Source organism: Indicator indicator, chromosome 13, assembly GCF_027791375.1.
Source record: "Indicator indicator isolate 239-I01 chromosome 13, UM_Iind_1.1, whole genome shotgun sequence".
Classification (NCBI taxonomy): domain Eukaryota; kingdom Metazoa; phylum Chordata; class Aves; order Piciformes; family Indicatoridae; genus Indicator; species Indicator indicator.
The window spans coordinates 26991557-27223960 of record NC_072022.1 but is presented as its reverse complement, the minus strand read 5'-3'; the positions used below and the strand labels follow the sequence as shown (position 1 = coordinate 27223960).

General features: G+C 52.5%; 8 protein-coding genes across 10 annotated transcripts; 5 read left to right on the top strand and 3 right to left on the bottom strand.

Annotated features, from left to right (window-relative positions):
* Nucleotides 1-35064: 35064 nt before the first annotated feature.
* Nucleotides 35065-36066, bottom strand: SUCNR1 (succinate receptor 1). Its single transcript, XM_054385768.1, has one exon. It carries the CDS (start codon nt 36064-36066, stop codon nt 35065-35067), a length of 1002 nt encoding a protein of 333 aa, XP_054241743.1.
* Nucleotides 36067-44511: 8445 nt separating this feature from the next.
* Nucleotides 44512-53775, bottom strand: AADAC (arylacetamide deacetylase). The gene is made up of 5 exons (XM_054386121.1): nt 53638-53775; nt 49177-49399; nt 47794-47863; nt 46727-46898; nt 44512-45120 (listed from the first exon to the last, which is right to left on the bottom strand). Exons 1-5 carry the CDS (start codon nt 53773-53775, stop codon nt 44512-44514), a joined length of 1212 nt encoding a protein of 403 aa, XP_054242096.1.
* Nucleotides 53776-86657: 32882 nt separating this feature from the next.
* IGSF10 (immunoglobulin superfamily member 10) lies at nt 86658-101617 on the top strand. The gene is made up of 8 exons (XM_054385767.1): nt 86658-86699; nt 86855-87296; nt 87956-88193; nt 89299-89428; nt 90100-90490; nt 91219-95520; nt 96762-97680; nt 99709-101617. The coding sequence occupies exons 1-8, from the start codon at nt 86658-86660 to the stop codon at nt 101615-101617; spliced, it is 8373 nt and encodes a 2790-aa protein (XP_054241742.1).
* A 1900-nt stretch (nt 101618-103517) lies between these two features.
* Nucleotides 103518-228219, bottom strand: MED12L (mediator complex subunit 12L). Its single transcript, XM_054385766.1, is given in 36 exon segments — nt 103518-103521; nt 105255-105411; nt 105414-105447; nt 106455-106535; nt 107215-107434; nt 110921-111017; nt 111020-111065; nt 112968-113102; nt 113104-113337; nt 114767-114913; nt 115590-115701; nt 115928-115964; nt 116767-116857; nt 116997-117071; nt 118065-118232; nt 119029-119228; nt 125954-126119; nt 127939-128057; nt 129360-129513; nt 194617-194793; nt 195743-195847; nt 196562-196776; nt 198734-198860; nt 200192-200323; nt 205047-205183; nt 205898-205997; nt 207246-207425; nt 210818-210903; nt 210906-211004; nt 211007-211058; nt 211887-211997; nt 212983-212991; nt 213469-213632; nt 219484-219697; nt 221162-221266; nt 228121-228219. Coding segments are annotated over 36 exon segments (4389 nt in total).
* On the top strand, nt 131795-132814 carry P2RY12 (purinergic receptor P2Y12). The gene has a single exon (XM_054386319.1). It carries the CDS (start codon nt 131795-131797, stop codon nt 132812-132814), a length of 1020 nt encoding a protein of 339 aa, XP_054242294.1.
* Nucleotides 157850-162487, top strand: LOC128970926 (G-protein coupled receptor 87-like). 3 transcript variants are annotated; one of them, XM_054386316.1, is made up of 3 exons: nt 157850-157878; nt 158373-158405; nt 161476-162487. In XM_054386316.1, the coding sequence occupies exons 1-3, from the start codon at nt 157850-157852 to the stop codon at nt 162485-162487; spliced, it is 1074 nt and encodes a 357-aa protein (XP_054242291.1). The 3 variants fall into 3 exon arrangements, with proteins under 3 accessions (XP_054242291.1, XP_054242292.1, XP_054242293.1); XM_054386317.1 differs by lacking the exon at nt 158373-158405 and adding an exon at nt 159378-159383 and having other exon boundaries at nt 157850-157883; nt 161457-162487; XM_054386318.1 differs by lacking the exon at nt 158373-158405 and having other exon boundaries at nt 157850-157883; nt 161457-162487.
* Nucleotides 181626-182639, top strand: LOC128970928 (P2Y purinoceptor 14-like). Its single transcript, XM_054386320.1, has one exon. The coding sequence runs from the start codon at nt 181626-181628 to the stop codon at nt 182637-182639; it is 1014 nt and encodes a 337-aa protein (XP_054242295.1).
* On the top strand, nt 191629-192619 carry GPR171 (G protein-coupled receptor 171). The gene is given in 2 exon segments (XM_054386156.1): nt 191629-192560; nt 192562-192619. Coding segments are annotated over 2 exon segments (990 nt in total).
* Nucleotides 228220-232404: the final 4185 nt, after the last annotated feature.

Genomic DNA, 232404 nt, shown 5'->3' with positions numbered 1-232404 from the left:
CACACACCTCCTGCACTCCTGGGCACAAGGTGCTGGCAAACATCTCCCCTGGCTCAAATGACAAAGAGATGTTGGTCACTTGTCACACACCTCCTGCACTCCTGGACACAAGGTGCTGGCAAACATCTCCCCTGGCAGGCTCCTCAGGTCAGTCACTTTGCTGGGACATCACCAGGCTGGCCATGAAGTGCTTAGAGCAGGGCCAGGCCACTCTCCTTCTGGTGTCAGATCTGCAGCTGGGGAAGCCTTCATGCTCTGATCAATTAGTCAAGCTGCTCATTAATTACTCATTAAAGATGAACTCCTTGGCACTTTTTTGTTTTGTTTTGTTCTTTTTTTTCCTCAGGCTGCCACTTGCTTTGCTTTATTTCTTCTGGTGGAGCTGAAGGGTCACCCACAGCAGCCTGGGTGCTTTGTGCTGCAGGTCAGAGGACAACAGTTTTCCTCTGGCTGTTTTTTCCCACCCCCCATTCTCCCCCCTTTCATTATTACTTACTCCTGAAGAGTTGTCCAAAGCCTGAGGTCTTCCTTAGGCCTTATTCTGTAGATATTAAGATACTGAGTCCCTTTGGAAGGGCTTCTTCCCTCCTGAACCTCAATTACCTCCAGTGGGAGCTCGGCAGAAGGAGGAGAGGCAGGGAGCAAGCGCAGAGAGGCTGTCTGCTGCTGCATCCCTGCTGGAACAGCATCTCAGCTGCCTGGCAGCTCCTGGAAGCTTTCTGCATGTTCCTGGGCTGAAGTCATAGCCCCACATGTGACTTGTTGCTGTGGAGATGCTGCACCACAAACACAGGAGAGCTGTGCCAGGGAGCAGAGCAGTGCAGAAGCAGGGGAGTGGAGCAGGAGACTTTCTTCCCCTGCAAATGTCATTAGCAGTCACTAACCCTGTGGTTGGGGCTCCTCAGAGAGGACCAGGAGCAGGTCTGTGAGCAAGAGGAGCTTGAGTGCTGTGTCCACTTCTGGAGACCCTCTGCTCCACTCTGCTGAGACCACACCTGGAGCACTGCACCCAGTTCTGGAGCCTCTGTTACAAGAAGAATCTGGAGGTGCTGGAAGGTGTCCAGAGAAGGGCCACGAGGACGAGCAGAGGGCTGGAGCTGCTCTGCTATGGAGACAGACTGAGAGAGTTGGGGTTGTGCAGTCTGGAGAAGAGAAGGCTCCAAGGAGACCTTCTTGTGGCCTTCCAGTATCTGAAGGGGGCTCCAAGAAAGCTGGAGAGGGATTTTTGAGGGTGTCAGGGAGTGATAGGACTGGGGGGCATGGAACAAAAACTAGAAATGGGGAGATTCAGATTGGATGTTAGGAAGAAATTCTTCCCCATGAGGGTGGTGAGACACTGGCACAGGTTGCCCAGGGAGGTGGTGGAAGCCTCATCCCTGGAGGTTTTTGCAGCCAGGCTGGATGTGGCTGTGAGCAACCTGCTGTAGTGTGAGGTGTCCCTGCCCATGGCAGAGGGTTGGGACTTGCTGAGCCTTCCAACCCTGACAATTCTCTGATTCTGTGTCTACTCCTGGAGCTTTGCTGGAACCATGCAGGCAGTCCCAGCAGCAAGACCACCACCCTGTCACCCACCTGCCTCCTGCTCTCCAGGAGTTTGCCTTGACTTGGGGTTTTGGTTTGAAAACTGAGTGTGTTGAAACATTCAGATCATGGGACAGAGCTCTGGAGAACCCCTTGCATGGTGTGGCAACCACTTGAGGAGCTTCAGAGGAGGGGAGTGTGTGGTGCTGTGGGCTGGGAAGGAGCAGGGGAGTGATGGGCATAATGCTGCCAGGATGGCGTCATTTGGTGTGGATCATGATTGTATTTCTAATGATTCTATTTGAGGTCTCTTCTCTTCATGAAGAGCATCTGGGTGTTGGAAAGGTGGGAAAACAGCACCTGATATTTAGCAAGAGGCTGGGAGCCCAGCAGGTCTGGGGGCAAAGCCTGGAAGAAAAAGCTCCAGAGGCAGAGCAGCTCTGCTGAGGCTCTGGGTTCTGGGGAGCTGTGAGCTCTTTCAGCCCCCACAGCACAAGCAGCCACTGCTGTCTGGTGAGGCAAAGGCTGACACCAATGTCCAGGTGCACAGCTGCTGGGAGCAGGGGGAGCATTGCCCACAGCTCCTTAGCAGCCCTGCACTGCTTTGGTTTCTCAGTCAATAATATGGTTTCATAATTATGCAAATGACTGTGGCTGCAGAAGAGATGAAAAATTCATGAAGCAAAGCATTCTTCCAAACTCAGATATCCTCCATAAAGCTGAAAGGCTCCAAGCTTTTCTCATCACTTTGGGGTTTCACAGAGAATTTCTGCTTTTGAAGGGAGAAAAAAAAACAACTCTTTGTAATACCTGCTCTGGTAAAAATAAACCAAACCAAAGCGAAAACTCACCGGAGCAAGAAGCAGAGGTGTAAGGAATGATCCATGCACTTGACAGCATCCATGTGCTCTGAGGATGGAGCTGGCACCTGCAGATCACTCATGGCTGGGGTTTTGCCATCAGGACACTCACTGTGGAACAGGACCTGGAGGAAGAGTGAAGCCCAGAATCAGAAACATTCAGGCTGAAAGAGAGCCTCAGGATCACCAAGTCCAACCCAGAACCCTTCTCTGCAAGGCTCACCCCTGAACCACAGCCCCAAGCACCACATCCAAATCACCTTCAAACACAGCCAGGCTTGGGGACTCCACAACCTCCCTGGGCAGCACATTCCAATCCCTGACCACTCTTGATGGGAAAAAATTCTTCCTAATGTCCAGTCTGAACCTGCCCAGTGGCAGCTGGAGGCCATTCCCTCTTGTTCTGTCACTAATTAGCTGTGAGCAGAGACCAGCAGCAGCCTCTCTGCAATGTCCTTTCAGGTACTGTAGACAGCAATGAGCTCTGCCCTCAGCCTCCTCTGTTTCACACTAACCATCCCCAGCTCCTTCAGTTGCTCCTCATCAGATTTATTCTCCAAGGAGTAACAAGAGCTAAAACCAACTCAGAATCACAGAATGGGAAGGGACATCTGAAGATCAAGTCTAACCGCACTGCCAGAGCAGGGTCACCCAGGGCAGGACACACAGGAACACTTCCAGAGGGGTCCCCAAAGCCTCCAGAGAAGAAGACTCCACAATCTCTCTGGGCAGCCTGCTCCAGGGCTCCAGCACCCTCCCAGCACAGAAGTTTGTTTCCCCTCTGGATCTGTTTGCCATGATCCAGAGCAGGAAGGCAAAGTTCTTATCTCCAAACAGTGGGAGCAGAAGGAGCAGAGGGGCTGCTTTATCTCCCAGCTAGGAAATAAACTGTTCAGATCTGCTCAGATGGAACCTCCTGGGTTCTAGCTTACATCCATTGCCTCTTGTCCTGGTCCCTTCTTCCTGACAGCTATTGATAGACATTGATCAGATCCCCTCTCAATCTGCTCCTCTCCAGACTAAGCAGCCCCAGGGCTCTCAGCCTCTCCTCATCAAGCCAATGTTCCACTCCCTCCATCATCCTCACAGCCTCTCTTGGGCACTCTCCACTATATCCCTGCCCCTCCTGAACTGGGGAGCCCAGAACTGGAGCCAGCACTCCAGATGTGGCCTCACCAGGGCAGGAGAGAGATAGTTAACAGAAGGAGAACTAATTCCCCAGGGAAGCTGGGCAGGGATGCAGCCAATCCCAAAGACCCAGGTAGCTCCTCAGAGAAGTTCCATTGACACAGGAAAGTCTTTGTACACCCCAGGGACAGCTCTGCTGGGAGGAGCTGGGAAGGCACAGTGAGCTCAGTGCTGATCAGAGGGTGAGATCAGCTCTGCTGTGAGGGGGCCTTAGAGAAGTGGTCAACCCCTGGCCAAGCTCTTTGGTCAAGACACTGGGCATGGGCTGAGCTCCTGCCTCTGGATGGCAGGGGGGACACCTAGTCAGGTCTGAACCCAGGACCAAAAACATAAATCCATTTGGAACTTCCTGAATCCTACCTTTATTTTTTTTTTCCCCCTGCCAGTGAAAAAGGCAAAGGGCAGGTCACTGCCATCTGACCAGGACTGCTCCTCTGCTGCTGTCTTCTCTCTCTCTCTGGAAGGGTTTTGCTGGTCCCAGCACCTCTCTAGCTTTGGTGTTTGCTTATTAAAGCTGCCCTTGGCCTGGCAGGCAGCTGGCTGCTCTTTGCATCAGTTCTGATGGTTTGGGTCAGGCCTTTGGCTTCCCTTTGGGAAACCAATGATTTAAAAAGCTTTTCACCCTGTGGCAAGAGCTTTGTTTTGTTTGAAGAGAAGCAAGGAGGCTTTGGTTAAATTGCAAAGGGTTATCTGAATGGGAGGAAATGGGGGGAAACATCTGGACAACCTCTGCTCTCCTAGCTGGGAGATAAAGCAGCTCCTCTGCTCCTTCTGCTCCCACTGTTTGGAGATAAGAACTTTGCCTTCCTGCTCTGGATCATGGCAAACAGATCCAGAGGGGAAACAAGGAGCTCTTCCCTGAGGTGGGAACTAGTAGCAGGATCCTGATGGATAGGTTTATATTCAAAACTATAGATTGGAATAATTTGACTGGACAGGAGCAGAAACTTCTTTGGTGTGAGGGTGCTGGAGGCCTGGAGCAGGCTGCCCAGAGAGGTTGTGGAGTGTCCTTGTGTGGAGAGCTTCCAACCCTCCTTTGGCCATTGTGCTGCTGGGCAAGCTGCTGTGGGTGTCCTGCTGGAGCAGGGCTTGGATGATGTCCAGAGAGCCCTTCCAGCCTCCACCAGTGTGTGACTCTGTAAAGTGGGACAACAAAAGGCCCTCTTGTATCTTCTGGTGTGGAGGCAACTTTCCTGCTTACCACTGAGCAATGATGATGTCACTGCAGCACAGAGCTGGGCTGGCCTTGAGTCAAACCATGGCCACTTCAGCTCTGCTGTCAGGGGGCAACAGGAGGGGCAATCCAGCTGGGGGGGAATCCTGGAGCCACTGAGGCTGGAAGAGACCTTTAAGATCATGGAGTCCAACCATAAAGAGGAGGAGGTTGGCTGAAGGATTTGCCCTTCACTAAGGGCAAATCCTGCCTGACAAACCTGGTGGCCTTCTATGACTAGGTGACAACATGAATAGCTGAGGGGAGAGCAACTGATGTCATGGACCTGGACCTGAGCAAAGCCTTCCACACTGTCCCACACCACCTCCTGCTCTCCAAACTGGTGACACAGGGGTTTGATGGGTGGAGCACCAGATGGATAAAGAACTGGCTTGATGGCTGCACCCAAAGAGTGGCTGGCAATGGCTCCATGTCCCAGTGGAGGCCAGGGACAAGTGGAGGCCCTCAGGGATCAGTGCTGGGACCAGCCTTGTTCAACATCTTTGTCAGTGCCATGGACAGAGGCATTGAGTGCACCCTCAGCAGGCTTGCTGATGACACCAAGCTGTGTGGTGCAGCAGACAGGCTGGAGGGAAGGGATCCATCCAGAGGGACCTGGACAGGCTGGAGGGAAGGGATCCATCCAAAGGGACCTGGACAGGCTGCAGAGCTGGGCACAAGCCAACCTCAGGAGGTTCAACAAGGCCAAGGGCAAGGTCCTGCAGCTGGGTCGAGGCAATCCCAAGCACCAATACAGGCTGGGCAGGGACTGGCTGGAGAGCAGCCCTGAGGAGAGGGACTTGGGGGTGCTGGGGGATGAGAAGCTCACCAGGAGCCAGCAGTGAGCACTTGCAGCCCAGAGAGCCAAGCAGAGCCTGGGCTGCAGCAGGAGAAGTGTGGCCAGCAGGTCAAGGGAGGTGATTCTCCCTCTCTGCTCTGCTCTGGTGAGACCCCACCTGGAGTACTGCATCCAGTTCTGGAGCCTCTGTTACAAGAGGGATATGGACATGCTGGAAGGTGTCCAGAGAAGGGCCACCAGGATGAGCAGAGGGCTGGAGCTGCTCTGCTATGAGGACAGACTGAGAGAGTTGGGGTTGTGCAGTCTGGAGAAGAGAAGGCTCCAAGGAGACCTTCTTGTGGCTTTCCAGTATCTGCAGGGGGCTCCAAGAAAGCTGGGGAGGGACTTTTTAGGATATCAGGGAGTGACAGGACTGGGGGGAATGGAGCAAAGCTGGAAGAGAGGAGATTCAGACTGGATGTGAGGAAGAAGTTCTTCCCCATGAGAGTGGTGAGAGCCTGGAATGGGTTGTCCAGGGAGGTGGTTGAGGCCCCATCCCTGGAGGTGTTTAAGGCCAGGCTGGATGAGGCTCTGGCCAGCCTGATCTAGTGTGAGGTGTCCCTGCCCATGGCAGGGGGGTTGGAACTGGATGAGCCTTGTGGTCCCTTCCAACCCTGACTGATTCTATGACTCTCAGATGCAATTCCAGGCTGCAGGAGGTGGGCAGTGGGTGAGGGTAGAGCCCAGCAGCTGAGCCAGAGGGTCCTTAGAATCATAGAATCAACAGTCAGGGTTGGGGTTTTCCCTGGGTTCTGGGCTTTTCCTTTCAAAGGTTAAACCCCAAAGGATGCTGATAGCTGTTAAAGGCCTTTCTGCTGGGCTGGGCTGGGGGTCTGGGTTTGATTAAATGGATCCAACAAGAGCTGGGTGGAAAAGGGAGCAGGCTGACAAACCCTTCTGACAGCTGATTCTTAGAAGCTGTTTATACTCCAGAGTCCTTTGCTCCTTGGGCACAGGCCAGCACCAGCACAGCATTCAGACAGGCAAGGAGCTGTGCCCCTGTGCTTTTCACTCTTCACACAGGAGGATGTCTCCATCTCACCTCCTAACTGACTTGATTTGTGGATCTGGAACCATATCAAGAGCAGGGCTCCATGGATGCAGAATTACTGCACCTCTGTCCCTGGAGGGGTTCCAGAAACCTGTGGCCATGGCACTTGGGGCCAAGGTTGGATGGCCTTGGTGGTGTTGGGTTGATGGTTGGGCTGGATGAGCTTGGAAGGCTTTTCAAACCCAAACAATTCTATGATTCTTTGACAGGTTAGCAGTTCACCTCCCACTCCAAGCCCTCTGGGGACCAAAACACCTTTTCTTTTCCTCAGTACTGGTTCAAGACCTATGGCACAGCTGACTGTCACCAACAGCTTGGCTGCTGGACACTGCCAAAATCTCTTTCCATGCCAGAGGAATGAAAACATAGGAAGAAGAAAATCTTCAGTCTGAGCACGCTGCAGCCCTCCAAATGCTATTTCCACCCCCACTGAGATTCACAACTAATTTAATTTCTCCTCAGTCCCAGGGAACCTGAAGCAGCAGATCAGACTCAAGGGTTTATTTCCTGAGAAACAGGAGTTTGTTACAGCAGGAGTTCTGCCAGCAGCAGCTCCCCCCTCAGAGGACAGGCTTCTTGACAAGGCAGCAAGCTCAGCCTTGTCCACACATGAGGTGCATGCAGACGCCCAGGAGAGCAGGGTCAGATTCATCACAGAGTCAGAGAACTGTTCAGGTTGGAAAAGACCTCTCAGATCATTGAGTCCAACCCTCAGCCCAGCACCACCATGGCCACTGAACCCTGGCCCCAAGTGCCATGGCCACAGGTTTCTTGAACACCTGCAGGCATGGGGACTCCACCACCTCCCTGGGCAGCCTCTGCCACTGCCTGACCACTCTGGCAGCAAAGAAATTTTTCCTCATCTCCAACCTAACCCTCCCCTGGTGCAATCTCAGGCCACAATAAATGTTTCTCTCTATTTGATGAAGGGAAACAAGCAGACTGCCACTCTGAAGGTTTCTGGAGCTTTGTGCAGCCTCAGCTCACCTGGAATATTGCATCCAGTTCTGGGCTCCCCAGTTCAAGAGGGACAGGGATCTGCTGGAGAGAGTCCAAGGGAGGGCTATGAGGGTGATGAAGGGACTGGAGCACTGCCTGGGGAGGAGAGGCTGAGAGCCCTGGGGCTGGTTAGTCTGGAGAGGAGAAGGCTGAGAGGGATCTGATCAATGTCTATCAATAGCTGAGGGCTGGGGGTCAAGAGGGAGGGGACAGGCTCTGCTCAGTTGCACCCTGGGATAGGACAAGGGGCAGTGGATAGAAACTGCAGCACAGGAGGTTCCACCTCCACATGAGGAGGAACTTCTTCACTGGGAGGGTCCCAGAGCACTGGAACAGGCTGCCCAGAGAGGTTGTGGAGTCTCCTTCTCTGGAGCCTTTCAAGCCCCATCTGGATGTGTTCCTGTGTGACCTGTGCTGGATTCTCTGCTCCTGCTCTGGCAGGGGGGTTGGACTGGATATCTCTGGGGGTCCCTCCCAATCCCTACCATCCTGTGGTCCTGTGATCAGCAGGTCCCAGCTGATGGCACCACCCTCCTGTGCCCAAGCAACCCTCCTGCAGTGCAGTACCTCCAGAGAGCTGCTCTGCAGATTTTCAGCCTGCTGCTTTATTTCCATTCCTTTCTCAGTTTCCTCCCTCCTGCCATCCCACTGCCTGGCAATCAGCCAGCACAACTCCTTTCCTTCCCTGCCCCTCACATCCCCCACTGCTCCTTCACAGCAGTGTCACATTCCTGCCCATACTGACTCCACCAAATTAAAAATTAACTCCTGGAAAGGTTCCTCATTTCTCTCTCACTTACCCTCTGGGTGAGGCTCCCCTAAGCTCTGGAGTTTTCTGGTATGGTGGTGCCCATGATGCCAAGAGCACACCCCAGATGCTGCACAGCAGCCTTCCCCTGTTCTGGGTGGAAAAGACCTCCAAGATCCAGTCCAACATCTGAGTTTCTTCATCTGGGGGAGAGGAGTGATGATGAAAGGCACCAAGGAGGGGAAAAGGAAGCTAATTACATGAAGCTCCTGGCATGTGGGCTGCAGGAGTGTCCAGCCAGAGACAACCACTGAATCCCAGCATGGTAGAGTGGCAAGGGACCTCTGGAGATCACAGAAACTTTCAGGACCCCAAGGCTCATCCAGTTCCAGCATGGTCCCAGCAAAGCTCCAGGAGCAGACATAGAATCAGAGAATTGTCAGGGCTGGAAGGGAGCTCAAGGCTCATCCAGTCCCAACCCCCCCTGCCATGGGCAGGGACACCTCACACCACAGCAGGTTGCTCACAGCCACCTCCAGCCTGGCTGCAAAAACCTCCAGGGATGAGGCTTCCACCACCTGCCTGGGCAACCTGTGCCAGGCTCTCACCACCCTCCTGGGGAAGAATTTCTTCCTCACATCCAATCTGAATCTCCCCACTTCTAGTTTTGCTCCATCCCCCCCAGTCCTATCACTCCCTGACACCCTCAAAAGTCCCTCTCCAGCTTTCTTGGAACCCCCTTCAGATCCTGGAAGGCCACAAGAAGGTCTCCTTGGAGCCTTCTCCTCTCCAGACTGCACAACCCCAACTCTCTCAGTCTGTCCTCATAGCAGAGCAGCTCCAGCCCTCTGCTCATCCTCATGGCCCTTCTCTGGACACCTTCCAGCACCTCCAGATTCTTCTTGTAACAGAGGCTCCAGAACTGGGTGCAGTGCTCCAGGTGTGGTCTCAGCAGAGTGGAGCAGAGGGTCTCCAGAAGTGGACACAGCACTCAAGCTCCTCTTGCTCACAGACCTGCTCCTGGTCCTCTCTGAGGAGCCCCAACCACAGGGTTAGTGACTGCTAATGACATTTGCAGGGGAAGAAAGTCTCCTGCTCCACTCCCCTGCTTCTGCACTGCTCTGCTCCCTGGCACAGCTCTCCTGTGTTTGTGGTGCAGCATCTCCAGACCTTCCTGTAACAGAGGCTCCAGAACTGGATGCAGTACTCCAGGTGTGGTCTCAGCAGAATGGAGCAGAGGGGGAGAATCACCTCCCTCACCTGCTGGCCACACTTCTCCTGCTGCAGCCCAGGCTGTCACAAATCTCTCTCCTGACCCATGCCCAAGCATCATTTCATGGTGCCAGACTCATCCCCCCAGTGCTGCAGATTGGCCTTCCCAGCCCTCTTCCTTGCCTCTTCCCAGCAGCAGCCTCAGTTGCTTATTTCACAGCTGAGGGCCCACAGGATTTGCTCAAAGTGGCCTTTCACCCAGCAATAAAAACCTGATATTTTTATCCTGGAAATGTTCCCTTTGCCCTTATTCCTCTCCCTCCAAGGAGCCCAAGTGCCCAGCTCATGTCCTAGGAGCCTGCAGCAGCATTTCTTGGACCAGCACAAAGTGTCCTGCAGCCACTTCCATTAAAAAAATAAAAAAAAAGAAAAATAGGAGTTGGGAACTGGCAGTGGGAGCAGATCTCTTCTGCAGCCAAGCTGTGCAACAGCTTTGCCTTGCTCCACACCATCACCAGGAGCCAGGTAAATCCCAGGGGCTGTTTGTGGCTTGCTTTGATGCTCTGCTGATTGCCCTGGGCACAGGCACATTCCTAACACCCCTCGTCCACCAGACCCTTCACCATTTTCCCCATGAGAAAGTATAATTTATGCCAAAAAACCCTTCCATGACCCCCTCCATCAGATCCTTCACCACTTTTTCCCCATGAGAAAGTATAATTTATGCCAATAAAACCTTCCCTGACCCCCTCCTCCAGATCCTTTACCATTTTCCCCATGAGAAAGGATAATTTATGCCAATAAAACCTTCCCTGACCCCCTCCACCAGACTCTACACCATTTTCCCCCATGAGAATGTATAATTTATGCCAATAAAACCTTCCCTGACCCCCTCCACCAGATCCTTCACCAATTTTTCCCCAGAGAGAATATAATTTATGCTAAAAAACCCTTCCCTGACCCCCTCCACCAGACCCTTCACCATTTTTCCCCATGAGAAAGGATGATTTATGCCAATAAAACCTTTCCTGACACCCCTCCACCAGACCCTACACCATTTCTCCCCATGAGAATGTATAATTTATGCCAATAAAACCTTTCCTGACCCCCTCCATCAGATCTTTCACCACTTTTTCCCCATGAGAAAGTATAATTTATGCCAAAAACCCTTCCCTGACTCCCTCCACCAGACCCTTCACCATTTTTCCCCCATGAGAAAGGATAATTTAAGCCAGAAAAACCTTTCCTGACCCCCTCCACCAGATCCTTCACCACTTTTTCCCCATGAAAAAGTATAATTTATGCAAAAAAAATTTATATATATATATATATCAATGCAGCAGCTTCACCTACCTGTTTGTCCAAGGTGTTGCACTTCAGATGACTCCAGCTCATTTGGGATGAAGGAGACTGAGTCAAAGCTTCCCCTCTCCAGACTGAACATCCCAACTCTCTCAGTCTGTCTCCTTAGAATCCCCAAAATCCACTGTGGACAAAAATGCAGAAATTCAGGGAGGGGGAGGAGGAGGAAATCTATAATTTAAGTAATTTTTCCCTTTTCTCTTGCCTGCTTTGTGTCCTGAGCAGAGATCCTGGGTGTCAGGGCTGTGTGGCCAGCTGGAGAGACAACCAGCAGCAAGCTGGCAAACCAGCGGAAGCCTCTCCATGCTTTGGGGCAGGAGGATGCAGCTGCCAGGAGGGATCTGCCCTCCCCTCCCCTCCCACAGCACCCCAGGATGGTTTGCTGCTTCCTCCCTGCACCAGAGCAGCAGTGGGCTGGGGGCAGGTGAAGAATTGCACCTGAGGGACAGGACCTCTGCCCCTGCTTGCTGTTATTTGGTGATGCAGGATGCTGCAGCATGCTTCAGGATGAAATGACACTCAAACTGCAGTTGCAGGACAGGCAGCAAATGGGGGGTCAGGGATTGGCACAGGCTGCCCAGGGAGCTGCTGGAGTCCCCATGCCTGCAGGTGTTCCAGAAACCTGTGGCCATGGCACTTGGGGGCAGAGTTTGGTGGCCATGGTGGTGTTGGGTTGATGGTTGGGTTGATAGTTGGGCTGGGTGAGCTTGGAGGAATTTTCCAGCCTGAACAATTCCCTGGTTGCCTGATTAGGGATTGGCACAGGCTGCCCAGGGAGGTGGTGGAGTCCCCATCCCTGGAGGTGTTCCAGAAACCTGTGGCCATGGCACTTGGGGACAGGGTTTGGTGGCCATGCCACTTGGGGACAGGGCTTGGTGGCCATGGTGGTGTTGGGTTGATGGTTGGGTTGATAGTTGGGCTGGGTGAGCTTGGAGGAATTTTCCAGCCTGAACAATTCCCTGACTCTCTCACTAGTTTACCAGGACCATGTTTAGAAATGGAGAGCTTCTTGGGGGACAGGCCCTGGCCAGCTACTTAGGAGCTGCTCTTCATATTTAACTTGAGGTCTGCATGCTGCTGTGCTAACAGAAGCACCCAGCTCTGGCCTGTGGGAGAGCTCTGGCATCTTGGCATCTTATCCAGGTGTTTCCTTCGCTTCAGGAGAGGGTTTTGGGTCCCTGCAATCCAGAGGGATTTTGTGCTTTCGGAGCGTTGCGTTGCACAACCTGCCAAGGCTGCCCGGTTGGGAGTGCAGAGCAGTCCTTCCTCACACCACACCTGGGGAGTGGAGAGGGGTTAAAGGATCACTGAAGGGCCTCCAGCCTTTTCCTCTGACATTTGTTGCAGCAACATCAGCTGATTTAACATTTGCTTGCCAGAGAGGTATTGGCTGGAGTCAGGACTGAGACACTGCTGAGCTGCTGGCTCATGTCAGCACCCAGCAGCAGCAGCAGAATGGCTCCAAAATTATGCCCAGCCCAGAGTGCACAGAGGAGAAGAACTTTCCATGCACAGGAGAATGCAGGGTGTAGAGTGCAGACCAAAATAATGCTCTCACATGTAGAGGGAAATCATCCACAGCCTTCCTTGTACAGTGCTGGCACAATCCCCAGGGCATGGCCAGTCCATGTAGGGAGCACCATTGCCCTTCGTGCCATCAAGGCAGATTCAAATTGCATTTCAAAGGCAAATTTCTCTTCCTGCCAGGACAAGGAAGCTTCAAATTGCACTTCAGAGGCAGGGTTCGTCTCGGTGTGACCATGGAGAGCGATTGCAGTTGGAGCTCCCCCTCTGCTTCACTCCTGGCATGACCGTGAGGGTGGTAGCAGACAGGACTCTGCCTCACACTCTCAGCCAAACCTAGGGGAGGATTTTTCTTTCGTTTTTAAAGCAAGGAAGCTCAAAGCTCTGCTGACAGCAGTGCCCCAGCCCCAGCCAGACCCCCTCCCTGTCCTGGTGCCTAACACCTTTCTGCACACCACTGTTGGTTTTCACATCCCCCTGCCAGCAGCAGCACAGCCAGGGGCTGTCTCACTCCCCTTTTGGAGTGCCAGCCCTGGTGCCAAGAGGGAAATGCCATTCCTCTCCTTTTAAGGCTGCTGCATGGTGGGAGCTAAGCCCTGCCCAGCTGAGGAGCCAGGCAGGAGCTCCAGGTTGAGAGCAGCACCAGAGCAAAGATGCTGCAGAGGCTCTGGCTGCTGCTGGAGATGGCCTTCATCCATCTGCCTGCAGACAGACCTGCTTGGGCCACCAAGCAGCCTGCCCTCAGCCCATCTGCTGCACATCTGCCACCCAGATCAGAGATGCTGCCAGGAGAGGGAGTGGGGACAGGACCCACAGGGCTTGGGGACCCTCAGGGTGTCCCCCAGCCAGGCACAGCCCTCCTGGTTTGCTGTCAACAACAAAGTGCAACCCCAAAAAAGCACAGAATGGGTTTGGTGGGAAGAGACCTTTAAGATCATGGAGTCCAATCATCATCCTAAGACAACCATGGCCATCAAACCATGTCCCACACCTCCAGGGATGGTGACTCCACCACCTCCCTGGGCAGCCTGATCCAATGCATCAGAGCAAAACAGAAAAAGGAGAAACCATTCTGGAAGTGAAGAGCACAGGAGCAGCCAGAGGTGCTCTGGGGCAGGCTGTGGACAGCTTCATTCTGGGATGGCAGTGCCAGGGCCACCTGCCCTAGAGCTGGCCAATTTCCCAGCTGCACTGTCCAGCTCCAAGAGCATCTCCTGGGACACTGCCCAGCCAGCCTCTCACCCCTGGGAGCACTGCTGTAGCCCCACAGAGAGGTCCTATAGATCACCCCAGAGCATGCTCTGCTCCATCCTCTGCACTTGGAGTCATCTGGAGAAGAAAAAGGCCACTCAGCCCAGAGAACCACAATGACAGACTCAAAGCCAAGGGGAGAAGTCAAAGCACAAGGATGGCAGCAGCACAGGGAAGAGGTCACAGGATCACAGAACATTAGAGGTTGGAAGAATCACAGAATCAGTCAGGGTTGGAAGGGACCACAAGGATCAGCCAGTTCCAACCCCCCTGCCATGGGCAGGGACACCTCACACTACAGCAGGCTGGCCAGAGCCTCATCCAGCCTGGCCTTAAACACCTCCAGGGATGGGGCCTCAACCACCTCCCTGGACAACCCATTCCAGGCTCTCACCACTCTCATGGGGAAGAACTTCTCCCTCACATCCAGCCTGAATCTCCCCACTTCCAGCTTTGTTCCATTCCCCCCAGTCCTATCACTACCTGATAACCTAAAAAGTCCCTCCCCAGCTTTCTTGTAGCCCCCTTCAGGCCACAAGAAGGTCACCTCAGAGCCTTCTCTTCTCCAGACTGAACAGCCCCAACTCTTTCAGTCTGTCTGGAAGGGACCCCCAGAGATCCTCCAGTCCAACCCCCCTGCCAGAGCAGCATCACTCAGGGCAGGCTGCACAGGAATGCATCCAGGTGGAGCTTGAAAGGCTCCAGAGAAGGAGACTGTATTAGTTTGGGGTTAAATTAACAAGGAAGGAATTATAAAAAAATCTAGTTATTTTTATTTGCCCAAAACCCTGCCCCAAAACTATGTACAAAAATTATACAAATTATTCACAACTTCTATTCAGTCATGAATCCTTCCAGGATGCTTGCAGCAATTTTGGACACAATCTAGAAAGTTCAGAGACTGGAAAAGGCTACGACACAAATAGCTTCACCCACTTACAAACCAAAGGCCAACCAATAACCCTTAGGGAGATAAGAGCAGGCCAGGTTTGCTCACGAGAATCGGAGCAGGAATTTGGAGAGGGTCCCTAGCTCGCTCGCTCTGCTGACAGGCTCCAGACACTGTCCATTTGGGATCCAATTCGAGGCTCAGGCTTTACAGGATCGGTCCCAGGGAGAGGTGAAACAGCAGGCAGGGCCCAGGCAGGCAGGGTCACAGCTTTGCTGGCAGGATCCCGAGCAGCATCGGTCCCAGACTGGTGGTGGCAGGCAGGTCCCAACTCTCTCAGTCTGTCCTCATAGCAGAGCAGCTCCAGCCCTCTGCTCATCCTGGTGGCCCTTCTCTGGACTCCTTCCAGCATGTCCATATCCCTCTTGTAACAGAGGCTCCAGAACTGGATGCAGTACTCCAGGTGGGGTCTCAGCAGAGCAGAGCAGAGAAGGAGAATCCCCTCCCTGGCCCTGCTGGCCACACTTCTCTTGCTGCAGCCCAGGCTCTGCTTGGCTCTCTGGGCTGCAAGTGCTCACTGCTGGCTCCTGTTGAGCTTCTCATCCACCAGCACACCCAAGTCCCTCTCCTCAGGGCTGCTCTCCAGCCAGTCCCTGCCCAGCCTGTATTGGTGCTTGGGATTGCCTCGACCCAGCTGCAGGACCTTGCCCTTGGCCTTGTTGAACCTCCTGAGGTTGGCTTGTGCCCAGCTCTGCAGCCTGTCCAGGTCCCTTTGGATGGATCCCTTCCCTCCAGCCTGTCCAGGTCCCTCTGGATGGATCCCTTCCCTCCAGCCTGTCCAGGTCCCTCTGGATGGATCCCTTCCCTCCAGCCTGTCTGCTGCACCACACAGCTTGGTGTCAGCAGCAAACTTGCTGAGGGTGCACTTAATGCTTCTGTGCATGGCACTGACAAAGATGTTGAACAAGCCTGGTCCCAGCACTGATCCCTGAGGGCCTCCACTTGTCCCTGGCCTCCACTGGGACATGGAGCCATTGCCAGCCACTCTTTGGGTGCAACCATCAAGCCAGTTCTTTATCCATCTGGTGCTCCACCCATCAAACCCCTGTGTCACCAGTTTGGAGAGCAGGAGGTGGTGTGGGACAGTGTGGAAGGCTTTGCTCAGGTCCAGGTCCATGACATCAGTTGCTCTCCCCTCAGCTATTCATGTTGTCACCTGGTCATAGAAGGCCACCAGGTTTGTCAGGCAGAGATGAAATATGTGAACCCCAAAACACAGCTGAGCTGTGTGAAATAGAGAGCAGCAGAAAGTGAGAGAGCCCCCACTGCTCTCTGCTCACCCTTTTATATATTCCTAGCCAATCTGCTCAAGACAAGATGTGCAATATCCCCTTTGCACGTGTCCAAATCCCAGGGGGCTTCTCCTCACACCGGTAAAGCCCTGTGGGGCCTTCCACCGCTCCCCCCGCCCCCCCGGGCAGGGACAATAGGTGATCATTGCTGTCATCAGGGCAGGGGAAGAGCCTTTCACACCTTCTCTCCTCTATTCAGACCTCTGCTGATACTCAGGGAAGGTGGGGGGGGATTTGGAGCACCCTGCAACAGAGACTCCACAACCCCCCTGGGCAGCCTGCTCCAGGGCTCTGTCACCCTCACTGGAAAGAAGTTTCTCCTCCTGTTGAGCTGAAATCTTCTCTGTTCAAGCTTTTACCTGTTGTTCCTTGGCTTATTCCTGTGCACCACCAAAAAGAGCCTGGCCCCTTCCACCTGACCCCCACCCCTCAGCTATTGATAGACATTGATCAGATCCCCTCCCAGTCCTCTACTCTCCAGACTCAACAGCCCCAGGGCTCTCAGTCTCCCTTCACAGGGGAGATGCTCAAGTCCCCTAAGCATCCTCCTGGCTCTCCCTTGGACTCTCTCCAGCAGGTCTCTGTCTCTCTTGACCTGGGGAGCCCCAAACTGGACACAGGATTGCAGCTGTGGTCTCAGCAGGACAGAGCAGAGGGGGAGCAGAACCTCCCTAGCCCTGCTGGCCACACTTTTCTTGCTGCACCCCAGGATCCCATTGGCTCTCTTGGCCACAAGGGCACATTGCTGTCCCATGCAGAACTTGCTGCTCCCCAGCACTCCAAGGTCTTTCTCTGTGGAGCTGCTTCTCAGCAGGGCAGCCTCTACCCTGTCCTGGTGCCTGTTGTTATTTCTCCCCAGATGCAGGACCCTGCACTTGTCCTTATTGAGCCTCATGAGGTTTTCCTTCCCTCAGCTCTCAGCCTGTCCAGCTCTGGCTGGATGGCAGCACAGCCTGAGGGGTGTCAGCCACCTCCCCCCCCCCCAATTTTGTATCCTCAGAACTTGCTGAGGGTCCTCTCAATGCCCTCAGCCAGGACATTGATAAAGATATTGAACAAAACTGGACCCAGTACTGATCCCTGGGTGGGGGACACCACTGGCCACAGGCCTCCAAGGTGACTCTGTGCCACTGCTGCCAACCCTCTGAGGTCTGTTGTGGAGCCAGTGTGCAACCCACCTCATGGCCCAACCATCTGTGCCACATCTCCTGAGCCTTTCTGTGGGGATGCCATGGGAAAGAGCATCAAAAGCCTCAGTGTGGTGCCAGTGCCAAAGCCCAGCAGGCAGAGCACACAGCCCATCCACCTCCCTGGGGCACCATCCCAGGATCTCCTGCTGACACAACTCTTCCTAGAAATGCCACCCAGCTCATCCAGCCTGCATGCATACTGCATCCACTTTGGGGCCCAGCCTTGCCCCAGCTCTCCCCCTGAGGTGAAAGCAGAGCAGGGCTCCCCCAGCAAAGTCCAACTGCTGCAATCTGGGCACAGCAGGGCATAGGGCAGTGCCTCTAGAGTCTGGGGTTAATGATTACCTTATTCCATAAACATCAGCTGGGCTTCCCAGCTCAATATTTACTGCTCTGCTCCTTCTATTGAAGCAGTGAGCAGAGGTGTGTGCCATAAAAGCCAGATTTCAGGTAAAGGACTCTTTAAGTCCATTTTTTTTTCTTTCACAGGTCACGTTCCTATTGTTTCAGTGGAAAAGGCACCAAGGCTTTGGAGGACACAAAGGATTGGAGCTGTTCAGCCTGGAGAAGAGAAGGCTCCAGGGAGACCTCAGAGCAGCATTGCAATATCTGAAGCAGCACCCAGGCACAGGCAGCCCTCATCTGTGAACTCAAGAAGGAGCTGGACCTGCTGGAGTGGATCCAGGGGAAGACACAAAGATGATCAGAGGGCTGGAGCACTTCTCCTGTGGGGACAGGCTGGGAGAGTTGGGGCTGTTCAGCCTGGAGAAGAAAAGGCTCCAGGGAGACTCCAGAGCAGCATTGCAATATCTGAAGGGGACCTGCAGGAAGGCTGGGGAGGGACTCTTCAGAAGGGTCTGGGGTGATAGGACAAGGGGCAATGGTCTGAAACTGGAGCAGGGCAGGTTTAGGTTGGACATCAGGAGGAAGTTCTGCACAGTGAGGGTGGGGAGACTCTGGAACAGGCTGCCCAGGGATGTGGTTGAGGCTCCATCCCTGGAGACATTCAAGGTCAGAGCCAATGTGTCCCTGGGCAGCCTGCTCTAGCTGGAGATGTCCCTGCTGAGTGCAAGGGGCTTGGACAAGATGACCTCTGAGGGTCCCTCCCACCCCAGTGCCATCTGTGACTCTGTGGCACACAGCCCCTCAAGGCTCCAGGTGAGGACCAGCAATGGGCCCAGGCTCACAGCAGTGCTTTGACCTTCCCCAGCTGAATTGGTACCCAGCCTGGAGCACAGTGCTGGAGGAGGCAACTGCAGAGCTGCAGTGAAAGCAGAAGCAAACAAAGGAAGGTCAGATCCAACAGCTGCTTTTGAAGAGCACTTCAGCTGGAAAATGCTTGGTCAGTCCACAGCTGGGATCAAGCAAATGACAGCAGCTGTGAGGGACAGGCTATTGATGGAGAACTGGGATGGCCAGGAGCAGAATCAGCTCCAAGATGACCAAGGCTGCTTCACTGCAGTTCTGCTCACAGCTCAGGAGCTGCAGAGGGCACAATCCCCACCCCAGGGTTTCCTGGTGTGGCTTCTGTGCTCTCAGAGGTCTCTCTGCTTTGGGGGCATTGCCTTCAGGAACTCAGCCCAGGCTTTTAGAATCAGAGAATTGTCAGGGTTGGAAGGGACCTCAAGGATCATCCAGTCCCAACCCCCCTGCCATGGGCAGGGACACCTCACACCACAGCAGGTTGCTCACAGCCACCTCCAGCCTGGCTGCAAAAACCTCCAGGGATGAGGCTTCCACCACCTCCCTGGGCAACCTGTGCCAGTGTCTCACCACCCTCCTGGGGAAGAATTTCTTCCTAACATCCAACCTGAATCTACCATCTACTGTCTTCACTGCCACGTCTCATCATGCCTTGCACTTGAGAGAGCCTTTCAACCATCTCCAGCACTGCCCTTTAACTCCCAGGTGTCTCCTCTACAGCCCAGCAACCCCCCTCCAGAATGAGCCAAACACACAGAGACACCAAGGATGATGAAATTCCCAACCTCTGCCAGGATCCCTGCAGAGGACCAGGTAAGACAGCAGCCTGCTGTCACTGGCTAGATCACCACTGTCCCATGGCTACAAACCAGCTTTACTTAGGGCAGTTCACAGAAGCACAGAGTCACAGAAACATTCAGGTTGGAAGAGAGCCTCAGGATCACCAAGTCCAACCCAGGACCCTACTCTACAAGGCTCACCCCTAAACCATAGCCCCAAGTACCACAGCCAAACCACCTTCAAACACAGCCAGGCTTGGGGACTCCACCACCTCCCTGGGCAGCACATTCCAATCCCTGACCACTCCTCCTGGGAAAAAAGGTTTCCTAATGTCCAGTCTGAACCTACCCAGTGGCAGCTGGAGGCCATTCCCTCTTGTTCTGTCACTAATTAGCTGTGAGCAGAGACCAGCAGCAGCCTCTCTGCAATGTCCTTTCAGGTACTGTAGACAGCAATGAGCTCTGCCCTCAGCCTCCTCTTTTCCAAACTAACCATCCCCAGCTCCTTCAGCTCCTCCTCATCAGATTTATTCTCCAGGCCCTTCCCAGCTTCCTTGCCCTCCTCTTCACTCCACCCCTGACCCCTCCCTGCAAAGACATCAGCCTAGAAATGCACAACAGAAACTGCAATTCCTCCTCACACCACAAAGGGAAAAAAAAAAAAAAAAGTAAATGAGGATGATGAAGAGCTTCCTCCCCACTCATGGGATATAAAATGATGGTTATTGAGCCACACCCATCAGGTTTTTTACTTCAGGCCTGTGCAGGAGGGATGCTGCAGCACGAGAAGGTTTGTTTGTGCTGGCTGCTGCTTGCCCTGGAGCACTCAGCAGCCTTTGTGCTCCTCCAGAAGGAGGATTTCCTCCAGCAAACCTGCCAGCAAAAACCTGCCAGGCATCCAGAGGGCTCCAGAGGGTCAGGAGCATGGGGAACTCCTCAAGGGCCAGCAGGTCCTGAGGAGAAAGCTCAGATGTGCACAGCCTGAGCTTCACCATTCCCTCTGAGACTGTCCTGAGCTCATGGGAGGAGGGAAGGTGGTGACTTGGCCTGAATTTGCTCCTCCTACTTTCATTTACAGTGGGGTCTCTCTGAGCATCCTACGGAACCAGCTCCCTCGGACAGGATCTTGGCTCAGGGGAGCCCTCATTGCTCTCTACAAGTACCTGAAGAGAGGTTGTAGCCAAGTGGGGGTTGGTCTCTTCTCCCAGGCACCAGAACAAGAGGACACAGTCTCAGACTGCACCAGGGGAGGTTTAGGCTTCAGATAAGGAGAAAGGTCTTCACAGAGTAATTGGCCATTGGGATGTGCTGCCCAGGGAGCTGGTGGAGTCACCATCCCTGGATGTGTTCAAAACAAGCTTGGATGTGGCACTTGGAGTCCTGGTTCAGTTGTGGCACTTGGAGCCAAGGTTGAGTTGTGGCACTTGGAGCCAAGGTTGAGTTGTGGCACTTGGAGCCAAGGCTGAGTTGTGGCACTTGGAGCCAAGGTTGAGTTGTGGCACTTGGAGCCAAGGTTGAGTTGTGGCACTTGGAGCCAAGGCTGAGTTGTGGCACTTGGAGCCAAGGTTGAGTTGTGGCACTTGGAGCCAAGGCTGAGTTGTGGCACTTGGAGCCAAGGCTGAGTTGTGGCACTTGGAGCCAAGGCTCAGTTGTGGCACTTGGAGCCAAGGCTCAGTTGTGACACTTGGAGCCAAGGCTGAGTTGTGGCACTTGGAGCCAAGGTTGAGTTGTGGCACTTGGAGCCAAGGTTGAGTTGTGGCACTTGGAGCCAAGGCTGAGTTGTGGCACTTGGAGCCAAGGCTGAGTTGTGGCACTTGGAGCCAAGGCTGAGTTGTGGCACTTGGAGCCAAGGTTGAGTTGTGGCACTTGGAGCCAAGGCTGAGTTGTGGCACTTGGAGCCAAGGTTGAGTTGTGGCACTTGGAGCCAAGGCTGAGTTGTGGCACTTGGAGCCAAGGTTGAGTTGTGGCACTTGGAGCCAAGGTTGAGTTGTGGCACTTGGAGCCAAGGCTGAGTTGTGGCACTTGGAGCCAAGGCTCAGTTGTGACACTTGGAGCCAAGGCTGAGTTGTGGCACTTGGAGCCAAGGCTGAGTTGTGGCACTTGGAGCCAAGGCTGAGTTGTGGCACTTGGAGCCAAGGTTGAGTTGTGGCACTTGGAGCCAAGGCTGAGTTGTGGCACTTGGAGCCAAGGCTGAGTTGTGGCACTTGGAGCCAAGGTTGATTTGTGGCACTTGGAGCCAAGGTTGATTTGTGGCACTTGGAGGCAAGGCTGAGTTGTGGCACTTGGAGCCAAGGTTGATTTGTGGCACTTGGAGCCAAGGCTGAGTTGTGGCACTTGGAGCCAAGGTTGATTTGTGGCACTTGGAGCCAAGGCTGAGTTGTGGCACTTGGAGCCAAGGTTGATTTGTGGCACTTGGAGCCAAGGTTGAGTTGTGGCACTTGGAGCCAAGGCTGAGTTGTGGCACTTGGAGCCAAGGCTGAGTTGTGGCACTTGGAGCCAAGGTTGATTTGTGGCACTTGGAGCCAAGGTTGATTTGTGGCACTTGGAGCCAAGGCTGAGTTGTGGCACTTGGAGCCAAGGCTGAGTTGTGGCACTTGGAGCCAAGGCTGAGTTGTGGCACTTGGAGCCAAGGCTGAGTTGTGGCACTTGGAGCCAAGGTTGAGTTGTGGCACTTGGAGCCAAGGTTGAGTTGTGGCACTTGGAGCCAAGGTTGAGTTGTGGCACTTGGAGCCAAGGCTGAGTTGTGGCACTTGGAGCCAAGGTTGATTTGTGGCACTTGGAGCCAAGGCTGAGTTGTGGCACTTGGAGCCAAGGTTGATTTGTGGCACTTGGAGCCAAGGTTGATTTGTGGCACTTGGAGGCAAGGCTGAGTTGTGGCACTTGGAGGCAAGGTTGAGTTGTGGCACTTGGAGCCAAGGCTGAGTTGTGGCACTTGGAGCCAAGGCTGAGTTGTGGCACTTGGAGCCAAGGCTGAGTTGTGGCACTTGGAGCCAAGGTTGAGTTGTGGCACTTGGAGCCAAGGTTGAGTTGTGGCACTTGGAGCCAAGGTTGAGTTGTGGCACTTGGAGCCAAGGTTGAGTTGTGGCACTTGGAGCCAAGGCTGAGTTGTGGCACTTGGAGCCAAGGTTGAGTTGTGGCACTTGGAGCCAAGGCTGAGTTGTGGCACTTGGAGCCAAGGCTGAGTTGTGGCACTTGGAGCCAAGGTTGAGTTGTGGCACTTGGAGCCAAGGTTGAGTTGTGGCACTTGGAGCCAAGGTTGATTTGTGGCACTTGGAGCCAAGGCTGAGTTGTGGCACTTGGAGCCAAGGTTGATTTGTGGCACTTGGAGCCAAGGTTGATTTGTGGCACTTGGAGCCAAGGCTGAGTTGTGGCACTTGGAGCCAAGGCTGAGTTGTGGCACTTGGAGCCAAGGTTGAGTTGTGGCACTTGGAGCCAAGGTTGAGTTGTGGCACTTGGAGCCAAGGTTGATTTGTGGCACTTGGAGCCAAGGCTGAGTTGTGGCACTTGGAGCCAAGGCTGAGTTGTGGCACTTGGAGCCAAGGTTGAGTTGTGGCACTTGGAGCCAAGGCTGAGTTGTGGCACTTGGAGCCAAGGTTGAGCTGTGGCACTTGGAGCCAAGGTTGAGTTGTGGCACTTGGAGCCAAGGCTGAGTTGTGGCACTTGGAGCCAAGGCTGAGTTGTGGCACTTGGAGCCAAGGTTGATTTGTGGCACTTGGAGCCAAGGCTCAGTTGTGACACTTGGAGCCAAGGCTGAGTTGTGGCACTTGGAGCCAAGGCTGAGTTGTGGCACTTGGAGCCAAGGCTGAGTTGTGGCACTTGGAGCCAAGGTTGAGTTGTGGCACTTGGAGCCAAGGTTGAGTTGTGGCACTTGGAGCCAAGGCTGAGTTGTGGCACTTGGAGCCAAGGTTGAGTTGTGGCACTTGGAGCCAAGGCTGAGTTGTGGCACTTGGAGCCAAGGTTGAGTTGTGGCACTTGGAGCCAAGGCTGAGTTGTGGCACTTGGAGCCAAGGTTGAGTTGTGGCACTTGGAGCCAAGGCTGAGTTGTGGCACTTGGAGCCAAGGTTGATTTGTGGCACTTGGAGCCAAGGCTGAGTTGTGGCACTTGGAGCCAAGGCTGAGTTGTGGCACTTGGAGCCAAGGTTGAATTGTGGCACTTGGAGGCAAGGTTGAGTTGTGGCAGTTGGAGGCAAGGTTGAGTCCTTGCACTTGGAGCCAAGGCTGAGTTGTGGCACTTGGAGGCAAGGCTGAGTTGTCAGGAGGTGCTGGGTGATTGGTTGGACTTGATGACCTCTGAGGTCTTTTCCAACTCGTTTCATTCTGTGACTCTGTCATCTGCACTTTCTCCAGCTGCAGAATCCTCTGTGGGGAGATGAGAAGACCTCCCAGGAGTTATTGATTGGAATACACGCTTGAGATGTACACCACGAGTGGTGCTGGGAAAGCAGAAGGAAGGAATCTCCCACATCAAAGTGCTCTGATTGCTGATTTCAGGGTCAATTTAACACCAAGAACTTATTAAAGCTGTGTTTTCCAACTCAAGACACACACACAGAGCAGAATCATGCCCCAGACATTCCAAGCCTCTCTAAACGACCTTCAGCAGCTTCTCCATGTAGAATCCTGCTAAATCCCTCTGGGATATCCCAGCAAAGCAGCATGAATCATACATGAGATGACAAAGCAGCAGCCCAGTAAGCTGGCTCCTGTGCCACTGTGTGCTAATATTGATCATGAAAAGTTCCAGCTGAGGGGAAACCAAGGCAGAGGTGTCCTCAGTCAGTGTGTTGGCTGCTGGGATGGCAACCAGGCAAGGGAAGCTTGGAGCAGCAGCCCAAAGGGAGCCACTGCTCCAAGCATGAATCTTGCTCATTCCAGGCAGACTCAGCCTTGTGATGGTCTCATCACTGATTTTTCTCTCTTGCATCATTACCCAAACTGAGTGTGGATTCAGTTAAGTCTCTTCACAGGCTCACAGGATGTTAGGGGTTGGAAGGGAACTCCAAAGATCATCCAAGTCTAACCCCCCTGCCAGAGCAGGACCAGAGAATCCAGCACAGGTCACACAGGAACACATCCAGATGGGGCTTGAAAGGCTCCAGAGAAGGAGACTCCACAACCTCTCTGGGCAGCCTGTTCCAGTGCTCTGGGACCCTCCCAGTGAAGAAGTTCCTCCTCATGTGGAGGTGGAACCTCCTGTGCTGCAGTTTCTATCCACTGCCCCTTGTCCTATCCCTGGGTGCAACTGAGCAGAGCCTGTCCCCTCCCTCCTGACCCCCAGCCCTCAGATATTTGCAGACATTGATTAAATCCCCTCTCAGCCTTCTCCTCACCAGCACCATGGCTCCTGCCTCTGCTTCCCACCAACACCACATTTCATCCACTCCTGCAGCCAGCACAGCATGAAGCAGCCCCAAGGGCAGTGCAGAGCAACCTGGGCCCAGGACCTTTGGCTCCTCTGGGATGTATATATATATATATATATATATTTTTTTTTTTTTTTTTTTTTTTTGTCAGCCAAGGCATCTATTAGATGTTTCCTTCTTGCCCATGTTCATAGGATCAGAGCATGTTATGGAATGGAAGGGACCCCCAGAGATCACCCAGTCCAACCCCCCCTGCCAAAGCAGGACCATAGAATCCAGCACAGGTCACACAGGAACACATCCAGATGGGGCTGGAATGTCTCCAGAGAAGGAGACTCCATGGGCAGCCTGTTCCACTTCCCACAGCAGTATCACCCACTGGGATGGCTCCACATGGCAGGAGACTCCACTGCACATTTGAGTGCTGATGTCAGAGAGCATCTCAGCACAGATCAGTGCTGTATGGTCACTGAGAGTGCTTCCCTTGCAGATGAACCCCTCTGGGTCACTCCACTTCCCTGCAGCAGCTTTACATTTCCATCTGATGCTTCCCACCACCACATAACATCACATGAGCCACTCACATGAGCTTGCTCTCTCCAGCCGCTCTTCTAACAAGGCTTTTCCCAACAAGCAGCTGAGAGTGCAGAAGTCATTCCCAGAGTCAGCCTGCAAGCTGCTGAAATGCTTTTATTTATCCAATGACTTCACTGCCTGCACTGGAAAGTGACTCCTGAGGCTTTCCATCCTGTAATTCTTGTGTGACTATGGCAGGAAGTGGAGTAAGGGCACAGGAATGGTCTCAAAGTGGAGTCAGAGCAGCAGCTTTAATGTTCTCCTTCACTTAAGTGGAATCAGATAAGACATGGGGAGAAATAAAAGGAATGAGGAGTGGGCTGGTACCCACCTTGCCCACAACCTCAGCCACCTGCAATGCCCTCTTCACAGGGTGTTGATGCAGTTAGGGCAGACCCAGGTGCTGCTCATCACCTGCTTGGAGCTGCCTTGGGCAAAGCTGCAAAGCTCTGAGCACTCACTCTGGGTCTCACTGCACCCTTCTGATGCTGCCCCACAGGGCTGGGGCTCTGCAGGGGGTGCCAGCAGCTGAGCCCCCCAGGGTGGCCTGGCTACAGCCCCTCCTGAAGAGGGAAGCTCCTCCTGGCCTTCAGGGAGATTGGGTGGCCTAAATGGCTTTAGAAAGTGGAAACCAGGCTGAAGAGAAGCAAACTTTGGTATCTGTCACTGTCAGCAGCAGCTGCCCAGTGGCACCAGTGACACTGCCTGGCATACACCGTGTGACTCTTCTTGCACATTGGTGCCAGTGGGCAGTAGTGGCAGCCTGGCACACACCTGCCACGCACCCAGCACAGACAAAGCATATCCAGGGAAGGGTTCACATGGAGTTTTTGGAGCTTTGCAGGGCTTCTTCACAGGGCACAGCACTGACTGCAGTGCCACAGCAGCAGCCCATGGGCAACCCTGTCCTCCTGGAGAGAGCTTTATGACCAGCTGGCAGAGCAATGCTGAGCAGCTGCTGCCTGGGCACAGAGCACTGCTGGGGAGCTGCTGGGGGTGGAACACAGATCCTGTGCCCTTGTCCTGGGGAGAGGCTCTGCCTGGGCACTGCCAGGGCAAGAAGGGGTGGGCACAGAGGGAAATCTTGGAGATTCCCCCTAAATGACAGCAAAAAAATATCCTTGCAGGACACTTTACACCTTCTGAGCTGTGGAGGAGCTGGGGTCTGCCTGGGTTTTGAAGGAGCTGCTGCATTTTCCAGCCTGGCTTTGGAGCCAGTCCTGCTCCCCCCTCAGCAGGCAGGTCCTGCTGCTCACCTCCTTCCCCTGCAGGCGTGTCCTGCCAAGCCACCTCCTCCTCCCTCTCCTCCTCCTCCTCCTCCAGCCTGACACCTAAACCAGGGTTAAAAGCAGCCCCAGCGCCTCGGCGCCTGCGTTTGAGCCCCGGCAGGGCTGAGAGCATGGCTCTGCCCGCGGGCAGCCAAGGGTGCCCGGCCCTGGGACGGGACCGGTTGTGTGCCCAGCGCTGGGACGGGGCCGGTTGTGTGCCCAGCGCTGCTCATCACAAGGAACATCTATTTTTAGCTCAGCCTCCACCACTAAAACATACTTGGGCTGGTTTCAGGCTGACTCACAGCTGAATTCCTGTTCTTCTACAGGCTGAGTTTTTCTGTCCCCACCCAAAATGAGGGAAGACAAAACAAATTGAAACCCCCAAGCCCCCCCCAGCTGGACCCAAACCAAAGCCCAGTGCAGACATTTCCACCCATGCTGCTGCTGGTGCCTGGGTCCAAAAGAGGCAGGAGATGGCTGAGCTGGCACTGGGTGGGGGTTGGGGTGCTTGGCTCTTCTTAGTTTGGGTCATGGAAGCCCAAAATCCCAGCAGGGGGGCGTTGGAAGAGAGCTGGGAGCTCATCCAGTCCAAGCCCTGCTCCAGCAGGGCACCCCCAGCAGCTTGCCCAGCAGCACAATGCCCAGGGGGGGTTGGAAGCTCTCCACACAAGGACACTCCACAACCTCTCTGGCCAGCCTGCTCCAGCCCTCCAGCACCCTCACACCAAACAACTTTCTCCTCCTGTTCAGATGGAACCTCCTGGGTACCAGTTTGTGCCCCTTGCCCCTTGGCCTGTCCCTGGGCACCACTGACAAGGGCCCAGTCCCAGCCTCTTGCCCCCTACCTTTTAACTCTTGCTGAGCATTGATCAGATTCCCTCTGGGGCTGCTCTTCTCCAGGGCTCTCAGACTTTCTTCCTCACAGATCTGCTCCAGCCCCCTCAGCATCTTCACAACCTCCACTGGACTCTCTCCATGACCACATGGAGTCACCTGGGATGTACAAAATGAAACCAAGAGCCTGCAAGGGGTGGCAGAGCTGGAAGCACCAAGGACAGCCAGTGCTGGGGGAGCAGAGCTCTTGCCTGTGGGGTGGATTTTCACAGACTCATGCATTCTGCCTGTGAACTGCATGCAGAGACCCTGAGACCTGCTCCTTGGAAGTCAGCCAGGACCAGCTCCTTCTCTGGAGACTTTCAATACCCATCTGGATGCATTCCTCTGTGATCTGTGCTACATTCTAAGGTCCTGCTCTGGCAGGGGGGTTGGACTCAATCTCCAGAGGTCCCTTCCAATCCCTAACATAGAATCACAGAATTGTCAGGGTTGGAAGGGACCTCAAAGATCATCCAGTCCCAACCCCCCTGCCATGGGCAGGGACACCTCACACTACAGCAGGTTGCTCACAGCCACCTCCAGCCTGGATGCAAAAACCTCCAGGGATGAGGCTTCCACCACCTCCCTGGGCAACCTCTGCCAGTCTCTCACCACCCTCCTGGGGAAGAATTTCTTCCTCACATCCAATCTCAGTCTCCCCATTTCTAGTTTTGCTCCATTCCCCCCAGACCTATCACTCCCTGACACCCTAAAAAGTCCCTCCCCAGCTTTCTTGGAGCCCCCTTCAGATCCTGGAAGGCCACAAGAAGGTCTCCTCAGAGACCTAACACCTCCTGACAACTAAACCATGGCTCCAAGTGCCACATCCAAGCTTGTTTTGAACACCTCCAGAGATGGTGACTCCACCACCTCCCTAGGCAGCACATCCAAGGGACAATTACTCTGTCTGTGAAGAACTTTCTCCTCACCTCCAGCCTAAATTTCCCTTGGTGCATCTTGAGACTGTGTCCTCTTGTTCTGGTGCTGCTTGCCTGGGAGAAGAGACCAGCCCCCACCTGGTTTCAACCTTTCAGGTAGTTGCAGAGAGCAGTAAGGTCTCCCCTGAGCCTCCTCTTCTCCAGGCTACAGCCCCCCAGCTCCCTCAGCCTCTCCTCGTAACCTCCATCCAGGTGATGCTGGAGCTGCTGGTGTCACACGTTTGGATTCTCTAGAGTTAATTGTTGACCTTAATCAGGATGACAGAATGGGGATGAAAGCAAGCTCCGGAAGATGGTCCCTAAGGGACCCCTGAAGGTCCTTTTCTCCCTGCTCGCAGGCTCCTGCAGTGCTGCCTGGCAGCCACAGGAGAGCAGGAGATGCTCAGCTCTTGGCTGCTGGTTTCAACGCGCCAGGGCTGAGCTGGTTCCTCAACCCGGCCGAACGAAACGCTCCGAGCTTTGTGCGGGTGCAAAAGGCTCTCACCCTGCGGCTTTGCCTCCCAGCTGCAGTTTACCTCCATCGTTGCCATCTCTCCACCGCTCCCACGGTCCCCAGCGCTGCTGATGTCTGCAGGACAAAGGTCCTCTGCCAAACGTTTTCCCCCTAGCAGGATGCGGCCTGTCCTTCTTGAGAGGTCTTCATTGCCTTCTTCCTCTCTGGATGCAAGGGTCCCAAAACTTCATTCTGGAAAGAATCTGGGGGGCTTCTGCTGGCTGTTGGTGTCTGTTTGACAGCTAAGCCTTCAGTGGCTGTGGACACCCAGGGCTGACCTCGCAGCTGTCTGCTTCAGGCTGGAGGTTGGCTTAGACAGCCTCCTGCTGTCCCTTCCAACCTGACTGAGCCTCTAATCCCATTATGTTCCATACTTTCATATTATTAAAGAGCAAATATTGCCCAGGATCAACCAACAGCTGCTCTTAGAGTAAGTGGGCAGCCCTTGGCACACCAGCTGGGGATGCAAACTGGGAGGCTGCCCAGCGTGGCGAAGGAAGGTGCCAGCCCCAGGGCTTACCCTCCTCTTTGGGCAGGAAGCAAGTGCTCAGGCTGGGGTTTGCTCACTCAGGGCTTGCAAATATTTCCAGTTCTGCAGCTCCCAACCCTGCTGGTCCGTGGGAGCAGAAAGCAGATTTGGGGTTGGGCTGCAGGACCCTGGGTGTGGAGGGGGAATGCAGGGCACCAAGCCTGTGCCCAGCTGAGCCTGACCCTGCTCCCACACAGCACTCACCCCAGCTGGCTGCTGCCACGTCCTGGGACACTGCTGAGGTCAATTGTCAACATTTTTGCTTCTTGCCTCCTTCTTCTTTTCCTTCTCCTCCTCCTTCTTTTCCTTCCTTCTCCTCCTCCTCCTCCTTCTTTTCCTTCTCCTCCTCCTCCTCCTTCTTTTCCTTCTCCTCCTCCTCCTCCTTCTTTTCCTTCTCCTCCTCCTCCTCCTTCTTTTCCTTCTCCTCCTCCTCCTCCTTCTTTTCCTTCTCCTCCTCCTCCTTCTTTTCCTTCCTTCTCCTCCTCCTCCTTCTTTTCCTTCTCCTCCTCCTCCTCCTTCTTTTCCTTCTCCTCCTCCTCCTCCTTCTTTTCCTTCTCCTCCTCCTCCTCCTTCTTTTCCTTCTCCTCCTCCTCCTCCTTCTTTTCCTTCTCCTCCTCCTCCTCCTTCTTTTCCTTCTCCTCCTCCTCCTCCTTCTTTTCCTCCTCCTCCTCCTCCTCCTTCTTTTCCTTCTCCTCCTCCGCCGCCTTCTTTTCCTTCTCCTCCTCCTCCTCCTCCGTTTCCTTCTCCTCCGCCTCCTCCTTCTGTTCCTCCTCCTCCTCCTCCTCCTTCTTTTCCTTCTCCTCCTCCTCCTCCTTCTTTTCCTTTTCCTCCTCCTTCTTCTTTTCCTTCTCCTCCTTCTCCCTCTCCTCCTTCTTCTTGCAGTTTAATTGCAGAGAGACAAAACAGAGCTTGACAGCTCCTCATCAGCTGGTTAAGTAGGAGCTCTTGCAGTCCTTCAGCCCTTCAGCTGAATGCATTCATGAGTGATTTCTCTAATTAGCCAGCCTCTGCCTTTTAAGATCTCACCTGCCATGGGATGCTCAGCACACCCCCTGGGGAAATGGCAGCACCAGGATGACCTGGACAGGCTGAGAACTGGGTGCAGGCAAACCTCATGAGGTTCAATAAGGACAAGTGCAGGGTCCTGCATCTGGGGAGGAAAAACAGCAGGCACCAGGACAGGGTAGAGGCTGCCCTGCTGGAAAGCAGCTCCACAGAGAAAGACCTTGGAGTGCTGGGGGGCAGCAAGTTCTGCATGGGACAGCAATGTGCCCTTGTGGCCAAGAGAGCCAATGGTGTCCTGGGATGCATCAAGAAAGGTGTCCAGCAGGGCTAGGGAAGTTCTTCTACCTCTTTACTCTGCCCTGAGGAGACCACAGCTGCAATCCTGTGTCCAGTTTGGGGCTCTCCAGTTCAAGAGAGACAGAGACCTGCTGGAGAGAGTCCAAGGGAGAGCCAAAAGGATGCTTAGGGGACTTGAGCATCTCCCCTGTGAAGGGAGACTGAGAGCCCTGGGGATGTTTAGTCTGGAGAAGAGAAGACTGAGAGGGGATCTGATCAATGTCTATCAATAGCTGAGGGGTGGGGGTCAAGTGGAGGGGGCCAGGCTCTTTTGGGTAGTGTGCAGTAATAAGACAAGCAACACCAGGTTCAAACTTGAACAGAGAAGATTTCATCTCAACATGAGGAGAAAATTCTTTCCAGTGAGGGTGACAGAGCCCTGGAGCAGGCTGCCCAGGGGGGTTGTGGAGTCTCCTTCTCTGGAGCCTTTCCAACCCCACCTGGATGCATTCCTGTGTGGACTACCCTAAGTGATGCTGCTCTGGCAGGGGGGTTGGACCTGATGATCTCTGGAGGTCCCTTCCAACCTCTGCTATACTGTGAGACTGTGAAGGGAGGATGATGAAACCACTTGAGCCAGAGCAGCAGGGAGCTCTGCTGAGCAGTGCTGGGCTCTCAGCTGCACAAGCAGCAGTTTCCCACTTTGTGATGCTGGGTCCAGGGTTTGTCCTAACAGGAAGTGCACAGACAGAGATGCTGAGTGCTTGCTGGGCACCAAGCCCAGCAGAAGTAGCTGTGTGGGTAAATGGGACAGTGGTGTGTGCCCAGGGAGGTGTCCTTGGTGACTCAGTGCACTTAGCTAAGAGCAGAGGACACAGCAAGACAAAGACTTGGCCATGCTGATCCATAAGGACCTGTCACTACACAGCCTAGATGGAGAGAAATCAGCTCCTGGCCATCCATCAGCCAGTCCTGGGTGCCCTGTGCTGTACAGATCACAGAATCATACAATGGCAGGGGTTGGAAGGGACCTCTGGAGATCATCCAGTCCAACCCCGCTGCCAAAGCAGGCTCACCCAGGGCAGGTCACCCAGAAATGCCTCCAGAAGGGTTTTGAAAGTCTCCAGAGGAGAAGACTCCACAACCTCTCTCTGGGCAGCCAGCTCCAGGGCTCTGCCACCCTCACAGGAAAGGTTTTTTTCCCCTGTGTTGAGATGGAACCTCCTGTGACTGAGTTTGCATAGAACCATAGAATTGTTTGGCTTGGAAGGGACCTCAAGGATCATCCAGTTCCAACCCCCCTGCCATTGCCTCTTATCCTGTCCCTGGGCATCTGGTCTCATCCTGTCATAGGTGCATCTCTGGTAGGAAGAGGATGGTGGCACCCAGCCCTGCCATGGGGCTTTGATTGGTTTCATCCCAGCCTTGACAGGACAGTGGAAACAGCTCCCAGCCAGCCCTCAGCAGACCCAAGGCTGGATCCAACACCTGGATGTTGCTGGGCCAGCAGTGCCTCCTCTTTCAGCAAACCCTGCCTTGAGGAGGAGGAGGAGATCCCAACCCACACCTCCCAGCACCTGACCTGCACGACTGTTCCCAGTGCTACTAAACCCAAAAGCAAACTTCTGAGTCCCTTCCTGACTTAGGCAGAGCCCAAATTTCCAAGGCAGAAGCTCCCAGGGAAGCTGCCTGCTCTACTCTGCCCTTTTTCAGACAGCTGCTGGGGGGTGCTGAGCCACCAGCACTGCTGAGCTGTGTTGCACAAGGTATTTTCTGGCTTTATCTTCTGCCTTCTCCTTCCTTCCTGTCCTGCCTTCAGCCCAGGGCCTGCAGGAGCAGCCCCCAGCCCCTTCCCTTCCCCATTTGCAGCAGGGATGTGGGAGCTGAACCAGCTCTTGCACAACATGGGGCTTGCTGCCCTCTCAGCACGTAGCACACATGGCTGTTAGGTGGGGGAAAGGGGGGGCTGGTACCACAAAAACCCCCTGGTGACATCAGAAGGTGAAGAAAGAGGTTTCCATACCCTGAGTAGGTGATGTTGCCACCACCAGCAGAGAAACACCAGCACCAAGAAGGAAAGGCATGTGTGGAACCACCTGCAACTGGCACTGCCTCTGATGGGCTTGGGCTGGGAACTGTGGGGAGCCTCTGGCCAAGGAGCTGCTTGGGAGCTCTGCTTGGATCTCAGACTGAGTCTGGTGTTCCAGCATTCTCCAGTGGTCACCACTTTCATCTCATGGGCAGCTCAGTCAATGAGTTTTGGAGCAAAAGGGGTTGCAGGTGGTTTGGCAGATTCCTACGGGAGACAGAGCAGAAATGAGACTGAGCAGGAGGCAGCCTTGTGTTGAGAGTGCAGAAGGTCTCTTTCCACATCCTCTCTGGAGCCCAGGGTGGCTCAGACAGACAGTCAGCTGAGGGCCACACAGCTCTCATGCAGGGGAAAAAAAAACGCATGTCCAGGAGACTTGTGCCTGACCTCTCCACTTCTGCCATGGGATTAGGTACCTGTAAAAAACCCCAAGCCACCAGCTCCCCCTGTGCTCCACCTGAGCCCCTTCCCAAGACAGAGAAGCCTCTGAGCTGATACAGGAAAGGCCCAAAGTTTCAGAAAATAAAACCTTTCTTTGGCAAGTCCTGCTCTGCCCACTGCAAGAAGCAAAGGGGAGGCTGCCAAAGGTCTTCCAGGTTAATACTTACTGCTGGGTGCTGCTTCCAGAGAAGAAAATTCCTCTTCAGCCTGATAGATTCCAGCTTTAAACAGGGAACATTCAACCTTCTTTTGGAAATCCTGCTGCTGGCCTCCTCTGCATGGGGATGGCCATGCACAGCATCACAGCCAGCTGAGCTCCTGCCTCCTGGTGCCAATGGACCAGCAGAGCTCCTGGCGGGGTGCTGCTGGACACACTTGTGTGATGCAACAGCAAAATCCTGCCTGCTGCATCACCAGCAGCAGTAAGATCCTTCCTGCTGCATCACCTTGAGCTGAGGGGAACTGATGGATGCTCCTGGCCCAGAGCACCCAGCAGGTGTTGGGGCCACCCCAGAGGAGCACTGGCATGGGAGTTTGTGTGAGATGCTCACAGAGGGAAGCAGCTCCTTTAGCCCTCCAACTGAGCCAGGTGAGGACTTGTGCTCATGGATTTTTAGAGTCTCACTGTTAACATGAAAAGAGTAGGTGGGCACTGAGGAGAAAGGGAGAGGAGAGGAGAGGAGAGGAGAGGAGAGGAGAGGAGAGGAGAGGAGAGGAGAGGAGAGGAGAGGAGAGGAGAGGAGAGGAGAGGAGAGGAGAGGAGAGGAGAGGAGAGGAGAGGAGAGGAGAGGAGAGGAGAGGAGAGGAGAGGAGAGGAGAGGAGAGGAGAGGAGAGGAGAGGAGAGGAGAGGAGAGGAGAGGAGAGGAGAGGAGAGGAGAGGAGAGGAGAGGAGAGGAGAGGAGAGGAGAGGAGAGGAGAGGAGACCACTCAACACAAAGGAAGGGATCTTCTCAAGAGGATGCAGAGTTTATTGTCAGGCAGGAGGCATCAAGAGCTAACCCAACAGATTTTATGACTTCTTCTGCCAGCTGAATCCAGCTTTGATCCATCTTCAGTCCCAAAGAGTGAGAGGCACCTGTCTGCACACACAGGGCTCCACTGTCTCAGTGCTTCCACCAAAGCTTGTGAGACCAGGAGCCAGACATTGTGGCCTTCTGCCCTCCTCACACCTGTGACAAACAGCAGCCCAGCCACTGCCTCCCTCCTGCCACACCAACAGCATCTACCCAGCCACTGGCCACATCCAGTCCTCACCAAGTCAGCTGGAAATGGAAATTCTCCCACTTAGTTATTCTGAAAGGTGAACTTCCCAAGGGACTTACATGGAGAAGACTCAGCTTGATCCCTGAACTCTGCTGACCTGTGAATCAGTGCCCCTGGCACATTTGGTCCAAGCTTAGGGCCAGCATCAAGTCATGGCTCACAAAGCAGCTGTGTGAGAGCAGCACATGGCCCTCACACAGCTGCCATGAGGAGCTTTAACTTACAATACCAACAGGCCATGGGGTGCCCTGCTCTGAGATGGGGCTGCCTGCTCTGCTGTCATGAGAGACCATCAGCTCCCCTGCTCAGCTGGGAGACCATCAGCTCCCCTGCTCAGCTGGGAGACCATCAGCTCCCCTGCTCAGTTGGGAGACCATCAGCTCTCCTGCTCAGCTGGGAGACCATCAGCTCTCCTGCTCAGCTGGAGACCATCAGCTCCCCTGCTTAGCTGGGAGACCATCTCTCCCACTTTGCTCAGAGACCATCTCTCCCACTTTGCTCAGAGGCCACCTCTCCTGCTTTGCTCAGAGGCCACCTCTCCTGCTTTAGCTAGGAGAACATCTCTCCTGCTTTGCCCAAGTCATCTTAGCAGAAGGAGGTCTACTGTCCAGCAAGACCACAAGTGCATTTAGAGGACCATGATCAGCTCAGCTATTTTCTACAGCATAAATACAGTTATCAAATCATAGGCACTGTCCATTGGTGAGCACTCCATTGGTGAGTCCTTCCTGCCCCACTCTCCCGTTCTGAGATCCTCCTCTGCTCACTTGCTGGCGGTCGCCAGCCTGCTCAGGAGCTGCCTTAGCTTTGCCAGCAGCATCTCCCTGAAGTGATCACCCATCAGGAAGTAAAAGACAGGGTTGATGGCACTGTTCAGGAAGGCAAGGGGCCTGGTGATGATGTAAGCAGTGTTGATGCGGCCCTGGGTGCAGAGGGAGACTCCCAGGGAGGGGATGCGGGAGGCGATGCGGACGTTGCGCATGACGTGGTAGGGAGTGAAGAGCAGCCAGGAGATCACCATCGTCAGCACCACCAAGGTCAGAGGCTTCTCGAGGGTCAGGAAGGAGCTGAGCTGCTCGTTCCTGCTTTTCAGAAACAGCACCATCTTCACACAGAAGCAGCACATGGTCACCAGGGGGATGAGGAAGCCAAAGAGGGTCAGGAGCATGCTGTAGATGAGGTTTTCCGCAGGGTCTCCGGAGCTGGCGTAATCAAGGCACCTGTAGTTGTTGGCAGGGGTCAGAGGCTCCAGGAAATACAGCAAGGGCAGCAGCTCCAGGATCACCCCAAGCCATACAGCAACTGAGATGAGGAGGGCTGCTTTCCTCTTCTGCAGGAAGTGGACCCTGAAGGGGTACTTCACCAGCATGTAGCGGTCGATGCTGATGACGGTGAGGAAGAGGATGCTGCTGTACAGGTTGGCGTGCAGCAGGAAGCGGTTGCTGTGGCACAGGCTGTTCTCCTTGCCCCACTCATCCCTGGAGTAGCTGTTCACAAGGATGGGGAGGGTGCAGAGGAAGAGCAGATCCGACAGGGATAGATTGAAGAGGTAGATGTTGGCACTTTTCCAGCTCTTCAGGCAGAAAGTGTAGCCAAAGACGGCGACGGCGTTGCCAGCAAAGCCTATGATGAACTCCAGGCTGTACATGGGGGCAAGGTAATACTTCTCCAGGACTCTGTTCACCTGCACACAGGCATCTGACTCGTTCACAGCCTGGAAAGGCAACAGGGCAAAAATAAACACCAAGCACTGGGGAAAGCTCATTGCGTGTTGGTGTTGCTGCTGCAAAGGGGATGAGGAACACCAAACACTGCTGAGAGCTCATTGCCTGTTGGTGTTGCTGCTGCAAAGGGGATGAGGAACACCAAACACTGCTGAGAGCTCATTGCCTGTTGGTGTTGCTGCTGCAAAGGGGATGAGGAACACCAAACACTGCTGAGAGCTCATTGCCTGTTGGTGTTGCTGCTGTAAAGGGGATCAGAAGGTGTTGATTCCTTACAGCTTAGATGGCCTGGGGCTGGAAGAACATCCCTTACACTCATCACCAGATTTTTTCTCTCACCTACTGACCAGAGTTACCCAGCAAGACAAAAATTTGGGTGAGCAAAAGCCTGTGTGAGGAGTCTGAAGTGTGAGCATCATCGACTCACAGAATGGTTTGGGTTGGAAGGGACCTTTGAAGGTCATCTTGTCCAACCCCCTGCACTGGGCAGGGCCTCCTTCAGCTAGATCAGGTTGTTCAGAGCCCCAAACAACCTGACCTGGAATGTTTCTACAAGCCCCCCTGAAAGCATCTACCACAACGTGCCAGGTGCCACTTGGCCAAACCCACAGCACTGCCAGAGGCTGGGAGAAGGGAACTTGGCTGTCACCAGATGCTGGAAGTCATCTGCCCCCATTACCCAACCCCTGTCCCATGGTCCCTCACTCATCACTAAAGCAGAAGTCTGCTGTCAGGATTGATCAAGGATGACCTCAGCAGCAGCAACACAGCCACATGTGGATGGTGTCACTGAGAATGCCTGCAGCAGGCAGCACAGAACTTGTCTGAACTCATCAAACCCTGCCCTATGCACTTGGCTTGGACTGGGGGGTACCTGGGTACCCATCACAGAATCACAGACTGTTAGGGGCTGGAAGGGACCTCAAAAGATCATCCAGTCCAACCCCCTGCCAGAACAGATCCACAGGAACACATCCAGGTGGGTTTGGATCTCCAGAGAGGAAGACTCCACAACCCCCCTGGGCAGCCTGTTCCAGTCTTCTGTCACCCTCACAGGGAAAAAAGTTTTCCTCCTGTTTCCATGGAACTTCCTGTGCCCCAACTTCCACCACTGCCCCTTGTGCTGGCATTGGGCATCATCCAGCAGAGCCTGGCTCCAGCCTCTGGGCACTCCCCCTGCACATCCTTATCAACATGAATGAGATCAGCCCTGAGTCTCCTCTCCTCCAAGCTCCAGAGCCCTCAGCTCCCTCAGGCTCTCCTCATGAGGAAGATGTTCCATTCCCTTCAGCATTTTCATGGCTCTGTGCTGGACTCTTTCAAGCAGTTCCCTGAGGTCCTTCTTGAACTGAGGGGCCCAGAACTTGACACAATATCACAGATGTGGCCTCACCAGGGCAGAGTAGAGAGGGAGGAGAACCCCTCTGGACCTACTGACAAGAACCAGGTGGGGAGGGCTGTGGGGATGAAGCAGAGTGAGGGTGAAGAAGGTGAGGATGAGGTCCCTGTTCTGTGCATCACAGCAGGCATGCAGGGGCACTCCTGGGCCATTTCCCTCTAGGGTCTTTACAAAACCTCTTCTGTTTTCTCCCAAAAGCCCTTCCAATAAGGGAAGGCTCAGCTATGGCTGATGAGCCCTTGGCATGGAAGTGACTGTGCTCAGGGGACAGCACAGCTCAAGGTAAAGCACCTCCAAAGGCAAATTCACGATCTTGGAAGTCACTTCTGTTTCTAACTTCCCATGGAGTGAGAACCTGATGTAGGATTTACTCAGTCCCAGCTCACAGCCCCTGCCAAGCTTACCTCCCATGTGCCATGGGTTGCCCTGCTGGGACCATGCTGAGCACCAGGCTGGCACATGTGGGCTGTTTGCAGCCAGGAGAGGTGCCAGCACCACTGCCACCCCTGCTCTGCTCCTGCACTTTCCCCTTGGCTCTAAAGAGCTTCTCCTCTCTCCTCAGCAGCAGGTGGCATGGTTGGCATTCCTTAAGCAGCAAACCTTTTCAGGAGGCTGCACCAAGCAAGGTCTGCCCGAGGGCAAATATATTCCTTTCTTTCTCAAGGTTGGTTTAAAACCTCCTTGGATGCCACAGGGGAAGAAAGGAGTCTGATCCCCAGAGCTCCCTTCTCAGGCACACAGCAACAGGGAGCTGCCAGATGAAGCCAGCTCTTAGCAGCAGCCTTTGGGTAAAATGAGTAGAAAGAAGGGGAAATAAAATGTTAGGGAAAGAGGAGACAGATTCAAACTGAAGTCAGGTTGAATTCAGATTCAAACTGAAGTCAGGTTGAATTCAGATTCAAACTGAAGTCAGGCTAAATTTAGATTCAAACTGAAGTCAGGCTAAATTTAAGCTCTCTAAGAGCAGCACTGTACCTGCCCCCAAACCCTGCTCCAGAGTCTCCACAAACTGAGCAACTGTTGGCTTTTCAAGGCTGGAAGTAGTTACCAGGCTCTCAAAGCTCTGTGTTTTAATTTCAAGGCAGATGAGGAGGCAGAATAAAGCACAGCACCTGCAAAACCCTCACCCAGCTCCCTCCAGACCATCTACCCTAACACCCTGCACTACAGGAGGCAGCCCTGGATGTGCCCAGGAGGGAGCAGACTTCACCAGGAGGGTGGTGAGGTGGTGATAGGACTGGGGGGAATGGAGCAAAACTAGAAATGGGGAGATTCAAGTTGGATGTTAGGAAGAAATTCTTCCCCAGGAGGGTGGTGAGAGACTGGCACAGGTTGCCCAGGGAGGTGATGGAAGCCTCATCCCTGGAGGTTTTTGCAGCCAGGCTGGATGTGGCTGTGAGCAACCTGCTGTAGTGTGAGGTGTCCCTGCCCATGGCAGGGGGGATGGGACTGGCTGAGCCTTGAGGTTCCTTCCAGCCCTGACAATTCCATGATTCTCCCTCTGGTCAGAGCAAGCTGCTGGGTAGAACCTCAGCTGAGCTGAGCCTCCTGGGCTGGCTCTGAGGAGAAACTCAATGTTTTTAGGGGAGATGTTCACTCAGCAAGCACTGCCCTGGCATCAGCACTTGAAACACCAAGACCAACTTAAAAATGACTGCAAGGGCAGACAGGCTGGGCCAGGGGGGTGCTAGCCAAAGGCCAGTTACCAATTCAAGCGGGCAGGGAACAGCCATGGGGGCTCAGAAGCACTCTCATGGATGCATAGAAGCGACCCTCAAAGGTCATCTTGTCCCACCCCCCCTACAGTGAGCTTCAACTAGGTCAGGATGCCCAGGGAGAAGCAGCAGAGCCTGGCACGGGGGCTGAGCCGGCTCGGGGAGGGCACAAGGACACTCACCATCCCCGGAGCTGGGCAGCCTCGGCAGCAGCACTCCTGGAGCACCCTGGCGCGGTGGGGTCCTGCAGCCTGGCAGCGTTTGCATACAGCCCCATGGGGCGAGGCAGGACACGGCAGGGCTCTGTCAGGCTGGGCAGCTGTCGTGGGAGGACACTCCGCAGCGTGTGCCAAGCAACGGGCAGCACACACTCACTTCCCCTTCCCGGAGACACGGGTGGGAACCCCCGGGGGGGACGTCGGGAGTGGGGGTCAGGCTGCAGCCCTGCCCGGTGCTGCGGGAAGCTGCGGCGCGACCGGAGCCTGTCTGGCTCTGATAAGGGACTTCGGATGAACGCTGCGGTTTGGGGGATGTGGGCACCTTCCCGGGAGCAGGGCGACAGCAGAGCTGCACAGCTCTGTCCTGTGCTGTGCTATGCTGCCACGGCCATCGAGGAAGAGAGCCCAGCAGCACCTCCTGAGGGTATGAGGAGCAAGAGGGAGGAGGATGCTCTTCACCCCACGTTTTGAGAGGCACCAGGAGGGCGAAGCCTGGGGGGGTTGTGTCCTGGAAGTCACCTCCCATCTCTTCAACCACAGAGCAGCCTCTCTCAGCACAAGCAGGTGCCACGGCTCAGGGACATTCTGTGGTGAGCACAGCAATTAAACCAACGGATCATAGAATCACAGAATTGTCAGGGCTGGAAGGGACCTCAAGGCTCAGCCAGTTCCAACCCCCCTGCCATGGGCAGGGACACCTCACACCACAGCAGGTTGCTCACAGCCACCTCCAGCCTGGATGCAAAACCCTCCAGGGATGAGGCTTCCACCACCTCCCTGAGCAACCTGTGCCAGTCTCTCACCACCCTCCTGGGGAAGAATTTCTTCCTGACATCCAACTTGAATCTCCCCACTTCCAGTTTTGCTCCATCCCCCCCAGTCCTATCACTCCCTGACATCACAGAACCACAGAATCAACTCTGAGCAACCTGCTGTGGTGTGAGGTGTCCCTGCCCATGGCAGGGGGGTTGGAGCTGGATGATCCTAGAGGTCCTTTCCAGCCCTGACAGTTCTGTGACTCTGTTTATCTGGGAACACAAGTCCCACCACTGCCCAGCCTGTGGTGCCTGGGCACCAGCCCAGCTGGTGTGAACAGGGCCAGGCAGGACAGGGGCTTCTCAAAACCACTTCCTAGCAGGAGCTGTTTGTCCATGGTCAGAAATGAAACTTCCTGGAAACCCAAGTTCAGACAGCAGAGCTGAGGTGCAGTGCCAGCCCCTGGAAGCCAGCATTCCGTGTGTCTCCTTGTGAAAGCCTGAGGGGAAGGAGGGAGAAGCTGCAGGGCAGGTGTGAATGGCTGCAGGAAACTTGTCCTGAGCTGGGGAAAAAACAAAAAGCCAAAGAAACTCAACTGCTAAATGCCAAGATCAGCCTTCAGCCCCAGGATGTTGTGGATAATCAGCACAAGCAGGTACTCAGCATCATCTTCCTCGGTGAATTACTCAAGAATTCAGTTTCTGGGTTTTACCAGCCTGAAGAAAAGATAAATTCAAGAAGATAAAGCAGAAAGCAAACAGCTGCTGGCACTGCTCCTTAGTCCAGCAGTGCTGAGGCTGCCCCTGGAGCTGCTCTCTGATTTACAAGAGCTGGGAGCTTCTCCTGCTCTCTCCCAGCATGGTCCTGGGAGGGTGAAACCCAGAAGAGAAGCTTCTTTCTGCTCAGAGCTGAGGGTTTTGCACTTCCTGACAGCTAAACTCAACAGAGTGAGACCAGCTAAGGGAGTAACCTGGGGGTTCCAGCATGCTCCAAAGGAATCCTCACACTCCTGTCTCTGGCATTCCTCAGGCAAGCTGCTGTTGAACCCTGCAGCTCCCAGGCAATTTGAGCCAAGTCTGCACTAAGTCTTCTCCAGCTGTAGATCAATGTTGTGCTGCCAGATTCACCCCGGGGGTCTCCAGCAGCCCCCTCTCCTTCCCCCCCCCCCCCCCCCCCCCCAGGGCTTTAAAGCAGAAATGCCACTGGAGTCAGGCACAGTTTGTTGACATTAAACACCCATTAGTCAGTTTATATTAGACAGAGGCCTATTAAATGAGTCATGGATAATTAAGGGTTGATTAGGAGGTATTTGCATTTGATTGATAGGAATGAGTCATTAAGGCTGACCTTGAGTGAGACCTGGTGGCTCCCGGCTGCATGGAAACTTCAGCCTGGAGCCTTCCTCCTCCTGCTGCTCCCAGCAGACCAGCAGGAGGGAGATGGAAATGGGAGAGACCCAATCTAGGCTCTGTCCACTCCAAGCCCCCAGGATGGTAGTTCTGGGACTTCTTCCCCACACAGCTCTGGTGTTTCTCTGCAGTACCACAGGCACTGCACCCAGAATACTCAGTTGTGGGATGTGCACAAAGCAAGGTACAGCAAATGTGGGGTTTATAAAATGCAAAGGGCAGCAGAGGTCTGGGGAATAATCAGAGACTCGTGGGATTGGTTGGGTTGGAAAAGCCCTTTAAGATCAAGGAGTCCAGCCTTTATCCCAGCATCAAACCATGGTCCTCAGCACCACAACTCCATGCCTTTGAAACCCCTCTGGGGCTGTGGACTCCACCACTGCCCTGAGCAACCTGTTCCAGGGCTTGGCAAGCTTCTGGGGGAAGGAAAAAAGACTTAACCAAGTCTCCTCCTGCAGTTTGTGTGGAAGAAAGACCAAGGCAGCCTGTGACACTCGGAGAGAGGATTACTCACAGCCACCAGCTCAGTCCATCACACCAGCACTGACAGCAGGACACGATCCTAACGCTGTATAGGAAGTCAAAGCAAAGGTCTTACTGAAGCAGGAATTTCCCAGTGAATGTGATCCTAATGCTGTACAGGAAGCCAAAGCAAAGGTCTTACTGAAGCAGGAATTTCCCAGTGAATGTGATCCTAATGCTGTACAGGAAGCCAAAGCAAAGGTCTTACTGAAGCAAATCTCAGCCCCCTGTTTCCTGAGGACGACTGATCTGCTGTTCCTCCATTCCAAACGAGGGAGACACAGAACTCCAGTTGAGCTGCTGGCCAAAGTCAGGCATCACCAAGAATTCCATCAATACACCAGCAGCAGTAAGCCAGCAAGGCTCCATCCCTGGAGATATTCCAGGTGAGGCTGGACAGGGTTCTGGACAACCTGATCTAGTTGGGGATGTCCCTGCTGACTGCAGGGGGGTTGGACTGCATGACCTTTGGAGGTCCCTTCCAACCAATTCTATGATTCATCTCCCTAGCTTTGGTCCTGCTGGTTGCACTGCAGCCAGCTGGTTGCCAGAGGGGACCCCAGGTGACACAAAGCACATGGCACTGCAGGAAGGACACCTTTAATTTGTACAGCCAGCACAACCAGGATGAGAACCAGTAACCACTCCCTGCACCCCTCTCCCCCCATCTCCACAGCCTGCACACACACAGGGACACAGCCTCAGGGTTGGAGAGGATCTTCCGTGCCCAGTTCCAAAGCTGGGTGCCCCAAGGGCATCTTCCTGCTGGCTGTGACCAGCTGAAAGCCAGCAGCCAGCACATTCAGGCCCCACTTCCAGAGGACTTTTGTTTCTTGGTCAGGGCTATAAAGCTGCTCAGACGGTTCTGGTTTAAAAAAGCTTCATGATTTGAGGATGATTAGAACAGGTAATACACAGCTTATTTGCTAAGCAGGGCAGGGCTGGTGGAAGGCTAGGACCTCCCCAGCCTTTCTTTGTCTGAGGAGCACCCAGTGCTGTCTGTTCCACTGCCTCCTTCTAGGACAGGGGTTAAAGAAAGGACTCACTGAGCAAGAAGGATGCTTTAGAACAACCAACCAACCAAGCAAGCCAAAAACACCCAAACAAACCCAAACCCCCAAATATTTGTGCTGTCACAGCCATCCCACTCCAATTCCAGGTGCTTCTCTCCAGCTGTGCTGGAGGGAGATGACAGCACAAGCCAAGCCCAGCCCAGCCCAGCCACTACTGGGCACCTTCACCAGCTGCCCCACAGCTTGTGCAGCTGGGGCCCTGCACCTCTGCTTGCCTCAGGGCAGCAGTGGGACCTCACCAGCACATCCCATGGGAGAAGGGACTGCAGCAGAGGGGGCAGGGGATGAATGGCCACCAAGCAAGTGCAGACAGTGAGCTTGTCCATTTGCACCAGGCTGAGGCAGGAAAACATTGCAAGAGGGAGAAACAGCAACAGGCACAAGACATCTAGTCTCACACTGTGCCAGCTTGGGACTGGGCACAGAGACCCTTCTGGGTTTGGCCAGAAGTCCCAGGGCAGCCCTGATGGTCCATGGGGTTCTGAGCTCAGGCAACAGCACTGGAGGAACACTTGGGTCAGAATCCTGACAGAGAGGACGCAGAAATGCTGCAGCCCAGACAGTCCCCACGGGCAGCGCGAGGCAGGCGGCACCCAGAGCCCAAACCTCACACAGCTCCTCCTCTCCTCATGGCACCCAAGCACCGACAGAGGCTGGGCAGGGACTGGCTGGAGAGCAGCCCTGAAGAAAAGGACTTGGGGCTGTTGTTGGAGGAGAAGCTCAACAGGAGCCAGCAGTGAGAACTTGCAGCCCAGAGAGCCAAGTAGAGCCTGGGCTGCAGCAAGAGAAGTGTGGCTAACAGGTGAGGGAGGTGATACCCCCCTCTGCTCCACTCTGCTGAGACCACACCTGGAATACTGTGTCCAGTGCTGGAGCCTCTATTGCAGGAAAGATCTGGAGGTGCTGGAAGGTGTCCAGAGAAGGGCCACGAGGATGAGCAGAGGGCTGGAGCTGCTCTGCTATGGAGATAGACTGAGAGAGTTGGGGTTGTGCAGTCTGGAGAAGAGAAGGCTCTGAGGAGACCTTCTTGTGGCTTTCCAGTATCTGAAGGGGGCTCCAAGAAAGCTGGAGAGGGACTTTTGAGGGTGTCAGGGAGTGATAGGACTGGGGGGCATGGAACAAAAACTAGAAATGGGGAGATTCAGATTGGATGTTAGGAAGAAATTCTTCCCCAAGAGGGTGGTGAGAGACTGGCAGAGGTTGCCCAGGGAGGTGGTGGAAGCCTCATCCCTGGAGGTTTTTGCAGCCAGGCTGGATGTGGCTGTGAGCAACCTGCTGTAGTGTGAGGTGCCCCTGCCCACAGCAGGGGGGTTGGAACTGGCTGAGCCTTGAGGTCCCTTCCACCCCTGACAGTTCGACGAGCCAGAGCCTCCCGCAGCAAACCCCTTCCCAGCTCACAAGTTCTCATCCAACCACTCGATGTAGCTGTTCAGCAGCCTCCGCCCCACCGCCAGCTCTCCTGAGCCGGAGATGAATATCATGGCCCCGTGGAAGGCCTCCTGGAAGTGCTGGTGGGCCAGGGGCACCCCTGCTGCCCGCAGGCGGGCGGCGTACATCAGCCCGTCGTCGCGCAGCACGTCGTGCCCGCAGGTCAGCAGGTAGGTGAGGGGCAGGCGGCGCAGCTGGGCGGCGCTAGCCAGCAGCGGGGCCGCCCGCACCTCCAGGAAGCCCGGGTACTGCTCGGCCAGCCTGGGGCTGCCAAAGCTGGGCGTGGGGTAAGGGTGACCCTGCCTCATCTCAGCGGGCAGCAGGCTGCTCCAGTTGACCAGCTGCAGCAGGTGGCTGGCGTGGGCTGGGACGTGCCTGTTGGAGGCCATGGCTTCCCTCAGCGAGGCGTCAGGGGTGAAGTACTCGCTCCAGAACCTGACCATCAGGGCCTTGGAGAGAAGGGGGTCGTCCTTGTTCTCCTCATAGGAAGGGGAGTTGAGGTCCAGGGTTTGCAGAGCAGGGTAAAGCAAGGCTTGGAGTTTCAGCTTGGTTTTGACCTCAGGGTCCTCCGGCAGCTGTAGAAGAAAAAGAGGAATGAGCGCAAGAAGTTGGTTCCAGAGTGTTGGTTCCCTCACTCTGACAGAAGCCCTCAAAAGGGAGGAATGAAGACGTTCATAGAACCATAAAATGGTTAGTGTTGGAAAGGACCTTCAAGGTCATCCAGTTCCAACACCCCTGCCAGGGGCAGGGACACCTCCCACCAGCCCAGCTTGCTCAGGACCTCATCCAGTCTGGTCTTGAACACTGCCAGGGGCTGGGACACCTCCCACCAGCCCAGGTTTCTCAGGACCTCATCCAACCTGGTCTTGAACACTGCCAGGGAGACAGCATCCACAACCTCCCTGGGCAACCTGTTCTAGTGTCTCCTCACCTTCACTGGAAAGAATTTCTTTCTAAGATGCAGTCTCAGATTCCCCTCATGAAGCTTTGTGAGATTCCTCATCCCTGGAGGTTGGACGCCAGGCTGGATGTGGCTGTGAGCAACCTGATCTAATGTGAGGTGTCCCTGCCCATGGCAGGGGGGTTGGGACTGGATGATCCTTGAGGTCCCTTCCAACCCTGACAGTTCTGTGATTCTATAGAAAATTTCTACTCTTACAGCTGAAAAACTGCAGGCTTGAGGCTCCTGGAGACATTTCAGAGAACCCAGAGCTTATCCATCTGCTTGGGTTTTTAACTCTGAGTTGGCAGGACTCAGGCAACTGCAATCCTGTGCCTTTTAGAGGTGAAAACTAAAATATGAGGAGTTGAACACAGGCACTTCTTGCATGCCATCCTTTCCCCCTCTTTACCAACACCTTTTCAGCTTCTCCCTTGTTTTCTGCCTTTAGTGCCCACAGCAAATTCTCCACCTTTCCGAGTCAGACTCCTTGCAATCCAAACCTCTCCTCAGGAGAGCAACAATACCAAACAAAGCCAAGAGAGAAGTGTGAGAGGCACCCAACCAGGCAGGATCCAGCCACACCACAACCTTTTGTGGCTGTTGGGGGTTTTCTGCTGCTTTTTACACCTCCTTAAGGGTAAACGTGAGGCTGGACACGAGGAAGAAGTTCTTCCTCATGAGAGTGGTGAGAGCCTGGAATGGGTTGTCCAGGGAGGTGGTTGAGGCCCCATCCCTAGAGGTGTTTAAGGCCAGGCTGGATGAGGCTCTGGCCAGCCTGATCTAGTGTGAGGTGTCCCTGCCCATGGCAGGGGGGTTGGAACTGGATGATCCTTCTGGTCCCTTCCAACCCTGACTGATTCTATGATTCTGTGAAACTGCTACATTTCCCTTCTCGAACAACACACCCAAAGCAAACCCAAAAGGTGTTTGAGGGCAGAGTGGTCTGTGGGGCAGAAAGCCTGGGTGGTTAGGGTATCAAGGAGGTCTTTTCCAACACAAACAATTCCAGGATTCCAGGGTCTGGAGGACATCAGAACATCAATGCTGCTTTGATGCCACTCAATGACTCCCATTTGCTGCCGTGGACCTCCAGAGAGCTCTTTGTGATATCCCACAAGAGGCTTGCTCCAAGCACTGGGTTTTTTTATTAGTCTCTTGTAAATCTTCATGGCATTACCAAAACTGAATGATTTGAGCTATTTCAGCAGCTTTGTTGGGTTTGGGGGATTTTTTTTTACCTGCTGTGCCACAGCTGCAGCCAAGTTGCCACCTGCGCTGTCTCCTGCCACACAGACTCGATTTGGGTCCACCTTGTACTGGGAGAGGACCTTGCTCTGGAGGAAGAACTTGGTCACCGAATACACATCTTCAAACTGAGCAGGGAAATGATGCTTGGGGGCCAGCCTGTAGCTGCCAGGGGCAAGCAGAAGGGGTGTTAGGTCCTGCTGTGAGTCAAGAGCAAGATTGTCAGCACCTACACCCCCGCCCCCTGCCCCAACTTGGCTGTGTCCAGAGGAAGGGCAACTACCTGTCCACCCTGGAGGGCCAAATATTTTATTACCCACCCAGGTTTGTAAAGCCACATCCAAAATCATCACCAGCCACAGCTCACCACTGCAACCCAGGCAGGTTTTGCTGGCTAGAGTCACAGAATCAACACTAAGGGCTGGGGGTCAGGAGGGAGGGGACAGGCTCTGATCAGTTGCATCCTGGGATAGGACAAAGGGCAATGGATAGAAACTCCAGCACAGGAGGTTCCACCTCAGCATGAGGAGGAACTTCTTCACTGGGAGGGTCACAGAGCACTGGAACAGGCTGCCCAGAGAGGTTGTGGAGTCTCCTTCTCTGGAGACTTTCAAGCCCTGTCTGGATGCATTCCTGTGTGACCTGCATTAGGTTCTGCTCTGGCAGGGAAGTTGGACCTGAAGATCTCCAGAGATCCCTTCCAACCCCTAACATCCTGTGAGCCTGTGATCATCCACTCCAACCATCAACCCAACATCACCATGGCCATTAGACCATGTCCCCAGGTGCCATGTTTTTTGGAGCCCTCCAGGGATGGGGACCCCACCTGGGTCCCCTGGGCAGCCTGTTCCAATGCCTGTCCACTCTTGCAGGAAAGGAATTGTTCCTCACATCCAACCCAAACCTCCCCTGGTGCAGCTCAAGGCCATTTGCTCTCGCTCTATCCCTAGGTTCTTAGGAGAAACACATGATCCAAAAGGATATTGCAAAGTTAGCTGCATTGAAAACAGCTTCTTTTATTCCAAACCTTCAGCCCATCTAGAGGCAGAATCTTTCTTACTTGACTGACACCACCACAGCATTCAGCCTGTTTGAAGTCTGCCTCGTCAGGTAATCGGAGGATTTGAAGCCTGAAATGAAAGGAGGCACTTGGAACACCACAGAGAGCAACTGCAAGCAGACAAACCCCACACATAGAGAGCATGTTTCTCTTTGCACAAGGTTTCCAAACCCTCCATCTGCTTTCAGCTGCTGGCATCTCCCACCAAACAAAGGGCAATGCTTGAAAGCAGTCATTGAGATCTCTGTGCTGGGGTTAAGCACTGGAAGCCTTAACCATAGAGACAGAAAATCTTCCAGGGGCCAAGCAGTCCAGGAGGTGGCCCCAGGAAATTGTAGTTCTGTTGTTATTCAGTCCTATAATTCTGCTCTCTCTGTCAGCAAGGCCAACTGGGTCTCTTCTGGAGGGCAGGGATGCCATCCAGAGAGACTTTGAGAGGCTGGAGAGGTGAGGCCATGACAGCGTCATGAGGTTCAACAAGACAAAGTGCAGGGTCCTGCAGCTGGGTCAGGGCAATCCCAAGCACCAATACAGGCTGGGCAGGGACTGGCTGGAGAGCAGCCCTGAAGAAAAGGACTTGGGGCTGCTGGTGGAGGAGAAGCTCAACAGGAGCCACCAGAGTGCACTTGAGCCCAGAAAGCAAATCACAGCCTGGGCTGTATCAAGAGAAGTGTAGCCAGCAGGTGAGGGAGGTGATTCTCCCCCTCTGCTCCACTCTGCTGAGACCACACCTGGAGTACTGCATCCAGTTCTGGAGCCTCTGTTACAAGAAGGACCTGGAGGTGCTGGAAGGTGTCCAGAGAAGGGCCATGAGGATGAGCAGAGGGCTGGAGCTGCTCTGTTGGGGCTGTTCAGTCTGCAGAAGAGAAGGCTCTGAGGAGACCTTCTTGTGGCCTTCCAGAATCTGAAGGGGGCTACAAGAAAGCTGGGGAGGGACTTTTTAGGGTGTCAGGGAGTGATAGGATGGGGGGGGCTGGAAAAAAACTAGAAATGGGGAGATTCAGATGGGATGTTAGGAAGAAATTCTTCCCCATGAGGGTGGTGAGACACTGGCACAGGTTGCCCAGGGAGGTGGTGGAAGCCTCATCCCTGGAGGTTTTTGCAGCCAGGCTGGAGGTGGCTGTGAGCAACCTGCTGTAGTGTGAGGTGTCCCTGCCCATGGCAGGGGGGGTTGGGACTGGCTGAGCCTTGAGGTCCCTTCCACCCCTGACAATTCTATGATTCTATGATCCTCTCAGCTCTCCAGAGGGAGTCCTTACCTGGCAATGTGGTGTGTTGAAATTCCCCTCCCACGTTAACCACACAGACTGCTCTTGAAACGAAGACAATCCCCCATCCAGCCCCCCGTGACACTGTGATTGGCACCGGTGGGGAACTGCTCACCTGCATCTCCTAAGCACCATCCTCCACCATGGAAATAGATCACTGCCCTCCTCAGCCCCTCAGGCTCCTTCCTGGGCACGAAGAGCCGGACGGGGACACCGCTGAACTCAGTGTCCGTCACGGTGACGTTCTCATCAGAGGTGGCTGCCACGTGCTGCAGGGCCATGATGGCCTTCATTGCTTCCATGTAGTGCATCAGACCCAACTGCTCAGCAATGGCAGCCTGCAAGCCAAGCAAATAGCACTGCAGACACAGCCCTGGTGGCTCCCCGAGGTGACACTGCCCCAAAGCCAGGTGATGCTCCGGACAAGGCTGCAGAAGTCACCAAGCCGGATGCTGCTGACCCTTGTCCGGTCACTTGCTCCTTGGCAGAAGAGACCAACCCCCACCTGGCTCCATCCTTTCAAGGATGACCTTTCAGGTCATGGCCCTCAGCACCACATCTCCACACCTTTGAAACCCCTCCAGGGATGGGAACTCCACCACTGCCTTAAGTCCTTTAGGGGGAAAGATTCTCCCTCATGTCCAACCTAAACCTCCCCTGGTGCAACCTGAGGCCATTTCCTCTCACCCTTTCACTTGGTTCCTTGGGACAAGAGACCAACCCCCACCTGGCTCCATCCTTTCAAGGATGACCTTTCAGGTCACCACCAAACCATGGCCCTCAGCACCACATCTCCACACCTTTGAAACCCCTCCAGGGATGGGTGCTCCATCACTGCCTTAGGTCCTTTAGGGAAAAGAGTGTCCCTCATGTCCAGCCTAAACCTCTCCTGGTGCAACCTAAGGCCGTTTCCTCTCACCCTTTCACTTGGTTCCTTGGGACAACAGACCAACCCCCACATGGCTCCAACCTCCTTTTTCAAGGGCTCGTAGAGAGCCAGAAGGTCTCCCCTCAGCCTCCTCTTCTCCAGGCTGAACAACCCCAGGTCCTTCAGCTGCTCCTCACCAGCCCTGTTCTCTGCACAGCCTTCACCAGTTTTGTTGCCCTTCTCTGGACGTGCTCCAGACCTTCAATGTCCTTCTTGGAGCAAGGGACCTCATCTGAAGGTGACAGACAGCTTAAACTCAAAGCAGGTTTGTGTCTAATAAGAAATGAAATAGCCCAGCCTGGAGCAGAACCTGTCAGAAGTTCAACTCTCCAAGGGATGCTTTGTCCTGCCCTGGAGGAATTTAGAACATGAAAACCTTCACACCTTAATTTGATGATGTTCGCGGGGAACCTGCTTTAGCAGGGGGGTTGGACTAGATGATCTCCAGAGGTCCCCTCCAGCTCCCACCATCCTGTGATATTGCAGGATCAGAGCACATGAGAGCTTGGAAGGGACCTCCAGAGGAGGTTGCACAGGAATGCATCCAGGTGGGTTTGGAAAGGCTCCAGAGAAGGAGACTCCACAACCCCCCTGGGCAGCCTGCTCCAGGGCTCTGTCACCCTCACTGGAAATAAGTTTCTCCTCATGTTGAGATGAAATCTTCTCTGTTCAAGCTTGAACCTGTTGTTGCTTGTCTTATTACTGCACACCACCCAAAAGAGCCTGGCCCCCTCCACTTGACCCCCACCCCTCAGCTATTGATAGACACTAATCAGATCCCTCTCAGCCTTCTCTTCTCCAGACTAAACAGCCCCAGGGCTCTCAGGCTCTCTTCACAGGGGACCTGATCAAATCTCCGAATCATCCTTTTGGCTCTCTATTGGACTCTCTCCAGCAGGTCTCTGTCTCTCTTGAACTGGGGAGCCCCAAACTGGACACAGGATTGCAGGGGTGGTCTCAGCAGGGCAGAGAAGAGGGGGAGCAGAACCTCCCCAGCCCTGCTGGCCACACTTTTGCTGATTTGGATAAGTCCTAATGCTAGGTTATGGCACTCACCTGGCACTCGGGTTGGTGCTGGCAATCACACCACCTAACCCTGCCTGGTTTGCTGTTGGCAATTCTGATCATTAAATGATAATTAAATTAACTGTTTAATGACCTTCTACACAGAATCTCCTTTCTCAGCAGTTAGAAGAAATGGAAACACAGCTCAGACCTTTCTGACAATGCTTGGTGGGGGCTGCCACCACACTTATGAGTAATCCCTCTGAAGACCTGGGCTAAGCCATGCCAGGAGCTCTACCAGACCAGTTTGGGGTGGAGATGAAGCCAAACAAGTAGCAACTGGCAGGCAGAAAGAAGCCACAGCTCCTTGCCACAAGCTCAGTGAGGACAAACACAGCCAGAAGCCCTGGTGTGGTGACAGCCACCACCCAGCTGCCAGAAATTTCTCAGCTATGTTTGCCCTCAGGATTAGCATCAGGAAAACAAACAAACAAACAACAAATCTATGGGTCAAAGGGAGCTGTGCTGCAACTCCACAGGGCTTGTGCAACTCCCCTGTGCTGGGAGGATTCCCTCAGCCTCAGGACTGAGGCTTTCAACACTCCCAGAGCTGCTCTGTCCACAAGTGGTCGTTGCACATTGCAGAAAACCACTGGTGTCCTGCCTGTGGTTGGGAGGCAGTTACCAGATGAACCAAATGGATCTCACACCCTCACTGAAGGATCTGACTGGCCCCATGCTGAGGCTGCTGCACATTAAAGGGCAAGAGGAAAAGCAGCTGGCTCTGGGGTGTGTTCCTCATGCTTTGGGAAGAGTTTTCCACAGTCACTTTCTCCATCTTCCACACAGGAAGCATGGCAGCAAGGACCAACCACAAGATCCAAACAAGCAAAGCAACATCAAAGAGTCCATGAGTAAACACAAGCACACAAAACTTCCCTCCTCCTGTGGGCTGCACAGACCCAACCAGGGGTCTCCTCTGAAAACAAAGGCATGGCTCTGGACACCCCCAGCAGCTTTTAATCTTGTCCAGAAGTGTGATGCTCAGGAGACACACCAAGAAAATATACATCCTTGCCTCCAGCAGAAGCAAGGTAAAAGCAGCAGCTCCCAGGGATTGCTGTCAGTCACACCCCACAGGGCTGTAACCAAAACACCAACACCCCAAATCCATGCCTTTGGAGCACACAGCCCTGCTCTCCATGCCTGCAGCAGCCAAGCCTTCCAGCAGCAGCCCTCAAGCTGAACCAGAAACCTCTCCTCAGGCTCCTCACAACCTTCCTTTGATAGATTTTTTATGGTGCAGGGAAAAAAAAATAAATAAGCAGTTCTCAGTGTTTGCAGCCAATCAGAAAGATGTCAGCAGCACCAGCCCCTCTCCTTCCCCTAAAAACAAGGACAGAGATAAAGCTTTAGATTTGGGTTACAGTGCTGCAGCCCTCTTGGGATAGCAGGGCTGGGCTCCAAACAGCTCCCAGCTCAGTGGAGTTAAGAGGTGGGATCCTGGATGTCAGGAACAAGTTCTTTACCATGAGGGTGGTGGAACATTGGAACAGGTAGCCTGGGGAGGTGGTTGAGGCCCCATCCCTGGAGGTATTCCAGGTGAGGCTTGCCAGGGCTCTGGGCAACCTGATCTAATGGAAGATGTCCCTGCTGAGTGCAGAGGGGGTTGGACTGGATGACCTTTGGAGGTCCCTTCCAACCCAGACCATTCTGTGATTCTATGACCCACAGTACTGTGATGTGTGCAGAGTGTGCAGCCTCTCAGCTCCCTTCTATACATTGGCAATGGCTGCATAGCATGGAATGAGCAGGAGCTGGGGATCTATGCACACAGAAGCTGCCAGGGAAGGCAGAGAGACTGTGCTGTCAGTAAACACTGCCATGCAACCAGGGCTTGGTATTGCTGCCTCTCCAGGCTGCAACATATGGGCCTGTGCTGCTTTGCTAGGTACCATTTCTTGGGAGGGAAGATTGCAGCAGGAGTTTAAAAAAAAAGGAAGGGGAAAAATTTAAAAAAAAAGGAAAGAAAAAAAAAAGGAAAGATGGGAGAAAGGGGGGAAAGGGGGGGAAAGGGGGGAAAGGGAGGGGAAAGGGGGGAAGGGGGGATGGGGGGAAGGGGGGAAGGGGGGGAAAGGGGGAAGGGGGGCTACAGGGGGAAGGGGAGGGGAAGAGAGGGGAACGGGGGGAAAAGGGAGGGAAAGGGGGGCAAAAAGGGGGAGGGAAAGAGGGGGGAAAGGGGGGGAAGAGGAGGGGAAAGCAAAGGGGGAAGGGGAGGGGAAGAGAGGGGAACGGGGGGAAAAGGGAGGGAAAGGGGGGCAAAAAGGGGGAGGGAAAGAGGGGGGAAAGGGGGGGAAGAGGAGGGGAAAGCAAAACAAGGGAAAAGAACAATTACATCTTTGCTAAGGTTCTTTACAGTCACAGTTGCAGCGAGTTGAACGCTTCGATCAGTGTGTGTGACTCCCTCTATGGCAATAGACAGGGCACAAAACTGCCAGGGCTCAGCTAACCACAGAGGCACCGACAGCAGCTTCTGCTCCAGCTCCCCCGCCCCGCTCCCTCTCCCCCCCTCCCCGAGCAGCTCCCCCCCAGAGCAGCCCCGGATCGAGCGCAGCCCCGGGCCGAGCGCAGCCCCGCACTCACCAGCTGCGCAGCAGCCCTGAAGGGAGCCAAGATCAGCATCATTTTCCAGGGCTGCTCGCAGTCCTCGGACATGGGGATGTAGATCCAGTAGGCGAGGAGGGCAGAGGCAAGGCAGAGCAGCCGCAGCTTGGCTCCCATGTCTGCAGGCTCGGCTCCTGCCGGAGTGGCCGGGCTGGCTGTTCTCTCGCTGACTCTTGAACAAGCCACAAAGCAGCTCAGGGCAAAGTTAATTCCCTGTTGTGCTTGGGTCCCGGCCAGGAGGTGATTTCTCAGCTCGGAGCAGAGGTTACTTTGCTGTGCACCACGTCCCTTCGGCTCGCAGCCCCGGCCCCCCCAGCCACAACGAGACAGCTGCGGAGCAGGGAAAAGAGGGAGGATGAAAAACAAGGAACAGAAACCCAGGGCTGCCCAAGGGGACGCTCAAGGCAAAAAGGATAAACCGAACAATCAGTGTCACACAATGGTAGGAGTTGGAAGGGACCTCTGGCTAATCGAGTCCAACCCCCGCCCCGGGCCACGGAAGGGTCACCTAGAGAGAGTCACACAGGAACACGTCCAGGAGGGTTTGGAATGTCTCCAGGGATGGAGATTCCACCCTGTGGTAGTTTTGGGCTACGCCTTTAAAATTTTCCTTGGATCTTGAGTAGAAGAACGTGGTAAAATGTAAACAAATCACTATTGGGTGTAAAAGGGAAACTAATGCTAAGTTCTAAACCATCCCATTGGAGAGGTCTCTACCACAAGAATTAGTTTGGTAGATAACCTCTCTCCTGGCCTCTTTGCTCTAGGAGATGCTAACTTTGTGCTTCTGCTGGCTTCTGCTTCACCTTGGCTGCATTGTTTTGGCTCAGTCTAACCTCTCTCTGCTCCTTTCTCTTGTCCATTTGTGTACAGGAGGGGTAAGGGGGAGGCAGAGAGGGAGAAGCAGTTGTAGCTTCCCCTGGTCTTTGGCCAGGGGGTGTCCTTGTGCTGTTCACTGATTGTAAATCCCTGTCAATATTGTGTATTTGGTGCAGATTCACTGCATTTTGTTGCAGAGTGTGGGTTTGCTTGTAAATGCAGCTCTCATTTGCTGCCAACTGAGCTGGTCTGGCAAAGTTAATGCTGGGGGGTGGGGTGGGGGCACGAATTTTCAACCCACCACACAGCACCTCTCTGGGGAGCCTGCTCCAGAGCTGGGTCACCCTTAAACTAAAGGTTGATCCTCATGGTTAGATGGAAGTCAGGAGCTGCTCCTTCCCAGTGCAGCTGTTCATAGGATCATCACAGGATGCTAGGGGTTGGAAGGGACCTCCAGAGATGATCCAGTCCAACCCCTGCCAGCCCTTCTCAACACCCCTGTGTCTCCATCCTTCACACCCCAGAGCCCTGCCTGGGGGCATCAGGCATTGGCAAGTGGCTGTCCCCAACCCAGAGCATCTGTCCCCTCTGGTGGCATGTCATAGAATCATAGAATCAGTCAGGGTTGGAAGGGACCACAAGGATCATCCAGTTCCAACCTCCCTGCCATGGGCAGGGACACCTCACACTACATCAGGCTGGCCAGAGCCTCATCCAGCCTGGCCTTGAACACCTCCAGGGATGGGGCCCCAGCCACCTCCCTGGACAACCCATTCCAGGCTCTCACCACTCTCATGGGGAAGAACTTCTTCCTGACATCCAGCCTGAATCTCCCCACTTCCAGTTTTATTCCATTCCCCCCAGTCCTGTCACTACCTGATAGCCTAAAAAGTCCTTCCCCAGCTTTCTTTGTCCTGAGCCCCTGCCACCAAAGTAGGTAACTGGAGGGTGATGAAACCTGCTGAGGCATGGAGCCCCTGTGGCTCTCCAGCCCTTGGCTGCTATTCTGCTTCACAGGCTCACAGGATGTTAGGGGCTGGAAGGGACCCCCAGAGATCATCCAGTCCAACCCCCCTGCCAGAGCAGGACCAGAGAATCCAGCACAGGTCACACAGGAACACATCCAGATGGGGCTTGAAAGGCTCCAGAGAAGGAGACTCCACAACCTCTCTGGACAGCCTGTTCCAGTGCTCTGGGACCCTCCCAGTGAAGAAGTTCCTCCTCATGTGGAGGTGGAACCTCCTGTGCTGCAGTTTCTATCCACTGCCCCTTGTCCTATCCCAGGGTGCAACTGAGCAGAGCCTGTCCCCTCCCTCTTGACCCCCAGCCCTCAGCTATTGATAGATATTGATCAGATCCCTCTCAGCCTTCTTCTCTCCAGACTAACCAGTCCCAGGGCTCTCAGCCTCTCCTCCCCAGGCAGTGCTCCAGTCCCTTCAGCATCCTTGGAGCCCTCCCTTGGACTCTCTCCAGCAGATCCCTGTCTCTCTTGAACTGGGGAGCCAAGAACTGGATGCAATATTCCAGGTGAGGTCTCAGCAGGGCAGAGTAGAGAGGGAGGAGAACCTCCCTGGATCTGCTGAACACTCTCCTGTTGCTGCACCCCAGGATGCTGTTGGCCAGCCCAATTTCTGCAGATACCAAACTGGTTCAGACAGCAGCACCTAACCCAGCACCATCCTTCCCCCCAGGCACTGCAGGCTTTGGCAAAGCTCACCCTTCCTCTTGGACCAACACACCAAACCAGTTGTGCCATAAACACAGGAGAGAAAACAAACAGTAAAGCAAAAAAAAAAAAAAAAAAAAAAAAAAAAAAAAAAAAAAAAAACCCTTATCTTCTGCAGGGCTTCTGGTTAATGTTTGTAAGGTCAGATTTCACTGCTCTCAGGATGGAGAAATTTCTGTGCAACCACTCCTGCACAGGGTGGAGTCCAAACAGGCAGTTAACAGTTACACCACAGCACCTTGCAGGGGCAGGAAGGGTGAGACAAAGGTCAGCAGCACCAGGGAGCCCTGCCGGCACCCAGGGGCCCTGCAGCAACAGAAGCCCTGCAAGCCCCAGGGAGCCCTGCTTTACAGCTTCAGTTAAGAGCTGAGCTCTGTGCTGCAGTTGAAGTTTCACCAGCTGCAGTGAAGCCTCAACAAGACCAAATGCAAGGTCCTGCAGCTGGGTCAGGGCAATCCCAAGCACCAATACAGGCTGGGCAGGGACTGGCTGGAGAGCAGCCCTGAAGAAAAGGACTTGGGGCTGCTGGTGGAGGAGAAGCTCAACAGGAGCCACCAGAGTGCACTTGCAGCCCAGAGAGCCAAGCAGAGCCTGGGCTGCAGCAAGAGAAGTGTGGCCAGCAGGTGAGGGAGGTGATACCCCCCTCTGCTCCACTCTGCTGAGACCACACCTGGAGCTCTGTGTCCAGTTCTGGAGCCTCTATTGCAGGAAAGATCTGGAGGTGCTGGAAGGTGTCCAGAGAAGGGCCATGAGGATGAGCAGAGGGCTGGAGCTGCTCTGCTATGGAGGCAGACTTGAGAGAGTTGGGGATGTTCAGTCTGGAGAGGAGAAGGCTCTGAGGAGACCTTCTTGTGGCCTTCCAGGATCTGAAGGGGGCTCCAAGAAAGCTGGAGAGGGACTTTTGAGGGTGTCAGGGAGTGATAGGACTGGGGGGGATGGAGCAATACTAGAAAAGGGGAGATTCAGATTGGATGTTAGGAAGAAATTCTTCCCCATGAGGGTGGTGAGACACTGGCACAGGTTGCCCAGGGAGGTGGTGGAAGCCTCACCCCTGGAGGTTTTTGCAGCCAGGCTGGAGGTGGCTGTGAGCAACCTGCTGTAGTGTGAGGTGTCCCTGCCCATGGCAGGGGGTTGGGACTGGATGATCCTTGAGGTCCCTTCCAACCCTGACAGTTCTGTGATTCATGAAGCCATGCTCCCAGAGCACACCTGCACCAGCATGCACAGTCAGGTCAAACCCCACCTTCTGCTTCCTGCAGCTCAGCTCAGCCATGGCTCAGGGCTTGGCTCTGGAGGCTGTGAGGCAAAACACAGTCAAAGGAGCTGGGGAAGAAAAGGCACAGATGGGGAAGAGGGATGGAGCCCTGTCCTCTGACCCTCCCCAAGCAACAAGGGCTCTGCATGAGCACCACTTGTTCCAGCACTGGCACACAGCATGGAGGAGGGACATGGCCACACCTGGAACTCCCACAGAAGTGGTCTATTTATTTTGTTGTGTTTAAGGACTGTTTCTCCCTCCTCCTCCATGCTGATCTCCAGCTGAAGCATGGTTGAGATCTTAGGGCAGGCACTGTGCCCTGTCCTTGCCCTGAGTTCACCCTTGGCTCAGGCAAGAGCTCACAGTACTTAGCTTTCAGAGACCAACATCTCCTCATCTCCTGCCCTCCAGTGACCCACCACAACAGCCCACCCCAGCTCCCAGTCATACTGCACAAAGAGAACAATGATTCCAACTCCCCCTTTACCCAGCATCAGCTTCAGCAGGGAAGTCCCTTGCTCAGACCCAGGTTTTTCTAGGGCCCTTCCAGTAGATGGGACCCTCTGAGACAACACAAGACCCCTCTCAGACAGGGGCAGGCTGCCAAAGTGAACACATGAGCACCAAATCCAGCTCAATTCCATGCAGGAATTACCCTGTGTTACACCCCAGCATCTGGCCTGCACACTGCAGAGCCCTGCACCAGCACCCACCACAAGCAGTCCACTCTTGCATCACCTACTCCATCACTACTCAACTGTCTTCTAAAGCACACAGACCTTTGGCTGCTCTTCCTGCATGCAATGTGCCAACAGAAGGGGCATGCAGCATGCCCACCCCCTTATCTTCTGCACCTCCGTATGTTCCAGTCCACTGGTGTGCCAGAAAAGAAGGGGAGAAAAGCTTCATGTGAGCTGCCCTGGGAAGAGCAGCAAGAGCATGGCCCTGCAGGGCCAGCAGCCTCTGCAGCCACAGCCCTGTGCTCCCTGGCACAGGTGACAGAGAATCATAGAATGCATTGGGTTGGCCAGGGACCATCAAAGGTCATCTTGCCCAACCCCCCTGTAGTCAACAGGGACACCTCCAACTAGAGCAGGTTGCCCAGGGCTACAGTTGCTGTCCCTGCCCATGGCAGGGGGGTTGGGACTGGATGATCCTTGAGGTCCCTTCCAACCCTGACAATTCTCTGATTCTAAAAGCCTGGGCTGAGTTCCTGAAGGCAATGCCCCCAAAGCAGAGAGACCTCTGAGAGCACAGAAGCCACACCAGGAAACCCTGGGGTGGGGATTGTGCCCTCTGCAGCTCCTGAGCTGTGAGCAGAACTGCAGTGAAGCAGCCTTGGTCATCTTGGAGCTGATTCTGCTCCTGGCCATCCCAGTTCTCCATCAATAGCCTGTCCCTCACAGCTGCTGTCATTTGCTTGATCCCAGCTGTGGACTGACCAAGCATTTTCCAGCTGAAGTGCTCTTCAAAAGCAGCTGTTGGATCTGACCTTCCTTTGTTTGCTTCTGCTTTCACTGCAGCTCTGCAGTTGCCTCCTCCAGCACTGTGCTCCAGGCTGGGTACCAATTCAGCTGGGGAAGGTCAAAGCACTGCTGTGAGCCTGGGCCCATTGCTGGTCCTCACCTGGAGCCTTGAGGGGCTGTGTGCCACAGAGTCACAGATGGCACTGGGGTGGGAGGGACCCTCAGAGGTCATCTTGTCCAAGCCCCTTGCACTCAGCAGGGACATCTCCAGCTAGAGCAGGCTGCCCAGGGACACATTGGCTCTGACCTTGAATGTCTCCAGGGATGGAGCCTCAACCACCTCTGGGCAGCCTGTTCCAGAGTCTCCCCACCCTCACTGTGCAGAACTTCCTCCTGATGTCCAACCTAAACCTGCCCTGCTCCAGTTTCAGACCATTGCCCTGCATCCTACCACCCCAGACCCTTCTGAAGAGTCCCTCCCCAGCCTTCCTGCAGGTCCCCTTCAGATATTGCAATGCTGCTCTGGGGTCTCCCTGGAGCCTTTTCTTCTCCAGGCTGAACAGCCCCAACTCTCCCAGCCTGTCCCCACAGGAGAAGTGCTCCAGCCCTCTGATCATCTTTGTGTCCTCCCCTGGATCCACTCCAGCAGGTCCAGCTCCTTCTTGAGTTCACAGATGAGGGCTGCCTGTGCCTGGGTGCTGCACAGCCTCACCAAGGCTTGCCTGAGCTAGCTGAGGCTCTGCCCTGCTGCCTCCATGCATCAGCCCTGCTAGAAGTAAGCTATGTGACAGCAGCCAGGGTTTGGGAGGAAGAGCTCTGTGGGAGGACACCTGACATCTGTTGGGAGCAGCAAAACCTCTGCCCTCCTGTTTGCCTTGCCACTTGCTGCACTCACAGCTCTGCTGCCAGAGGCTCACCCAGAGCCCTCCAGGAGCTGCTCATTGCAGGAAAACCCATCAGGAAATAAACCTCTTTGAAGCTTGTTTGAGGGAAACACAGCAGGAAGTATACCTCTTTGAAGCAGAGAGCATTTGCAAGGAAAAAAAACCCAAAACCCGACAACAAACCAAAACAACCAAACCTGTGCTGCCTAGCCTGAAGGGAAACCACAGAGGACAAGCTGGCTGGGACTCAGCCCCCACAACACCACAGTCCAAAATACACAACCTGCCTGATCAAAGCCTGGGCCACACTCCCTTCATCAACCCCCAAGCTGCTGTTGTCCACAGGATCTATTTTTAGAGGATGAAAACCAAACAAACCAAAGCAAACCCCAAACAAACCCAAGTGATGTGGATAAAATAACAGTATCTGACTTAGTGCAAAGCAATTCCCTTCACAGAATCACAGAATCAGGTTGGAAGAGAGCCTCAGGATCACCAAGTCCAACCCAGAACCCTTCTCTGCAAGGCTCACCCCTAAACCATAGCCCCAAGCACCACATCCAAATCACCTTCAAACACAGCCAGGCTTGGGGACTGCACCACCTCCCTGGGCAGCACATTCCAATCTCTGACCACTCTTGCCCTGAAAAAATGTTTCCTATTGTCCTATGTTCCTATAGTCTAAACCTACCCAGTGACAGCTTGAGGCCATTCCCTCTTGTTCTGTCACTAATTAGCTGTGAGCAGAGACCAGCAGCAGCCTCTCTGCAATGTCCTTTCAGGTACTGTAGACAGCAATGAGCTCTGCCCTCAGCCTCCTCTTTTCCAAACTAACCATCCCCAGCTCCTTCAGTCTCTCTCCATCAGATTTCTTCTCCAGGCCCTTCCCAGTTTCCTTGCCCTCCTCTGCCCTGGCTCCAGCACCTCCACATCTCTCTTGGACTGAGGTGCCCAAACCTGGACACAGCACTCGAGGTGTGGCCTCCCCAGAGCTGAGTCCCAGGGGACAATCCCCTGCCTGCTCCTGCTGGACACAGCATTGCTGATCCCAGCCAGGATGCCTTTGGCTTTCTTGGCCACCTGGGCACATTGCTGGCTCCTCTTCAGCTGCTTGTCCGTTCCCCCAGGTCCCTTTCTGCCTTTGTCAGAGAAGGTTGAGCAGCTGTAGGGGGTAGGTAGTCCTCAGGGTACAACCCTGAGCAGGAGCACAGGAGTGCCTGGTGTCCCACTCTGGAAAGAGAACTCTTTGGGGAGTTCTTCTGAGTGAATTGCAAGAGGAGTGGAAGCTTCTTACACTCATGCCTCAACCCTTAGGGTCCCTCCCTGTCTCTGCCTTTAATTCTCTGCTTCTTTGGAAGCAACAAACCTCCCTGGCAGCTTTGAAACCTGAGCCACTTTCTTCTGCCAGCTCCAGTGCTGCTCCTGCAGGACACAGCATCACTCACAGAACACTAGGGGCTGGAAGGGACCTCAAAAGCTCACCCAGTCCAACCCCCCTGCCAGAGCAGGAGCACCTAGAACAGCTCACACAGGTGGGTTTGGAATATCTCCAGAGAGGGAGAGCCCAGGTCACCCAGACATACAGTGGGGACATTTCCCCATCCCTGGATGAAGGTTTCCTTCTGCTGCTTGGTGTAACTTGCATATCATTTGCATGAACTACATGCAGCTCTCCAAGGCTGCTGTCTGAGTGGTTACTGCAGCCAGAGCCTCATTTAGGAGATGATGGATGACAACTCTTGGGTTGTCTCCTAGCCTGGTGGCCCTGCCCAGCCTCCTCTGAGACCACCCTACTCCTCTCCACCACCCCAGGACCCTCCATGAGCACAGTCCTTACCCAGGCTGTGTCCTGGACATCCTGCACTGCTCCTGTGCTGGACACATCATCAGGATGGCACTGGTTGGACCAAGAGGTGCTGCTGGCAGTGGAAGTCCCCCCCAGGGTGCCTGAGGTGGCTGTGTTGTTAAAGACAGAGAGGAGTTTGGTCCTGTGATGCCCCCACTGCTCCCACACAGCCATGCTGAGAGGGTTACATCTCACTGGGGTGGGAAGGAAGAATAAACTGCAGCAGTACAGGTTAGGAGGTGGTCTGCTAGAGAGCAGCCCTGTGGAGAAGGCCCTGGGAGTCCTGGTGGCTAACAAGGTCCCCATGGGTCAGCAATGTGCCCTGGTGGCCAAGAAGGGCAATGGGGTCCTGGGGTGCAGCAAGAGCAGAGTGTTCAGCAGATCCAGGGAGGTTCTCCTCCCTCTCTACTCTGCCCTGGTGAGACCTCACCTGGAATATTGCATCCAGCTCTGGGCTCCCCAGTTCAAGAGGGACAGAGCTCTGCTGGAGAGAGTCCAAGGGAAGGTTCCAAGGATGCTGAAGGGACTGGAGCACTGCCTGGGGAGGAGAGGCTGAGAGCCCTGGGGCTGGTTAGTCTGGAGAGGAGAAGGCTGAGAGGGATCTGATCAATGTCTATCAATATCTGAGGGCTGGGGGTCAGGAGGGAGGGGACAGGCTCTGCTCAGCTGCACCCTGGGACAGGACAAGGGGCAGTGGATAGAAACTGCAGCACAGGAGGTTCCACCTCCACATGAGGAGGAACTTCTTCACTGGGAGGGTCCCAGAGCACTGGAACAGGCTGCCCAGAGAGGTTGTGGAGTCTCCTTCTCTGGAGCCTTTCAAGCCCCATCTGGATGTGTTCCTGTGTGACCTGTGCTGGATTCTCTGGTCCTGCTCTGGCAGGGGGGTTGGACTGGATGATCTCTGGGGGTCCCTTCCAGCCCCTAACCTTCTGTGAGCCTGTGAAGCAGAATAGCAGCCAAGGGCTGGAGAGCCACAGGGGCTTCATGCCTCAGCAGGTTTCATCACCCTCCAGTTACCTACTTTGGTGGCAGGGGCTCAGGACATGCCACCAGAGGGGACAGATGCTGTGGGTTGGGGACAGCCACCTGCCAATGCCTGATGCCCCCAGGCAGCGCTCTGGGGTGTGAAGGATGGAGACAGAGGTGTTGAAAGGGGCTGGCAGGGAAAAAAATAGCTCCAGCCCCCAGGACGGGGCGTGGGCAGCCCGGCTGGCAGGGCACAGCCTCAGCGGGAGGGGTCAGACGTCCCAGGCACCTCTGGCAGCTGCTGCTGGAGCCATCTGTAGGGGCACAAGGAGAAGCAGAAGGCAGTGAGGGACTCCAAGTGGTGTTTGTCAGCCCAGTGCTTCAGGAGGGCAGCTGGGAAGCCACCGGGAGGCAGCAGAGCTCTGCAGAAGTTCTCCTGTCCACCGAACAGGGTACCCGAGAGCATCCAGAACCCAGGGAGCAAGCCCAGGGCCTCCCCTGAGGAGGACAAGGACCAGCCACGGCTCTCACCATCCAGATCAGAGCTGGGATTTGCCACAACGAATGTGCAGCAGCAGCAGGAATTTCACTGGCAAAGGAGCTGAGGAATGGGATGAAGCTGTTCAGAGCTCCAGCAGCAAGCTCTCAGCAGAATCAGTTCCTGTTTGTTTCTCCAGCAGCTTTTCCTCAGGCTGGCACCTCCTGGAATTTGGTCAGCCCTGACAAGTCAGACTCTTCAGCAGCAAGAAATCAGCCACAGAATGGTTTGGGTTGGAGATTGAGTCCAACTCTTAAGCCAGCACTGCCAGCTCACCACCAAACCAAGTCCCTCAGCACCACATCCTTGAAGCCCCTCCAGGGATGGGGATTCCACCACTGCCCTGGGCACAGCCTGGGCCAGGGCTGGACAAAGCCTTTTGGGGAAGAAACTGTTCTTCATGTCCAAGCTAAACCTTCCCTGGCACAACCTGAGTCCTTTCCTCTTGTGCTGAAGTTAGCAACCACCAGAACATCACCTGACACATCCCTTCAAGTCTGTGCTCCTTTGACTGCACATGAAATGAGGAGGAGAGACACCTGCACTGCACCCCCTGCACTGCACTCCCTGCATTGCACCCCCTGCACTGCACCCCCTGCTCTGCACACCCAGCACCCCCTGCACTGCACTCCCTGCTCTGCACCCCCTGCACTGCACCCCCTGCTCTGCACACCCAGCACTCCCTGCTCTGCACACCCAGCACCCCCTGCACTGCACCCCCTGCTCTGCACACCCAGCACTCCCTGCACTGCACCCCCTGCACTGCACTCCCTGCACTGCACCCCCTGCACTGCACTCCCTGCTCTGCACACCCAGCACTCCCTGCACTGCACCCCCTGCTCTGCACACCCAGCACTCCCTGCACTGCACTCCCTGCTCTGCACCCCCAGCACACCCTGCACTGCACACCCTGCACTGCACTTCCTGCTCTGCACCCCCTGCTCTGCACACCCAGCACCCCCTGCACTGCACCCCCTTCTCTGCACTGCACCGCCTGCACTGCACCCTCTTCTCTGCACACCCTGCACTGCACACCCAGCACACCCTGCACTGCACCCCCTGCACTGCACCCCAGTACCCCCTGCTCTGCACCCCCAGCACCCCCTGCTCTGCACCCCCTGCTCCCACCCCCAGGGGGTTGCACAGGGTCCAGACCACAGTGCCCACAGGGCTGTGCACTACACAGGAGCTCTGCTTTGCATCTTTTTCAGACAGTGTGGTGGCTACAGCCCAGCTCCTGAGCCAGCCTGAAGTCAGCTGGGCTGGTTGTGACCTGCTCTGGAGGCCTGCTCTGGAGTAGCTGGGACACAAACCTGCTCCCAGCTTCCCCAGAGCTCTGCCTTGGGCAGCAGCAAGGACATGGAGAGGAGGGGAGGAGCAGAGCCCTGGCTGCATGGGCACACCAGAGCTGTTCACCAGGAAAACAGCCTGCAGGGCATCCCTGCCTGAGCAAACCAGCACCCTCCTGACTCCAGGTGCCTCTCCCACCACCACCTCCATGCAGCCTGTGCAAGGATCTGCTGCCAGCACACCACTCACACAGGTCTGCCCAAGGTGAAGCTTCCTTCTGAGACTGAAGATGACTCAAAGGAAGTGAGCACTGCTGGTGAAAGGGAGGAAGGGAGCCAAGAGCCAGACTCAAGCATGTCCAGTAAAGCAGCCTTGCTGTGATGGAGCCAAGAGTGTCTCTACAGATTAACTTGATGCCTTCCTGCAGCCTGGAGTGCACAGCCCTGGTGGTGCCAGCAGAAAAGCCTTCAGCTCCCCCACTGCTTTCCCTGCATCACAGCAAGTGCCTACAGACAGAGCCTTGGAAACACAGCACAGATTGTCCAAGGACTAGCTCAGCATCCCTGTGTCTCACAGTGCTTGGCTGATGAGGTCTGAGCTCAGGCTCAACACCTTCCTCTCAACAGCCTGTGTCTGGGAGGGCTCCAGTTCAGCATCCTTTGGTCCTGACTGCCCCTCCTGTCCCTTGGGCAAGGCAGCAGCCAGCCCAGGAGCTCTGCTTGGCAGCACTGGGAGGAAGGGTTCCCTGCACCTCACAGCATCCCAGCGTGGTGGGAGCTGGAAGGGACCTCTGGAGACCACCCAGGCCAACCCCCCTGCTAGAGCAGGGCACTCAGGCCAAGATTAAAGAGCCCAACACCTCAGTTTTAATAATCCCAGGGCTTAGCCACCAGCTTTTCTCACCTCAGCCCACTCCACGCTGGTGTCCTCCAAAGCTCCTGTGTCATTTCCATCCAAGGCAAGGTGCAGTGATCCCCAAACTCTGCATCCAAGCTCCTGTGTCATTTCCATCCAAGGCAAGGTGCAGTGATCCCCAAACTCTGCATCTAAGCTCCTGTGACATTTCCATCCAAGGCAAGGTGCAGTGATCCCCAAGCTCTGCATCCCTTGTGGGGTGGGGAGCAGGAGCTGTGTGTGTAGCAAGTGCTGCCTTCCAGAGAGGCTGCTAGGGAGGCCACCCAGGCAGTGGGACCCAGGGGAAGGTGGGCAGCAGGCAGGTCCTGGGGGTAGAAGTGGTTTTTCTGGAAGCCTGTGTTAAGCATCTTAGCCTGGGCCTTCATCCAGCCTTCACAGGAGTCTCCCAGGGTGAACCTCACACCTGCACCACAGCTCCCACAGGGCTGCAGGGACTTCACCCCCACTGAGCACCAGACAGCTGCCAGGCTTTAATCCAGTGGGACCCAACCTAAATACAGAGTCACTCTGAGTGACCCAGACAGACTGCACATACACCTAGTCCTGAAGGAAAAGTCTCCTTCTCTGCAGGTTCATTGACTGCTAAAAGGAGGGGGCTTTTAACAACAAAAAAGGGGGAAAAAAGGTATTTCTGAGGTTGCAAAATGCTTTGCAGAAGACTGAGCCTCTACAAACCAAAGCAGACAAATCAGCCTCAGCAAGAGCCTTGCTTCCAGCTGCACAGAGGCAAACACAAAGTGCTCCCAGAGTGGAAACTCTGAGTTCCTGAGAAACTCCATCTCTTCTGCAGTCCTGCCCTCAGCAGATTTTTTTTTCCCTCCTGTCCTCCCTGCTGTAATCCTGCCACAAGCAGCAACTTTGACTGATTTTCCATAGGCTGAATTCCTCCTGGCTAGAAATGTACATTCTGGCTTCAGCTCTCTAACAAGCTGAGCCCAGAGGTGAGCACAAGCCCAGTGCTCAAGTGGAGGGTGCAGCAGAGGGCTTGGCTGGCAGCCACAGCCAGCAGCAAACTGCAACTCCCTTCATTACAGGACACCACACAGCTCCCATCTCCCACCTGCAGCAGCCTCCTCCTACCCAGGAGAGCAAAGCCATTATCATTTCCTTAGTATCAGAGAATTGCTTGGGTTAGAAAAGGCTTCTAAGATTGACTCCAAGCATCAATCCAACCCCACCATGGCCATCAAACCCTATCCCCATGTGCCATGGCCACACATTCCTTGAACCCCTGGAGGGATGGGGACTCCACCACCTCCCTGGGCAGCCTGTGCCTGTGCCTGACTTTGCTGTCATCTCTGTGTCTCACCCCACACCATGCCTGATTGCCACCCTGAGCAGCTGAATGGTGAAGATCTCCCATGTGCAGCAGCTGCAGGACCTCTGCTGTGTCCCAGCCATTGCTGAGAAGCAGCTCCATGGAGAAAGACCTTGGAGTGCTGGTGGGCAGCAAGTTCTGCATGGAACAACAATGTGCCCTTGTGGCCAAGAGAGCCAATGGGATCCTGGGGTGCAGCAAGAAAAGTGTGGCCAGCAGGGCTAGGGAGGTTCTGCTCCCCCTCTGCTCTGCCCTGCTGAGACCACAGCTGCAATCCTGTGTCCCCAGTGCAAGAGAGACAGAGACCTGCTGGAGAGAGTCCAGTGGAGGCTATGAGGATGCTTAGGGGACTTGAACATCTCCCCTGTGAAGAGAGACTGAGAGCCCTGGGGATGTTTAGTGTGGAGAAGAGAAGGCTGAGAGGGGATCTGATCAATGTCTATCAATAGCTGAGGGGTGGGGGTCAAGTGGAGGGGGCCAGGCTCTTGTTGGTGGTTCACAGTGATAAGACAAGGAACAGTGGGTTCAAACTAGAACATAGAAGATTTCACCTCCACTTGAGAATCATAGAATCAGTCAGGGTTGGAAGGGACCACAAGGATCACCTAGTTCCAACCCTCCTGCCATGGGCAGGGACAGAAAGGAGAGGAGGAGAAACTTCTTCCCAGTGAGGGTGACAGAGCCCTGGAGCAGGCTGCCCAGGGGGGTTGTGGAGTCTCCTTCTCTGGAGCCTTTCCAAACCCACCTGGATGCATTCCTGTGTGGACTCCCCTAAGTGATGCTGCTCTGGCAGGGGGGTTGGACCTGATGACCTCTGGAGGTCCCTTCCAACCTCTGCTATACTGTGATCCTGTCATCCAGACCTGAGATCCTCTCAGAGCCCAACAAATGGAGGTGTTTTGAGCTCACCCTACCTCTGGAAAGCAGAGAGTTTGATCCCTGCCTGTTTGCAGTCAGTATCAGTCTGGAAATGGCCCCATGAGCTGATGTGGGTACTTGATCTTGCCTATGGAATGTCCAGGCTGGCTGCTGGGTGCATTCCTGTGACCACAGGAACCACAAGAAACCAGAGAGGAACCAGCCCAGCACAGTGGCAGTGAAGGTGGAGAGGAGGAGGTGTGAGAGGAGCCTGAAACTTCTCAGTGCAGCAGCCTCCCAAGTTGAGCAGCCTGTTAGGTCCAGCATTCCTGAGCTCCTTGCTGGCTGCTGCTTCTGTGCAGCTTCCCTTGTAGCACAGAACTGCAGTTCCTGAATGTTGGTGAGCAGGAAAAAGGATGCTGAGGAACAGTTTGTGTATCCAGAAAGCCAGGGGGAAATTCCCACTCTTGTCAAGCCAGCTGAGAAGGACATGAAGGTAGAGCAGTCCCTCTGCAGGGGCATCACTCTCCTCTGAGATGGATCCAAGTCCTCTTCAGAGCCACCCAACACACAGCATCTGAAGGAGCAGCTCTGTGAAGCTTTCAGTGCAAAAATCCCCTTTGTATCTTCACAGCAGACCTAAGGTGGACAAGGGGCAGTGGTGGAAGTTGAGGCATAGGAAGTTCCATGGGAACAGGAGGAAAAAAAATCTTTTCCACTGTGAGGGTGACAGAAGACTGAACAGGCTGCCCAGGGGGGTTGTGGAGTCTCCCTCTCTGGAGATGTTCAAAACCCCCTGGATGTGTTCCTGTGTGACCTGCTCTGGGTGCTCCTGCTCTGGCAGGGGGTAGGACTGGAGGAGCTTTTGAGGCCCCTGCCAGCCCCTCACATTCTGTGGTTCTGTGACATCCTGTGTGAAGCTTCCCCCATGGCAGCCTGAACACCCAGCTAAGGGTGGAAGCCCTTGCAGAGGGCTGTGAAGGTTGGGGAAAGATGTAGAGTGAAGGCAGCAGGGATGGGGAGCTGGCACCATGAGCCTGCAGCCTCCCACAGCCAGGAGAAGAGAGTGGGATGAGAGATAAGGGTGTGAGGGCCCTACAGGATCACCAGCTGAGTGGGGCTGATGGTGTTTGCTGGATCTATTCCACACAGGCTCACAGGATGTCAGGGCTTTGAAAGGACCTCAGAAGATCATCCAGTCCAACCCCCCTGCCAGAGCAGGAGCAGAGAATCCAGCACAGGTCACACAGGAACACATCCAGATGGGGCTTGAAAGGCTCCAGAGAAGGAGACTCCACAACCTCTCTGGGCAGCCTGTTCCAGTGCTCTGGGACCCTCCCAGTGAAGAAGTTCCTCCTCATGTGGAGGTGGAACCTCCTGTGCTGCAGTTTCTATCCACTGCCCCTTGTCCCATCCCAGGGTGCAGCTGAGCAGAGCCTGTCCCCTCCCTCCTGACCCCCAGCCCTCAGCTATTGATAGACATTGATCAGATCCCTCTCAGCCTTCTCCTCTCCAGACTAACCAGCCCCAGGGCTCTCAGCCTCTCCTCCCCAGGCAGTGCTCCAGTCCCTTCAGCATCCTTGGAGCCCTCCCTTGGACTCTCTCCAGCAGATCCCTGTCCCTCTTGAACTGGGGAGCCCAGAACTGGATGCAACATTCCAGGTGAGGTCTCAGCAGGGCAGAGTAGAGAGGGAGGAGAACCTCCCTGGATGGTGCAGCAGATGTGAGCAGGGTGAGGCAGCCCCACTCCAGCTGCTGGCATCCTGAGGGCTCTGACCCCCAGCCTCCTGACCCCCAGCCCTCAGCTATTGATAAACATTTCTTCCCTCCCCTCTCAGCCTTCTCCTCCCCAGACTAAAAAGCCCCCAGCATACCCAGGCACTTCCAGCCCCTTTAGGCAGAGCAATCAAACGTCTGACCTGGAAAAAAAAAAAAAAGGGAAAAAAAGCCAAGAAAAAAAATCCTGGAGTGCTGGCAGAATGTGAGCCAAATGTGTTTGTCAGAGGCCCTTGGAGTTGCACAACTGTGTCTTCTACAGCCAGCTCTGAATCCTTGGAAACCAGTGGGAGTCGACCTATGTCATCACTGGCTCAGCATTTGGTCCCTCATCCTTCCTAGAAAATCACAGCCAGCTCACACACAGCCAGCCAGGTATTTCCTGTGCATACTCACAAGGGACAAGGTCTTCATGGAGAGCAGCTGAAGTGATGTGGCACAACATCTGCTGGGGGTCAGAAGGCTGGAAGCAAACCTGTGAGGGGAAAGGAACAAGGCAGCAGACGCCCATCCATGAGAGAACATCTGGTGGAGCAGAGCCTGGGTGCATGTTTCAGACAACATGAGCTCCACATTGTCACTCTGCTTCCCAGAGGCTGATCTGCTCAGCCTCTCTGCCAGATGTTTGTAGGAGGGATGGGTGAGAGCCAGCAGCATGCTCAGAGCAGCCTGCACAGCACAACCACTGTGTCCCCCTCCCCTCCCTCGGAGCCAACCTGAGCTGCACAGAGCTTGGCACAAATGCCAGTCATAGAATCTCAGAATTGTCAGGGTTGGAAGGGACCTCAAGGATCATCCAGTTCCAACCCCCTGCCATGGGCAGGGACACCTCACACTACAGCAGGTTGCTCACAGCCACATCCAGCCTGGCTGCAAAAACCTCCAGGGATGAGGCTTCCACCACCTCCCTGGGCAACCTGTGCCAGTGTCTCACCACCCTCATGGGGAAAAAAACTTCTTCCTAGCACCCAACCTGAATCTCCCCATTTCTAGTTTCTTTTCCATCATCAGCTCTCCCAATTCCCCACAACTTCCAATGTGAGCATGAAAGCTTTGGCTTGAGCAAACCATTTCCCTCAATCCCAAGGGCTTTGTTTTAAACCAAGCACGTTTCTAACCATGACTCTGAGAACTCTCTGTCACAAAACCCCCAGTGTTCCACAAAAGCATTGGTAAAAGTTTGGGCCACTCTGGCATCACTCACCCCATATGAGGCAGGAACCTGCTCTGCTGCGACATCAAATCAGCATTCGGGGTCTCAGCAAAATGTAGGTACAGAGAAGTAGCCTTGGTCTGCCTGCCAGCTGCTCACCATCCACAGGGAGGGACATGCAAGGCAGCCTGTCCCTCACTGCCTCTTCTGCTCCCACCACCTGCTCCTGCAAGTGTCCTGAGCAGAGGGATCCAGGCAGAGAAGTGTTGGTGTGAGCTGAAATTCCCCCCCCCCCCCCAACAATAACCAGGCTAGCCCAGTCTGGAAGCAAATGAAAAGCTGTATTTACAAGCAGAGTCTAAAATCTACAATGAAGTGCAATGAATATGTACAAATATACAAAATTCACAACATTCACAAATATATACAATCAACAGAAAAGCACAACCGATCTCCCTTTGCTTCCCCCCAAGGGGACCCTCCCAAAGGGGCCTCCCTCTCCCAGGAGCTTCCCCCCAGACCCCCCTGGACAGAGAAGCAGAGTTTAGTTAAGCAGAAAGTTGTTAACTTAGCTGCCAAGGTCAGTACGTGTTATCTTCAGCCAGAAGAGAAGAAGAAACAGCAGCCAGACAGCCCAGCAACTGCCCCCACTGCCGAACGCAGAATGTGCAGAGTGCCTACTTTGTTTTGGGTCATAGTTCTTAAACATTTCTATCTATCCAATGGAAGTGTTTAGAACAATCCTTATTTTGCTTTCTTATACCCAATAGTGACTTATTTACATTCTTTCACTTTCTCTGTTCTGAACTTTGCAAGGAAAAATTAAAAAGACAGTTTCAAACCATCACGAGCAGCCAGGAGGAAGGTCTCATCAGGGTTTGGTGAGCACACTGCCCTCCCCCTCCCCTTCCTGTGGGGCTGCAGAGCAAGCTGCAGAAGCCTTTGTCCCCTTCAGAAGGGGTTGGTGACCCTGAGGTTGAGTGTCTGGAGGATAAATTCTCAACATGCTGCTTGTGAAGGTGTTGGCAGTGCCAGTCCTTGGTGCACCAATGGGACCCTGACTCACTCAGTGCAGTTCTGTGACCACCCAGTGAGACAATCTTGTGAGCTTCAAGGGGATCAGAGCTGAAGCTGTGGGACAGAAGGTGTCCAGCTGCACAGCCATGCAGTGCTGTCCCCTTCCACAGCCACTTGGCCTCCTCTCCTAGCTAACAGCTCCACATCTTTCACCTGCTTCAAGCTTTCTGAGTGTTCTCTTCACTTTCAGTCTGAGAACTGCTGCTGTCCTTCTGGGCTCAGACCTTCCCATCCTCAGCCAAACCCAACTGTGCCCAAGGCTGGGACAGCAGAGCAAGGTTCCTCTCCCTCAATTGCTCCAGGATTCCCTCCGTTGCTCCAGGATCGCCCCCATTGCTCCAGGATTGCCTCAGTTGCTCCCCCAGAGAAGCCTTTTCCTGTTGCTCAAAAAGGAGGAGCAGAAGCCCAGAGTGCTCTTCCTGGGGAGACACCAGTGGGCTGCCCACAGGAAGCCAGCAGGAGTGAGTACAGCTGTGTGAAAGCAGCTGAAGCTTTCAGCAGAAGGGACCTACTGTCCCCTCAGGGCTGGCACCCCAGGGTCAAAGTCCCCCTGTGACAGCAGCAGCTCTCAGGCAGTCTGAGGCTGCAGGATGAACTTTCCCATGGGCTGGGTCCACAGCAGCATCACCACCTCGTCCCCAGCATCCTCACTCTTTGTAGGCAGCCCATGGGATGCTTCTCCTGCCCCAGGGCCCAAAGTGAAGCCCCAAGAGCACATCTCACAGGTGCCTGGTACCACTCTGGGGCTGACACAAGAACCTAATCAGAATACAATGGCACAGGATCACACAAACCTTCAGGTTGGAACAGAGCCTCAGGATCACCAAGGCCAACCCAGGACCCTACTCTACAAGGCTCACCCCTAAACCAGAGCCCCAAGTACCACAGCCAAACCACCTTCAAACACAGCCAGGCTTGGGGTCTCCACCACCTCCCTGGGCAGCACATTCCAATCCCTGACCACTCTTGATGGGAAAAAATTCTTCCCAATGCCCAGTCCAAGCCTACCCAGTGGCAGCTTGAGGCCATTCCCTCTTGTTCTGTCACTAATCACCTGTGAGAAGAGACCAGCAGCAGCCTCTCTACAATGTCCTTCCAGGTAGCTGCAGAGAGCAATGAGGTCTCCCCTCAGCCTCCAAGCTAACCATCCCCAGCTCCCTCAGTCCATCCTCCTCAGATTTATTCTCCCAAATAAAACATTCTCCATGGAGCTCATTCTCTCAGCTAGCTCCATGCCACCACAGCCTGCTAGGGCACAGCACTCTCCAGTTCTGCCCAGCACATGGTTTCCCTCTCCCACCTGTCCAAGGTCCTTCTAGTGAAGTCCCTTTGGCCTTCACACTGCAAAGCAACCCAGGGCAGGCACAGCCAGAGGTTATCTGCTGAGTGCACAGCAGATAAAACCAGCCAGAAGCCAAGAGCTTGTGAGTTCACAGCTAAGTGCTTCCAGACTGGGACTCTCTGGCCTTGGCTGATCTCAGTGTCACTAAATGTCTTTCCAGGATGGAAGTTGTGTTGGTGTTGCTTTTTTTTTTCTGGGAAAGGATTCAGAAATGAACTGAGGCTTTTAAAGAAAAAAAAAAAAAAAGAAGAAGAAGAAGAAAAAAGAAAAAAAAGAAGAATAAAAAGAAAAGAAGAAAAAGAAGAAGAAAAAGAAGAAGAAAAAGAAGAAGAAAAAAGAAGAAGAAAAAGAAGAACAAAAAGAAGAAACACAAGAAGAAAAAGAAGAAAAAGAAGAAAAAGAAGAAGAAGAAGAAAAAGAAAAAGAAGAAGAAGAAGAAGAAGAAGAAGAAGAAGAAGAAGAAGAAAAAAAAGAATAAAAAAAAGAAGAAAAAAAAGAAGAAAAAAAAGAAGAAAAAAAAAGAAGAAAAAAAGAAGAAAAAAAGAAGAAGAAAAAGAAGAAGAAAAAGAAGAAAAAAAAGAAGAAAAAGAAGAAAAAAAGAAGAAAAAGAAGAAAAAAGAAGAAAAAGAAAAAGGAAAAGAAGAAAAAGAAAAGGAAAAGAAGAAAAAGAAAAAGGAAAAGAAGAAAAAGAAAAAGGAAAAGAAGAAAAAAGAAAAAGGAAAAGAAGAAAAAAGAAAAAGGAAAAGAAGAAAAAAGAAAAGAGAAAAAAAAGAAAAAAGAAAAAAGAAGATAAAAAAGAAGAAAAAAGAAGAAGGAAAAAAGAAAAAAGAAGAAGGAGAAAAGAAAAAAGAAGAAGGAAAAAAAGAAAAAATGAAGAAAAAAGAAGAAAGAAGAAGAAAAAAGAAGAAAAAAGAAAAAATAAGAAAAGAAAAAAGAAGAAAAAAGAAGATGAAAAAAGAAAAAAGAAGATAAAAAGAAAAAAAGAAGATAAAAAAGAAAAAAGAAGATAAAAAAAGAAAAAAGAAGAAGAAAAAATGAAAAAAAAAAGAAGAAGAAAAAAGAAAAAAAAGAAGAAGAAAAGCCACGTTGTCCTCTTTCCCATTCTTCCAGTGAAAAAGAGATCTGGTTGCAAGGAAAACAGAGACTGCTTGAGTTTGGGTGCTGGAGAGCTGAGCTTTTTGGCCAGGTGGTTCTTGGGGTTATTATAGAATCACAAAATCCACCAGCTTGGAAAAGACCTCAGAGATCACCAAGTTCCAACCTACCCTCTGCTTTCAGTGCTGAGCAAGTCCCTCCCTCAGCTGCTCCCCACACCAGCTGTCCACCAGGACTCCAAGGTCTTTCTCTAAGGAGCTGCTGTCCCAGCAGGGAACCAAAAGAGATGTGGAGGTGCTGGAGCCAGGGCAGAGGAGGGCAAGGAAGCTGGGAAGGGCCTGGAGAATAAATCTGATGAGGAGCAACTGAAGGAGCTGGGGATGGTTAGTTTGGAAAAGAGGAGGCTGAGGGCAGAGCTCATTGCTGTCTGCAACTACCTGAAAGGACATTGCAGAGAGGCTGCTGCTGGTCTCTTCTCACAGCATTAAGAGGAAGGAAAAAAAAAAAAAAAAAAAAAGAAAAAGTCATTTTCTCTTCATACCAAGGAAAGCAGGAAAAGGAGAGGCAAATGATGTTGTTGCAGAAAGAAGAAAAACATCCCTCTGGTTTCCAAACAGAGCTGTGGGGCTGTGGCCTCAGAGCTGCTGGAAGAATTAAGGGCACATTCCTTTCAGCTTGGTTCAACAATTTTCTTTGTATATATAAAAAAAAAAAAAAGAAAATCAGAGTGTTAAGCTTACTGCTGTGGAAGGAGCTTTGCATGGAGCTAGAGCCTCTCATGGAGAATTCCCAACCACTGCCCACAACCCACTGCAGCTCTGCACAACAGGGGCATGAAAAAAATCTTGATGGGTTTGGGTGTTTGCAGTTGCCTATTTCAGTCCTCCACAAACACAGCTACTGCCAATGTCCTAAAGCAAGGCAGCATTGGATAAAACTTCTCCTCCTGTTCAGGTGGAACCTCCTGGGTTCCTCTTTGTGCCCATTGCCCCTGGTCCTGTTACTGGACACCCCTGGAAAGAGCCTGGCCACATCCTCTTGCCCCCCATGGTGCCTTTAGCTCTTGCTGAGCATTGCTCAGATCCCCTCTGGGGCTGCTCTTCTGCAGACTCTCAGCCCCAGGGCTCTCAGCCTGTGCACCTCTCAGAGATGCTCCAGGTCCCCCAGCATCTTCAGAGCCTCTCCTGGACTTTCTCCACTACTTTCCTGTCTCTCTTCAACTGGAGAGCCCAGAACTGGACCAAATACTCCAGCTGTGGTCTCACCAAAGCAGAGGAGAGGGACAGGAGAAACTCCCCTGACCTGCTGGCCACACTCTTAATGCACCAAGGAGACCACTGGGTTCCTTGGCCCTGAGGGCACATTGCTGGCTCATGGGCAATTTGAACACCAGCATTCCCAGCTCCTTCACCACAGACCCAGGATGCCAGGATCCTGCTCTCAGCCATGGCTCTCCCCAGGCTGTGGCTGTCCCAGACCATAGAGCTCCAGCTGCACCCCAGCCAGCCCCGGCCGTGCTGCAGCTGAGGAAGTGTGGCTTGGCCACCAGCAGCAGTTTCCTGCTGGAGAAGGCTTTGGAGCATGCCAGACCTCGGGACTGAGCAGCCGTGAGTACAGACAAGAGGGAGCCAAGCCCAGAACATCCTTTGCAATGGCTGAGAAAGCAGAGGCTGAGCAAGGACAATGTTCTGCTGCTGCTGCTGCACTTCACTCATCCATTGCTCCCCTGCCCCCTCCTGCTCTGCAGCCCCTTTTCCCAGCTAGTCCTTCACTCTCCATCACCTTCAGGGCTTTTGCAACACACAACTCAATCTCTCCCACCCCATGTCAAAAAAAAAAAAAAAACCCAAAGCACCTACATGCCACTGAGAGAGGCTCACAGGGTGGAAGCCCCCATTCCAGACCCATGCCCACAATTCCTCCACTCCCTAACCTGACAACCTGCACCCAGGTCCTGCCCTGCCTTCCCACCAGCACTACCAGCAATCCAAAGAGCCCCTTCCCAGTGGTCACCCTTGTGAAACACCTAACAGACACAACATGAACTGGAAAAGCAAAGCACTTCATGTGCACCCAGCAGGCTCAAGACCTTTAGAAATGCCTCCTTGACCATCTGAGACTCAGCTGTGGCAGCTCAGTCAGCATCACTTAGCTGCTGACTCCATGACAGGCTCCCAAATGGGTTTTTCCAATAAAAAAATAGGTAAAATCCCAGATATTTAGAGTGTTCCTACTCACACAGAGTGTTAAATTGAGGCAGCCTCTCTAAAGTCATTATTTTTCCCTACTGCAGCCAAAAGCCAAAGGGAAGTCCTGCTTTTGTTTTTGAGCTGTGTTCAATTAAAGCCTCTGCAAGACAGAACTTTCAGATCCTCAGTGCATCACCACTCAATTTCTGAGTGCAAGCCAAGGAATAAACAGAAAAGAACATTTATTTTAGTGGCTGTTGAGTTGCTTCCAAATGCTCTGTTCCACAGCCCTAATAGAGAACTAATAAATAAAACCAGACTCTGCTGGGCTGAGTGCAAGGATCCCAAACCCCAGAGCCTGGCTCCTCACCAGAGGATCCTGCTTGCCCTGGGTGTCCCAGGGGACCCTGAGCATCCCCAGAGGATCCTGATAGCAGCAAAGGATCCCCCTTCCCCCAGGTGCTGTGGTGGATGCTGAAGATCTTGGTGTCTCCAGAGGATTCTGCTTGCTCCAGCTTTCCCAGTGGACCCTGCAGCACCTTGGGAACTTCTCTGATTTAAGGATGACAGAGCTCTGGAGCAGGCTGCCCAGAGAGATGGTGAAGTCTCCATCTCTGGAGACATCCACATCCCAACTGGACATGTTCCTATGCCACCTTCTTTAGGAGGAACCTACTTTGGCAGGGGGGGTTGGTCTCAGAGGCCTCTTCCAGCCCCTATCTTTCTGTGATGCCATCCCACACCCACCTCTGCCCCACAGAGCTGGTGGCAGCCCCAGGGCTTGTCCCAGGTCATCCTCCTGTCATCCCTGCTGTTCCTGGAAGGCTGGGGATTTGCTTGAAGAGTTAGGGCAGCAGGGAGAAGAAGAAATGGAGTGAGGGGTAGGGCAAATAGATTTATTTGCACTGATAGCATTGTGAACAGTATAAGGGCTTCAGGAGTCTCCTTCCCTGGAGAGGTGAGGCTGGACAGGGCTCTGGGCAGCCTGATCTAGTTGGAGATGTCCCTGCTGACTGCAGGGGATTTGGACTGGATGAGCTTTGGAGGTCCCTTCCAAGCCAGACCATTCTATGATTCTATGAACATTAGGCAGTGCTAGTACCCAGCAAACAATACAGCTCCCCAGAAATCCCACCCTGAGCTGCTGGTGAAGTTGTATTTGGAAGAGACCTCGATTTTCCCTGCCCAGGTGAAACCACAACACAAACTGAACACCTTCAATCTGCTAAAGGCAGCTTCTCACTGCTGAATTACAGCCCTTTGGAAGCGGAGCTCAGAGCCCTTTCCCCTCCTCCTTTCTCACAGCAGACAGCAGTCACAGGAGCCTCAGGAAGGCTGAGGTCACTGCATGCCACCAGAGAAGCCCCAGGACAACCTCATTAAGGCAAAAGGAGAGACAAGCAGAGATTGTCACCTAGCTGTAACGTCTCTACAAGAAGCAACAACTTCTGGAGTCTTTTGAAGCAGGCATTTTACACTTCAAAATGATTGGAGCACTGCTGCACATGCACATGGAGAACACAAGAGAAAAGGAGAAAGGGACCAGTTCAAGCTCTTCACTTCCTTGTCACACCTTCCCACCAGCTTCTCCTCCCAAATGACTTTTCAGGTGCTGTTCAGGACAGAAATTGGTCAGTTGCTTGAGGGTTTGCTAAAGACCCTCCCCTCTGCCACCTTCATCAGCTTGTTGGTACAAGTTCCAACAAGCCAGGCTTGTCCAACATCTTTGTCAGTGCCATGGACAGAGGCATTGAGTGCACCCTCAGCAGGCTTGCTGCTGACACCAAGCTGTGTGGTGTGGCTGACAGCTGGAGGGAAGGGATCCATCCAGAGGGACCTGGACAGGCTGGAGAGCTGGGCACAAGCCAACCTCAGGAGGTTCAACAAGACCAAGTGCAGGGTCCTGCAGCTGGGTCGAGGCAATCCCAAGCACCAATACAGGCTGGGCAGGGACTGGCTGGAGAGCAGCCCTGAGGAGAGGGACTTGGGGGTGCTGGGGGATGAGAAGCTCACCAGGAGCTGTCAGTGTGCACTTGATGCCCAGAGAGACAAGCAGAGCCTGGGCTGCATCAGGAGAAGTGTGGCCAGCAGGTCAAGGGAGGTGATTCTCCCTCTCTGCTCTGCTCTGTTAAGACCCCACCTGGAGTACTGCATCCAGTTCTGGAGCCTCTGTTACAAGAGGGATATGGACATGCTGGAAGGTGTCCAGAGAAGGGCCACAAGGATGAGCAGAGGGCTGGAGCTGCTCTGCTATGAGGACAGACTGAGAGAGTTGGGGCTGTTCAGTCTGGAGAAGAGAAGGCTCCAAGGAGACCTTCTTGTGGCCTTTCAGTATCTGAAGGTGGCTCCAAGAAAGCTGGGGAGGGACTTTTTAGGATATCAGGGAATGATAGGACAAGGGGGAATGGAATAAAGCTGGAAGTGGGGAGATTCAGGCTGGATGTGAGGAAGAAGTTCTTCCCCACGAGAGTGGTGAGAGCCTGGAATGGGTTGTGCAGGGAGGTGGTTGAGGCCCCATCCCTGGAGGTGTTTGCAGCCAGGCTGGATGAGGCTCTGGCCAGCCTGATGTAGTGTGAGGTGTCCCTGCCCATGGCAGGGGGGCTGGAACTGGATGATCCTTGTGGTCCCTTCCAAACCTGACTGATTCTCTATGATTCTATGTTCTCCACCAGCTCACCCCAAGGTCACCTCCTGCAGTCCACTCAACCCCCCAGCCCCTCCATTTGCTAAGTGTTTGCTGTGTAGCTAGAGCACAGAAGCCTCCTAATACAAGTTAAACTGACACAGGAGAGGGATTTTTTTTTTTAAATAGTTGGGAGAGATCTTTAAGGTTTCTGATTTTAAGCAGCCCACCATGGCAAGCTGAGGAAGCAGAAGAATGTGCATGAGCTAAAAGTGGTCCTTCTTCCTCTCCTGGGAGCAGCCATAGCCTAGTGTGGGGTTCAGACTTTCTTACCTGTAGAGCAGGCATCTTCTCTTCCCTCTTCCCCATGTCTCAGCCCAGAAAAATCTCTAAGCTTCTAGTGTTGACCATGCCTTAGCAAGACCCACTTCAGAACATCTACATCTGTAAGACTTCCCAAGCCCTGCTGCTGCTGGTCTTCAATCAGAAACTCCAAAAGCTCTGACCTAAACAAAGCAGAGAACAAGCTGGAGAGAATCCAATGGAGAGCCATGAGGATGCTTAGGGGACTTGAGCATCTCCCCTGTGAAGAGAGACTGAGAGCCCTGGGGATGTTTAGTGTGGAGAAGAGAAGGCTGAGAGGGGATCTGATCAATGCCTATCAATAGCTGAGGGGTGGGGGTCAAGGGGAGGGGGCCAGGCTCTTCTTGATGGTTCACAGTGATAGGACAAGGAACAATGAGTTCAAACTTGAATGTAGAAGATTTCATATCAACATGAGGAGAAACTTCTTTCCGGTGAGGGTGACAGAGCCCTGGAGCAGGCTGCCCAGGGGGGTTGTGGAGTCTCCTTCTCTGGAGCCTTTCCAAACCCACCTGGATGCATTCCTGTGCAGACTTACCCTAAGTGATGCTGCTCTGGCAGGGGAGTAGGACCTGATGATCTCTGGAGGTCCCTTCCAACCTCTGCTATACTGTGAACAACTCAAGGTCTGAAACTCTGCTCAGCTTTAAATGGTCCCTGAAGGTGTGAGCAGAGCATCAGGCAGGTGGGACCCACCCTCTGACACAGCTCAGCTCTCAGCTGGGTCACACCTCTGACTAGAGGGACAGAAAAAAAGCCCTTAGGAGCCAGCACACAGAGCTGGAAATGTTTTGCTGGTGACATTTGGGGTTGATTGTGACTGGGAAATAAGCCAGAATGAATGCAGAGCCATGGAAAGAAGCAGCCTGCTGGCTTTCATCCAGAGTGTGTTTGCCTGGTTGGATGGTTTGGGGCAGGGGTTGTTGGGTTTGGTGCTTTGTGGTTTTGTTTTGTTTTGTTTTTTTCCTGCTTGTTTGTTTTCTTTTTCTCAACTATTTAAACTACTCACAGCTAATGACAGGGCAGTATGCATGGATCTCCTCACCACAATGCAAATCCTTCCTTCGTCACAAGCTGTCTGTTTTCAAGTGGCTGATAGGGAAGGGTCCTTGTGAATGAAGTGCCTGAGCATCTTCCCTTTAACCACTGCACTCTGCCTGTGGGCTGTGTGGGCTCTGTAGGTGACACCACACTGCCCTTTGGCCTCATTTTCACCCAAGGCCCTGGTTAATTACAATCAGCAGCTGGCAAATGGTTCAGGATGGGATCAGCTGCTCAACAGTGCTGCCATTCCCATTCCCACTGACACACTGCATCACTGAAAAGAATCTATTTAGTCAGACAGAGATAGAGTCACAGCTTTTTTGCATCAGAGGAACTGTGAGGACATGATCTGTGAGGTGTCCCTGCCCATGGCAGGGGGGTTGGAACTCAGGGATCCTTGAGGTCCCTTCCTACTCTGACAATTCTGTGATTATTTTGCTAGTTATTCTGACAGTGTGATCACAGACCACAGGATGTCAGGGGTTGGAAGGGATCTCTGGAGATCTTCAGGTCCAACTTCCCTGCCAGAGCAGGACCAGAGAATCCAGCACAGGTCACACAGGAACACATCCAGATGGGGCTTGAAAGGCTCCAGAGAAGGAGACTCCACAACCTCTCTGGGCAGCCTGTTCCAGTGCTCTGGGACCCTCCCAGTGAAGAAGTTCCTCCTCATGTGGAGGTGGAACCTCCTGTGCTGCAGTTTCTATCCACTGCCCCTTGTCCTATCCCAGGGTGCAACTGAGCAGAGCCTGTCCCCTCCCTCTTGAGCCTCAGCCCTCAGATATTGATAGACATTTATTAAATCCCCTCTCAGTCTTCTCTTCTCCAGACTAAAAACATTCCTTTCCAGAGCAAGTAAAGAAGATTTTTACAGCTGCTTCTCCAAATTTAAATGGAATTAAAACCAACTCTATCATCCTCATCCCTTTAACAGCACAAATATCCAGAGAACTTGCTGCCTTATCCTAAGCACATGGATTCATCAAGAAACAAGAGTCTGTAATAGAAATGGGCAGGTTCAGATTGGATGACAGGAAGAAATTCTTCCCCATGAGGGTGGTGAGAGACTGGCACAGGTTGCCCAGGGAGGTGGTGGAAGCCTCATCCCTGGAGGTTTTTGCAGCCAGGCTGGAGGTGGCTGTGAGCAACCTGCTGTAGTGTGAGGTGTCCCTGCCCATGGCAGGGGGGTTGGAACTGGCTGAGCCTTGAGCTCCCTTCCAACCCTGACAATTCTATAATCCTAAACAACACCACCAAATTAATTATCCCCACATCATGCCTACAGAGACCTCCAAAAACCTGATTTCAATGCTGCTTGTGAAACCCAAACTGCTGGAACCCACTCCAGCCAACCTCTGAGCTGAGCACTGACAACAGCCTTCCACCCCTGTGACTGCTTGCCTGCATGTCGCCTCAGCTGCTGCTGGAATTAGGTTTGCAGGCTGACATCTCTGCTTGCCAGGTGGTCTGAAAGGAGATAAAAGATCTCGCTGAAGGCACGGGAGCTACTGATCACACACGTCACGGCAGATCAAACGCCCGAGTCGCCTCTTTGAGGCTGTGCTCCCGTAACGAGGAGAGCAGATCCCCCCAGACACACCGCCGGCTGAGCAAGCTCCTCCTCCAGGCTCCGGTGGCAGATGGTCCCTCTCGTCATGCCCACCCCTGAGAAGTGCCCAGCTGAAGGAGGAGGATGACAGAGTGCTCCACAAGGCAAGAGAGGCCAGGCCTCTCCACCTAAGCAGCGTTTTTATCCGCAGCGAATGCAGCGAGCCGGAGCCTTTGATGCGGCTGCCAGCGCCGGCGATGATCGATCGGCTCCGTGCGTCTGAGCTGGGCAGAGCCCAACAGCGGCAGCCCGAGGGAGTCCCTGGCTGCTCAGAGCCAGGGCAGACACCAGCAGCAGCCCAACAAGATGGATTACCTGCTGACCACACACCGGTCAGAGGGGCACCCAGGGAGAGCTGGGGCACACAGGGGATCTTCTGCACGCTCACCCAGGCAGCCTTGGGTTTCCTTTCTCAAGCGCTCAGCCTTGGAAGCGGAGATCTGCAGCTCTGGAGAATGGGCTGGGAATGCCACACTGAAATGAAAAATACCAGCCTGGTCCTTAGAAACCACCTCAGGGCTTAGACATCACCTCCAAGCTTAGACATCATCTCAGAGCTTAGAGACCATCTCAGATTAGAGACCATCTCAGAGTTTAGACATCATCTCAGAGCTTAGAGACCATCTCAGAGCTTAGAGACCACCTCTGAGCTTAGACATCATCTCCGAGCTTAGACACCACCTCCGAGCTTAGCCACCACCTCTGAGCTTAGCCACCACCTCTGAGTTTAGCCACCACCTCTGAGCTTAGACATCATCTCAGAGTTTAGAGACCACCTCAGAGGTTAGAGACCACCTCAGAGGTTAGAGACCACCTCAGAGGTTAGAGACCACCTCAGAGCTTAGACATCATCTCTGAGCTTAGACATCATCTCCGAGCTTAGACACCACCTCCGAGCTTAGCCACCACCTCTGAGCTTAGCCACCACCTCTGAGCTTAGCCACCACCTCTGAGCTTAGCCACCACCTCTGAGCTTAGACATCATCTCAGAGTTTAGAGACCACCTCAGAGGTTAGAGACCACCTCAGAGGTTAGAGACCACCTCAGAGCTTAGACATCATCTCAGAGCTTAGACATCATCTCAGAGCTTAGACACCACCTCAGAGCTTTAGACGTCATCTCAGAGCTCAGAAATCACTTCAGAGCTTGGAGAGAGACCACCTCAATCCACCACCAGGCACCTGGTCAGTTGTGACAGAGTCCCACTCCTCCTGCCTGCCCTTTGAAGGCCAATGAGACAGCATCCTGTGAAGTCAGCCCTCCACCAGAACAATCTCTTGGATGGATTTGGATCTCCTACATCTCTGGTAGCTTTTCCTTTTCCAACACGAATTCAAACAGCAAATTCCTCCATGGGCAGAAGATGCTGACATGCTGCTTTGTCACAAGCTGGAACATTTTATTTGTTTTGCTTTACTTTCCTGCTTTGCAAGGAAAACAAGGAGACAATCTGCCTCTGACCCAGGCAGGTGCAGTCTGGTACCACACAGGGAACTGGCACGGAAGACGCTGGAAGGATTTGGCCGTCGAGAAGCTGTGAAGAGAAAGAACAACGTGAAAACATTCTGCAAAGGGCCCTGAAAACATTCTGCAGAGGGGTCTCCAGGAGAACTGCTGTCCTGTGGAGAGCAGGGACAGCACCAGGAGGATAAACATGAGGCAGAGTGGGAGTGTTGTGTGAGTGGAGCTGAGACACCTGCAGCCAAACAGATCCATCTCAGAAGGAAGCCCTTCGGGAGGGGATGGTTGTTGTCTGCAGGGGAATCACAGCTTGCCCAGCAGTCTGGTTGAGGCCCCTTCCCCACAGCAAGTCAAGGTCAAACTCCATGAGGCCCTGGGCAGCCTGATCGAGTTGGAGATGTCCCTGCAGACTGCAGGGGGGTGGTTGGACAAGATGACCTTTGAGGCTCCCTACCAACCTGATGCATTCTGTGATTCTGCTGTGAAGACCCAGCTCAAAAGCTTGTCCCTCTCCTTTGCACTCCTGAGCTGACTCTCACCACACTTCCTTGCAAGGATCCTGCTTCACTTAACAAAAAGCTCCCTCAGTTCTCCCCAGTAATGAATTCCACCCAAAGCAATGTCCTCCAGCACCACCCCTGTGCCAGCCTCAGCCAGCCAGGCAGAGGACCAGCCTGGTTTGTACAACCATTGCATTTTCTGCCCAGCAGCCCTGGGAAATCACAACCACATTCTGATGTAAAATATTCCACATGTTGCTCAGCAGCCTTCAGGAGGGAGAAGGTTGTGGTTTCTGTAACACAATCCTTTGTTCTCAGAGCTCAGTGAGGGCTGGGGTCAGTTCCAGCACATAGAGAGTACCCCCAGATGAATGCTTTTTTCTTAAAGCTCTGACAAGGGGCATTGTACACCTAAAGCTTTTGATTTTTTGGTTAAATGCTGAGTTTCAACTCTGCGGTTTGGGGAAATGTTCTCAGAAGGAGCTCCAGTCCCTTTTTCCACCACAAATTACATTACAAAATGCCTTTTACCTACTGTTTACACCCACACAAAAAAGGACCAAACGTTGGAATGTGTCCCTGCAGGAGCCTTGACCTCAGTAATCTAGTGAAAAAAAAATCATTACTCATGAAAGGAAGGAATGCTTTGCCTTTCAGACCAATTAATACTTAGCTCTGTAAGACTCTGTCACTCAGAGGAACAAAATTCAGCAGGAACAGGGACAGTGGTGAGCTCTTAAGCTTCTTCTCTTTCTCAGTGCCTCAAACATCAGCACAGAACTATGAGCCAGTGCTCAATGGATCACAGGCTCACAGGATGTTAGGGGTTGGAAGGGACCTCCAGAGATCATCCAGTCCAAACCCCCCTGCCAGAGCAGGACCAGAGAATCCAGCACAGGTCACACAGGAACACATCCAGACAGGACTTGAAAGTCTCCAGAGAAGGAGACTCCACAACCTCTCTGGGCAGCCTGCTCCAGGGCTCTGGGACCCTCCCAGTGAAGAAGTTCCTCCTCATGTGGAGGTGGAACCTCCTGTGCTGCAGTTTCTATCCACTGCCCCTTGTCCTATCCCAGGGTGCAACTGAGCAGAGCCTGTCCCCTCCCTCCCTCTTGACCCCCAGCCCTCAGATATTGATAGACATTGATTAAATCCCCTCTCAGTCTTCTCCAGTCTAAACAGCCTCTCCTTACCAGGCAGTGCTCCAGTCCCTTTACAATCCTTGTAGCCTTCCCTTGGACTCTCTCCAGCAGATCCCTGTCCCTCTTGACCTGGGGAGCCCAGAACTGGATGCAATATTCCAGGTGAGGTCTTACCATGGCAGAGTAGAGGGGCAGGAGACACCTGGAATGGAGGCTTTGTTATCTCTCTGAGGCCAACAGTGGCAGGTAGCACAAGCAGGTCAGTGTCTCCTGGCATAAGGTGCTGGGTTAGCAGCTGGGCTTGATAATTTCAAGGTTCCTTCCAACCAAAAGGATTCTATGACAAGCTCCTGCGCTGAGTCCAGCTGCAACCACTGACGTGTTCCACACAACAACCACTGCAATGGTAACAAACATCATCCAGCAGGTCCCTCAAGTGAAATTCAAGCTGGCACACCTATGAAGTCACCTTACTGCCAGCTCTCAGTTTGTGTTTCACTCCCCAGCTTCAGAACCCTTTCATGTCTTAAGCACAGACCATCACAATGTCCTTCACTACCAAGCACACAGGCACCACATGGATTGACCTGGGTTTAATGCTTGGACTCAATGACCTCAAAGGTTTCTTCCAACCCAAACAGTTCTATGATTTAGAGTTCTTCCTCCTTTGCTTGATTTTCAATTTGGCTGACCAATTCCATGACCTTTAAAAGATATTTGTGAGACTTTATCTTACCTGTTGCAAGTTTTATCTTACCAGCCCTCCTCCAAGGAGGCTGTTTGCAAAGAAGGCACAGCATTGGCTCATCACAAGACATTTAGCCATCAAATCAGTCCAATAATACAATTATTGATCAGTCAGCCAGTGCAGTGAGGTATCCATATCTGGGAAAAAAAAAAAAAAGAGAGAGAGAGAGAGAAAAGTAATTTCATGTTGGTATGCAAGAATTCTCCAAATGGTTTGTGTTTTGATTCCTTTTACTTTTGCCACTCCAAAGAATTCACCCTGCTGCAGATGTTAGCTCTCCCCACAGCTCTAGGTACACCCTGCCAGGAGAGGATGCTGAATAGACCCTCTCAAAGCCTTGGCTTCTTCTTCTCCCCAGGGAGAAAGCTGTGATTTAGCAAATCATCTGCTTCTGCTGAGGATAGCCTCAGACAGGATGCTACCAGCACTGACAGACCTGGTGAGAGACTTCAGGTGGTTAGGCAGGGTGCACCTACTAATGCCACAGGCACACACATTGGACCTCCTGGGCAGTGCCTGACTAGCTGTAGGGTTTGTTTGTTCCCACAACCATCACCACAGGATGGGCTTAGGCACCAAACCATGACAGCAGCCTCAACACTGCATGGGTTGCTCCACCACAGAGATAAGAGGGAGCCACCTGAGCAACTGGAAATACTCTCCTCAGTAGATGATGCTCAGAGGTCTACTGTTGATGTCTATGTGGAAGCAAGAATGAAGCACTGGGTTCATTTTTTGGGTTCCACAAGAAGAGAGACCTTCACCTGCCTTCACTAAAGCAGCCCCACAGAGCTAGTTGGTCCCAAAAGAGGGCCTGTCCTTGGGCACCCCCAGCTCCTCCTGGCACCAGGTGGGTGTGAGCAGGGTCATAGAAAACGAAGCCGTTTAGCAAAATTTACGGTTTTCCGTGAAAAACATCAGGGCTGGGGGAAGTGCAAAACCTTGGCAGGGGCGGGAGGGCTGTGCTCTGAGCAGCCGGGGAGCGGGACGATGGGGACCAGGGCACGGGGACCCGGGGTGGCTGTGCCTGGCGCAAGGGGGATGTGGGAATAGGTGGTGTCCAGGGTGGCTGTGCCCAAGGTAGGGGGAATTTGGAGGTGAGTGGCGCCCGAGGTGCAGGGAACCGAGGGGGCCGGCGGTGCCCGGGGCAGGGGTAGCGGGGATCGGTTGTGGGGATCGGGCTGCAGTGCCCAGGACAGGGGAGCCGAGGAGGGGGCGGTGGTACTCGGCTCGGCGCGGACCGGCGCAAGAGGGACCGGGCTGCAGTGTTTGGGGCAGAGGGGACCGAGGAGGGGGCAGCGGTGCCCTCGGCAGCAGGGACTGGAGCGCACAGCTCTGCCTGTCCCGGCAGGCAGCAGCAGGACCCTCTCCCCGCCTCTCCCGGCTCCGAGAGCCGTCGGACGGCCACAGCGCCCCCGCAGCGCGACGGAGCCTCCCGGAAGGAGCCGGCGGCGGCGGAGGGACCCTCCTGCCCTGCCCGGCCTGGCTCTGCCCGAGGTCCCGGCCCCGCCACGAAGGTCGCACAGGTAGGGCCGGGCGGGGCGGGGCCGCTGCCGCCGGGACCCCCCGGCCAGGTACCCCGGGGGGCGAGTGGGCGGTGGAAGCGGCGCGGGGGAGGCTTTGGAACGGGTTAGTTTATCCCGGGATAGTTACTGGCACGGAGGGAGCCGACGTGTTCCGGGCCGGGACACGCCGCGGGCTGACCCTCGAAGGACCCGGGGAGCGCCGCCGGGCACCGCCGCAGCCCCGCGGTTTGCCTCCCGAACGCCGAACGGTACCTGCGAGCAGCACCCCCGGGTCTGAAGGTTCTGCAGCTGCCTCGGGGGGAAAGCTGGCCCCTTTCATTCAGCCCCACGGCACTCAGCATCCTGCAGCCCCCTGTCCTGGACTCCCTGGATGTTCTCCTCCGTGTCCGGTTTGCTTCCCAACGACTCAGTCATTTCCCAAGTGGAAAATGTTCCATTCCTCTGACCATGCCTCTGACCCATCCCCAAAGCCCCAGACGTGCCTGGTTCCTCGGTGTCTCTTCAGCAATGAGGTGCCCAGAGCAGCCTCCTTTATCTATGGCGGGGAGGCACCACTGATGGACTCGGTGGCAGTTGCGCTTCATTGGCCAGCAAGGCTGTGCCTTTAGCAGGACAAACAGATCCTGACAGATCTAAGGACAAGACCCAGAGCCTTGGGGGGTGTTTGTGGGTCGGGCTCTCTTTCAAGCTACACAATTCTTGTGCTTGCAGCTTAAGCCTGAACAGCTCCGCAGGGGTCAGTGTGCTGTGCTTTCCCTGCAGGAACCTGCGAAGGGAGGATGGCAGGATGGAGGCGATGTCGCAGGATGGAGGAGATGCACAGAGGCAGGCCCTGCTGGCTGAGCACCCTCCTGACCCTCTGCCTGGCCACCCTTCCTTGCACCATGGCCTGCCCCCGGCTCTGTGCCTGCTATGTCCCCACAGAGGTGCACTGCACGTTCCGGTACTTCACAGCCATCCCGCCGCGCATCCCTCCCAGCGTGGAGCGCATCAACCTGGGGTATGTCCAACACTCAGCCTCCAAACACTCTGACCAGTTGCCTTTCAACACTTTGCAAAGCAATAATTAGGACTTTCCAGGTTTAGAATGGTAGAATCAATTGTTTTGGTTGGAAAAGACCTTTAGCACCACAAGTCCAATCATTATGGCCTGGGCACCACTGAATCATGTCCCTCAGCACCACACTGAAACCCCTCCAAGGATCGGGGACTCCATCAGCACCACACTGAAACCCCTCCAGGGAACGGGGACTCCATCAGCACCACACTGAAACCCCTCCAGGGAATGGGAATTCCATCAGCACCACATTGAAACCCCTCCACAGATGGGGAATCCATCAACACCACACTGAAACCCCTCCAGGGAATGGGAATTCCATCAGCACCACACTGAAACCCCTCCACAGATGGGGAATCCATCAGCACCACATTGAAACCCCTCCAGGGAACGGGGACTCCATCAGCACCACATTGAAACCCCTCTAGGGATGGGGACTCCACCACTGTCCTGGGTAGCCTGTTCCAGGCTTGACAGGCTTTTGGGGAAGAATTGTTCCTCATGTCCAGCCTAAACCTCCCCTAAGACAACTTGAGGCTGTTTTCTCTTGTCCTATCAATGTCCTGTCATTAACCAAAGCAACAGATAGATCTTACAAGCTTAAAGTCCACACTCAAGCACCCTTGGCTTTACCTCACTCTCCATGGACAGCAAAGGAGAATCTTTTGTTCATGGACCTCTCTGGGATGCTGCAGGGTTGGGAAAGCCCTCCACTGAAAGAGGCATCAGTGTGTCACCAATCTCTGCCATTCTGGGAGTTCCTTGCTCTTCTGCATTGAAGCCCAACCCTGGCATGCAAATATCTGCACATCTGGGCAGCTGTTTCCCCTCCCCACTCTGAACACACAAAGCTGCCCTGGGAAAGTTGTCAAATTCTGTGCTAGCAGGAAGGGAAGGACTTGAAATGTCACCCCAGCAGCGTTGTCAGCTTTGTGCATTTCCAAAGGGTTGTTATTTTGGGTTGGGTTGGGTTGGTTGGTTGGTTTGACAGCTCCTGAAGCTGGGCTGGTGGTCTGAAGCCAGCTCTGGGGTGTAACCTTCCTTGCAGCTACAACAGCTTGCTGCAGCTGACCAGAGTGGACTTTGCTGGCCTGGAGAAACTGGAGTTACTGATGCTGCACAGCAATCAGATAAATGCCATCCCTGATAAGGTCTTCAGTGATTTACCTGCCCTACAGGTAAGAATTAAATGACTGATCCTCATGAGGAGACAACCTGCTCTGCTTTTCTGTTTCTTATGGTATCCAATGAAAGTTGAGGGACTTCATGATCCAGTATCCCATTGGGAAATGTCCTTCCTTCCTTGCTTCCTTCCTTCTATATTCTTTTATTATTGTTAAGGTTGGAAAAGACTTCAAGGATCATCAGGTCCAACCTTCTGCCCAACATCCCCATGACCACTAGACCATGTCCCAAAGTGCCATGTCCACTCGTTTGAACATCTCCAGGGATGGTGACTCCACCACCTCCCTGGGCAGCCAGTTCCAATGCCTGACCACTCTTGCAGGAAATAAATTGTTCCTCAATATCCAACCTAAAGCTCCCCTGGAGCAGCTTGAGGCTGCTTCCTCCTGTCCTGTCACTAGTTTCTTAAGAGAGGTGACCAACATCAGCCTCACTCCAACCTCCTCTCAGGGAGCTGTAGAGAGCAATAAGGTCTCCCCTCAGCCTCCTCTTCTTCATGCTGAACAATCCCAGCTCCCTCAGCCTCAAATTCCTCCAAGTTTTCTGGCAGGCACTGCCACCCCTGGGCTGCTGAAGCTCTTGACCATCAGTCACAGTTTGTTGGCAGCCTCCTAGCACCCCTGGGTGGGTTTGTGTGTTACACTTGCGACCTTCTCACCACCAGGTCTTAAAGATGAGCTATAACAAGCTCAGAGTGCTTCAGCAGGATGCTTTCTATGGTCTGAAGAGCTTGGCCCGCTTGCACATGGACCACAACAAGATTGAGTTTGTGAATCCCAACGTTTTCTATGGCCTCACATCACTGAGGCTGGTCCACTTGGAAGGGAATCTCCTGAAGCAGCTCCATCCGGACACCTTCGTCACCTTGCGCTACAGCCAGCTCTTTGAGGTGTCCTTGGTGAAGCACATCTATTTGTCTGAGAACTTGCTGACTTCACTACCAGAAGAGATGTTCTCCTCCATGTCTGAGCTGGAGAGCCTTTACCTTCATGGGAACCCCTGGGCCTGTGACTGCAACCTGCAGTGGTTTGCAGAGTGGGCAGCGGAGAGAGCAGGTGAGCTGAAGGCATTACTGATCGCTTTTGAATCATGAGCCAGCAGCTGGTTCTTCCTGATGAAGGGAATTGTCCTTCATTTATTTGTTCTCCCACCACACTAAGGGTGAGATTTCTGTAGGTCCAGGTGACCAGGATAAACAGATTGAGACCATTCAGCTTCTCAACCTAAAGAATTCCACTGGTCATGGTCTTAACCCACTCCCAGTGCAGCTTTCCTTAAAGGAATGCTCTCCTTGCCCAGTCCAAAGCTTCTGTGCACCAGAAGAATCCACAGGGAACAGGGAAGCTAATTTCTGTGTAACTGGCAGCAGTGAAGGCCACACTCTGCTCAATTCTTTGGACAAAAAAAATAAGGGGGAGGTCTCAGGGAGTTTCTCTGCCACTGCCCTGGGCAGAGGCTGCACACAGCAGCGTAGTGTTACCCAAACTGCTGCAGCCTGGGTCTCAGGGCAAAGGTGTGGCCAGCAGAGTCCTCCTTGCATGGTGTAGAACCAGTAGGACAGAGGAGCTCCAGGCTAAGGTGCAACAGCAGCAGTCCTTCAGCAGCTTCATCAGAGAAAACTCATTGGGTTTCCAGGGTTACTTGAGGCTTTCATAGGTTACTTTAGGGTGAACTTGGTTGGTATTTCATTGAAGAGAAGAACTTGCTGGTAGCCTTACGTCTTTTCTTCTTTAGTACTAAAAATGGTATCACAAAAGCTCATTGCCTTTTTTCTTCCCTTCAGATGTCATAAAGTGTAAAAAAGGCAGAAGTTCTGGTGCCCAGCAGTGCCCAGTTTGTGCCAGCCCCAGACGTGGTAGAGGGAAGAGCTTAGTGGCCATTCCTCCTGCATCTCTGACCTGCTCTAAGCCAGCCATAGATGACTCCCTGAAGCTGAGGAACCTCTCGGTGCCCGGTGATGGGGATTTCAGCTCCGTGTCTGCCAGGGACTTCATAGCTCCTATAGGATCCATGGTGCTGAACATGACTGACCAAGCTGGAAGCCGAGGGGACTTGGTTTGCAGCATCCAAAAGCCTAAAGAGACTTCTCCCATCTCCTTTGACAAAGATGCCAACAGAACAGTTCTCAAGACATCCTTCTCGGCGTTCCTGGTGTGCGACATGGACGCTGAGCACATCCAGCAGCTGTGGAGCATCCTGGCACTGTACAGCAATTCTCCCCTCAAACTGGAGAGGACTGTCCCTGCAGCTGGCCTGCCTGCTGCTAGTTACAGATACAGGCAGGTCCAACCTGAGAAAGATGAACTTTTCACCAGCATAGAGGCTGAACTGAGGGCTGAGCCCCCGTGGCTGATGCAGAGCCAAGTGGCACTGCAGCTGGACAGGACAGCCACCACCCTGACCACCCTGCACCTCCACTTCTCCACGGATGCTCAGATTGTCTTGCCCGGTGCTGACGAAAAGCAGGTGAGAAGTAGCTGGACCATCATCTCCAGGGACAACCAGACCCAAACAGAGCACACTGTTCTGGTTGGGGGGACGGTAGAACTGGAGTGCCAGGCAAGGGGAGAGCCAGCTCCTGCAGTCGAGTGGATCCTGGCTGATGGCAGCAAGGTGAGGGCTCCTTACCTCAGCGAGGACGGAAGAATCTCCGTGGTGAGGAGCGGAGGCCTCACGCTGCGGCCAGCTGACACTTTTGACACGGGGCTTTACCACTGTGTCAGCACCAATGGGCACGATGCAGACACCCTGCCCTTCAGAATCACCGTGGTGGATCCCCACATGGAGCCCCCCGGTGTGAACGGAGCCCAGCTGGCTGTGGCTGCGGGCAGCACACTCCACCTGCCCTGCTCGTCCGCGGCCGTGCCCGCTGCTGCCATCAGCTGGGTGCTACCCCAGCAGGTAGTTCTCCAGCGCTCCCGAAGGAACAAACACGTTTTTGACAACGGCACCTTGAGGATAGAAGGGGTGACAGAGAGGGACAGTGGCTACTTCAGGTGTGTGGCAGCCAACCAGTATGGTGTTGACCTTCTGGTCTTCCAAGTGCTAGTTAGAAAGGAGGGAGCTGCTCTGAAGGAAAAGCACAAAGCTGTGGGAGGTTGGGAAGAGGGTGAGGGCTCTGGCGATGCCCTGCTGGCCTCTGCTATGACACAGCCTCCAGCTCCCTCAACAGCTCATCAGGGCTCTGCTGCCTCAGCACCTAGAAGTGGAGTAGCACCAAGGGCACATGAAAGGAACAGCCACGAGGCCACGACTCACACGCATTACAGGGGCAGGACAAGCAGGCGGCTCAGAGGACACAGGAGACAGTTTGTGTCCTCAGCCAGGAGAGTCGATCCCCAGCACTGGGCAGCCTTCCTGGAAAGGACAAAGAGGAACTCAACCCTGATGGAGAAACGAGGAAAAGTTGCAATAAAACCACCTATTCAAGGCCCTAAGTCCTCAGAAGTACTGGGGGATGAGGAGGAAACATCTGGTGACCTCAGATCTCCAGAAGAAGAATTCATGATGCCAGTAACAGAAAGAGTCACTCTGTCACCTCTGGGGAAAGCGATGGGAAGTGTGAGAACTGTGGGGGCTGAGGTCGCCACAAGCACCACTCCTGCCAGCAGAACCCCCCTCCTAGTTGCAGTCACTCCCCTGCCCTCTCCTTTGTCACAGCCTGTGTCCTCTGACAGCAGAAGGTCACAAGCCTATCTAAACCCTACAGCTACAACCTCGTGGGTAAGAGCTGATCTAAGTCAAACACCAGCAAATGGTGTGAGCCAACCAACTGCAGCTGATGGAGCAACTGGAACAGCCAGACTCCTCCCTGCTGGGCAGAGGTGGGTACCCTCTGGGGAAAGCAATAACCAGCATTTAAACCCTGTGTCTGTGATAACCATGACAGATGTTACAGCCACCAGCAAGTCTGGGACTTCCCAAAGCACAATAGACAAGCTTTCTACTGAGCCTGTTGGCAAGATTTCCACCCAAACAGGCTCCCACATGTCCGTAGTGACAGTCAGGGAACCAAGTCCTGAATTTGGTGACATTTATTTCCATAGGACTCAGGAGCAAGTGACTCTTAAGCCACCACTGGCCTCAGCTGTCACCACTCATCAGCAACCCCAGCTGGTTCAGGAGGCTGCAGCTCCTACAGCCCAGCCCCAGCAGCAGTCTGGGAGACGAAGGAAAATCCCTGGCAGGAGGCGAATTGCTCGACCAGGACATGGTCCAAGTGTGAAGGAGCACAGGTCCTCCTTGGGGAGGCCAGGCTCTGGGGCTGCAGGTGTTGCACTGAATGTGAAGTATGTGCCAGATTTACCAGGCTTCAATCATTTAAGCAGCTCCATCAGCCCAGAAGCACCTCTGTCCTCCCCCTCAACCGTCAGTGTGCCGCTGGAGCACCCAGTGGGGACTCACCAAAGCACAGCATTCCTCAAGGAGGAGGAGGACAAACCTGGCGCAAAGCTGCAAGCTGCTCCAGCAGTCCTGCCCCTCAGCACAGAGGCCGCCCAAGGAACTCTTCAGTGGCAGCTGGAGAGCAGTGCTCCACTTCAGAGCAAGGCCAACAGAGTCCAACCTTCTAGCCTCAGACCACCAACAACCCACCCTGCTCGTCCTGCTGCAGAAACAACTCATACCTCAAGCACTAAGATGTCGTCTATCCTTGACTCAGTCCCAGCCAGCATTGAGCCTAGAACCTCACCTGAAGATTTCCAAAGAGGAAAAATGACTTGGGAACCTCTCTTTGGAAACAGTGCACCAAAAGAGGTTCTGAAGCAGCAGGCAGATGTGTTTCCATCACCAGAGGCATGGACCACGCTGCCTAAAACTACAGCAGCCTTGACCAAAAAGCCTCCTTTGCACTTCGTGCCTATTTCTACAGGTGGGAGTCACAGCAGTGGTTCCTTGTCTTCAATCACACCCATTCCTTATGGCAATGGTGAGGCAGAAGAACATCCTCCAACCACAGAGCCACGTTCTTACCCTCACCCTGCAACTAGCATGACCAAAGACAAGGATGGAAACAGTTTGAAGCCAACAGTTACACCAATAATTGCTCCTCAAACTGACACCAAAATCACCAAAAGCAAAGTGACCAGAGCAGGGAGGAAGAGAGGCCAGAGGAGGAAGAAGCCTCCTAAAAAGTCTGCTCCCAGCATGACTGTCAGGCACAGCACCACAGCAAGTCCCAGGGGGAACACAGCCAGGCTGGCTGGGACTGGAGCTGGATCATCACCTCTGCCTGCAGGTCCCACACCTGCAGAACCTCTCTCTGCAAGTGCCAGCACAGAGTTGGTGACAGGAACACCAGCACATAGCACACCAGGGGCTCCTCAGCACGTGGCCACAGCAGCCACCCCCTTCACACCAAGGGACACCCCCTCAGCCACGTCACCACATGATGGGCATGTTGCCCAGAGCCCCACCACACCAACCCAAACCACACCACAGCTTGCAGAGCCTTCCAGCACCACAGGAACACGACATGCAGCAGCTGGGTCAGAGCGTGCTCAGCAAATCAAAGCCACCACGATGGTGGGTGGAAAATCCCACCTGGAAGTGGAAGAGAGCATTACCAAAGACCACCATAAAGCCCAGGACAACTTCACAGCAAGAACCAAGCCAAGGACCAGCGCTGCTGTGACCACAGACATCACTCCTCACAGCACTCAGCATCCCACCCCACCACCAGCCCCAACAGCAGCTGTGCCACCTACACATACTGCAAGAACCACCTCACCTCCATGGGGGGAAACCAGGTCCTGGCTGAAGCCATCTGCTGAAGTCACAGAGAGAGGCAACATGTCCCAGATGAGTGCCCTGACCCCCAGGCTGACCCCACCACTGGTCCCAGCTCCCTGGGGGAGGGACAAGGATGGTCCTGTCCAAGGCTGGTCTGAAAAGAGGCAAGATCAAGAACCTACCACCCCCAATCCCATGGCCTTCAGGTCCTTCAGCAGAAGTCACTTCTCCAAGCCCAGAATAATTGGGGGACAGTTAGCTGCTTTTACTGTCCTGGCTAACTCAGATGCCTTTATTCCTTGTGAGGCTACTGGTAACCCACGTCCAACCATACACTGGACCAAGATAGCATCAGGTAAGCTTCTGGAGAAGTCACCTCCATTGCAGTCCTGTAACTGGGCAGATGTTTTGTGTGCCAGACTCAAGCACTGCTTTATCTAGGGATTCATCCCCTGGAGGGAATGAACTTGGAAAGAGAGAAAATAGACATCCCAGAGCAGTCCAGGGGAGGGTCTTAGTGCTGGCTGTGGATCAGTGCTTTAGGGAAACAAGAAGGAGCCACAGGGTTTAGCTGTAATTCTGTGCTGCTCGTGAGAGGACTCTGGCATCTGCTGGGTGTTCTCTGCTGCTGCAGAGCAGTGAGGCAAGCAAAAAGCCAACTCTGTCTGGTACCAAACCACCAGACCAAGGTAAAGCTACACCAGAGTATGTTTGAGGAACCAAAGGCTGGACACAGCTATACACAAAGGGGGTTGGATGTGCAGAGCCTCATCTGCCTCATCCAAACTCTTATCTCTACTGAGGACTAAGTTTTGGGTTCGCTTCCAAATTTTATCACCCTACCTCCAAAATGTTCCTACTTCTCCCTGTGGTGGGTTGAAAATTCAGCCTGCCCCCCCAACATTAAATTTGCCACACCAGCTCTGTTGGCAGCAAATGAAAGCTGCATTTACAAGCAAAACAACAATCTACAGCGGAATGCAATGAATCTGTACAAAATACACAATATTTACAGGGATTTACAATTAATGAACAGCACAAGGACCCCCCTGGCCAAAGACCAGGGGAGCTGCTAATAGCTTCTCCCTCCCTGCCTCCCCCTTACCCACCCTGTACACAAAGGGACAAGTGAAAGAGCAGAGAGATGTTAGAATTTAGTCAAAACAACACAACCAAGGCCAAGCAGAAGCCAGCAGAAGCACAAAGTTAGTATCTCCCAGAGCAAAGAGGCCAGGAAAAGAGAGAGATTGTTTTGCACAACTAGTTTAAGACCCTTAATCTCTTCCAGTGGGATTACTGGAACTATCACTGTTTTCCTCCTTACACGCAGTAGTGATTTATTTACATTTGGCCACTGTGAAAAAAATTTTAAAGGCATAGCCTAAAACTAGCACACTCCCTTTCTCTCCACCACCACCACCACCACTACCACCAGCACTACCACCAGCACCAACCACTAGCATCAGCACCACCACCAGCGCCTTGGTTATTTGGGCAGGGTCGAGCGGGACAGGGAGAGGGTTTGCATGGGCTGGATTGGGAGGGAGCAGCAGAGAGGTTCTGACCTGCTGCATTGTTGTCTCCTTGCTTCCGCAGGGCCCGGTGCCGCAGGAGACCGCGGGGACGGCAGCAGGGGCAGCGGCGGCCGGTGGCAGGTGTTTGCCAACGGCACGCTGGCCATCGCCCGGGCTGGCCTGGAGGACCGCGGGCAGTACCTCTGCACCGCTGCCAACCCGCTGGGCACGGCACGGCTCCTGCTCACCCTCTCGGTGGTGGCCTACCCACCCCGTGTGGCCGGGCCACGGTGGCAGCTCCTCACCGCGCACTCCGGAGGGCCGGTGGTGGTGAAGTGCAGAGCCGAGGGCAGGCCTCCTCCCGCCATCTCCTGGGTTCTGGCCAACCAAACGCGTGTCTCCCGCTCTTCCCCGGGGAGCGCCAAAGCCCACGTGGAGGCGGACGGCACTCTGGTGATCCGGGAGGTCACCGTCTATGACCGGGGCCTCTACACCTGCCTGGCTGAGAACCCGGCGGGCATCGACGCGCTGGTGGTGAAGCTGCAGGTGGTCGCGGCGCCGCCTGCCATTCTGGAGGAGAAGAGGCAACGCCTTGAAGGAGCCCTGGGGGAAAGCCTAATGCTCCCCTGCACCGTGAAAGGCAACCCTCAGCCCAGCGTCCACTGGGTCCTCTTTGATGGCACGGTGGTGAAGCCGCTGCAGCTGGTGAAGGCCAAGCTGTTCCTCTTTGCCAACGGGACCCTCCACATCAGCCGCCTGGCCGCCTCCGACAGCGGCAACTATGAGTGCATAGCTACCAGCTCCACGGGCTCAGAGAGGAGGGTGGTGAGCCTCGTGGTGCAGCACAGGGACACGCTGCCCAGGATCGCTGCTGCCTCACAAGAGAGGACTCAGATGAACTTCGGGGATAGGCTGCTTCTGAACTGCACCGCGACCGGGGAGCCAAAGCCCAGGATCCTCTGGAGGTTACCCACCAAGGCAGTTGTTGACCAGTGGCACAGGTAGGAGTGTGGTGGGTTGAAAATTACACAGACACACCCCCATCTGTCCCTCAACATTAAATTGCCAGGCCAGCCCAGTTGGCAGCTGATTCACAAGCAGAACTCCAACCTACAATGAAATGCAATGAACATCTACTAAATACACAATACTTACAACATTTCCAGGGATTTACAATTCACAAAACCCCCCCTGGCCAAAAAGCAGAGTAGCTCCTGATAGCTTCCCACTCCCTGCCTCCCTCCTTACCCCACCCCTGGACACATAGGGACAAGAGAAATGAGCAGAGAGTTATTTTGTTAGAATGCTCAGCCAAAACAAAGAACACAGCCAAGGTCAAGCAGAAGCAAGTTAGTGCCTCCCAGAGGAAGGAAGCCAAAAGAAAGGGCAAGTTTACATATCTTTCTCTCTGTTATCTGCCCAATGGGATGGTTTAGCACTTACCATCATTTTCCTTTCAACACCCAATGGTGGTTTATTTACATTCTACCAGTTTCTGTTCAAGATATGTGAAAATTGTTAAAGGTGCAGCCTAAAACTACCACAAGGAGCCTTTTCCTTTCCCCACCCTCTTTGAAATGTCTTCTCTGGCACTCACAGAAACACTGTGAACAAGATTAATGTCTAAACACTTCAGAGTGGTGACACATCTGTGGGTGGTGGCTCGTTATTGTACATCTAATAAAAGGGTCTTTTTATTAGCTTTTTATTATCCATCTGCTGTCATGACTGGCTGAGGTCCTACCAACATGGGCACCAGCCATGCTTGAGTTCAGGAAACTGAGCTTGACCACACACAGGCTGAATTTTGGTCATTGTATTCTGTTGGGATTTAGGATGAGTATCTGCATCCCTGGAGATATTCAAGGTGAGGCTTGACAGGGCTCTGGGCAACCTGATCTAGGGGAGGGTGTCCTGCTGACTGCAGAGGAGGGGGTTGGACTGGATGAGCTTTGGAGGTTGCTTCCAACCCAAACCATTCTATGAATTCTCAGTTTGTGCTAGGATGTGGTTTGCACTTTAAGAAAAGCTTGAGCCAGGAAGGGCATTCATCTTAGTAGTTCCAGAGCATGGTGAGACTTCTCCACACCACTTCTAAAAACTTAACATCATTGCCTGTCACTGATGACAGCTACACATACAATACCTTGTGCAGTTCCACCAGACATCTGAGGCACCTTAATGCCTTCCTCAGTGTTGAAACAGCTTTAGAACCATGAAAACCAGAGACTGTGACTAGTGCTAGCACTGCCAGCTCAGCAGCCAGGTGGTTGCAAGCTCTGGTGTTGGCAACATGCAAATGGTGACATCTGTAGCAATCAAACATTTGCATTTGTGGAAGTGAATGGGTGAAAGGGTGACAGCTGCCTGTGCTGCAGAGGAGGCTGGAGGCTTGATGCCTCAGAAAGGAGAAAAAGCTCTTTACAAGAGATTTGTGAGGTAGAAAGCAGGAAGAGGCTTCATGTAGAAGAGGTGAGTAGAAAAGGTAGACAGCCAAACCTACCTGGGAGGGTCTCCTCCTGACAGCAACCTTTCACCTTTGCTTTGGGAGAGGCACTCCCTGGTCAGGATGGTCCCAGCAGGCTGAGGAGAACTTGTAGCTGGGCTGAGGAGGGAGATCCATGTCCTGCTGTAGGAAGGGGAACCAGAGAGAGTCACCACTGGGTACCCAATGTCATTCTGGACAACCTGAAGCAGAGCAGCTGAGGGCAAGGGCCACGGGTACGAGGAGGATGAGGGGGTAACAGGCTGGTTTGCTCACAGGAGAGTTTTCAGCAAAGCAGGGTGGCACTGTGCAGCTTTGTGCAGCGATGCCAAGTCAGTGAGCACAGCACATCAACCTCAGCCTGAAAGCAGCATGGCATAGCCCAGGGCTGACGTGGGCACAGCCCAGGGCTGACGTGGGCACAGTGCCTTTGGAGAGACGTTCTGCCCTGTATCCGGCTGCTGCTAGTGCTGTCTGTCACAGCCAGTGTGCAGCTCCAGTCCTGCTCCCTGATTCTTTTCCTTCTTTTCTCCCCCCAAAACAGGATGGGAAGTCGAATCCACGTCTACCCCAACGGATCCCTGGCTATCGAGGCAGTCACCGAGAAGGACGCTGGTGACTATTTGTGCGTGGCGAGAAACAAACTGGGAGATGACCTGGTCCTGATGAGGGTCAGCATCGCAATGACCCCGGCCAAGATCCACCAGAAGCAGCACCTGAAGAAACTGGTGCCGTACGGCAAAGACTTCCGAGTGGACTGCAAGGCCTCCGGGTCCCCCACGCCAGAGATCTCCTGGGGCCTGCCGGACGGGACGGTGATCAACAGCGCCATGCTGGCAGATGACAGCGGGCATCGGGCCCGCCGCTACGTCCTGTTTGACAACGGCACCCTGTACCTCCACACGGCTGGGGCAGCAGCAGGGGGGGACTACACCTGCTACGCTCAGAACACTCTGGGCAGAGACGAGATGAAGGTGAGAGTCACGGTGGTGGTGGCAGCCCCTCAGATAAGGCACAGCCACAGGACGCAGCTCAGGGTGGAAGCCGGAGGGACAGCGCTGCTGGACTGCCAAGCCGCTGGGCAGCCCGAGCCAAAAATATTCTGGCTGCTGCCTTCGGGTGACACGATCTCCTCCTCAACAGCCAGGCACCTCCTGCACCTCAACGGCTCCCTGGAGGTCAGCCAGGTGAAGCTGGTGGACGCTGGGCAGTACCTGTGTGTGGCTCGGAACCCCGGCGGGGACGACACCAAGCTCTACAGGTTGGACGTGGCGGCCAAGCCTCCTGCCATCAACGGCCTGCACATGGACAAAGCCATCAGGAAAATGACAGCTGTGAGGCACACCAGGAAGCACATCGACTGCAAGGCGGAAGGCTCCCCTCCTCCTCACATCATGTGGATCATGCCCGACAACATTCTCCTCACGGCTCCCTACTACGGCAGCCGGGTGACGGTGCACGAGAACGGGACCCTGGAGATCCGGAACGTCAGGGCCTCCGACGCGGCGGAGTTTGTTTGCGTGGCACGGAATGAGGCAGGGGAGAGCAGGCTGCTGGTGCAGCTGGAGGTGGCCGAAATGCTCCGCAGACCCACCTTCAAAAACCCCTTCAATGAGAAGGTAACGGCAAACCCTGGCAAAGCCGCTACGCTCAACTGCTCTGTGGACGGGAACCCGCCCCCCGAGGTGAGCTGGATGCTGCCCAACGGCACGTGGTTCTCCCGGGGCATCAGCACTTCCCAGCTCCGCACAGGGAGCGAGGGGACCCTCACCATCCACAGCCCCGCCGCAGACACAGCGGGGAGGTACCGCTGCGCCGCCAGGAACCAGCTGGGCTACATCGAGAAGCTGATCGTGGTGGAAGTGAGCCAGAAGCCCAACATCCTCACCCGCCCGACGGGGCCAGTGAGGGCCATCAGCGGGGAGCCACTGGTGCTGCACTGCCTGTCCGACGGCAGCCCCAAACCCACCACCTCCTGGACGCTGCCCGGCGGGCAGGTGCTGGCTGGCCCGCGGGCCGGCAGCAGGCACGTCCTGCTGGAGAACGGCACCTTGCTCATCCGGGAGACCGCCGCCCACGACGGAGGGGATTACGTCTGCATGGCCCACAACAGCGCCGGAGAGGCCTCCGTCACGGTTCCCGTGGCCGTCGTGGCCTTCCCCCCGAGGATCACGAGCAGGCCACCCCGCACCATCCACACTATGCCCGGCGCGGCGCTGCAGCTCCACTGCAAGGCGCTGGGAATACCCAAACCGGAGATCAGCTGGGAACTGCCCGACGGCTCGGTGCTCTCCCCCGCCCACCGAGGCTGGGCAGCTGGGGGAGAGAGGCTTCACCCCCCGGGGACTTTACTCATCCAGAGCCCCCAGCCCTCGGACTCCGGCGCGTACAAGTGCAGGGCCAGGAGCCGCCTGGGCAGCGATCTCGCCGTGACCTACTTGCATGTCGTCTGAAGTGAGGGACACAGCACCCACAGGGGGTGGCCAAGGCTGCAGCCAGGCTGAACTTGTCACAGGATCACAGTATATCAGAGGTTGGAAGGGACCTCAAGAGGTCATCCAGTCCAACCCCTCTGCCAGAGCAGGATCCACCCAGGAATGCATCCAGGTGGGTTTGGAAAGTCTCCAGAGAAGGAGACTCCACAACCTCCCTGGGCAGCCCATTCCTACTGGAGCTTATCTCGAGTCGGTTTCACCCAAGGCAGTCGCAGCCCTGTGAGGGTTCAGCCTGCAGTGACTGTGTGAGAACAGAGAAGAAGGGCTTGGGAAACACCAGACCTGGCGTTGGCTTGTTCAGCGATCAAACAGGTTTGAATTAAAATAAACTGAAGGCACTTCAGCTCTGCCAGCAAACACTGAGTGCGATGTGCTAGAAATGATCCTAGAGATCTCCAGAAAGCACAGACCTTTGCTTATTAGTTCAGTACTGTCCACCTTGTAGGACTGCCATGAGCATGGCTCACATAAAGCAAGAGAATCCGAGAATCAAAGAGCATGTTTGGTTGTGGTGCAGATTGACCTTCTTGGTGTGGTTGAACATTCGGTATGGGTTTTAATAAATATTCACTGGTGAAACAAGCAGTGAAGTGTTGGTCAAGCTCTGCAACAGGTTGCCCAGGGAGGCTGTGGCTGCCCCCTCCCTGGAGGTGTTCAGCCTGGAGAAGAGAAGGCTCCAGGGAGACCTAATAGCAGCCTGCCAGTACCTGAAAGGGGCTACAAGAAGGATGGAGAGAGACTGTTTGCAAGGGCCTGTAGTGACAGGGCAAGGGGCAACGGATTCAAACTAGAGCAGAGCAGATTTAGATTGGATATCAGGAACAAGTTCTTTACTATGAGGGTGGTGGAACACTGGAAGAGGTTGCCCAGGGAGGTGGTTGAGGTTCCTTCCCTGGAGATATTCAAGGTGAGGCTCAACAGGGCTCTGGGCAACCTGATCTAGTTGGGGATGTCCCTGCTGACTGCAGGGAGGTTGGACTGGATGAGCTGTGGAGGTCCCTTCCAGCCTGGACCATTCTATGATTCAGAACCCAGCCCCAGGGACTTTGTATCAAGAACAAGGATCAAAGACAGCTCCTTCCAGCAGGTTTTATTAACATTACCTTGTGGCTTTTCATAAAAACTTTAAGAAGTCCTAAATACAAGCAGTAAAGCCACTTCCAGCACCTTCTTAGCACAATAAGAGCAAGAGGAGATTGGTACTGTAACCAAAGAGCTTTATAAAGTGCATGTGAAAATGACAATTCAACACCATTTGAGCTGATGCTTGCTTCTATCAGCAAAGGAAGAGGTGAAGGTTTCCATGAATAAATGAACTTTTAACACCAAAAATGGGAAGTGCCTTTCAAGTTCAGTAGTTTGGTCCAGTGCAGTTCTTTGGGGAGAAAAAAAAGACAAAAAAACAACCCCAAACCCAAAAAACCTCAACAAAACCCCCCAAATAAAGAATAAAAATACCCACCCCCCCCACAAATAAATAAGTCCAGAATTCTTTGTCCTTTTTTAAGAAGTAACAGGACCTAAAAAGCACCAAATTCATTAAATCTGCAATGACATTCTTCAGGAGGCCCACAAGTCCAGCCATGGAAATCCAGTTAAATGCCAGAAAAAACCATCAATAAATAAATAACTCCCCAATCCCCACCCCCACCCCGTTCCATACTCACATCGACAGCAGCACAAAGGTAATGACTGAAATCATGGGAGGAGGAAGTCCAAGTCTGCCTCCCAGCAATGCCCACAGCATGGCACTGACTCCCCAGCGTCCTGTTCCTCAGTGCCAACCTGACAGCTGCCCTCCATCTCTGCTCAGAAGTGTGATGGGTGCCCGTACTGGCTGGCTCCTTGCTGGGGCTGCTTACCTGGTAGAGAAAGCAGAAGGAGTGTTGGTGCCTCAGGACTGTCCTCTGCAGAGCTGCAGGCAAGTCCCTGTGTGTGCAGCCAATAAAGCACAGGCTCACAGGATGTCAGGGGTTGGAAAGGACCTCTGGAGATCATCCAGTCCAACCCCCCTGCCAGAGCAGGATCATAGAATCCAGCACAGGTCACACAGGAACACATCCAGATGGGGCTTGAAAGGCTCCAGAGAAGGAGACTCCACAACCTCTCTGGGCAGCCTGTTCCAGTGCTCTGGGACCCTCCCAGTGAAGAAGTTCCTCCTCATGTGGAGGTGGAACATCCTGTGCTGCAGTTTCTATCCATTGCTCCTTGTCCTATCCCTGGGTGCAACTGAGCAGAGCCTGTCCCCTCCCTCTTGACCCCCAGCCCTCAGCTATTGATAGACATTGATCAGATCCCCTCTCAGCCTTCTCCTCTCCAGACTAACCAGCCCCAGGGCTCTCAGACTCTCCTCCCCAGGCAGTGCTCCAGGCCCTTCAGCATCCTTACAGCCCTCCCTTGGACTCTCTCCAGCAGATCCCTGTCCCTCTTGAACTGGGGAGCCCAGAACTGGATGCAATATTCCAGGTGAGGTCTCCCCAGTGCAGAACAGGGGGGGAGGAGAACCTCCCTGGATCTGCTGGCCACACTCCTCTGAATGCATCCCAGGGTCCCACTGGCCTTCTTAGCCACCAGGGCACATTGCTGTGCCATGCAGATTTATCCACTCCACCCACCAGAGGTGGTCAGCTCCTCAGGGGCTTTGCTGCAGCAGAATTTAAGGGGCCTACAGGAAAGCTGGGGAGGGACTTCTTAGGGTGTCAGGGAGTGATAGGACTGAGGGGGATGGAGCAAAACTGGAAGTGGGGAGATTCAGATTGGATGTCAGGAAGAAATTCTTCCCCATGAGGGTGGTGAGAGACTGGCACAGGTTGCCCAGGGAGGTGGTGGAAGCCTCATCCCTGGAGGTTTTTGTAGCCAGGCTGGATGTGGCTGTGAGCAACCTGATCCAGTGTGAGGTGTCCCTGCCCATGGCAGGGGGGTTGGAACTAGATGGTCCCTTCCAAGCCTGACAATTCTATGATTGTATGAACTCTAGAAGTGAGGGGAGAAAACATGCAGCCAACTGTGCCCAAGTCCTGTTGGTGCTTCAGGCTTCTCTGGAGACCAACAGCAATCACTAACAGCAGGATTTGGGGAGTGCCTCACTGCTGGGATGGGTCAGCCACTGTCAGTGGGTCAGTGATGTGTACATACAACAGGCAGCACACCTCCAGAAGGGCAGTTCCACTCTCCTGCATGCATGCAGGTGGTCAGGGACACCCACACAGACACTCACTACAGAGCCGCTTCTGCAGCTGCCTGACCAGCTGGGCTGGGCACTGGGGAAGGGAATTGGGAATCCTCTCAGTCTCAATCTCCCCTGTTCCGGTGCCTCCCCACCCTCACTGTCAAGAATTTCTTCCTCCTCTCAGTCTCAATCTCCCCTGTTCCAGTGCCTCCCAACCCTCACTTGTCAAGAATTTCTTCCTCATCCCCAGTCTCAATCTGCCCTCTTCCAGCTTCAAGCCATTGCCTCTCACCCCTCCACTACAAGCTCAACAGAACATCAAGCTCAGTTTAAACCCCCTCTCTCTCAAATCAAGCTTTAGCCCTCCAAAGAGGGCTGGCAGCAGAACCCTGTGCTGCTGCCAGCCAGGAGGGTGCCAGGGCTCACCTCGGGGCGTAGGCAGCAGTCTGCTGCAGGAGGTACCCTCCGGGCTGCATCTGCTGCAGCTGCTCCATCAGTGAGGGGCTGGGGTGGGCTGCAGGGTAGGTCCTGGGGGTGTAGCTGGGGGGCAGCACCAGGGCCCCATGCTGCTGCTGCAAAGGCAGGGGGTGCTGTACGTGGTGTAGCCATGGGGCAGGCTCTGGAGGAGAGGACAGGAGAGACAACACCACCTGGGCTGCAGCAGGGCGACACAAAGGGCATCACATGAGGGTTTAGCTTGGGAGAGACCTCTGAGATCATCAAGCCCAATTGTAACCCCAGCAACTGCCAGGGCATCACTGAACCATGGGCCTCAGCACCATGTCCACACAGCTTTGAAACCCCTCCAGGGATGGGGACTCCACCACTGCCCTGGGCAGCCTGGGCTAGGCCTGGACAACTCTTTCCATGAAGAAATTGTTCCTCATGTCCAACATAAACCTGCCCTGGTACAACGTGAGGCCATTTCTTCTTGTCCTATCACTTGTTCCTTGGGAGAAGAGACAAACCCCCATCTGGCTCCAACCTCTCAGTAGTAGAGAGCCAGAAGGTTTCCCTTTAGCCTCCTTTTCTCCAAGCTTGAACAATCTCAGTCCCTGCAGCTGCTCCTTACATGACTTGTGCCCTGGGCCCTTCACCAGCTTCTTTGCATTTATAAAAGAAAGAGGTGGCCTTCAGCAAAGAGCCAAAGCCTGGACCCACCTGTGAGTCCCCCAGGCTGGTTGTACCCTGCTTCTGTTTCTGGATTCAGGCAGCTGCACACACAGCAGGATGCAATCAGCACCAGGCCACTCTTCCCCGAGAGGCACTGAGTGAGAGCAGGGCTCAGCTCCACCTCTTCTCTTTGTTTCCCTCCCCAAAATCCCAAGCACCAGAAGGACCATGCCATAAGAAAGAGTCACTGCTATCACTCTCCCACCAAATCCTGGCCAAATGCCAGGTATAAGCTGCAGGACTCTTGCCCTCACCAGCAACACCATCAGGAAAAACTGGGAAGTGACCACATTAAAAACATTCCCAAGCCACAGCACAGGGAGACCAGAAGCATCCTCGAAGGAGGCCTAGGGAACACCCAGAGGGCATGTCCCAAGCAGAGAAAACAGGCTGGGAGGTGAAGGAGCTCTCCAAGAGCATTTCCATGCAGGTGTTCCAGGAGCAGTGTGGTACCTGTGCTTGCTCCAACCCTGGGAGCTGTGACTGGGGGTGAACTTGGGGAGAGAAAATAGCAGCTTGGTCCATCAGCTGACCCTGAAAGACACAGCACCCATCAGACACAGCCTCCACACACGCCCAGCAGGCCCTCAGCTGCACACAACCCCCACCATGTTGTGCCCTAAAGCCATGGAGGTGCCTGACCATTTGTTTCAGGACAGCAGCTTGTTGGTTACCTGGGCCCCAGCCTCAACGTTCTGCTCACACAGCATCAGCTCCAGAGCAGCCTGGCTGCAGCCATGCTCTGAAGCCAGCTCAGGCTCCCAAGGGTGTTGCACCACAGCCTGCTGTGGTCTGGCACACAGTAGCTGTGCTCAGCACACATGCTGGAAGGAAAAGCAGCTGCTTCTGGAGATCAGGAGTGTCTGTGTGTGGAACCGGACCTGCTGGAGTTTGAACTGGGGAGGGCAGTGCTGTGCCTCTGCTGCTGAAAACTTCTGAGGTGCAGCAGGGAACATGAATATCACAAAGCAGCAGGGAACACAAATATCATAAAGCAGCAAAGGTGAAAGCTGGTTTTGTGGAACATGGGAAAACCAGAAGGGGCTAGGAGACTAAATGAAGCTCCCAGGCAGCTCTGGTGCAGCCATACCTGGGGAGTTGTTGCAGCTGCAGTACCAAGCTGGCTCTCCACCCCCTGAACCAACCTGGGGTGAGCAGCCCTGATGGAAGCTGTACCTTGGTGTAGCTCTGCAGCCTTGAGCCTGGGACAAACCTGCTGGAGCAGCTGTGACTGTGCCTGCTGCCTGAGGAGCTGCTGTTGCTGTTCTTGCTGCAGGAGCTTCATCTGCAGCAGCTGCTGCTGGGGGGTGACTGCATGGACGGAGGGGGGCTGCAGCACGGTGCCCAAGTGCCACTGCAGCAGGTTGCAGAGGGCTTGCTTGGTGTGGAATGGGACAAAGGAGCCTGCTGCATCCAGCCTGGAGCCACCTGGAAAACACCCACAGGATCTGCTCTCTGCCCTCCAGAAGGGCACTGCCCCAATAGAACACCCACAGGATCTGCTCTCTGCCCTCCAGAAGGGCACTGCCCCAATAGAACACCCACAGGATCTGCTCTCTGCCCTCCAGAAGGGCACTGCCCCACAGAACACCCACAGGATCTGCTCTCTGCCCTCCAGAAGGGCACTGCCCCAATAGAACACCCACAGGATCTGCTCTCTGCCCTCCAGAAGGGCACTGCCCCAATAGAACACCCACAGGATCTGCTCTCTGCTCTCCAGAAGGGCACTGCCCCAAGGAACACCCACAGGATCTGCTCTCTGCCCTCCAGAAGGGCACTGCCCCAATAGAACACCCACAGGATCTGCTCTCTGCCCTCCAGAAGGGCACTGCCCCACAGAACACTCACAGGATCTGGTCTCTGCCCTCCAGAAGGGCACTGCCCCAATAGAACACCCACAGGATCTGCTCTCTGCCCTCCAGAAGGGCACTGCCCCACAGAACACTCACAGGATCTGCTCTCTGCCCTCCAGAAGGGCACTGCCCCACAGAACACCCACAGGATCTGCTCTCTGCCCTCCAGAAGGGCACTGCCCCACAGAACACTCACAGGATCTGGTCTCTGCCCTCCAGAAGGGCACTGCCCCAATAGAACACCCACAGGATCTGCTCTCTGCCCTCCAGAAGGGCACTGCCCCACAGAACACCCACAGGATCTGCTCTCTGCCCTCCAGAAGGGCACTGCCCCACAGAACACCCACAGGATCTGCTCTCTGCCCTCCAGAAGGGCACTGCCCCACAGAACACTCACAGGATCTGGTCTCTGCCCTCCAGAAGGGCACTGCCCCACAGAACACCCACAGGATCTGCTCTCTGCCCTCCAGAAGGGCACTGCCCCACAGAACACCCACAGGATCTGCTCTCTGCCCTCCAGAAGGGCACTGCCCCACAGAACACTCACAGGATCTGGTCTCTGCCCTCCAGAAGGGCACTGCCCCAATAGAACACCCACAGGATCTGCTCTCTGCCCTCCAGAAGGGCACTGCCCCAATAGAACACCCACAGGATCTGCTCTCTGCCCTCCAGAAGGGCACTGCCCCACAGAACACCCACAGGATCTGCTCTCTGCCCTCCAGAAGGGCACTGCCCCACAGAACACCCACAGGATCTGCTCTCTGCCCTCCAGAAGGGCACTGCCCCACAGAACACCCACAGGATCTGCTCTCTGCCCTCCAGAAGGGCACTGCCCCACAGAACACCCACAGGATCTGCTCTCTGCCCTCCAGAAGGGCACTGCCCCACAGAACACTCACAGGATCTGCTCTCTGCCCTCCAGAAGGGCACTGCCCCAATAGAACACCCACAGGATCTGCTCTCTGCCCTCCAGAAGGGCACTGCCCCACAGAACACCCACAGGATCTGCTCTCTGCCCTCCAGAAGGGCACTGCCCCACAGAACACTCACAGGATCTGCTCTCTGCCCTCCAGAAGGGCACTGCCCCACAGAACACCCACAGGATCTGCTCTCTGCCCTCCAGAAGGGCACTGCCCCACAGAACACCCACAGGATCTGCTCTCTGCCCTCCAGAAGGGCACTGCCCCAATAGAACACCCACAGGATCTGCTCTCTGCCCTCCAGAAGGGCACTGCCCCACAGAACACCCACAGGATCTGCTCTCTGCCCTCCAGAAGGGCACTGCCCCAATAGAACACCCACAGGATCTGCTCTCTGCCCTCCAGAAGGGCACTGCCCCACAGAACACCCACAGGATCTGCTCTCTGCCCTCCAGAAGGGCACTGCCCCAGTTCATCAGCTCCTCTTTGGTGAGCTCCACAGTGACAATGACAAACATCTCTGTCAAGGCAAGATCCCACATGCCATAGCTGTGCAGGGGTTGTCCTGCTGTGCCATGGCTGTGTGCAGGAGCTGTCCTGCTGTGCCATGGCTGTGTGCAGGAGTTGTCCTGCTGTGCCATGGCTGTGTGCAGGAGCTGTCCTGCTGTGCCATACCTGTGTGCAGGAGCTGTCCTGCTGTGCCATAGCTGTGTGCAGGAGCTGTCCTGCTGTGCCATAGCTGTGCAGGGGTTGTCCTGCTGTGCCATGGCTGTGTGCAGGAGCTGTCCTGCTGTGCCATAGCTGTGTGCAGGAGCTGTCCTGCTGTGCCATGGCTGTGTGCAGGAGTTGTCCTGCTGTGCCATAGCTGTGTGCAGGAGTTGTCCTGCAGTGCCATAGCTGTGTGCAGGAGCTGTCCTGCTGTGCCATGGCTGTGTGCAGGAGCTGTCCTGCTGTGCCATGGCTGTGTGCAGGAGCTGTCCTGCTGTGCCATGGCTGTGTGCAGGAGTTGTCCTGCTGTGCCATAGCTGTGTGCAGGAGTTGTCCTGCTGTGCCATAGCTGTGTGCAGGAGTTGTCCTGCTGTGCCATGGCTGTGTGCAGGAGTTGTCCTGCTGTGCCATGGCTGGCCCTGCTGTGCCATAGCTGTGTGCAGGAGCTGTCCTGCTGTGCCATGGCTGTGTGCAGGACCTGTCCTGCTGTGCCATAGCTGTGTGCAGGAGCTGTCCTGCAGTGCCATAGCTGTGTGCAGGAGCTGTCCTGCTGTGCCATAGCTGTGTGCAGGAGTTGTCCTGCTGTGCCATAGCTGTGTGCAGGAGTTGTCCTGCAGTGCCATAGCTGTGTGCAGGAGTTGTCCTGCTGTGCCATAGCTGTGTGCAGGAGTTGTCCTGCTGTGCCATAGCTGTGTGCAGGAGTTGTCCTGCTGTGCCATAGCTGTGTGCAGGAGTTGTCCTGCAGTGCCATAGCTGTGTGCAGGACCTGTCCTGCTGTGCCATAGCTGTGTGCAGGAGTTGTCCTGCTGTGCCATGGCTGTGTGCAGGAGTTGTCCTGCTGTGCCATGGCTGGCCCTGCTGTGCCATAGCTGTGTGCAGGAGTTGTCCTGCAGTGCCATAGCTGTGTGCAGGAGCTGTCCTGCTGTGCCATGGCTGTGTGCAGGAGTTGTCCTGCTGTGCCATGGCTGTGTGCAGGAGTTGTCCTGCTGTGCCATAGCTGTGTGCAGGAGTTGTCCTGCAGTGCCATAGCTGTGTGCAGGAGCTGTCCTGCTGTGCCATAGCTGTGTGCAGGAGTTGTCCTGCTGTGCCATGGCTGTGTGCAGGAGCTGTCCTGCTGTGCCATAGCTGTGTGCAGGAGCTGTCCTGCTGTGCCATGGCTGTGTGCAGGAGCTGTCCTGCTGTGCCATGGCTGTGTGCAGGAGTTGTCCTGCTGTGCCATGGCTGTGTGCAGGAGCTGTCCTGCTGTGCCATGGCTGGCCCTGCTGTGCCATAGCTGTGTGCAGGAGCTGTCCTGCTGTGCCATGGCTGGCCCTGCTGTGCCATAGCTGTGTGCAGGAGCTGTCCTGCTGTGCCATGGCTGGCCCTGCTGTGCCATAGCTGTGTGCAGGAGCTGTCCTGCTGTGCCATGGCTGGCCCTGCTGTGCCATAGCTGTGTGCAGGGGCTGGCCCTGCCTGAAGAAGCTGGGCTGTGGTGGCTGGCTGCCCCAGGACGCTGTAGCCCCAGAGGGCAGGCTGAGGATGGGGCAGCATCAGGGAGGAGAGTAGGTGGGAGGCAGTCTGTAGAGGCTGCTCTGGGGGTATTCCTGAGAATGCAGAGCAGAAGGCAGAGTTAGTGACATTCAGACCTTACTGACTCATAAATAATGCCAACTTCCCTAGTGAATTATTAAAGGGCAGGGACAGTTCCCATTGTGGACTGCAAGGCTGTAAAACCCAGGTGAAGTCTGAGGCTGCCCACAGGTAGTTAACACTAACAGCTCCACCCACACAGCACCACTCCTGCCTCACCAGGGAGAGCAGAGGGACAGCTTCCTCTAGCAGGATATGTAACAGGAGCAACTTCACTGAAACAGAATCATGGCATCAGTGGGGCTTGAAAGGACCTTTAAGATCTCCAGTCTGACCATCCTCTAACTCAGCCAAGCCTAGGGCTAACCCATGGCCCTCAGCACCACAGCTCTGCCTCTCTGAAACACCTCCAGGGATGGGCATTCAGCCACCTCCCTGGCCAGCCTGTGCCAGTCTTTGAGAACCCTTTCAGTGAAGAAGTTTCTTCTGCTGTCCAACCTCAACCTCCCCTGGGGCAACTTGAGGCCATTTCCTTTCACCCTGTCAATTGTTACATCAGAAAAGGCAGAAAAGGATCTTAAAAGCACAGCTGAAAATGCAACAGATGGGCAAACCAGCTGGATGCTGACAGGGTACACAACCACATCTACCACACATATACCTACATGGGTAGCAGTGTGAAGAGGACCTAACTGTACAGAACATAATCAAGAGGACCTAATTGCACAAAGTCTCCTTCTCTGGAGACTTTCAAGACCCATCTGGATGTGTTCCTATGTGACCTGTGCTGGATTCTATGGTCCTGCTCTGGCAGGGGGGTTGGACTTGATCTTTGGAGGTCCCTTCCAACCCCTAACATCCTGTGGCTGCTCCTGGAAACACACCTCATTAGTTGGGTCATGGCAGGCACAAATTTCAAACCTTTGCTCTAAGTGATTCTTCAACTGACACCCTGAAATCCAACAAAAACTCAGCAGCCAGAACAAACTGCACAAAAGCTTAGCTATGTGCAAGAGCCTCTTTCAGGCTGGGGTCCAGCTGAGGGGCATCACAGAACACAGAATCATAGAATCAGTCAGGGTTGGAAGGGACCACAAGGATCATCCAGTTCCAGCCCCCCTGCCATGGGCAGGGACACCTCACACTACATCAGGCTGGACAGATCCTCATCCAGCCTGGCCTTGAACACCTCCAGGGATGAGGCTTCCACCACCTCCCTGGGCAACCCATTCCAGGCTCTCACCACTCTCATGGGGAAGAATTTCTTCCTCACATCCAGCCTGAATCTCCCCAATTCCAGCTTTATTCCATTCCCCCTCAGTCCTGTCACTACCTGAGATCCTAAAAAGTCCCTCCCCAGCTTTCTTGTAGGCCCCTTCAGACACTGGAAGGCCACAAGAAGGTCTCCTTGGAGCCTTCTCTTCTCCAGACTGAACAGCCCCAACTCTTTCAGTCTGTCCTCATAGCAGAGCAGCTCCAGCCCTCTGCTCATCCTGGTGGCCCTTCTCTGGACACCTTCCAGCATGTCCAGATCCCTCTTGTAACAGAGGCTCCAGAACTGGATGCAGTACTCCAGGTGTGGTCTCAGCAGAGCTGAGCAGAGAGGGAGAATCACCTCCCTTGACCTGCTGGCCACACTTCTCCTGATGCAGCCCAGGCTCTGCTTGGCTCTCTGGGCTGCAAGTGCTCACTGCTGGCTCCTGCTGAGCTTCTCATCCCCCAGCACCCTCAAGTCCCTCTCCTCAGGGCTGCTCTCCAGCCAGTCCCTGTCCAGCCTGGATTTGTGCTTGGGATTGCCTCGACCCAGCTGCAGGACCTTGCCCTTAGTCTTGCTGAACCTCATGAGGTTGGCTTGTGCCCACCTCAGGCACTTCAGTGAGGCATTCCCAGTGCTGTTTGGGGCACCAGCTACTTACATCAGCCCTTGAGCTTAACTTTGACTTCCTCTTCCTGCCCTTTGTCTTCTTCTCATCATCCATGGCATGTTTGCCTTGGTCACAGAGCTCTCCTAACTTTCTTTCTGGTTCCTGAGACACAGGTGTGCTGGGCTTCCTCCTCCTCCTCCTCATCTTCTGGAGGAAGGGGCAAGGGCTCGAGGCAGTAAGTCCTTGACTTGGGCTTGGGGTGTGTGTGTTGGAGGAGGAGGTGCTGCTGCTCCTCGTACTTTATCACCTTCCTGTCGACACCAACGGAACCAAACCACGCCCAGGAGAGAGGAGCAGGAGTTCTGTGACCTTCAAATAAATCCCAAGGGAACACCTTTTGTTTTGTGGAAACCTGAAGACCCTGTTTTAGAAGAGAAGTGCAGTGAGTACCTGAAGAAGGCTGACACAGCTTGCTTTGGGGCAGTGGTATCTGAGTCTGAAAAAATCCAGTAAGGGCTTTCTTCCCTTCCACAAAAGGTACCAAAGGCATCCTGTGGGATTTGAACCTTTCTCCTGCTGCTGCTGAAGTAATTATCATAGATAGAATGGCCTGGGCTGGAAGAGACCTCAGAGATCATCTAAGGGGACTTGTTGTGACAGGACAAGGGCTGATGGTTTCAAACTAAAAGAGAGGAGATTTAGATAGAAGGATGACTTTTTTTACACTGAGGGTGGTGAGACCCTGGCCCAGGTTGCCCAGAGAGGTGGGAGATGCTCCATCTCTGGAACCACTGTAGGGATAGAGCATCTGGGGCTCTGAGCAACCTGCTCTAGCTGTAGATGTTCCTGCTGACTGCAGGGTACTGGACTAGATGAGCCTGAGAGGTCCCTTCCCACACAAACCAGTCTGTGACCTGTGAGACTATCTGCAAGTCCCAGTGAGAAGGCAGTCTCCAGGCAGGGCTGGGTGGAATTGCTGCAGGTGCTGCTGCAGGGGCAGTGATGCCAGTGCATGGTCCAAGCCCCACAAAGCTGCTCAGAGCCCTCCAGCTGGGGTTTGACACAGGGTTTGCATCTACAGAATTAACCAGGTTGGAGAAGAACTTTGAGATCATCAAGTCCACCCAACATCACCCAATCAACTAAACCACAGCACTAAGTGCCTCATCCAGGCTTATTTTAAACACTTCCAGGGGTGGTGACTCCACCACCTCCCTGGGCAGCACATTCCAATGGTAAATCTCTTTCTGTGAAGAATTTCTTCCTAACATCCAATCTAAACCTCCCCTGGTGCAGCTTGAGACTGTGTCCTCTTGTTCTGTTGCTGCTTGCCTGAGAGATGAGACCAACCCCCACCTGGCTACAACCTCCCTTCAGGTACTTGTAGATGGCAATAAGGTCTCCCCTGAGCCTCCCCTTCTTCAGGCTAAACACACCCAGCTCCCTCAGCCTCTTCTCCGAGGGCTTGTGCTCCAGACCCCCCACCAGCCTTGTTGCCCTTCTCTGGACACATTCTCCCTGAGCCCAGTCCTGGTTTCACACTCTGCTCGAGAGCTTTCACTCAGACCATGCAACCCAAAGCTGGTCAAGAGTATCTGGGACAGAAACACAGTTGACACCCAGCTGGTTTGGAAGGTGTTGACAAGCCCAGCATTGCTCTCCTTTGGCATCACTGCTCTTAGACAGCAAGGTGTAAGACCACCTTGCCATGGTCAGGCTCTGGTGATGGCTGAGTGTAAGGAAGCTGCTCTGGCACCGCGGGCGGTTGTGTAGACACACACACACGGCTGCCCCTGTGAGCTTCCAAAACTCAGGGGCAAACCCAACTGGAAGCAAGCCCTTCCCCTTGCCTGCTTCTTGTCAATGGCGTCAAAGCCCGCGATCTTGTTCCCCTTGGTGTCGATGAGGGAGCCCATGGGCTCGCAGGTGTGCTTGGGCAGGGGCAGCAGCTGCCGCACCCTGGCGATGCTCTCCGACCGCTTGTCCCCGAGCTCCTTCTGCAGAGCAAACAGCGAACAGCAGCAAGTCAGAGAGCAAGGGGGAGGGAGGAGAGCACCGCCCTGCTCTCACCAGCAGGGCACGGCCCTCTCTGATGGAACACCTCCTCCTGCTCTCCCTGAACTCACTGCGAGTTCTGCAGTTTCTGGTTTGTTTTCTTTTTTCTTTTTTTTTTTTTTTAAGTTCTCTTTGCTTCTCTTGGTTAAGCAGAAGCTGGAAAATACCCAGCCCCAATGCAGGGTCTCAAAGAGGAAGAGAATTAACTGAAGTGTCTTGCAGAGCAAGTTTAATTTTAATCAATGTGGCAGTTTTAGGCTGTGTCTAGGGAAATTTTCCACAGATCTTGAATAGAAAGTAGTAGAAGGTAAATAAATTACCACTGGATGTGGCCCTGGGCAGCCTGATCTAGTTGGAGGTGTCCCTGCTGCCCGCGGGGGCGTTGGACAAGGTGATCTCTGAAGGTCCCTTCCAACCCCACGCCATCTGTGGCTCTGTGGCTGTGCTTCTCTGTAACACTTTTAGAATAGCAGATGTCTCCGCTCTCAGAAAGGAACAAACACTTCCCCATGCTGCCTGCCTGGCACTGCTCCCTTGGGCACGCACTGCCCTGTGCCCCGCAGCACACGCGCCAGCCTACTGGCACACAGGGTGCTGGTGGCTCTGTGCTGGTTTTACCTGATTCACTTGGGTCTGCAGAGATGCCAGGAGCCCTTCCTGCTGCTCATCCTGTCCCTTAAGGCAAGTGAGTACCAGTGAGAGGAAAGGCTGCTGGCTCAGGAGAGACATGCTTCAAGAGAGGCAAACAGAAGGCAATTAGTGAGGTTATTTTGATACTTCCCATCCCTCCTTGCTCCCTTCCTTGTTTTGTCTGCCCGTTTTCCTGGCAAGGGGCAGTGCCCACATCTCTGTCTGTGTCTGGGTTCAGTAAATTAAAGCCTTGCCAGGGGAATTCAAAGCACATCAGAGGGCAGAGCAGCAGCCAGTGTAAATGCACACCAGCGCTGGGAACCCACCTTGCTCTGGGCATTGTACAACCTGCACACTTGAGGCCTGACTCAGGAACAGAACACATCACTTTAAGGCTGCTTTGATCAACCAGGGCTATAATTTCAGTGGAGATTAGGCAGCTGAAGCTTCTAATCCCTGTGAGTGGTCTGAAGTGAATCCCAGTTCAGTTTGCCCTCCAAGCACTGAGTGACAGCTGCCTGAACTGCACTGAAATTCTAGCAGGGCTCAGCTGGGAGTAAACTGAGCTGCTGCTGCTTTAGCTGGTTGGAAGAGAGATGCCACAGCCATGCAAAGGCTTCCCCTTCGGGTAATTCATCTTCTTTAGATCAATCTGTATCCATTATAAACACAAAATTGAGACAAACTGAAAGAAAAATGAAGTATGTGTGAAGCAGAAGTTTAAAACGTCAGCCAAGGGATTTGAGTCACAGCCCATGCAACAATTGCTGCAGTTTCAGCTAGGTGGGCTCCTTGAAAACTGCATGCACACACCACAAATATATAAACCCTCATACTCCTGGGTGTTCTTTGCAGTGGTTATTTGCTCTGTGTGTGGTATCCAAAGTCATTGCTCTCCTAACTCCAAGATAAAGCACCAAAAACCTAGGCACTGAGGGAGAGCATTTGCTAAAGGAAAGGCAATCACCATTCAGTCACTAAACATGTGCTTGGAAAGTTAAAGAAGAGCTCAAGCCTAATTCCCAACAGGAATTCAGTGACACTTCATGACAGTTAGGGGGATCTCCATGGCAAGAGAAGTGGCCAGAGGAGGGCATAGACAAGCACTCTAACTGCTCACTTAAATCTCTACCATTTCCCACCAGCATGCTGCAAGGTTAGCCACTGTTTAGATCAGCAGAGTGCTCAAGCATCTCTATTGTTGCCTTTGCAATATTATCCAACAAGCTGTTCACGTCAACCACAGCCCCAGAATCCTACAGTAAAACATAAGTACACTAGCACATTCCTGGTAGGGTGGCCTACCAACTAGGTCAACATTTAACAGACTTTTTTTTTTTTTTTTTTTTTTGCATTAAATGTTTCAGGGAAGAAGAGTTTGCAAAAGGGAAATACAGGCTCCTTCATGAACTGCCTGATCATCAGCTGCAGCTCCAGCCAGGACTGCTGCAGAGTCCATTGGTCTAAATTCTGGGCAAGGATTACACAGGGATAAACACAAGTGTCAGCACTTCACAGGGATGAAGGAAAAAAAAAAAAAACCAACAACCCACAAATCTCCTAACTGATGCATAAACCAACCCCCAGTCTCCTAACTGGTCCACATTCCATCCAAGAGCCTCATCTTCTGTGTGCAGATTGGAATGCTGTGTACAGCTCTGGAGCCATCAGTACAGGAAGGACATGGAGCTGATGGAGAGGGTCCAGAGCAGGGCCATGAAAATGCTCAGGGGGTTGGAGCAGCTCTGCTGTGAGGACAGGCTGAGGGAGCTGGGGGTGTTCAGTCTGGAGAAGAGGAGGCTCTGGGGAGACCTAATAGCAGCCTGACTGTACCTGGATGGGGCTGCAAGAAGGCTGCAGAGAGACTGTTTGCAAAGGGACAGGACCAGGGGCAATGGCTTCAAACTAGAGCAGAGCAGATTTAGGTTGGATGTGAGGAACAAGTTCTATACTATGAGGGTGGTGGAACACTGGAAGAGGTTGCCCAGGGAGGTGGTTGAGGGGGAGTTGATGCCGGGCGGGACGCACTGGGGCGGGGGGTTGATGCCGGGAGGACTGCACTGGGGGGGCTGATGCCGGGAGGACTGCACTGGGGGGGCTGATGCCGGGAGGACTGCACTGGGGGGGCTGATGCCAGGAGGACTGCACTGGGGGGGCTGATGCCGGGAGGACTGCACTGGGAGGGCTGATGCTGGGCGGGATGCACTGGGAGGGCTGATGCCGGGCGGGATGCACTCTTTTCCCTTCACAGCTGTGGCAGCAGAAGCAAGGAGAGACCACAGGCCACACAACAAACATTCACATGGAGCCTGGGGGTCCTGAGCACACACAATCTGTAAGGAAGCACCCAAAGCTTGACTGCAGCAGAACTGCCAATCAAGGTCACTTGGTGGTGCTGCTGAATGGCAGGTGAGGAGCCAGAGCACCACAGGCAGTTCCTCCACCCCTTCCCCACTGCATTACCTGAAGTATTTGTTTGATGTGCTGCCTCTGAGGGTTCTCACCCTCGGAGCACTCTTGAATGCCATGAGGGTAACAGATAAGCTGGAGGAGTTTCTGTGCTTGCTTGTTTGAAAGAACAGGGTCCAAAATCAGATCTTTGTCTGTGCAGAGCCTCTCAGGCACCCACTCCTGCAAGTGACCAGACAACAGACCCTCAGGAAGCAGCCAGGCAACAGTCACTGCTGGTAAGCTGAACACAAAAGGGATTTTTCCATATGCAAAACCTGAGGTGAACTATGGTGACCATGCAACAGGTGAGGTTAGGAAGGACTCCTGTCCTTCAGTGCCACCTGCAAGGATGTTAACAGGCTTCCCCAAATTCATTCCTTCTCTACTTTGAATTCAGAGAATCACAGAATTGTCAGGGTTTGGAAGGGACCTCAAGGATCAGCCAGTTCCATCCCCCCTGCCATGGGCAGGGACACCTCACACTACAGCAGGTTGCTCACAGCCACATCCAGCCTGGCTACAAAAACCTCCAGGGATGAGGCTTCCACCACCTCCCTGGGCAACCTGTGCCAGTGTCTCAGCACCCTCATGGGGAAGAATTTCTTCCTAACATCCAATCTGAATCTCCCCACTTCTAGTTTTGCTCCTATCACCCCCTGACACCCTAAAAAGTCCCTCACCAAATTCAACTTTGCAATGAAACAAATGCTGCTGCAAAAGCACTTTGAGCATGCAGCTGCTAGAGTGCTTCAGCTGTCTCCTCCAAGTGCTTGAGATGCAGGTAGGAAAAACACCTCAAAATAGAGTGCAGGTTGATGCTAACAACTAACTAAAGCAGTTTGGGCCTGCCAGTGACCTACTGCTGTGCACAAATCACCCAGGACTCCCAGGCATCACTCACCCACTGCACTACATTCATTTAGCACCACAGTTCCTGCCTCTCCAACCCAGCCAGAGGAGCATCTCCGGAGCTCACCTGCTGGCAGATGGTTCTCAGCACATAGCGAGCATACTTGGTCAGGCTGGCAGTTTCTATGGGAGCAGCTTTTCCCCAGGGCTCCAGAGGCTGAGAGGACCCCCAGATCTCCTCCTCCGTGAGCTCATCTAACAAGCCTCCCTTGTGGAAGTCGTCACCCTTCAAGGAGCTGACGTTGGTGCTGCCGATTTCGGCGTCGCCTGTGCACGAGAAGCACAGAAGCGGGAGGTGAACTTCTACCAGAGGCTCTGTGCCCTAAGCCTCTTACCTGCCAGGGAACATCTCTGGAGGCCACAGCTGAGAAGTGAAGCAGGAGTGAGGTGGTCACAACCCAAAGCGTAGCACTAACTGGCTCTGCAAATCGCCACCTTCCACGTGTTGGCCACCCACCTCATTTTGCACAGCATCTTAGAATCATAGAATCAGTCAGGGTTGGAAGGAACCTCAAGGATCAGCCAGGTCCAACCCCCCTGCCATGGGCAGGGACACCTCACACTACACCAGGCTGGCCAGAGCCTCATCCAGCCTGGCCTTAAACACCTCCAGGGATGGGGCCTCAACCACCTCCCTGGGCAACCCATTCCAGGCTCTCACCACTCTCATGGGGAAGAACTTCTTCCTCACATCCAGCCTGAATCTCCCCACTTCCAGCTTTGTTCCATTCCCCCCAGTCCTGTCACTACCTGATAGCCTAAAAAGTCCCTCCCCAGCTTTCTTGTAGCCCCCTTCAGATCCTGAAGGCCACAAGAAGGTCTCCTCAGAGCCTTCTCTTCTCCAGACTGAACAGCCCCAACTCTCTCAGTCTGTCCTCATAGCAGAGCAGCTCCAGCCCTCTGCTCATCCTGGTGGCCCTTCTCTGGACACCTTCCAGCATGTCCAGATCCCTCTTGTAACAGAGGCTCCAGAACTGGAAGCAGTACTCCAGGTGTAGTCTCAGCAGAGTGGTGCAGAGGGGGAGAATCACCTCCCTTGACCTGCTGGCTATACTTGTCTTGATGCAGCCCAGGCTCTGCTTGGCTCTCTGGGCTGCAAGTGCTCACTGCTGGCTCATGGGCTTGCTGACAAAAGAGACTGATCCTCCTGGGACTGGCAGTGAGCAGGAGCCTGGCAAACAGAGCTGAGCACCTCCTCTCTGCAAGGCACCAGCACAGCTATCCAACCACCACCTACCCAAAACCAGCAGGGCTGATCACAGAAGCCAGAAAAAGTACTTTGGGGACAATGCAGAGAAACCTCAAAGCTAGGGAGAAGTCTGACCTGGGAGGAAGTGATGCTGCTTATGGGAGCATGGGCAGCACGACATCTTTCTCCTGTCTTCAGGGTTTGCCTTTCCAAGGGAAGGGAACTAGCACAGTCTCTGTGGACTTGGAGGGGACCTTGTGACTCTCTACAACTACCTCATCCAGACCTGGCAGAAGCCCTTCCTCACTTAAGGTGTGGGAAGTTATGTCCAAAGGTGGTTACATCTCCTGTACACACAACCTGGGGCTGGTTAGTCTGGAGAGAAGGAGACTGAGAGGGGATCTAATCAATAGCTGAGGGCTGGGGGTCAGGAGGGAGGGGACAGGCTCTGTTCTGTTGCACCCTGGGATAGGACAAGGGGCAATGGAGAGAAACTGCAGCACAGGAGGTTCCACCTCCACATGAGGAGGAACTTCTTCACTGGGAGGGTCCCAGAGCACTGGAACAGGCTGTCCAGAGAGGTTGTGGAGTCTCCTTCTCTGGAGACTTTCCAGCCCCATCTGGATGTGTTCCTGTGTGACCTGTGCTGGATTCTATGGTCCTGCTCTGGCAGGGGGGTTGGACCTGAAGATCCCTGGAGGTCCCTTCCAACCCCTTACATCCTGTGAGCTGTGATCCTGGTGTTATTCACTGGTGGACAACTGGAGCATGTGAGTCAAAAAACAGTGTGTGACTTGTACCCATAACTTTCATCCACTCAGCCTACAGCAGCACAGAGCCTTTGTGCAGGCCCTTCCCTGTGCACCCTGCTTCCCACCAGCTGCCCAACCCATGAGGGATGCAGCCCACCGTGGCAGATGACCTGTCCCTCTGCAGACACAGGGGCTGGCCTCTCCTCAGTGCTGCCACACAAACAGCAGCTCCATCCACTTCCAGGCAAAAATGTCTTAGGACAGAACATCTACAGAATCACAGAACCTTAGGGGCTGGAAGGGAAAGCTCATCCAGTCCAACCCCCCTGCCAGAGCAGGATCACCTAGAGCAGATCCACAGGAACACATCCAGACAGGTTTTGAAAAGTCTCCAGAGAAGCAGACTCTACAACCTCTCTGGGCAGCCCGCTCCAGGGCTCCAGCAGCCTCACAGAGCAAAAGCTTTTCCTTATGTTCACATCCCCCGAGGCCACCAGTAGGACCTTAGGGCAGGAGCCCTCCCACCTGGTGCCAGGCTCTGCTCTTCAGCAGGGAGGAGAGCCCCAAGATCAATGGGCATTAATGACCTGCACTTCACAGAGAGCACCCCATGGCATGAGTGACTCAGAGCTATGGAACATCCTGACCAACAGAGCAGGGTTGACTCACCCCAGCCCAAGTCATTTTAACTCTGTTCCACATGAAACTCGTTTGGCCACATTTAGATGTTCTCCTCTGTGGCTCTTAGAAAACCTTTTCCTCTCTGCTTGCTCTGCTCTGCCCTGCCCTGCCAAGGATGTCCTATGTCACACAGAATGGCTTGGGTTGGAAGGGGTCTTTAAAGGTCATCTAGTGCAACCCCCCTGCCATGGGCTGGGACATCTTCAACAAGATCAGGTTGCTCTAAGACCTTGGCCACCTCCAGGGATGGGGCATCCACAACCTCTCCAGGCAACATGTGCCAGGGTTTCACCATCCCTGTCACAAAGAATTCCTTCCTTGTGTCCCATCTAAATCTTCTGCTTTCAGTTTAAAGCCTTGAAGCACTGAAAGGCCACCAAAAGGTCTCCCCCAGACTGAACAACCCCAACTCTCTCAGCCTGGCCCCACAGCAGGGGGGGAAAGAGGGGGGGAAAGGGGGGGGGAAGGGGGGGGGAAGGGGGGGGGGGGAATGTTGGTTTAGTGCAAGGATTCTTCACTGTACTTTTTGTCAGTGCCTTGAGATCACCTAAAAGGATCTGATGTGGACTTAAGGCCCAAGAAGCATCAGACTGGATCAGAGAGAGCTCCACCTGCCACCTGCTGAAGTGCAGATCCCATCCCAAAGTCCAGCCTCTGGAGATCAACTCGAGCTGGCACCAGGAGGTCCAAGCTGCTCTTCAAAGATAACTGAGACCTGTTACAACTCCAGCAGCTTCTACCCAGAATAAAGCTCTGAACATTTTAAACAGAGGTAATTTTGGGGCAGCCTACCTGGAGATGAAATCCAGAATGAGCAGATGACACAGTCAGTAAATTAAACACCAAGTTGCATCAGGAGGAGGAAATGACCTAAGCAGAACCTTCCCTCTGCTAATGAGCCACAAGGTTGTGCTGAGCTGTGCTGGCTGACGTGGCCCAGGTGCTGATAGCAAAGCTCACTACTGCCTGGCACAGAGGACCTTCTGCTGGTTCCTCCTGCTGTTAGATGATGCAGCTTGAGCTGATGAACCACAGAATCATTAAGGGTTGGAAAAGACCTTCCAGACCATCGAGTCCAACCATAAGCCAACTACCTACCATGACCCTGAACTGTGCCCCAAAGCACCACATCTACAGCTTCTCCAACAGCTCCAGGGATGGAAATCCTCCTGCTGTTAGAGGATACAGCCTGATCTGATGAATCACAGAATCATTAAGGGTTGGAAGAGACCTTTCAGGCCATCAGGTCCAACCATAACCCAACTACCATGACCCTGAACTGTACCCTGAAGCACTACATCTGCAGCTTCTCCAACAGCTCCAAGGATGGCAACCTCACCACCTCCTTCAGCAGCCTGTTCCAATGCCTCACACCACTCTTACACTCAAGAAACTTTTCCCAACACCCAATCCAAACCTCCCCTGGCACAACTGCAGCCCCTCTCTTTCTGCTGCTAGTTACTTGTGAGAAGAAACCAACACCACACTCACTACAACCTCCTTCCAGGGAGTTGTAGAGAGTAGTAAGATAATGACCAAAGGACCACAGAATCACAGAACATTAGAGGTTGGAAGGGACCTCCAGAGATCATCAGGTCCAACCCCCTGCCAGAGCAGCATCACTTAGGGGAGTCTGCACAGGAATGCATCCAGGTGGGTTTGGAAAGTCTCCAGAGAAGGAGACTCCACAACCCCCCTGGGCAGCCTGCTCCAGGGCTCTGTCACCCTCACTGCAAAGAAGTTTCTCCTCATGTTGAGGTGAAATCTTCTACATTCAAGTTTGTATCCATTGTTCCTTGGCTTATCACTGTGAGCCACTGAAAAGAGCCTGGCCCCCTCCACTTGACCCCCACCCCTCAGATATTGATAGACATTGATCAGATCCCTGACCCTTTCCTCTACCAGCCAGGGTAAGAGCAAAGACAAACTACCAGAGCAGAAGAGCTGCCTGGGTCCACACCCAGCCCCCACACTCCATCAGCCCAGCCTCTGCCCCACAGCCCCCACGGATCACAGCCAGAAAGGTCCAAAACCCAAAGGAGACAATTCTGGGCTGGGGTTAGAGGGGGGTGAGCAAAGCAGCCTCTGAAGCTGCTTGGCCCAGAAGCGACACCAGGGAGTGGTCAGGAGATAAGAGTTACCAAAAAAAAAAAGTGAAGGATTGACTTAAAAAACAGGAACTTTGGTGAATTCAAGCAACCAGCCCAGGCTCAAACTGAAACCTGCTGCTCACTTAGCACAACCCAGCCAGGAGAAAGCCTGTGGGTGAGGTTAGAAGATCTTTGAGGCACTGCACCACACAGGAGGTAAGTCTCTGCCTCTGGACACTTCTGAACTGCATTTTATTGTCTCTGCAAAATGACTGAAAGGCAGAAAGAGCTAAAATTGGAGCCTGCTGAAAGGGACTTAGAACAGTTGTGGTGTACAGAGAGCTGGGCTTGGCTTCTGGCCAGTTCTTACAAGGAAACCAAGAAGACATTGAGGGGAGGATTGTCTTTACCCAGCTGTTCATAAACTGGACAGACAAATTTATTATCCTTTTGCAGGGAATTTCTGACCCCATTTGTCTGCACTTCACATGGAATCATAGAATTGTCAGGGTTGGAAAAGGACCTCAAGGATCATCCAGTCCCAACCCCCCTGCCATGGGCAGGGACACCTCACACTACAGCAGGTTGCTCACAGCCACCTCCAGCCTGGATGCAAAAACCTCCAGGGATGAGGCTTCCACCACCTCCCTGGGCAACCTGTGCCAGTGTCTCACCACCCTCATGGGGAAGAATTTCTTCCTAACATCCAATCTGAATCTCCCCACTTCTAGTTTTGCTCCATCCCCCGCCCTGGTCCTATTATTCCCTGGCACCCTAAAAAGTCCCTCCCCAGCTTTCTTGTACCCCCCTTCAGATCCTGGAAGGCCACAAGAAGCTCTCCTGGGAGCCTTCTCTTAATCCCTTAAATCCCTCTGTGTTCAGAGATGCTGATTTGCTAATGTTGCTTAGTCTTACCAAAAATGTTATTTCTCTTTGTGCTACTGAACTGAGGCTTGAAGCAGGAAAATGAACACACAGCTAAGACACTTCTGTAGCTCTTCTCTGCATTTCTTTCTTCCCTAGTGTTTCTCATACCAAGTCTTGCTCTTCCCATGTCTTTGTAAACCTATTAAAATATTATGACTGAGAACTCTTCTCCTGCTCCCTATGAAATGAAAACCACAACTCCAAAGTACACAAACCCAAACCCAAGATATAAACCAGGAGGGGAAACAGCAACTGAAGTGGTTTTTGACTCTCACTAGATGCCTATCTGCCCATGAAAGGTTTCCACTCCCTCTTGAAAAAGTAAGAGCCCAAACCACAGCACATAGGTACCTAAAGAACTTTTTTTTTTTTTTAATTTAAACGGAACATTGGAAGATAAACCCTCACAAATTCAAACATGTTTGTGCCTGTCCCCACATCAAAGGAACTATTCAATAGAGAATTGTGGCTGCATCAGCCAAGGTTTTGTGATTTCTCTACCCAAAGCTGCATGTGCCAGAGCCAATCTGCTGATGTGTTCTAGGAATCCAATCAGGAACATCACAGCCTGGGATGGGGAAGGTGTGGGGGGAGGTTGCCCTCAGCAGCCATCCTGGTGCTGATGGTAGTGACAGGACTGGGGGGAATGGAATAAAGCTGGAAGTGGGGAGATTCAGGCTGGATGTGAGGAAGAAGTTCTTCCCCACGAGAGTGGTGAGAGCCTGGAATGGGTTGTCCAGGGAGGTGGTTGAGGCCCCATCCCTGGAGGTGTTTAAGGCCAGGCTGGATGAGGCTCTGGCCAGCCTGATGTAGTGTGAGGTGTCCCTGCCCATGGCAGGGGGGTTGGAACTGGATGACCCTTGTGGTCCCTTCCAACCCTGACAATTCTATGATTCTGTGATACTTTCCTGTGCCAGGGAGTAGTTCAGCCTGACACATAGGTGCAGAACAGAAGTGCATCAAGGAAAGGCTCTGTGGCAAATGGAAAGGAAATTCCTTACTCATTGCAGAGCAAGGGAAGTGGAGATACAACAAAGTGTAAAAATCAGCCTCAGAACTGCTCTTCAGCAACCCATGGCATTTGGGGCAGTGGATATTTTCCTGTGCCATGGAGTGGTTCAGTCTGACACAGTGCAGCCCTTCCCCAAATGTTTTGTGCTTTGAAAGATGTGAAAGTGAAACACATCCACCGGCTCTCCACGGCTGTCACAGGCAGATAGGGAAGTGTCTGGCACTCTGCTTGAGAGGCCAGGAAACTGAACCAGATAGTAGAGCAAATGAGGAGCACACAGAGCCCAGCTCTTGGGGTTTTCTGGTTTCCCAGAAAAGGCCTCACAGCTCCAGCCTTGGCACCCCCCAGCACGACCTCTGCTTGCCTGTATGCAAAGTCTATCAGCCCATTGATGTTCAGCACCAGCTCCATCAGATCGAAGATGAGCTGGATGTGGTGAGCCAAGGGCAGATGATAGGATGTCCCTGAGGCAAAGCTTGTGGTCTGTTCCAGGACATTACTGGAGATCTGTCATAAGCAGTGTTGGGCAGTGAGTCACTGAGGGCTCCTGGGACACAGCAGTGCCCCACAGTCCCAAAGCGCTGACAGCAAGCGGTAGCATCCTGCAGACAGAAACGCTTCCAAATCAGACTCTGCTACCCTGCACCTCCCTTGCACTGCTAAACCAGCACACTTCTCAAACCTGCCAGCAGAGGAAATGCTGCTCTGCTGCTTCACAGCAAGAGGCAAACTGCTCTTAACACCTGCAACTCTGATTTTCAACCCATGGGGGGCTGTGCTTGGAAGAAGAGGCAAAATCATTTTTCTTCTCAAGTCACTGCACTGTGATTTTTTTTGTTTCGTTGATGGCTTTCAGATAGAATCACAGACTGCTTTAGGCTGGAAGGGACCTTGCAAGGTCCTCTAGTCCAACCCCCCTGCAGTGAGAAGGGAAATCTGCAACTAGAGCAGGTTGCTCAGAACCCCAACCAACCTGGAATGGTTCCAGGGATGGAGCATCTCCCCCCTCTCTGGTAGATAATTAATAGCCTCTCATCCTGCAAACAAAACACGGAATAAATTCACTCAAAAAAACAGATCCAGAAATGCCCTACAAATTATCAGGTGTCTACCTCTCTTTGTATCTTAGCCTCCAGTAATTAAAATACACTTAAACACCTGACAAAGGGATGACTGACCTCCCATGCTGATGCATTTGCACTCTCACAAAGCCCAAAGACAAACCAGGAGAACTGGTCATTTAAAACCAACTCTCTGTGTTCTCCAGGCACCCACTAGCATAGTTCTGAGCAGCAGAGATTGGCTATAAATTCTAATATCCAGGCAAGAACAACCTGTCATTATCCACCAGCCTCCCACAGAGAGACAGTTTGTCCCACAAACACACTGAGGAGTTCCTGTCCTGCATCAACACAGTGACACAGCTCACACACAGGCAAGACAGGGCATCCAGAGAGGTGATTCTGCCACTTTGCTCTGGTGAAACCTCACCTGGAGTACTCTGTACAGGTCTGGAGCCCTTAATATAGGAAAGACATGGACCTGATGGAGAGGGTCCAGAGCAGGGCCACAAAAATGAGCAGGAGGTTGGAGCAGCTCTGCTATGAGGACAGGCTGAGGGAGTTGGGGGTGTTCAGCTGGAGAAGAGAAGGCTCTGGGGAGACCTAATAGCAGCCTGACTGTACCTGAAGGGAGCTACAGGAAGGCTGGAGAGAGACTGCTTGCAAAAGCCTGGAGTGACAGGACCAGGGGCAGTGGCTTCAAACTAGAGCAGAGCAGATTTAGGTTGGATGTTAGGAATAAGTTCTTTACTATGAGGGTGGTGGGACACTGGAACAGGTTGCCCAGGGAGCTGGACAAGGCCCCATCCCTGGAAATATTCAAGGTGAGGTTCTGAGCAACCTGATCTAGTAGAGGATGACTGCAGGGAGGTTGGACTAGGGAGGTCCCTTCCAGCCTGGACCATTCTATGATTCTAGGATTAGTAACTCTCTAACTTACCAACCAGCCCCAAACAAAGCTGGTCATGGAAAGTGATGCAAAACTGATTCCCACCTTGTCACTGAAAATTCCACTACTTCAATAACAAACCAGAAAGCTTCTTGCACAACAAACCTCCCCACACAAAGCAAACCAGCCCCCAGTTACCCTCCCAAGCAGGTCATTCAGAATGGCAAGGCAGCACTTCGGTTTGGGTTTTTTTTTTTTTTGTCCTTTTGCCTTTGAAGAAGCAGAGCACTGAAAATTCTTGGGGTATACAAAACACCAGCAAAAACCTGCACTTGCCTCTTCTTTTCAGCATCAAAGGCTGCAACTCCATACATACCTGAGACGTCACCTGGTGTTGATCAAAACAGGACAGCTTCTGCAGTTTTGTGAACACAGTCTCCAGGCTGGGAAATGCCTCTTGCTTCATCTTCCTGGCTTTTTGCTCTTCATCCCCAACTTAACAGATTGAAAAAAAAAAAAAAAAAAAGAAGAAAAAAAAAAAAAAAATTAATTTAGTCATTTTCCATTTAATGGAGCCCTAGTTTTGCATTATTACTGATTTAGAAGGCCAGGAAAACTTTAATAAGCTTTCCCCATGACTACAGAAAGCCTCTTGCCTCAGTTTTCCATTGGGCTTGGGACAAACACAACACGGCGTGGAGCAATTCCAAATCTACCTCAAGGCTGTTCCAAAGCACTAAAATGACACCAAAAAAGGCTGCAACCAGTGACAGAGTTTTACTAGGAGGGCAAGGAATGTGTGTCACTGGCTTGATGCACAGGACCTGCCATTCCAGGCTCTAGCCCAACAGAGGTGCTCACAGCCAGGCTGGTTTAATGCACATACTGGTGGGTACTGGTTGGTTTAATGGGTACTGGTGGAGGAGAAGCTCAACAGGAGCCAGCAGTGAGCACCTGCAGCCCAGAAAGCCAACCAGAGCCTGGGCTGAACCAAAAGAAGCTTAGCCAGCAGGTCAAGGGAGGTGATTCTCCCCTTCTGCTCCACTCTGCTCAGACCACACCTGGAGCACTGTGTCGAGTTCTAGAGCCCCTGTTACAAGAAGAATCTGGAGGTGCTGGAAGGTGTCCAGAGAAGGGCCACAAGGATGAGCAGAGGGCTGGAGCTGCTCTCCAATGAAGACAGACTGAGAGAGTTGGGGTTGTGCAGTCTGGAGAAGAGAAGGCTCCAAGGAGACCTTTTTGTGGCCTTCCAGGATCTGAAGGGGGCTACAAGAAAGCTGGGGAGGGACTTTTGAGGGTGTCAGGGAGTGAAAGGACTGGGGGGAATGGAGCAAAACTAGAAGTGGGGAGATTCAGATTGGATGTTAGGAAGAAATTCTTCCCCAGGAGGGTGGTGAGAGACTGGCACAGGTTGCCCAGGGAGGTGGTGGAAGCCTCATCCCTGGAGGTTTTTGCAGCCAGGCTGGAGGTGGCTGTGAGCAACCTGCTGTAGTGTGAGGTGTCCCTGCCCATGGCAGGGGGGTTGGAACTGGCTGATCCTTGAGGTCCCTTCCAGCCCTGACAATTCTGTGATTCTCAAATAGGGATTTGAGCACTGTGGTTGTGCTGGTGCCACCCTGGTGCAGCCTCAGGCCCAGCAGCAGCCTGGTGCTGGCAGGGCTCAGGCCAACACCTCAGCCAATGGCTGTCAAAGGGATGAAAGCCAAAAGACACCTTCCACATGCACGGCACCAGATAGCTCCCTGAGCACCTTCACAGCTCACGTGCTCCACAGGCTACCCTAGAGCAGCTGAGAGCCCTCTCCACCCAGCTGAGTGGTGCTCCTCTTGTTCAGAATCTTGAGGATGTCCTTGGTGATCCTCTTCAGCTGCTGCCTGGCTTTGTCCCACTCCTTGCCCGCGCTGTGCAGCAGGACCATGCGCTGGTTGCACTCGTGGCTGGAGGACTGGTCCTGCAAAGAGCAGACAGGACTGAAACCTCTTTGCTTTCTACTCTCAGCACCTGCAGAAACCCAACCACAAAATTGATTAAGGGGAGTGGAACATCTTCCTGTTGAGGAGAGACTGAGCTGGGGCTCAGTTCAAAGATGTGCAGGGGGAGTGCCAAGAGGATGGAGCCAGGCTCTGCTGGGTGATGCCCAATGACAGCACAAGGGGCAGTGGTGGAAGTTGAGCCATAGGAAGTTCCATGAAAGCACTAGGAGAAATTTTGTCACTGTGAGGGTGACAGAACACTGGAACAGACTGCTCAGGGGGGTTTGGAGTCTTTCTCTCTGGAGATCCAAACCCACCTGGATGTGTTCCTGTGTGACCTGCTCTAGGTGCTCCTGCTCTGGCAGGGGGTTGGACTGGATGAGCTTTTGAGGCCCCTTCCAACCCCTAACATTCTGTGACTCTGTGAACCTGAGCAGCCCAGATTGCACCAACACCAGCTCCTCATCACAAAACACATCTCCTGTGGCTAGCAGTGTGGAGGAAGCAGTGCCAAACAAACTCACTGCAGAGGAGGGTGAAAATATAATAGAGGGGGAAACCTCACCTGATGTTGTAGATTCGATAAGGACAGCACCAGAAGATGCAGACTGTGCCCTGGACTGAAACCCACAGTAGCAAACAGATGTCTAGAAGCTGTGTGACATTCCCTTGCCTACAGCTCCACTGCAAAGCTGATGCAGCCCATCTCCTGACATCCCATTTTGCACATCCCAAAGACACTGAAACATGTCTGGCTTTATCTGTAACTGGTTGCACTTAGTCTTTTAATCAAGTATATTATACAATGGTGATGCACTGGATAGAACCTAAAGACGTGGAGCACAGCTCTGCCAGCTCTGTGAGGTGTAAATATTCTCCAGTGTACCTTCTCCAAACAAACCAATCCCTGCTTCCTTCAGCTGCTGGAGAAGTTCTTGAGAACAAGGCTGTGTGCAAGAAGAATGCTGAAGAGCCAAGAGGCAGCAGACAGGAGACAACTCTGTGCTCAGAGAAGTTGCAGAGCCTTACAAAATACCTGCTCCCCCTTAAAAATAGTGATTGTCAGGAGGCCAAAAGCAGGAAGTGCATCTCCAATTCCTCTTAAAAATGCTATTTTCTCTCTGTCTTCTAGAGGAAACAAAAGCAGAAGCTCTGAGAGGGCCACCTGGGGCTGGCAGCTGTCTCTGGCTATCCAGCCAGCTGAAAGCCAGAGGGAGGTCTGAGTTTCAGAACTGGGATGTGCAGCTGCTCCTCCAGCAGCTCCCTTCTCCAAGGGATCTACAGACAGGTTCTCCTGCCTGCCCCCATGGTGAGGAGATAGAGGAACCACCAGCAACCCTCCTTCAGCTCCCACCAGAGTGACTCCTGGCTCCTCCTCCGCAGCTACGGTAACCCTCGCTTCGGTCTGGGCTGGGGAAGGGTCCTTAAGGATGGGGCTCTGCTTGGTGCTTCAAAGCACAAACCAATTTATTTCTGTCTTACAGACAGGACCAGACCTTTGCAGGGCTGTAAGGAAGATGTCAGGGAACTGGCTGACAAAGCACCAGGTTGTCTGGGGCTCTGAGCAGCCTACTCCAGCTGCAGGTGCCCCTGCCAGCTGCAGGGGGGTGGACTAGATGAGCTTGAAAGGTCCCTTCCCACCCCAACCAGTCTGTGACTCTAAGCAGGCATTTGATTCATTTCACTCTAGCCCAGCACAGATGCAGCAGGTTTAGATACAGCTCAGTTCCAAACTGGGAAGATGCAGAATGGGACCTTCATCCCTCCTTCCTGGGAGGAGCAGAGAGGCAGGTGTGGGTCAGATGGGGGCAACTGCAGCATGCTGCACCTTGCGCAGAGCCATGTACCACACTCCCCAGCAGCCACTCTCTGCCACCCTGCAGTGCAGGTCTCACGGAAGCTGTGTGGAAAGCTCATGAGGTTGGGGTGGAAGCTCAGGAGGTTTGGCTGGAAGCTCAGGAGGCCTGGCTGGAAGGTCACCTCAGCATTTCAGTCACAGAAGATGAACCCAGGCCACCTCACAAACATGGCTACACCACCTAGTGCTCTTCTCCTGCAAAATCTGACATGCTTGGTAAAATAAAAATGGAACTTAGAGCAGACAAAACCTCCAGAGATGGTTCCCTACACAAAAAAAAAAAAAAAATTAAAATAGACTAAAAAAAGCTGAAGTCTTGTGACAGACTGAACTCAGCTTTTTTTTTTTTTTCCTTCTTTCTTTTTTGTTTTTCTAGGGAAGGGAGAAAAGCCAAAGTGCAAATGAAAGCCACGACCAACTTCAGCGACCCTAGAAACGAGAGCAGCTGCCCCAGTGACAGCAGAGTCAGCCAAGTCATCTTCCCTTTGCTCTACACCATCCTGTTCCTGGTGGGCATCACCATGAACGGCCTGGCCATGTGGGTCTTCTTCAAGGTCTCCAGCAAATCCCATTTCATCATCTTCCTCAAGAACACTGTCATCTCTGACTTCCTCATGACCCTGACGTTCCCATTCAAAATCTTGAGCGATGCCAAGCTGGTGTCGTGGGTGCTGAGAGGGTTTGTGTGCCAGGTCACCCAGGTTGTCTTCTACTTCACCATGTACATCAGCATTCTGTTCCTGGGCCTCATAACCATCGACCGCTACCAGAAAGCCACCTCCCCCTTCAGAACATCGACACCCAGGAGCCTCCTGGGAGCCAAGATCCTGTCCACAACCATTTGGGTATCCATGTTTGTCCTCTCCTTACCCAACATGATCCTGTCCAACAAGAAGCAAACGCCCAAGACCGTCAAGAAGTGCGCCCTGCTGAAATCAGACCTGGGCTTGGTCTGGCACGAAGTGGTGAACTACATCTGCCAGCTCATCTTCTGGCTCAGCCTGGCAGTCATCGTGGTCTGCTACATCCTCATCAGCAGGGAGCTCTACAAGTCCTACAGAAGGACCAGAGGCACGGGCAAGGCATCCAAGAAGACAGTCAACGTGAAGGTGTTCATCATCATCGCGGTGTTCTTCGTCTGCTTCGTGCCCTTCCACTTCACCAGGATCCCCTACACCCTGAGCCAGACGCGTGACGTCTTCCACTGCTCCGCTCGCAGGACCCTCTTCTACCTGAAGGAGAGCACCCTCTGGCTGACCTCTCTCAACGCCTGCCTGGACCCCTTCATCTATTTTTTCCTTTGCAAATCCTTCAGGAAGTCCTTGCTGGACATGCTGTGCAAGCACACAGCATCCCTGGAACTCGGGGCACGGATGAAGGAGCAGAATGAGAGAGATGACACAGACGAGACACCAGTCTGAGGGCTCCCCGCACCCCTTCCTGGCCAGGTGTGTTTACTGCTGGGTGACAGCAGCACAAATCCTGCACAGAAGATCTAATTGTCCTACAGATGGAAGCACACCACCCTGAGACCAACACCACTGGTTGCAAAAATGGTGAAACCAGAAAGCTTGAACACAACACAAAGGCACCACCTGATGACATCCCCTCCGGGCTTGTTTGAACCCCTGGGAGGAAATTTCAACTTGGAGTTTGGAGCTGGGAGGAAAAAACAAAGAAACAAGCAAGCAAGCAAACTTAAGAGAGTCTTGAAATGCTAGAGATGAGATGATGAACTGCCAAGGTTCTGCAGAAACAGCTTAAGCTGGGCCAGAGGAAGGGTCCATGGCAGCAGAAGGGCTGGGGAACACCTGCAGTAAATGTGCTGTATAAACACAGGGAGTTGTCACCTGGTTGTGACCAGCAGGCAAACAGAAAGGGGGGGACAGGTGTAGGTGAGCTATTTACCTCTGCAGGCTTTGGTAACACAGTAACACTTTGCTTATCTCATTAAGTGCTTGCAAATCTTAACCCACTGACCACTAATTACCAGTTGTAAGTCAGAGGAAATCATTTCATCATTGGGCTTAGGTCCATGGGAGTTAAAACCTTCCCATTCTTCACCTTGCTGTATGAATAAACACAACTGCACACTTTGTAGAGAATCCTGAATGAGAAAACACATAAAGGCTCAGCCGACAGAGTACTTCCGTCTTGGGGATGGCAAGACTCCCAAGTACAACCTTTGCTGATGATCCAGGGCAGCTTTGCTGCACTGCACAAACATTTCAACCACTTTCCCCCCCTTTTCCATTGGGGAAAAAAACTGAAAAGAACAGGGAACTAGTTCCAGGCACAGAGCATTTTCAGCTAGACTAAAACCCACACATGGAAAGTATCCTAGGCTGAAGCAGTAAATTATGGTTCATTTATCACCACCACAGCACATCTCCAGCTCAGAAACGTTCCACTACCATGCAAGGTCTCAGTCCTGCCAAAAGCTGGTGCCTGTATGCCCCTCTCCAGTGCTTACTGGTACCTGGTAGAGCACTGGGAGCTCCCAAAGCAGATACTAAACTTCCTAAAGAGCTCCAGGACAGCTCACTTACTGTAGCCTTCAGCCTCAGAATCCACACATCTCTTACAACCTGCTGGATGAATCCAATGCTTTACAAAACATCCTGTGCACTTCTCATACTGGGGCAAGCACCAGCACTGATGGCAATCAGGAACCAGGTTACACCACCACAACCAGGGCACAGCCATTTCCCTGGAACCAGTGCCGCCAGTCCCTCTGCAGCAAGCTCTTCAGGACCAGCCCCACAGGGCCCAGGGCTGTGCACTCCAGCTGATGCCCAGAGGGAAGCACAAGATGTGTTCACCTCCAAAGAAGGGCACTGAAGCTGGGCAAGAGTCTAGGGCACAAGTCCCATGAGGAGCAGCTGAGGGCACTGGGGCTTGTTGAGCCTGGAGAAAAGGAGGCTGAGGGGAGACCTTCTGGCTCTCTACAGCTCCCTGAAAGGAGGCTGGAGCCACGTAGGGCTCAGTTCCTTCTCCCAGGGAACAAGTGACAGGAAATGGCCTCAGTTTGTGCCAGTGGAGGTACAGGCTGGACATCAGGAAACTGAAAGAGTGGTTAAGCCCTGGAACAGGCTGCCCAGAGAAGTGGTGGAATCATTGCCCCTGGGAGTGTTCACAAAACATGTAGATGTGTGCCAAGGGACATTGCTTAGTGGTGGGCTTGGCACTGCTGGGCTACACCTTGGGCTCAATGATCTTGGAGATCTTTTACAACTGTTATGATTCTGTGCCCCACTTCCACCAACGCCTCATTCCCCTGCACATAGAGAGAAAGCAGCAGCCAGGTGGCAGCTGCCCTGGTCAGATGAGCTGTGCAGACACCAAGCACCACAGCTGCCTGTGTGCCACACTGCACTCACTGACAGGGCACTTTGTACCCACCTCCTCCAGCTGGGAACAGGTCAAGGAGCCAGCTCAGGAGAAAATCTGGAAGATGCTGCCTTGGGCATCAGTTCTGGGCTACTGCAATGGATCATCTCAGCTCTGCATAGCCCATGATGAACAAGCAGCAGTCAGGGCAGGCAGCTAGGGACATGTCACACTGATGACAGCAGTAAGAGTGACCTCCATCATGGTCATCCTCAAGGCTCTTTGCTCTCTGCCAGCCATTTACCACCAACACCTACACTAATCCAACTGACTGTGGATACCACTGCAGCCTGAGAGCCTCAAAGAGCAACCCATGTGTGCCATGCAGGGATGGCTTCACCATGAGCCACTTCCCATGCAGCAGTGAGCAAGGAGCCAGAGCCCTGTCCCATCAGCTGGCAGGAGAACAACAGCAGATGACTTGGTTCAACTCACAGAGACATGCAGCAGATTCCTGCACTGTTGTGATGGGTTGAACATAAAACTACCACAACTGTACAACACCAACAGGAAAGAAACACCAAGCACACCATGCAGCAGCAGCAGCCTCTGCCAGGGCCAGAAGGTAGCTGTGCCCAGCTTGCTGTGGTGCCACTGGCAACACAAGAACCCAGAAATTCTATTCTGGAGAGCAAAGCCAAGCTCAGGTTGACAAGCTGGAATCAATAGGCTGTAGAGGGAGGGGGTACAGCTCTGAGTGTGCCACTGCACACAATTCTGCAGCCAAGTAACCCACTGTGAGGGAGGCTCTCAGCAGACCTTCTGGTCACACAATGATCACAACCAGTGCTGTCCAAGCTGGCTGACACACACAAAAAACAGAGCTCACAGCTGCATTTGGATCATAGAATAGTTTGGGTTGGAAAAGACCTCTGGGATCATCAAGTCCAACCATCAAAACCTCTGATCCAGGCCAGAATGGACCTCTGAGATCATCAAGTCCAGAGGGGTGTCCTGGAAAGCTGTCAAGAAACACTCTGTGTTTGTTCATCCCATAGAATCACAGAATTGTCAGGGCTGGAAGGGACCTCAAGGATCAGCCAGTCCCAACCCCCCTGTCATGGGCAGGGACACCTCACACTACAGCAGGTTGCTCACAGCCACCTCCAGCCTGGATGCAAAAACCTCCAGGGATGAGGCTTCCACCACCTCCCTGAGCAACCTGTGCCAGTGTCTCACCACCCTCATGGGGAAGAATTTCTTCCTAACATCCAATCTGAATCTCCCCATTTCTAGTACTGCTCCAACCCCCCTAGTCCAATCACTCCCTGACACCCTAAAAAGTCCCTCTCCAGAGCAAAAGGAAGAGAGCAGCGCAAAAGGAAGAGAGCAGCGCAAAAGGAAGAGAGCAGCGCAAAAGGAAAAGAGCAGAGCAAAAGGAAGAGAGCAGCGCAAAAGGAAGAGAGCAGAGCAAAAGGAAGAGAGCAGCAAACGCGACGAACTAACCGAGGCACCTCCTGGAAAGGAGGAAGGAAACCAACACAGCAACACAAAGTCTCATCTTCTGCACATTTCCCCATCCCCAGTGCTTTGCCTGAGGGTTGTGTGAGCAGAGGAACAGCAGATGAGCTGGAGACAGCCCAAGAGCCCTGTCTGGAAGAGCTGCTGCCGGGTTTGCTCAGGTACTGGCACGAGAGGAGCGCTCAGGTGCTGCAATGGGGCACTGGGACTTGTGGCTGGCAGATGCAAGAGGCTGGTAACCAGCAGTGTGTGCCTCTCACCCTGCACAGCCTATTTAAATCTGTGCTGAGGAAGGGGAAATGCTGGGTGCTCAATAAGGCAGAGCAGAGGTCACTTCCACAAAAGCACCTTGCATTGGGGCCACAGCTCCAGTCCATGGTAAAAGACATTTCCATGGAAGGACAAAGGGTGCTGTAGGCAACCTGCTGCAGCACCTTGCTGTTAGCTCCCCTTCAGCCTCCACGAGGGATGGAGGCTAATTCTTCTACCCACTCAAGCTTTGCATTAGATGTTGGTGTGTAAACAACTTAAATTCAGGCACAGATGTAGATTTTCTCTGAGCCAGAAGAGAAACCAGTCTGTCCCTTTTAGTGCCTTCCAGGTTTGGTGCTCCTCGGTGCAGACCTGGCTTTCATGTCACATCTATGCAGGGGGAAGTTTAGGCTTGATCTTAGAAAGAAGTTCTTCCCAGAAAGAGAGATTGCCCTTTGGAATGGGCTGCCCAGGAAGGGTGGTGGGGTCGACATCCCTGGAGTTCTATCATAGAATTGTCAGGGTTGGAAGGGACTTCAAGGCTCAGCCAGTTCCAACCCCCCTGCCATGGGCAGGGACACCTCACACTACAGCAGGTTGCTCACAGCCACATCCAGCCTCATCCAGGCTTTTCTTAAACACCTTGCCTCTATTACAAGAAGGATCTGGAGGTGCTGGAAGATGTCCAGAGAAGGGCCACAAGGATAAGCAGAGGACTGGAGCATCTCTGCTATGAGGACAGATTGAAAGAGTTGGGGTTGTGCAGTCTGGAGAAGAGCAGGCTCCAAGGAGACCTTCTTGTGGCCTTCCAGGATCTGAAGGGGGCTACAAGAAAGCTGGGGAGGGACTTTTGAGGGTGTCAGGGAGTGATAGGACTGGGGGGGATGGAGCAAAACTAGAAATGGGGAGATTCAGATTGGATGTTAGGAAGAAATTCTTCCCCATGAGGGTGGTGAGACACTGGCACAGATTGCCCAGGGAGGTGGTGGAAGCCTCATCCCTGGAGGTTTTTGCAGCCAGGCTGGAGGTGGCTGTGAGCAACCTGCTGTAGTGTGAGGTGTCCCTGCCCATGGTAGAGGGGTTGGAACTGGCTGATCCTTGAGGTCCCTTCCACCCCTGACAATTCTATGATTCTATGCCCTGGCCCAGGACTCAGACTTCCATCCAGCTCTGCACTCCAGAGAGGAACTCTGGCCCAGCTTTTGTGGTTATCTCAGAGAAAGACTAACCCAAAGCAGGCAGTGTGGCTGTGCAAAAGCATGAGAATGCTGGAGAACAGGCAGCTTGCTCCTCTCTGGAAGGTGTTTGTGTTTTCACATCCCTCCTGCTGTAAGAGAGGCTCAGGTCACACTGTGCACAGACACAGGCAGCACACAGCCAGGTCCTGCCAGCCTGCAGCTAAGGGTGGGTGTAACCACAAAATGGGCTGAGCTGCTCCTCAAATAAGGGCTGTGCCAAAGGTTTCAGAGGAGGCTTAATCATCTGTTTTTCAGCCACTGCTCTGTGGGTAGGTAAAAGGGAGGCAAAGCTACCAAACCCTGCAGCAGAGACACTCAAGGTGACTGCAAGGATGAGACATCAGCTTGATCCACTTACAGAAAAGAAGTCTCCTACACTTTACCAGCTGGGGTTTTGCACTTCTTTCTGCAGGTTTTTTAGATCCCTGCCTCCAGATGGAAGCAAGAATCCTAACAGTTAAAATGCCTCAAGGTTTAGGTCACTGCTTTTGAAGGCTCAAAACAAAAAAACTCCAAAGAAATAAACAAAACACCCCAAACAAACCAACAAACAAACCCCAAACCAACAACAACAAAACCCAAAACAAACAGAACTAAACAAAACCAACAACAAAACCCCCACAAAACAGCCAAAGCAATATTTTATGGTTTACACCTGCCCAAAACAGAGAAAAGTCTGGAGATCAGAGATGAGGAAGCCACCAGCTGAGGTGCCACAGCCAGGTGCACTTCTGGCCTCTCCAGATTTCTGTGGTGCAATTGAGGCATTGATGGAATTCAGCTCAATTCACCAAAATACTCACTCCAACCATCACCATTTCCCCAAATTTCTCCCAACCCCCCCTTGGCAGGGCTGGTCCTGACCCTCAGGAGCTGCTAAGAGAGACCTTTGCTGCTGCTGGAGTCAGGAGCTGGACAAGACAAAGCAGCTACAGGTAACATTTCCACCTGCTGTGTGCCTGCTCCAGCCCATCCCCACCACGAGGCAGCAGCAGGGCTTTTTCTCTCCATGTCCAAACACTCCTTGGCTCAGCTCATCCACACTCTGGAGCAGAAGCAACAGGCAACCTAGAAACTGGGAAACTGGCACCAGGCCTTAGTCTTGTTCAGACAAATGAACCTTGTTCCAGGCTCCCATGGTCCAGGATTCACAGGAAAGCTCTTTGACATTTACTCTAAACATTCCTACAGGTTGTTGGGCTCCCCAGAGGGGCACTACAGGGTGCAGGTAGCTGGGGTTGGTAGGAAATCAATCTTCTCTGGGCACACAAAGGCTGGCATGTATTAGTTTGTGTTTTTCACTGCTACTTGCACTTCAGGAAAAGGAAACTCAGGATAGCTCTCTCCAATGCACAACCATCCACCCTTCCAGGTTGTGTCTCTGCCTCTCCTCTGAGGGACAGCAAGTTAACTTCTGAGTGCCTGAAGACCAACCCTGCCCCTCAGACGTGCCCCAACTCTCCAGCACAGCCATGCACATCCCTCCACCAAAGCTCCTGCAACTGAGCACTGAGAAAACTCTCCTCATGTACAACAGGACTGCAATCAATTAGAAATGCAAACCAGCCATTTGCATAATGAGCAAGAGCTGGGAAGCCAGCCAGGTCCAGCAACCCAGGTATTACCCAGAAAAGGCCAAACAAATGCACAGAGCCAGCAGGCTGCAGGTGAAAACTGAAGGCAGCAGCAGGAGAGACCCAAGTCCACGGGCAGGATCAGCCAGCCAAGATGTGGAACCTCAGGTTAGCTGCCACCACAATGCAAAGACCTCGAGGACAGAGGGGAGAAAATTCATCTTTGTACAAGTCAGTTCTGGACTACCTCCTTTCCTCCCTCTTGCAGTTGGGGGCTGTTCAGTCTGGAGAAGAGAAGGCTCTGAGGTGACCTTCTTGTGGCCTTCCACTATCTGAAGGGGGCTACAAGAAAGCTGGAGAGGGACTTTTTAGGATCTCAGGTAGCGACAGGACTGGGGGGAATGGAACAAAGCTGGAAGTGGGGAGATTCAGGCTGGATGTGAGGAAGAAGTTCTTCCCCATGAGAGTGGTGAGAGCCTGGAATGGGTTGTCCAGGGAGGTGGTTGAGGCCCCATCCCTGGAGGTGTTTAAGGCCAGGCTGGATGAGGCTCTGGCCAGCTTGATCTAGTGTGAGGTGTCCCTGCCCATGGCAGGGGGATTGGAACTGGATGAGCCTTGTGGTCCCTTCCAACCCTGACTGATTCTATGATTCTCATTGCAGTGTCAGCCACTAAAACCAGCGACCAAAGCAAAGCAACCAAGGGAAGGCTCAAACTCTCCCAAGCCACTACCATGGGCATGTCCATCCTGCACTCCTGAAGGAATGCTCCCAGGGCTGCAATCTCTGATGCTGCAACCCCTTTTCCTCTGTGTAAAACAAAACAAAAGGCAGACTCCTGCACTCCCCAGGAGGCAACCTGCTCGAAAACTTGTCCTGCGTTGCCAAACACCACAGTAAGGCAGTTTTGGGGTGAAGCAACCAAATAATTGTTGTAATAACCTTGTCCAGGCTCTTAGGAAACCTCAACGTTGCACTCTCATCAGCAGAACACACACACACCAAAAAAAGGGACATCCAGCCTTTAAACAATGAGAACAGTAGCAAAGCCCTAGCTTGGTTTCAGCTTTGCTTCACCTCAGAGCCCCCACGCTGCTTTCGCCCTGTTTTTATGACGAGCTCCTCAGCATTTCCTTTTCATGGGCCGGCTTGTCCCGACTTGCTGCAGCCCAGGAGCAGCCAAACAACACCTCTGACTCAAAAGCCTGCTTAGGGGATGCCATGAGAGCAGTTTCCAGCCCATTAGGTTTGCCTGCTGGAGCAAAAGGCAGAGGTTTGTAAAGAGCCATCCCTGCGCCGCTGCACCACGCTCAGAACGCAACCCAACCCCCCTCAGCCTCCAGGTGATTTCTGGGGGGGAGTTGATTTATTATCTGGCCACTGGCAGCACACAAACATTCGTGTGTGCACTCCACTCTCAGGATGCCAGCTAAGGCTTGGGTCTCTGTAGGGAATTTAATTGGGTTTTGAATTTCTCCCCTTCTTCCCCAACAACACCTCCTGCAGCTCTGTTCCTTAGCCTCCAATCTAAATGAGCACCAGCACGAGGGGAGCCCCAGAAATCAAGCTGCAGTGGCTGACTGAAGCAGGACTGAGGACCAGAGGAGTGGACATGTCTGCCAGCCACACCCCAGGGTTGGAACCATGCCCCAGGGATGCAGCCCAGCAGCCAGCTCAGGACTGCAGTCCTGTGCAAAACACCACTATGGAACTCTGAGGTTTAGAGTCAAAGCTGCTGTTTATGATCTACCTGCACACCTGCTTCCAGCTCTCAGACTGTTCAGGTTCCCAAGTCACTGGTTCCAGGGGTTCCTCAGAAGAGAGACAGGAGGTTATCACGCCCAGAAAGCCAATCAGAGCCTGGGCTGCAGCAAGAGAAATATAGCCAGCAGGTGAGGGAGGTGATTCTCCCCCTCTACTCTGCTCTGCTGAGACCCCACCTGGAGTACCGTGTCCAGTTCTGGAGCCTCTGTTACAAGAAGGATCTGCAGGTGCTGGAAGGTGTCCAGAGAAGGGCCACGAGGATGAGCAGAGGGCTGGAGAAGCTCTCCTATGAAGACAGAGAGTTGGGTTTGTTCAGTCTGGAGAGGAGAAGGCTCCAAGGAGACCTGATTGTGGCCTTCCAGTATCTGAAGGGGGCTACAAGAAAGCTGGGGAGGGACTTTTGAGGGTGTCAGGGAGTGATAGGACTGGGGGGAATGGAGCAAAACTAGAAGTGGGGAGATTCAGACTGGATGTTAGGAAGAAATTCTTCCCCATGAGGGTGGTGAGAGCCTGGCACAGGTTGCCCAGGGAGGTGGTGGAAGCCTCATCCCTGGAGGTTTTTGCAGCCAGGCTGGAGGTGGCTGTGAGCAACCTGCTGTGGTGTGAGGTGTCCCTGCCCATGGCAGGGGGGTTGGGACTGGCTGAGCCTTGAGGTCCCTTCCAACCCTGACAATTCTGTGATTCTATGCCCTGGCTGAGGGACGTGCTGGCAGGGAGTCTGGGCACAGAAGATGGAAACCAGACCAACACAGCAGGAATGCTTTGCTCAGTGCCCAGGCTGGGAGGCCCTTGCTCCCCTAAGGACTTCTCACCCTGGAATTTTGGGCTGTCCAAACATCCCAGGGAATCAAAAGTAACAGAATCACTTTGGTTGGAAAAGACCTTGGAGAGTATTGAGTCCAACCAACTATGGAGAAGGATCAGTACAAGGTGTGCCCATGGAAAGCCATCAGTCAGGCACACACTCCTGCCTCATACTGGCTCCACTCAGAACATAGAACTGGATCACTACAGGTAACATTAAGGTGGAAATTAACTGAAGGCCACTGAGGAGGTGAACCAAAGACTGGAAGGAAAACCAGAAGACACCACTGGTCTAAGCAGCTGGGAAGGGAACAAAACACAAGCAGCTGCTGAACACCAGAGCACAAGGGACAGCTGAAGGAAGGTGGAATGGTGGCTGGCACACACTGTCCTCCACAGGTCTTTGAGAGGCAGGGACCTCACCAAGTTTCCTCTCCCTAACTGCAGAAAAAGCCTTCCCCACCCTTAGGTGGTGCAATGTGTGAGCTCCAGCCTGTGGATGCAGCTGGGGCCATCATTTCATGTCAGGTTATCCAGCTCCTGGGATCACTCTGGCAGCCTGCAAAGCTGCAGACACAAGAGGAGGACCACAGGTGTTCCTGCCAGCTTGATTTGCATCAGCTGCTTTGCCTTGCAAATGCTGCTCTTAAAGGTGAGCCCTGTCAGAAGTCTCCTGCCATCAGGGACTGTACCTGCTTCAAGGGAGAGGTCCTGGGGCAAGTGGGAACTTCACAGTCTGCTCAGCAGCAGAAATGTGGAAACCAGCCCAAAGAGGAAACTTCCCCAGTATGAGGAGGCAGCTGGTGTGTCCTGCTCCAGCTCCACACAGCTGCCTAAGGCACCTAAAGGTCTTCAGGCTTCAGAAGGGGGCTGGTGACTCAGTCTTTCAGATCTCTGAGGAAAAGAAAAAGAAGAAAATGTGTGTGGAGAAGTCCAGGCAGGACAAAGAGCAGGTTGGGAAAGTGACCCTGCAGCCGCCACTCTTGAGCATTAAGCTTATTTTCACTTTCTCATGAAAATTTGGTGAGAGAAACATACTTTCACTTTCTAAGAAAGGGGAAAGCAACCCCCCTCATACTCTACTGACACGACACAAAATTTTGTCCTGGTCTAACCACTGCCATGATGATTTCAGTGCTCCCAAGGCTCCCCCAAACACACACACCACCACCAGGACCACTGCCACAGGACTGCAGAGCAGCAGGACAGCAGCAAGATCACAGTGAATAGCCAGTCCAGCTGAAATCCTGAGATCATGGACTCATAGAATGATCTGGGTTGGAAAGCATCTTCAAGCTCATCCAAGTTGCAACCACCCTGCCATGGGCAGGGACACCTCCCACCAGCCTGGGTTGCTCAAGTCCACATCCAACCTGGCCTTGAACACCTCCAGGGAGAGGGTATCCACAGCCTTCCTAGGCAACCTGCTCCACAGTCTCCTCACCATCAAGAGCCTACAATCTCAATCTCCCTTCTTCAAGCTTCAATCCATTCCCTTTGCTCCCCTGTTTAGAAGAGAGGACCTGCTCAAAGTGCAGCACCAGAGATGCCTCTATGCAGTCAAGCTAATACCTGACACAACCACCTCCATTAGAATCAAAGAATCAGTAAGGTTGGAAAAGACCTCAAGGATCACCAAGTCCAACCTGTCAGCCATCAGCAGACATTCCCATCCCTGCAGCACAAGAACTCCTCAGCGCCAGGTTAAGCTGGTGGAGGGCAGGGGTCGCTGGGGAACGCGGCCTCAGCCTGTCTGCAGCTGTGCCCTGCACGCAGGGCTGCTGCCTTCCCCCAGCACCAACCCTCCCTCTCTCCCTCCCTTCCTCCCTCCCTCCCAGGTGATTCACCCCTGTGAGCGCCGGCCCCAGCCGCTCGGCAGCTAGGACGGCAGCGGGAGCGCGCCGCTCACCTACCCTGGCATGTGAGTCATTCCCAGGAATGAGCAAGCCAGTTGCTCCAGTTGCTCCTGGCCAGGGGAATTTTGACTCTCTGATCAGCTATCGCAAAAGAAAGGCCTGGGAAGCAGGGAAGCTCACTGCCAGATATGGTTGGTCTAACCACCTGGGCACCTGGAGCGCTCGCCTGCCCGCTGTAGCTCCCAGATGTGTTCCGCAGGAGTCTGAAGAGCTTCCGAGATGCAGCCCAGAGACAAGCGGAAGGGGACAATGGTGACAGGTAAGTGAGCTTTGGGCCAGCTGGAAGGTGTCTGATTAAGTTGTTCTCTGAATCTTCTTACCCTGAATCACCTTCAGGAGTTAAGATACTGTGGCTTGAAAAGCAGACTCGGGACTGTAAATCAAACAGGAGCTGAGCTGGAAGTGTGGGGAGCTCTCCAAACAGCACAACTTTACTAACCTTGTGTGTTCATGCCTTAAATGTTAACTCTCCCTAGATTTCTCCTACTGGCATTAAGAACAAAAAAAAAAAAAAAAAAAAGATAAAAAATAATAATAATAATAATGATAATGTTTTCTGCTAATCCTTCCTCCTAAGCCATGAAACAAAGTGCAGGAAGGTTCCTGGTTTCAGTAGCTTACTTCCAGAGGGAGCTGACTTCCCACCAAGTGAGATTGAGTAGCTGCAATACCTGAGTTTGCTCTCAAAAAGGTGGTTGTTCCTTTTCACCTCGTTGGGCAAAGGGAAGCAATACTTGAATTCTCTTAATTAGTCTGCAGAGAATAAAGATTCTCTTCCTTCACCCTGCACTGGGATCGTGTTAAAACTTGTCAGGTTCACTGGAAAAACCACATAGCTCTGAATGAGCAACTACAGGGCTGAGAAGTCCCAAACTTTGGGAAATATAGAAAGTGCTTTCCCAAACCTGCAGCCTTTCAGGAGTGTTTTAAGATGGAAAAGGTCACTTTTGGTTGTGGCAGGGCAGTTGAAGGGTAAAGAACAATCAGCCTTTGAGGACCGTAGGGGCTGCAGACATCTGCCCTCCCGTCACATCTGCTTGGTCAGGACACCCTGGGAGAGTTTCATGCTTTGGTTTTTTTTTTCTCCATCTGTTTCAAGAAGATTCTGCAATCTTCTTTTAAAAGGGGAAACTCAGGCAAGAATTCAGCTGATGTGGCTGATTCACCCCCAGCAGCACAGGCCATGGATCACATGAAAGCCACCACCAGCGCTGCTCCAGTTTCAAACTCGCTCTGGTGCCCATCTCACTCTTGGGTGGGCAGCCAGCTCCAGGACACCTGCCAGACCTTCTCCTTCCCACTGCCTGGGGAGGAAAGCTGGCAGGGCCTGGGGACAACCCCTGGCATGGAGGATATGTGTTAGCTCTGGCAGGAGAGAGAGGGGAACAGGCGAGCAGAGCAAGGGAGCAAGGCTACAAGGTGTGCAGGGCCCTGGGAAGCAGAAAGCAGCTGGTTGGCATTGGGAGGGGGTGAGAAAAAGGCAGCAGATTCTGAGCAGCCCCAGCCACCAGGAACTCCTCCTGGCACCCACAGAGCTTGGCTTTCCCAGCTCAGCCCTGCTGCCTCACCCTGCACTCACTCCCCGGCTGCTGGGGCTGCCCCAGGGCAGGGCGAGCATGGGGAGCCCAACGCAGCCAGCACCCGCCGCTGGCACGCACCCACCAGCTCACCCAGCACCCACCAGCTCAGCTCACCCAGCACCCACCAGCTCTCCCAGCACCCGCCGCTGGCACGCACCCACCAGCTCACCCAGCACCCGCCGCTGGCACGCACCCACCAGCTCACCCAGCACCCGCCGCTGGCACGCACCCACCAGCTCTCCCAGCACCCACCAGCTCAGCTCACCCAGCACCCACAGCCCACTGAGTGCTGACAGGCACCCACCAGCTCACCCAGCACCCACCGCCCACTGAGTGCTGACAGGCACCCACCAGCTCTCCCAGCACCCACCAGCTCAGCTCCCCCTGCACCCATGGCCCACTAAGTGCTGACAGGCACCCACCAGCTCATCTAGCACCCACCAGCTCACCCAGCACCCATGGCCTGCTGACAGGCACCCACCAGCTCTCCCAGCACCCACAGCCCCCTGCTCTGGCATGCACTCACCACAGCACTGAGGCCCTGGCAGCTGCCTGCATCCCGGGAGGACACTTGGGAATGGGCAGTGGGAGGGAGGCAGCAAGTGTGGTCTGGAGGCTGACCCCAGAGTCCTTTGGAGGGTTGATGCTCCTCAGCCAAGACACCTGCTCCACTCACTGCCATGGCCTCACATGAGACACATCCAGGAACAACTGGAGAGGGAAGCCTCTTCTGCTCTTTTCACAAGCCCTTTGCTCACCTTTGCACAGCCAGGTCCAGCAAGGCCTCCTCTTTGACCAGGAAAGCACTAGGCAAAGCCAGGTCAGACATTAGACATCAAGCTCCAGGTTTGGAACTAAGTGAAAACAGCTGACACAAACCAAGGGCTACAGACAGCCACACTGCTGCCAGTGACCAGGACTCTGCAGGACAGCAGGCAGCAGGAGAAACAACCCAAGAGAGCACCAGAGAATTGTGAAGGTTGGAAGGGACCTCAAGGCTCAGCCAGTCCCAACCCCCCTGCCATGGCCAGGGACACCTCACACCACAGCAGGTTGCCCAGAGCCACGTCCAACCTGGCTGCAAAAACCCTCCAGAGATGAGGCTTCCACCACCTCCCTGGGCAACCTGTGCCAGTGTCTCACCACCCTTGTAGTGAAAAACTTCTTCCTAACATCTAATCTAAATCTCCCCTATAGCTTGGATCCATCCCCCCCAGTCCTATCCCTACCTGACAGCCTAATAAAGTCCCTCCCCAGTTTTCTTGTAGCCACAAGAAGGTCTCCTGGGAGCCTTCTCTTCTGCAGACTGAACAACCCCAACTCTCTCAGTCTGTCTCCATAGCAGAGCAGCTCCAGTCCTCTGCTCATCCTCATGGCCCTTCTCTGGACACCTTCCAGCACCTCCAGATCTTTCCTGCAATAGAAGCTCCAGAACTGGACACAGAGCTCCAGGTGTGGTCTCAGCAGAGTGGAGCAGAGGGGGAGAATCCCCTCCCTCATCTGCTGGCCACACTTCTCTTGCTGCAGCCCAGGCTCTGCTTGGCTGTCTGGGCTGCAAGTGCACACTGCCTGCTGCTGTTGAGCTTCTCCTCCACCAGCAGCCCCAAGTCCTTTTCTTCAGGGCGGCTCTCAAGCCCTTTTCCCTGCCCAGCCTGCATTGGTGCCTGTCAGTGACATTAATTCCTGCCTTTGAGTCACCTTAACCCTTCCCAACATAGAAAACTAACACAATGCTTTCAAAAGCCCTAAACAAACCACCAACCACACCTCTCACTTATCAGACATAGCTTTCCACATCTGACCAGCACTGAACCTCACAGGAGGCACTCCAATAACCACCACTTCTTGGGTGTCCTCAGGAAAGTATCAGTGATGCATCACAGTCACTGATGATGAGCAGTAGGAACCAGGCCACCAGCACCTTCCCTGCACCAGCAGCTTCTACAAGGAACATGCAGGAGCTGGCAAAGCAGCAGGGCTGGAGGAGGAGCAGCAGCTCTCTGCAGCCAGCACCCCCACACCCTGCCTGGGACCTGCAGCTCTAAAGAGCAGAGCAGGAACTCTCCCAGCTGCTCACAGCTGCACCAGGCTGAACTCCAAAATGCCCATGTCCTTTCCCTTCCTCTTTAAAGCATGATGGTGCTCCAAGCAGTTGTATCACAGAATTAAGAGAGTGAAGCACAGAACACCCAGGTGACAGCAGCAGCTGAGGAGCTTTTGTCCTTTTATGGGGTGGATTAGAACTGCATAGAGGAGGGGAGATTCAGATTGGATGTTAGGAAGAAATTCTTCCCCATGAGGGTGGTGAGACACTGGCACAGGTTGCCCAGGGAGGTGGTGGAAGCCTCATCCCTGGAGGGTTTTAAGGCCAGGCTGGAGGTGGCTGTGAGCAACCTGCTGTGGTGTGAGGTGTCCCTGCCCATGGCAGGGGGGTTGGAACTGGATGAGCCTTGAGGTCCCTTCCAGCCCTGACAATTCTCTGATTCTATGACCTGGAAGAGATCAATAACACAGATTTACAGGCTGCTATGCCAAGACCAGAGCCCATGAAAAGAGAAGCAGATCAGGAATGGAAAGGCTGAGAGAGAAGCTTGCCAGGAGACTGGAAGAGGGAAAAGTTGAAGTTATTCTGGAGAAATGGATGTAAAAGGTGAACCTGCTTCTGGCCTCCCCCATGGAGAGGAAGTTTAGAAATGTGACCTGGAGAGAGATTAAACCTGTGTCTTCTGAGAAGCAAGAGAAGTGAAATCCAGTGGGATGGAAAGGGGACCAAGTCTGCAAAGGACACCAGACTGGGATGAGTGGTCGATGCCTCAAGGAGGCTGTCCTGCCATACAGAGAAATGGGCCAACAGCAATAAGGAGTGCAGGGTCCTGTCCCCAGGGAGGAGCACCCCTTGCACCAGGACAAGCAGCTCCACAAGGAGAGACCTGGTGGACAAGCTGAACATGAGCCAGCAGCCTTCCAAGCTGCAGCAGACAGAACATGGCCAGCAGGTCAAGGGAGGTCAGCACTGCACTGCCTCACCTGCAGTGCTGAGGCCAGCCCTGGGCTCCCCACTATGAGAGACATGGACATAGTGCAGCCCAAAGGTAGTCACCTTTGGGTACTGGACCATCTGTGCTGGATGGGTGAGAGATTTTTAACTCACCCTGGAAAAGAGGTAGCTCAGAAGGACCTCATCAATGTGTACAAACACCTGCAGGGAAGGTGTAGACAGAATGGAACCAGGCTCCTGCCAGTGGCACCCAGTGCCAGGAGAGGAGACAGTGGGAACAAATAAACACAGGAGGCTCCACCTGAACACAGCAGAGCTTTGGTGGTGCTGGCATTGATTTTGGTTGCTTTGGTTCTTTAGTCACTGTGAGAGTGTGCAAGTTCTGGAACAAGTTTCCTAGTGAGGTGGTGGAGTCTCCATCCCTGCAGACACCCCCTGACCAAGCATGGTCCTGTCAGCCAGCTGCAGCTGATGCTGTTCTGAGCAGGGAGCTGGAGCTGATGAGCAACCACAAGAGGCAGTGTCAGGAAGGAGTGGAAAAGGCTGCAGGAGGAGGCAAACCAAGCAGCAGTGAGCAGGCAGTGGTGGGGGAAAGGCCAGGACCGCACTGCTCAGAACTGCAGGGCTGCCTCCCACCCTAACCCCCCTGAGCACTGCACAGCTGCACCTTGCATGGGAAACCATCACCATGGGGTTCAAAGGCAGCAGCTCTGCAGGGTTACATTGCAGCTCCCACCATCAGTAGGCTTTGTGCAACCAGAAGCAACTGCCAGCATCTCCCAGTAAGAAGCGAAGGAAATATTGCAGTTAATCCTTTCCTGCTGCCTAATTAGAGGCTGCCCCACTGAGAAAACATTCATTAGCCCAACTCTGCCAACCACTGCATTGTGCGCTCTTCTTGTAAGCAAGAGATTGCAACACCAGCAACAGCCTGGTGCTTCCACCTCTGCCACCACAGCCTGGCTCCTCTGCCACCAAGAGACAACAGCCACTGACCTGCTGCCCAGCAGGACACCACTTCTAGGGACAGATCTCTCCCAGCTCCTCCCATAAAAGCAGCTGCAGTCTGAAGGAGATGTGCTCCAGCACTGCACTGCTGTGCAAACCTCCTGGCCTCTCCCTCCAGAAGCAGCAGCCAGACCTGGATCCACACTAAACACATCCCACTAGGGGGAAAAATGAAGGTTCAGAATCATTAATTTGAACTCAAGGAAAAAAATAATAATTAATGGTTACACTGGGACAAAATACTGCAAAAGAAGCCGAGAAAATGAGCTATGTGCAAGTAACCCTTCTGAGTGAGGAAATGTTGTCGTCCCATGGGCACATTCCCCACCCCAGAATGGGAATGCTGCATATTAAGCAGTGTTGTTGAATGCTTACTGCTGCACCCAAGCTCAGGTTCTCCTGCAGTTGCAAAACCAACAGCAGTTTCAGGTGCAGACTGTGAGGTTTTGGGCAATCCCAACAGCAGTGGGCAGAGAGTGCTGCAGAAAGCATCAGTGAGGATGTCTGCCTGCTCACTCAGACACAAGGTGCACCCAGCCAGGCACTGGAAAGGTGCACAGTGCTTTAGCTGTCTGCCCAGGAAGACTAAACCCACCTCCAGTGACTGCTTGTGGGAAGCTCTGCAGGCTCCAGGAGTGGTGCACAGCCACCACTTGGGCACAGTGCCCATGCAGAAGGAAGCCCCTGTTGGCAGCGTGTCTCAGTGTGGATGTGGAGGGACTGCTGCTCCCTCTTTGGCAGAGCCTTCCATGGGAGGTCTTCTCCCTGACCACTGCCATCACCTCTCTTAGAATCAGAGAATTGTCAGGGTTGGAAGGGACCTCAAGGCTCAGCCAGTCCCAACCCCCCTGCCATGGGCAGGGACACCTCACACTACAGCAGGTTGCTCACAGCCACATCCAGCCTGGATGCAAAAACCTCCAGGGATGAGGCTTCCACCACCTCCCTGGGCAACCTGTGCCAGTTTCTCACCACCCTCCTGGGGAAGAATTTCTTCCTAACACCAATCTGAATCTCCCCATTTCTAGTTTTGCTCCATTCCCCCCAGTCCTATCACTCCCTGACACCCTCAAAAGTCCCTTCCCAGCTTTCTTGTAGCTGTAGCCCCCTTAAGATTAAGATACTGGGTCTTCTGCTGAAAACAGGACAGGCTGGGGCAGGGACAGGAGGGATCCTGGGGGCAAGAGCAGCTGCTCCACCAGCTGAAGGCAGATGGCAGTGAGCTGCACTGCAGCCTGCCCAGGGCCAGGACACTGCTGTGCAGCAAAGAGTGAGAGGAAAGCTGGGGTGGAACTGAGGGGGAAGTTCAAGGAGGAACCTGCAAACCAAGCAGGGGGTTTTGCACTAGAACCGAAGCAGATGAGAAGCTCTCAGAGCAGAGACAGTGGTTCCTCTTTCTGGATATGTCTAAGCAGACAGAGCCCAGAAGCTGCAGCCAAGAACAGTTACAGTCCAGCTCTTATTTCCCTGTCCCCCTGCCTCCGGTCGGTTACTCCTGGCAGCACTGCAGGGAGCTGGCACATGCTGTCTGCACACCCCCTGCACCACCACACTCCTAGGGAGCAGGGCACAGAGCCCAGGGAGGGCTATTTTCACCCTCTCCCCAGCCACCTCACACCAAAGCAGCTCCCAGTTTGCAGCAGCCAAGACGTGCCAGCTGGCTGAGCCAGGCACACAGGGTGGTGGGCATGCAGCTCAGCCAGTCTCTGGAGGCACACAGGAGCAGGCACTAAGGGACTCCACCACTGCAGCAGAGTGTGGCTGGTCTAGGGGCACCCCAGGAGCTCCCCACCTCAGGCTGCAGGGCCATGCCCAGGCAGAAGGTATCTCCCAGGATGGAGATCTACAGCCTCCATGGGCATCCTGCACCCATACTTGACCACCTGCACAGTGGAAAAAAGCCTTCCCTTGTGCTTGGATGTAGCTTCCTGAGTCTCAGTTTGTGCCCATTACCTCCTGTCTGCTCAGTGGGTGCCGCTGCAGAGAAAGAGCCAGGCTCCCTCCCACCATACAGGAGCTCCTGAGCCTTCCCTGGGCCAGGCTGAACCTCCTCAGCTCTCCCAACCCCTCTGCAGACAAGAGGCACACTACTTGGTGTAGGGCAGGAGTGGCTGTGGTCATGCAGTGACCCACACAAACCCTGGTGTCACCCATGGCACCTCTTTGGCACAGCTGGCACACAAGTTCCAAGGACAGGGATGTGGCAGCCAGAAAAAAATGCAAAAAAAAAAGTAAGGAAGTGTGCAAAGCCCAGGAGAGCAAGAGGCACAAAGTCAATGGCTGCAGGCAGGATCCCAACAGGAATATCAGGTTATTCCTGTGCAGGGAATTCCTGTACATGGGCCCTCAGCAGAGGAAGGTGGACAGCTTCAAAGAGAGGCCTCTGTGGAAGGAGGACACTGAGCAGTCCCTGGGATGGGGAAAAGCTCTAGGGAGGATAAACAGACAAGGAGGGACTAGGGGAGCACCACGGCGAGGGACTAGGGGAGCACCACGGCGAGGGACTAGGGGAGCACCACGGCGAGGGACTAGGGGAGCACCACGGCGAGGGACTAGGGGAGCACCACGGCGAGGGACTAGGGGAGCACCACGGCGAGGGACTAGGGGAGCACCACGGCGAGGGACTAGGGGAGCACCACGGCGAGGGACTAGGGGAGCACCACGGCGAGGGACTAGGGGAGCACCACGGCGAGGGACTAAGGGAGCACCACGGCGAGGGACTAAGGGAGCACCACGGCGAGGGACTGAGGGAGCACCACGGCGAGGGACTGAGGGAGCACCACGGCGAGGGACTGAGGGAGCACCACGGCGAGGGACTAGGGGAGCACCACGGCGAGGGACTAGGGGAGCACCACGGCGAGGGACTAGGGGAGCACCACGGCGAGGGACTGAGGGAGCACCACGGCGAGGGACTGAGGGAGCACCACGGCGAGGGACTAGGGGAGCACCACGGCGAGGGACTAGGGGAGCACCACGGCGAGGGACTAGGGGAGCACCACGGCGAGGGACTAGGGGAGCACCACGGCGAGGGACTAGGGGAGCACCACGGCGAGGGACTAGGGGAGCACCACGGCGAGGGACTAGGGGAGCACCACGGCGAGGGACTAAGGGAGCACCACGGCGAGGGACTAGGGGAGCACCACGGCGAGGGACTAGGGGAGCACCACGGCGAGGGACTGAGGGAGCACCAAGGCTTGCTCAGGAGATGCAGCACAGGAGTGGACAGGAACAGAGAGAGCAGGAACACAGCTCCCCTTGCCTGCTTGCAGCAGCTCCAGGCTCACATGCACTTACCCTGCACTCATGCTTTTGGCCCCTGAGTCTGTGCAATAACTCAGTGATGGGCAACAGAACAGAGCAGAACTGCAGCCAGGCAAGAGCAGACTTAATGAAGGGCCTCCCATTTTGTACTTGTACCAACTGTCACCTGCCAGACCTCCTGGTGACAAATGCAGACTGACTGGCCAGAAAACCACACATCAAATGAAAGCCATCACCTGAAAAGCTCTGCAGCCTTATCACCTAGAATATCTGATCTGGTTCCCAGAGAGAATTTTCTGAGTTTTAAGAAGCTGTAAATAAGATGAAGAGGAGCAGTTCCATTTGAGGATGAGGAATTTCTTTAGGTGAGGCAATGTAAAGCCTTAGTCATTAAAAAAAACTATAGAGCCAAGTCTGCCTGGCAGCCTGTTATTTAATTTCACATCTGAGCTTCTACCAGTCATGCCCAGAAACCAGTCCATCCACATCAGCAGATTACCTCACCTGGGAGACAGTGAGCACTTACACTCCATGCAGCTGGCAGCCTGCAGGGCAATGACAGGCAGGGGAGAGGAAAAAAAAAAAAAAATCAAGTGCATCTCAAGAAGTAAAACATATTCTGGTTTAAAAAAAGCTACCTGAAGGAAGGAGCAGCTTCTGAGGCATCTTCAAAACCATCCAAGCAGAATATATTTATGTCTGAGATAGCTGTTTAGGACCAGAGCAGTCAGAAGATGTGCCTGGAGAACTGGAGGAGGAGTGGAGAACCAACCTTGCCCAACACAGAAGCATCATATTCAAAGAGATGATAAAAATAAACCAACCCAGGCCCTCTCAGAGTGCAGTCACTCAGCCATTCCAAAAGAGCTTCAAATTATCTTAAAAAGAGAGGGCAGACTTCACCTCCCATTCCAAGAGAAGAGCAGGAGAAGTGTGAGCTCTCCACATGTGCTAACTTTCCTGCACTTCTACAATGCAGTGGTCTTGATCAGAAGAGAAAAGAAAGAAGCTTCTGGATGCACCAGTTTGGACTCGCATGAGCCTTGCTGCCCCAGCCTAGATGTGAATAATGAAACCACACCTCTCCAGGTGCTCTATCACAGCACCCTCAGCCTCACAGACTTGGGCAGGACACCCTGGCAACACCTTTGGACTGGGCAGCCTAGGCAGGACCATCTCTGTGGAGCTCAGAATGTTGTGTCCCAACCAGCTCTGTGCAGCAGAGGCCACTGTGCCTGAACTCCCCTGCTGCTCTGCACAAACCTGTTTGTTCCAGGCTCTAAAGCTTCCAACTACAACTTCCAGCTCAAGGGAAAGTCTTCAGTGCATAATTAGGGCAGTCAGTAGGTGTTGCCTCTCACCTCCACCCCATGCAGGCTCCAAAGCCTCTGCTGAGCCCAGCTGTGCCAGCAGGGCAGGGCACAGACCACTGCCACATCTGTGAAGATTTTGCTGCTTCATTGGGATTGGTTTGGAATATGTTTTAACATTGAAACCATCAAGGAATAAGAAGACACAGAGGTGTCCACTCAGAGGCTTGATTGCTCCAAGTTCCCAGGGTGGCTTCCAGATGACCTGGAATTCCCTGGGCAGTTAAAGGTTGGTCACACCTGCAGTGGCCAGGAAGATGCATGTGGCAGGGATTGCTCATGGCCAGTACCCTGAGCAGGAACCAGCCAGCCCACGTGGGGATTCCCTACCTGTGTGCTTTCCATGTCAGCACTGCTCAGAGAAGGGATGCTGCTGCTCCTGTCACCTCCCAGTGCTGCACCTGCAAGGGAGGGCTGAGCCCCAGCAGCCAGCACAGGCTCTGCACAGGCTGGGCAGACAAGCAGGTGGCACCTCAGCAACCTGAGCTGCAGGGCAAGCTCAGAAGTGGTGCTGAGGCTACCAAACCCCAAGGCTTTGCACCCCCAGCAGAGGCAACACATTCCCCTGGGGTGGGAAGAGATGTGCCTGTCCAGGCAGAGCTTCCTGAGACACTGATTCTTGTCCACTCTCTCCAGGAGCTTTCAGCTGCCAACCAACCAGCTGCATGCCAAGACTCAGAGCAAGTGGAGGCAGGTAACAGCACCCAAGATGAGACACTGCTCACAGTGTCTTCAGGAGGGAGTTGGAGCCACACTAGGGGCTTGAGGGTCTTAAGGCTGTGGGGGCCACTCCACCTCTGCTGACAGGGAAGCGTAGGACACAGAGGGGAAAAGGAAGGGTGAGAGCTGGAGGCAGAGCCCAGGGGACAGCTGGGCAGAGATCCTGGGCAGCAGGGGAGCTGCCTCACCAGGGCTGGAAAACATCCCTCAGTTTGCTGATGTTAAAGCAAGAGACAGGACACCTTTGGAGGGCACAGGGGCTGTGTGTACCCAGAGGCCTCCACAGATGCTGCCTGGTGTTGCCTTTACAGTCCCTTAGTGACAACATCCACCTAAAACAGGGGTGGGAAACAGGAGGAGACTTTCCTGAGAGGATGTAGAGCAAATCCCTTTGGGATCTCCAGTAACTGCCAGTTGATGGGAAGTCCACTGAGCACAGGTCTGCCCCCAGCTCCACTGAACCCTGCAGTGTGTCCCAGGGCTGCAGCATAGGAACAGAGGCACCAAGCAGTCACTGGCTCCAACTCCAGCAGCACAACCTGGACAGAGGAGCTTGGGAGAGACCTGCCTGGAGAGCCTGGGAGCAGGAAACCTTCCAAGGACCAGCACCAGGAATCACACAGACTTAAAAGGAGCTTAGAAAAGCAGGGAAACAACCACCTTATTTGCCTGAGAGGACAGATAGGGATCTTCTCACAAAATCACCTCTTCTTTTGATCTCAGTTCCCCCCGGGCAAAAAAAGGCTAGCTGCAAACCATAAACAACAGCAAAAAAGGGAAGGGTTACTGCTGCTCACACCAAGAGAGGGCAAAATATCTGGAAAAAAACAAACAAACAACAACAACAAAAACCTCACAGAAACCCCAACCCTGACAACCTCATCATGGACCCCAGTTATTATCAGAGCAAACAAGGCCAGGCAAGAAGCCAAACCAATCAAAAAAAAAGAGAGAGAAAAAAGCTTAAAACAGCAGAATTAGAGTTTTTAAAAGGTGAGGATGCCATTTAATGACATCCAACCTGGCTTACCACACAGTGATGGCCACCTCAAACACCTGCAAAAGGGCTGCAGCTGCTTTCTCCTCTGTCCCTTCCCACATGAGGGCACTCGGGTCCAGTGCAGATGCTTGAGGTCTGAATCTTTTAGTTCATTTTTCTATCAAAACTCAGAACCAGAAATGAAGCCTGGGGGGAGGGGGGAATGCCTGTGTTTGCATACTGCAGGAGTGAAGCAGTCACCTGGAATGTAGGAATCAGTGTGATGAACAAGGTCACAAGATGCCACATCTCCTGAGCTTTGCTGTGAGGATGTCTCCCATAACACCCTCACAGAAAGGCTCAGGAGATGTGGCACAGATGGTTGGGCCATGAGGTGGGTTGCACACTGGCTCCACAACAGACCTCAGAGGGTTGGCAGCAGTGGCACAGAGTCACCTTGGAGGCCTGTGGCCAGTGGTGTCCCCCACCCAGGGATCAGTACTGGGTCCAGTTTTGTTCAATATCTTTATCAATGTCCTGGCTGAGGGCATTGAGAGGACCCTCAGCAAGTTCTGAGGATACAAAACTGGGGGGGGGGAGGTGGCTGACACCCCTCAGGCTGTGCTGCCATCCAGCCAGAGCTGGACAGGCTGAGAGCTGAGGGAAGGAAAACCTCATGAGGCTCAATATGGACAAGTGCAGGGTCCTGCATCTGGGGAGAAATAACAACAGGCACCAGGACAGGGTAGAGGCTGCCCTGCTGGAGAGCAGCTCCACAGAGAAAGACCTTGGAGTGCTGGGGGGCAGCAAGTTCTGCATGGAACAACAATGTGCCCTTGTGGCCAAGAGAGCCAATGGGATCCTGGGATGTATCAAGAAAGGTGTCCAGCAGGGCTAGGGAAGTTCTTCTACCTCTCTGCTCTGCCCTGAGGAGACCACAGCTGCAATCCTGTGTCCAATTTGGGGCTCCCCAGGTCAAGAGAGACAGAGACCTGCTGGAGAGAGTCCAAGGGAGAGTCATGAGGATGCTTAGGGGACTTGAGCATCTCCCCTGGGAAGAGAGACTGAGAGCCCTGGGGCTGTTTAGTCTGGAGAAGAGAAGGCTGAGAGGGAATCTGATCAATGTCTATCAATAGCTGAGGGGTGGGGGTCAAGGGGAGGAGGGGGCCAGGCTCTTTTTGGTGGTGCACAGTAATAAGCCAAGGAACAACAGGTAAAAGCTTGAACAGAGAAGATTTCAGCTCAACAGGAGGAGAAACTTCTTTCCAGTGAGGGTGAGGGAGCCCTGGAGCAGGCTGCCCAGGGGGGTTGTGGAGTCTCCTTCTCTGGAGCCTTTCCAAACCCACCTGGATGCATTCCAGTATGGACTCCCGTAAGCGATGCTGCTCTGGCAGGGGGGTTGGACCTGATGATCTCTGGAGGTCCCTTCCAACCTCTGATATACTGTGAGACTGTGAACATCACAACACCACCAGGAGTGCAACTGAGATGCTGCAGTTGTTCACTGCTCCCTGCAGGTTGGACCCTGAACCATTTCACTCAAAAACATGGGAAAGGAACAAGAACTTCCCAGTTCCACCCCAGTTTGCTGGATAAATGTGCATCAAGTTCTACAAAGATATTTCATATTAAGCTTTTTTTACTTCAAGAAGTGTCAGATTATCAGTGGTAAAACAGAAAAAGTCCAATTTGGCAGGGGGAATGTGGACCTGATGATCTCTGGAGGTCCCTTCCAACCTCTAATGTTCTGTGAAGGACACTAAGGTGGTGAGAGACTGGCACAGGTTGCCCAGGGAGGTGGTGGAAGCCTCATCCCTGGAGGTTTTTGCAGCCAGGCTGGATGTGGCTGTGAGCAACCTGCTGTAGTGTGAGGTGTCCCTGCCCATGGCAGGGGGGTTGGAACTGGCTGAGCGTTGAGGTCCCTTCCAGCCCTGACAATTCTGTGATTCTAAGATTCAGAAGGTTGGAATCAAAGACATTTTCAGAGTTTTACCAAACTTGCCTTGCAGTTTGCCTTGGGTTTAATTTAATTTCCTTTCCCCAGAAGATAAAGCTGGCACAGCCCATGCCACGTCCTGGACCTACGGCTGCCAGCAGGACTCCTGAAGAGCATTTCAGCTGAGCACCTCCAGCAACACAAACCATGGGGTACAATCTGTCTTATGGAAAGCTGCCAGGTAAGAGAAGGGGGAAATGTCAAGGACTCAGAAGTGCTCCTTGCACTGCCATCACTCCCTACCAACATTTTACAGAGTCTTACACTACAGCAGAAGTTGGAAGGGACCTCCAGAGATCATCAGGTCCAACCCCCCTGCCAGAGCAGCATCACTTAGGGGAGTCCACACAGGAATGCATCCAGGTGGGTTTGGAAAGTCTCCAGAGAGGGAGACTCCACAACCCCCCTGGGCAGCCTGCTCCAGGGCTCTGTCAGCCTCACTGGAAAGAAGTTTCTCCTCATGTTGAGATGAAATCTTCTCTGTTCAAGTTTGAACTCATTGTTCCTTGGCTTGTCACTGTGAACACCAACAAGAGCCTGGCCCCCTCCACTTGACCCCGACCCCTCAGCTATTGATAGACATTGATCAGATCCCCTCTCAGCCTTTTCTTCTCAAGACTAAAGAGAGCCCCAGGGCTCTCAGTCTCTCTTCACAGGGGAGATGCTCAAGTCCCCTAAGCATCCTCACAGCTCAAAAAAGCCAGTAAGCAGTAGGTCCTTCTAGAAGAGACCACAGGCTCACAGGATGTTAGGGGTTGGAAGGGATGTACAAGGATCTGCAGGCATCCAGGAGCCAAGCTAAGCAACACATCCACTTCAGGATATGGAAGTCTCTCTGCTAGGTTGCACAAGACCACAGGCTCACAGGATATTAGGGGTTGGAAGGGACCTCTGAAGATCATTGAGGCCAACCCTCCTGCCAGAGCAGGAGCAGAGAATCCAGCACAGGTCACACAGGAACACATCCAGATGGGGCTTGAAAGGCTCCAGAGAAGGAGACTCCACAACCTCTCTGGGCAGCCTGTTCCAGTGCTCTGGGACCCTCCCAGTGAAGAAGTTCCTCCTCATGTGGAGGTGGAACCTCCTGTGCTGCAGTTTCTCTCCATTGCCCCTTGTCCTGTCCCAGGGTGCAACTGAGCAGAGCCTGTCCCCTCCCTCCTGACCCCCAGCCCTCAGCTATTGATAGACATTGATCAGATCCCTCTCAGCCTTCTCCTCTCCAGACTAACCAGCCCCAGGGCTCTCAGCCTCTCCTCCCCAGGCAGTGCTCCAGTCCCTTCAGCATCCTTGGAGCCCTCCCTTGGACTCTCTCCAGCAGATCCCTGTCCCTCTTGAACTGGGGAGCCCAGAACTGGATGCAATATTCCAGGTGAGGTCTCAGCAGGGCAGAGTAGAGGGGGAGGAGAACCTCCCTGGATCTGCTGGTCACACTCCTCTCAATGCACCCCAGGATCCCATTGGCCTTCTTGGCCACCAGGGCACATTGCTGAGTGCTGCTGCCATGGGTGCCAGCCTGGGTTTACCACAGCAGCCAGGCTCAGTGGATAAACAATGTTAAATTGTTTTATGGAGAGAATTTTTAGATCTGAAGTTTCTGCACAAACATTTCCACACAGAACCTTAAAACCCCCAGAGATTGTTATTTTTAAGCACATTTAAGTAAGCCAAGTGTTAGAGCAGGGTTTAAATAGGCCTGCAGAGGCTCTCCAGAGCCCCATCTCTTGATAAACATCACCTCTGCTCACAAGTTGTGTTGTGTCAAGACAGCCAGGAGTTGACACTCTGTGACTCTGATTGATGTGGCTCCTTCCTAACATGCAGCTGCCCACACCCTGGCACAGCATTGAGCACTGGAGACCTCAGCCCACCACGTGGCAGTGCCCAGCTCCACTTGGATGGCAGTGGTCTGAGGGAGCTCAGATCCTGTTCCTGTTTCACTAACCACTCATGGTTCTCTCTGCAGAGAATTTCCAGGCTATTTACCTGCTCCAAATACTGCAGAAGTGTTTCTTGAACCCTTCTGGGGAAACAGATCCTGCTGCTCTCCCCTCCCCAGCACTGCCCTGGCAGCCAGAGCTCCCCCCAGAACAGCATAACCCCACATCTGTGGAGCAGGTCCCAGCAGGCACTGACCTGTGCTGCCAAGAGGGAGGGTACCAGATGGGGTGACAAGGATCAGTCCCACACATGCTTCACAGCACTCAACCCAGTCCTTGCCAACAGGTCCTTCCAACAGCCCAAACCCAAAGTATCTACAGTGGTAGAATCACAGAATTGTCAGGGTTGGAAGGGACCTCAAGGCTCAGCCAGTCCCAACCCCCCTGCCATGGCCAGGGACACCTCACACCACAGCAGGTTGCTCACAGCCACATCCAGCCTGGCTACAAAAACCTCCAGGGATGAGGCTTCCACCACCTCCCTGGGCAACCTGTGCCAGTGTCTCACCACCCTCATGGGGAAGAATTTCTTCCTAACATCCAATCTGAATCTCCACTTCTAGTTTTGCTCCATTCCCCCCAGTCCTATCACTTCCTGACACCCTCAAAAGTCCCTCCCCAGCTTTCTTGTAGCCCCCTTCAGATCCTGGCTGGCACAAGAAGGTCTCCTCAGAGCCTTCTCCTCTCCAGACTGAACAACCCCAACTCTCTCAGTCTGTCCTCACAGGAGAGCAGCTCCAGCCCTCTGCTCATCCTTGTGGCCCTCCTCTGGACACCTTCCAGCACCTCCAGATCTTTCTTGTAATAGGGGCTCTAGAACTGGACACAGTGCTCCAGGTGGGGTCTCACCAGAGCTGAGTAGAAGGCTGCACTGCTGCCCACCACCACTCTGCTGCTGCCCACCACACTCTCTGCAGCTTTGTGCCCAGAGACTGGAGAGCCACAGGCAGAGTCACTTTGACCTGGGCAGTTGTGGCAGTTTTAGGCTGTGCCTAGGAAGATTCTCCACAGATTCAATAGAAAAGTGATAGAATGTAAATAAATTAACATTGGATGCAAAGGAAAAACAATGATCAGGTCTAAATGATCCTTTTGGTCTGGTAACAAGCCCTGTGAGGAGCAGCTGAGGGAGCTGGGGATGTTTAGCCTGGAGAAGAGGAGGCTCAGGGAAGACCTCATTGCTGTCTACAGCTACCTGAAGGGAGGTTGTAGCCAGGTGGGGGTTGGTCGTTGGTCTCTGCTCCCAGGCAAGCAGCAACAGAACAAGAGGACACAGTCTCAAGCTGCACCAGGGGAGCTTCAGGCTGGATGTTAGGAATAAATTCTTCACAGCAAGAGAGATTGGCCATTGGGATGTGCTGCCCAGGGAGGTGGTGGAGTCACCATCCCTGGAAGTGTTTAAAATAAGCCTGGATGAGGCACTCAGTGTTATGGTTAGATGGTGTTAGTGTTAGGTTGGTCTTGATGATCTCTGAGGTCTTTTCCAACCTGGCTGATTCTGTGATTCTGTCCCTAACCCACCACAGCAACAGAACCACAGAATGGGCTGGGTGGGAAGGGACCTCCAAAGCTCATCCAGTCCAACCCCCTCTGCAGTCAGCAGGGACATCCTCAACCAGACCAGGCTGCCATGTCAAGCCCCACTCTGAGTATCTCCAGGGCTGGGGCCCTGTTCTAAGCTCAGGTTTTTCCAGGCTGGTTGTTCCAAGAAGCCTCCAGCACCACCCAGAGCCAGGAGCAAAGGGCAGCTGTGAAGCAGCTCTGCCTGCACAACGCTGCAAACGCTTTGACCTTGCTGCTCTCCCTCCTCCCCACAGACCTGAGCCAGGACAACAGCTCCTCAGCCAACTCCACAGCAGGCTCCCCAGGGACCTCCAGGCACGACGAGTTCACCACCATCGTCCTGCCCGTGCTTTACCTCATCATCTTCCTGGCCAGCCTCCTGCTCAACGGCCTGGCGGTGTGGATTTTCTTCCACATCAGAAACAAGACCAGCTTCATCTTTTACCTCAAGAACATCGTGGTGGCAGACCTCCTCATGACGCTGACCTTCCCCTTCAAGATCATCCAGGACTCGCAGCTGGGGCCGTGGCACTTCAACTCCTTCCTGTGCCGCTACACCACGGTGCTGTTCTACGCCAACATGTACACCACCATCGTCTTCCTCGGGCTCATCAGTGTCGACCGCTACCTGAAGGTGGTGAAGCCCTTTGGGGACTCCAGGATGTACAGCATCACCTTCACCAAGGTGCTGTCAGCCTGCGTCTGGGTGGCCATGGCCTTCCTGGCCCTGCCCAACCTCATCCTCACCAACGGCTACCCCACGCGGAGGAACGTCGACGACTGCCTGAAGCTGAAGTCGCCGCTGGGGGTGCAGTGGCACAGGGCCGTGGTCTACATCAACACCTGCACCTTCGTGGTGGTGCTGATGGTGCTGATCGGCTGCTACATCGCCATCTCCAGGTACATCTACAAATCCAGCAAGCAGTTCATCAGCTCCTCCAGCAGGAAGAGGAAGCACAACCAGAGCATCCGGGTGGTGGTGGCCGTGTTCTTCACCTGCTTCCTGCCCTACCACCTCTGCAGGATTCCCTTCACCTTCAGCCACCTGGACAAGATCCTGGACGACTCGGCGCACAAAATCCTCTACTACTGCAAGGAGATGACTCTCTTCCTGTCAGCCTGCAACGTCTGCCTAGACCCAATCATTTACTTCTTCATGTGCAGGTCCTTCTCCCGGAGGCTGTTCAGGAAATCCAACATGAGGACCAGGAGCGAGAGCATCCGCTCACTCCAGAGCGTCCGCAGGTCCGAGGTCCGCATCTACCACGAGTACACTGATGTCTGACTCCCCCCACAGAGACCCTGGCTGCTCCTCAGCACCTCTGTACACCCTGTAAATAAAACCTCTCTTTGAGTACCCCACCAGGCAACTTCCATCCAGCCATGTGCAGACCTGGGACAGCTTTCCTGGCCCAGCTCCAGCCTCCGAAGCTGAAATCCACACAGAGATCAGGCTGGCTGCAGAGGGGGGTTGGAAGGGGTTGTGTTGGTTGGGTGGGGTGGGTTCTTAAAGGCCAGCTGAAGCTAAGGATGCCTCAGCTCAGGATGCAACCTCCAGGAGCAACAGGAGGCTCCACAAGCTCTGGCCCTGGAGTGGGAACCAACGAGATGAGTCAACATCCCCTGGGTCCATCAGATAGTCACTGAGGTGGCTTGCAGCAGGTGAAAGAGAGGGGAGGAGGTGGCAGATGCTCCTGTGGAGGCCCTCAGTGTGCCCACAAGCAGGGTGGCTGCCAGGGCAGGGCAGCTGCAGGTACAGCAATCTGCTGCCAGCCAAGAGCAGCTCAGCCTTGCCTCTGGGGCTGACTGCACCACGGTTGTCCACAGGTCAGACCTAGCAAAGAGCTTCTCAAGCACAAAAAAAAAAAAAACAATCATAACCCTGATCCCAGTCTCTTCTCCAAAAAACAAAATAAAGAAGGGAAAAAAAAAAGATTGTTAAAGCCACTTCTCATTCCCATTGAAACTCATTCTAAGTGAGGACATAACAAAAGTGTCTCCTGACACAAGACTGAGTAGTCAGCATCGAGCTGACAGCTCAGTTTCCCAGCACTTTGCCTGCCTGATTCCACAGGAATAACACTTAAAAAAAATTCCCAATGCTCTTTGTTCCCAATGATTGCTAACTTTGGCTGCTTCCAGATCATGGAAACCACACTTATGTGTAATCAGCAGGTGAAGCTCTTTGTAGGACAGCAGCTCAGGCAGCACCTTCAGGGTATTATTTCAGACTGGGATGTGCAGAGGAATTAGAGGAGAGCATCCAAAATCAAGGCAAAAAGGAAAGAAGCAACACAGCAGCTGCTGCATGAGAAAGTGTTGAGTAAGTACTACATTGTTTAAAAGAGGAAACAAAGTCCTGGAAGGTATCCACCACAGCTCATGCTGGACCTCAGGTTGCTCCAGTGAGATTCTGGCAGGCTTCACACCACACAAGGAGCCAACAGCACCCCAGGTTTGTTTACAACATGGGCAGAAGAAACCCAATCCATTTGTCACAGCCACTTGTGCAAACGTTCCCAGCTGGTCCTGGCCAAGTAGGGCAGAGCAGTGAGGGTCACAACAAGGTCCAAGGCTGCTCCAGCCCAGGATGTTCTGTGGGGACCTCTCCAGGGTAAGGCAAAGGCCAAAAGACAAGTTCACAGATTCACAATCAACCAGGTTGGAAAAGATCTTTAAGATCATCCAGTCCAACCTATCACCCAGCACCACCTAATCAACTAAACCATGGCACCAAGTGCCTCATCCAGGCTTTTTGAAACACTTCCAGGGACAGTGACTCCACCACATCCCTGGGCAGCACATCCCAACGGCCAATCTCTTTCTGGGAAGAATTTCTTCCTCACATCCAGCCTTAACCTCCCCTGGTGCAGCCTGAGGCTGTGTCCTCTCCTTCTGTCACCGGCTGCCTGGGAGAAGAGACCAACCCTCACACGTTCTTCCTTCTCTGGTGGCTGTCCCCTGCAAGAAGCCCATCTCCCACCCAGTGGCCCAGGATGTGTCTGCAGCAGGGACAGGGAGCAAAGCTGATCCTTTTGCACTGTACAAATCAAGTTTGCTGAGGGAGAAAGCTGCTCTTGCACAAACCAAACAGCTTCAAAGAGAGCAGCAGGAGCTGACACATGTCCTGAGCAGTTCATTTTCATACCCAGGCACTGCAGTGCAGCTGGACAAACAGAAGATGGCAACAGCCCCTCATCAACTGCCTTACTCTATAAGGACTTTCCTTTTAATCTAGGGGGGAAAAAATGCTTTGAGATGAAAATCCAGACAAGGCAGCATTTAGCTAGCAAGATAAAATACTGCAGGAGAGCAGAAGGCGGCCTTTAGTGGAGCTGTCTGCTGAAACAAGAGTTGCTTTTCTCTTTTTTTTTTTTTTCCCTCTTTGAACACAGTTCTGAGTTAGGCTTTTCTTATACAGAATGAAGAAGTTGAAGTATTCCAATATTTGGCTTCATGCAAGTAGGATGAGAATCCTGACACTGTTCTGGGGAAGGGGAGGGGGGGAATCATTTCTAGAAATGAAGACAGGGTAGATCTCCTCCCACTTTAAATATCACTGTTTTACCCAGCTAAGTTCCACAGCATACACCCCACTTCCCAGGCAGCTCTGGAGAAAACTCCGTTCACACACAACCTCAGAGACCAGTTCTGGATCAAAAGTGCCATTTCATGCTCTCAAGGGTCTATGCACACACAAAATGCTACTAAAGAACCATTCTGGGGAGGGGGTGGCAGAGTTGGAACTCTCACAAGCACCACACTGAAGGGAAAGGACTGTGTGAAAGGAGAGCATTTAGGGCTGCAGGAGCACTCGTGGAGCAACCAGGGTCTGATATGGCTAAAGCAAACCAAGGCTGAGTGCTCCTGGTCTCCCTTTTTAGGGTCCAAGCAACAAAATCCCAGAAGGGTTTATGGCTCCTTAACTGCACTATATTCCACCCACTCCCCTCACCCAGGCTCTGCTCTGCAGCTAGACTCCCTCTAACACCTCTGCAACACCCTCATGGCTACAGGAAAAGCTCCTCTCTGCCACCACAAGAGATGTCTCACACAACCTTCCAATGACAAGACCATTTATGAGGATGCAGCTTTCGCCCAGCCCTCCTGATGCCCTCCCCTCCACACCACCAGGCTACCACTCCAAGCTGGACTTCTGTCACCAGACACAAAGAAACAAATCACCAGCAGCAGCCCTTGCAGTCCCCAGCACGGCTCTGACAATGCCTTCAGCTCTCTGCCACCTCGACCTCTGCACCTATGCTCTGCAGGTCTGACACGAAGTTCATCAGCAGGACCATAACAAAGGTTTCCTTGCATAGGCACTGAGCTCAGACAGTTGTGATTACTTCCCTAAGGAAATGATTTCAGGACCAGCAGAAGGGACCTTTGGATTCTGTGGGAGAAGACAACTTGTGTGGCTAGAGGTGAAACACAGAGGCAGTTGGTTCTGAGGCCATCAGAAGTACCTGATGGACAGGAGATGTCTCCTGGCACTCATGCTCACTGCTTGCTTTCTAACCCTGCATCCTTTAGCTCCTGAGAGACCCAGCTTGGCTGCCACACACAACCCTCCAGTGACAAGACCATTGATTGATGAGGCTGCCCCTTTCTCCCACCCCTCCTCATGCCCTCTCCTCCACACCACCAGGCTAAGGCAGGTGGCTCCTGCCACCTCACATCCCCTGAGGTGCTCCATGGGCTCAGCCTGCAGGACAGGTGAGCATCATCCTGGCTTTGCTTCCTTATAGCATCCAGTAACCCAACACTGCCAACTCTGCTGCTCCTAACCCATGTCCCTCAGCACCACATCTACACAGCTTTAGCTCCTGAGAGACCCAGTTTGGATGGCACTTTGGAAAAACATCCATGTTTGCATAACAAAGGGCCCTGTCCCTGCCCAGCTGCCCAGAGTCATTCCAACGGGGTGACAAAGCAGGCAGAGCTTGGACCTGCCACCCATCCTTTAAGCTCTTAATCCTCTGCCCTGGGCAACTGCTTGCTTCTCTCTGTAGCACACCAAAAACAGTGCTGCAAGGTTTAACCCATCACAGAAGAGCAGCTGAGCCCTGAAAACGTTGCATTTCTCCAAGACACTGGCACAGGTTGCCCAGGGAGGTGGTGGAAGCCTCATCCCTGGAGGTTTTTGCATCCAGGCTGGATGTGGCTGTGAGCAACCTGCTGTGGTGTGAGGTGTCCCTGCCCATGGCAGGGGGGTTGGAACTGGCTGAGCCTTGAGGTCCCTTCCAACCCTGACAATTCCAGGATTCTAACAGTCATGTTCCACAACACATTCCCCCAGGCTTCCTCTTCTTTAACAACTTCAACTCATTTCAGTTTGCTAACAGAAAACATCTGAAGGTAAATACACTTCCTGCCAGTTTCACTAATGACAGACAAAGTAAGGTCACAACACTGCTCTTGGAATTAGCCCTGCAGAAAGAGCTGAACTTGGCTGTAGCCTCCATGATCCCAAAGGAGACATTAGGAAGAAATTCTTCCCTGTGAGGGTGGTGAGACACCGCCACTGGTTGCCCAGAGAAGCTGTGGAGGCTCCAAGCCTAGAAGTGTTCCAAGCCAGGTTGGATGTGGCCCTGAGCAACCTGATTCAGTTGGAGGTGTCCCTGCTTACCACAGGGGGGGTGGACAAGATGACCTTTGAGGGTCCCTTCCAAGCCAATGCACACTGTGATTCTGTGCTACTTGGGATACAGAGCAAGGGACAAAGCTTACCTGCTGATTAAAGGCTGAGTTCCCCCCTGGCATTGGCAAACCAGATGAGTCCCTTCCAGCCCTAACAATTCTATGATGCTATTGTTTGGGGACTTCACATGCCCATGGACACTTGAGTCCCCTCCTGAGGCAGTACTTGGACTCATGCCCCCAGCTGTAGCTGAACAGTTCTGCAAAGCTCTGTGCCAGTCCTGCAGTCAGGCAGTCCCACAATGACAACACGTCAAAGGTGAAGCACGAAGAAGCCATCCCCGAGGTTGTCCACCCTTGGTTCAGGTACCTTTTAGCAGAGCATCCTTTTTAACATCATTTCCAATCATCATACTCATGCCTGTGGAGCTCAAGATGTCCCCAAGCCCTGCAGAAGCCTTCGGAGAGCACCCATGCAGCACCCACATCTCTCAGCACACCAACTGGTGCTCAAGATGACTTTGCCTGCCCAGAACTGACTTCCTTTTCCGATAGGCACTGGTTACTCGTGATCTTCAGAGAAGAGCAGCAGTGCCACTTCCCCTCTGGTTCCCCCAGCAAGTGGTGTTCTGCTTCTACTGTTCAAAACCTCAGTGGTGGCAGCCGGAGCTCGCTGCAGCCCCTGGGCATGGGAGCAGCGCTTGAGGACAGCTGCTGGGACTGATCTCCAGATGACCCACAGGAGAGCTGCTGGAGCACACACCAGGTATGTTCTTGCCTAGGGAAGAGCATCTTCCTACCTCTGCACTGGGTATTGCTTTAAATTGGGAGCCTACCCCCAGCTGAGCTCTGGGTAGCTGCTTCCACCATAAGCCATTTCTGAGGCTTGGCGAGCAGCGGGTGCTCCACGGCAGCTCATGCATCCCAGTTTGTGTCTGCTGGACAACAAGCTGAGCAAAAAATGTAAACCTGAGCAAAAAAGGTAAACCTGAGCAAGATCCTGGATCTATCAGGGCAAGAAAGCATCTTGGTTTTCCAAGCACAGCTTGGTTAGGGTACGCTGCAGAAAAGGAGGCTGAGGGGAGAACTTCTTGATCTCTACAACTCCCTGAAAGGAGGCTGGAGCCAGCTGTGGGTTGGTCTCTTCTCCCAAGACAGGACGAGAGGAAGCCGCCTCAAGTTGCAGCAGGGAAGGTTTAAGTTGGCCATCAGAAGAAACTTCTTCACTGAAAAGGTTCTCAAAGAATGGAACAGGCTCCCCAGGGAGGTGGTGGAGTTCCCATCCCTGGAGGTGTTTAAAAGAAGCAGAGATGTGGTCCTGAGAGACATAGTTTAGCACCAGTCTGGAAAGAGTTAGAGAATGGTTGGGCTCCATGACCCTAAAGGTCCTTTCCCACTGAAATGATTCTGTGGTTCTACAGCCATAAAGCAGAGGATGCTCTCCAGTGAGCTCAGCCCAGAGAAGGCACCCCTCTGCCTGCCTGCTCTTGGCTTTTCTGCTTCCTCCACAGTGACTCCTGACCCCATGCAAAGTGGTTTCTGACTTAATCTGTATACTGATGGGAGTCACTCCAGCAATTTCCTGTTTCTATCAGAGTATGGTAACATTTTAAACAGTCAGGAGACTGAGTTTTGGACCTAAGGAGTGTGGGAGTATGGTGTACACATAGGTCTTACTGACCACTACATCTCTACAGATCTGCTCACACAGCTTTTGGCCAACTCCATCCCCTGCAGCCTGTTGGAACTCCAGTGGAAACCTTTGTTCAAATGCAGCAGCAATCTTGATGGGAGCTGAACTGCTCTGTTTACTTTGTGTGGTGTTTCAAGTACAAGGACAGGCACCAGAAGCTCCAAACAATAAACAATATGAAAAGAAAAAAAAATAGCACAGCAGATAAAAGTGAAGTTAGAGGGAGAAGGAAGATGTCACCAGCTGGGGCTGAACACAGGATGGCTATTTACAGCCACCAGAACAAGCTCTCAACAGTTGTGCTCTTCAGGGAAGTGAAGTTAGCACAAAACTGCAGCCTGTCCAACCTCCACACCCCCAGAGCTGCTCACCTGCACAGCTCCACCAGGCAGGGCTGACAAACCAAGGCCAGGCAGCAGCAGGGTGCCATGCTCATGGTGTTCCATCCAGCTCCACACTCAGCTGAGAAGGAGCAGCCAGCCCTGCCATATGCACACCACGCAGGACAGCTCTCTGCTAATGTTCCCAGGCTTGCCAACAAGATGCTTCACCTCCTGTTGTGAGGCATTCTCTGCCTTTTCTGGGAGCAGCAGAGGAAGGATGTACAAGGATATGCAGGCACCCAGGAGCCAAGCTAAGCAACACATCCACTTCAGGATATGGAAGTCCCTCTGCTAGGTTGCACAAGACCACAGGCTCACAGGATATTAGGGGTTGGAAGGGACCTCTGAAGATCATTGAGGCCAACCCTCCTGCCAGAGCAGGAGCAGAGAATCCAGCACAGGTCACACAGGAACACATCCAGACAGGGCTGGGAAGTCTCTAGAGAAGGAGACTCCACAACCTCTCTGGGCAGCCTGTTCCAGTGCTCTGGGACCCTCCCAGTGAAGAAGTTCCTCCGCATGTGGAGGTGGAACCTCCTGTGCTGCAGTTTCTATCCATTGCCCCTTGTCCCATCCCAGGGTGCAGCTGAGCAGAGCCTGTCCCCTCCCTCTTGACCCCCAGCCCTCAGCTATTGATAGACATTGATCAGATCCCCTCTCAGTCTTCTCCTCTCCAGACTAAACAGCCCCAGGGCTCTCAGCCTCTCCTCCCCAGGCAGTGCTCCAGTCCCTTCAGCATCCTTGGAGCCCTCCCTTGGACTCTCTCCAGCAGATCCCTGTCCCTCTTGAACTGAGGAGCCCAGAACTGGATGCAATACTCCAGGTGTGGTCTCACCAGTGAAGAGCAGAAGAGGAGGAGAACCTCCCTGGAACTGCTGGACACTCTCCTCCCAATGCACCTCAGGATCTGGTACGAGCCTTCAGGAAAGGAGCTGGCTGTTGGAAGGCTCAGAGGACCCTTTTTAAGCAAGCTGGGATCTTTCAGGTCAATTCAAATGGAGCCCAAACCTGCACTCAAAACCATCCCACAATTTGCCTGGTACTGGAGAGCAGCCTCAGCTCTCTGCCCCAGCTCTGCCTGCCCTGGTATCAGTTTGGCACAGTCACACTCTGGCCCACTCTGGTCATACCAAGGCCACACTCTGCCACAAAATACCAGAATCATAGAATGGTCAGGGTTGGAAGGGACCTCAAGGATCATCTAGTTCTAACCCCCCTGCCAGGGGCAGGGCCATGTGCTTTCAGTAAGAACCAGAAGTATCTCAAACAGACAGGTCTGTCCCAGGACAAAGCAGAGCCCTCACGACTGACCACAACATTCAGAACAGGAGATGACAGCTGTGGAACACTTCACAGAGTGTGGTAAGGGTTGGAAAGGACCTTTGGAGAGCAGTGAGTCCAAGCCCCCTGCCAAGGCAGGGTCACCTAGAGAAGGTCACACAGGAACACATCCAGGTGGGTTTGGAATGTCTCCAGAGATGGAGACTCCACCACCTCTCGGGGCAGCCTGCTCAGTGTTCCAGCACCCTTACAGTAAAGAAGTTGGTCCTCATTGTTTAGATGGAACTACTGATGTTCAAGTTCCTGCTTTAGAACGTGCAGGACTGGCAAATCCTGTCAAAGCAGTTGCCACTGCCAGCCTGGCAGCCCCAGAGCCTGGTCTGGATGTGACTGCAGGGACCTCACACGCACCCAGGCTGCCACCCTCCACAAAGCCAGCGACCAACACATGGAGGAACCAGAAGGCTTCTCCATGATAACACCTTTCCTGGAAGGCTAAGATGTTCCTGCCCCCCAGCACTGCTCAGTTTACCCCGCCAGGGTCAGTCAGTCAGCAGTGTGGTGGGGCAGAGGGTGGGGAAGGTGACACTGCAGTGCTGTAATGATTGGGGATGTGACAGTGGCAGGAAACCACTGATTAACGAAGAAAGCTGAAGTGAAAACCCACCAGGCAAAAGCCCTGATGCTGCAAGATACTTGAGGCACCATAGCTCTGTGTGCCAACAGATTCTTTCCTGGAATCTCCAGTGATGATGCTACAGAGCTCAGAGCCTGGGGCTGTGGATGCTTTGACTCTAAAAAAGGCAATTTGCAGGCAAAGCATGAAGGAAGTTTACTGCTTTTATTTATAATGGAAGGACAACAGGGTCCCATGACTGAGAGTTTCCATAGCTGTTCCCACCAAGAGGGAAAGACCATACACAGCTATGTGCAGAACTCAATGTGGCCACTTCCTCATGCTCACTTGGTTACTACCTTGAACAGAGCTTAGCCACCAGTGGCATCCCAGAGAAAACTGAGATCTTGGCTCTCTCACACTCAGGTGAAGACAGGAGCAGGATGCATTTCTCCCTCTAACCAAAGCAGTGAGACTGTGCAGAAAAATCAGTCCTGGGAGGGGACCATGCTGAGGAAAAGGGCAGTCAGTCCCTGTTCTGCAGAACCAAGGAGCTCACCTACAGTGGGACAGGATGGGATGGCTGGGTCCGAGTTCTGCCTTCTCTGAAGCAGGAGTACTGCAAGGGCAGTGCAAGATACCTGTCTGTGCTCACACTCACCTTAGCTAGCCAGGAGAGGTCTACTTTATAGATCTAAGAATAACAAACTCCTGAGTCACTCAGGGATGGAGGCCTGTGGCTGGACTGCACATCAGCCATAAATCAGCTAAACAGCCCAAGGAAGGACATTGTGCTTCAGAAAACATAGAAAAGAAACTGTTCTGCACTGTGGAGAAGAGCTAGACCTAGGTCAACAGCTCTGCACCCCAGAGCAGGGCACATCTACACCTCCTGGCAGGCACTGGGCACACCTGCAGGAAAGCCTGAGATGCTCCAAAAGCAGTAACAGAGGTGGAGAAGAACCTCCTGCTCTCATACAAGGAACATTAGTGATGCCTGGTTGTGCTGAAGTGCAAGAGCCACCTCCAGAAAGCCAAGATTCTCCTGGCAAGAGTTCCCCTTCTATACCTCCAGGCCCCACACTGTGCCCAGTCACCTCTGCTGCCCATGGAAAGCACAGAGGTGAGGTTGAGACACTTTGGGGAAAGTAGAAGATAACAAATGTGGAGGCAAAAGTAACCTGCTAAGGACAATGTCTAAACCAGAGCTCCCTGCAGCCTAACACCTCCAATCCCTTTGCAGCAAGGGGCAATAGGAGACTCAGTCTCCCATGGAAATCCTGATGTCTGCTGAGCCCTGCTCTGGAACCACCTCCTCAGCCTCTCTTCGAGCAGAAGCAAAGGGGAGAAGTCCAGCTTCTGTCACTGCACTTCACAGGAGCCTGGGCAAAGCAGCACCTGTGGTGTGAGAAGCAAGCAGAAGCAAGCCACCCGTTCTGCACTGGTGGTCAAAGCTGAATGGGCCCTGGAGAGGTGGTTGCCAGCCTGGGCCACGCTCTTGGCTTTACTGCAGGCTTGCTTGGAGGTGCTGAGTCTGCAAACAAGAATCTTTGAGGGGTGGTGTGGAGTTCACTGCACCAGAGCACAGGCCTTCAGTGACAAGTTGGCCACAGCAGCCAGCAGAAGGACTGCTCCTGCCACACAGAGGTTGGTAACCCCATCCACACTGCTGGCTGCAGGCATGAGCCCTGATTTCCTGATGACTCAGCAGAAAAAGAAAAGGTTACTCAGCTGTTTGCTAAACACTCAATCCCTTGGAACAATGGGAATAACTTTGGAATGCTGCTGCTCTTTTCTCACTGCTCAAGCCTGCTAGGTCTTTGGACAGCCCAACAGAGAGCTGGGGTGATGCACACAGAGCAAGAGCTGCCCTTGGGAGTGAGAGATCCACCTGAGGGTGGTAGACAACTCTGCTTTGCCAAGAAGTTCCTCTTCTCCTTTCTTTTATGTTTCTCCTTCAAACTCACTTCTCTTGGCAGACTGCACTTTCCTACCTCTTCTGCAAGGATTTCATCTGGACACAAAGGGGACACTGCTTGGATTAATTCTAGGCTTAGAGGAGGAAGCTACTGGAAAAAGTTTGTTGTGGGTCAGGCTCTGAAAGCTGACCTTGGTCCCAGAAGGGATACTGAGGCTTCTGTTTCTGAGGAAAAAAATAAAACAAACAAACCAAACCACCACACCAAAAACAAAGAAAGAGGAGGTTTTGGAATTAATTACCAGCTGTCTCAGAGGGCCAGAGGATTTTAAAGCACTTGAGGTCAGCTAAAGCCTTAACTGACCCACTCTTCTCATCCTTGCTTCAGAAAATGACTATAGGGTGGATGAAAAGAGGTGCCAAGAGCATGCCCCTGCCTCTGGCACTTTAGAAAAATAACTAAAACCACACTTGGACATCCCAGCACCTGCCTACAGACCTGCCAACAAAACAAAAAAAAACACCAAAAAAAAAAAAAAAAAAAAAAAAAGGGAAAAGAAAAGCAAACCACAAACGGGAAGGGCAAAGCAAACCACAAACGGGAAGGGCAAAGCAAACCACAAACGGGAAGGGCAAAGCAAACCACAAACGGGAAGGGCAAAGCAAACCACAAACGGGAAGGGCAAAGCAAACCACAAACGGGAAGGGCAAAGCAAACCAAAAAAAAAAAAGAAGGGAAAAGAAAGAAGAAAAAAAGAAAAATGGAAGGGAAAAAAGAAGGGAAAACAGGAGGGGAAAAATAGGGGGGGTGGAAAGTAAGGGAGAAAAATAAAAGAAGGGGGGAAAAAAAAGAAGGGGGAAAAGAGAAAGAAGAAGAAAGGGAAAGAAAAAGAGAAGAAGAAAAAGGAAAAAGCCATCACTTATCCCATGATTGCCTCCCTCAGGCTCTGAGCACGCCCCGAGCAGCCTCCAGGCCGTGCCCCGGGCTCCCGTCCAGGGCACTCCCAGCCGCAGCAGCGGCTGCACAGGAGAGGTCGCAGCCAGGCCTGGGAACCCTTTGCGAGCAGAACGCAGCTGCCCTTCACTGCTCTGCCAGCTGCACGCACAGCGTGTCCCTCCCAAAGCAGCTCAGCGCCGACCTGGATGGAAGCTGGTGGGAGCACATAGGACAAAACAGCCGCGGCCGTCTGCAGCACCGAGCCCTTTGCACATCTGGCTGCCAGCCCTCCAAGCTGCCTGCCCAGGCACAGCGCGCCCCGACCCGCCCGCTGCCGGCGCCGGTACTGGAGACAGGAGGGCAAAGCCTTCCCTAAGCAGCTGGAGTGTGTCCAGCTGGGCTGGGCACCGAAGGGCACCGTGGAGCAGCGCAGGGCTGCTCCAGCCAGCGAGTGAAGGACCTGCCGCGGCTCTCACCGTCCTCACCCTACTCCACAGGACAAGGCAGCTCCTCCTCCGAATCCGCTCCCCAGCTGAAGAGGGACCACGCAGGTGACATTCTCCTCCTTTCTTTTCCATGAGGTGTTTCTCTCCCTAACCCACTCTCCCTTGCATTTCTTACATAGCTGCCGCTGCAGCGCCGTTTGCCTTTTTTTTTTTTTTTTTTTTGTTTGCAATCGACAACTCAGCAGAGCAGGAAACGCTCCACGTGTTATGCAAACCACAAACGAGTTGGAGCAGAAATGAGCTTGTAAATAAACACGGAAACCCACAGCAGAGAGCTCTTGTGGGGGATAAGGCATGGACCAGCCACCACGACCTCTGCCAAGGCTCCAGCACAGGTAAGGGCTGCTGGGCAGCAACTGCTTTTCTTTGCATTTATGGCTGAGGAAACTGAACTGTGAAACTCAAAGGGATTGAAACGTTAGGAAAGAGAGTTAGAAAATCAAAGATTTTAAGTGGCAAATGCTGCTGTTAAAATGGAATATGAAAGGGAACAGTTCCTTCACACCCTGAGCCACAGTTTTAGCTCAATACCTCGCGGTTTAGGACAAAATACTAATCATTAAAATATTTGATTGGGATACTCAGGATAGAATAATTCCAAGTTTGATAGGAGACTTGCTTCTAAAAGCTGCTCTGCTTAATCCTCTAACAGCAAATCATCAACTGACCATTCCTAATACCCTGCTCCTAACTTTGTCTCTCACAGCCACTACTCCCTAATTCAGATCCCATAACTGATGGAAGATTGGAAGGATCAGGGAGGGAGGGCTGAAACTTAGCTAAAAAGCCTCCAAAACTATTACTTAGGTTAGATCTGAAAATGATCCTACATGGGAACAGCTCAAAGCACTGCTCCTAACTTTGTCTCTCACATCCACCACTCCCTAATCCAGATCCCGTAACTGATGGAAGATAGGAAGGATCTGGGAGGGAGGGCTGAGACTTAACTAAAAAGCCTCCAAAACTCCTCCAAAAGGATTATTTGGGTTAGATCTGAAAATGATCCTACATGAGAACAGCTCAAAGCACCTGCCCAGGTGTCAGTCTGTCTGGGTTTGCACAGATAACTTCACAGGCTCTAACTTCCCCACGCTAAAAGATTGTGAGTTTAGAGTAATTCAGACTCTAAGAACCCAACATAAAAATAGAATGAAAAATTTAACTTATCGGGCAAATCATTTTTCACATTGGTTTGGTAGCACCAGGACCTGTGGACAGTAAGCTGTGGACATGAAGCTGGTGGGGTTTGCAGACAGAAATACCCTTGAGGTGTCTTCACCCTGCGACCACACCAGCTTCTGCTGCCCTTGAGCCTGCTGTTTGAACAAGAAACAAAGACTCTTATCTGCTGCTGCTCTCTGTACCTGGGGGCTCTCCTCCACACTCACTCTGTCCTGTCCTTCACTACATCTAACTGATGTAAGAACTCCAGCCAGGAAACCCTGTGCCAGAACAGTCACTACTGAATGCCACCTGCACTAACTGGTGGCACATTCAGAGGTTAACAGCACTGCCCTGCTTGTGAGCTCAGCTGAAGTGCCAGGAAGGAGGGTGCCAAGCCAAGCTGGAGACCACCAAGAGCTGGCCCAGGACAGCTTCACAAAGTTCAACAAGACCAAGTGCAAGGTCCTGCATCTGGGTCAGGGCAATCCCAAGCACAAATATAGGCTGGGCAGGGACTGGCTGGAGAGCAGTCCTGAAGAAAAGGACTTGGGGGTGCTGGTGGAGGAGAAGATCAACAGCCAGCAGTGAGCAGTTGCAGGTCAGAAAGCCAATCAGAGCCTGGGCTGCATCAAGAGAAGTGTGGCCAGCAGGTCAAGGGAAATGATTCTCCCCCTCTGCTGAGACCACACCTGGAGCTCTGTGTCCAGTTCTGGAGCCTCTATTACAAGAAGGATCTGGAGGTGCTGGAAGGTGTCCAGAGAAGGGCCATGAGGATGAGCAGAGGACTGGAGCTGCTCTGCTATGGAGACAGACAGAGAGTTGGGGTTGTTCAGTCTGGAGAAGAGAAGGCTCTGAGGAGACCTTCTTGTGGCCTTCCAGGATCTGAAGGAGGCTCCAAGAAAGCTGGGGAGGGACTTTTGAGGGTGTCAGGGGGCTGGGGGGACTGGAACAAAACTAGAGGAGGAAAGATTCAGATTGGATGTTAGAAAAAAAAGTTTTCCCCATGAGGGTGGTGAGACACTGGCACAGGTTGCCCAGGGAGGTGGTGGAAGCCTCATCCCTGGAGGTTTTTGCATCCAGGCTGGATGTGGCTGTGAGCAACCCGCTGGAGCATGAGGTGTCCCTGCCTGTGGCAGGGGGGTTGGAACTGGGTGATCCTTGAGGTCCCTTCCAACCCTGACAATTCTGTGATTCTATGACATGGTGGTGGACCACCCTCAGCCAGGGCAGCTGTCAGGGTTCTGCAGCTCTACTGGTCCCCACGCTCACCCAACCCCCAAAAACTGCCACCACCCAACTCACCATCCTAAAAGGCTGGACTAGGACTGAGTGTGTTGTGCATACTTTAATTCTCTGCAGTATTACAAGCCAGACCTTGGCTTCGGACAAATGTTATCCTAAGAATAGAAAAAGAATGAAATCTTGGTCTCTTGGCAAGCTGGCCAGAAGCCACACGTGCCAACCTATCTCCATGGTCACCACAAAAAATTGCCTCCCAAAGGAGAGCAGCAACAACAACCATGGACACTAAACATCTCCACCCACCAGCTGCCAGGTTGGGCAACTTTGTGGAGATGTGGAAAGAGAGCAACCAGCCCTGAGCAGACTCAGGCTGAGAAATGCCTGAGTGACCTGTGGGGAGGGCTTTCCCTTGGGTAGCCCCAGCAGCCCTGACCCCACAGAGAGCCCTGGTTTACCTCCTCCATCAGCCCAGCTCCTCTGTAGCACCTGAGGATGTCCACCCTTTCAATCCCTCTGAGGAGACCACAGCAGTCTGCCCTGATAGTTTCCAGCTGTGTCGGTGTGAGCTGAAATTCCCCCCCCCCCCCCAACAATAACCAGGCTAGCTCAGTCTGGAAGCAAATGAAGGCTGTATTTACAAGCAGAGTCTAAAATCTACAGTGAAATGCAATGAATATGTACAAATATACAAAATTCACAACATTCACAAATATATACAATCAACAGAAAAGCACAACCGATCTCCCTTTGCTTCCCCCCAAGGGGACCCTCCCAAAGGGGCCTCTCTCTCTCCCAGGAGCTTCCCCCCAGACCCCCCTGGACAGAGAAGCAGAGTTAGTTAAGCAGAAAGTTGTTAACTTAGCTGCCAAGGTCGGTGTGTTATCTTCAGCCAGAAGAGAAGAAGAAACAGCAGCCAGACAGCCCAGCAACTGCCCCCACTGCCGAACGCAGAATGTGCAGAGTGCCTACTTTGTTTTGGGTAATAGTTCTTAAACATTTCTATCTATCCAATGGAAGTGTTTAGAGCAATCAGTATTTTGCTTTCTTACACCCAATAGTGACTTATTTACATTCTTTCACCTTCTCTGTTCTGAACTTTGCAAGGAAAAATTAAAAAGACAGTTTCAAACCATCACACCAGCCAGCAGCCACTCATGTCCTCTGCTCCAAGCAGGAGCTTCAGACCAGCAGGGTTAGCAGCTCCCACTCTAGTGGCTAAACTGGGGCTGCTTTCTGCCTGTGTAACACCAGCCAGGACTGCAGGTTCAGCCCACACCAGAAAGAGAATCTTAAGAAAAGATTTCTCTTTTAGCACAACTCAGCACACAGTTGCTGTGTTCTGCCCTGCTGTCCCTCTCTAGATATCAGAGACAATATGTGTCACAATCTTTCTCCCCTGATAACTCCATTTTGCTGTTCAAAAAAAGACTTCTGGGGACTGACCACTGCCAACAATTCCTGGCCCAGTAATTGCATTGCACATTTATTGATCAGGAAGCTGCATTAACTTTCAGAAATAGCTAAAATGTGCCCTCAGTCCTGCAGGACCTTCCCTGTTTTCAAAGTGAGGGAAAAAAAAAAAAAAACAAACCCAGAAGCTCATGTTCAGTAAAGCAGCTGTGAACTTTGAGATCTGACAGCCCAGTTATAGAAGTCAAGAAAAAAAGTGCCTTAATGATACTGGAAGGGTGACAAATGACAGTGTAAGAGCTTAAACACACAGGGAACCAAATATTTGTAGTGGATTGTGCAGCTCTTCTGGGTGCACTTGGCCAAGACACTGTGAGAGCTGAGAAAGTTCCAAACCTCAACACGTTTCACCAGATCAAATTCTGCCATTGACTTTCTGCAGGACCAAGCACTGGAACCTGAACTGCTGCTTAGCCACAGAAGGCTCTTCCTACACACTGGTCACAGCTTGCTGGGTGCTCACCCACCCCCTCCAACACACAACAGCAGAGAGCAGGTCAGACAGCAGCAAAACACCAGCAATGTTTTAAGAAGTGGGGAGAAGGGGTAAAAAAAGAAAAGAGAATGCTGAAGCTCAGTCATAACCTCAGTAAACTACCTACCAATTAATATCAGAGAAGGACTATTCATTGGTTCCAGCTGAGAATGCAGTGTGGAGCAAAGGGTGAAGACTCATGTCCATTTCAAGCTGTGCATCACTTGGTAGAGCCACTGCAAGTCCTCCTCTTCTCACCAGATGAGGATGTTCTGGTTACCAGAAGAAGCAGGTGAAACTGATGGTGAACTCAACTGACATGAAGCACAGAAGGGGGGACACAGAAGCCTCTGACCTTACCCATGATGGGCTCTGGGTTGAATAATGATTGCTCTATGACTCTGTCATGCTTAACCCATTTTCTTTCAGTCCTGCTGAAAGATCTGAAGACTAATCTGCAGTATGGATCATCAGATGGTCTTCAGCACTGCAGGATTACCCTGTCCTGTGTGCCATGCACAACCCTAACAACTGTTTTCCTGTCTCTCACACAGGTCTCCCAGCAAGAGCTGAGGTCCTATGCCAGAGAATGGAAGGAGCTCTAGACCCTTAGCAAGAAACACCACAGCAGTCAAACCAAGACAGGTAAGGACAAGCCATTGGCACTGAAAGGCTGGCAGAGTTCTAGCCTGGCTCTGGCAGTGGGAAGAGAACAGGTTTCAAATACAGTGTGTTCCCATCTCAGAGGAAAACATCAGTTGTTACTGCTGCTTTCCAGCTGTCTGAATGGGAGATTGAAGGATACAGAGAGCAAAGTGGAAATCCTTTGAGTTTCACAGCAGGGTCACCCCAGACCTTACCCCCTTACCACCTCTTAATCCTAACATCTGTTCAGGTGGTACTTACAACGCTGCCCTCCACACCACCTTTGTCCTTTAACAACCCAACCAAACCCCCTGCTGACCAGAGCTTAGACAGGCAGGATGGCAGATCCTGGTTCAGGAGAACTACCAGGAGATGAACTGCAGGCTTGGGGCATGAACACAAGGGTGGACAGGGATCTGCTGCTGAGAGTACAAGGGAGAGCTACCAGGATGATGGACTGGAGCACTGCCCTGTGAGGAGAGGCTGAGGGCCCTGGGGCTGGTTAGTCTGGAGAAGAGAAAACTGAGAAGAGATTTGATAAATGTCTATCAATAGCTGAGGGCTGGGGGTCAAGAGGGAGGGGACAGGCTCTGCTCACTTGCACCCTGGGACAGGACAAGGGGCAGTGGATAGAAACTCCAGCACAGGACAACATGAGGAGGAACTTCTTCACTGGGAGGGTCCCAGAGCACTGGAACAGGCTGCCCAGAGAGGTTGTGGAGTCTCCTCTGGAGACTTTCCAGACCTATCTGGATGCATTCCTGTGCGACCTGTGCTGGATTCTATTGTCCTGCTCTGGCAGGGGGGGTTGGAGTCAATGATCTCCAGAGGTCCCTTCCAACCCCTGACATCCTGTAATCCTGTGACACCTAAAGGTTTAGGTATAATACCTGCTCCACTTACCCCTTCAAGCTCCAGAGCAGCACTAAGCTGGCCAGCCCTTTCCAGTGCCTGCAAGAGATATAGAGAAGCCAACACACCAAAGGCAGTAATTGTGCCTCTTCGAAAGGAAACTTCCATTGCTGATTACTGCAAGGGTGCTCTACCAGTCTGCTCCATCAGCTGCTGACTCTGAGCTGCAGCATCAAGGAAATTTTTCACTTTCTGAAGAATTTCTTTCATTCTTTCATTTCCCCCAGCTCCACGGCACGTGGTTTCCAGTAGCTTCGGTTTTCCTTTGCCAAACGCAGCGGCAGCGTGTCAGTATCTGCTCTGCCCTCCTTACAGAGGGGAATCCACCCCTATAAACACTCTGTCAAAGCAAGCAGACAGCGGATGTGATTCTTCCTGGAGATCCTCTAAAATGTCAATCTGAGGGACATGAGAGGACAGCTCCAGCTTCTGTGCTGCGCTACCACGCAGACAGGCTCCAGCACGTCCTGCTGCTGAAGGCTAAGTTTAAAGCAAGCTGTGGTGGCTGCTCACAAGGCTTGCAAGGCACTTCCAGGCCTGCCTGACAGGATGTTTTCTGTGCCTATATACAAACCAGAGCCTTTGGCCAAGGAACATTCTTGCTTCCTGGCAATCCAGAGCTAAATATACACACTGGTCCCTAAGGGTTAATGTGCAAAATCACCGTGGCTCTATCCCACTTCTAGTTCAGAGAGGAAAGGGGCAGCACAGGGCTTGAGGGATTGAAGTCAGATAGAGAAATAGATGGATTCTCTGTTGAAAACAGCAGGATGCCCTTGAACATCCTTGCCTGGATCAGGAACAGTGTGACCAGCAGGATTAGAGAAGTCATCCTGCCCTGTACTCATCACTGGTTAGGCCACACCTGAAGTACTGTGTCCAGTTCTGGGCCCTTCAATTCAAGAAAAATGTTGAGATGCTTGAATGTGTCCAGAGAAAGGCAACAAAGCCGGTGAAGGGTCTGGAGCACAGCCCTGTGAGGAGAGGCTGAGGGAGTGGGGGTTGTTTAGCCTGGAGAAGAGGAGGCTCAGGGGAGACCTCATTGCTGTCTACAAGTACCTGAAGGGAGGTTGCAGCCAGGTGGGGGTTGGTCTCTTCTCCCAGGCAACCAGCACCAGAACAAGAGGACACAGTCTCAAGCTTCACCAGGGGAAAGTTTAGGCTTGATCTTATAAAGAAGTTCTTCACAGAAACAATTGGAATGAGCTGCCCAGGGAGGGGATGAGGTCAGCATTCCTGGAGATGTTTAAGAGAAGCCTGGATGAGGCACTTGGTGCCATGGTCTGGTTGATTAGTTAGGGTTGGGTGATGGGTTGGACTTGATGATCTAGCAGGTCTCTTCCAACCTGGTGGATTCTGTGATTCTGTAACAGCATCCAAAAAGTGATGTCCCCAGCTTCATCCCCCAGATGACTGAGAAGGTTGCCAGGCTCAGCACGGAGCAAGAGCAGAGATCTTGCACTGCTTCCTGGCAAGCACAGCACCACTCTCCCTGACTGAGATCATCTCTCTGCTTGCAGGCACAAAGACACTGTAAAATGCTCAACTCCAGCAGCGACTCCATGTACAACAACTGCAGCCACAGCACAGTGATCACCACCACAGTCATCCCCCTGGTCTACTGCCTCATCTTCCTCGTCGGGCTGCTGCTGAACGCGGTGGCCGCATGGATCTTCCTCTCCGTTTCCAGCCAGAAGAGCTTCATTGTCTACCTGAAGAACATCGTTGTGGCTGACCTCCTCATGAGCTTGACCTTCCCTTTCAAGATCCTGGCTGACTCGGAGCTGGCGCCTCCCCAGCTCAACGCCTTCGTCTGCAGGTACTCCGCTGTCGTGTTCTACACCAACATGTACATCGGCATCACCTTCTTTGGCCTCATCGGCTTCGACCGCTACTACAAAATCGTGAAGCCTTTACTCACCTCCCTCGTCCACACAGTCAGCTACAGCAAGGTGGTCTCTGTCCTCATCTGGCTGCTGCTGCTGGTGATCTCTGTCCCAAACATGATTCTAACCAGCGAAGCCACGGAGGAGAACTACTCCAGGAAATGCATAGGTCTCAAAAGCGAGCTCGGCAGGCAGTGGCACAAGGCCTCCAGCTACATCTGCACAGGGATCTTCTGGGTTGTCTTCCTCCTGCTGATCGTTTTCTACACCTCCATCTCGAGGAAGATCTACAGCTCGTACAGAAAGTTCCGCAGGACCTCGGAGGCGGCCAAGAGGAAGACCAGCCGCAACATATTCAGCATCATGTTCGTGTTCGTCGTCTGCTTCGTGCCCTACCACCTCTGCAGGATCCCCTACACCCTCAGCCAGACCAGCTCTCGCTTCACCTGCCAGGCAAGAACCACCCTGTTCTATGCAAAAGAGTTCACCCTGGTCCTCTGTGCTGCCAACATCTGCCTGGACCCCATCATTTATTTCTTCCTCTGCCTACCCTTCAGAGAAAAACTCTACCAAAAGCTGCATCTCAAGCTGAAAACGCCGAGTGAGGTCGAAATTTCTAAGTCCAGAAGGTCAAACACCCTTGGGGAAAGTATGAACGTAGTGTAGGTTTGGGGCTGTCAAAGGATGCACCTCCCAGCAAGAGATTCAGGAGTGGAAACCTCCCAGAGAAGCTGAGCTGATGGGAACCAGCAAGGAACCAGGAGAAAGGCATCAGCATGAAATACCAATTGGTGCTTCTCTGTGTGAACCATGATTGAACATCACCCTCACATCTGCTCTGTGCTATTCCAGCTGATGCTCTGTGCTGCAGTGTGGTATGACCTGTCTGGATCTCAAAACAAAGAGAGGAGTAACTGCAATGACCCATCCTGGAGCTCCATGCTATGGGTCTCTGTATGGATTATCTCACAGACTCATTAATCCAAGCCAGGCACAACACCCAGTGATCAGCAAACCAAGCCTGAAGGGCCTGGCAACGACCAGTTGCTCCACCTGGGCTGGTGCAGAGCCCTCAGCAGCCACAAGGCTCTGACCTGGCCTCCACCCACCCATGAAGAGGACTGAGACCCTGAGGACAAGTGCTCTCCTCTGCCTACCAGCTCACAAGGCAAGGTGCAGCTTAAGCAAAAGACTCAAAAAAGCTCCAAAACAAATACCAAACCAAAACAAAAAATCCCCGATCTGTCCAGATCCTGACAGCCCCTTGGTAAAACTGTTGTGTGTATACAGGCACCAGGACAGGGTAGAGGCTGCCGTGCTGGAGAGCAGCTCCACAGAGAAAGACCTTGGAGTGCTGGGGGGCAGCAAGAAAAGTGTGACCAGCAGGGCTAGGGAGGTTTTGCTCCCCCTCTGCTCTGCACTGGGGAGACCACAGCTGCAATCCTGTGTCCAGTTTGGGGCTCCCCAGTTCAAGAGAGACAGAGACCTGCTGGAGTGAGTCCAATAGAGAGCCACGAGGATGCTTAGGGGACTTGAGCATCTCCCCTGTGAAGAGAGACTGAGAGCCCTGGGGCTGTTGAGTCTGGAGAAGACTGAGAGGGGATCTGATCAATGTCTATCAGTATCTGAGGGGTGGGGGTCAAGTGGAGGGGGCCAGGCTCTTTTGGGTGGTGCACACTAATAAGCCAAGGAACAATGGATACTAACTCGAACCTCAAGGTGAGAAGAAATTTCTTTCCAGTGAGGGTGACAGAGCCCTGGAGCAGGCTTCCCAGCGAGGTTGTAGTCTTTCAAAACCCAACTGGATGCACTCCTGTGTGGACTACCCTGGGTGATCCTGCTTTTGGCAGGGGGCTTGCACTGGATGATCTCTGGAGGTCCCTTCCAACCCCTAACATTCTATGATTTTATATATTTTTTTTTAATGTGTGTATATATATTTATATAGGATTTCTTAAGGGAAAGATTCTACACATCTAAGTATTAAACACAACTGTTTGCCCCCCTTAGGCACCAAAGGTCAGAGTGCTTCTACAAAAGGTGATGCTCAATATAAGGAAGTGTTTAAAGAGGCTCCTTCTGTAAGTCAGGAACACAGTGACTTTGCACCACGTTCCTCAGGACCTTCCAGGAACCCACAGTGCTCACACCAAATGACTCCCTCCCTGCTGCTGCAGGAGGAGCAAGAGCACCCAAGGAGCTGTTTGAGAGCTCCTGGCTAGAAACTCTGGGGTGCATTTAAACCATTTGCTGCTTTCCCCATGCCTTGGGCACTGCATTTCTCTCTGTACAGCAGTAATGGCTCCCAGCCTTCTAGACAGAAATATAATCTCTTCTCAACCGTATTTCAGGGCAGATTTTTCTCTTCCTGATTGATTTCATCACTCTCAGGGAAAACACCAGTGCAGGAAGTACCACAGAAGCCTCTTTCCTTTCCCTCAGCACAGCAGAGACAGGGACAGGCATGCTTCACCTCTGCCATTCTGTTTCACTTCAGTGCTGACAATCTCTTAGGGTGAGAGATTTTTAAATGCATGGCCTCTGAACCTCCTCCAGGGCTGTGTGGGTAACTCTTCCTTGGTCTGAGACCACTGCTTGACAGCAGCACCATTCCACCACTCAGCGTTAGATTTCAACTGAAGGACCAGACAGCTCTGCTCAGTTCAAACCCACCCTGTTGGAGCTTATTTACTTCCATCTATTTCCTACTTGCCTGAGCAGAGATCCCAAGCAGCACCCAGCACATCCTGGATGTTCATCCCACTGCAGGGGCTGGGGGCACCCTCAGCCTGAAGCAGCCTTTAGGGCCTACAGGAGAAGGCTGCTCTTTGGCTTTGTTTTGTAAAGAAAACACATAGAAGATTATTTACATGGTGCTTCCAGAGCTCCCTGACTCCTGCCAAACTGAGACTTTGAAGCTAAGGGAAGCAGCCTGCTGGGGAAGGGAAGCTGTGACTCTCTGAAAGATTTTGTGTCATTTATGGCTAAAAAACATTTTGTTCCTTTCATGGTATAGTTTGGTATTTGCCTGCACAAACCTAAGGAACACAGAGATGAACTCACTTGCACAATATAACTTGAATTACTTTGAAAAGATGATTTAGATTATGCAATAGTTTCCTCACCCCACCAGATTACTGATATTAGGAGGAAAATCTGCAGAAGGCCCCCAAGGGAAGGGATGCTGAGCAAAACACCCTTGGGAAAAGGTGACACTGACCTTCAGGCTTTCAGTTAGCTTTGATAACAGATCCTGCTCCTGTTGGAGAAGGTGTCACCATCAACCCTGCTGCAGCCAGCCACGTGTCACAAGGCTCAGCTCACACCATTATTAATCCAGGCTTCTGCTCCGCTTCCCCAGCCTTGCTCTCTCTTTGGCTGCATGAACTGGGATGGAAAGGTACAGGACCAGTTCTTTTTTTCTGCTCTGGGTAAGTGAATTCTTTCACACCTTTCCCAGCACATCACACTGCAGATCAGCCCAGCCCAGCATCAGACACCCAGAAGTCTTGTGGCTGCACCAAGTGTCCGCTCTTTGCCTTGTCCACCTACCATCTGGAGAGCTTCCCTAAAATTCCTGCAGGGAAAGGAACCCAGAGCTAAAAAGTTTGAACAAAGACCCAGTCCCCAGCTGCAGTTTACCTTCCTGATGTTCTCCTGGCTCCCTCCATGATACTGCAGGAACAAGAAGCTGAGTCTGGTCTGTTGATTCCTTGGAGGGCTAAATTACTCAATCTGGACCTTGAATCTCTGGCAAAGGCCTCTGAGAAGAACAAGCCTCCAGCACAGGCTGCCAAAAGCCATCAAGCCCACAGAGAGGTGCAGAGAAATGGTTATGCTCACTCATTTTAGCCTCTCTACCCCAAGCCAAGGTGGACCTCCTGGACATCTTTGTAAGGAGATGTTGTTCTGCTGTTCAAAACCTTGAGACAGCACCCAGGAAAGGTGGCACAAATCCACTTCAGAAAGCCCATAAACCTCTCACATTTTAAACTACTCCTAAACCTGTCCTGGCCTTCAGTGCTACCCCAAGGCTGTAGACCCAGAACATTACACTGGACACATGAGAGTGCTGCAGGTGGTGTGCAATGGGCTTCTCACACTAACATCACGGTGCAAAGCTCCACAATGGACTCCTTTCCCTGCCACTGACAGAGCACAGCAGTTTTTCAGGAGAAGAGCTCATCCTAGCAAATGGAAATCCTTCCTCCAAACACTCCTGCAGGGCAGGAGGCTCACCCCACCACTGCCTTCACATATCAAAACCTCCTGGTTGTACAGAAATCCACTCAAGACTCTCACTGAGTTTAATTTTGGGAGATTCAAATCTGTCAGTGAAACTCATGAAAAGCAGTAAGAGAAAACAGAGAACTTGCTGCTTTGTACATGAAATATCCTTTGTGCCTAAGGATGGCAAAGGCACCACTGAGACTGCTCCACAAAGACAGGCTCAGTACCACAGGTGAGCCCCATTCACAACACCAGGCTTCTGATGCTCTTCTAAAGGTCATCAGATTTAGGGTTCTGAGGGATGATTTCATCCTTTTGGCTGAGTTCCCACTCACACCAGCACCCCTTTGTTCCCTGGCCCCCAGGAGCCAGCCTCAGCAGGCAAGCATCAGAAAGAAACATCTCAAGCCAAAAGTCAAAACTTCAGCAGAGTTCAAACCACCCAAAATAAGGGATTGTGATGAGAATCTTGCTCCAATGACTGCAAGATCTGCACCTGTAATTTATGAGCTGAAATGGCCTTTTGAAGCAGCCATGGAGAGGGGAAAAAGATGACTCTGAGCTGCAGTAAGAACACAAGCAGGACTCAGACTCACGTTCTTGTGTTTCTCCTCCTCTCAAAACACTTTTTCCAGGAAGTGGAGACCACTTCTCTACAGTAAAGTTTACCTAACCACCACCTTGTCTTTTGCAGACCTGCAAAAAGGTTTTTCTGAGCTGTAACTAATTCTGCAGAAGGGAGACACAAACACACATAAACCTCACAATGCTATGTTTCAAGCTTCAAAACAAGGAAAGAAAACTGCAAGTGTGGAAAGACCAGTTCTGCACAACAAGCAGAAGACCACAAAAACACAGAATCACAGAATTATTGAGGCTTGAATAGACCTCTGAGATCATTAAGTCCAGCTTATGACCCAACACCACCACACCAACCAGACCATGGCACTAAGGGCCACATCCAATCTTGCCTTAAACACCTCCAGGGAGGGTGACTCCACCACCACCTCCCTGGGCAGTCCATTCCAGTGTCTCATTCCCCTTTCCTCAAGAAAGTGCTTCCTAACATCCAACCTAAACCTCCCCTGGCACAGCTTCAGGCCATGCCCTCTCATCCTGGCACAAGTTGCCTGGGAGCAGAGCCTGACCCCCACCTGACTACAACTTCCCCTCAGGTAGTTGTAGAGTGTGATAAGGTCCCCCCTGAGTCTCCTCCTCTCCAGGCTACACATCCCCAGCTTCCTCAGCCTCTCCTCATCAGCCTTTCCCTCCAGTCCCTTCCCCAGTCTGGTTGCTCTCCTCTGGACCCACTCCAGCACCTCAAGAGCTTTCTTGCAGTGAGGACCCAGAGCTGCACACAGTGCTCGAGGTGAGGGGGGCACAGGGGCAGAATTCCATCCCTAGTCCTGCTGGTCACAGTGTTCCTGATACAAGCAAAGGTGCCACTGGCCTTGGGTGGCAGCTGGGCACACTGTTGGCTCATGTTCAGCTGGTTGCCAACCGGCACTGCCAGGTCCCTGTCTGCCAGGCTCCCTCTCCAGCCACTCATTCCCCCAATCTGCAGCACTGCATGAGGTGATCCTGGCCAAAGCACAGGGACCACATTTGCTCAAACCTGGAGGCAGGATCATTCCAGATGCTGAAGCTTTGCAAACACTTGGACAAATATGGTCTGAACTTTAAGCTTCTGACTAAACCTAAAACCAGGCATTCTTCATCTGTGTCTTCACAAAGCTGGGGGAGGTGGCGTGTGGGTTCTCAGCTACAGCAGAGTGCCACCATTTGGGGGTTTCACTACATTGTCAGTACTTCAGCCCCCCCTCAGCCTGCTCTGAGACATTTGCTCATGGTTAAAAAAAAAAAAAAACCACACCCAAACATTGATTATGACCATTGCCCTGTATCCATAATGTGTCATTTTGAGTTTTAAATAGCACTTGACCAAGGGCCAAAAGGTTGGGAGTTATAAATTCTACTGACTCCAAGGACATTTACCTTAACATCTAGGGGGAAAAAAAATATATTATACTGAAAGGAATATTATATTGCCCGAGGGCTAAACTACACCACCACCCCCTGATTCCAGGTTGATTTTTTTAATGTAAGACATAGGAGGAGAAGAGAATTTCAGATTCTTAAAAGCAAAAGCAAAACAGCAGCCACTGACATCCCCAGGTCAAGAGCCTGGGAAAAATGAGATGAAGTTTTACAAGTAAATGAGGAAGCTCCCACGCTGGGGCTGGCCAGGCCAAACCTGCCTCCTCTCCCTGACACACAAACATTTTAGGTTACATCTCCAGGAGGAGAGGATGAGGATGGTCCTGCCTTCAGGACCACAAAGAACCAGCCAGCTCACAGTCTCACAGCATATCAGAGGTGGAAAGGACCTCAAAAGAGATCATCAGGTCCAACCCCCTGCCAGAGCAGGATCCCCCAGGGTAGGCTGCACAGGAATGCATCCAGGTGGGTTTGGAAAGGCTCCAGAGAAGGAGAATGCACAAACCCTCTGGGCAGCCTGCTCCAGTGCTCTGTCATCCTCATTCTCCTCATGTTGAGCTGAAATCTTCTGTGTTCTTCTATGTCCCAGCACTGCTCTCCAGCCCTCTCAGCTCCCTGCTGTGGACAGCTCAAGCAGCTCTGACCACCTTCCCTCCACAAAAACACATTCTGAACTGCAGTCCCTGCATTAATCCATGGACTGGCCACACCAATGTGCCTACCTCAGCTCTTTTGCACTTGGTCCCTCCCCATTGTTGTCCATTTCATCCTGCACAGCCCCCAGTGCCCGAGGAGCAGCTCAGCACCGCAAGACCCAGGCAGAGGGTACAGGAGAGCACTGTCCAACCCTAGCTCCTGCAAAGGAAAAGAGCTCTCTGGGCTGTTCCGTTAACACTGACATCTTCCTGTGGCCTCTCTTTTAGGTCCCTTCCCTGTGGTTTAGCTGTTTGAACGCTGGTTTGAACTGCGTCAGCCAGCACAGCTACAAACCACAGCCTCATTCTGAAACCCCAGCAGACACAGGCAGGGGAACAAGTAACACACCACTGGGCTGGGAGAGCCTCCAAGGCAGCAGACCCTGCAGGATCCTGCTCAGAAGGCCCCAGAGACCACCAGGAGAGGTAGGTGCTCTGAGTCTTTATCCCAGCCTGTCTAGAGCTAGGTAAATACACAGCCTGAAACATTAACAGGGAACCAGTCTCAAGGGTCCTGCAAAGCAGCCCTTGCTCTGCCTCTGGTCACTGTCACTGGGCTGCAGCTGTGCTAAATCCCTGGAGGCTCCAGTTCTAGAAGTGTGTCAGGGCTTGCTTTGCTGGGCTGCCTCTTTGTGCTGTGGAGGGTGAGCAGAGCTGTGCCATGACACAGCTCCCACCAGCTCAGGACCAGGGTGACAAGCCCTGCACGCAACCAAGCACGCCCCAACTGAGTCAAACTCAGTCTTGTCTTCAGGACAAAAGAAACCTCCTGCAGAAAGCCAACTCTTCTCTCCCTGTGAGGAGAGGCTGAGAGCCCTGGGGCTTTTTAGTCTGGAGAACAGAAGACTGAGAGGGCAGTTAATAAACATCTATAAATATCTGAGGGCTGGGGGTCAGGAGGGAGGGGACAGGCTCTGCTCAGCTGCACCCTGGGATGGGACAAGGGGCAATGGAGAGAAACTGCAGCACAGGAGGTTCCACCTCCACATGAAGAGGAACTTCTTCACTGGGAGGGTCCCAGAGCATGGGAACAGACTGCCCAGAGGGGTTGTAGAATCTCCTTCTCTAGAAACTTTCCAGCCCCATCTGGATGTGTTCCTGTGTGACCTGTGCTGGATTCTATGGTCCTGCTCTGGCAAGGGGTTGGCCTCAATGATCTTCAGAGGTCTCTTCCAACTCCTAACATCCTGTGATCCTGTGAACTGCACAAAACAAGCTGCTTTTCCCCTTGTTTTAAATCCTAGGAGTACCTTCAATGAGGTTTATGAGCTATGCACATCTGGACGTGTCTTACAGCAGAAAAATAAAAGTGCAAATACAATGGTTCTCTTATATTGTCCCTCATTTTGATACACACTCTAATGAAATCAAAGTGTTGCACTGATGCTATTCAAGACATAAATACATTAGCTTTCATTCCAAGAAACTCTAATGAACCTGCCTCCCTTACCCACAAACATTCTGTGTGGCAGTCTGGCAGTGTAGCAAGCAAAAAAACGAAACCAACCAGAACCCCTTGGTCATGGAGTAGTAGATTTAGCTAAAATTAAGACTCAAAGTTGTCTACTTTGCCTCCCTGTAATTTCTAAGGGAGCCTAAAAAGCTTCTTTCAAACTGTCTTTTAAAAGCTTCATAAAAATAAGCCATTAATTACTCCTCTGCTCAGGCAGGATGAGAGAGGAGTCTGCAGAACCTTAGGGCTTCTCAGAACTCATAGCTCCTCTCCCCAGCACCTCCCTGCATCGTCCTGACAGTGCAGTAACCTCCAACTCCCACATCTCCAACCTCCAACTCCAACATCTTTCACAGAATAAGGCTGCTGCAGACATCACCCTGGGTTTAGGCACAGTTGCAGCTGCTGAGAAGCTGTGAAGTTTCAGTATGACCATTAGTAACCAGATGCTTAAATCATAAACAGATTCAAACCCTTCCTCTGTTGGTTGGGGCAGTGGTGGGGCTTGGGCTAACTCATTCAGTTCTAGTGGATAAGTTTCTCCTCTTCATGTTTTTTACCATGAGGGTGGTGAGACACTGGATCAGATTGCCCAGGAAGCCTCATCCCTGGAGGCTCTTAAGGCCAGGCTGGATGTGGCTCTGTGCAACCTGCTGTAGTGTGAGGTGTCCCTGCCCATGGCAGGGGGATTGGAACTGGCTGAGCCTTGAGGTCCCTTCCAGCCCTAACAACTCTATGAATCTATTATTCTGTGTTCTCAGAAATTCTATGTTCAAGAAGAAATTCTAACACATCTCCAAACTTTTTGCAACATGAGAACAAAGCTCTTTTCAATTTCTGTGAAGCAGCACAAGGAGAGAGGGAAAAAAAAAAATATTCCTTCCCAATTGCATTTTTTTTTCCACATGAAATGAATTAACCAAAATTCCTGTTTCTCAGAAAAACCTGATGTCATTGATGGACAAGGGGCAATGGGTGGATGTTGAGGCACAGGAAGTTCCATGTGAACATGAGGAAGATTTTTTTCCCTGTGAGGGTGACAGAACACTGGAACAGGCTACCCAGGGGGACTGTGGAGCCTCTTTCTCTGGATATATTCCAAACCCACCTGGATGTGCTCCTGTGTGATCTGCTCTAGGTGCTCCTGCTCTGGCAGGGGTGTTGGACTGGATGAGCTTTCGAGGCTCCTTCTAGCCCCTAACATTCTGTGATTCTGGGTTCTTTTTGCAGGGTCTTGCTGTCTCCTAGCAGCCAAACCAACTCGCACAAGAAATCTGCGATGCCAAGCAACATTTCCCACTGCCATGTGGGTGGGGAAATGGCACCTTTCACCTATTTTTACTATTTGATTTTCCTCGTGGGCTTCATTGGAAGCTGCTTTGCACTCTGGGCATTCACACAAAAAGGTCAGAAGCAGAGGTGCATGAGCATCTACTTAATCAACCTCCTGATGGCGGATTTCTTGCTGACTCTGGCGCTGCCGGTCAAGATCGTTGTCGACCTCGGAGTGGCACCCTGGAAACTGACCATCTTCCACTGTCAAGTCACAGCCTGTTTCATCTACCTGAACATGTACTTATCCATCATATTCCTGGGATTTGTAAGCATGGATCGTTGCCTTCAGCTGACGCACAGCTCCAAGATCTACCGGGTTCAGGAGCCAGGCTTTGCCAAGGTGCTGTCTGCCGCCGTGTGGGCCATGGTTCTCCTGGTAACAGTGCCCAACATGGCCATCCCCATCAGAACCATCAAAGAGAGGCCTGGAGCCACCTGCATCGATTTCAAGACCAAATTTGGCAGGGACTGGCACGTCTTCACCAACTTCATCTGCACAGCCATATTCCTGAACTTCTCAGCCATGATCCTGATCTCCAACTTCCTGGCAGTCAGGCAGCTGTACCGCAACAAGTACAGCGAGGGCTACGTGCACGCCAGGAGGGCCCTGGTCAGCATCCTGCTGGTGACTGCAGGCTACCTGCTCTGCTTCCTCCCCTACCACATCGTCCGCATCCCCTACACCCTCAGCCAAAGCCACACCATCACCAGCTGCTCTCTCAAGCAAGCTCTTTTCAAGGCCAAGGAAGCTACCCTGCTGTTGGCAGTGTCCAACCTCTGCTTCGACCCCGTCCTGTACTACCACCTCTCCCAATCCTTCAGACTGAAGGTTACTGAGACTTTTGCAGCATCCAAGGAGGGAAAGCCTTCCACAGACAGAGGTGCAGGACAGAAGGCTACAGCAGAGGCAGAAGGAATGGCTGACAGCCAGCTGAAGCACCTGCAGCACGAATAGCAGCTGTGCAGCTGCAAGCACACCTGATGTGGCTAACGACATCCCTGCTCAACCACAAGCCCAAGCAGGAGGAGAAAAAAACCTGACCAAACCCAGCTGGCTCTGTTACAGGGTCAGATCACAGGTCTGAGGGAGCAGAGTGTTCAACAATGCCTTTCAGATCCATGTACCAGTGATGATCTACAGGGATCAGCAATGCTGGAGAACACAGCCTGTCCAGACAGGCTCAAACACAGCAGTGTGATTATTTATGGCAAGCAGCTCACGTTCTCCCTTCAGTATGGCACACCAAGAGATTATTTAACAGCAGCTCTGCAGCTGCAGAGTTTTCATATACACAGTTACCCCCAAAAAGCACTTCAGAGGGCATTATTTACTCCAGTCTCCTTCTCTGGAGACTTTCAAGCCCCATCTGGATGTGTTCCTGTGTGACCTGTGCTGGATTCTATGGTCCTGCTCTGGCAGGGGGCTTGGACTGGATGATCTTCAGAGGTCCCTTCCAACCCCTAACATCCTGTGATTTTAAGCTGCACTAATTATCTGCTTACATCACTCCTGCAGTTTTTAATAAAGAAATGTCTTGTTCTTGCCAAGTTCCATGGCCTCTCCTTGATGCTGCTGCTTCAAGAAATAGGAAAAAGCTAATTTGTTATTACAGGAAATTCAAGGAAATTAAGATAAAAAGGATAAATCATAGAATCATAGAATGGTCTGGGTTGGAAGAGACCTCCAAAGGTCATCCAGTCCAACCCCCTCTACAGTCAGCAGGGACATCCTCAGCTAGATCAGGTGCCCAGAGCTCTGTCGAGTATCTCCAGGGCTGGGGCCCCAACCACCTCCCTGGGCAACCCGTTGCAGTGTTCCACCACCTTCACTGTAAAGAACCTGTTCCTAATATCCATTCTAAATCTCCTCTGGTTTGAAGCCATTGCCCCTCATGCTGTCACTGCAGGCTTTTGTAAACAGCTTCTCTCCATCCTTCTTGTAGGCCTCCTTCAGGTACTGTGTGTTCTCTGTATTTAGGACACAGCAACTCAGTTTATTAAGATTCTAGTTGACAGGTACTTCCAAAAAACCAATACATCTGTAGAATCATCTATTTGCATAGGAAAACCCCAGATACCTGGATTAGCTCCATCCCCAAATCAAAAACATTCCAGAAACAAAACCAAGGTGTCCTTTTTTTCTTTCCCTGATCCTTAAAATGGGCAAAATATGACTCAAAACTTGAAGCAAGTATCCAAAAGTCTTGTGAACAGAAATAGCTCATTCAGTGTTCTCATAACAATTTAACTTGCAATAAATCAGAACCCAGACTTTGTGGAGTGAGACATCTAAAGCAAAGCAAGCTGTGCCTGGCACTGAGAGCATTCAATACTGTTTAGAACTTATCACTGTTGGTACAACAATCATAAGAGTCATTCTCAAGTAGATTCATTCCAGCTCAAGGCTCATTCAGTATCTGGGCCCTTTCTCAGCACAGCAGAAAACACAAGAAGCCATCTGAATGAGGGTTTGGGATCTGGAAAGTTATTCATGGGGCTTTCTGAAGTTGCCATGAGCCTACAGACAAACACAACAGCAGCAGCAGCCAAAACTCCATGCCAGAAGCAGCAGGGAGTGGATGGGAGGAAGTAACACCCTTCTGTCCTGTACATGTCAGAACTGCTTCTGTCAGATATTTTGGTAGCCATCCATCTGCCCAACCACAACATCAAGTTGTCTAGCCCCTGGACTGTGGTGGTTTATTGTGGTGCCCAAAGAAGCCAGCACACAATATTAGGTCTCCTTCCTCTGACCCCATTTGGATGCCCATGGGCTTCTCTAAACCTACCCCCACAGCCACAGTGTGGGCATGGGGTCCTCAGGCAGAGGTCACAGCACCCAGCTCCCTGCAGACAGGGAGCTTCCCTTCCTTTGGAGGTTCTGCTGTCACAGCAGGCAGCACTGTTGGGCAGACAAGCAGAGGTCACTCACCAGAGGCACAGGGAAATGCGTTGCGTACTGCAAGTGGCACAGGAGGTCATAATTGGATGGGAAAATCACTTCCCTCAGTCCTTCCCTCTTGACTGACTTCTTGCTGGCAGCTGAAATCCTTCTGTCTAAGGAGGGGTTCACACTCTCACAGGGCTCCCCAGGCATCAGAGAGAAATCCTGAGGCATGTAAAACAAAAGTTCCAGGTAAGCACAACCTCTGGCTTTCCAGATTCAAGCAACTGCAGTAAGAGACTGGAGCTGAAACATTTGAGCCTCAGGCAAGGCAAGGGCAACCATCATCAAGCCTGAAATTTCAGAGACAGACACACACATTGCATGTCTAGGCACATCTCTGTTGTTATCAGAGAGTTTTAAAGCAGCAGCAGCCATTTAAGGAACAAAGGATGACAATAAAGAGCAACTGCCACGCTGCTTGTGCTGCTCTGACACAGAAACCACAGTGAGATATCCCAGTGAGGGAGGGAAATCATGACAAGGGTGAAATGGGAAGTGACAGACACTGTGGGCAGGCATGGTTGAAACCACCAGTATGAGAGATGTCAGGTTGAAAAAGGGGTCCCAGTGTCCTGCAAACAATCTGCACTGACAGGTCTGGGTGGGTGCTGAACAAGGATCAGACCAGAGGAAGAAATGAGGCGAGTCAAGAGCCATGCAGAACCAGGCTAACAGTAAGAAAAAAAAGAGAGGGGGAAAAGATTTGGAAGAGAGAGCCAAAACTTGAGAGAGCCAAAACTTGAACAGTCAATTGAAAAGCAAGTGGTATCAGTGGGGCTCTGGGATGCCAAAGAAGTTGGTAGCTCTGCTTATTTACTCCTGTTTAACACACAGCACTCTGAATGTGCTGGGACAAGGGCCAGGAAGGGAAGGAGAGGCAGGGGAGTGTGCAGGTGGACAAGGAGGGGAAGCACAGGAGAGCAGCAAGCTGTCACCCAGCAGAGAAAGGAGGCAGTGACACAGAAGAGGGCAGAGACTGGATACCCAAGGCCATGGGCTGTGGATGGAAGCAGTGAGGTGGTGCTGGGGCTATGGGGAGGTGGTGCAGTGGCAGCAGCAAGCAGCAGGCACAGGCACCAAAGGCATGCAGAAAATCAGAAGTTAAACCTACTGGAAACTCCAAATCAAATTCTGCCTTAAAGTCACTCTTGTCTACATCATCAAAAACACTGGTGGCTCCTGAGTCAATGCCCATGTGTTCCATACCACTATGGTCCTGACAGTGGCCAGGGAGAAAAAAAAAAAAAAAAAAAAAAAACCAAACCAAGGATCAGTCACATCTTACTGAAGAGCCATCTAACTGATCACAGGTTAACAACCCAAGCACTCCCCCCAAGTAAGAATTGGGAAAGCAAAGGGTTGATGGCAAGAAGTTTTCCCATACTGACTGTTAAATTTTTATGAAAAGCTTCAACTCACAGAAGTTATTTCTCAAGCAGAAATCTACAGAGGCATAGGAAAGAGCAGGAGCCAAAGGGGGAAACAAAACTTTGAAGTATATCCCCAACGAGCAATTCTGCTCCAGGGACACCCACGGAACAGGAAGCTGACTCCTGTACATCCCCAAGATTGATTTCCCACTTCGTTGCAACACACAAGGCAGCTTGTAGAAACCCCTCAGGTTTTCAGGGCAAATTTGGCCAAGAGACCAACAGAGAGATCACCAGAAAACTATCAGTTCAGTGTATTTGCACTAAACCAGCAATATTCACAGCAACACACAGGAATGAGGCTAATGGATCACTTTCAGTCTTTTCCAAGAGAGGGAAAGAGACAAGGAGATAAAATAAATATAAGAACTTAGGATCCCCTACCTGAAACAATCATGCTTCAAAACTCTGAAGCACTCATGCTGCAGAACTGAGCATCTCCTGCCTGATGTTTAACAAAACAGAGCACAAAATACAGGAGAAACAGCCTGAAGTGTTACCTGCAGTTTCACATCATGGTCCTTGGAGCAATGTTGCTGCCCCATGTCCCCAGGAGGTGACTGTGGTCTGGGGGTTGCAGTGATGGACAAGTCTCCCCAGGCTATGAAAGCGCACATGTAGGCATCGTGGGAGAAAACGCTGTGCTGGGTGAATTCAGAGAACAGCAGCACCAAGTTCACAAACTCTGTCTTCTCCTGGTCACTGTTTGGATCAGCTACTCAAAAACAGAAGAAGGAGCAAAGTCAGAGTGTGGTTTCAGCTTGTAAGTCTTTGGGTTTCAGCTATCCAAACTGCAAACCCCAGCCAATCGATTAGAAAGTCAGAGAATGGTTTGGGTTGGAAGGGACCTCCAAAGATCATCTAAGTCCAACCCCCTGCAGTCAGCAGGGACATCCTCCATTAGATCAGGCTGCCCAGAGCCCTGTCCAGCCCAACCTTGAATATCTCCAAGGATGGAGCCTCAACTACCTCCCTGGGCAACTTGTTCCAGCGTTCCAGCACCCTCATGGTAAAGAGCTTCCTCCTAATGTCCAACCTAAAAGCCTACTAAGAATGTGTCAGGCATCCTACACAGGTCAGAAAAAACCATTTCCCATCTAATTGCATGTTTCTCTCTGTTGTCAGCTCCAGACATGGGACAGACATTTCAGAGAGCAGTGGACTCCAAAGCCCCAGTCGGAGGGGGGGTGGGGGGGTGGGGGGGGTGTCAGAGGTTAATTAGAGTGTTAAATACTCCCAAAAGATAAAAAGAAGGGAGGGAAAGGACATTCCTTGTGGCATAAAAAGCTATAGCTGAAGCTCTGGACTGTAACAGACCCCAAGGGGTTGCCCTCTCCTCTCAAACTGAATTACTGTAGCAGCCCTTGTATTCAAACCAGAAAACCTTCTGAAATCTGTGCAGGCAGCTCAAGATCTTTGCATGGGAGGCCCTCGAGATGTAAGGCAATCTGCTACTAAAGCTTGCCAGTGTGTGTGTGTTTTAGCTATTAAATTGTGCTCACACACACAGAGGCATCAGGAAAGAGTTCAGTAAATATTATTATTATTTTCCAGTGCCACAGCAAAGCCTAGAGAAACACAGCAGCAAATCATGCTGCTAAGTTTCTTTGTTGCACCTATCTTTAATTGGATTTCTTCTGTACCACAGAAAGGTTTGCAGCACTGCAGAAAAAAAAAAAAAAAAGCTTTCATACCACACTGACTCCACTGGGCAACCAAACCTCCAGCTGCAGAGCTACCAAATCCAAATCATCCTCATTGATCTAAAACCCAATTTTTCTTTACAAGCTCAAGTTAGCTCAGAACAAGCAGAACACAAATAGTTGGGATGGTTTATCAACCCAGGGTCAGCACTGGCACCAAAATAGAGCCCTGCCACAATACCTCAGAGCCTGCAGCACATTTTCCAGAAGCTTCTCCTTTTTGGGATGTTGAGAGATTTCAGTTTGCTTTAAGGGCACCAGAAAACAAAATGCACTAAACTGGCAGTACTTAAGATAGCAGAAGCAGCAGCTACACTATCAGACAGGTTTCTTGGCCAACTCATTTCACAGAGCAACCTAACAGTGAACAAAAGAAAAAAAAATCCTTTTGCAATCCACCCATTTGTCAGCTAACAGCTGACAAATTCAGCCAGGCACTTGGAATGTGGATGGGTCAAAGAGGGAAGTGTTTGCTGTTAAACATGCACAGAGTGCAAGCCATTCCCCCCCAAGCTTAAAGAGAAATAAACATGGTTTCTGCCAACTTCCCTCATGTGGAAAGAAAGGAATCCAGATCACAGAAAGATCCCAGAACAAGGCAGCAGCTTGCAAAGAAACAGAGCAGGTAATTGTGGAAACTGTGGATTCTGTGGAACACAGAATCACAGAAAACATCTGGTTGGAAGAGACCTCCAAGCTCATCCAGTCCAACCCTTAACCCAGCACTGAAGACTCAACCATGCCCCCAAGCACCAGGTACAGGGATGGTGACTCCACCACTGCCCTGGGCAGACCATTCCAATGTTTGAGAACCCTCTCTGTGAAGAAGCATCTCCTAGCATCCAGGCTGAACCTCCCCTGGTGCAGCTTGAAACCATTTCCTGCTAGAGCAAAGCAGTAGCCCCAGCAGACAGACAGCAGCCCAGTTGCTTCTGACCCCCTCTGGGATATAAATGAGTTCCTACTCACATAACCAGGGAGCTTGTGTATCCAAAAACCTTAGAGGGACATTCTGAAAGACAGGAAGACTGGAACCTGCCAAGGAGGCTGAAGACAGGGATTCCTTTTCATCCAGGACCTCAGATTCCCCACATCTCTGCACAGCCAAACAAATAACAACAGATGTAGTCAGGCACAAATCCACACAGCATTCCCACAGTGTGCTTCCAAGGCAGCCCCTCCTCATGTGGATCCTTTCCTACCTCCTCAGAAACCCCAGACTTGCTCTAGAATAGGTTTTTCCCGTTGCCTATGGGGCTGTTTCTGTTTCGTTTCATCACTTTGGGTTACTGATGGACCAGGAATGCCTGAGGCATCATCTGCAACGTGGGTTCATGTAACAGCCAAAATGTAAGATACAAAACTGCCAGGATCAGTGTGACCACAGAAGGTAACTCCTCTTGTTTGTGTAAGACACTAAATACAACAATAACCAGGGCAAAACATCCCTACCCAGGGTGGGTTTCCTGTGAGGGAGGCAGAAACAACAGCCAGCTCCTTTCTAACCAAGGCTTTATGGTGAGGAGCAGACAAAGCAGAGAGGCTTTGGAGAGTGAAGGTCCTGTTGCACCTCACAGTGTCTTACAGACAGATGCACTTCTGGGAGTGTTCTCACCAGTGTCCCCACACCAGGCTGAGCAGACATCACAGCATTGTCCTGGGGACATTTTTTTCCTACTTAGAAAACCCACCTCAAAAGAAGACCCTTCCCACACAAACTGGATAGCAGTGAGGCCAAGGCAGCAATGCTGTGGGGAGTTCCCCTGGCCCAGAGCTGCAGCAAGGCTGTGGGGACCAGCTGCCTGTTTAACCCTCACTGCAGGGCACAGCTCCTACTGCTGAAGTTTCGAGTGCCAGCCTGTGTGAGCTGGAGCAGGAGCACTTGCCACAAGGCACAGGCAGGAGTTTACATCCCAGATGGCACTGCAGCATCCTGCTCTCCAGGGAAACATGTCATTGTCCCTGAAAACAAAGCCCTTCTAGGAATGCAGGACTTAAACTTGCACTCACATTTTGACCCCAAATGGATCTTACTTGCAGAATCTCCCCAGAGTCCTCCACCAGCTGAAGATCCCTGCCCCTAAGCCAGACCCACCCCCTCTTTTTGAGGGCCTCCAGTGTCAGCAGCACCTCTTTGTTTGGGCAAGTAGTTGACAGAAGTAAAGCAGCTCAAACCAACAGACATGAATCAGCTGGCACAGGACAGGCTGCTGGTTATCCTGACTTTAACTAGAAGGGGTTGGTTTACATTTTTAAGATTATCTAGAATTTAAAAAGTTGTAAACTGACAACAAAAATCCCCAGTGCTCCAAAAGCCACCAAACCTATTTGCTGTGTAATGAGACTGAAGTGATGATTCCTCAAGAACTACCTTACTTAAGTGTTAAGCACACTGGTGACACTGTCCCAGAAGTGGAAATAACTTACTTCTGCTTCAATTTCTGCTTGCCTCTTCTCCAGCTGCTTGACTACAGCCATGGCCCTGCGCTTACCAGACCTTTTGCAGCTCACAGCCCATTCACAGAGCAGCATCACCACGGCCTCATCGCTGGGGGCTCCCTGCTCAGGGTGAGAACAGAGACACAAAACCCTGTCACCCACACAGCAGGCTGCTCCTCAGCAGCTTGCAGCCACCAGCATGCTGTGGGACAGATAAAAGCTGAGTTTTGTTCTTTAGCACTGCCAGGTGCACACAGGATCACAGATGCTAGGGGTTGGAAGGGACATCCAAAGATCATTAAGTCTGACCCCCCCCCTGCCAGAGCAGGACCAGAGAATCCAGCACAGGTCACACAGGAACACATCCAGAAAGTCTCCAGAGAAGGAGACTCCACAACCTCTCTGGGCAGCCTGTTCCACTGCTCTGGGACCCTCCCAGTGAAGAAGTTCCTCCTCATGCTGAGGTGGAACCTCCTGTGCTGCAGTTTCTATCCATAGCCTCTTGTCCTATCCCAGGGTGCAACTGAGCAGAGCCTGTCCCCTCCCTCTTGACCCCCAGCCCTCAGATATTGATAGACATTGATTAAATTCCCTCTCAGTTTTCTCTTCTCCAGACTAAACAGCCCCAGGGCTCTCAGCCTCTCCTTACAGGGCAGTGCTCCAATCCCTTCAGCATCCTTGGAGCCCTCCCTTAGACTCTCTCCAGCAGATCCCTGTCCCTCTTGAACTGGGGAGCCCAAAACTGGATGCAATATTCCAGGTGAGGTCTCACCAGGGCAGAGTAGAGGGAGAGGAGAACCTCCCTGGATCTCCTGAATGCACCCCAGGATCCCATTGGCCTTCTTGGCCACCAGGGCACATTGCTGTCCCATGCAGAACTTGCTCTCCACGTTTGCTTTATTTGTAGTGTTTCCAAACAAAATATAATCTGGAAGCCAAGGAGAGAAATCTCAGTTTTCACACTGCTGATCATAAAGTCAAAATTCTCCTTTATCAGAAAGTTGCTTCACAAACACAGAAAAGTGTTTTCTGCCTGATGAGCAACAGGAAAAGCACACCACAGAGCCTCTCACCCCAGTTAACCACACAGAACTTACTCTTTCCTCACATAAATTCTTCCAAACCTCCTTCAGCTGTTTCCAGACCACTACCTACATCACACTGACACAAAGAAAGAGCACAAAACAACCTCTAGCAATGTCTCTACCAGATAACCAAGATCAAAAATCTCCCCAAAAGCTCAATTTTTGTCTGAGCCAACACAGACATTGATAAGAAACAGAGAATGTCTCTAAGAAATGTGTATTTACAGAGCAGCAATGGGATGGAGTAAGCTGCTAGCTGTTGAGTGCTCCTCCAGTCTCTGCTTCCATAATTACCACACTGTGGAAGGATTTTTTTTTTCCTTGTGTTCTTCTGAACTGGACCTGCTAAAGCTCCTCACTCCTGCCTGAGCTGGCTGCCATCTCTGAACACTCAAACCTGAGACCAACCTGCACATGAAGCAGATGTGATTTTCAGGCTGGATCTTACTCCAATCACTTCAAGCAACGCTGTGAACTCTGACTTTTGAACTCACTTCTCTGTGTAGCTCTGGATTAAAAAAATCTCTTAACAAAGGGATAAATAAAGGGTAGATGTTTGTGCAGCTCACAAGAAAGTAACATTTACAAGCACACAGGAGAAGGGCACCCTCAGGAAATGAATACTTTTAGGCATTTCACACCCACAAGCATGAAAGTTACTGCCTCAAGTCATCCTCCTCCTCAGAAAAAAAAAAAACACCAAACCCAAGGGTGTGCTAAAGAAGGCTGCTGTGTACATGCACATCACACAGAGGAATTTCCTGTAAACACATCCACAGGCCAACAAGAGAGAGCAAATAACACTGGCTGGGGGCAGTGGGGAGGGGGAAATGCTTCTCTTTACCCAAATGCAGTGACAGGGTTAATGTCACCAGTGCTGTGGTTAGATGCAGTCAGCTAACACCACAAGTATGGATACTGAGCACTTCTGAAGGCAGTGCAGAACAGGCCAGGAACAAGAGCACCATCAGATTTTTGTAGGATAGAAGGAAAAAAAAAAAAAAAGGGCCTGGACACCCACAAATGCCTGACTCAGAGTCTCAAATGCACACAGAATCACAGAAACAGTCAGGTTGGAACAGAGCCTCAGGATCATCAAGGCCAACCCAGAACCCTACTCTAAACCATAGCCCCAAGCACCACATCCAAACCACCTTGAAACACATCCAGACTTGGGGACTCTACCACCTCCCTGGGCAGCACATTCCAGTGCCTGACCACTCTTGCTGGGAAAAAAAATTCTTCCTAATTCTTCCCAAGCCTACCCAGTGGCAGCTTGAGGCTGTTCCTTCTTGTTCCATCACTAATTAGCTGTGAGAAGAGACCAACAGCAGCCTCACCTAAATTAGCTCTGCTCACAGACACAGATCTGTAATGAGGGAGCTCTCCAGGTGGATTACTCTGTATGGAATCAGAGATTTAGAGGGATTTTCAGCCAGTGAATGCAGTGACACTGGCAGTGCAGACTAAAACAGGGGAGATGAAGAAAGGCCTCAGAGACTGCAGACCCAGAGGGGTGAAAGCCCTTAAAGGATGGAAGCGAGCAGCACGCACGCACCGCAGCACGAGCAACAGCTCAGACAAACCTTAGCACTGGAGCACAGTTGGCATATTTGCTTTAAATTTAAGGACTACCAGGAAGGTAAAAGCCTCAGCCCTGGAGGTTTCTAAGGCCAGGCTGGATGTGGCTCTGAGCAACCTGATCTAGTGTGAGGTGCCCCTGCCCATGTAGGGGGGTTGGAACTGCATGAGCCTTGAGGTCCCTTCCAACCCTGACAATCTGATTCTGTGCAATGATGAGACCATGCTCAACAAAGTATTAAGCACTGCTCTGAAGTGGTCTGAGATTAAAGGAAACACAAGTTGTGTTATTTAAGTCACAAAATGCATTTTCCCCTTCCAGAGAGGCTTGGGACTTTAATGCCCTTAGAGACAGAGGTCAGCAGAAACATGATGGTGGATTTACTGAAATCAAGGGTGAAAACAGCCACACAAACAAGCTCCAGACAACTAAGCAGTTCAAGTAGCTGAACTAATGCTAACTGCATCATTAGGAACACCACAAGAATGCTCAGAACGTGCTTTGCTTTCTCAGAGCTTGTGGAAACTGACTCTGGTTCTGCAGAGCCAATTTGATTTTGTCTCTCTTACTCTGTCATGCATCGCAACAGGCTCAGATTCAGCCCTTAGCAAAGTGTTAAATTGTAGCTTTCTAACCAAAAAGGCATCCTTAGACCTCCTTTCCCACGGTCACAGCCCAGTTGGGGCTTTTTTTTTGTTGTTTGTTTGTTTCACTTTCAGCACAGTGATCTCAGAAAGACAAATATTAACTCTCTGCATCTGTACCAAGCCCTGCTGGTGAGAACTGAGTTCAAACCAGGATTTTTTTTTTTCCCCTCTAAACCAAAAAACATCTCCTAGCTTCAGAAGAATCCAGCCAGACTTCAAAGACAACACAAGAAGCAAGACCTAAACACAAGTTCAGAGACCTGAACTTTAAAAGCTATCCAAGTGCACAAATATCCATGAAGCTTCAGGGTTCTACATAATGGTTTCAAGAAATTCAGTATCAGTCCTTACAAATCCACTGCTCCCTCCTTCATCCATTCCCTACTGGAAAATCCTGGCATGAAAATTCCCTTACTAGGTGTCCCTCCCTCTGCTGAGGCATGCTTCAAGCTAACCAAACTGTATTCTTCTACACAGCAGCCTGACAGGGTAAGGTCTCACCAACTATTCTAAAATAAAAAGGGGAGGGAGAAAAAAAAATACCAACCCATTTCTTAATTCCCTTCCTTAGTTGCACCTGAAGACTGATGACAAAAACTTTCCATGATCTCTGAAAATGGTTCTAGAAGCATGGGTAAAAATACCACCCCCCCTCCAAAACAAAAAGAATGTGTAGGTTTAGAATATTTTACTATACATAATTCATTCATTTACTACTTTCTACAAGAGAGGTTGAAAAGTTTTTACCAAACAATAAACTGCAATTTTACTTGGCAAAACCCTAAAAAAAACAACCCACAAAACCCTGACAGATCCTTTCCATGTACTCTAAACTTCACATAGGAGAAGATTCCAATATAACAGCAAAGAGCTGTTTTCTCCTAATAAATCCCAAATCATAGAATGGGTTTGGGTTGGAAGGGACCTCCAAAGCTCATCCAGTCCAATCCCCCCTGCAGTCAGCAGGGACATCCCCAACTAGATCAGGTTGCCCAGAGCCCTGTTGAGCCTCGCCTTGAATTCCAGGATGGGGCCCCAACCACCTCCCCTGGGTATCCCATTCCCATGTTCCACTACCCTCATGGTAAAGAGCTCCTAACATCCAATCTCAATCTGCTCTGCTCTAGTTTGAAGCCATTGCCCCTGGTCCTGTCCCTGCAGGCCTTTGCAAACAGTCTCTCTCCAGCCTTCTTGTAACCCCCTTCAGATACTGTCAGGCTGCTCTTAGGTCTCCCCAGAGCCTCCTCTTCTCCAGCTGAACACCCCCAGCTCCCTCAGCCTGTCCTCATAGCAGAGCTGCTCCAACCCCCTGATCATTTTCATGGCCCTCCTCTGGACCTGCTCCATCAGGTCTGTGTCAATCCAAATGTCAAGCAGTAAAGAAAAAGCACAGCAAAGAAACCTCCCTCCCCCAAAAAAAAACCCACAAAGCTTTTGTATCAAACAGAGACATCCACCCCAATTCTCCTCAGTAGAAATGAAGCTTGTTGTGTACAGATTAGGAAGTGAGAAGAGAAGGCAGCCTTTACTTCTTGAGTATCTTTACTTTGGTTTGCCCAGAAAATCTTGTGATAAAGAGTCTCTGGGGAACTGCTGGAGTCCAACCTGTTGGAGCAGTGCCGATCCAACACCTCCAAGGTGTGCCACACTCTGCTGATGGTCACCCCTACAGGTGGGGGTGAGAGAGGAGGAAGGAAAGGTTCACTCAAGAATGACACCCATCTGGCAGGTCTGTTACCAGGATTGGGGCAGGTTTAGGCTGATGCCTAGGAAAATTTTCCACAGATGGAGGAGAAAGAGGTCGAATGTAAGGAAATCACCATTGGATGGAAAAGGGAAAAGGATGATAAGGTCTAAATAATCTCATTGGTCTGATAACTAACAAAGTTAATTGTATAAACTAACTCTTTTGGGCTGCTTCTTCTCTCTAGCAGATAGCAGCTGGTGGCTTTTGCTTAGCTGCATTCTTGTTGTGATTGGGTATTAACAAACTACTCTCTGCTCTTCTCTCTCTTTTCCCTTGTATAGGATGGGGGAAGGGAGCAGAGAAGGGGAAGCTGTTGGTAACCCCCGGTTTTGTCCAGGGAAGGGTTCTTGTGTTGTTTATAAATTGTAAATATATGCAAACATTGCATATTTTGTACATATTCATTGCCCTTCATATTCTTCTAGATTTTAGCCTGCTTGTAAATAAGAGCTTCATTTGATTTCCCTCTCAGCTAGTCTGGCAACTTCATTCTGGGGGGAATTTCAACCCACCACAAGGATGAATCCTGGTGCCGCAAGGTTAGACTGAAAGCAGCAGAACAGATGCTTAAAACTTAACACCCCCCAACCACCACCACCACCCCCACCTTGGTTCCAGCTGGAGTTCTCTTACCTGCAGTTGATTCTTGGCACTTGTAAAAAGATCACCGAACCTCCACAGCTTGGCCTCTTGGTTTGATCTGCTCTTCTACTTCAGAAATCTTTGCCCTAACCTGTGGAGGGAAAGAAAATTAAAAATAAAAATAGAGAGAGCTGCTAATTAGCTACTGGTGGGAAGTCTCAATTTTCATTTGAAGCTCCTGAAAGCTTTCTCAGCAGGAGCAGGGTACCCTGTGGTGTTCCACAACAGCTCCTTAAGGTTTAGGAACAACAAACCCAAGCAGGTTCTGTTCAACTGTTTTGTCTGTCACCAATGAGCTTGTACAACAACAGATCTTTTCCTTAAGGTTCAACCCACCAAAAGGTAACTTCCAGCCTGTCTGTGAGGGACTTTGGAGGGTGTCAGTTCTGGAGCCTCTATTACAAGAACGATCTGCAGGTGCTGGAAGGTGTCCAGGGAAGGGCCACGAGGATAAACAGAGGGCTGGAGCTGCTCTGCAGACAGACTGAGAGAGTTGGGGTTGTTCAGTCTAGAGAAGAGAAGGTTCCAAGGAGACCTTCTTGTGGCCGTCCAGTATCTGAAGGGGGCTACAAGAAAGCTGGGGAGGGACTTTTGAGGGTGTCAGGAAGTGATAGGACTGGGGGGAATGGAAAAAAAACTAGAAGTGGGGAGATTCAGATTGGATATTAGGAAGAAATTCTTCCCCATGAGGGTGGTGAGAGACAGGCACAGGTTGCCCAGGGAGGTGGTGGAAGCCTCATCCCTGGAGGTTTTTGCAGCCAGGCTGGATGTGGCTGTGAGCAACCTGCTGTAGTGTGAGGTGTCCCTGCCCATGGCAGGGGGGTTGGAACTGGCTGAGCCTTGAGGTCCCTTCCAACCCTGACAATTCCAGGATTCTAACAGTCATGTTCCACAACACATTCCCCCAGGCTTCCTCTTCTTTAACAACTTCAACTCATTTCAGTTTGCTAACAGAAAACATCTGAAGGTAAATACACTTCCTGCCAGTTTCACTAATGACAGACAAAGTAAGGTCACAACACTGCTCTTGGAATTAGCCCTGCAGAAAGAGCTGAACTTGGCTGTAGCCTCCATGATCCCAAAGGAGACATTAGGAAGAAATTCTTCCCTGTGAGGGTGGTGAGACACTGCCACTGGTTGCCCAGAGAAGCTGTGGAGGCTCCAAGCCTGGAAGTGTTCCAAGCCAGGTTGGATGTGGCCCTGAGCAACCTGATTCAGTTGGAGGTGTCCCTGCTTACCACAGGGGGGGTGGACAAGATGACCTTTGAGGGTCCCTTCCAAGCCAATGCACACTGTGATTCTGTGCTACTTGGGATACAGAGCAAGGGACAAAGCTTACCTGCTGATTAAAGGCTGAGTTCCCCCCTGGCATTGGCAAACCAGATGGAGCAACATGAAGTAAATCCAGACGTGAGCCTGGATTCAGGTTCTTATGAACCTGAAATGAAACTTACGAACTTCAATGAAAATTGGTGGAATAATTCCACACCAAGGCACTTGGGCAACAGAGTTACAGTCTACAAAGCAACAGCACAAAAGAGAAGTGATTCCTTTTCTAAACACACATGATAAATAGTCCCTGTAGCAAGACAATCCATGAGACCAGAAACACTTTTGGTCTAACTACTGCAGCAAAAGAAACTAAAAGACAAGTCTAGGCACAACTGCTTGAAAACATCCATCTGAGGAAATGCCCCAGGCCAAGAGGGACAGGGAGCTACCTGAGAGAGTCCAAGGGAGGGCTACAAGGATGAGGAAGGGACTGGAGCACTGCCCTGTGAGGAAAGGCTGAGAGCCCTGGGGCTGGTTAGTCTGGAGAGGAGAGGACTGAGAGGGGATCTGATCAATGTCTATCAATAAGCTGAGGTTCAAGAAGGAAAGGACAGGGACAGGCTCTGCTCACTTGTGCCCTGGGATAGGACAAGGGGCAATGGATGCAAACTCCAGCACAGGAGGTTCCACCTCCACATGAGGAGGAACTTCTTCACTGGGAGGGTCCCAGAGCACTGGAACAGGCTGCCCAGAGAGGTTGTGGAGTCTCCTTCTCTGGAGACTGTCAAGACCCCCTGGATGTGTTCCTGTGTGACCTGTGCTGGATTCTATGGGCCTGCTCTGGCAGGGGGGTTGGACTCAATGATCTTCAGAGGACCCTTCCAACCCCAACATCCTTTGACCTACTGTATTATTTTCCTCCTTCATCATTAAACAACTATTTCACTATCTATGCCTTCAGTTCCCATTTATATCACTTTCAGAAGGCCAGCAAAGAACATCAGCAAAGGTTCATTTCAATCAGCCCCTTTCTGTGGAATGGGAATGGGCTCTGGAAGAAAAAAAACAAGCAAACAAAGAAACAAACAAAAAGATTCTTTTTGGTATTCAGCTTATAGAGAGAGCTGGATGTGAAAAATTACAATTTGAGAAATTAAAACTGACACTTCCAATCAACACTGTTAAAGCACAGAAGTCATTTAAATACACCAAGAACTTCAGATTGACTTCAAAAGAAAGATTTTTGCATTGACAGGCTTCAAAACAACAGCTTGCCAGCAGGTGCTTCAGTACCCTGCAGCACTTGGTACTGCAGAGAGTGACAGCAGAACTCTTTGGTGTTTGGGGGCCACAACTCAAATATCACCTAAAAATATGGAAGTTGATTCATTTTCCAGATGTTCATTTTCCAGACTGCTGGATTACTCCTTGGGAAGCTCCCCAGCTCCAGATCTGGATTACAAAGCAACACCTCAGCAAGAACATTGCCTAAAGAAATGCTGCTCTGGAAAGACAGGGAGCTTGTCCAAACCCAGGCTGTCCTCTAGTAGCAGAGGAGAGAGGAGAGAAAAAGAGTAGAGAGAACACAGATACACAGACCCTGGAGGCACCAGAAGGGCAGAAGATGAGCAGCTGTGTTGCAGCAGAGAAAAGCTATAAGGCTGCCAGAGTACACAAGCATAGCCCAGGATGGAGACAAACACTAATGTTCCCAGACCCGTGGTCAAGAGGAGAAAAAGTGACAGCATGCTGAGAGCCAGATGGGATCCAAGCTCCTGACTCGTGCAGAGAGGGATGTGGATCCTTTCCCACACCCAATCCTTGGACTGAGCCTTCCCTGCACACAACCTGGCCTGCCCCCAGGCTCTGGACTTCTTGCACTGTGAGGATGGTGGGAAAGCAGCAGCCTTGCTTTGGAGGGGAGCTGTGTGCCACAGCAAAGTGATCTTTTAGTAGGGGGGATCCAGCCCTGGAAGAGGATGCCCAAGGGGTGGTAGAGATGCTAAAAATTCAGCTGGAGAACCTGCTCTAGCTGACTGCCTGAGTGTGGTGGGGTGGATGTGGTAGGGTAGATGTGGTGGGGTCCCTGGCAGCCTCCCCCATTCTGTGATTTTTATGGTCCCAAGAGCATAGTCCTGGTCCCAGCGCAGGACACCTCTGTGCAACCCCGAGAGACAGACAACTGCAGAGACAACAGCAGGAGAGCTTGAGGAAGTCTCACCAGGTCAGTGCTCAGGCAAACAACTGCAGCTCATCACAGAAGTCTTTTTTTAGAAGGTAATTACTCTCTTGACAACTCGGCCATTGCCAAGCAACGAGACCCAGCGAGCAGCCTGCTCTGCTCCACAGCCACACAACTGCAGCAGCCCAGGGAGGCCACCAAAAAGCACCCCCAGTTCTAACAACAGCAAAGCAAAGAGGCCTGCAGTGGCCCCAGGACAAGCTGGAAGAAGTGAGGAAGTACTCAAAGGTTAAGGCTGGTGGGAGTCAGTCTGGTGCTGCCTTCTGCCCAGCCACACTCTGCAGACAGTCAGGGCCTGGCAGAGCCACGCGGGTTCCCTGATAGCGAGGATGTGATGAGATGCAGAGGGCACTGCTGCAGCCAGCAGCTCTGCACCACAGAGCAGAGGCTTGGCCAGCCCTGGCAGCCAAGTCTCTGCTTCCCACAGCAGAGGTGCTGACAGACACAAGGACAGCACAAGCTTCTCCAGATGGTTCCATCACCCATTCCTCAGCCAGCACAGAGAGTCCACCCTCCTGCTTCCCCCATACCCACCTGGTTCTCACCCTTTAATGGACACAGGACCACTTCTGTGGTGGGCTGAAATTACCCCCCAAGGTAAAATTGCCAGACCAGCTCAGCTGGAAGCAAATGAAGCTGTATTCACCAACAAAACTATGATCTAAAATGAAATGCAATGAATATGTACAAAATATTTACAGTATTTACAATTTATAAACAGCACCAAAAAACCAAACAAAACCAGGGAGCTACTAATAGCTTCCCCACTCCCTGCTCCCTACCCCCCTGTACACCATAGAGAAGAGAAAAGAGCAGAGGGTTGATTGTTAGCACTTAGCCACAACACAGCAACGCAGCCAAGGTCAGCAAAAGCCAGCAGAAGCACCAGCCAGAGTGGAGGAAGTGAAAAGAGAGAGTTAGGCTACAAACTAACTTTTATGGAAGACACCTGTCCGATGGGATTGTTTAGAAATGACCATTGCTTTCCTTTTTCACACCCAATGGTGATTTATTTCATAGAATCAGTCAGGGTTGGAAGGGACCACAAGGATCATCCAGTTCCAACCCCCCTGCCATGGGCAGGGACACCTCACACTACATCAGGCTGGCCAGAGCCTCATCCAGCCTGGCCTTAAACACCTCCAGGGATGGGGCCCCATCCACCTCCCTGGACAACCCATTCCAGGCTCTCACCACTCTCATTTCCATTCTACTACTTCCTGTTCCAGACCAGTGGGAAATTATCAAGGTACAGCCTAAAACTACCACCGCTTCAAACCACAACTCCACACCTTTTCACCCTCCAAACCACTCAGTTCTCCAAAAAAAAAAAAAAAAAACCAAACCTGGCAAGAAAAAGAGCAGCAGCAGCAGCAGCAGCAGCAGCGGTGGCCTCCCTGCAGCATACAGCTGAGTCCATACAGCAGCGGCCGGTGCTGAGGGCAGGAGAGGATCTCGGAGCAGGGCAGCTGAACCGGGCTCCTGGCCAGGAGCCAGGCGGCTGCCAGGGCAGGGTGACCTGCCCAAGGATCAGATGAGAAGGGGGTGCAGCCAGGAGGCTGGGGGCATCACCCAGCAGCAGGCACAGAAGCAGGCGAGGCAGCGGGACAGGTAGGCTGATGGAACAAACTCCGAGTACTGCCAGGGAGGGAAAGGCTGCTCACAACCCAGGCAGTCACCTCCTTCAGACACCTCAGCATGCACAGCTTAGAAAGGGTCTGCCCTTCCACAAGGGTCTGGAGGTGCTGGAAGGTGTCCAGAGAAGGGCCATGGGGATGAGCAGAGGGCTGGAGCTGCTCTGCTATGGAGACAGACTGAGAGAGTTGGGGTTGTGCAGTCTGGAGAGGAGAAGGCTCCAAGGAGACCTGATTGTGGCATTCCAGTACCTGAAGGGGGCTACAAGAAAGCTGGGGAGGGATTTTTGAGGGTGTCAGGGAGTGATAGGACTGGGGGGAATGGAGCAAAACTAGAAGTGGGGAGATTCAGATTGGATGTGAGGAAGAAATTCTTCCCCATGAGGGTGGTGAGACACTGGCACAGGCTGCCCAGGGAGGTGGTGGAAGCCTCATCCCTGGAGGTTTTTGCAGCCAGGCTGGATGTGGCTGTGAGCAACCTGCTGTAGTGTGAGGTGTCCCTGCCCATGGCAGGAGGTTGGGACTGGATAATCCCTGAGGTCCCTTCCAACCCTGACAATTCTATGATGCTTAGGTACAAAAGCAAATCTAGATTTCTGTCTCTTAAAAATTTCATCTGCCCTCCAGGACCAGTTGACAGTAACAGAATCCTTCTCCTGAGCCAAGCAAAACATGAACATTCTGAAGGTGCTTAGAAATTCCAGACATACACCATGCCATACATTCCCCTAAATGTCCTAAATACATAGATTTCACCACCACAAACATTAAAATGATTTAACATGCCCAAATCACACTGCTATGGATTCTGGCTTTAACCCATGCCTGTTACCTGCAACATCAGTGGCAACAACAGCTTGAGAAGGTCATCATCAGTGGGTCTGATTTTTTCCAGAATGTCCAGTACCCATGTTAAATATTCATGTCTCTCCAGCATTCCTTCCTTAAAGGATTTAAAGAAGACAGCAGATATTAATGGTGAGTGATTACCAGTTTTATTTCATGTCAGTTTAGCTCAGCACAGAGCTCTCAGGACCCTCAGCTCTGGGGAGGCCACACCTCAAGTGTTGTGTCCAGGTTTGGGCACCTCAATCCAAGAGAGATGTGGAGGTGCTGGAGCCAGGGCAGAGGAGGGCAAGGAAACTGGGAAGGGCCTGGAGAATAAATCTGATGAAGACAGACTGAAGGAGCTGGGGATGGTTAGTGTGGAAAAGAGGAGGCTGAGGGCAGAGCTCATTGCTGTCTACAGTACCTGAAAGGACATTGCAGAGAGGCTGCTGCTGGTCTCTGCTCACAGCTAATTAGTGACAGAACAAGAGGGAATGGCCTCAAGCTGCCACTGGGTAGGCTTAGACTGGACATTACGAAGATGATTTTTTTTTTTTCCCCATCAAGAGTGGTCAGGCACTGGAATGTGCTGCCCAGGGAGGTGGTGGAGTCCCCAAGCCTGGCTGTGTTTGAAGGTGGTTTGGCTGTGGTACTTGGGGCTATGGTTTAGGGGCGAGCCTTGTAGAGTAGGGTTCTGGGTTGGACTTGGTGATCCTGAGGGTCTGTTCCAACCTGAATGTTTCTGTGACTCTGTGTGATTCAACCACCACTACACTTGCAGGAACAAGTCAGCACCATGGCAGCCCTGTGGACAGGGAAGCAATTTCATCACAGAATCACAGGTGTTAGAGGTTGGAAGGGACCTCCAGAGATCGAGTACAACCCCCCTGCCAGAGCAGGATCACCCAGGGTAGTCCAGAGAGGAGTGCATCCAGGTGGGTTTTGAAAGTCTCCAAAACAGGAGACTCCACAACCCCCCTGGGCAGCCTGCTCCAGGGCTCTGTCACCCTCACTGGAAAGAAGTTTCTCCTCATGTTGAGGTGAAACCTTCTCTGTTGAAGTTTGTATCCATTGTGCCCTGTCTTATTACTGTGCACCACCCAAAAGAGCTTGGCCCTATCCAGCACCAGTGATCTCTGCAGCTCAAACCCAGCAGGCTGCCTGCCTGACTGCTGACAGACAGACTCCCTCCCAGCAACCCTTCTGCTATTTCTGTCCTTGGGTGGAAAGATCCAGAGAGTTCTTCTGCGCTAGAGCCAGGTGGAACTGAGCAGTCAGGCCACCACTCCAGCACACCAAGCTTCATGTGCCACAGTGGCCTCAGCCTGACCCACTGAAAACACCCTTAAAAGTTGGGATAACATAGAACTGAGCACATGCTGCAGCTGCAATCAAGCACAGCAAGCAAACCAAACCTTTTCCAGCTGGCAGATCTTCACAGTGCATCAGCATTGACAATTCATGTGAGTCTTGTGACAAAAGCTACCTCTGCATTCTAAAAATGAACTTCCCAAGAATGGTAACCTCATAAAAAAACCCCAAAAAATAACTGAAGTCCATGAACTCATTGAAGCACTACCTGAAACATAAAAGGACAATTTTTCATTATATTCCCACTGCTTCAGGGCTTGTTCCATCTCTTGAGGCATCACTACAGAGCTGCTGCCTGGACTGGCAGTCAGGTGGTAGAACTCTGCAACCTTCACCAGCTGCTCTCGAAGGAATTTAGTTATAATCTGAGTCCATTCTACTAAATAAGTTGGCAGTTAGAACACTTCAGGTGATGAAGTCTCCTTTGGTGGCAAGAACTGAAACATACTGCCTGGGGTCACCAAAAAATCCTCCTCCCAAAGCTTAACCCAGAGGTCTATGAGGCAGTGCCACCATCAGCCTTAGAAGGGATCCTCTCAGGTGCCTCTCCTGTGCACTGCTCCCAAAGCACAGACACTGCCTGCTCAGTGTGACACACACAAAGACCTTATCACTGGTTCTCTTTTGCATTCAGTGGTGATTTATTTACATCCTACCACTTTTCTCCTCAATCTGGGGGAAATTTCCCTAGGCATCAGCCTAAAACAAGGTAACGTTCTGCCTGGGTCACCAAAAATCCTCCTCCCAAAGCACAGACACTGCCAAACAGAGTACAGAGCCTCCTAGGTCAGTGTGACACACACAAAGCACTGGCAAAAGGTAATATAGTGCCTGGGGTCATCAAAAGATCCTCCTCCCAAAGCTTAACCTAGAGGTGCATGAGGCAGTGCCACCATCAGCCTTAGAGGGCTCCTCAGGTGCCTCTCCTGTGCACTGCTCCCAGGGCACAGACACTGCCTGCTCAGTGTGACACACACAAAGCATTGGCACAAGGTATGCCTGGAGGGAATCCCCTGCCTCTTTCAGCAGACTGCAGCATTCACCCACAAAACAGCCTTGAAACAGAGACAAGAAACAACACCTCCTGACTTCCCTCCACCTGCACCTTTATTCCCCCCTTCCTTCCCCCTTCCAAACAGCCAGCATAGAACTCAGCAGGACTCTGCACAAGCAATGGGACAGAAAACTGTTTCTTTTTACAACCCCTCTGGAACAGTCAACTCCTCCAGATTTTTTTTCCACTCTGCTGAGAATGCAAAAGCTCAGGAGCACTTCCTTAGGTCAGAGTGACCAGCAGAGCAGAGGCCATAAGGAAAACTGATCCACCACCTAGACAACCCTGCTAAAAAATGATCACCTTTTCTCTCTCTTTAGTGCAACTTGGGGAAAATTACTGAATCAAGTACATTTGCTTGACCAAGTAAAGAAAGCTTTGGGAAAAGAGGGACTGTAAGGAAGGCATTAACAGTGCCTGGAGAAAAACCTCACCCAGAGCTGTGTGCCACCCAGCAATGTGCCCTGGTGGCCAAGAAGGCCAATGGGATCCTGGGGTGCATTAAGAGGAGTGTGTCCAACAGATCCAGGGAGGTTCTCCTCTCCCTCTACTCTGCCCTGGTGAGACCTCACCTGGAATATTGCATCCAGTTCTGGGCTCCCCAGTTCAAGAGGGACAGGGATCTGCTGGAGAGAGTTCAAGGGAGGGCTGCAAGGATGCTGAAGGGACTGGAGCACTGCCTGGGGAGGAGAGGCTGAGAGCCCTGGGGCTGGTTAGTCTGGAGAGGAGAAGGCTGAGAGGGGATCTGATCAATGTCTATCAATATCTGAGGGCTGGGGGTCAAGAGGGAGGGGACAGGCTCTGCTCAGCTGCACCCTGGGATAGGACAAGAGGCTATGGATAGAAACTGCAGCACAGGAGGTTCCACCTCCACATGAGGAGGAACTTCCTCACTGGGAGGGTCCCAGAGCACTGGAACAGGCTGCCCAGAGAGGTTGTGGAGTCTCCTTCTCTGGAGCCTTTCAAGCCCCATCTGGATGTGTTCCTGTGTGACCTGTGCTGGATTCTATGGTCCTGCAGGGGGGGTCAGACTTGATGATCTTTGGAGGTCCCCTCCAAGCCCTAGCACCCTGTGATCCTGTGATCAGCACGCTGCACACTTCAGAGGAGCACTCTCTTTTCTGAATACATAATGCAGTTGCTCTGACAACCTTCACCTGCTTACTGCCAGAGTCACAGGAACCACCACTCTCAAACAACTATTTTCACTGCTTGCTGCCCACCTCAGACTGCAGCTAGCATGTTCCTGCCTTTGCATCTGTAACTGGCAGCTCTGGCAGCACACCCAGGCTGCATGTGGAATGCTTCCCCAGCCAAACCCACTGACATTTCTGTGTGAAGCTAGAGAATTTTGGTGCTTCCATGGAGCAGTTTAACTGCATTGACTTCAAACAGTGGCTCACTTTTGGAAAAAAACCAATTCCCAATCCACTACTTCAAACTCATTTCATGTGGCAGCCTGGATGTGTTTCTGTGTGACCTGACCTAGATTGTATGGTCCTGCTCTGGCACGGGGGTTGGAGTTGATGATCTCCTTGGGTCCCTTCCAACCCCTAACATCCTGTGATCCTCTACTCTGCCTCACACCACCTGCTCATCCCCACCCAAGGAGCCTGCTTGGGCACCCACAACAACATGGACTAAGGGAGGTGACAAAACAGAGACACAGCCCCACACTCCCCCCAGGTGTCACCAGGAGCATCCTTCCCCTGCTCAGAGATGTTTGCAGACCTCTTGACGCAGCCCAAGGTAATCCAAACTGCAGAAACATTCCTGGAAGATGATCATCAGAACCCCTGGGAAAATGGAGAGCTATCAAGGTTTTCAGCAGAGGTTCAACTGAAAGAGAGAGAGAGAGCAGTGATTGTCCTCCTCTACTGGGCATTGGTGAAGCCACATCTTGAGTACTGGGCTCAGTTTTGGGTTCCTCACTTCAAGAGGGACATTGAGGTCCTGGAGCAGGTCCACGGAAGGGCAACACTGAGGGACCAGGTGCCTTTCAGCCTGGAGAAAGGAGGCTGTCAGGAGACCCTCCCACTCTCTACAGCTCCCTGAAAGGAGCCTGGACTAAGGTCTGTTCTCCCAAGGAGCAAGTGACAGAACAAGTGGAAATAGAGAGCTGTGCCAGGGGAGTTTTAGGTTAGACATTATAGAATCACAGAGTTGTCAGGGTTGGAAGGGACCTCAGGGATCAGCCAGTCCCAACCCCCCTGCCATGGGCAGGGACACCTCACACCACAGCAGGTTGCTCACAGCCACATCCAACCTGGCTGCAAAAACCTCCAGGGATGAGGCTTCCACCACCTCCCTGGGCAACCTCTGCCAGTCTCTCACCACCCTCATGGGGAAGAATTTCTTCCTAACATCCAATCTGAATCTCCCCATTTCTGGTTTTGCTCCATTCCCCCCCAGTCCTGTCACTCCCTGACACCCTCAAAAGTCCCTCACCAAGTGCTGGAGAGGGATGTAGACGAATGCTGACCCCTTCCTGGAATGCTCTTCAGTGGTCAGTGAGGAAAGCACTGACCCCTTCCCCTGTCTGGGGACTCCACAGAGTCAGTTTCCTGTTCTTAACCTGCTTATTTACTGTTGTCAGCACATTTCTAGACCTAGTTATTCTGAACAAAAAGCTTAACTAATGAAAGTGCAACGTTTAGGAAGGTGTCATCCTCACAGAATGTATCTAGTGTGTAAACTAAGAATCATTAGCTGTGTAAACAATGTGCTCTTGTGGCCAAGAAGGTCAATGCCATTCTGGGGTGGATTAGAAGGGCTGTGGTTAGTAGGTCCAGAGAGGTTCTCCTTCCCCTCTACTCTGATAAGGCTGCATCTGGAATATTGTGTTCAGTTTTGGGCCCCTCAGTTCAAGAAGGACCTCAGGGAACTGCTTGAAAGAGTCCAGTGCAGAGCCACAAAGATGCTGAAGGCAGTGGAACATCTCCCTTGTGAGAAGAGACTGAGGGAGCTGAGGGCTCCAGAGCTTGGAGAAAAGGAACCTGAGAGGTGACCTCATTCATGTTGATAAAAATGTGCAGGGGGAGTGCCCAGAGGCTGGGTGATGCCCAATGACAGCACAAGGGGCAGTGGTGGAAGCTGAGGCATAGGAAGTTCCATGGAAACAGGAGGAAAACATTTTTTTTTTTTCTGTGAGGGTGACAAGTCTGGTACAGGCTGCCCAGGGGGGTTGTGGAGTCTCCCTCTCTGGTGATATTCAAAACCCCCTGGATGTGTTCCTGTGGATCTGCTCTAAGTGCTCCTGCTCTGGCAGAGGGTTGGACTGGATGAGCTTTTGAGGTCCCTTCAAGCCCTAACAGTCTGTGATTCTGTAAACCACAAGAAATTGTAACTCTAGGCTTGAGAAAAGTTAAGAGGAGCCAACAGGTTTAGGCTGACTCTGAGCCAGTCTGTCTCATCAACCATATCAGACAGCCAGAGAGCATGCACAGAGAATTTGTTCAGCTAAAGGCCATTGGGAGGAAGAGGATGGATGCCCCAAATGACCACCAAGGGACCCCCCCCTCCCCCCCGCAGCAGCATATAATGAGCATGCAGGAGATTTACATATGTAATGAATTCCATGACCTAACAGGAATATGCTAATCACTTCTAAAAAGGATGATGATTATGTATGAGATGGAAGCAAATATTCTCTGAATTTTACTGGCTTTGGCACACTGAGGTGGAAGGATCCCCTATGTGTCCAGCACTGCAATAAAGAGATGCCTGCTTCCTAACACCTCCTTGGTCTTAGGGAGTTTTCTTGTCATATTCAGTAACAAAAGAAATCTCTCTAGCACTCAGCAAGGTTGCCACAGCAAATCTCCTGGTTTTGGTTTTTTTTTTTTGTCTCCTGGTGGTAAAGCAGCACCTATTCCTCACCAGCTGCATAGCAACAGACCAAAAACTGGTGAAACTTGTACCTTCTGTTGCTTTGATCCATTTATGCTCAAGAGTCTTGGAAGAAGAATTCTCTGTGTCAGTTTAATTTACACTCAGAATAACTCCCAGATGCTGCAAGGTTAGCTGCTTGTACACAGCACTTCAGGAAAGAAAGGCAGAGATAACAGTACCTTTGTCACTCTGTTCAAGCTGCCACCTTGGGTGAGTTCTAATGGCCACTTCACAATTCTCTTTACTCCTGTCCTTAGGAGCATGCAGTGTCCAGAAAGGTAGCAGGGAACTGCCTCTTCCAGTTACACGAAGGCTGCAACAAAGCAGCACAGAATTCTTCTCCTTTGCTGGAAACTCCAAGCAGAATGCAGCTAATGAGACCATTTCACAAAGATCAATACAAATTCAAATGTGAAGAAGATGCAAAAGGCTTGGAGTAAGCAGGCAGGTTCTTTTAAGAATGCATTGGCTTCCCAGCCAATTATCTCCCTGCCAGACACAAGAATTTCTGTTGCTTTGCTTGAGAAAAGCAGGATGAAGGCAGAGAATCTGCCTGTCAACAAGATAACCACAACTGAGCTGAAATACAGTTGTTCAAAGGAACTTCTTACCACCTAGATCAGAAGTGTCCCTTTGCCCAGGTACCCTCCTTGCAGAGAGGGAACACACTGCACAGCAACACCTGCCCCCAGCACAGCTCACAGGATGTCAGGGGTTGGAAGGGACCTTCAAAGATCATCAAGTCTGACCCCCCATGCCAGAGCAGGACCAGAGAATCCAGCACAGGTCACACAGGAACACATCCAGATGGATCTTGACAGTCTCCACAGAAGGAGACTCCACAACCTCTCTGGGCAGCCTGTTCCAGTGCTCTGGGACCCTCACAGTGAAGAAGTTCCTCCTCATGCTGAGGTGGAACCTCCTGTGCTGCAGTTTCTATCCACTGCCCCTTGTCCTATCCCAGGGTGCAACTGAGCAGAGCCTGTCCCTGTCCCCTCCCTCCTGACCCCCAGCCCTCAGCTATTGATAGATATTGATCAGATCCCCTCTCAGCCTTCTCCTCTCCAGACTCCAGTCCCTTCAGCATCCTTGTAGCCCTCCCTTCGACTCTCTCCAGCAGATCCCTGTCCCTCTTGAACTGGGGAGCCCAAAACTGGATGCAATATTCCAGGTGAGGTCTCACCAGGGCAGAGTAGAGGGGGAGGAAAACCTCCACATCCAGCACATTCACAAGCACTGCTCCATTCTTACAGCCCAGTTCAGTACAATCCCGTCCCCAAGACACAGAGGCAGGAGCATTTTGGTATCTTTTTGGCTAAGAGAGTCAGTGGTTTACTTCCTGCTAAATCCATGAACCAGTTGTGAATGGCACTCTGAGACTGAGCAGTAACCAGCCAGTAGTTGTCTTTGGCATTTACTTGTGGTTTCTTCCTTCCTGTGTCCTGGGAAGTGTTGAGCTTGAGCTTTTCTGCCAGTATGCTGCTGAAGTAAGAACCACCCTGGTGCGGGGAAAAAAAAGGCAAAACATCTGAGAACCCTGTAAGGAGCTACCATACATAAAGCACAAAGGGCCTGAAGAGGTTCAGTCATCACTCCAGTCCAGGTTAGCAGTCTGGTAAGGTTTCACTTAATTCCCTGCAGCCAGGAGATGATGCTAAGCACCCAAGCACCCTTTGGCATGGCCACTGTAGAAGGTCAGAAAGGCAACCAGGCCCCCTCCAGCTGCCACTCAGGATGGGTCACTGGGAACACAGACAATAGCCCTCCCATACACACCAAAGAGCCTGGCCCCCTCCACTTGACACCCACCCCTCAGCTATTGATAGGCATTGATCAGATCCCCTCTCAGTCTTCTCTTCTCCACACTAAACAGCCCCAGGGCTCTCAGTCTCTCTTCACAGGGAGATGCTCAAGTCCCCTAAGCATCCTCATAGCCTCCACTGGACTCTCTCCAGCAGGTCTCTGTCTCTCTTGAACTGAGGAGCCCATAACTGGACACAGTACTCCAGGTGTGGTCTCAGCAGGACAGAGCAGAGGGGGAGCAGAACCTCCCTAGCCCTGCTGGCCACACTTTTCTTGATGCACCCCAGGATTGGCTCTCTTGGTCACAAGGGCACAGTCCAATAAGGTAGAGATTTTAGAAGTCAAACAGCAGAAAAATCTCTTTGTCTGAAAACATTTTTATAAGTTTCTGGCTAAAATCCTTCTTCAAAGCCATTTCTTCCCACTTTCCTAACATAAAATAAAATAAAAATTAAAAATAAATTAAAATAAAATAAATTAAAATAAAAATAAAATTAAAAACAAAAAATAAACATAAAATAAAAATTAAAAAATTTAAAAGTAAAAATAAAAATAAAATATAAAATAGTACATGAATCTGGACAGCTCCCTCAAAGAAAAAGAGGCTGGATTTTGTTTTTCTTCTAAAGAGCTGTTAGTTTCAATTGGGAGGATAGTGACTAACATTTTAGTGCTTTCTATGGCTCTCTTTGTATCCCACACTTCTTTGACTCTCTAAGAAACAAACAAAAAAACCCCAAAACCACAGGACAGCTAAACTAAAATTCACTAAACAATCCCAGAATATATTTCCAAAAGATCTGGACCACAGTGACCACTTCTCCCAGTCTGATGGATCAAGGAGGAGACCAAAGCAAGCTAGAGGTGTGCAAACAGCAGGGACTTCCAGGGAAGGACTCCCAAATATCCTTGTAAGTGAAGCAAAGAAAAGAACAGGAGCACAAACTGAGAGCTCTTCTACAATGAAGTCTTAGTTATCTTTGGCTCTTGGAGGAAGACTGAAGGCAGGAGGCAGCAGAAACACAGCTCAGCGTTCTTACATTGATTCTGGAATTAACCTCGATACCAAAGCTTCCAACCAGACAACAAAGCATCAAGAACCACTGGAGCCTGGTTCTGGTTCCAAGCAGGGAGCCTGGGACTGAGAAGGCTTGGCCTACCTTGGAGGCATTGATGACAACGTTCCTGGCAGATCCACGCTCATCCCCGGAGAAGGCAGGCTGAGTACTGAAGCCTTGCTTTACATTCACTGCAGGGAGCTCATCCTGCAAAGAGTGTTTCAAGGGCACATAATGAAAGGGCAGTTGAAGAGGTCTCACCATTCTAAGATGCAAACTGATCTGTTTTGCCCAAGTATCTCGCACTTGTGAGGGTTTTAAGACTGTCTTTTTAATTTCTCATGGAATCACAGAATCAATAAGCTTGGAAAAGACCTCAAGGATCAAAGCCCAACCTGTCACCCAAGACGTCATGACTACTAAACCATGGCACCAAGTGCCATGTCCAATCCCCCTCTTGAACACCTCCAGGGATGGTGACTCCACCACCTCCCTGGGCAGCACATTCCAATGGCCAACCACTCTCTCTGTGAAGAACTTTCTCCTCACCTCCAGCCTAAACCTCCCCTGGCACAGCTTGAGACTGTGTCCTCTTGTTCTGGTGCTGGTTGCCTGGGAGAAGAGACCAATCCCCTCCTGGCTACAACCTCCCTTCAGGTCATTGTAGACAGCAAGGAGGTCTCCCCTGAGCCTCCTCTTCTGCAGGCTAAACAGTCCCAGCTCCTTCAGCCTCTCTCTCTTCACAAAGTTCAAGCAGAGAAAGTGAAAGAATGGAAATAAGTCACTATTGGGTGTAAGAAAGCCAAATAATTATTATTCTAAACACTTCCACTGGAGAGATAGAAATGTTTAAGAATCTCTACTCAAAACAAGGTTGGGGAGTTAGGCAGTCTCAGCTTGCTGGGCTTCTGTCTGGCTGCTGTTTCTTCTTTTCTGGCTGAAAATAACACACTGACTTTGACAAGCTCAGTCTAACAGCCTCTCTGCCTTCTGCCAGGGGAGCCTGGGGGGATTCCTTCTGGTTTGGGGGGGAGGCCCCTTGGGGGAAGCAAAGGGGGCTTGGTTGTGCTTTTCTGTCGATTGTACATATTTGTGAATGTAGTGAATAGTGTCTATTTGTACATGTTCATTGCATTTCATCAGAGATTGTGGTTTTAATACAGCTTTCATTTGCTTCCAGACTGAGCTAGCCTGGTCACTGTCGTTGGGGGCAGGGGGATTTCAGCTCTCACACTGTTACAACACTCTGCACTCACCTGGCACCCTCAAAGCACTTTGAACATCCACAGGATGTCAAGGGAACGTGATGCCACCCCTCCCCTCCCCATGACAGGCTTCAACGATCAGTTTGGGGCAAGGTGTCTCCCCAAAAGCAGTCCCCCAGAAGCTTCCACTCAGTTTCTTCTCTTAAGCTTTTCAGTATTTTCACAAAGTTTGGGAGGAACACAGCAAGACAAGTGATGGATTTAGAAGGAATCCAAGCTTTCTGGGGTTTATGAAGTTGGCAAGCCTCCTGTGGATTTTAAATGAAATCAACAAGAAGGGCTGGAACACTCCTCCACCCACACTACACCCCAGACAGCCTGGAGAACACAAATAACAGCAGGGATGAAAGCGATCCCAGAGATGATCAGCAAATAAAAGAAAGGTAAATGCCAAACAGATGGAGATGCACGTTACTGTCAGTGCCATTTCCAGGGCTGATCCCAGTTCTGTTAGCTTTAAACTCCTGCCTTGGAGTTTAAGACATCCTTATGCTGAAAACAACCAAGGAGTGCCTGCTGTCTAGCAGGACTGCGAGCAGGAGAGGCGCAAGGGCTGACACCACAACACGTCGGTGCCGTGGCTCTGTCTGGCTCATTATGAGCTCAGATTTCTCCCTGCCTTCAGCAGCAGTTCAGGGATTTTCAACACAGAACAGCACAGCCTGATTGCATAACCACACAGCAGTGAGAAATGAAGAGGTGTCACCTGTGAGCCCCACACGCAAAATGAAATGGGGGTTCACAGCAGCCCTCCTTAACGTCTCACCCACGCCAGCTCCACAGAGATTCATAGAATGGTTTGGGTTGAAAGGGACCATAAAGATCATCTAGTTCCAACTCCCCTGCCATGGGCATGGATATCTTCCACTAGAACAGGTTGCTCAAGGCCTCATTCAACCTAGCTCTGAACACCTCCAAGAAAAAGGGGCATCCACAACCACCCTGGGCAACCTGTTCCAGTGTCTTGCTACCCTCACTGTAAGGACTTTCTACCTAATATCCAGCCTAAATCTGCCCTCCTCAAGCTTAAAGACATTCCCCTCTCATCCTATCATTACAAGCCCTTGTAAAAGGTCTCTTCCTGGCTTTCTTGAAGGCCCCCTTCAAGTACTGGAAGGCCGCTCTTAAGGTCTCCCCAGAGCCTTCTTTTCTCCAGGCTGAACAGCCCCAACTCTCTCAGCCTGCCCCCCATAGGGGAGGTTTCTCCAGTCCTCTGATCACCTCCATGGCCCTCCCCTGGACCTCCTTTGGCAGCTAAGGCTTCCTCTTGAAGTGCCCTTAGAAACCATTTGATAAACTTCTGTTCTTCCTAGACTTTTTTAATCTCCTGAGTTCAGAGTAGGTATCAAGTAACAGCACAGTGAAACTTTTCAGAGATTTAACTTCTGTGCTTATTTGCCAGAAGTCAGGTTATCTTTGCCTCAAGTCAGGTTATCTTTGCCTCCACATTGTGACTTAGTAATTCCACTCCCTTACAGTTCTTTGCTTGCATTGGAAAAATGACTAACAGCTCAGGGTCAGTGTCTAAGAGCAGAGTGTCCCCTAGCAGAGGGAACACCAGCACAGGGCAGCTGTACAATATGGAATGGACATGGGGTAGGTCTGCTTCTCTTGGTGGTTTGCAAGCCCTCTGGAGCTGTACAATATGGAATGGACACGGGGTAGGTCTGCTTCTCTTGGTGGTTTGCAAGCCCTCTGGAGCTGTACAATATGGAATGGACACGGGGTAGGTCTGCTTCTCTTGGTGGTTTGCAAGCCCTCTGGAGCACCACAGGCTGCTGTCACTAAATGATGTACTCAGCCCGCACCACGCTGCATCCCTCAGGCTCCCACGGGGATGTCAGCTTCCTCTCCAAATGTCAGCCAGGGTCCCAGGTGAGCCCAGTTCAGCCTTGAAACCTTTCTGCAGTTTTAAATAGCCAAATGAACATTGAGGCCCAAGCTGTATTTCAGGCAACGTTAATTGTTTCATGTGGGAGGCTCAAGACTCATGGATGTGCCTGCAGCACTCTGTCTGTGAGCACAACCTGTACTGAGGGATTTCAGAGAGAGAGGCAGGCCAGTAAGCCCAGGCCAGTGTTTACAGGGGCTGAACAACATCAGCTCTGCAAGAGGGTGGACCACAGCTGAAGCCTCCAAACTCTTCTTCACCCCACCACAGCTTGACTTTGCACAGCATGGCCAGAGCAGGCCAGCTTCACCCAGCCAGCTGCAGTCAGGGCTCTCCAACTAGACCAAGAACAAACGAACCAGCTGCTAGGATCAAGCATCAAGATGTTTTTTGTTGGGTGGCCTGGACTGTATCACTCCATATTAACTTGCTTTGAATGAACAGGAACAAGCTCCTTCAACTTAAGTGTTCTGCTTCCTATCAATACCATTGCACTTGCTTACTGCAGCAGCAAGAGAAAAGGAGAAAGCAAATGATGCACAAAGGTTTCGGCGCTGGCCAGTTGACTCTGACATCTGAATTGGGCAAAGAGACAGCATACAGAGCTCTACCAGCACTGACAATCAAAACCAAGACATATTTATTTGAAAGGCATTCTCTTCCTCCCTGACCTCAAAATCTTCCTTCAGAAGAGAAATTTAAAATAAGTCCATGCTAAACTCATGAAATCAAAGGGATCTTTTTAACCAGCCATTACTTTTAGATCCTCTCACATCCTTCATCTTTTGCTCCATGTCTCTTTTCTACAACAGGGCATCTACTTCCAGCAGTGTGGGACAACCACAGCATTAGCCTGGAGACCTAAACCTGCTGCAGGAAGATCCAGGACCTCTATATATGGTGCAGCTGCTGCAGAAGAAACCTTCCACTCGTGGTCACCTTCCACTACTGAATGTTTGGCTTGGTTTGGACAACAAGATCAAAACATAACTCCCTAGAAGAGACAGCACAAAGCACTGTGCTAGTGACAGATAACTAAACAACTTACATTTCATGATGAAGAGGAGCAACAGTACTTAGAGGAGCATCACACACTGCAAACCAACAGCTCAGAAGTCACAAGGACGAGCCAACAGCCAGCCACAGGCAGCAGCAAATTTCACCCAAGACTAAGAAGACAATGCACTGTTAGGCACCAGGGCCCAGAAAGGCTCCCAAAATGGGGTAATCGTGGAGAGGCCTCTCTGGTGGAAGTTTCAACCACTTTACTCACCCTATGAGTGAGGAGGGAGCCTGGGCTGCTGGTGAGGTAGATGCTGGAGTATTGAGCCTTGGAAGGGTCAAACTCAGTGCACTATGTGTGAAGAAGGCAATGGAATTCCTTCTGTCTATGTAAAGTGATGTCGATTGTGCCTTGAAACTGAATTCAACTAAGTTGAAAGCATTGCTGATGAGTACAGTCATCAGAATCTGGCCCACACTAAGTGGTGATGTCTTTGGTTGTAATAAACACAATCTGCATTGTATTTCACCCACTTTAGGGAGACCATAACAATTTAGCACACAGGAAGTGTTAGAAAGGAGTTGATTCTAGCACCTGCCCTCAGCTGCTCGTGCCAGGGCAGGGTTTCCAAACCTTGCTTCTGCTCTACACTCAGCAGCAGGTGTTGGTAATAACACAGGGAAGATGTGTGCAAAGGAAAGATGTGTTCAATGTTCAAAGGAAAGACACCACAGAAAGAGAAGGAAAGCTAACTCCTTCTGGTGTTTCCCAGAGCAGTAGCAGGTGTTAAAAACAACCCCAGAGGGCAGCTGCATTCAGGCACAAGCCATGTGCTGTGCCACGTGAAGGCTTCTCTTCCACCACCCCCATTTATGCAGGGAGCACTGCACATGCCCTCCGGGCTAAGCCTTACTGCCAGCTTTTCTCAAGGGACCTTGCTAAGGATGGAGATTTCCACCTGATGCTCAGGTGATGGGCTCTGGAGCATGAGAGCCCAGGGTCCCTGGTGGTGCTAGGTCTGGGGAGAGCCTACAACAGAGGGAATTTAGAAAGGCACAAGGCAGCAGCTGGCAAGATCAGCATCTCCAGGCAGCCCATTCCTACTTCTGCTAGGATCTACAACTCCACATTTGTCTCCTTTTCCAAACAACAGCCAGACTTCACCAGCCCACAGAGTGGAAGGACACAGACTGTGACCTGTAAGGGCCCCATGCAGCACACACCATCACTACCTGCACACACATGGAAGGAAGACCTTTTCCATGCCTCATTCCAATCAATCACCTTATGACAAATAACACCAAGACTGTTGCAATCATTTTCTACTCATGCAGCCAGGAAACATAAACATGAACCACCTGGGCAATGGCCACTTCTGTTCTTATTGAAGCTGCCTGCACACTTAGGAATGTGTCCACAAGAATCAATCCAGAATCAATCCACCACCCAACTGAAAATATTCCACAGTCCAGAGCTGAAAATTCCCCTCCATGCAGTACCACAGCTGAGCTGAGATGCAGTTCTGCAAGCCTGGTCATGGTCACACATAAACACACCTTAGGGAGGCTTCCTAGCTACCAAAATCAGCAAAGTTTGTCAGCACGATGTGTAGCAGCATAAGGGTGGCAAGACAGAAAGATCATAGGGGCCAAAAAAGTGAGGTCCATCTCAAAAGATCAGTAACAGACTTGAACCCACATCCTGTACTGTGTGTTGCCCAAGCCCCTCTCAACCAGCACTGACCAACAGCCCCTCTGATGAGGGCTTGTTAGACTACAGGAAACAGATGATAACCTCTTACACAGCTAAGTTAGTCTCCCTTAGCTAGTCTCCCTTCTGAAAGCCTCACAGGAAGACAGCGAAGCACAAAGAACGCTGCATGGCTGCCCTGCTGCACTCACTCTGTTTAACTGGAGCTCATTCTCTAGATACAACAGACTGATGACTTCTACATGCATCAAATTCAGGAGGACAGAAGACATCCAGGAGCACCAGAAGGACACCCCAGGCAAACCACACAAGAGGCAGGGGTGTCTGTACAAACCACAACCCAGCACACAAGGCAAAGCTCAGAGTGACCCCTTGACTTTGCTAGGGGACATCCCAGTCACAAAACCCAACCAAGGGCTTCTTCCACCTGCCTCTTGAAGGCCAGAGGTCCAGAAACAAGGCTAGGTAGATGGGCCAGGGAGAGCCTACAACCAGCCCCATGCTTTGCTGGACATGGCAGCCAGCCATGTCACAGCATCCATCTGAACTTGGGCTTGGCCCCAACACCAACAAACAGCAAGTCGGGGTAGGGGCTGGGGTAGGGACAACACAGCCTGACGCAAGCTACTGCCCTCCTCACTTCACCTTGGGTTTGCAGACACAGTTCCCCACCTCCAAAAGCCTCCAGCCCTTCCATTCCTCCAACCACGGGTCCCTGCTGTAGGATCAGGAGGAGGGTTGGCAGCTCAGCAGAACCACACTCGCCCCAGCTGGCAGCACCTTTCGCCCTCCGGGCAGCCCGTGCCCCTCATGTGCCAAGGATACCCCTCAAGGCAGGCAGCTGTAACCATCGGGAGCCAGGGACGTCCCTCACAGACCCCTGCCTCCCATGAGCTGGGGGTGCCACTCATGAGCTGGGGATACCCCGCAGAGGTCCGTGCCTCTCGCAGGCCCCTGTTCCCCGTACCCCCCGTTACGGGCCCGCGCCCCTCCCGTCCGCAGGACGAGCCCCGGTGCCGGCCGGGCCGCGGGCAGGACACCGAGGCCGCGGTGCGGGGGGAGCGGGACCGGCGTCCCCCGGCTCGCCGCAGAAAATGCAAGTCAGCGGGCGGTTCCGCTCAAAAGTTTCGGGGGAAGGTAGCGGGCCGGGGGCGGCGGCTGGCCGCGGGCGGGGGAGCGGGGGCGGTCTCACCTCCTTCTGCCGCGGGTCCTGAGGGCAGACGTCGGGCGGCCCCAGGCGCGGCCGCTTGAGCGGGCGGTGCTCATAGCTGAGCAGCCCGAAAGCGGCCATGATCGCTCATGTTCGCCGGAGCGGGCTCCGGGCGCCAGGGAGCAGCACTCAACACCTCACCCCTGCCGCGCCGGAGGCGGGTTAAGCGCCGTGGAGGCGGCCTGGCCCCGCCCACCCGCTCCCTCCCGCCGCAGGTGCGGCAGGAACCCCCGGAGCCCACCCGAGGTGGCGAGGAGGGACCGGGGGCGTGGACGGGGCAGCCCCGAGGGAGCGCGGCGCTGGGTAGGGCTCCCCCAGGGCCGCTTTCCGCCGCGGGGACCGTGCCGTCGCCTCTTCCCATCGCTGGTAGCGTCCATCGCAGCCGATAGATCATTCGCTCAGGAGAGTAACTGCCCGCTGCGGAGCAGGCAAGGCCGCCCATCATCCCCCGGCCGAGCCGCCCGCGCCGTGGCTGCTCAACACAACCTCGCTCCAGCACAGCCGCGTCCCGCACGATCCTGCGCCCGGAGGTACCACTGACTACGACTGTGCTGCTCGGATAGCGATGACCGTGTCCCGTCCAGGGCTGCAGCCCTGGGTGGCCCTTCGCGAGTCAACCAGTCCGGCTCCTTTGAGCACTGCTCTCGGCCCAAGGCAGCGAAGGCTCCGTGACTCCCGAAGGATGCTCGCTGGCTGTACCACCCGAGTGGATCCACTGATCCCAGGGGATCAGCCAAGCGGGACAGGAAACAGAATGTCATCAGAGGTTCCTGATTAATGGAGCTCCAAAACAGAAGTAATACAACAGTAAAATATCAGGGCTCCTCCTTTTTCCTCTAAAACGGATCTGCAGGCTCCACCACCTCCTGTGATTAGTGTCCTGCCCTGCAGAACGTGTTCCGCTCTCTGTGTTGGTGCCATCTCCTCAGGTATCAGAGAGGAAGGTTTATTCCTGTGCTAGCATCACAATAACCAAGAATGAAAACTTTATTTCCCCCCTTTTCCCCACTTTTTGAATCAGATCCTCTCCTTGCACTGCATCTCCAAGTACAAACATGAGGTACTTTGGAAACACAAAATGAGGCAGCTGGTTGCAAATAAGCCTAAGTAAAAACAATGTCAGCACTATACAAACGAGCTTACTCTCAAATTTAGTATGGACAAGGACAGGAGATGCAGACAAACTACATTGCTTTTGTTCCCAAGCAGTTCTGCAATCAAACCACAGATCACTTAACAGCTGAGCAGGAGCCATAAAGTAGGAGAGTAATGCCCTGCACTGTCTCCTGGTTGTGAATACATCTGCTAGTTAAACCTTTGTCACCTTTGGTTACTGTGTGTGTTCCTGCACCTAGCTCAGCTGCCCACCAAAGGCAAAGATCAACAAGTCTGAGATCTTTAACTCTGAGGTGCCTTCCTTGACAGGTTTATCAGGCTTTGTATGTGATCCAAGGGCACATTCCAAAGACCAGCAGTGTGTGCCAGCTCTTCTCCTCCATTCCCCAGTGGATAAAAATCCTGCAGAGCTTCTCATCTACCCTGGCAGCTGGATCAACGGTGGTGATCCCTGGCTTTGGTAAGGTTAATATCACACAGGTGCTGGGATGGTATCATTACATTTTAGTCCTGAGATTTGTGAAACACACCTAGGTGCATTGAAACACACAGATCCCAGCCTTTTGGTGGGTTTTGTCATGCAGAATGACAATCTCAGAAAGGTGCTGGCTGCTCCATGTGGATCTGCCCACACTTCACAGCATACCTGTAGCACAGTGTCCCAGCAGAGCCTAGCCCCATGAAATCCATCGATTGGGAATGCAGATCTGGCTGTAGAGCTGCACTATCCACCACTCCAATCCTCAGTTCAGTCACTAATGGTTGGCAGATCTGAGTTCAAATCCAGTTCTTTTAATCCCTCGACTCTACAGACACTCTGATCCAGAGTTTTAGTTTGTTTTTTACCTCCAGAAACACTGCCAGAGGAGCTGGATTTGGCTGAGCTGTCTCTGTTCAGAGGTTTCATGTCACCTCAAGCCATGGGAATAGAGCCTTAAGCTACCACTTCTGTATGGGAATTTGAGGAACAAGCTTTGAATAAGTAAGAATGGCAAATACCAGTTCATAGGGTGTTTGTGTTTTGTTTTGTTTTGTTTTTTTTTAATCATCATGGCTAACTTTGCTGTTGCTAGTTAAAAACAGGGCAACTTCTGAAGATGTTGTGTTCATTATTTGCTATAGGTTTTGTTGAAGGCTCTCTCTCATTTTTAACATTTGCAGATCTGTTCTGTTCTCATGGTGGTGAGGGACAAATGGCACCACCAGTCTGGACTGGGGCTGACTCCACTGACATGCAAACTTGCCACAGGTGTAGGAAGTGAATAACCCAAAGCAAGATTTATTTCATAACCCAGCCCTTATCCGTCCAGTAAATAACCCATTATCTGCTTCATGTGCTTTAGAAGAGTGAAGATGTTACAAAAACTTGACAGAATTTCATTGATGGAGACCTTCCTCTCTAAATCTGCCACCAGAGAGCGTGAGTCTTTTGTCCTGTACTTGTTTGATAAACACAGCCCCACCACCACCACCAGAGGTGCTAGGAAATATTATTTTAACCACCCAGAAAGCAGCACTGTGTGAGTGTGCTCAGTGCTCACTGCAGAGCTCCCAGCTGGCGGTTACAGGGACTGGTGCTGCCTGCCAAGGCACAGGGGTGAGGCTGCCCTCAGACAAGAGCAGTCAGGATCCATGGCTGATCCTGAATGTTCAAAGTACTCCAGGACAACTCTTCTCTCCAGTTTCTACCTAGTCTCTGCACAATGTTATCTCCAGCCCATTCTCCTCTCCACTGTCCTCAGCCATCACCATGCCCAGCCTCCAGCAAGGTAAAGCTGAGCCAAGGCAAAGCCCCGGTGCTGGCTGCTCCAATTCCTGAGGCAATCCAAACGTCCTATCTCATTCAGAAAACATCATTTCCCATGCCATAAACTATCTGAAAAGACCATCAGAAAGCTGACTCCTGAAAAAAAGTAGTCTCCAAAACAGATAAATGCAATTAAACTTCTTTCCCCCATCAAATTCTTCTTATTCCTAGGACATAGTTTTGCTAGACTCAATCTGTTGCTTTCACTGCTATTGTGCTGGTGATAATGACACTCAAATATTACAGTCCCTCTTCAGGGGACAATAAATGCATTCTGCTCAAGTAAAGTGTTCATCATACTCTTTAAAAATGAGCATTTTCTCAAACCTGTGCAGCACAAGCTCAGCAGTGATGGACCCCAGTGTGCTATCCTTTGGACACACACTATGATGACAGTTTTATTTAAGCATTAACTTAAAATAATAATTAAAGAAGGGGGAGGGGGAGAAGTGAATCCTCTGTCTGTACACATCTTCACTTCATTTTAATTCCAAGGCTGTCTCAAAACCCAAGTAGTTCAAACAGGCTCAGTGTCTAACCCTGGCTGAGATGGTAACTCTTAAACCACCCAAAGAGCATTCTTGCCACCAATATGCATCCCATTAACAAACCACTTCCTAAGCTGATCTGGTCAGGGACAGCCCCAATCCCTGTGCTCTCTGAAATCACTGGCAGGCAGCAGGTCAATGCTTCTGATCCCAGCCCCCACCTCAGCCAGGCTCCAGGGGATGAGCTATTGGTGCCCCACCACTTCGGCTTGCAAGAAGGACAGGTCCATGACAGCAGCTGGAGCCCAAAGGTGCCTCTCCCACATGGGGAGCAGGGGGCTGGTGTGCTCATGAGCCTCGAGGTGGGCTGGGTTCGCTGTAAAGAAGTGAGAGAAAAGGTATTTGTGGGGTTGGAACCTACACTGAAACGTTTGGGCATCCTGCACGCTGCAGACAAAGCAATACAGGACATAACAGGCTGCCCGTGCCAGGGAACACCTTGCCAGGGAAAATCCAGTGCCCAAACACAACCAAATACTGCAGAGGATTTAGGGGGGCACTGGGTGTTACCTGTGCCCTTGTGTTAGGAACCACGGGGAAAAAAGAAAAACATCCCCCGCAAGAAAAGAGCTGAGGGGCTGAGCATCGGCAGCCTTAGAGGAAAAGCTAAAACATAACACACACACACCCCCCGAAGACTCCTTTCTGGAGAGCAGCCGGACACGGTGGCCAAGCCTGTCCCTGGAAGCTCGCAGTCGCTCGACCAGGGGGGCTGGGGAGAGCAGGGCGCTCCTCGAGTTACCGAGAGGCTCCCTCTGCCATCGCACACCCCTGTTATCAGGTGACACAGGCTGC

What these genes read in the sequence shown, in the direction of transcription:
- SUCNR1 (XM_054385768.1), bottom strand. Translation starts at nt 36,066, where the DNA reads ATGAGCTTTCCCCAGTGCTTGGTGTTTATTTTTGCCCTGTTGCCTTTC.
- AADAC (XM_054386121.1), bottom strand. Translation starts at nt 53,775, where the DNA reads ATGGGAGCCAAGCTGCGGCTGCTCTGCCTTGCCTCTGCCCTCCTCGCC. An exon ending in ATGGTGCTTAGGAGATGCAG is followed by an intron (nt 47,864 to 49,176) that starts GTGAGCAGTTCC and finishes CTTTCATTTCAG; the next exon opens with GCTTCAAATCCTCCGATTAC. An exon ending in GCTGTGGTGGTGTCAGTCAA is followed by an intron (nt 46,899 to 47,793) that starts GTAAGAAAGATT and finishes TGCCCCTGGCAG; the next exon opens with CTACAGGCTGGCCCCCAAGC.
- IGSF10 (XM_054385767.1), top strand. Translation starts at nt 86,658, where the DNA reads ATGGGGACCAGGGCACGGGGACCCGGGGTGGCTGTGCCTGGC. An exon ending in GTGGGCAGCGGAGAGAGCAG is followed by an intron (nt 90,491 to 91,218) that starts GTGAGCTGAAGG and finishes TCTTCCCTTCAG; the next exon opens with ATGTCATAAAGTGTAAAAAA. An exon ending in CTGGACCAAGATAGCATCAG is followed by an intron (nt 95,521 to 96,761) that starts GTAAGCTTCTGG and finishes TTGCTTCCGCAG; the next exon opens with GGCCCGGTGCCGCAGGAGAC.
- P2RY12 (XM_054386319.1), top strand. Translation starts at nt 131,795, where the DNA reads ATGAAAGCCACGACCAACTTCAGCGACCCTAGAAACGAGAGCAGCTGC.
- LOC128970926 (XM_054386316.1), top strand. Translation starts at nt 157,850, where the DNA reads ATGGGGTACAATCTGTCTTATGGAAAGCT. An exon ending in AATCTGTCTTATGGAAAGCT is followed by an intron (nt 157,879 to 158,372) that starts GCCAGGTAAGAG and finishes GAGATGCTCAAG; the next exon opens with TCCCCTAAGCATCCTCACAG. An exon ending in CTCACAGCTCAAAAAAGCCA is followed by an intron (nt 158,406 to 161,475) that starts GTAAGCAGTAGG and finishes CCAGGACAACAG; the next exon opens with CTCCTCAGCCAACTCCACAG.
- LOC128970928 (XM_054386320.1), top strand. Translation starts at nt 181,626, where the DNA reads ATGCTCAACTCCAGCAGCGACTCCATGTACAACAACTGCAGCCACAGC.